This window comes from Fistularia commersonii, chromosome 30 (genome assembly GCF_037954325.1).
Source record: "Fistularia commersonii isolate RoL2024-O1a breed Wild chromosome 30, RoL_Fcom_v1.0, whole genome shotgun sequence".
Lineage (NCBI taxonomy): Eukaryota > Metazoa > Chordata > Actinopteri > Syngnathiformes > Fistulariidae > Fistularia > Fistularia commersonii.
In genome coordinates this window covers 7314578-7595416 of record NC_141313.1, presented here as the reverse complement: position 1 = coordinate 7595416, position 280839 = coordinate 7314578, and the positions used below count along the sequence as shown (strand labels likewise).

At 42.6% G+C, this 280839-nt stretch overlaps 18 protein-coding genes across 26 annotated transcripts; 4 read left to right on the top strand and 14 right to left on the bottom strand.

Annotated features, from left to right (window-relative positions):
• The first annotated feature begins 306 nt into the window (after positions 1-306).
• gpr3 (G protein-coupled receptor 3) lies at positions 307-2925 on the top strand. Its single transcript, XM_086177835.1, has 2 exons — positions 307-440; positions 1251-2925. The coding sequence occupies exon 2, from the start codon at positions 1268-1270 to the stop codon at positions 2258-2260; it is 993 nt and encodes a 330-aa protein (XP_086033961.1). The 5' UTR covers positions 307-440; positions 1251-1267; the 3' UTR covers positions 2261-2925.
• Positions 2926-3328: 403 nt separating this feature from the next.
• Positions 3329-11235, bottom strand: wasf2 (WASP family member 2). Its single transcript, XM_086177834.1, has 9 exons — positions 11109-11235; positions 9399-9562; positions 8860-8994; positions 8478-8631; positions 7807-7924; positions 7525-7646; positions 5944-6102; positions 5250-5746; positions 3329-4586 (listed from the first exon to the last, which is right to left on the bottom strand). Exons 2-9 carry the CDS (start codon positions 9529-9531, stop codon positions 4429-4431), a joined length of 1476 nt encoding a protein of 491 aa, XP_086033960.1. The 5' UTR covers positions 9532-9562; positions 11109-11235; the 3' UTR covers positions 3329-4428.
• A 3023-nt stretch (positions 11236-14258) lies between these two features.
• On the bottom strand, positions 14259-29023 carry LOC147216304 (putative methyltransferase-like protein 24). The gene is made up of 5 exons (XM_086178188.1): positions 27804-29023; positions 25105-25203; positions 20324-20460; positions 19875-20142; positions 14259-19237 (listed from the first exon to the last, which is right to left on the bottom strand). The coding sequence occupies exons 1-5, from the start codon at positions 28143-28145 to the stop codon at positions 18932-18934; spliced, it is 1152 nt and encodes a 383-aa protein (XP_086034314.1). The 5' UTR covers positions 28146-29023; the 3' UTR covers positions 14259-18931.
• Positions 29024-30921: 1898 nt separating this feature from the next.
• On the bottom strand, positions 30922-50693 carry ahdc1 (AT hook, DNA binding motif, containing 1). The gene is made up of 6 exons (XM_086177946.1): positions 50136-50693; positions 38973-39132; positions 37431-38737; positions 35581-37316; positions 33445-35200; positions 30922-32359 (listed from the first exon to the last, which is right to left on the bottom strand). Exons 3-5 carry the CDS (start codon positions 38625-38627, stop codon positions 33451-33453), a joined length of 4683 nt encoding a protein of 1560 aa, XP_086034072.1. The 5' UTR covers positions 38628-38737; positions 38973-39132; positions 50136-50693; the 3' UTR covers positions 30922-32359; positions 33445-33450.
• A 2781-nt stretch (positions 50694-53474) lies between these two features.
• On the bottom strand, positions 53475-77231 carry yrk (Yes-related kinase). 4 transcript variants are annotated; one of them, XM_086178127.1, is made up of 14 exons: positions 77081-77231; positions 69736-69779; positions 68220-68480; positions 67061-67163; positions 65072-65170; positions 64800-64903; positions 60901-61050; positions 60148-60312; positions 59124-59279; positions 58243-58422; positions 56888-56964; positions 56649-56802; positions 56304-56435; positions 53475-54830 (listed from the first exon to the last, which is right to left on the bottom strand). In XM_086178127.1, exons 3-14 carry the CDS (start codon positions 68455-68457, stop codon positions 54622-54624), a joined length of 1767 nt encoding a protein of 588 aa, XP_086034253.1. In that variant the 5' UTR covers positions 68458-68480; positions 69736-69779; positions 77081-77231; the 3' UTR covers positions 53475-54621. The 4 variants fall into 4 exon arrangements, with proteins under 4 accessions (XP_086034253.1, XP_086034252.1, XP_086034250.1 ...); XM_086178126.1 differs by lacking the exon at positions 60148-60312 and having other exon boundaries at positions 77081-77228; XM_086178124.1 differs by lacking the exon at positions 59124-59279 and having other exon boundaries at positions 77081-77216.
• A 1282-nt stretch (positions 77232-78513) lies between these two features.
• On the bottom strand, positions 78514-88003 carry sesn2 (sestrin 2). Of its 3 annotated transcripts, none has more exons than XM_086178172.1 (11): positions 87510-88003; positions 86253-86318; positions 85457-85645; positions 83493-83675; positions 82027-82257; positions 81806-81944; positions 81619-81734; positions 81398-81481; positions 79807-79913; positions 79576-79720; positions 78514-79316 (listed from the first exon to the last, which is right to left on the bottom strand). In XM_086178172.1, the coding sequence occupies exons 1-11, from the start codon at positions 87849-87851 to the stop codon at positions 79230-79232; spliced, it is 1689 nt and encodes a 562-aa protein (XP_086034298.1). In that variant the 5' UTR covers positions 87852-88003; the 3' UTR covers positions 78514-79229. The 3 variants fall into 3 exon arrangements, with proteins under 3 accessions (XP_086034298.1, XP_086034299.1, XP_086034300.1); XM_086178173.1 differs by having other exon boundaries at positions 81812-81944; XM_086178174.1 differs by lacking the exon at positions 87510-88003 and adding an exon at positions 87008-87111.
• A 1085-nt stretch (positions 88004-89088) lies between these two features.
• On the bottom strand, positions 89089-93890 carry matn1 (matrilin 1). 2 transcript variants are annotated; one of them, XM_086177814.1, is made up of 10 exons: positions 93680-93890; positions 92329-92513; positions 92068-92232; positions 91568-91790; positions 90642-90764; positions 90304-90476; positions 89943-90174; positions 89708-89860; positions 89547-89627; positions 89089-89438 (listed from the first exon to the last, which is right to left on the bottom strand). In XM_086177814.1, the coding sequence occupies exons 1-10, from the start codon at positions 93765-93767 to the stop codon at positions 89389-89391; spliced, it is 1473 nt and encodes a 490-aa protein (XP_086033940.1). In that variant the 5' UTR covers positions 93768-93890; the 3' UTR covers positions 89089-89388. The 2 variants fall into 2 exon arrangements, with proteins under 2 accessions (XP_086033940.1, XP_086033941.1); XM_086177815.1 differs by lacking the exon at positions 90642-90764 and having other exon boundaries at positions 93680-93889.
• Positions 93891-99168: 5278 nt separating this feature from the next.
• On the bottom strand, positions 99169-101728 carry LOC147216299 (uncharacterized). Its single transcript, XM_086178220.1, has 4 exons — positions 101562-101728; positions 100952-101180; positions 100260-100570; positions 99169-99614 (listed from the first exon to the last, which is right to left on the bottom strand). The coding sequence occupies exons 1-4, from the start codon at positions 101659-101661 to the stop codon at positions 99169-99171; spliced, it is 1086 nt and encodes a 361-aa protein (XP_086034346.1). The 5' UTR covers positions 101662-101728.
• Positions 101729-101768: 40 nt separating this feature from the next.
• On the bottom strand, positions 101769-107374 carry nobox (NOBOX oogenesis homeobox; the record flags this gene model as incomplete). Its single annotated transcript, XM_086177591.1, has 6 exons — positions 107344-107374; positions 104532-104728; positions 104055-104447; positions 102407-102569; positions 102210-102316; positions 101769-101996 (listed from the first exon to the last, which is right to left on the bottom strand). Coding segments are annotated over exons 1-6 (1119 nt in total), but the record flags the coding sequence as incomplete, so codon positions are not given.
• A 7299-nt stretch (positions 107375-114673) lies between these two features.
• Positions 114674-152901, bottom strand: sdc3 (syndecan 3). Its single transcript, XM_086178123.1, has 5 exons — positions 152294-152901; positions 124791-124884; positions 120863-121683; positions 118049-118250; positions 114674-115217 (listed from the first exon to the last, which is right to left on the bottom strand). Exons 1-5 carry the CDS (start codon positions 152345-152347, stop codon positions 115051-115053), a joined length of 1338 nt encoding a protein of 445 aa, XP_086034249.1. The 5' UTR covers positions 152348-152901; the 3' UTR covers positions 114674-115050.
• A 3160-nt stretch (positions 152902-156061) lies between these two features.
• On the bottom strand, positions 156062-197265 carry pum1 (pumilio RNA-binding family member 1). The gene is given in 24 exon segments (XM_086178122.1): positions 156062-158535; positions 159217-159409; positions 159541-159662; positions 159920-160045; positions 162745-162882; positions 163600-163734; positions 164247-164376; positions 167748-168018; positions 168897-169139; positions 170152-170451; positions 170670-170804; positions 171051-171189; positions 171441-171583; positions 171685-171783; positions 173292-173385; positions 173499-173763; positions 173851-174023; positions 174123-174316; positions 176187-176292; positions 177759-177827; positions 178149-178271; positions 185964-186116; positions 186118-186136; positions 197120-197265. Coding segments are annotated over 24 exon segments (3648 nt in total). The 3' UTR covers positions 156062-158403.
• A 2430-nt stretch (positions 197266-199695) lies between these two features.
• nkain1 (sodium/potassium transporting ATPase interacting 1) lies at positions 199696-208582 on the bottom strand. The gene is made up of 8 exons (XM_086177972.1): positions 208191-208582; positions 207591-207996; positions 206039-206176; positions 205864-205944; positions 204099-204296; positions 203551-203611; positions 201599-201680; positions 199696-200561 (listed from the first exon to the last, which is right to left on the bottom strand). The coding sequence occupies exons 2-8, from the start codon at positions 207642-207644 to the stop codon at positions 200552-200554; spliced, it is 624 nt and encodes a 207-aa protein (XP_086034098.1). The 5' UTR covers positions 207645-207996; positions 208191-208582; the 3' UTR covers positions 199696-200551.
• A 3601-nt stretch (positions 208583-212183) lies between these two features.
• snrnp40 (small nuclear ribonucleoprotein 40 (U5)) lies at positions 212184-218450 on the bottom strand. The gene is made up of 10 exons (XM_086177949.1): positions 218234-218450; positions 217562-217691; positions 217033-217126; positions 215856-216021; positions 215539-215661; positions 215028-215148; positions 214858-214940; positions 213753-213814; positions 213174-213277; positions 212184-212979 (listed from the first exon to the last, which is right to left on the bottom strand). Exons 1-10 carry the CDS (start codon positions 218342-218344, stop codon positions 212930-212932), a joined length of 1044 nt encoding a protein of 347 aa, XP_086034075.1. The 5' UTR covers positions 218345-218450; the 3' UTR covers positions 212184-212929.
• Positions 218451-218549: 99 nt separating this feature from the next.
• Positions 218550-222410, top strand: zcchc17 (zinc finger, CCHC domain containing 17). Its single transcript, XM_086177726.1, has 7 exons — positions 218550-218599; positions 219250-219391; positions 220265-220365; positions 220459-220550; positions 220629-220729; positions 220860-221011; positions 221262-222410. The coding sequence occupies exons 2-7, from the start codon at positions 219253-219255 to the stop codon at positions 221427-221429; spliced, it is 753 nt and encodes a 250-aa protein (XP_086033852.1). The 5' UTR covers positions 218550-218599; positions 219250-219252; the 3' UTR covers positions 221430-222410.
• A 2344-nt stretch (positions 222411-224754) lies between these two features.
• fabp3 (fatty acid binding protein 3, muscle and heart) lies at positions 224755-228940 on the bottom strand. The gene is made up of 4 exons (XM_086177727.1): positions 228717-228940; positions 226929-227101; positions 225900-226001; positions 224755-225223 (listed from the first exon to the last, which is right to left on the bottom strand). Exons 1-4 carry the CDS (start codon positions 228787-228789, stop codon positions 225170-225172), a joined length of 402 nt encoding a protein of 133 aa, XP_086033853.1. The 5' UTR covers positions 228790-228940; the 3' UTR covers positions 224755-225169.
• Positions 228941-235921: 6981 nt separating this feature from the next.
• On the top strand, positions 235922-244357 carry dclk3 (doublecortin-like kinase 3). Its single transcript, XM_086177589.1, has 7 exons — positions 235922-235925; positions 237277-237479; positions 239550-239681; positions 239765-240943; positions 241723-241855; positions 242440-242607; positions 243663-244357. Exons 1-7 carry the CDS (start codon positions 235922-235924, stop codon positions 244355-244357), a joined length of 2514 nt encoding a protein of 837 aa, XP_086033715.1.
• A 1689-nt stretch (positions 244358-246046) lies between these two features.
• zftraf1 (zinc finger TRAF-type and ring finger containing 1) lies at positions 246047-255490 on the top strand. Its single transcript, XM_086177725.1, has 7 exons — positions 246047-246508; positions 246772-247102; positions 248336-248430; positions 249406-249549; positions 251712-251923; positions 252113-252291; positions 253093-255490. Exons 2-7 carry the CDS (start codon positions 246815-246817, stop codon positions 253303-253305), a joined length of 1131 nt encoding a protein of 376 aa, XP_086033851.1. The 5' UTR covers positions 246047-246508; positions 246772-246814; the 3' UTR covers positions 253306-255490.
• A 1034-nt stretch (positions 255491-256524) lies between these two features.
• Positions 256525-268077, bottom strand: arpp21 (cAMP-regulated phosphoprotein, 21). 3 transcript variants are annotated; one of them, XM_086177722.1, is made up of 20 exons: positions 267939-268077; positions 263460-263621; positions 263187-263334; positions 262981-263019; positions 262825-262890; positions 262623-262728; positions 262307-262445; positions 261407-261544; positions 261232-261331; positions 261036-261131; positions 260929-260966; positions 260720-260776; positions 259571-259761; positions 259019-259159; positions 258846-258940; positions 258665-258736; positions 258434-258583; positions 258177-258270; positions 257067-257192; positions 256525-256972 (listed from the first exon to the last, which is right to left on the bottom strand). In XM_086177722.1, exons 2-20 carry the CDS (start codon positions 263507-263509, stop codon positions 256947-256949), a joined length of 1872 nt encoding a protein of 623 aa, XP_086033848.1. In that variant the 5' UTR covers positions 263510-263621; positions 267939-268077; the 3' UTR covers positions 256525-256946. The 3 variants fall into 3 exon arrangements, with proteins under 3 accessions (XP_086033848.1, XP_086033849.1, XP_086033850.1); XM_086177723.1 differs by having other exon boundaries at positions 257088-257192; XM_086177724.1 differs by having other exon boundaries at positions 263431-263621; positions 267939-268044.
• Between the last annotated feature and the right edge of the window lie 12762 nt (positions 268078-280839).

Below are 280839 nucleotides of genomic sequence, written 5' to 3'. Positions count from 1 at the left end.
GGGCGCGAGAGATGCCGCATTTTTCTGAATGAAATTACTCCATATACATCCACTCCCCATCACGAGCCGCATCCGCGGAGAGCCGGCGCCTGATTGGTCGAGCCTCCCGGCCGATGACGTCAGACGAGCGCTCTTGTGTCTGAGTCCGCGCGCCACAGCATCCATTCTGCCTCCGGTACGCGTGCACGAGAGAGGACGAGGAGAGAGAAGAGCTGCTGCTGCTGTTAGAAGAGGAGGAGGCAATGCCGAGTTGGTGTTTAAAAGAGCGTCGGTAAACGCGAGGAAGCGGTGTCACACCGGGACTATCTCCTTTGCTCCTCTGCAGCGTCACGGCGGACCGACACCGGGAACCCCCCGACCCCCCACTTGGAGCTTAAAAAGAGAAGGCAGGAGCTGATCAATACAAGCCTCTGCAAAGGAATCAGAGAAGCCCAAATAAGGTAAGATGCCAAATCCGACCTCCGCGTTTAAATGGAGCGTTTGCGTTTACGAGTGCATGTGTGCACGCTTCGGCGCGTCCGGGACATCCTCTGTGGTGCAATGAACCTTAAATTGTATTATACAACCCCCCCCTCCCCCTCCCCTCCGCCGCCACCAAAGATGAGAAAGGGAGGCAAAAAGAAATAATTTAAAAAAAAACAACAAACATGACATCGAAGTCATGGAATGCAATCCCGTGCAATCTGACATGCACGAAAAATCCCAAGCAGCAGGTATCGCAGCAGCTCCCCAATGCACACAATGAACTCGCACAACACGTGAGGAATCTGTTCGTGCTGTTTCTCCTGCTGGACAATTTAGGGAGGGAAACCCGGAGCACTGGAGACTGGCGGTGACTAATTCCTGCTCTCTAAAGAATTAAAACAAACACAAACGAATGGCCATTGAGATCCAAGTTCAGAGTGACACGAATGTGCTTTCTAATTTTAACAGCTTCATAAATAATCCTGACTAATCTGGTACTTTTAACCACCTCCTGCAAAAGCTTCATTGCACTTGCTTAAGGATAAGTCACACAAATAAAATGTAGACTGTGCGCTAAGTCACACAAATAAAATGTACACTGTGCGTAAATTTCCAAACACGACATTTTGCATGTTTCTGAAGAGGAGACATTTTCTTACTGCATGTTCTGTTCACACTGTTTATTTGAAATGGATGAAAAGAAGAGCCCGAGCTGCAAGTTAGAAATTAGATGCAAAGCTGAAAAGACACTGAAATCTGAACTTTTTCTTCTCCTTCTCCCTCAGATCGCATCTGATCCGTCATGATCCTGAATGCCTCTGACGCGGGCTGGGACGAGGCCTCGGGTGCGGACCCCATCTTCCCCCAGGACCAGTTGGGTAGCTCGGCCCCGTATGGCATCCCACCCCTCACGGCCTGGGGCGTGGCGCTGTGTGTTTCAGGAACACTCATCGCCACAGAGAACGCGATTGTCGTCACTACCATTTTGGCCACCCCGTCTCTGCGTGCCCCTGTATTCCTGTTACTCGCCAGCCTCGGCCTGGCAGACCTCCTGGCCGGTGTGGCTCTGATTCTACACTTCCTCTTCCTGTTCTGCATGGAGCCCAGAGATTGGTCTGAATTAGTGACCTCAGGACTGCTCGTAACATCCCTGACTGCCTCGCTATGTAGCCTAATGGGCGTTGCCTTAGACCGATACCTGTCTTTAAGCCACGCCCTCACCTATGGTTCGGGCCAATCCCGTCGCCGTGCCGCCCTCCTCCTGCTGCTGGTCTGGGTCGGCGCCTGCGCCATCGGGGCGGGCCCGGCCTTGGGATGGCACTGTCTGGATGACCCCGACTCCTGCTCTGTAGCACGACCTCTGACGAGGACATACCTGTCGCTGCTGTGCGGCGGCTTCTTGGTGATTGTCTTAGTAACCTTGCAATTGTACACGGGGATCTGTCGCGTGGCGAGGCGGCACGCACACGCCATTGCTACCCAGAGGCACTTTCTCCCCGCCAATCAATCTTATGCAAGCAAGAACAGCAGTGGGAGGGGCTTCTCCCGGTTGATCCTGGTCCTCAGTGTATTTGTGGGTTGCTGGATGCCGTTCTCCCTCTGGGGGCTGCTGGGAGATGCATCCAGCCCCCCCCTCTACACCTACGCCACCCTGGTGCCAGCAGCTGGAAGCTCCCTGCTCAACCCCATCCTCTACAGTCTGAGAAACAAAGATATCCGCAAGGTTCTGCTCCACGCCTGCTGCCCTCATAGATACACACAAAACACCCACATACACTACCCCGTTGATGTGTAGACTGCCAAAACCAGACCGACACACAATCTATGCCAGGCAGATCGTTGTCCGTATTCCAAAATGTACACATCATTAGGGCCGACCGAAATCAAGACCCAGAGCATGAAGTGTTGACACACAAACTCCTCCACACATACACACAACACACACACACACACACACACACACACACACACAAGTGGCACGCCTCCAAGAGTAAAATTCCTTTTGCAAATCACAATGTACTGAACTGTCCTGGCTGTCGGTTATCTTGGAAGAGCCCCGCTGTCACCATCAGGACTGAACGTACTATCTTGTGTGTACTTTGTGCCTCATTGCTCAATGTAGCTCCACTGGAATCCCAGACTGAAACAATCACAGGGATGCTAATATTAACTATCTATCCACTCATAAAATGTGGATTTAAACCATCGTCACTTTAGGACAAAAGAAAGAGCTGAGTTTTTAGATGAGCCTTTCCCAATGTAATGATTTATTTGATCCAAAGTCCAATTTTATGTACTTGAATATCTATAAAACACAATGTACTAGATCTCTGAGATTCTATTTTGCACATGCTGTTAAGGCACTTTGAAAGGTACTGACCATATGTTCGTGTTGCACAACCTTTTTGAAATGACTAAATATTTTATACTGATAAATAATAAATATTCTTTTTCTACTGAGTGATGTCAGCACTCTTGTCTTCACTGCCACTGAGGCTTTCAGTGTTTCTACCTTTCACTCCTTATTACTGTTATGCAGAGACCTGGTGCTCCCATTCCCATCATTCTCATATGTTTAGCGGCTTAAGAAAGCTTCCATGTGTCCTTTTAAAATCAGCTAAGTGTCCTTGATATGACAGTGATTACGCAAGAGCTTTTTTTCCTCTTCAAACACATTTATCTGAACCAGTCCAGCGAATTTCACACTCCCTACTTACCCGGTCAGCAAGTGAGCACTGTGAAAAGTTGGCCACTGCTGACATCGAGGATGAGTCATAGCTATAGAATTTACATGTCGTTTAACACGCTGCAGAAAAATCAAAATCCAAACGCCATGCACAAACAAAAAAATTGGTCCAAATAGTTTCTCTCATTCACTCGTTTTTTATTGAAATAATCACTTGGAAAATTTAATGCTCCAAAAGCAGAACTTTGGCTGAACGTGCTGTATCTTAAAAACAGGCAGACCTAAAATAAAAGGAACTTGAGAATTATATTTATGGTCCACAATAAACAGCAGTCATTTTAATGGTAACTGGCAGTTATTAAGTTTTTGAAGAAGCTAATCGGTGTAGATAAGCAGTAAAAAAAAAGGCACTTAAGAGGCAGCAGGCAAAGGCAAAAGGCTGCTGTCTCTGAAACAAGCACAGAGTCGGTTTGGCGACAGGAGGGTGAAGTTTGCAGGAAGCACAAAAACACATGGGTTTAAAAGCTGTACAAAATGAATCATATTTGTGTTACATATGTGCATATGTTCACTATGATGCTCTTATCAAACACCCAACACGTCTCATTATCAATATACCCCTTTCACACCGAATAATGCATGCTGACTGTGTTTAGGAGCTTTTTCATCCCTATTGCTTACAAGTCAATCGTTTCCATGAAAGCACAGGCAAAAAAAAATTTCCCCATTCATTATCTTAATGACGTGATTCGATACATAATACAAAACATACATTTTAAATCACTCTCACCTATATAATTTATGAATAAAGATGTTTCAATGTTTTACTTTATACCTACAAATACTGTGTATTTGTGTGTGTGCATGTGTAGGTACTCCTTCTGAAGTATCCTTTGCAGTTAAATGAGAAAGCAGATTAAACCTGGCACTTGGCCAGCAGGAGAGGCCACCTGGTTCTGATAGAGACGCCGACTTAAGACAGCAATGTGGTCACACAAGGCGCAGACGCGTTCATCAAAACTCACAACGCTCACATCAAGTTGTGCATTTTCTGGTGAAAACCAAAAAACAGGCATACACTCACAATCATCTTTGCACCTACTGTTGGAATCAACATGAATATATCGACGGAATGACACTGGTCAATTGTACATAGACACAGACACGTGGACCCATTCGTTACTGCTAATGCAATGTAAGTGGAAATACTCTTAGAATGTTTAGCACTAGAAAAGGAGAGACGTCAATGTGGTTGTGAAGTTGAAAAGGGAGGATTATCACTCAGACCATTCATCGTCGTCAAACTCAGAAGAGTCATCCTCGCTGTCACTGCATTCGACAGCTATGCGGCGCGACAGGATGGCAGCCACGTCATTACCGAAATGATCCCTCTTCTCTTGCTCCCGCTGTGCCTCCACTTTCCGGAGGTTGAAGCCTAGGAGGGAGAAAAGGAGGGTGGTAATTCATGTGTGTGCCTGACAGCACCTGGATAACACTTTGCAAATCATCTGCTCCTGTGGTCAGAGATGAGTCTTAAAATTGGTCAACAGCGATTTCATTGTTCCCATTAAACCTGATCAGTAAAAGATGTGCCAAATTATGTTACTCCCAGGTGGAAGAATATTTTTCCTGTTTTTTTTTTTTTCTCTTTAGATCAGCGGCACCTGCTTTTGAATACCAATATGCTGTATCTTATTTACAAATGTGTGGAAGTGAAAAACATTCAGATATACCAGCAGACACCTCTGCAGGATTAAAATGTTGATTTCAACAAATTACTGCTGAATGCTCTGCAACAACTACACAACTCTCACATCAGACAGAGACCGGTTTTGGATCAGGCGGACGTCTATTTCACTTCAGAGGAAACCGGCAAGGGCTGCAGCAAACAAATATTTCCTTGATTAATTCAAAAGCTGATTGGTTAATAAAAAGTCATCGATCACAGTGAAAACTTAATCAGTGCTCATGATTACATCCTGTTAGCCCAAAGTTATACAACACACTGTCACACAAAGGTAGAGGAAGCATTAAATATTCCTATTTGCTTCACTTTAGTCCTCAAGAAACCATTGGGCTGTGGTCTGTGTGGTCTCACCTTGCCGAATTGCCTGCAAGAGGTCACTACGGGCGTCGCTGGCCGGCGCTGGCTGTGGTTTGGGAGCAGAGCTGGGTGCTGCTCCACTGCTGGAGGGAGCAGGTGGTGCAGGGGCAGAGGAATCAAAGGATGGAGGAGGAGGACCGGGGGGAGGTGGTGGAGGCGGAGGAGGGGGTGGACCACCACTTGCGGGCATGGGCGGTGGAGGAGGAGGAGGAGAGGTGGCAGCCATAGCAGGAGGAGGAGGGGGAGCCGGAGGGGAAGGATAAGCGGTAGGAGAGGAGGACAGGGGAGGTGGAGGAGGTGGGGCGTCAAAGCCAGAGGGAGGCGGAGGTGCCCCAAAGCCAGATGGTGGAGGAGGTGGAGGTGCAGGGGGAGGAGAGAGGTTAGGGCGATTGTTGCCCATCGAAGTGTTGATAGGGGGAGCTGGGGGAGGATGATTTGGACTCAAGACGCTGACACGTTTCTGGGTTGGTGCTCCATGACTATCGTTGTATCTGGAAGTAAGAGAGGTCAGAAAACAAAGTTTAAGCGTCACTTCCTCTGCTGGCACGCAACGCTTTCAATGTGTCATCAGTCACAATACTCAGTGGTGTCAGTCAAAGTGGAAGGAGGCAGCAGGAGTTGAGGTTTTGCTCTAATTGCCGAGCTGCAGACTCCCAGCTTGTGGGCTTGTGCGTGAGATGCCACTTACGCCATGTCTGGAGGCGGTGGAGGCAGGAAGTCATCAGGGCCAGGCGGAGGGAGAGGAGAGCCTGGATCATAAATGTATGAGTTTGTGCTCAGCTCAAGACCTTCGGAGGTGAAGCCGTCTCCAGATCCAATACTGCCATTGAGACCCTCACAGGAATTCCTGAAAACAAATTCAAGGAATAAGACAGAGGCTAGAATTAACTGTGTGAAATGAAAACATACCCCTTCAAGTGACACTGATAAGGATTATTTAACATTTTAAAAAAGGTCATGAGATATGCATTTGTAATAAAAAAAAATGTATAAAAAAAAAAAAAAAACATCAGAGAAGGATGTAGGTAGAAAAACAAACAGTAACAGATAGTATGTTATGTATGTGATGGTAGCAGTTCAAGAAACTACTGAATATAGCTAACCACTTGGTGCTGTAGCACTTAAACATTTTTACGTCGTCAAAGAGGAAGCCCCTCTGTGTGGATCAATCATATCACGCAAAAAACACAAGTGAATTATGTGATCGCTACCCCTGAACTGTAACCAATTTCACTTGGGGTTTGTTTCTTGCTAATTCAAATGTAATTTTTTTACTGATTTTATAAGTTGAACTTTGACTGATTTTCAGGTTATTTTTTGTTGACGATGTTGACACTTTGCTTATTTTAATGCAGATTATGCTTAATATCCTGATTACAAAAACAGGGATTTATTTGCCAGGCTAATTGTTTAACTGGATGTGCTTCATTAACTGTGCTGATTTTGCAAACAGACAGTGGAAAAATGATGGTACGTCTAGTCTGTAGTTCAAAAATCAAAGTCACACACAATACGTAATTAGACAATTCTATGCTCTTTCAAATGCTGCATTCAATTTAGTGCATTTACCTTTTTGGTATATTTCATTTACAATTATTAGCTATTTATATGATTGCAGGCATCCCTCTATGATACAGGTGAAGGTAAACACAAGGATTGTTGCGGTTGCTGTTGTTCAAAGAACAACAACGATCGATTCACCGCACCCTGCTTAGACCAGTCAGCATACACCCAATGTCTATCGCAAAACAGGACATACCAAGGACTGGCATTCCCCTCGCCAAAAGATTGGCTGATAGCATTTGAGGAAGTGGGTGTTAGTTCTGTAAACACATACTTTACGACGTTACATTCTCACAAGAATGCACACAAATGCTACTTGAGAGTACTTACTAGGCTGAATTGTCCATTTATGGCTTTGGGTGAGAAACAAGTACATAGAAAAGGTTTATACCTTCAAATTATTTAACATATTTTCAAATAATAATAATAAAAATATTTACCACAGATTGATAAGACTCTAAAATTGTACTAAGAAATTTATGAAGAAATTAAAATTAATTACTGGGAAAAAAAATGGAACAAATCATTATGTGATGAGAAAACCAAAACTACATTACGAAGAAATACAGAGCTTGGTTCAAATCTTTGTGCTGTGTCTCAACTCTGTTGTTGTACAAGCATTTGAGATGGAAAGTGAGGGGAGCAGGAACTTGTGGTGGGGTCAACTCAGTGACCTCAACTGGCTGCAATTAATCTCTTTACTTACATCATTTCATTCTTTGGAACCACAAACTCCTCTCCCATCTTGCGGCGTTCCCATTCCTCCTTTCTGGTTTTGATCTTACGAGGATTGAGCGTCCGCTGATTCAAAAGGTCTTTCTTCTCTTTCTGCTCAGAGAGGAGACATTGAGAAAATTTCAGATGTGTCTCTTGATTTAAATACTTTCGGAATATAAAAATGTCAGCAATGGTCATAGTTTTTCACGTCTGTGACAGCTACGTTCAAGCCGCTCTGCATGTGCAGTATACTCATATATGAGAGTCTCACTCTGTGCTTTCGCTTCTCCTTCATGATGTCCTTGGTATCCTGCAACATCTTCTCCTTCCACAGGTCGAAGAAGTAGGAGGGATCAGTGTAGAACTTCAGGGCCTCCCTTCCATCCTCCCTAAAAACAGACAACAGAACATCATTCATGTGCCTACTTCGCTTTTTGAGAAAACACGTTTATCTGTGTCAGAGTCAAAGTGGAGATTTACCTTTCAGATTTACCATACTTAAGGTTGACTTCAGTCACGGTCAAAGAGAGACTACAACATCATTTGACAGCCTTACAGAGGAGTGTAGTTACGGATTAAACACACATGTGTGACAACCTCCTGCTGTTCTAACTATCAAATTAATTGGTCAGATGACACATCTGGCTTCATGCAAATATACATTTGGAGTTTCACTGATATATGGCAGCTGTCTCCGATATGAATTTGTGGACTGATTTTTTTAGTCCACCAATTACTCACACAATTTATTGTCTTCAATTAACATACTGATCAGTTTTGGTGGTGGGACAAAACACAGAGCTAAGAGAAAACCCTTGCAGGCACCAAGAGAAAATGCACACTCCACAGAGAAAGAACCCAGTCGGCGCTAGAGCCTCCTATTATACACTGGTGAGGGCACAGAGCAGCATGAGTCATGAGTGTTTGTTTGTTGGCACCTACCGGTACTGGCTGAGGTAGTTGAGCGGTGGGGGCGGGTCACATGTCGTGTAGGTGTCCTGTACAGGCATCGGCAAGGACGGCCTTGTGAACAGCTGCTGGTCCTGAGTCAGGCTGCTGCGGAAGGCTTTGCGAGTAGTGATGGCCTGCAGAGAGACTGTGAACAGAGAGAATGATGAAGAAAATCTAATTCAGCTTTGACTGATCTGAAAGGAAAGATCTGATCTGCTTGGATAATCTATTTGACTTTTTAACAGACGGAATTGATAAATCCACCAATCTTGGGTAACTGCCCGTGTCTGTGATTTTTTAACAGTTTGGACACCTGATTTGTGATATCGCATGTATTTAAACTGATGACTATTAGTGGAGTGAAGGTCCGTACCCTCTTCTTCTTTGGGATCCAGTTGGGTTACTTTCACCTGTAGACGATCCACTCTTTCGCCCAGTGTATTCACCCGGAGAGCAAATGCTCCTGCTTGCACAAACAGTTCTCCAAACACATCTTCTGCATACTTACCTAAAAATCAGAGTTAATATTCATGAAGTACAATCACATGATATTATACAATAAATATAAACAAATTAAGTGTGGTTAAAATAAAAACCAAAATAGTATGACTACAGAGAAATGTCCTTGACTCATTTATCTCCCAATGTCCATTTAGATATGTAAAAATTACATCACTGATACATAAGATGAATAAATAACCCCTGTGTATCCCAAGTCTAATGCAGAACATATTAAATTCATTTTGGATGTGTTTACATATCATACTGTACTTGTTATTTATGTTACCCAACATATTTAAACTCAATTGAAGTACAAACACTCATGTGCAATGCAAACACACACACACACACAGAAACACACGCACGCACACGCACACGCACACGCACACACACACACGCACACGCACTCACTGAGGCTTCCAAGCTGGCGGATGATATTGGCCAGGCTGATGTTGGTAACACATTCCAGCTCACTGCGGATATTGGTGGGGATGGTCTGGCGACACACGTGTCGCGGTTCTATATTCCGTGTAATCAAAGGCATGGTGGGGTCTGGTTGTTGGGGTGGACCAACCCTGTCGTTGAAGAAGAAAATTACGTGACGCAGAGGTAAGCAGAATATGTCAGGCTTTTGTCATCAGTAGTATTACATTTACCAGGTAAAATTCTTCACGTTTATTGGGAAAAATGTTTAAATTTGTGGATCTGCTGTTCTTTTTAGAGTGACACAGACACTGAAATATAATCGAAGTAATAGACAGACATGCTCATGTGACAGACACATACATATAAATAAACGCCAAGTCAGACAGGGCTAAAGCAGAAGCAAAACCCCAGCCTTGCACTGCTCAGCACATAACCAAATTCTCATGTCTACCCACTTTGTGAGCAAACAAATCTATGTGATAGACTCAGACTGTTTAACTTTAATTTGAGTAAATCTGCACAGCAGGAGTAGTTAATGGACTGTGAAAGCTCATTTCTGCCATGATCCTTTAGGGAATGGGGGTGAACTGTGCAATCATGAAATTACAGCAAAAAATAATAACACATTTGCAATCCTGTCACTCAGCAACAGTGACAGGATTGCCATAATATTGCAAAATGAGGCTGTAATATACATGATATGATAAAAAAGTTGATATAGAAGCAGGTTTATAAAAAAATCTGCCTTTGTCAAAGGTGATGTGAGGGTCTCTCCCATCTCCAGTGAATCATCCAGTGCTATGGAGGGTCCAAACTCTACTATGTCATTGGGGGGATCCGGACCCCCATTTGGACCAACCACACCGTAAAAAGATACGCGGCCGTAGCGATGGCGTCACATCCCTGAGAGAATCAGTGCGCCTTTCGCACGCAAAAACATGGGGAAAAATGTCTCACGCAAAAACACACTGACGCGCACGGGCGCGGTCACGCACAGACGAAAAAAAATAAAGAGGCACAGCTCAGCTCCTCCGAAACTACTGCCAGTGGAGGCGGCGGGGTTTAGCCCGTCTCTAAGTATAGCACGCAGCTCCTGCTCTTTCGGTTGCCTAATTACAAGTGTTTCATGTCATTGGCGGGGCCTCGGAGGCCGGCAGAGTAGTCTCCTAAATACTTTCTACTTTTTTCCCCTTTCCACCCGTCCCTTGGGGGTGACAGGCATTTCAGATTGCGCATTCCCACCACGAAATATTAAGATCGGCTGTCAAGATCACTCCTTCATTCATGAACAGATGAACCTGTTGCAACTTTGATGGGTTGAGGGGGGGGGGGGGGGGAGAGCTGCGCCCTGTGTGTTTGAATGTGCGTGTGCGTGTGCGCATTTACAGTGAATGTGTCGCGGTGAGGCAACAGTAAACCGCCCGGGACAGTCGAAGTGACACACTTAGATGTCTAACGTCTTGAACAATCTCGAAACCGTGTCCCCAGTTATTCCATACAGTAAAAACTATCGAAATCTAACTTCCCACGACATAAAGCTAGCTAAAATTGGCTAAAATTAAACTTAGGATCACGGCCTTGTCAGAGCAGGAAGTAACTTGTAAGTGCCTCGTATCTCGAAGGAATAACAAAACTAAAGCGATTTTAAACCTTTCGACAAATGAAAACGACGTCGACCAACTGCAAGTTACCTACCGTCAAAACGGCGAACGGTCGACCCTCTCTTGGAGTTTTTTTCTTTGGTTTTCCACCAAAAGTTTTCCACAGAAATGTTGAGCGGTACAGGAGTATGCGAACGGGTAGAGCAGACCGCGAAGGTCCCGAGTTTGCGAGCTCCTGATTGGACGACCAGCAGACTTGCTCAAAGTCAATTGGACACCGTAACTGTCCATCTCGCTGCTGTGGCGGAGAACAGAATGTTGAATTGTCAACGTAAATAGCGCAACTCCACCCCGTTCAGAAGCGAACATCTGTCCGTAATTTGCGTAGCGGAGGACGGAGGGCGGAGGCATGCGTGCATTCCAACGTGCGCTTCAGCGAGTTGGAACGCGTCCGCGGAATGAGCCGCGTTGGGTTGTTTGGAGACGCGCTCACAATGCAGAAACACACTTGATCTATCTCCTTGTCGAGAAAGTTACCAAAGTCTAACTAGTTAAGATTTTTTTTTCAGAATATATCTGAATTTTCTCACTGAGTCTCCTGCAGCGGCCAAATCTTGCCCAGAATTTCCTAATCATTTTATCCGATCATGAATGTGCAATTTTCTTGTTAATCTTTATTTTTAACCAACTTCTTGCTGATTTACTAGGTAATTTATAGCTCGCATATTTCCTCTTCCTCTTCCTAAAAATATATACAATGTCTTTGTGACTTGCCTGTGCAGTTCTTACTTCCATGTCAGTGCAAAAGAAGTGAGAAGTATTTAACAAATAAATTTATTATGTGTAACCTGTTACCTTAGCTTAAAAACTACTGTTAACAAATGTATAACAATAAATTCAGTAAGCCCACATGCAGTCATATGTGGAGGAATATATTTGTTTGTGTGCAAACGTGTGTGTGTTTAACCAACTGTCAACAAGGTAAACAAAACTTGAAACAATTATATTCATGTTTTATACTACTTGTATAAAAACATTCAAAGTATGAAGTTTAAAAATCACTTGATCTTACTGACATTTATATCAAGTCACAATGAGAATAAAATCTGTGATTTTTCCTATTAAACACTCAATGTTACTAAACTACCAAATAATATGCATAAAGCCTTTTAACAGTGGTTTGCGAATGTTATTCTTTCCTTCTGTTAACAAATGATGTGAGATGAGTTTTCTAGATGTTTTCACCTCAATAAACTAATTAATATTAAAGTTTATCATGAGGATTGTGATTGAAATACAGGAAATCATAATTTACTCACATATACTTCTTTCTGAGGCACATTTGAGCTTGAGAAACAGTGGTGAGGGGAAAATTTGGTAAATTGTGTTTCCAAGGAAAAAATTAAGTCAGCTGTAATAATCGACCAAAAGCAATAATATATAAGTGACACAAGCTTATCAAGCCTCGTTATTGCATGATTCAGTGTTATTGGATTTATGACGGTAAACGCAACCATGAGTCCTCGTCATCTTCCTTGGTAGCAAATTTTGTAAGAAACAGCCCTATGAAAAACATTGTTGAAAAAGCTGACCCACCAAGATATGTATGTATGTATGTATCTATAAATAAATAAACAAAAAATAGTTAATATAATTCCATCATGTAATTTTGTAAAGCAAGTTTAAATTTTGCTGATGTTACTCACAGGCTAGTGCCAAACTGTTTAGCCAGTTGCTAGTGTAGTTTAAGGAGAGGCAGATGCACAACAACGCATAGTGTGGTTCACACACCACTCACAATGAAGTATCACTCACAATGAAGTTTCAGAATTATTGCAATCACTAATTGTGATGAATGTTTTTCAATGTGATTGGTTTTGTTAAAAGGCTTGAGGGCCCCAAAGAGGTAATAGGGATCATGCACAGGATGTCGGTCTGCTGCTGAATAAATGATGCCTTAATATAATCAGGAAAGGCATGTTATATTTCTAAAATGAGTTTAAAAATGTAAGTAAATTATATATTTTTGATACCACACGTTGACATTGAGCATAAGTATATAGGGGTTTGCTACCTGCGTTTAGGACATTGCACCAAAGCGCTGCATGTGCCGAGCCAGGAAGCAACTCCTTGCATCCCCACCATGGACTGTTCTCCCAGCTGGCCTCTGGTAGGAGGTCCTGCAGCAGAATCTGCTTTTTTTTTTTGATACACTGAATATTTAATTATGAAAAACCAACTGTGGCAAAGCCTGATTGTGTAGACATGTTGTATACTGTGTACTATACTATTATATAAAGCCTGGCTAAGTTGAGGCTTTTTGATGCAGCACTAAAACATATACATGTAATGCACTTTTGTGCAGTATTTTTTTTTTTTTATAGCCAAGGTATGGGATGAAATGGAATAAGTGTGTTGCGCACACACTCAAACACATTCACACAATTTAACAGTGAGTCTTTGAGAGACCATGTAAAAAGGATTTTTATATAATCACTGTCAATTTCTGGGGTTCACACGAGATGCATCACCTTGATGTCAGATTCTCTCAGATGTCATTTGATGGAGCATTACTTGTATTTTTCTGCTGTCTACATAGGACATGTTTGTTCACAATTTCTCTGTAAAGATATAGTTCCAGTCAAAATCTTAAGTCTCGTGGCAGCTGAAGAAGCCTGTCGGAGGCTGCTACAGTTCGAAGTTAAAAACCCGCTTTGTGAAAGATCTTCAAGGGAAGAAAATGAAGCCTAGTTAACACAAGATTTTGACAAGAATTAACTATGAACTGAATGACTGAGAACCTCCAAAGACAAACAGATAAAGAAACACAGATGTTCAGAGAGAGCAGAGTCATATTAGTCTGAAACATCTCCAGTTGTCTCAGAAAGGTTTACTCACCAAGAATGATGCAATTTCAACCTCGCACAGCATTTGTTGAAAAAAATCCAAGGAAATGACGAGAGCTAGTTTTAGGAATCAATACATTCGACTTCTACCCAGTGTTGAGGTAAGGGCCTCCACACTACAGCAAAATTCCATTTTTTCAGCTTTTGAAGAGGCAAAACAGTTTACATTAACTCGGCGCTGAGCTGTCCATTGTGCTGAAAGTGCACTGAAGTTGAACCATGTATGCAAACTGAATTAAGTGCATAAAACATATACAATAGGTATACCTGTATACACACACACACACATATATATATATATATATTATAAACTACAAAACTAAAGAAATAAGAAGCTGTTATGGGTTTCTGTGCAGTTTTATTAGAATGTTGAAAACAACTGCTGGTTGGAGCTCCACGTCGGACCCCAAACGGATCGCGGTAATCAAAATACTCGACTGTTTTCTCCGTGGTGAGTTGAAGCCCCGCGATTGGCACGGAATTTATCCTGAGAAGAACTTCTTGCATCTTCTCCACCCAGATGAGAAGCTCTTCCGGATTCTCTTCCAGCGCTTCTCGCGTTTGCTTTTCAAAGTGTGTCTTTCGTCGTCGGAGTCCCGGCCGGAGACACCGTTGGCTTCATGCTCTTCGCACTGCTCCGCTAGGAACTCCCGCGCCGCGGAGAACACACCCGGTGGGGCGCTATCTCTCACCGGGCTCAGGTCGACCTCGCTGCGGCTCTCCACCTCGGACACCGTGGCGACCAGTCCGTCCTTCACCGGAGCGGAAGAGCTCCGCAGCGGGGCCTCGCCGGCGACGGCGTCCATCCCCGGCTCGAATCCGTCATAGGCTCGTCTGATGTTCTTTATCAGCAGCAGGTTTTTCTTCCGGAGCGTCTCAGCTTCGCCTTGCTGACTTCGAGTGGCGGCGCCGGGACACGCACACGCCTCCGGGGGCACGGCCTCCTCCGTGGAAAACATTTCTCCTCGGTTTTAATTTGAAATAGTTTAAATATCGTCGTCGGAGTACGGAGGCTGCAAACCCGGGGAACTTCAAAAGAGCTCATGTATAAAGGTAGAATGTCCGGTTAGCTTCCGTTTGATGGAACCTTTGTTGCATCAAAACGTTCCAGAACATCAAAAGAAACCCGTGTCACTTTTGTCGCCTCAAACGTCGAAAGATGAGCGTACTCTATTACCTCAGGTGGAAGGTAATGCGTTACATTACTTTTGCGTTACTCCTCAGCCTCACTTGATGCTTATACTCTCATGCGGTGGACACTTTACATAATGGCAGGACTCGGACGAGGACCGGCCGCGTACATAACGAACCCAATGAGCATATAGAATATATCACTTATGCTTAAAAAAAAACAACTTTTTTTCCCATTGATAAATAACGGTAAGCAGAATGCAAAGGTCATGAACTGGCACTGAGAAACTTGATAAAAACGCTAACACTAAACCCATAGGAAGTGGAATATAACTCTTAAAATCTAGCATATGTAAATGTATGTTTTATGTGTATTGCACATACACTTAAAATCTAAAAATGTGCCTACTGTCTGGAGGAGATTGTTATATACATCAGTATACTTGACTCATGAGTTACAGCACATTGTAAAGGGTATAAAAAGCCACATTTTATGCATACATCCACACATCATGAAGATATTGACACAAGTAACTGTATCATTATTTGATTAGTGATCACAATGAGATACTGAATGTATGGGACTAATGTGTAACAGTACCATTTAACAGGTATTTGTGATGGCGTGGCACGGCTTGTTACACCAAGCAATCCATCAATATATATACTGTAAAGATGATGTATACTGCTATACCCATTTGTTTGTTTTATTTAATCTTGATGTTTTGGCTGAGTGTTTTTGTTTATCATCTATTCATATCCTCTTTGAGTGTGCAATTAGGATGTAATTTATTTTGGATTGGAGGAGAATAAGTATCTATAAATGTCAAATATGTAGTCTTAGTGGGATATTTCTCTATGAACATGTTAGAAACGGTATTTAGACCTACAGCAATAATCCACTTTTCCAATGCACATTGCCTATTTTCGGCTACTGGGTTCAACAAAATGTTTGTCATATGACAAAGCAAACATAATAAACCTGTAGGCATAATTTTGTGTAAATGAACACACACATCCTTGTATAGCTGGAGAAAAAATACCTATGACTTCCATCACATGTAATATTTTCCATTTTTGGCCTTTGCTGGCAGCTTTTCATGAGGCAGAGTACACAGCTCTAGGAGGATGTTCATTCTAAACTGTACATGCAAATCTGTTTTTTATGGAAGTAGTTGGTATACTGAAGAGAGGAAAGCACACTGATAACAGGTATGCTTCATTGCCAGCAGCACATTAAGCTTATATTTTGGATGTAATGTTGATATTACACATCATTTGCTGGACATCACTATACCTGATGCTGTAGTGTGGATCTGTGATAAAGAAACACTGAGAAAGCTTGGATTAAAAGCTGAGTGACCATAGTTTAAAGGTTAAACTATGTCAGCATATAGCCCTTATGTATTTCAGTGGTATTCTTGTGTTATTAAATGCACTTTTCACTAGACAGATTTACCGGGGTGTAAAAAATGCATCAGTACGGTAAAAAAACTTTTCAATTAGCACCGGAAGCAGCATGGTTCTATCTGAGAATGTTTTGTTTTGTTTTTTTTATCTGTAAGAACTGATTTTATTTTTAGCCTAATCAAATTCTCAAAACTGCAGAAAACACTAATTTTATGGCCACATTCAAACATTTGTATCTTTATATCCCGTTCTCATTTAAATGGAATATTGTTTTTATTCTGGTCTCTGCTATATCTGCATAATTCAAAGTTTCATGAGGCGTTTTTATCGTATGTTGATCATTAATGAAGAATCTACTGACTTATTGGGTCTTTCCTCCAAGAAAATTATATTATGCAATATTGGCAAACCCTGGACAGCTGGCAGTGTCTGTGGATTTTTTTCATTGTTTTTTTTTCTTCTTTTGAGCATATCAGGGATGTCATAAAAGGCTGAGGCTGATCAAAAGGTGACATTAATGAGCACAACATTTACAAAGTGGACATTTTGAATCTTGGCAACCAGAAAAAAAACATCAGCCCTCATCCTTCAAAGTAACAAAATAGCCACTCAGCACCTCATCTCGCTGCTCTTATAGTGAAAATTACAGGGCTTTCCAACAACAAACATTAACAATTTCTGACAGCAAGAAAATTAACAGAATATTTGATGCATACAACCCCAAAACATCTCTACAACACCTTATCCATACATTGGCAACCTCTCACACCACCTGGTTGTATCTGATAAAAAAAAGAGGAAAGATTGCAACTTTTGGACATATTGCAACACATGGAGCTCATTTGTAGCAGATGTGACCTCTGCCATGTGCAGAGACAAACCAGCTATACTGCAGAAATGATAGCCTTAACCACCTCAGCAATTAAAAAAGAAGATAAGGTCACTGTTACAGGGTAAGTTCCACATAAATAGAGAAACATGTTTGGCCTCTGCACCCTTCTTTATCCATTTAGATAATAGCTGGGTAAGCTGCTGTATTTTTGAGATAACCATTTCAAAGAAAATGCGAGGAATAAATTGAATTTGAAAATTTTCACAGCATCACCTTTCTCTATAAATCAAGGCCCAGTTATTCTAAATAATTCTCAGACTATATAGTTGACAGTGTCCTGAAGAGCTATTTCCTGTCTAAATGAATGTCTCACATGGAACTCTTCATTCCATGGTTTTTGGACTACCTTGAGAAACCAGACTATCATTTCTGCAGATATTTTTCTTTTGAGTTTTTTTAAAAGACTTTTTTTTTCCATTTTACAGCTCCACAAAAGACACTCCATCCAGTCCAATTGTATTCACTAGAGAAAAAACACCTCTCTGGCTAATATTTGTTAAAATTTTCCAACTCATTGTGAAATCATTTTGATTTAATGAGGAAGCTTTTTTTATTTAGGGGGAACTGCCACTTAAGTCTTAAAATCTGTGAGGATTTATATCAATATATCTTGGTGAGGTTAAAATAGCTATGTAATCAGGCTTCCCAGATTACGTTGCTATTTTACATAGCTATGTGATGTACTCACACTTATGTACTTTACACTTATTAGATCAAGTTCTGCATGTTTGAATGGGACAACTGCAATGTCAGTGTCGAAAATACCTCTGAGCAGATGTCTGGGGAAGATGACTGCATGAAGACATAAATCATGAGCTGACATCAGCTTGACATGGAACAATAAAATTAAATGAAATAATTGCACCAATATATCAGTCTGTGGAAAAATATAGCAAAAATTTATAAAAAAAAAAAGGAATGCTTCACAAATTTGGATGCAACGCAAATTCGCGAAACGTTCCTTATGTTTTTCTTTTTGAGGGGTGGCGTGGCACAGGAGGTAGAATAATTGTGTTTGGAATTGAACATTCCTGGTTCAATTCCTGGCTTCTCCTAGTGTGGTGTTGAGCAAGACACTGAACCTCTAACTGCTCCCCTGGCGCTGATGGATGGCAGCCTATTGTTCATCCATGATGGGTTATTTGCAGAGAACGAATTTCCCCATGAGGGATTAATAAAGGATAAATTGTTATTGATTATGTCCTCCTTCATCCAGAAGAATTTCACTTTCTGATACATTGATAATATTCTCTGAGGAAATTTAAATGAAAAAAAAACCAAAATAAACTAAAAAAAAAGTTTCTTAGGCTGGCTTATGTTATCAATGAGAAAATCTACCGGTAAGTCTTAAACGTTGATATTTCCAGACAGTGAAAGGTATTCCCTGATTTGTAGATTGTAAAGTTATGTTTGAGCAGTTCAGTAGTCTTTTTACATTAAATTAAAAAAAAAAGCTGTATCAATTAGTAGTCCTTTTATGCAACCTATAAAAGTAAAATGGCCTTCATCAAGGCAAAAGTCCCCAGATTTAGTTTGAGGTCTTGGGTTCTTACACTGAAATTACCCCATATTGGAACATTAGTGTCTCGTGTTGACCCAGGTGAGTGTGTAGGAGCTGTAAGCACGTCTCACAGTTTGTTTTAAGATGCTGTGTCCTTTTCCAGCAGAGCAGTGGACCAGCTTCAGTCCAGAGTCTCCGAGACCATGAAGGACACTGTACCAATAGCGGAGCACTTCCTCATTGGTTCCACCCACCTCAAATCCCGCCCACTGCAGGTGCACTGTCGTGACCATGTGATGGACCCTCTGCAAAGTTCCCAGTTCAATCCAGCTCTGGAAAACTCGCCACTCTGCACTGAGCAGGTCAGCATACAAGAAGTGAACCTTGGGAAGACAGGAGACAGAGGAACAAGACTGGAGCAAAAGTGGTCATTAAATAGTTTTTATAGTTTAAAAGTACAATAATCCTAAGCAACAAAATGAACTTTGCAAAGTAAAAAAAAAAAAATATATATATATATATATATATATATATATATATATATATATATATATATATATATATATATATAAAATACATAAATATATAATGTGTAAATGTCTTCGGGAAAATATAGAGCGCACCAAAGGGAGTACAGCACACATTAATTCTTGCCGGAGAAAGATCATGAAGGCAGCCTGTATAATACATGTACTAAAGCATCACCTCAGTTTAGCTCACATAGCATACTATGTCAAACTGTGGGAATGTGGGTCCCTCTTGTGGCTGCAAGATGCAACCAAAGCACCATGTTATTCACTCATTTAAATAGTTGCCATGGCAGCCAGGGATGGCGCAGAGCCCTGTTGCTATGGGAACATACAAGTAAGAGAGCTTTCTGGGTATGCTGGGGTGAAAAGACTCTGAGGTATGTTTGTTTGGCACTGTTTCCCAACATTTGTGTGTGTCTGCGTGCATATGGGTGTATGTGTTCGCACACGCTTGTGTGTGTGTGTGTGTGTGTGTGTGTGTGAGTCTTACTATGTGATGTCCCAAAGCTGCCATGATGTCTGCCAGTGTTTGAGAAACACTACCCAGGTTGTCTCTTGTCTTGTGTTTGCGCTTTCTTGGAGCTCGCCACTCCAGCCACATCTTATGCTGGCTCGCCATGCCTCCGTTACCATGGTTACTGGCCAAACTGTTGCCAGGGTGACCACCAGATGCATTGGAGTTGCTGGGATCAAAACTGTGGACTTCACATCCCAGCCCAGACATGGTCTTGAGAAAATCTGCATCTCCCCCATCCATACTAGGGAGACAAAGAAGAAAAACACAGACTGGAAGTTAGGCAAGGGTGATACAAGGGTGATTTGAGAAATTTGGCATACCTGATTAAACGAACATCTAATTGTTGATTCCAGTTCAGTCTGTCATATGAAAATACTCAAACAACACAGCATGCAACAGATATATAGACAGCCCAGACACACCTGAAGGAGTAAGCAATGCATGTTGCATCTGCAGCTGGAAGGAGCCACTCCTCTGCACACAGAAACCAAGGGAGTGCATCTGCAGGGGGCTGCGATACTTGAGTCTGACCCGGAGATAAGACCCTGGTGCAGTTAAGCTTGGTATGGACAGCAGAAGCAACAGAAATAACTCAAAATAAAGAAGTATGACAAGGTAAATTTGCATTGAACTAAGAGGGAATACAGAAGTTATGTGAAAGCTAGATTCATGAAACGTGTCAGAATTGTCTCCAGTAACTTTGAATAAAGCAAATCATTATCCGGTAGAATCGACTCTTAAATGTGCCATTCAGGGGATGATTATCATTTACAAGAGTAACTTTTAGAGTCACTGAAAATTATAGCTAATATAACAAATCTAATATGAGAGGATTTTCTGCATGTGCGTTCTTCAGTCACATCTGATGAAACAATCCACAGATGGGATAACTATCATGGATACTAATATCCGTTCTATTTCCAGCAGGCTATGTCGCGGGTAGCACCAAGGACGGTATTTTTGAGACAAAATTTCAGTTACCAAAAAGACAGGGGCAGACTAGGCCTTTATATATATATATATATATATATATATATGGGGTTGATCAACTGTGATATTCTAGCATGGATTTACTTTTTCTGTGTCTGTCTGTACTTTTATTTTATTTTTTACAAGTCCTGATCTAGTCCTGATCGAGCTGGGAAAATTTTGAAAACTCTTAGTGCCTTTATAATGAAAGCACAAGTAAAATATATTGTGTTTACAGATATGCTATATCTTCTATATAAGTGTGTGTGTTTCATTTTAAATCAGGTAATTGGATTACACACACTCTGCTGATACTGGAGACTTTGTAAATGTAACTCCAATGACTTGACTACCGATGTTGATGTGAATCATAGTACAAACTGGAAGCCCGGTTATAATTTCATTAGCGTTTGATTGCTTGTTTTTTTTTAAAAGCTGCCAAGCCCTGTTTACACCAAAGCGCTGGTCAAGGCTCCAGGATTCCTACATGTCTTTTCTGTTTCTGTCTGCTGTCACTTTCAAAATATTGTGCAAATAATCTATTTCGAATAGAATCAAATTTTTCCAGTATATTTTTAGTCGTCAAATTAATAGGGCAATATGTAGAAATATAAAATGGTGGATATGAGTCTCCTTGGCATTACCAAAGACTTTTTTGTTCAATGAGTCTTAACTATCCTGTGGTATTTTGCAGTCTCATGCTGCGTTAGAATAGAGAGGAGTCTGTATCTAACCCCCCCTTTCCAGAATTTGTAACTGGAAATTTTCTCAGCTCCATTTGAGTTCTATTTGAATGCAGCATCATGTCCTTCTACTGGCTCTACGTTTGGCAGAATTCAGCAAACCGGGATATTGATGGCATCTCATTCATCATATTAACGTTGATTAACCCCCACAAGTCGGCTGTATGAAGAAGTAGGATAAAGTATTCATTGATTATTCTCAAGGTTTGGCAACATCCATCTCCTGGTTGCAGAATCTGGATACTCCCCACAAGACTCTTTGTAGCCTCAGTCCCTCAGGTGGGGTTTGACTGGTAAATCTGGCCATGCGTTCTATACAATGTTTGTCTTGTCTGCTCTGTTTTGAAGGGCTCACCTGTTTATGATCTAAAAAGTATCCTTCAAATAGTCAACGCAAATTTTGGTTCACCTGAGATCCATTAACCCCATGACCTTTAATGGAATATAGAACAGCAGATGAGGGTTAGTCTAATTCCAGTCTGAAAATGTTCACTCAGGCTTTAGCTCCTGCACTTTGAATGATAAAAGCCATCATCAATGGAGCTCTGGTACTACAATTCACCATGGCAACAGGTAAATAAAAGGAAAAGCCACCATTTTATCATGCAACTGTAGAGATATTTTTGTGAGTGTGCGTTGATGACGAATATTTATAAACAAGTCTGATTGGTGAGAGAATGCGCCAATAATTTCAATAAAAAATACAAATCAATAAATTTAAGGAATAAAAATAAGGGGAGAATATAAATGGGGCTGGCAAATAGAGATGAAAAATTACATTCTTGAATTATTTACAAATACAGAGATCAGATGACATAGATATCCAAATGTAAGCCCAGATTTGATCCTGTAATTATGTGTCAGATGATTTTTGTTAAAATTCAGTAGGTTCTAATGTTCGATACTCTATTCTGACTTGGCTTTAGTGACTTTCTTTTAGTTACTTCTATTGAAATTATACAGAAATGCTGTTCACACACAGTAAGATCCTTTTTAATGACCTAAAACATTATTCTGCAGCTACAACGGCATCCTGCTCCTGCAGAACTATGAAGGCAACCAGTCACATCAGGACTGATATTTTTCATCTAAAGTTCAATAACCAACTTTTTATTTTTTACATATGCAGACATTATAGAGTATGAAAATGTAGTATGAACCTAATAGTTATTCTAAGTACACATTATGACAGATTTCGTTTATTTATTTGTTCATTACACTCAAGTTTTCCTCCTGGTGGTAGAGAAGGCCTAAAGGACACTATGGAGGCTTGGATAATAGCAGCCAAATGAAGGGCCCTGACTATTAGATTCATAGGAGCAGGTACCAAATCAGAAAATACTCAGGATGCAGGCTATGTAAAAAGGCCCAAGAGACCTTGCAGCACATAGCAGCAGGTCATAAAAGGCAATCTTAGAGAGTGCCGATGGACAGAAAAAGCCAAGTGGCTGAATTTGCATTTAGCAAGATCTCTGACAATCGGCTACAAGTCTCAAAGTCTAAAAGGGAAACAGTGCAGTGGAGAACAGCAGTTGGAAGATCCTTCTGGACACCAAGTGTCAGGACATATAGTGGTGGGCAAGGAGCAGAAGATTTAAACGTTATATGCACGTCAAGTCTTTTTTTTTTGTTTTTTTAATGGAGGAATATTGTGATCAGAAGGATTTGAATCAGAGTAAAATATGAATGTGAGGTCCAAAACAGCTGCTTAAAGAGGTTAGTACATAAAACTGGCAGTTTCAACTTCTAATATATACTGCTCAAAAAAATAAAGGGAACACTTGGGAGTTACATTGTAATGTTTAAGTGTTCCTTTTTTTTGCACATTGTACAATGGGGTTTTTGATTCTGATAGTACAACTCTGTTAATTAATGCTGTGACTCTGTGAGAGGAAGGAGAAGCTGAATGAGACCCTGTTTTATAGAAGAAATCCCGCTAATGAGCAGGTTATGTTCACAGAATCAGTTGGCTGTGTCAGTTGCCATGGTAATTGACACAGAGTTTAAGTTATCTTTCAGAGACCCAAAAACCCAGTGTTTACCCAATTCATCTCAGAATAAACACACTCTAGACATTTCATTATTTATTTTTAAATTCTGGAACAAAATTCTGTCTGAATTACTAGGCTCAAGAGATCCATCCTTAGAAAATCTCTTGGACATTGTCTCAAACTCCAGTCTTCTGGATTTTTTTTCCTGTTTGCAGAAATGTGTTCGAAATGTCCTTGTTCTATATGCCTTTGTATTGAGATTTAGGCCTGATACAGAGAAAAATTAAAGCTTGTTGACTTTAAAAACTTCAAAAGTGTATTTAATTACCGGTGCTTTGATTTTCATGTTTATCCTTCACTTGCTCCAAGGACCAATGAACATCAACAACAACAGGATTGTAGCTGAAAGGATGACACTGATATTGATTTGAACACCACCACTCTATGTCCATGCACTTGCAACTAGATTAAGAAAACTTGGTTTCACTGGATAAGTTTGGAGCCGTTCTTACAACTGATCAATGATTTGGGTGGTTCAATTTTGGTCAAGTAAGTTCACTGAAAGATATCAGAGCCTGTTAGTGATATTTTTGATCCAGACATCAGAACTCTTCAAATGTCTTTTCCTCCGGTTTTTTTTTGTCCTATCGTCAGACTGGTTACAAGGATGTGATGTTGGTCAACCCAAGAGTCAACAAGTCAGGATTAGGTGCCAGTCATTCTTGAAGAGTTCATTAATTCTGTCATTAATGGATGTGATTATGCATATATTTTAAGAGTGATGGGATACGGTGATGGTTAAGAGTGACAGAAGCAGGGTGTATGTTGTTTCAACAGTGTGACTGCAGTAAAATCCTGCAAGCAGTGATGAGAGATTAGAAAGAGTTTTTGAGCAATCCTTTTCAAGAAGTGTTGTCATAATTGCTCACACCAGACAGATAAATGAATTGTTTGCTGATTCAGAGGAAATTTAAGGTTAGCATCAACTAAATGTTGATTTGAGTCAATTTCTTGGTATTTGCACTGGTTTGCAAAAAGGAAAATTGTTGTGGAGATTTGGTGCATCTAAACCTGCAAGTGTTTGATTTTTTTTTTGTTTTATCCATCAGACTCGACGTCACTAAAAGAACCTGCTGAACTGTTTGGAACTTTGCCCATTTACCATCATTAGGATTGCAGAGATGCATGTCCACTCCCTGTGCTGCAGTAGGGAAATGGACATCAAACTGGCAAAGGTAAATTAGTGATACAATAGTCTACTACTCATTGTGCAATGGTAATTAGAAGGAGGTGGATGTAGCTCACCACTGACAGACGGAGAAGCCAGACCAATGTATCGTCTTGCTTTATGGCTGTTTGGGGCAAGTTTTTTCAACAAGTTGGTAATTTCCTTTCAACCCAGACCGGTTTTGAATAAGTACAGGTTTTCTGGCGTGTTCCTAATGACTTTCTGGAAGGGGAAGATGTTTTCTTTTGATATCAATGGTCTCTAGAACCTACCTGTGGGCTAGTGATATACTTGATGATGCGATTGAGTTCTGCTGAGAAGGACGGCTTGTCTGCAGCCCAAGGCTGCACCTTCAAAGGTCTGGGTCTATCCTGGGAACACATACAAAACACACATCAATATATTTATACAACTGCACAAGAAATAGAGGCAAATCCCCTGATTCGCGAGAATTTGTTTTGGGGCTGAATAATGCATAGGAATGCGGCACCCCTTGACCTCGGCATAAGCTCTGAGAAGGAAGGTCACAAGCTCTGACCTCACTCCTACTGGTAACCCATTTGCCTCAGGCACTGTAATGCTCAAACACACACGTATACATTGCCCCCCACCCTAGCCAAGCCAGACTGAGCCCTGTGCTCACCATGGCAACCTGGATAGGGTGGGGGGTGATGATTCACTAGAATGAGTCAGAGTATAGCCTTGAGCAGGAAAAGAGATGGTGAAAGAAACAGAATGAAAGAGAGAGTGGTGGAGAGGGAGGGGACAGTCAGCACAGACATGAAGGTTCAACCTTTTGGTAACTGAAGGCCAAAGAGAGAAGAAGAGAACAGCTGTAACTTGTGTCTGATCTACGCCGCGTTCAGGACTTGCCCTCTGCTCTCACCTGTTCCATCATGTCTGAAATAATTTAAAGAGCACTACACAAACTGACCTGCATAATGAATGGACTGCGTGAAGATGCCACAGCAGCGAGTGGCACATCTACCCTAAACCTGTCTCCCTCACCCTCTCTGCTCAGATTGCCTGGCGTTTAAATGAGACTGAACCAACAGGGTGTGAAGTTAAATGGGGTATGATGACAGGTCATATGACCAAAGTCTTGTCATTTGTCAAAGGTATGTAATTGTTTAGGCCCCCCTCTGCTTAAAGGCTTTTCCGAATATTGCATCAACAGAATATTTAGAGCTTTCCTGTTCCAATCAATAAAACTGAATGAGGAACTATGATGGATTAAAAAATGTCTACACAAAGGGTAACTGGGCACATATGTCGTAGCTTTATTTTTTGTACTGGGTCCTTCGGCTTGTTACACAACAAACAAGCACAGGCTTGTTCTAATGACTACACGTTTGGGCCCTTTGTACATGCAGTACTTAATTCAAACGGAGTTTCTCTGCAGGAAACTTTCACACAGGGACAGATGTTGTTTGATCTGCCCATGCCCCCAGGACAAAGTGATGCAAACTGGCCCATAAACACATTTCCCATCGTCTTACTTTGTGAGAGAGGTGGGTATAAAGTTGAGATTTAATATTTGTTTAATTAAGACTTTTCGCTCATATCGGGGTCTGGAAGAGATGCAAGCACGAATTATCTGCTCCCCATTTAAATTGACCTAACAGCTAAACAAGAAATTAACAGGCTTAACTGCTGGCTTCTGGCTTTATGGACCACCGAGCAGCCTTTATAGAAAATACTTGCACGAACACCTAACATGCATCTGCAAACAATGAAAATGGACAAAGACAGGCAGACGTGGTAAAATAAATACAGTATATGCCTGCCCATCATTGTAACCTGTCATACAGATTTACTATAAACTATCACACATTATATTATCATAACCAAAATGCAAATTTTAATTACTGGTGTGTGGGAAGCCTGAATTGTTGCGCCAGTAGTTTAGTTAATGTCCCAGTGACAATTCATAATATGTATAGCAATAAGAAAGATCTGTGTGTTAACACTGTCATTAAGAACATAGTTCTTAAAACTCGCCAAGTCAGGGAGCCCTCTCATTTGAGCCAGTAATTAATATCGGTCCTTTAACATCATGTTATGTTAATCTTTAACTGATGCAAATATTCTATTTTATTACCTTTAATTAGACATGAGGTATTTTATGTATGCCGCTTACTTGGTCAGCTTGGATACGGTATCTTATTAGGTAAATTGCAGCAGTACGACAAAACAGAAGTTTTTCTGTTTTGTTTCTTTTGTTATTGAACCTAAACAGTCAATGCTGGAGTGTCTATAATAGATGCAGTAGAATCTCAACGCTCATATGGTATTTATGTTGGGTTTTACACTAGAATCTCTCGTCTTCCTCTTTAGAGAATGTGGTTTCTTGGAGGACGACATCACACTGTGGAAAATGGCTGAGACGGGCGCACCATTTTGGCAGAATGTTCATTAGCTGGAGTCAGGGTGATTTTGTGTGTGTTTTTTTTTTAGATCTGATGTCCTTCCAGGAAGAATGACCAATGTAACTTGGTGAACCATAGAGATTTGCCATCCCAGACTAAGCTATGGTTCAGCGGGAGAACCAAACTGAATGGATTTATATGTTTTTTAACCAAAATGAGGCTCAGCTCAAAGCTGAATAACCTCTCTGCATGGCATCTTAATCCGACATATGTGGTGTAACTTCAAATTCTCTACTCTCCGTTGATATTAATGACCAAGATATTCTGTGGGTGTTTGAAATACCAATCCATCTGTCAGCGGCCCAAACAAACAGCCAAGGGGGGGACACAAGCAGCTGTCAATCCAACAGGTGTATTATTAGTCAAGAAAATAAGCTGGTTTACTTCACAAGAAAGAAACCTCCTGCCTAGAAAAGTTTTTGTCAGTAGAATGGAGGTCTTCTCTGAGGGCTTCATCCCAAAGTGTCCTGTATGTTTCCTGCCACAACACATCAAGTAACACTTTAGTCAATCGCAGTCGCACTGAATCTCGCGTTACTTACCTGGCGTGAGTGCATTTCGTTCTCATCCTCGTAGACTCGCCCCCCCTCCTTCCCCGCGTCCGCCAGCGGAACCCCCTCCTCCTCCTCCTCCTCCGCCTCTGGAACCTGCGGACGGGCAGGACTGAGCCTCTGCCGTGGGCTCTCCTCCGGTTCGATGCTCATGACGGAGAAGGCAACCGGGCTCTCCTGCGGCGCGTCGGCCGCCCCAACGGCCTGGGGTAGCCGCGGCCCCACGACCAGGAGCTGGAGCGCCAGGAGGAGCGGCGGTATGAGCAGGAGTAAAGCCGAGCGGGGGGAGAGAGCACCCCACCAGCTCCGCAGCCGCCGCACACAGGTCCGCATGCCGCCTCCTCCTCCTCCCCCACGGCGGTACTGGGGAGCATCTCCGGCGCCTGACCCGTTGCTGCAACTTTTTCCTCTCCGGAGGCCACCGAGGAAAGTCCCAGCCTAAATCTCCCCTCCTCCGCCTCCTCCTCCCCCGGTCTGCTCCCCAGACTTCCTCCGTCTTCCAACTTACCCCCAGGGGAAACGCGTGATGACGAGGCGCATTCCTCGGTCTGCGGTGGCCTTCATTAGGACCGACTCCTTATTTCATGCTAACTTTCATCAAGCTAATCCGCTCCACCGTCGTCACACGCTGGTTTACACCATTTAGAAATTTAATATCAACTAATATGACATAAAAAATGTAAAATTCAAATGCATTTATCGGTTTAGTGGGACTGATGTTACCGAAGGAGGCCAACGAGAAGCATTTTAAAGTTAAAGTCCTGTGAAAGTCATGTTAGCTTGGAACGGTCATTAACTTCTTTCGTCCGGTAACACACGTCTACTTTCCTTAAGTGATCCGCAAAAAAATCATGATGTAAATCTATTTTGACGGTCATCCTAGCTCCCTTACAACCATTATTTTTATTACAAACTTTTCCTGTGTAATAATGAAAAGAATAGTACCTGAGTAAATTCCTACCCTGCACTGCCTCCCTCCACCGAACAAATCAGCAGCTTTCGTTGTTGCTATGAGACGGGCCACTTAAACTGAGCGTCGATAAAGTTACAGCAAGTGGTTGACCATGGGAGGCTTCCTGTGGTCAACAGGAGTGTATAGAAAGCAGGGAGGTTGGGAAACACATACACACACACACACACACACACACACACAGATAGACTTAATGAAAGCAAATATGTTATTTATGCTGTTGTCTGCTTTGTCTCCTGTGTATCTTGTGTGCACTGCACTCATTTTCAGTGCAGTGTTTTTAATAAAATACTTTCATAAAAAAAAAAAAAAAACTTCTTTTCTCCATAGTCTCTGTTGTTGCTCTGACATAAGGTGGTCTTGACAATTTCGCTGCAAAGGTTAGGATTTGTTTTCCAGAAAAGTGAAATTAATTTTCTTAACATGATTGCAAATTGTTTAATTAAAACGTCTCTCGACTCAATTCACTTAAATTCTCGCAACATGTAGGTAATAATAATTACGGTGATGGTGAAAGTTGACTCTTTGCATCGCTTTCATTTTTTTCATAACAACAATGTGCTCAGTTTTGTTTTGGCGTTTTGCCTCTGCACCTCTCCTGGAAATACTTGAGAAAAAAAACTAACAGAAACAGTCATAATATCAGGATATTTTTCTTTTTTTTTTCATATGTAGAAAAAACATGGAAAAAAAAAATGATAAAATTACCCCGAAAATGACACAGACATCGGTATTGTCTCTATTATGAAGTTTATCTATGTCAACAAAAATTAAAGCAAAATCTAGAAGTCCAATTACTAAAAGTATACAATCAATACCTAATAAAGCTTGCTTCCTTTTGCTATGAACCAGACAAGCCATTATCGTATTCGAAATACTGCAATCATATAAAAAATGGTTGGCAAAAATTTGAGTTACTTGTAATTTGACATCATCATATCTGTATTTTGACTCAATTTTTCAGGATCTAGTGAACCACCCTGAGGTTTTTTGGCCTGTAAATGGCAAACACTAAGCAAGTACTTTAAATTCAACCGGTGCACTCCTTGTTTTATTAAGGTCACGGATGGTGGCACGAGTTCAGTGCATGACCTAAAATTCTTAAATCATGCTCTTAATTAATGGGTATTGTATGAATCTACCAAATTTTGGACACCTATTGGATGAAACATACAGTAAATATTGCAGGGGGCGCCATTGCAGTATTTTACGTCCCCAGCGTGTATGAACCATGAAATTTTTTTTCAAAAAGCCCAAATGTGCGAAAATTTGAAAGGTTCTTAGACTCTCAAAAATTGTGAATGATTTGAGAGAAAAAGAATAACTCCTTCAGTTACAATAGAGCCTTTACATCTCTCGCTGCTCGAGCCCTAATTGTTGCCATTAAAGTTCATGAAACTGCGGTTCAGCTGGCTGTAATTTTGCACAGAGAGCGTATAAATTGGGGGCACTTATTTTGAAAAAGGAAATGTACAAAAAGAAAAAGTCTAAAAGAGCTGCACTCCCCCTCCCTTTTCTGCTGCGTAGTGCCAGTGGTGGTGTGTGTCCCCTTCCAACATACACTGGAATGTCAGGGCAAACACACGTCCTCCAGCCATGTCTTGAGTCTATTTAATCAGCCTGTTGACAAACTGTACACAATATGCAGCCGGTAAACTCCCCCATCTGCTTTCTTCTTCACTCTGTCTGTCTGTCTGGCACACATCGATATACACACAAGCTGCCGGTGCATAATATTAAAGCAAAGTTCCCTTGTACGAAACATGAAATCAAGGTTTTTGTTTTTTTTTATCAGTGCAGTGATGACACCGGTCTTTGCTTTAATACGTTTTCTAGTTTAGGTGCAGATTTTGTGCATTTTGTCTCAGTGGCTTTAATACCTCTCAGACTCTCCTCTGATTTCCTCAGTCTGGTTTCTCTTTTCCCTTCCAACACATCCCCCGTCCTCTCCCAACCCTCCGTTCCACTCCTCTCCCTCCCTGTCGAATTGTGTCCTTGACTGAACTCTGCTGTTCACAGTCCCAGACAGCCTGGGTAAAGCCCAATACTCACAGAGGCTCTAAAACACACACACGCACGCACACAATCGTGCTCACACCTCCCCTAATCTGTAAAAGAAGCAATATACTACAGACGAGATTACCAATGGCAAGAACAGAATGTATATTTAAATATTTTGCACCTTGGATACATACATGATATGTAACAGACAGATATACAATTTTTTCATCACAAAAACCACCAAACAACACAAGACCACAGAAAAAAGAAGGGAGAGAGTGAAAGAGAAAGTGAAACCCCGCCAAGACTTCCGTCTGGGGAGCCTCACTCCTTTGACCCCACATGTATCTGCACACGCACACACACACACACACACACACGCACAGGCACGCATAGGCATGCACATGCACGCACGCACACACACACACACACACACACACACACACACACACACTCACACACACACACACGCAAACACAGACTCACTCCCATATGCACACATACATACGTACAAATACATGCATTACTGCAGTCGAACAAGCATGTCCTCTTTCCCACAATTGCAAACAGGAAACAACAGTCTCTTTTTGGGGTCCTTGTGTGATTTCACTGTCTCTTGCCTCTTTCCCTTGAAGTTAAAACAGCAAAACACAGGATGTCGAGTCTCCATGCTGCAGTCCTCCACCCCCCCTCTGAGCAGAGAAACCATGGCTGAGGAGAGCGTGGTTGATGACGGACCTTCAGAGCGAAAGGGGGGCCCTTGGTTTTGGAGCTGAAGTCATATGTACAGATGCTGGTATTTTGAGAGCAGAAATTGGTTTCATCCACTTTTTCTTTCATGGGACACAACACAGGGAGGGAGCGCACAGAGAAGGACAGCTGCTGGGCTCGTGGTATTTCGAAGGTTGATTTGTGTTTAGTTGCGGTTCAGGTGAGGGCATAAGACAGAAATGCAGGGTTAATGAGTTGAGTGCAGTTGCTGGTTTAGCAGAGGAGGGGGGATAGCTGAGAAAGGACAGACGGAAGATAGATAGAGAGCGGGGAGAGAGAGAGAGAGGGAGAGAGAGAGAGGGAGAGAAGGGAGCAGTTTAGTCCATACTGCAGATGCACAGCACAGGACCAGTAAGGTTTGGTGAGTTGCAGACGTCTAGAAAAACAAAGTCCTCTATGTGTTACAACGGGGAGAAGGGGGATTGAGGCAATAGGTTGTTCTCTGTCTGTCTGTCTGGTCTGGTGTTCATCCATCAGCTCCTCATGGCCATCCCCTTGTCCCGGCTTAAGAGTTGAGATCAAGAATACACTTGTATGATTTCACATGTTCATGGTCAGGTCGTGGATGAATCTGCACATGCGTGTGTGTTTTGCGTGTGCGCGCGCATGTGCATGTGTGCGCATGCTTGAGTGTTATAAGTTGCAGTTGATCTTGATTGTCAATGCTGGAGAATTAAAGCTTTAGTGTCCAAAGCTGGCAGCTAAATTCTCACCCTTCATTTCGCAGTCTCTCACAAAGAAGTTTCCTTTACAAAAAAAAGAAAAAAAATGTTTGCAAATCTTTAAAAGCTTGGATTTAATGCACCTGGAAAAGAAAAGTAGGGGGAGAGGGTGAGGGAGGGAGAGAGAGAGAGAGAGAAAGTGAGAAATGAAGAGAGATGGAGAAATGAATTTTTGACAAAATGAAGACATGGAGGCTGTTATTTCTGTTAGGTATCTACAAACATGGACCGGGTGAATCTAACAAGAGCAGTTAATCAAATGTTTTTTATGTGGAATTTCATTATATCAGTGCGATAAGGATTTATCAGTGTGAAGCAATTTTCATCATCAATTTCCATGTTTTTAATTGAAATGTTTTTCTATTTGATTTTTATCTGATTCGGTCACTATTGAAATAGACGTCCCCTGATAAACAGCCCGCCACTTTGTTTCCTTATTTGTTTGTTTGTTTTTCTCGATTAATTACCCAATTAAATAATAAACCATTGTCTCCATAGGTCGGATAATGCTCTCTGTCCTGTGGTCCATTAAGTGCACTAATCCTCAGCAATCAAACCCTCCCCTGGATTGTTTGCTTTGGGCTGGGCAATTTGTCAATTACAGGGACAACAATTAAATCACTGCTTCTCTACTTTTAAATTAATGGCAAAGTATTTTGATAATTGATTCATCGGTTAGTTGTTTTTTGTGTTTTTTTTTATGGAAACAAAAGTCAAACTTCCCTTATGGTGCGTTTTGATTATTTTCTGGTGTCCTAGCCTGACGAGATCGCAAAGTTTAATATGTTTTGTTTTTTGTCATTTGAATAAATAAATGATTCCGAGTTCTCTGACATTCGACGGAACACTTGATAAATCGAGAAAATAATGATTGGATTAATCAGTAATGCGCAGACTACTTAGTTGCAGCGTCTGTATATTGTCAAATTTTGATATTGCATCATCAATATCTTTGTCACAAAGTGATTTCTGAAATTTCCAATTACGCAGGACCGATGTTAAAAACGTCAACTGGAAATCTTGCATTCGACACATTAGAAAATATTGTGATATAATTCAGCGAGGACTTATCATGACAGTAATCCGGCCTTGCCGCTTCAGAATTTGTCACGGAGATCTCTGATTTCAAGATGCGCTTATAGTTCGTGCAAAAGTTCAACTGACTCACCTGCTGTTACAGGCTGGTTACGCTGAAGCTGTCATCATTGGCTGGGTCCAGGAGCTGGCACAGCACCCCACCTCCCTGAGCCGCCTGGGAGGGATAGCGTGGACCCATTCCTTGGCAGGAAACGTGGGACATGGAGTAGCTGCTAGAGTCCTCCTGGTGCGGTGAGGAGTCCAGGGGAGGTTTGGGGTACGGGGAATGAGGCAGAGGGCCCTGGAGCTGGCCTGTGCTTACGTTGTGGGGAGTCAGATCTTGTTTGTGGGCGGTTACAGCGGCTGGAGGGCTACTTTCCTCGTAAAGCAAAGGTGTCGAGTGGGTGCGGAGGCTGGGACTCGGGGTGGAGTGCGTATGGGAGGGGAGGTGAGTATTGGGGTTGGTGTGTGCACCGTGATGTGGCTGATTGTTAGTGTGAGGGTTTGAGTGGGAGAGTGCGTTGCCCTGGAGGTGTGTGCTAGGATAGGATTTGGTATGTGAGCTCAGGTTTGCGTGCTGTTGCGTGTTGTGATGGTGTGTGTCGTGCGCAGTCGGGTTCATATGTGTGTTTGCGCTTGGACTCGTCAACGGATTTCCGTGTGTATTTGCATGAGGACTAGTGTGTGGGTTGCCATGTGTGTGCACGGTCGTGTTGGAGTGTGCGCTGTGTGAGTGCGGGCTAGGGCTGCCGCTGTGTGATGTTTGTCCATACCAGTAGGGGGAGCTGCAGTAGCTGGGGGAATCATACTGCGAGAACTGGGGGTCTTTAGGAGGGGGGCGATGAGAGGGACTCAAAGCGGAGCCACAGTGGGGTGTTACCCGTGGTAAGGGTGAGCAGGAGGGGGAGAAGGTCCTGGACGGAGCAAGGTGGTATGACTGGGGTGGAGGAGGGGTGGGCTTGGGAGGGTAAGGGGGGGATGAGACACTGGGTGAGAGAGAGGAGGAGGACTCCCCGGGGTATAGCGCTGGATATCGCTCCTCAGAGGAAGGTGTGGAGGGGTGCGCGGAGTAAGGGGAGGGGTACTCGCAGGGGTCCTGGAGGTAGGTGGAAGGCGCCGCAGGATTGGGAGTGGCCAGCGGAGAGAGGCTACTACTGTCTCCGCTGAAATAGTCCAGTCCCTCCTGGAACAGCCCAGACCCCTCCAGGCATCCGGCCGGCCCTCCGGCTCCCAATCCCGGTGTGGGGGCTGCCTTGCCCCTGCCTTTGACCCCTGATAGGCGCTCTCGCTGACAGGATGACAAACCCCCTCTGCCTCCTCTGGATCCTCTACCTCGTCCTCCACCCCCTCCCCGCTTAGGTCCAAGTGTGGGTGTTGGCGAGGGACTGGATGGGGAATCCGAGTGTAAACCGGAGCCCAATTCTTTCTCTGATTGTTGCTCTGTCCGTTTCCTGCGACCTCGGCCGGGCTTGTTGGTCCCTCCGCCTTGGAAGAGAACATTCTGACTCCAGTTATAGGACGGTGCTGAGGCACTCTCATGCCAGTCTATCATCAGCTTCTCCAAGCTGGACAGGCTCGACTGAGCCGCTTCTCCGCCAACAGGGGCCGCCTCGCTCTGTTTGTATATGGCACCCATGGAGGCAGGTCCGCTGCCAGCGGTTGCAGATCCTACATGTGAAGAGTCAGACGATGATTCAGATAGGCTTTCTGGGAAGGGCTGTCGCTTGGCCTTCTGGGGGGTGTAGTTCGAGATATCTAGGATGTCTTTCGACTCGTTCGAGCCGTATTCGCTGTAGCCGTGATACTGAGTCCCGAAGATGTCTGTTGACCAAGCGCCATAACCTTGTCTGGAAAATACAGAGACACAAATTATAAGACCAAAGGAATAAGGATTGGTTAATTTTTCAGTTTACCTTTCTGACAAATAAAAATGTAAGACCAGACTATTTTACCTCCATATGTTCTTTAAGCCAAAATCAAATATATCAGAGTAAGGTATCACTATGGCTCGTTGACTTTTACAACGATGCTTCGACCGATCTCTTTATTCATCACAATGAATACACGAAAAACGATCAATCGGCTAACAATTCTTCCATAGAATTAGATTTTGTGCAAAAATGCAGCTGAGAAATTAAAAAATATATGAATTAAGTAAGTGGGGTTTTTTTTTTTGTATTTTTCAACTATTTTTTGACATTTTTCCTTATTTTCAACAAATATTTACCTGTAGCTCCACTGATTGGCGTTATAGTGTTTGAAACCATCCGGGGAGGACGAAGAGCTGAAGGGGCTTCCTTTTGCCACGGACATGAACCCTCCCCCGGGTGACGTGGGTCCCGTTGACTCCCCGCGCCCCATCGATGACAGACCGGCTGCAGGATACCCACCATAGCCCCTCTTGCCCGCTACCTGGTAGCTAGAATAAGCCATCTGACCGACAGGCCCGGCCTTGCCGCTGCTGTGCCCGGCCCCGTATGAAAAGCTGCAGTCTGAAGATCTCTGCGGAGCCGTGCCAACTCCAGCGGGAGAAGAGGATGAGTAAGGAGAGGAGTAGGGGCCATAAGAGCCAGGATGTGGGGAGCTGGGAGAATGTGACAGAGATGGTGGGGTGGATTTGGGATATGTAGAAGTGGTGGGGGATGTTTGCGCCAGGCTACTATAGCTGTACGGGCGCCTGGCCGAGGAGCAGTGCGACTGACCCGAGCCGTCCCCTGTAGAACTGGCCCCATTGGTGCCCCACTTGGGGAAAGCAGGGGACCAGCTGTGACCGGCAGCTGGGCTGGATGGCTCATAACCAGGGTTGGACGAAGGCTTGCGAGGGTTCGATTGCGAGGAGATGTCCAGCAGGTCCGACGAGTCGTCAGAGTCCAGCAGTGATCGGAAATATCCGGCAAATAAGCCTTGTGAGTCCTCCCCAGCTGGGCCTCTGGCTCCCCCCGAGCTGCCGTAGGCGCCTCCGCAGGGGGAAAAGCCCCCCCTCGGAGATCCACAAAGCTGATACCCACCCAAACCTTTCTCCTTGTCCGTGCCCACTTCCTGCCCCCAGCCACCTGCCCCGTTCGGCCACTCCTGCCCCATGTATACCCCCTCCCCTTTGAACACGCCGTTTTTTCTTGTGCGTCTCTTTCTGATTATTTTTTCTCCCCCGGGCTCAGTTCCTACGACACCGCCGCCTCTACCGACACCACCTTTTCCCCTCTTTCTAGGTAATCCATGCTCAGACAGGGGGCTCAATTTCCTCTTCTTCCCAATGGATTCAAAGAAGTCACTGAACGTGCTTTTATTGCGCTCAATTCCCCCGATTCCTCCCGCTGCTCCTCCACCTCGTCCAAGGCCTCCCCCTCTCCCGCCTCTCGGGCGTCTAAACCCCGTGAGTCGATGGAGCAAGGTGGATATCCCGGGGTTTTCCAAGGGGGTGTGAAAGCTTTCGGGCTCACTGGGTGTCCAGCAGCGAGGGGGAGAGCTGCGTCCGGTGGCGGGCGGCTGCCGGTTTAAAAAAGCCAGTTTGGACAAAACATCCCCGTATTCTGTTTTTACGTCATTAGTATCATTAACATAGGACGGATATGGGGAGGGGAGTTTAGTCCGACGCCGCCTGCGGGGCTTCTTGAGCTGATCAACATTAGCGCCGGCATTCCCAACATTCCCAGCATTCCCAGCGTTCACCGTATTCGGGGGCTCTCCTGGTATGACCGGTAAAGCCTGTTTAGGGGGACGTCCGCGTCTGCGTTTGAGAATAACGGGCAATTCTCCGGGGGGGAACATCACCATAACGCTCTTTCCGTTGTTCTTCATCCGGAGAAGTGCCGTCGGCTCTCGAACCGCCTCCGAGCCTTCCACGCTTCCGTCGTTGCTTTTTTCTGTGCCGGTGATCGTCTCCAGGTTGGAAATCTTGTAGCTCTTCTGTCGGCGGCTGAGGCTGACGGGAATTCGGGCCACCTTCACAACAATCTTTCTCACCTGCACAGCAGAGGCCAACATAAGTGGAAAAAAAAAAAAGAAATGGCCTGAACATGTGAAGGGTATGTTGTGTCACTTTATCTGTCCGGTTATACAAAACTTAAATGAACTCACCCCGACGTAGCGTCCACGCCTCCGGCCGTTCGGAGGCAACACCTCCACCTCCGCCATGGGTTCCTCCTTCTTCACACTCAACCGCGGTACGGTGATGGTGGATGTGTGTGCAAAGGGGAGATGAGGAGCACCGCACGGGGGGGCACTCTGGAGCGCCTGACGTTGCCTCATGACACTTTTAGGACCTGCTCTCTGTACGGACTTTGGCGCGGGCCTTGATCTAGATTTGGGTCCGGGTCTGTGTCCGAGTCTAGGGCCGGGTTTAGGCATAGTTTTAGGCACCAGCTTGGGTACAGTTAGAGCAAGACCGATGTCTGAAGGGCAGGGAGCTGCAGGGACAACAGCTTCCACAGACAAAGGCTCCTCTTTCACAACCACCGGCACCTCCTCCTCCTTAACCCTCCAGATCTTGTCCTCGACTGCCCCATCCTCCTCCTCCCCTCGCTCCCTCCCCGCTCTCTTGTCTCCATCATCTGTGCTCCGACGGAGGCGGGAGGATTTGCGCAAGTGACAGGGGAAGCGAGGTCGTCCGGAGCTGCGGAGGGCATACTTTTTCTCCGCCTCGATGGGAAGAGGAGAGGAGCTTGCGTTCGGGTTTTGATTGATGGGATCCGGGTAAAAGTTTGATGGTAGGTCGAGTCCCGCAGTCAGGACCGGTACGGCCAGCTGCTTGGTGGTAGCCGGATGATTGCCGAGAGCTAAGGAGAGCGGCTGAGGTGACGATGCGGATATGGCCTCTGACATGAGAGTTCTGGGCAGTTCAGTTCCTACAGAACCCGTATGTGCGTTGACATCCTCGTGTCCACTACTGTCCATATTTGTGTGCGATACGCCTTGCCCGTGCACGTCCGGCTCTATGTGCGTCTGCATGCTTCGGAGCGTCTCTGCGAATGTCTCAGCGGCGGCGTGCGTCTCCGTCTGCCTCGGTTGGTAGGTGCCGTGCCCCAGCCTCCTCTGCAGATGGAGACCGTTGGCCAGTGCGGAGACAGAGTGGGGGGAGAAGTGATTGGAGATCACCGCTGTCCGTTCATCGCTAGAGTGAGCCTGGGACCCATCCTGGAGCCCAAGCTCCCTGGTCCAGAGCTCGGCCCCTTCCAGCCCCTCCAGCTCACCAGCGCACCCTTCTTCCTCTATCCCGCTGCAGCCCACTGGAGTCCCAGTTTGGCCTGAATGTATGTGATCTGATAAGCCACTCATTCAGTGGTCTGGCTCATGCTGGGAAGGCAGAAAGGGCTAATATTTGCTGTATGTAAAAACACTGCTTCTTCTTCTTTGTTCTCCACTGCAGCTTTCGAAGATTCGAGCACCTAAGGATGCAAAGAACAAGTAATCATAATAGCGCGTCTCGTTCGCGGGGAAGATAGCCCGTCTTCATTTACCCCTCCCGAATATGTTTGTAGGGTGTTAAATATACTGTATACGGGAAAATTGACAGCATCTGTATCGCACTCCATTCTATTGACTGCGCCGCCCACACAGCAGCATTACAATTAGGTTTCATTTACCATTCATACCCTGCTCAGCTCAACTGGTTGCTCTTACCAAATAGTTGCGCTGATTCTGATTTTGATTCTGAGTTGAGCCTCACTCTGTCTGCCTGACTGGCTCTGTTCTGCAGGGGATCATTGGGTCATCAATACTGCAGTGGGGAGCTCACAGACTTCTCTTCCCCCTCTCTGCTTCTGTCTTTCGCCCATGGTCGCTACAGTGAGAGAAAGAGAAGGAGTGAACGACAGATAGGTAGAGAAGGGGACAGAGACGCGAAGAAGAGGGGAACGGGTGGGAAAAAAAGAGAGAGGTGGAGGAGGGTGGAGCAGAAACAAAGAGAATAAAAGATGAGTACACAGTGTCACAGCGTGCTAGACTAGACTAGACTGGACTAGAATTAGTATTTTGGCGAGGGCTGCACCACCTCAACTGTTTGGTAAGATTTTTAACAATGTTTTTTCCTTCACAATTCACATCTTGTCCCAACGTTGCACGTACACGGGTAAGTACCACTATAGGACGACCAGGCTCACGACATGGCTACGTATGGGATGATGACATCCGTGCCTTTCACTCCATGCGAGTTACCGTCTCGTGAAATTTAACGAAAGGTTGAAAAAAACAACCGCCGAGGTTTAATGTTGAACATGCGCACGCACGCACGCGAGCACGCGCTACATTTTGCTCAAACCATTCAAATGCATTACAAAGCACTAGACCTGGAGGTTGCATGTGAATGAGTATGTGTGAATAATTACAGCCACCAGGGGGAAGCAGAGAGGTGATGAGTAGTGAGGTGTTAAGAGGATGGAGACATGAAGGTGACAGAAACACAGGAGCAGTGGGGGGATTATAGACATAAGAGAGGAGAAATAAGAGTAGAGTCACGCAAAACAGATACATGTCTGGTGAATCTAGCTCTCGTGCGCCTCGGACTTACACGTGACTGCGAGCTCGCGCACACTCAAATAAAAACACAAGCACAACTGGCTCTGAAATACCACACTCTCCGCATACAACACAACCCTGTCTATCGTCTGCCTCCCTCGCCAACATATGGCTCTGATTAGGAGTTAGGCAGAAGGAGAGAGTGAGAGAGTGAGAAAGGGAGAGAGAGAAGGAGGGAGAGACGGAGAGGGAAGGTGGCGAAAGGCTTGTGCAAGTAAGGCAGGAGTTGAGAAAGTTAGACAGAAAGGGCAAAGGACAGGAAGTACAGGGAGGTGAGAGATGTGATTGAGACAGTGAATGGATGCTAAGTGGAAAGAGAGGGAAAGAGCTGGAGATGGATTTGAAACAGTCACGGGGAGGGAGAAAAAGTTGAAGGAGGGAGAAAGAGAGGAGGAGTAGGAGAGTTTACTGTTGCAGATTTGCACAGTTTCAATGTTGTGTTTCTCTGAGGAATGACACAACTGGGACAGACAAACACGGAGACGAACACACACCCACTACACTTAGTTTTTTACCTCTTTGCCCAATGTTGTCTCTCTCTCTCTCTCTCCCACTCCCAATCTCACTTTTTCTCACGTCTAATTAACTGCATTCATTAATTAAGCATCCGGCTGACCAGTGTGTGTGTGTGTGCGCGTGTGTGTGTGTGTCCGTGTGTGTGTGTGTGTGTGTGTGTGCAAGGAAGACAAACACATGCTTTAATTAAACATTGCCACATGTGTGCTTATACATTCATGCACGCACACTGTCCCTCGCAGACACACACATACGCACAGGCACAACAGAGTGACACATACCAACACACATGCAAATATGCCCCTACAGCTTCATCCTCCCACACACTCACACATTGATTTGCACATAAAGACAAACATATTACACGTATACACACAGACACGTACGGTCCTGCACAATCGCATACAAAAAAACAAAGACACACATGCAAATATCCCTCTACTGTGCTCTGTGGGGGGCATTCTGACAGCGCTTAGATGCCAGCCAATCAAATGCTCCCACTATGATTCATTGTTTAAGCAAACACTCTTGGCATCCATCAGCCACTGTTCCAATATATTCATCATCATATGTAGCAAATGCGTTTTGGTGCATTTTCCTGTGAATGGCTGCGTTGCGTTGAAGCGGTCTGGTGTTATTGTCTCAGTGAAAACAACTGATGGTTTGCGCTTCTCTCGCGTCGGGATCTGTTGAATCTGTGGTTTTAGAAATTCTAATCATGCACATAAAGGTTTCCAGCGCCACTGTTTGCTTACAGGAAAGGCAACAACAACACACAGTGCCACACAGTGTTTGAGTGCGAATGCCAGTGTGAAATCAGGGACAAGAACCTGTCATTTTCCAGTTTGGGCAGTTGCCCTGTTGTGCATAGTCTGATAGAAACCCTCATTCTGTGCATGGTAGCTGCACAGCATATCTGCTCTCTTCTCATCTATCTCACTGCCACAAAGGCTTGCAGACTCACAGGCCTGCCAGCAGCAAACCTCAATGAGGAACTAGACCCTGCACGCGTGTGTGTGTGTGTGTGTGTGTGTGTGTGTGTGTGTGTGTGTGTGTGTGTGTGTGTGTGTGTGTGAGTGAGTGAGTGTAAATGTGTTTGTGCGCGCACACGTGTGTGTCTGTGTGTGTGTGTGTCTGTGTGTGTGTCTATGGGCGTGCGCGTGTAACAGTGTGTCTTCCTGGGCGTGTTTGTAAAAGCACTCACTGAGCTCTAACGGGTGTGCAGTTGTTGCTAAGAGACAGGCAGCAGCACTGAAACAGCATGGGGAGGTGTAGAGGTGGGGGGGCACGGAGGGGAGAGGGAGAGAGTGGTAGTGAGGGGGGAGCTCCACAGAGAGGTTTAGACAGATAAGAAGAAGGGGGAATAAAACAGAGACGGGGTGAGAGAGCGAGATGGGGAAAGTGTATGTGAGGCCAGGAGTGAAAGAGAGGTGGGGAGGGGGAAGTGGGTCAGGGGGTCCGCAGAGACCGAGTGACACCGTGCACAAACTCAGCTCCCATCACCCTCTCACTTCTCCAACCCTCCTCAACCCCACTAGAACCTCAACCTGCGACTCCGGCCTCCTCCACGGGAAAAAGGTGGACTGCAAATAATGACAACCGACAACTTGCATGACTTGATGATCAACTTGTCCTCATTGAGATGCCTGTGTGTGTGTGTGTGTGTGAGCGTGGAATGACAGCTCAGTTCAAACAAAACATTTACCATGAATCTGCAGCCTGTGTGGCAAGTAAAGTTACTGTGAATATTTAAAAATGAATCTTGTCATTATTTTTACGCCTTTATTTCAGATTTGATCACGGAGATGACAGAAAACCCAGGGGACAAATAGGCCAACGACGGTAAAGGTCTCTGGCCGGATGCCCGTTATTACTTAAAATGAATTCCTAATAGATGCTTATAAACTCTTTGGCAAATCATTTATTACACACACCCTGCAAGAAACTCTCCCTTGGAGAAAAATATATTGCTAACTTTATATTGACTCTCTCGAGTGCGGCCTTGGAAGGTAGTCCTAACTTTCACTTCATTTCATTATCACTAAATTATTTGTTTTTGCACTGATGCCGTCACCGCGACGGGGATAAAGGCTGGTTAAATAATTTATCCATTGATTTTTTTTCAGCCGTATTGATCGTCGGCTGACGCGTCAACTTTCTGCTTTACATCGGCTCTCATCTGTAGCCGTAGACTCCATTTGCAACGGGACAGCACACCCATGGCGAGGTTACGGCCTGTTTACTTGTTTATTTTATTACGGGAAAAAAAAAAAAGAAAACCTCTGCACCGGCTGTATCAATTATTTAAATTAAATAGGAAGCATTAGGGGACAACTTAAAGAACCAGAACCCAATGACTCAGCACAGATCAGGGGAAAAAAAAAAATATCAGGACATCCCTAGTTATCAAGATTATTGATGTTGTCTTAACATTTAAATATTAATTCCATGCACTCCATGTAGGGGAGCTGAGTTCGGGCATCCACTTCTCAAACTTCTGCACACACACACGCGCTCACACACACGCTTCTTTCATCGCTGAGAAACATCCAACATCAATTGAAACGTCTGCACTTTTACCGAAAACCTTTTCACTGTCCAGACAGACCTGAAACAAATGAATCAAAATCCAGCTTGGAGTACGTGAATGTTTTGTCCTCTGTGCACAAGTCCTTTTTTGATGCACAAAAACCCACACAGATGAAACAACATTATTTTTTTTTCCGACTTTTATGCCAACAGAGCTTATTGAATTCGGGTTGGAACACCTCTCAGTTCTACGACACCACAAATTACAACCTCCCAAAAAAACACCATTTAAATAAATCAACACCTCTTTCAAACAGACGCAATAAAATCAAAATTATAATCCACTTGAAATTTACTGCAAGACTTACTGAGCCCACCAACACGCTGACAAGCGAGAGCGTCATTTTGCACTTTCCTCATGCTGAGCGTCTCATGGCAACGTGGAAGAGCCTTCAGGTGATGTGAGCAGAACCTCAAGGAAACTCAGTCGGCGTCTTGAACTCTCTCTTCCCGCAGTGTTTACTTTATACTCAACTGAATTTTGATTAAAATAAACGAAATTGTTTGGCGATGGGTCAATAGATCAATCAAACTTTATTCATCCGGCGCCTTTTAGATGAGTAAAATGGCAATTCAAGGTTCATTTATGAGGGGAACGCCAGATGGTGAAAACACAGAGATAAATCCTGAAAGGTTGTTTAAAAAAATATAAATATAAGATATGAATCCTGAAACCAGAAATAATTAATAGAAAACAATGGAAAAGAAAATGTGATGAAATTAAGTTATACTTCAAAATCATAACTATCAACAGTGAGAAGCTGTTAAATCAAACAATAAGAATAAATATACATTTGAAAAAGAAAGCAAAATAATAGAATATAAAACACATGTCAACGTCGCCATAAATTATGTTCTGTCGATATCGGGCTTTTCAAATGACGTCTGACTTTTGATACGGCCGAGTCGGAGTGTTAGGTGTTACAGGAGCACTGTCTTTACCTCACTGAGGAAGAATCATGAATTTGCATCTCTACGTCAGTCCAACAAACGCTCCCACCGTTCCTCCACCCATCCTCCCTCGTGCTGACCTCTCCTCTCCTCACCCACTCACATCCCACCCATCCTGTTACCTCCCCCGGCTCCCCCACCCCCAAAACCCACCACCACCACCACCACCACCTCCCCAGCTGCAGGAAATTCCTAATGATCTTCATCATGAGTGTGCACGCCGCATCTCCTGCCAAGACAGCGCATGTGTATGCACGTACACAACAGACACAAAGCCCCGACTCACAAACCATATGTGCGGGGAAACAAAAAGGCAGACACACACACACACACACACACACACCACGACAGAAAGACAGTCAGACAAGAGGATAACGTAAACACACTTCACACAGAGCAGATACAGTCGTGGCTCGGCCAAGGATGCTCACAGGGGACGGGAGAAGTAGCTAGAAACAGCAGACAACACAAACCAGGAGCCCCCGCCCCCATCTGACTGTCTCACTATCCAACTGTTTCCCTGTCCCACTGCCTTAATGTCTTACTGTCTCACTACCGGCGCCGACTGTCTCGCTGCTCTACTATACGACCGTCTCCCCGCCTCACTATCCGACCGCTTCAACGTTTACTGACTCACCGGTCGATCTGCCTGTCCATGTCACTGTGTGACCATCTCACAGCTTTACTACTCTGTATCTGGCTGTGACTGTCCATCCCTGGGACATGATATCCGACTGTCCCAGTGCCCGACTGTCTCTCTGTCTGATCTGACTGACTGACTGACCGTCTCCCTAACCAACTGTCGCTCAATGCAGCCGCCTGACTGCCTGACCGTCTCCCTGACAAACTGTCTGAGTCTGTGGTCCGCTCTAAATATCCCACTGTGTCACTGGTTCACTGTCTCACTGTCCGTCTGGCTGTTTCTGCAGGAACCTATGGAACATGCTGGTGTTATTTTAGGATGAGGGTGCCTGTATTACCCCCTTCCTCTTCCTCCTCCGCCCTCCTCACTTCACTTTCTCACTGCTCCCTCTCTCATCTCTCTTGTGCCCCCCCACCACCCTACCCCCACCCCCACCCCCACCTCCACCTCCCCCACTCCCTACTCCCTCTCCCCAACCCCCCTCCCTCCTCTTCAACTCAGCCTGACACTGTTTTCTCTCCCTCTACCTCCCTCTCTCTCTCTCTCTCTCTCTCTCTCTCTCCTGCAGGCAGTTTCCTGGCGCTGCTGATGGCCGCCCCTCAGTTGGGTCATGTGACTAGCCGCGCCAGCTGGGAACAGCTACGAGTGTGCACATGTGCGCACACGCAAAAACACAAACAAGAACACGCAGGGAGATGTCTGGAAATGCAGGCTGCTGCAGGAGCACGAAGCTGAAGGTGCAAAGACAGAGGCTTACAGTTCAGGCACGTGCACGCACACATGCACGCATGCACTCAGTGTGATCACACTGGCAGGAACACAAACCACACATACCGACACACATGCACACAGTCACGCGTATCTACCTCACACACAGAGAACACACAAACCAGATGCTTGGACACACACTCGGTCCTTGAGGCCAGTGTTTTGGAGAGGGGCCTCTGTGCTGCGGCCCTGACTTCCTGACTCCTCTTCCTCCCTCCACACTCCTTCTCCACAGTTGCCGTGGGAGACGCTGCTGCAGCGCCCGTTGCCAAGGAGAAGGCTGCTGGCTGTTTGAACAACAATGGCCGCCTTGTGAACATTCCAACTGTAGGTACTGACACCTCATCAGCCACAGCCACAGCCTCACACACACACACACGCACGGACGCACACACACGCATACACACACACACACACACACTAACACACACAGCACTCAAAGAGTCACACACGCTGCTAACAATGCCACACACACACTGTATGTCTCCGGTTCTTGGCCTCAAGCCTGAGCCAAGGTAACACACTGGGGAGGCACACAAACACACACATCTGAGCACGCTCTAAGAAATTATGACTTCTGCTGAGAGGATAAGAAACCCTTCCATCCCTCTCCATCTACCTGCATCACTCCATCTCTCTCTCTCTCTCTTTCTCCCTTTCTCTCTCACGCACTCACACACACACACACACACACTAAGTGCGCAGTGCATTCATCCATCTTCCCCCTTCTCCCCGACAACTCTCTGTCTTTCCCTCTTATCTCTTCCTCTCTCCTCCCCCTCCACAGCCTCCTGCTCTCCTCACTGGCTCATCCCTGCCTCTCTCCCTCTGTCTCAGGATGTGTGTGTTCCCACTCTCACACACACAACACACTATCATCCTGGCGTGCACTGTTGGAGGACACACACACACACACACACACAGAGTCTCTCTTCCTCTCCTGGAAGGTAGCGAATCTTTTCCGTCCCTGGGGGGAGTGCACTTCCTCAGAGAAGGAGGGAAAATGGGGAAAGTAGAAAGGGAACTAGGAAGTAGGAGGGGGAGGAAGGGGAGACCTTTTAGTGCTCTGATTATGTGTTCATACTGATGGGACGACCGGTGGAACGTTGAGACGGTTGAAGCCAAATTAGGCAGAATGTGTGTGTGTGTGTGCTGTTGGTGAGGAGGAGAATCACTAACAAGTCTGTGCTTATCCTCTGACTCACTGTTTTTAACACACATACATGTAAAGCCACATTCACACACCTCTTGTGCAGAAATAACAAAAAAAAAAATTACATGGAAGTATGCTGATGTGGGATGCAGACGGAGGTGTGTGTGTGTGTGTGTTTGTGTATACGTCTGAATTTTGTGTGCGTGAGTGAGTGTGAGATGGCAAGTTGTGTGCCAGACACCCAGAGATGCCTTTGTGTGTGTGTGTGTGTGTGTGTGTGTGTGTGTGCGTCTGCATGTTTTCCCCATCTCTCGCTCGTCTTTAATAATTGAGCCGATTCTGTCCAGCTTGTTAGGGAGGTACACAGCAGCTTCACACTCCATCTCTCTCTCTCCTCCTCTCACACACTCCCTCTCGCCCTCCTCATGCCTCCATCCTACCGCTCTCCCTTTCATTTATCACTTGTGTTCCTCCCTGACCCCTCCGTCCTCTTTCTCTCATTCTCTCTTTCTCTCTCTCTGTCCCTTCCCCCAGCTCTCCTCTCCCCTCTTTCTTCTCAAATCCCCTCCTGTATGTTGACCTCTCATCATCCCCTCCCTCCTTCCCCTTCTCCTCCTCCTCCTCCTCCTCTTCTTCCTCTGTGTCCTCCATCATCCCTCTCCTCCCTCCCTCCCTCCCTCCATCCACCGGAGGTGAGAGGTCGAAGCTTCCTCTCCACTGTCAGACTCAAACCGGCTGCAACCAGCCCTGTGGGGGGGCGGGGGCGGGGTGAGAGGGAGACACGCAGGAAGTTAGCAAGGGTGGGTGTGAAGGGAAGGAGAAACGAAAAAAGGGAAGGAGTCGGGAAAAAAGCGACCGGGAGATGTCTTCTATTGAGTCAGACTCTTTGGCGTGAAGGAGCCGTTTTATGAATGTATCATGTGGGAGGTGACAGAATGGAGCATACAAACACTGCTTACACTAATGCTAAACGCTTGCTGTATGCGTGGGTGCATGCGTGTGTGTGTGTGTGTGTGTGTGTGTGTGTGTTTGGCTGCTTGCATGCGTGGGAGTTGAACCACATTACCTGCCTGTTGGTGAAATCTATTTCACCTCAGGTGAAAATTAGATTAATAGAAGTGTTTCACTCCAAGGACAAAGTAAAGTGGATGCTGATATTAAAATAGCGTTTGTATTGAAAGTTGTAAGATTCCTAAAATACAGTCTTTGTGAATATTAAAAACAAGAGAGGAGATGCGGTGGCCCGTAACATTGACGATTGCTGAGACAGAAGAACCGTCATTCGCGTTTCCGTGTTATAAGGTTGAGGTTTTCGACTCCAGATTCTCTTTTCCTGCGGCTCCAAATCAGAATCTCATGTATTGGGGGATTGACTTCCAAGTCCTGAATCCTTCACAATGCTGGCGTGAATCCCCCCTCTTTCCTGAATGGCTGTAATATATCTGTTGTGAAGCGCCGCTTTGCCAGAACCATCTTCATACGACTCCTACGAAACATCTGTAACCGAAAAAGAAAAGCTCTTTCTCTTATTTGACAAATCTCGCGAAACAGTTAGAGGCCAGAAACGTAGTTGGACGAAGACTCCCTGGACGACTGCGCGAAGCTAATCTCCGGATTGATATGCGTGTGTGATTACCGAGGCTTAGCGCAAACTTCACGTCACGATAAGATTGAAAAGTCTCACTGTCTTGCAATCGCGCCGGCGTTGAAGCGTCATTCGTCTCCTCTGTTCAACAGGTTGCCCCGTCATGAGTGGTAACTTCCACAGACAGAAGGTGGGTGATTTATACCTATATTTGTGTGTGTGTGTGTGTGTGTGTGTGTGCTCGCATACATTAAAATTTTAGTCCATTCTCCATCTCCATGACGACCTCCATATCAAGAGGACGTCTGACTACAGCAACCTCAGAGCCTGATAGGCAGAGAGAGAAAACAGGTGATTGGTGGAGCTGACGGCTGTCATATCAGCAGGGTATATCTTCGTGACACTGCAACACACACACACACACACACACACACACACACACACACCCACACACACACATGCACGCACGCACACTCGGTGGCGTCAACCCACACACCTGCAAACTGCAGCAAGGCTCAAACAAAAGGTACTTCCACTGTGCGCGCGCACAGCTGGAAACACACACTGTGCACACAGTGGCGTTGCGCACGAACACACACACCCACGTGCACGCACGCACACACACACACAAACGGAGCTTTGAGACGAGATGTGGTGTGTTAGGTGCGCTGACCCTGCCAATGAGGACAGGAGGAACATCAACGGAGCTACAAGGCCGTTGCTATGACAACTAGCCCCGTTCACACAGGTAGGAAGCACAATAGGCCTAAGCTGTTATATGTTCACACTCTCTCTGTGACACAGACACACACACACAAACACACAAGGACACACACTCAAGACAAGTCTGACAGACAGCGGCTGCGTGCCAAAGTGAGGCCATTCCCTTTTCATTCCAGCATTCAGAGGCTTGAAATTATTCACAATGTCCAAGTGGAGCCGCCAATAAGAGAACTCACTCCTCGAGCGTAGACTGAGAGACAGACTGTAGGAGTGTGAGACAGACACACACACACACACACACACACACACACACAGACAGACAGACAGAGCATCACTCTGCATACTAACTGCACCTGCACTAAAGCCTGTGCACGTCTCGGAGGGGCCCCTAAATAACAAACTGTCACTGGCCAGACACTGACATTGACATCTCTCTCCCCCTCTCATCTTCCCTCTCCATCTCTCTCTCCTTTCAGTTTCCTGTGCACTTTATCTTCCATTGTCGACCCTCCACCCCGACACCATCATCACCTCCTCCCTCCATCACCACCACCTCCCCACTGAACCACAGACAAGAGCTGATAATCACCACCCGTGAGTGTGGCGCGTCTCCAACCCCCTCCACCACCACCACCACCCCCACCCCGGCTGAACACTCGCACCGGCCACTGCGGGATGTGTCGCCTCCCCCGCCGCCGCTGCCGCCGCCGCCGCCGCCGCCGCTGCTGCCGCCGCTGCGTCCTGCAAACTAACCGGACAACTCGGAGGGGCGCCGCTCGACCGGAGACCCCACGCAGGACGACGCACGGCGGGACCCTCAACGCATCTGTCAGTCATCAGCTGCTGGCGCGCGGTCAAAACGCACTGAGACGAGACCCTGGCGTGAAAAAGTCCCACGGAGGGGTTGCGTGTGCGTGAGCGTGCGTGTGTACTCTTACGCCGCGTTCACTGTGATAATGAGGATGAGAGGAGAACATTGCCCAGAAACAAACGCTAGGGTTCACAGGGTTCAGAGCACGCACATTTCGTAGACTGTGTGTGCGCGCGCGTGTGTTTGTGTGTGTGTGTGTGTGTGTGCGTGGGGGGTGGCGCGCACGCGCGTGCACATCATCCTCACTGCACGCTGCATGCCCACAGAAAAGCCCAGATGATCCAGCGGCACGAGCGGTGCGCACGCAAAGCGCCCTCCGCTCACGGCGGCGAGCGGGGGGTTCACGGGAGGAAAGGGTGGGAGAAAAAGTGATGGCATCGAAAAAAAATAAAATCAAATAAAAGAGAGATGTTCGAGCGAGCGGGCGGTGAACATATTATGGGGTGTCGGGACGAGAGACGCGCACTTACCGAGGAAGAGAGCGTGTGTTGCGGGGCTGTCAGCGGCGGCGCGTCGCTCCTCTCCTCGCCCGGGTTGCCTTCACCGCTGCGGCCGTGGACGCGCGGCTTCCCCCGGTCATCTGGGCTCCGCGCGTCGGAGGGAGAAAGTCCTCCCGCATCAACGCGAACGCGGTCTCCTCCCGCAGCTTCCCGCGCCGCGGTGACTGCGAACCGTTCCTCCGGTTCGCATCAATATCTGCACCCGCAAAGATGAGAGAGCGAGAAGAGGAAGAAGAAGAAGAAGACGAAGAAGAAGAAGAAGAAAAAGAAGGAGAAGAAAAAGGGAGAGGGGAAAAAAAAAAAGCAGGAAAGGCGGAGAAATTTTGAAAACGTCGAGGACGCGGGTTTTTACGGTCTCCCGCTCGGCGGTGGTGCTGACATCACCGGTGTTCCGTGTCAGGCACGGGACTCCCCCGGAATGTGCGGGGCGATGAACAACCGTGCGCCCGCGCGTCTCTGCGATCCCAGCTCTGTGGCTCCGGTGCGCCCCGGTCTCCGCTGCCGCTTCTCAACGTGCCTCCGCGTACGGACGCATCCGGGCACCCGTCGCTGGCCCCGCGCTGCACCCGGGGAACTCTGGGAGTTGTAGTTTTTCTGAGAGCAGACTTGGAGGCGCTTGTGAACGACGAGGAAAGGGGTGATGATTTATGCCAACTTGGAGAACGTGATGAAAACGTGTGAGATTCCATGAAAACAATATTTTTTTAACGAATTAAGGAACAAAGTTGTTGACATGACGATAAGCGCAACCAGACATTTTAAAGTAATAGATTTTTTAAGAAAAAATAATTATTATATATGATATATATAAAAAAAAACATATCAGTTGTAGTAGTAGTAGAAGTAGTAGTATCATTATTATCAAAATCAATAACCGTCCATAATATCTCATGAAAAAGTACACATTCTTTCTTTTCTTGATCACTGACTTCCAAATATATTTTGTCGATTTGCCTTTTGGGTCGAGTCGGAAGAAAAAGTGCAGGAGTTACATAGCGAAATACATTTTTGGAAATAGGCGGAGGGGAAAAATACAGTGTTCAAACCAAAGGTATTCAGTCCTCGGTGGTGGAGTTTTGTCAGTGCAAAATGAAGCATACATATATTTAACTTATGGAAAAGTTTCTAGAGAGAGAGATTTTTAAACTCCGGAAACTTCTTGTTTCATTTGAGCGTTATACACGGATTTGGAACATGTCGTTAGAAGATGGACAAAAGAAATCTTCGAAAAAACAGTAATAATTAATGTTAATATCCGTAACAAGATTAAAAAAAAAATCAAACTATGCTAGTCATTGATCAAAGCGTGGCAAGAAAAGAATCACCAATTATGCACAAGCAGAAAATCCAGAACAAGACAGTTGAAAAAGAGAACATAGCAACATTTGTCATCGTTGAAATTACATTTTCTCAATTCAAATGAAGAGGAGAGCCACTTTCAAAAGCCCTCGGAAAGTTAAAGTTCAAGTTGTCATCATTTAGCTGAGGAAAAAACTGGATTATTAGCATCAGCATGATACCATGGCCGGGGGGAAGTTTTGGAGGCCCCCCCCAAGAGGTCAGAGGCTTCTGGGGACAGACCCGATCGACCTGCTGGTTGAGCTGCGTTTGCTGCATTCTTGAAAATCAGATCTTTTTTCCCTTTATCACTAATGATTTTCGCAAATCTGCAGATTTGTAACTGCAAAGTCCTAATGATGTCGAATACAACCGCATTATACTTGTGCTTCAGGCAAACAACACATGGAGCAGCAGCACCTCTGTGAAATATCATGCAGGCCATTTGTCATGATAGATTAGACTTAATTGTCAGTGAGATGAAAAATTATTCAGTGTTGGTATAAATTAGTGTTTTGTGTTTGTAAGTCGTCACAAATTTCATCCACCAAGGGCTCGTGTTAAGTAAAAATGAGTTAGGATATATAAAGCCTTATCTCTACATTGGTAATAGATTGACAATCAGTAACGGCTGAATAAATGTTCAGGAATTACATATTACCTGTGCCAAGGAGGATTATCGGACTACCACCATCATCATCATCATCATCATCATCATTATCATTTTTTTTCAATTTTTCAGGTTTTGTTGGGCAAAGTTTTTTTTTTTTCATTTTTATTTATTTATGTTTTACCACAATAAATTAAAAGCTGCTCGGTGTTATTTGGAGATTAAGGTCATAAAGAGAAATCGATGTGACTGTTACTTGTTGAAAAGTTCTCAAGAGATTCTTCATTAGTTTGTTCACGTCGCATTGACCCACTTCATATTAAACCAAAATATAAATAACACATGGATTTATTTAACCTCAGATTCAAAAGCATCATCACAATATCTGTGATAAATATGTAAATATAGGGGCATTTTTTGGCACTGCTTTCTCCACATTGTATTTACTCATGTATGTATTCAATCTTCATTAATTCGCTCATTCATTATCAACGCCACTGAATCTGCACTCAGGGCCGCAAGACCATTTCAGCCTATTCCTGCTGTCATTGGGCGAAAGGCGTGGTTCACCCTGGATCGGTCGCCAGTCGATCACAGGGCCACATACGGGGAGACACAACCATTCACTCTCTCATTCAAATGTCTGCATAGTTTAGGGTGTCCAACGAACCCCCCACATATTTTTGGACTGTGGGAGGAAACCAGAGAACCCGGAGGAAACCCATGCGGACAAAGGGAAAACATGGAGACCCAATAAAGCGAGACGACTTATCGGAATCCAACCACGGACCTCGTGCTGTGACGTGGAAGTGCTAACCGCTGCACCGCCGTAAATTATCAAAATGATTTCATGAAACAGATCCGAGACAGCTGACCTCAGTAAGGGATTCGGTAAAAATGAATTATGACTTTGCTATTAAAAATGTACATCACATTAGTAATATACATTTTCGCTATAACTGAGATGAAAGATATACATTTGAATCCTCATCAGGAATTTTTTTTCTGATATGGAGGTATTTTATTCATTTCAGGTCTTTTTTTTTTTTTTGAAATGTTGACGGTGCGTTGCTGATTCATAGGTCTTTTTCACTTAATTGTAGGTATTTGGCACACAGTGTCACCAATTGTATTTATATACGGGCAGTTGTATAGTTCAGTCTATTTGCATATCTTCTACCAAATTTCTATAGACAATGTGGGAAATATTTCTAAGCTCAGCCCCTGTCATTTTCACTGGGCGCCTTCCTTGGCTGCTGCTCCTGGATGCTCAACCAGAGCCATAAATGGAGAATCCAATAGACGCCCTTGACCAGGATAGTCACTCGTCGTGACAGAATACTTTGTCAGTAATCATGATATCTTACCCAAATATATTTGATCTTTATTAAAATAACATGACAAGGGAATCTCAGCATAAAGGGTACATTATTGTCACAATGAAAACACTATCCTTTCAAAGCCCACTGGCACTGACATGTTCCTTTTCTGAGCAACATTTCGCCGGCCCTCCCAATGGATGAAACATGCATACATGCGAACTAGATATATAAGTCTTTGTGATGCACAGATATGTTAAATTAAAACATAAGAGACAGTTCATTCAACAAACAAAGAGCGGTCTCCCTATCTCTATGACACACTAATGCACTTGGATCTAAAAAAAATTTTTTTTAAAAAAGCCTGCATTTTACACCACATTAAGGAATGTTTGACACTGTTGAATTAGTTCCCCCTGACAGGTGGTGGATATAGAGTCAGGATGAGTTTAAACACCCTCTGGAAAAATCTAAGTACTGTGAAAAAATAGAAAAATAGACCTCAGGTAAGAGCAAGCAGTCCTCCTCTTAATTCTAACAAAGAACCACGTCTGTCCGCAAACACACGCGTCTGCAAGGTTCATTGTGATGTTTTATTTAGCCTTTCCACCTGACAACCTGTTGCATTGCGCTCTGTCTCTGCATCCGTGCATCGATCCCAGGTAAACTCACTAAAAGCTCCTCTTAGAAGGACAAATCGAAGGACCGGAACATATATGGCAGCTGAACACATCATGTACCAACTCAACTCCCCCACCCCAACACAACCATCTACATCTTCTTCCAGTTCCTTGTTGTCATGGTTACAGAGTAAAGCAACATCACTGCAAGGCCTGCAGAGGTCCAAGTCTGCTCTTCTACATGGTTGACTGATCTGTCCCGAAAGGGCTGCAGCGATCTGGAGGAAACTGTCATTAAACAATTAAGGCAGCGATACGTTTCTGCATATTTGTTATCTGTCTGTCAGAGTACATTATCAATGGAACACATGTGTGTATGCGTGTGTGTGTGTGTTTGCGTGTGTGTGTGTGTGAGCGCGCGCATGCACACACGCGCTTTCGCATGTATGCCCGCTTGCATGCAAGTCCATCTGTCAATCAATGTGTGTCTGATGGGTGCTTCATTTCCCTCCGGTGAATGTGTGTGTGCGCGCGTGCGTTCGTGTGTGCGTGTACGTGTGTGTATTCGGTCACAGGTTTTCTCCGGGCTGATATTGCGGCTCTGTGGCAGTGAAGTAATCCTCCAGAAAGGACTGCAGGTATTCGAAAGTGTGTCTCTCGTCGGCCTCCCGCCTCCAACACTGCAGCATCAGTTCATGGAGTGAGGCGGGGCAGCCCGGGGCACAGGGCATCCGGTAGCCCCTCTCCACCTGCTCCAGCACCTCACGGTTGTTCATGCCTAAAGGGATGGAGGAGGGAGGGAGGAGGATGTGGGGGAAGGGAAAGGGTGAAGGGGTTCAGACAAAGAGTTGTTGAATATGGAGAAAAGCAAACAAAGTAGAAAAGTGTAGGAATGACACTGCTGACACATTACAACTTTATGTTCACCAAGAAAATAATTGAAAACTATGTTGCAAGCTGGTTTAAACCTAAGATGAACATAATTCCAAACAGACAAAATGAAGGACTCATCCATAAAAAACGTATTTCTCACTGCTTTTATTAACAGCTTTGAGCTTTCTCTAATAAAATGTGTAACAAAGCATAGAGAGTCGAGTCAAAGCACACTCGCTAAGGCTTCCCTGGAATATAAAACAGCACCCAGCCTTTTACCGAGTGTTTTCAGATTTCATTTATCCATTTTGTGTTTAATCATTGCCTTATAGCTCTTATTAGGGTGACTATTATTCTATCAATGTTTATAAAGCTGATCGAATGTATTTTGTCGACGTCATATGTGGAACTAGCTGATACGTCAGACGATTTTGACGTGTCTTTTAGCTGTTTACTGTATGGAGGTGGAAGCGGTCCGAAATGAAAATTTATAAGGACCGTATTATATGTATAAACAATAAACAATACGATGTATCTACACACCCAGGAGTGCGCATGTATGATTTGGACCACTGCGACAATAGACAATGACGTGTTGTTTTTAAGTTAAACGTCCAGAGGAATGGGCAGCTGTCAACGTGCGTGCCATCTGACTATTAGTGTATTTTTTATCTTTACATCTTTTGGTTGTCGGTCTAGCTTGAACACGCCCTCTTTCTGACCTTAGGCTGAAAGAGGTGACGGTTAAACTATATCATGTGTTGAAGTGATCTCCTTCAAATGTTGTTGAAATATCAGTTTATTTATCAGTATCAGTATCGCTGCAGTGTTTTGTTTTCATCCCAAATATCAGCATCTGCTCTTAGAAAATCTGCTACGGTTCAGGCTGGACGTCTCTTTACCGCTTTTATCAATTCTACATTCGTTGGCCGCCCATGACCTACCAAGTCCAAACTGGTTTCATCACAATTTGCAATATTATCGCATAACAACAGGCGAGACCTCCTTGAAAGCAACGTATCGATATTGTACTCCAGATGAAAGCAGGGGTTTATTTCAGCTCCAATCACTACTTTAAATTAATCAGGGTAAACAGTAAAACCAGAAATGTTTTGGCACAGAGCCGAACATGATCTATTTGCTAATTTGCCGTTGAAGTCAGAGAAGAAAATGTTCTCCCCTCTGTTCACTTTGAAAGCGCTATCGAGCAAACACTTAGGACCAGTCTCCAGTTGAGCTGCTGTTGGTGTAATTCATTTGGATCTGACTGAAATTGTGAATAAACAATCGGACTGTGGGGTCATGAGGAAACGCTTTACCTGTAATACTGGGATTTAAACAAAGTTTTGCTGTGGAGTAGATTTGAATCATCTAATACCTGGATAAGGGACCCGTCCCTTAGTAATCAGTTCAGTTAGTAGGATACCGAAGCTCCAGACATCGGACTTGATGGTAAAGCGTCCATACAGTGCAGCCTCAGGAGCCGTCCACTTGATAGGGAACTTCGCCCCTGAAACCATAGCAACAGAGTGAAGATGCATAATCATATAATTAGAGTAGGTTATGGATAAAAATATAGGCGTGGAGGCAGAGGCAGACACTCTTAATCATCCCGGTGTTTAAGGATGGCTTTTTCATACACACACACACACACACACACACACACACACACACACACACACACACACGCATTCTCTCTCAGCTTAATCTCACATCCTGTTACCTTGTCTGGCTGTGTACTCGTTGTCCTCGATGAGCCGAGCCAGTCCAAAGTCTGCAATCTTGCACACCAGATTGTCTCCAACGAGGATATTTGCCGCTCGCAGGTCGCGATGGATATAGTTCATCCTCTCGATATACGCCATTCCAGCCGCGATCTGGAAACCCAAAGCAGCAAAAGGAGAGTGGGTTTTTCTATACCATCGCCACGCATCTCTTTTCTTCTGTGTTCGCTCGATGGACCTGTGCAGCCATATCCACAAGCTGAGGCAGCTTCAGGCTCTGCCCCTCCCCGTCTTTCAAAAAGTCCAGCAAACTCCCTGGAAAACAGAAAAGAGGGGACATCATTTGGACCCGTCATACTCTCCACTGCAGGGCCACACTGCACTATGTGTCATCGCATACGTTAAACACAAGCATGTTCGATTCCATTTAGTTTCACATGGGATTTTCTGATTGTCAAAAGGGACAGTTTCGGTAGCCGCTTTAAATTTTGATTTCAATGGAGCTTTTACGCAATATTTTGATGCTCCTAGCTATGGAATCAACATTGCACATTTCTTATGTAATCCAAAGTTAAGTTCAGAGCAAAAGTTTTCACCGTGCACTGACAAAAAACATTCAATCACATTTTTATTGCAAACGAAATAAGCATGTGGGTGAAAATCCATTTGTTAAAACCTAAAGATTTGGTTGCAAATCCCCAGGCCGACGATGATCAGGCTGAAAAACACATGGAGTGGAGACCTCATCTAAACTGGCCTTTATATTTCACCGATGGCTGCCTTACACGACTAAAAACCCTGAATAAAGTGAATGAGAACAATATGTGCTGAGCACAAACAGGGTGCTCAGTCTGACATGACTGATAGGATTACTGCGGTAGAAATGTGTTATACATTTTGGTTCCTGGTGAACCAAGTCTTGTGGGCGAGACTTAAGCTGACAAGTCTTTATTTGCCGGAATGACAGCCTGGCTGAAGTCTGGCCAATCGAGATGTATGCGAAAAGATAAGCCCCGCCCACAGGAAGTGCAAAACATTCAAATACACCTTAAAACATTTTCTGAACACATCTTTGTTTTACTCGAAAAGAAGACCTTTTTGATAGAGTTTATTTTGATTCAAAACCTATAATGTTTAATTGTATGTAATGACACCAATGTAATTTCACAAATCTACAGACCCCCAGCTGAGAGGAAGAAAGAAAGGTCCTGAGGTTCTCTATCTTACCCTACAGCAATGCAAAAGGCTTGAGCAATCACTCATGCTGTCAAACTGTCTTCTTCTTCCGGTCCTGTTTGTCTAGATCTTCATTTTGATTCGTATATGTTTGTCTATGAAGGATTTTCACATGAACTTGGTGAGGAATCGTGTGACAATGTCAGACACCGGGTTTACCCCAAACTTGGACACTAGCAAGCGTTCAGATTTAAATGATTGTATTTTATTTTTGCTATAGGGTAAAAGTGCAGTTGTGAGCATTATTTGCATTTTTTTTGTAGTCTACAAGAAGGTCTCTTTTCAAGGTCTCCGTCTAAAGGCGGTGATTCCGGCTGTTGGTATTTACAACATGTGACAGGTCTCGAAGCCTGGTACCTTGGCTCATGAACTCGGTGATGATGTAGATGGGCTCCTCAGAAACGACAGCATAGAGCTGCACCAGCTTGTCATGGCGGAGTCTCTTCATGATCTGAGCCTCCTCAAGGAAGGCCTCGGGGGACATTGTTCCTGGCTTCAGAGTCTTCACTGCTACCTTGGTGGTGCCGTTCCACATGCCTGGCATACAGACAAGGGACGTTAATGCATACACAGACTCACACCCAGACTCACACACAAACACACTCCACACATCCATACTGTAATGGCATACACACCTATTTTTCTGGCATATAAATAAGGGAAAGGATGTACATAGATATGGTACAGCAGGGACAAAAAAAAAAAAAGCATACACATCTAAAACATCCAGTAGACGGAAACAACAGGGGACACAGGTGGAGAGCTATAATGAGCACACAACAAACACACACACACACACACATGCACACACACACACGATCAAACTCATGATGCATACATATGACAGTTATGTAGGGGAGCATGCGTGACATTAGACAGGGTTGTGTAAGAAGGCGGGGAGGTTCACTGGTCTTCCATGAACACCAGCAGCACCCGAGTTACACGGACAGCAGCGCTCAACTGCCAGAGGAAGAGACTCAACACACTGGCATTTAATCAAGGGGACTGTGCAACAAATTTGGCAGCGAAGCGGCATCACTTTTTGCCAGCTGATATGCGATTTACTGGGAAGCATATTTATGTGTAAAAACTGATATATAAGCAGAGTGAGCCACAGCCAGGGATTTAGCATCACTAATGGTATTTGCAGGACAGACACTGCGGATCACACCGCTGGACGAGACAATTCCGCCTCTGCGCCTGTAGATGGCGACAGAGGTCATTGGTGTCCGGCTCACCCATCCACACTTCCCCAAAGCAGCCCTGCCCCAACTTCTGTTGCAGGGACAACATTGCCCTGGATACTTCCCAGGCGTCCCGCCCCAGGCCCAAGGTTTGGGGGGTGCTGGTGGGACAGGCCTCAGTCAGATAATGACACAGCCCGTCGTTAGTGCCTGTTGGTGGGGAAGTTTGGGAGAAGGAAAGAAAGCGTGGGGGCGAAGAAGGTGATGATGAGTGGGAGAGAAGGGTGATATGAGGGGAGGAAAGGTGATAGAAAGGTGGGCAGGAGGTGACAAAGAGATGGAGTGAGATGATACATGCGCATGCAACAATAGGGAAGAGGGGGTATAAGTCTGGACTCCTGGATATAGACCTATGTATTGCTCTTTAATGAAATGGCGCCTCTTTTATCACAACTTCTTCTTTGGTAACCGTGTGAATTTCCTGTGTGGGTTCTTGTTGCAGCTATAATAACGCAGACAGGCAAGGTGCAGGACATGTAATATCAAGTATATCTTAACTCTCATATCTTAAGTACCATTAAGTTGCCATGTAAATCTGTTAAAGATCACTGTCTGACTGCTCATTGGTGCATCAGATAACAATAATCAGCTGAAATGAAAGAGAAATGATGATTGTCAAGAAACAACACAAACAATTGTCAAGAACAATACATTTTTCCAAATCAGCAAAAGTACATGTACATTAGCAGAGCCAAAAATGACCAAGAGCTTCCCTTGAAACAGCAAAAATTGAATAAAATGTAAAACATTTAGGTGCTCTTTTGCCTGCCTCGCCCTTTCTGCCCACAAACAGGTGTCACGTTGTCAATCTATTCACTCAAAAAAAGTTGGTTCACAACACAGTAGCCAGTTTGCTACATCATTCTGCCATGCTTATGGGTGGGGTTATTGTTATTGTGTTCACTGACACAAACATGACAGAGTTTGTACCTGCTGCTTCTACTGAAGTACTTGTTTTTTATCCAGGTTTAGCCCAGCTGTCCCCCTTTCCCCCTGAAACACATCCCATCAGTCCTACCCATCCAGACTTCTCCAAACTGGCCGTTGCCCAGTTTCTTAATCAGCTGGAGGGATTCACGGGGAATCTCCCACATATCCTTGGTCTTCACCGATAAGTCGGCCAGCTTAGGCATTCCCCGCTTACAGCTACCAATCAAACGGCAGCACAGACCTGCTGCTCTCTCTGATAGAGAGAGAAAGAAGGAGAGAGGAGACGCAGGCGGGCACAAAAGGGAAAAATACAGAGACAAAGGCAGCAAATACAGATAAAGAAAGAGCCAGACGGGTTTTCCGTGTACTTTTGAAACTGTCTCGAGAACCAGAAAGTAAAGCATGAGTCAAATAACTATAAGAAATCTTACTATAAGAAAAATCCAATTTTTAATGCAATACTTTGACTCAAACCCAATTTTTCATATGATTTACTTCTGTGTAACGAAATCTTTTAAGGTTTGTTTTCCTGGTGAAACAACCACATCCTAAAGTGATTCCTGTATCAGCAGAAGCTGAAGGGGCATATTTACAACAACAGAAATCATAGATAGCAGGGTGTGTGTGTCTGTGTGTGTGTGTGTCTATGGGTTATTGAACCAACTTGGTTCAATGTGTCGTAAGTCATTAAAAGTTTAAAGAAATGAGTGGAAAGCTAAGATTGTTTTTTTTTTCTTTTTGAATGAGCTGGAAACAAATAGGCAAACAGGAGGCCCAAAGTATGAAACACATCACAGAAGGAGAAGAAGCAGCATAGCAACAGCTCAACCATGTGCCTTACCTGTGTAGTGCTCCACCAGCTGCTGCACCGTTTCAAACTGAGACCTGGCAGTGATGTAGTAGCCACCGTTGTCCAGTTTGCGGATCTTATAGTGCTTGACGTGGTCCCCCTTGTTGTCATCCCAGTCCCGAATTGACAGGGAGTACGCACCTGTGGGGAGATGAGGGGTTTGTGAGCTTGGGTTTTTTGTGTGTGTTTTAACAACAGAAATAGTTCCAGTACATAGTCAAATGTATATGTAACAATTGGTTGAATTTTCTACGTTTCCTAGCCCCTGTTCATTGTAATATATCAACAATTATGCAGTTAATGCCAGTGTTATAGGTTACTTTCCACCCAGTAATCTTTGTGTAATTTACGTAATTTAATACGTAGTATTTGCTGTCAATTCCCAAGTTATTCTGGATAACTGTACATCTATCTATCGGTCTGACTCATGGTTGAGTGTACTCTCTGATAAACATGTCATATGTGCCTGAATGTACACTGCCCTCCCGGGTTTCTAGCCTTTTGTGTGTCCCCCAAGGTCTGGAAAAAAAAAATGTTGTCCAGAGAGCCTTTTCTTTTTGTACACCAGCATCCTGCCTCTGAACACCAGGCAAACATGCTCTGTTGATTCTTAAAAGCAAAGCTGAGAGACACTTGTTTGCCACTGCATATGAGCCCTGAGTGATGTTTGTTGTTTTTTATTTTACCCATTTATCTTTATTTTATCATTCATTCATTCACTATGTAGACCGCTTATTCTGCACTCAGGGTCACGGGTTGTGCTGGAGCCCATCCCAGATGTTATTGGGTGAGAGGCAAGGTTCACCCTGGACCAGTTGATCACAAGGCCGCATATAGAGACAATAATTCTCCCTCACAATTACATATTATAAGAAGACATACAAATATCACTTTCATTTGCAAGTCATTTCAGGACATACACCCATTCACACATCTGGATAAATTAGTGTCTACACTCAACCTCCTGCATGCTTTTGGACTGTGGGAGGAAACAGTCAAACATAGAGAGGACAATGCGGAATCGAACCAGGGACCTTCTTGCTGTGCGGCAGAAGCTGGAATCACTACTTGGTGCATTGGTCCCATTCCAAAAGCATGCGCGTTATTTGGAAGCCTCTAGCCCCATCGTGTTCCTCATTGACGGTTAGGCAGAATAAATTATCAAAAGTGGGGTATTTTTTAATTAAATTTGCGTCATACTAATGTCTCCATGGAAAGTCCTCCCGAATTATACTATTACTATTGGTACAATAATCCATCCCCTATGACAAAATCTACAGCAGTTTTGCTATTCAGGAAGTTTTTCATTGTCATCTTTCCATATCTCTGTTGAAACTCACTTTCAAAACATGCACATCCATCACTGTAATACAATCGATTACAGATCCAGACAAATACATTGCATTCATCACAGAACGCCTATCGAGATGGCTCTATCCCATCCTCGCTCTGTAGCGAATAAATCATTTTTTCCAAAATTATCAAAGCATTTAGCCTTTTTTTCTCTTGACAGAAACCTGGCAGAGGAGTATGGATTTTATTTCAATCATTGCCTGGACCTTCTGGCCTTTGCATCAGTTTCCACCAGTTGTTTCTTGTTTGGCTTTTTGAACATGGGGTTTTTATTTTTATTGAAAATACAGATGATCAGAGATGGATATACTTTTTTTTTGTAATTTGTATTGCATTCTACTCCCTGGCCCTTAAATATCATTTTTAAAAGAATTTATGTTCAGCGACCCAATGGTGTTGTTGAGGAGTGTGATATTTACAACATAAAATTGTGTGTTGGTTTTTTTTTCTCTTTCAATCTAGCTCTATGTATCAAGCTGGCACATACCTTTCTTCCTTTTATCTCAAGCATTTAGTCATATTTTCAAATGAAGTTTTGATAACAGGAATAATTTGTCATTTAATCCTTTTCCTTCCCTTACACTCACACCTTGCAGGTCCTGCTCCCTTAAATGACTCTTTCCTCTTAAGTTTTCTGTCTCCTTTCATTTTAAGCACCAAAATGTGCAATGAGATTGACAGCGTTTGAATAAATGCCACCTCTCTGTATTTATCAGTACAAGTACCATTACACTGAGATGAGACTTATTGTCAATGTTGTCTCCTCGGAAAAATGGCCATGTTCACTCTCTAAAGAGACACTGTCAGAAAGTGTGATATTTGTGGAAACAATTATATACATATCCACTGCTCATATTTAAATGAACTTTTATGGTTCTTTGATAAAGCACTGACGGATGCCAGAGTCGCCTTCTTCTCAACTGTAAGTGCAAAAATCTGTTGGAATCCGAAATTGTATTTTGTAATTCGGGATATTGTTAGTTGTGCATCACAATTTTCTCATGACACTCTTTTTATCTTTTCTCCCACCGGACTTAAAATACTGTAACTCTACAGGACATGAACAATTCATTTCACCACATAAGAACTTCTATCTGATCTTGGCCCTTCTCAGTTTAAATCGAGCTGTTTTTTTCAAATACTACTAAATATCAAAGCGGGATCATTCCCAACCCAATAATTATCGACTTTTTAAATTTCAAAACTGTGTTTGCTGATCAAAAACTTTCTGATTAAAATCCACTGGCACAGCATTTATGCGTGCCTTATATGACCTTGTGTTTCACAGAGAAGGGGGATGATGTTTGGTCGGGGTGCTGCTGGGCCTCAGCGCAGCCTTTGACAGCATATCTGGGTTCTTAGGCACAGGAAGTGGGTGGGTTTCATTGTGTCGGTCCTTTTGTCGTTGTCATCACAATGCGGTTCCATCTCTTCATCCGAAATATTGTGCTGTGCACTGCCCTGAAGTTATGTCCTTGCCCTGTTGTGTTCAGCTTGTTTATGCTTCCCCAAGGAAAACAAAATAACACAACTTAAAGACATTTCTTATCACAGCTGAGCTGAAAGTATTCAACGATACATTTTATTTAAAACGGTGATTTAGCATAAAAGCTACAAATCAATGAATACCAAATACTTAGAGAAAACACAACAACAAATTAAATAAAGGTCCTTCTTTCCCCAAAAAAGTCCACAGTGTTGGGGACCTTTCCTGACTGTAATTCAAGATCTGACTCACCATGGATCACCATGGTAACAGCTTAGTCTCTTTCGCTTTTTCCCCAGGTAAGACACATGGCAAACTGGGGCCGCATTATGGGTCAAGTCAAGATAGAAATATCAATGATGTCTTTCAGCTGCTTAACTCTTTCCCAAGTCCTCTAAAAAGTCACACTGTAATTCATTAAAATTGCAATGCATTTAAAGTATGGCTTATCCTTTCAAGAGCTGCGCATCACCAAGTACCTGCCTCTATCAGAGATCTATTTAGATTTCTTCCCCTCTACCCATCTACACATGACCCATCTACCAAATGGGTCAAAAACAGGTCCTGCTAGATGCTCCTTAATACAGACTTAATATGAAAAAAAAACATACATAATTATCCTTTTTTTTAGATAAAATAATTATTGCCTTATTTTGTTTCTTGTGCTTCCTTTGATTAGTCAATTTTTGTCCTAATATTCTCCATGAAGGCCTTGGTTATGCTTGGTTCATGATCGATGTTTCTGACTTGCTTGCTGTGCATTAGAATGCATTTTTGGAATCTTGCCACAACACCCATGCAAACTAAACCAATTTTACACAAAACTTACATATTCACCTTTAAACCATGGCAGTGTGTGCATTTTGCCCACCTAATTTTTCTAAGATAGTTTCAAAAGTTGATTTGAGTATTTGATTCAGTTGTTGTGATTCAACTCATAGAAACATGAAGACATTAGAAAGCATTATTGTAGAAGATACCTCAATGAACTGAGCAAGTACAATTAACAGGAGTGTGTGTGTATGTGTGTGTGTGTGTGTGTTTTCTTAACCTTTGGTGGTCTCACTCTCACGAATGAGAAAAGTTCCCCTTTGGTTGCCATGGCCGAGCAGCTGCCTCTCTGCATCCTTCCTTCCCATCTTACCAAAATACCACCTGTCACCATGAGAACAAACCAATAGTCACCACATCACCACACCGTAGATGTGCACTGACCCCTTAACATGTGTCACTGAGAAATTCTGCCACCTTGTGTGTGTCTCTGTGTGTGTGTGTGTGTGTGTGTGTGTGTGTGTGTGCGCATGTGTGTAGGTTTGCACTTACTCCTCAGCCTGTATGGAGTCAACAGGCGCGACATAGTTAGAAGGGATGTAACCTGTGTTTCCAGTGTCTAAAGAGCGAGCCTCCCACCAGTCACCCTCTCTGCAAACCATAAAAAACACTCATGATGAAGTTCACCTGCAGATATTCTCTTATTACTTAAGGTCTTTTGAGCTTTCAGAAAGGAATACCGCACAACTGATGTGCTGGACACTATTAAGTATGTTGATGAGTCTGTATCGTGTACACAATTCATCAAACTTGCATTTTAAAATATGAGTTTTAAAAACTACATGAATTGGTACTGGAATTAATTAGTGGCTGAAGGCAAAAGTCCCATGGCATAAATTGAAAATAGGCTTGAACAATATATCACTTTAAAGAAAGACGGAAATGTCATTTAACAGTGACAGGAATGTACTTATATAAACATAACAAAACATAACAAAACATAAACATAAACATAATAATACTAATGCTACTACTAATAATAATAAGAATAATTCTGTTGTTCAGGCAAGGTTTCTTTTTTCCTCTTCAGTCAATGCAAGGAATCATTTTAGATATTTTTAAATAATTGCTGGAGTAAACGGGAATTTATTAACCTGAAAAATCGGTACATCATTTCCTCAAAGGCATCAGAGAAAAATACAGAGGAATGTACCCTGGAATGTCTGGAAAAGGGACCAGAATATGTATTGGAAAAAAAAAATGCTAATTGATACTATCTATTTTTATGCCAGGTAAGATTGTATCAAACTCAACTCCATTTAAAAAGCTTTATCAAGCATTTTAAATGAAAAAGGAATTAAAACACGGAGCATGGAGACACTGTGATATACATTCTCACCCATGTAAGCCAGCATTATTCAAAAAAATTGTGCAGTCATTAATATATGTTAATATACTGTACATGAAATATGAAAATGCATAATATAAATGTTGAGAAAATGTTTACATAGGCTGTCACTTGGGCTAAAATTGTCAGTAGATAGGCGCAAACCCAAACTGAACTCAGCTAAAACTGACTATTTTGAATTCTTTTTGGAAGGTTTTAAACTCAATGAGCTTAAAAGGACCAGGGCTCAAACTCTCAACATTGTCCTTTAAATTAATGCAAAAAGAAATCAGTTCTCCTCGGGGTCAATAGCGATCTCTTTGAATAAATCAAACACCGATTATCCTTCGTGGTTTCAAGACCCAGGTATTATTTTATAGAAACATCCTATTTCTATTTTTAACACAGAATTGTAACATTTTAGCGTGTGCTGAATTTTCCCTCACAAGTCCAAACTCACTTCAGGACTCCAATATTCGATTCAACATCAGTTACCAGGCAACTGGAACCATTTTTCTTATCTCATTGAGCTAGTTGGATTTCCTTACTGAAACATACACAATCCAGTGATTTAAAGACCAATGTGTTTAAAATGTTTTAAAGATCTGTGGAGGAATCCTGAGATGTTACCATCATGTGAGCTAGAGCACAAAGTCAAGGAGGAAACAAGTGGGTTAATAGTTTTCAAAGAAAAGCACATTTGGCATCTGAGAAAGAGCCACTTGCTGCAGCATGATTGTGGTCTGCAGGACCTGGCATCTACAAAATAAGCATTTATTCATCAAACCAAAACATTTCATAAGGGTCTGCCAGCCTCCTCTAGAAGAATTAGTCTCACTGGTTGACATTTTATTTGTTCTGTAAAAAAACATAATGAGTAACCATGACGATCCCAGGAAATAAGTTTGGTGTCGAAGGTGACAGAGTTTTATTTAGACGATTGGGAGAGCGGGTGCTAGTAGCAGAGTGACACACTTTCACTGTGTGAAGTTAGAACAAGAGAACATGTACTCTAGTCCTCAACACACATCTTACAGCCCCTTTTTGGAGTTTGGAGTGTTTTACTCAAGAAGGAATGGCGCAGTTTTGATCGGCAGTGCTCCGAATCTATAAAAATGTAAAACTGATTGAGTTGTGTTTGTGTTTATCCTCACGTGTTGTTGATGATCTGGAATTTCTCTCCTTTCAGGAAGCTGAGATCGTCCTCTGTTCGAGCGTCATATTCATACAGAGCGATGAAAAGAGTGACTCCCCCACCTCCACACACACACACACCGACACACACACACACACACACACACACACACACACACAGATATATAATTTAATAATGATAATTAATAATTTTAACATTCTTTGTTTTCATAACTGAACATCACCCGTCAGCCTGGATTTTTTTTTAGGCAGATCTAAATGTTTTATGCGTTGAGAAATTCAAGTAGGCCAAATGAAGTGAGGACTGCTTCCTGCAGAAATGAAAAGATAAACATATAAAATCAAATCAATTCGCTTTACTTGCTCTGGCCGAATTTCAAAAATAAATAAGAGAAATCTTGCTACAGACTAAGGATTTCAATATATTATAATTTCAATCGTTGAACATTTTTGGTCTTTTTAAGATATTCTCCTCCTCCTCCTAATTGCTGACTGATTGACAGTTGGGTTCATATCTCTGATTTGAAGTTAATTTTTTGCTAATTTTTCCAAAAAGTCAATTGGTCAACAATTGATTTCTTTGCTGTTTCAAACCATTTGATTAATTTATTGGCAACTATTTTTGAATTAACTGATGACATTTAACATGACTTTGAAAAACAAACTTTAGGGACATAAATGTAAATTCGCAACACAATTATGCAATTGGAAAAAAACTGTCAAAAACTAAAAGCAGTGTTATCAAACATGGATCAGGTGTGGACAGAAGAGGTGTAAAACACAATTTTAAATATTTAAAAAAAAAAATCCTTAGTTCCGCCTCAATGACAAACAAAATCTTTTATATTAAAGTTGTAACAGAAAACCTGAAGCAAATTTGTTTTGTCCTTCTTGCTTTTATTTATTCATTTTGCTTCTCTGTCCGATGACCATGAGGCTAGCAGTATGTGCTTGACTGACATCTGTCCGTTTGCCCAATTACCTCAGCAGGATTTGTTCCAGTGACCATCTTTAATATGGTCATACTTCAGTGGAAGTAACTCCATCCATGTAATGACTTTGTACAAGAACAATTAATTTGTTGTCTCTCTGTCTCACACTCACTCACGCACACGCACAGAGAGAGAAGGAGAAAGCGAGAGAGAGAGAGTGTCATACTTGTAATGCCTGCAGACCGCTGGTGTGTGCTGGTGTTGAGGTAGATGGTGCTGGATGAGAAGCCCTTGTTGAAGTCTGGGATGGCCTGGGTCGGGTCAGGACAATAACGGCCCTGACTCAAGGCTGCAGACAAGTCTCCGTCTCCGTTGCTAGGAGACAGATCTGTAACATTTATGGCTGCTACTGACGCGGCTGCTGCTTTGTCGGACTTCTTCTGCTTGCAACAAGAACACCCCATAATAACCAGCACAAAGATAGTGTCTGCAAGGGAAGCAGAGAAAAAGAATCACACGATAACTATTTCCGTATGAAATTTTCCATCTAAATATTGTAGGTTCCACAAAGTACACCACCTGTACACATTTAACACTTTCCCTGCAATTGTTGGGGGGGGTTATGCTGCTTATCATCTGCTTATCATCACCTCCCCCCATAACAAAGAGAGTTGGGGGTTTATTTGATGCCAATAATGTAATCTGAGTACATAGGTTTAATTAAAAATGCAAATAAATATGACAGAATCAAATAAAAATTGTGAAGTCAATCTTGTTGAACTTTGTAAAATTGCATTTCTGACAGTCTAAAAATTCACAAAAGTGTTGTTAAAACAAGAACAAGGCAATGCACAAAAATGGTCTGTTTGTTGGAAACTTGAGGCTTTCAATTGACATTTTCTGTGTCCAGGAAATTTTGGAACTGAATATTCTGCGGGTGTTGAAAGATCAGTTGGCAGGCAAGTAACGTTTTTTGAAAAAGGCTCACAGGGAAAGAGTCGCTGAACGTGTTTCCTTGGAGAAAATTCGGGTGCTTTTGGATAAAAACAAGACAGAACAACACATTCAAAGGTCTGCCGCGGCGATTCCAAACCCAGAAAGGCAGGTAGGCAGGTACAAGCAGGCAGATTTTAAAAACAATGTTAAATTCATGACATTCTGACTTCAAAGAATCCGGATTTTGGACCCAATCAGATTCTACATTTCCTTTCATGGTAAATAAAAACAATCAATGATCGACTGTTTTCAACTTGAAGGTTTTCACATTTCTTTACTGTGAAAAAACCCTGTGAAGGTAACCCTGACGTCATCAATATGACAGTGTCGGTGTTCGTTTCAGGAATCTCCCCCGTCTAAATCAAATGACCAGAATCAGTGAACTGTTACGTCTGACACAGATTATAAAACAGTTAAAATCAATAATTGCACAACTCCTTATTGCCAAAGGTGGGTTGTCACAGCACTCAATGTTTAGGAGAGCTAAAAGCGATAAATCTCCAATAATTTTTGACTGCAAGAGGGCTGAAATTTGAAAGACAATCTGATTGAAAGTGAAAGGAAGCATCAAAACAATGCCGGGAGGTCATCACAAACTAGAGAACTCTGAAGAGAGAACTTGCAAACCATAACTTCACTTCCCTCCAGCGGGAGTAGGAGGAGGAGGAAGGAGAGTAAAAACGGGAGGTGGAAGTAGAGACAAGGGGGGTGGAGAGCGCGAGAAGGAAAAGTTAACTTTTTCTCACCTGAAGTCTTCCTCTGTCAGATCATCTGTCAATCACCATCGCCACTGGCAATGAGAGGGGAGAGAGAGGAAGAAGGTGAGTGACAAGGAATGGATTGAGAGAGCAGGGCGAGGGAGGATGAGTGGCAGAGAGCCAGAGACAGAAAACACATTTGGGAACGTGAGAGAGGAGCAGCAAAGCATGAATAAAGAGAGAGAGAGAGAGAGAGAAGTTAGAAAAAGACAGAGAAAGCTGAGGTATGGACTGACAGAGATGTGAGGTTAGCCACTTCCCTTTTTGCTTTTGCTGTTTCAAAAAGGGCCATCCTATCGGTCAACAACTGTGTATGTGCGTGTGTGTGTGTGTGTGTGTGTGTGTGTGTGTGTGTGTGTGTGTGTGTGTGTGTGTGTGTGTGTGTGTGCGCACGCGCACATATGCATGGTTAGGCGTTTTTTTTACAAGCGTTTACAGGGTTTTTTTTTTAAACAAAACCCTGTAAATGTCTTCACACAAAGATGTCATTAACAACATGAAAAGAGGAGTTTCACAAAGATCGTTGTGCAAACATGTGTAATCAAGAGTTTCAGTTGTAAGTCAGACGCTATTTCATTAGAAGTCACCAACACCACAGGCAATTACATCAAGAGGAAACACAACCCTGAGCATTACTCTGCAGCAATGTCGAAATGTATTTTTTATGGAAATAACAATCAAGATGGGGGGGTTGATTACATATGCATGCATTGGAGTGCTAGCTTAAGAAAGTTTAGGTAAGTGAGCATTGAAAGCAAACATTGGTTTACAACTTTGACAGTCAGCTCATGGTTAGAGTTCTCTTTTTTTCTTACAATCAATAGCAATATTCTGACTTTTAATCTGGCAGAACCTACAGTCAATTTCAAGTTCTGTCACATCATTTAGACAGTTTGAGAGTTCCTCAAACGGTGATGTTGAGACACGAGGGGGCAGAATCCCACGTCAGAAGAACCTCGTTGTGACTTCTCTTTTTTGTTTGGTGACTACCCCAGCTTCAGAGCACGGTTTGTGCTCTGAAGTGGTCCATGAATTCATCCGTAAAACTAAACTTTCATTCATTCTACGGTTTATACTTGAAATGATTCACATCAAAAAAATGTGAGAAAAAAAACAGAAATAAAAATAAAAATAATGAATTCTTAAAAAGTCATTAAATAAATCAGCAAGCTTAAAAAGAAAATATTTGACATCTGCTCTCGGCTCCAACAGACAATGCAGCGTTTGCTTTGCTTTCGGTACATGCTTTCGGCGGTACATGGAATGGCCACTCATGCCGCTCATGGAGGCACAGCCTCAGACTTCTGGTTTAAGCCCTCAACAAACATGAATGGAGATAAAATACTTTAATGATATTATAGAGCTTGACAAAATGGATGGAATTCACAAAAAGCATCGCAGTTAAAAGCATCATTTCCTTTTTTTTAAAACTCTAAATATACTTTATCCACCACTTTGCAAACAAAGTTTGTGAAGGGAGACACATTTATGGATAACTTTGCCATACTTGTGTTTTCACATTCGAGATAATACATCCACGATCTCTGACTGAGTCATGGATGACTGCCAATCTGGACGCTTTAGGGTATGTTTTCAGCACAAACAGTGTGGGGATTCATCACAAGAAAAAAAGCTTGTTAGAATGCTTGTTCAGTTTGAATTATCGCGGGCATCTTCATCTCTATTTATGTGGATTCATAGTATTTTGCTTTTGTAGGTTCAAGCCGTCGATTAAACTGGAAACAGCTGTCAGTGCAGGACAATGCAAAACCGTCAGTGAATGACATGTCCCCTGCAACAGCTAAGGTGAAGCTGAAGATTGTAACATAAAATCTTTGTGTTCAGAATTGTGCTGATCTATTTGTTTTCCACTTTTATTTATCCTTGTTTTAAGAATGACAATCACATTTTTTGATCAGGATTTTCAGTGTTCTTGAAATTCATGGGAAAATGCCAGGAGCAAGCAAACGTCCTCAAAAAAGATGCATAAAAATCAGCCAGAAAATGAATGAAATTCTAAAAAGCATCCCTTGGACGTTTGCAGAAAATTACAATTTAAGTGCAGTGAAAATGCTGCAGAGTTACGTCATTAATTTGTTTTGGGATTCCGACACGATTCTCCACAGCTGAACAGATATAATTCACACAATGACAGATAATAGGGGCTTTTCAATATTGTGATATCCCCGTTTTTTATTTTTCATATGGCCTATGTACCGAACAAACTGGTCACAGTGGAAGCAGCAACCCTTCAAGCGGAATGAACTCCAAACTCCACTCACCCCACCTACTGAGGAATGTGGAGGAAGTCACACACAGAAGAACAATACAGGTTATGGCAGTGAGCAACAAGAAAAGAAAAATCACTTTCAAAATGAAAAATAGGGGGGTTGGTCCAGTTGAGACAAAAATTCTCAGATTCTTCTCAAACGTCACAAAAACATTTGCTATTATCTCACCCCGAGCAGAGCATGTAAAACACACACACACAAACACACACACACACTGTTGTTCAGTAATCAGACTGAACATCAGGAGAGCTACAGGAAGTTAGCACTGTTAGAGTTTCCTGTCTACCCCTCTGATGGCTCCCCCTTTTCCTGGAAACCTTGGACAGCACACACACACACACACACACACACACACACACACACACACACACACACACACACACACACACACACACACACACACACACACACACACACACACACACACACACACACACACACACACACACACACACACACACACACACACACACACACACCAAATGCATACACGGAGCAGCTGTAGTGGCACAAACACCCAATGCTATTTGTCTGCTACAGTGGTTAACTTCCCGCGCCTCGACCAACACTTCCTCCAACTTTAATAACCTTTAAACCCTTCACCCACATCTGACACCTTTTAATTTGCACAACCCCTCTGTGCTGCTTGCTCTGGACATGGAGGATGTCAGAGAGGCAGATGACCACTGCATTAAAATGCATGCATGCACACAAACACACAAGAATATATGTTATGTGTGCATACACACGCATGTCTACACACAACACCCGTACACTTTCGATGCAAATGCAAGATCTGATAACATACACACTAGACCCTGCTGGGCTGCATGATCACACACATGACACCTAAACTTCATTGTAAAGCAGGTGGATATTCTCAAAGTAAGTAAGTAACAAATGGCACCGTGCAGTGGAGGGCTCTGCATTGCTCTTGGGAAAAACTGAAACGCACACTCTCAGTTTCGTGGAAACAAGTCCCTGTAGTTAATACTGAAATTACTGATATCTTTTGGCCCTAAGTAGCCTTGAGTATTACAGGGAATATTCTTAATCTTCTTATTATATAATACTTGAGACTGATCATCTTTGGTTTGTGGAGCTAATACTGTGGTTCAGGCCTTACGAAATCAGATAAGGATATGTCAACTAAAATTATTTTTTATGAAGTAATAGTAAATAAATACAGGAAAATAGAACAGTAATTACTCAGCAAAATTAATAATTTTACAAAATCCCCAATCTGTCTTATCTCAGTATCAGCAAAGGCACTTATAAATGGCCACGGCGGATTCAACACCATGACACTGATGAAACCCTGAGAAAGATGTATTCAACACCAGAGAGACCTTAAATGTCAGCTGAAACTAAAATAAGGAAATATTCATCTTAAACATAATGAATGCTGATTTCGAAACACTCGCCAATTTCATAGGAAACAAAAATAATACATTATCTCTATGTGTGTTGACATGTTCTTTTGGTCTTACTGCAACAACCTTTATTTTACGTGATATAGTATACATGTTATAATAATACGGCTGCCTTAACATACGTATATGGCAACTTGATCATGAATAATATTTATGAAGATTTATCATGCCAGTGTCCTACAGCCACATTATAGAGAAAAGATAATTGCTAGCTATGAAATGCTAACAATAAAAACTTCACCTGATTCTCTCTAAAGCTATCTCAGTACCAAAAAGTAAGAAAATAAAATTTATTCAGCTCCAACTCTACTTCCCTTCGCTATGACGGACTCCTGGCTGTCACAGCAGCCTGGCAAACCTACCAGGAGAAATCATTTGTCTGTGTGAAGCTGCAACCACTTTCACTGCAGCAACACTTACCATGGATGGATGTTCATGTACCTGCCAGGTTTGTTAATGAGGACTTTGTTTTACATTTTGGGGTGGTGCAAATAATAATAATAAAAAGAAACAATAACAAGATGTTTCCTGGTCATATCTTAGTTGTGGGTAGCTGTGGAGATAGTTCTAGGTTTATTTGGAGCCTTATTTTGAAAAACATCTACCTCTATATTTAAATGATGGTGGTGAAGCGCATTTTATAATCAGCCGACTTTGCCGTTTTCATTCAATATATCTGCTCCTGAATAAAGAATACTGCTAATATATATATATATATATATATATATATATATATATATATATGTGTGTGTGTGTGTGTGTGTATATACACACACACACACACACATATATTTTGGGTTCGTATCTCCAGAGTAATGAAGATACACTGTCTGGAGACCAACCGGGCTGTTATGCATATTATTTTTGTGGTGGAGCCTCTAGATACATAGATGGGAAATCTGTTAAATTCTGTACAAATTAGACTCAAACATCCTTCATGGTTGGATATAAAGAGAATTATTCCATCCAAAGCTCCCTCCCGGTCAGATGTGTTTCCTTCCTTGTGCTCAATTTGAGTATTTGAGCCTCAGTTGCAATGAAATTGACACTTATAGGCCCTTTTACATTAATTCATCAAATGCGACCTCATTAAATATACGATTTTCAGATGCAGGTCTGTGAGGGTAATTTGTGACATCACAAATATTCTGTAGCCAACAATCAGCAGACAGAGTTAAAGGATGTCCACTCCATGTAATTGCCAAAACATTTGTGGATAAAAAACAGAGACTTTCTTTTAAAAAGAAATGAAATAAAAGATCACTGCGTAAGTTTCTGACACGTAATGGGTCATGGTCTTGTCTGTGGCAGTTTTATGATTTCCTTTTTAGTCTTTTTTTTCTTTCTTGTTTCAGAAGTTCACAAATCATTTGTTGCTAATTTTCAATAACTGACCTCTTAAATTGACAAATTACCAGTTTATACCGGGCAAATGTCCAATGATTTTGTAAATCAATAAATTATGAAGGGATTTTTTCCAAAAACTTTCAAAAAGTAGAAGTACATTTGACAGTGTTTTGATTTGCAAAGTACCTCATTAGCATTAGCAGAGAATAACTGCAACACGAACAGATGACATCGCAAGATAGTTACCAGACAAGGATTTAGGATAGTTTGAATTTGATTGTAAATATTTGAAACAGTTAGAATTAGAAACAGTTGAAATGATTCAAATCTCAATGGGATACCACAGAGGGATGTGCAGTGTATATACATTGCTCAGCCCTTTGTTTCTTGAAGAGGAATTTGGGGGAATGTTGTAGTACATCTGTATTCTCTGAAAAAAAATGAAAAAGCAAGTAAAATGCAACATACAGAGCATTAGCTTGTATTCTGTGAGCGTTTATAAAAATCACAATAACATCACCCTCCATCATCACCGTCACAAACACCCGAATCTAAGCGACACACCCTTTCCTGCACAGTGGACTGCAGATAAGCTGCTCCCAGAGAGGAATTCACTTACAAACACACACACACACACACACACACACACACACACACAACTAATTGTTCATAACTGGACTTTCACGCCATATCGTGTCTTCTTTTTCCCCACCCCGCTTTCCTCAAGCTTCTGTCTTACCTTTTTCTCTTGCCTTGACCACCTCTCTCCCTCCCTCTCTCTCTCACTGTTTCTCCCTCTCTCTCACCCACATTTGCAGGAAGCCCCACAGGATGTAGAGTGTGTGTGGAGCAGGGATGATAGGACAATGGGAAGCAGGGTGTCACTGAACCCACACACACACACACACACACACACACACACACACACACACACTAAAGCAGAGGTGGAGACGTGGGGGGAGGCAGGGGATTGGAAAAGTAAGGTGCCTCGTCCACCAGGATGTCCTGTTTCCACATGATGTAGTCATTTCCTCCAGATACAGTGAACCAAACCAAGGGGGTATTCAGAAAAGCACATACTGTGGCACTGATGTTACACACCTTCTGGGTTGATGACGGGCCTGTTTCTATGGGAACGAAAAGGAGATACATGCCTGAACAGGTGCGCAGCTGTGGACATTCAACTGGCCAGCCTTATCAGTGTCCAAGAGACCAAGCCCTTTTTAGGACCAGTGTTAAACCCTCCCGCTGTTGGTGGGAAAACTGTGTGATGGTAGCATTAACTACCTCGCCTCCTTCCTTCCTGCCTGCCTGCCTGCCTGCCTAACCCCCACCCCCGTGCTAAAGACAGGAACTGACCTCGTAAAGCAACAGGGAGTGATGAAGTCCGGCCTTGGATAGCTTAATTTTTCCTGTAAATTCCACGACAACTCCTTGATGTAGACTCTTGAGCCGTTTGGCACTGAAATCAGTGGCAAAACAAAGATTTATTCTGATTCCTTACAGGCTCGCGGGGCTCTGATGCACCCCGAGTGGGGCTGAGCTGTCCCGGCTCCTCGGAGAGACGGATGTGAGGAGGATACATGCAGTCGGGCCTTTCCTCAAGGTGGCTTCCTGCGGGCCCACTGCCAGATAAATCACAATCGCCCAAACTCTTGGCTCCGGAGCTGATTTCGCATTTGTCTAACCGATCCCAGTGAACATCTTGAGAATTCACCAAGTAAGCCTTTGCCACCAATTCAAGTGCATGAGAATGAAAGCTTTGACCTTTATTAAACTAAACCACCGGGTCTCTAAGAGGAAACCAGTTGCGACAGATCTAGCTGGGCTTTTCAACTCCACTAATGTTGCAATAAAGGCACTTTCAGATCTAAATATGGTTGTGTATCAAAGACTGAAAACACAGCGTACTTTTGACAATGATTCAACTCTAAAAGTGATCATTTGAGTCGCTTAATCACATGAAAACTGACCTCAACAGGCTTGACTGGAAATAGTGAGCTGCTAACCCTGGGACTTTTACTGATCACCAAAGTCTACTTTTGATCCTCCTGGTGAGCAGAAAACTAAAAAAACCAACATCCACCTCGCGACGCGAAGACGCTCGAGGTCCCAGCGGCACTCGCAAGTTTTACAGGTAAAAGCAGGTGTTGGGAGTTCGGACACGGCAACGGGCGCATGTGTGTGTTTCCTAGTTAGTTTATATCACAGAAAACGGGACGGACGAAGGAAAAAAAAAAAAGGGGAAGAGAGCCGACGTACCGGATAGGAGTCGTCGTGACAGCCGACGGTGCCGTGGAAGAGGAGCGCGTTGTCCGGTGTCTCGCGGGGCGCGCGGGGAAAGCCGCTGCTCAGCTGCGCGAGTTGTGTGCGCGCGCGCGCGTGCCCCTCTCTTCCGGAAGCCTTGGCACGGTCCGGCCCACCCGGAGCCGCGCGCGCACGACAGAAAGCAAAAGAGAGAGAGAGGTGGGGAACACTTCCGATATGTGGGACACTTCAGAGGACCCCCCCCCCCACCCCCACTACTAATTACCATTGTTTTCAAGAAAATATCATAAACACCGCAAACTCTTCAGTCTCTACCGATAAATCATCAAGAAGTGAGGGCCGGATAATGTCAACCGCAGAACCGCCTCGCTGTCAGAACTGACAAGTGACAGGTTCGAATTGTGTGACTTTCGCTCCAGGTGTTAAGACTGGCTGATGTGTGATATCCGTGTACACGTAGCAAACAGGGGGTTCCACTTAACCGGGCTTAACTGTCAAAATGCCGGGTAGAAGTGCGGCCGATTCGGCCAGGACCACACATTTACATGCACATCTTCAGTTCGCTTGGCTGGCGGTCAGTGAACGTTCAAGCCGTTGTCTTAGTCGCCACCTCGTGGCCTGTCTGGGCAGTGCTGCTCTTCCACAAATCCATAGATGTGTGTGTAATATATATTTATATTAAAATCTGTCTGGGGTTGATTCAGGCCATTTGTCAAAAATTCATCACATGGGATGGGTTCTTTGGCAAATATTAAATGTCTATACATTTAACTGACTCACGTCCACGACAGGATTAATCTTTTGTGGTTCCTTCACGGATGTGCCCTAGTTTTTACGTTTTTGGGGGTTTTGCTGTATTCGGATGAAACGGTGTTGGGATAACAATGTGTAAATAACGAGCAAACAGCATAACTGTACATGTTCCAGTTATAGATGTACACAATTCTTCAATTTCAACACGTTTTGTTTCCTTATATGCAGCCCTCCAAGACTGTTGCTGTGGTTACTGAACAAATGCCCAAAACTAGTTGAAATAACATTCCTACACTGAATTAGTTAAACTAGTGAACACAAGACTCTTGTGAAAAAACTGAAACACTCAATAGGTTTAAAAAGCGCAAACTTATTCTAATTGATTTAGTTGCATTTATGTCTTAGTCCTGTCCTATTTTCTATGTAAAAAATGCCAAGACATAAAAAGCATTTGTGTGCAAACATATGAGGATTTGTGACACTATAATGTTCTACTTTGAGCATCAACCGGAAGCAAGTGTTTCTTATTCCCTTTAGGGTCGCAAGTTTTACTAGTCGTAGGAAGAGTTCTATTAAACACAATTTGAAAATATAATCACTAGTTCCTTTTCCCGCAACACTGTCTTTGCCTTAGATCCTAATATAAGGAAAACACCAAAAATACAACTGCAGAATTTTTATTTTGATAACCTTTTATTGTATATAAAAATACAAGCTATGATGTCTGTAATCTCATCCTTGGTTCTGCAAACACTGGGGACTGAGGTGTGAGGAGTCATGTTAATTAATAAACGACATAAATTCAGCAAAAAAAAAACCAATGTCATAATCTGGCTATGCAGCCCTTTTGTCATGTCACATCAGCATCAACAAATGTATAAATGGATAAAATGAAATGTGGCCTCGTTCTATGTTGCAACAAAGCGGTTCGATCTGCTGACTGCCAGGTGATATGGAACACCATAGAGATGAAGTCATGAATTACATGTGTTCATTCTGCAACAAAACACGGGTTCTTTGTAATGAAGAAAGCCCGCTCAACTATCGACACGGAGATTTGCCAGAGTGACAGAGAGAAGTGCACATTATTTAAAGCACCATTTGTGTCTCTAATGGTGTTTAAAACGAAACCTGATCAACTTCAGTGCAAAATAAGTAATGTTTTCAGGACCCGAATCCCCAGTTTGCCAAGTAGCATCACAACCTTAACAGATCAGAAGATATGCATATACATAACATTCATCATAGTGCAGGGGCCTGTATGTGTGCGCGCGTATGTGTGTGTGTGTATACGTATGTTTTGTTAGGTTAGGCTGCGGTAGAACACAGCTGGCTCAGCATCTGCAAAAACATGTGCATCGTTTCTCACACACCCACACACACACGTGTGTCATCTCATGTAGTGTGTGATGGCTCTTAAGGTGTACAGAAGTGCAGCTTGCAGCCGTGCCTCCATCACTATCAGGTTTGCATGAACCTGCAAATATAAAAATAACCAAAAAAAAACACACAATCAGAAAACCATGTCATCATTACTTCAGGTTACAGGGTGACACACTTTAGTCTCTGACAGATTCCTTCTGCACCGCCATTTAAAGACAAAAAAAAAGTGTTGAAATGTCAGCTAATTTATTCTTTGCTGTGGATTTAGTCGAGAGAGACGGTGTGCTAAAATGTCAAATGATTCATTCACTGTGATGCAGAGGTTGGGTCAGGTAAGTCTGTAGGGTTCGTACCTTTTCAGAATGTCTGAAGTGTCTCCAGAAGGCACGGTAAATGTAGGCTGTGGTCTGTTCCGGGTGACAGGCCATGGTCTTCACAAAAACCTTCAGAGAGCGCTCCAACAAGACATTCACACTACCATAGTCATAATCATCATACCTGGATGGGTACAAAGGTTACAGGTAAATTTCACATCAGAGACTTAAATCCAAAACAAATGTTGCAGCGAGTTACATGACACAGACCGGATCCCGTAGAGGCAGTGGATGTAGTTCCACAAGGCTTTCCTCAGTGTGTGAGTGTCAACATCTTCATGCATGGCCATCCTATGATAGGTCAGGTTACTCACAACCTACAATAGATGACATCCCCACACTGATTTCTGCAAGTAGATGCATTAATCCTGTGGAACCACCTCAGAGCTACACGCTAACAAGAAGCTAATCCTGGGGATGCCACATTGCCCACTCAGCAGGCAGTTTCCCCATATAATAATTAATGATTGACATTTCTCACACTAATAAATGCACCAGGCATGTAAATGAACAAATAGGTTGGAGTGAAGCTGGTATTTTTCCCTAGTGCACCAACTGCAGCCAACTAGTGTATATTATTCAACATGGACATTTTACTGCTTTTCATAATTTGTACGTTTCATTTACATTATCAGCTTCAGTGTGTGTGTAAACAGGTCATTTGTGCATCAGGGTTACAAATATATTTGGATTTATCTTTATGTCGAGTGGAACAAACAATAAGGACCTGGTGGTAATTGCCATTTTCAAGCACACTCTGCCTGTTTTAATAGTCATGTCGTGTCAGTCATATTATATTCCTAGAGGCTCATGTCGCCATGCATTAGCCCAGATAAACAAGATTGGAGGTCTGTTATGATGGTGTCTAGGGCTCCTGAGGTCATTAGTTATATGAACTGATTGTAAGTGGCATTCTCTGTTATAGCTATTACATCATAGTCACATGTTTGGTATATTACAATAGATTTAATAGCAAGGCCTCATTTCCAATGAACACATTAGTGATGCATACAGTCTCTGGCTTGGCCAGTCTATCCATCGCTCATCTTTCCACCAGAAGCACCATGATGTATTTGAGCAGTATCCCAGGAGCATGTGGCTGCATGCATTGTGTAAAAAATACACAAAGTCTATTTTTAAAGGAAGTCACATCAACATGCAAAGAGTAGGGTGTGGAATAGCTGTGACATAGGGAGCCATATCAGTGGAAACAACGCCTTAAGCCACAGAGTTTGGACAACAAGTCGCCTGCATGTTCACGGTTTGTGATCTTTCAACATGAATATAGAAGATTGGAAATGTTTATAAGATAGCTATTTAGGTCAATTAGGGTTTTTCATTTGCTTTGTATGAATTATGTTTATGGCCGAGGAAAGAATACGCTATCAAGTCCTTTACACAGAATACATAAAAAAGTAAATCTCACTATTTAAGAGAAATGTTCATCTACATAAATTATGTGACATGCAGCATACTGTTGACAGGGTGAGGCCAATTTCCACACACTGATGCAACAATTTAGATCTTGAGCATGTATAATAGAATTCTCAAATTCTAATGATAGAGTCCTGGACTGTTTTTTTTGTTGTTTTTTTTTTTTTTTCATAAAAGCTGACCGCTAGAAAAAAATATACTCAGATTCCAAAATATATATGGCCAAATAGTCATTTTCTTTGTGGGGTTCTAATCATCACTAACAGATTTTGTCCTGACAGTAATTCCATCTGACACTCAAATTTGTCATAAATCAGTATTAGATACTGTACATTGTATAATATCTGTGGGGGAAGGTGAGCTGTACCTGGAACTGCTCATCTAGGAGTTGGCCCATGTCTGGCAGCAGTCTGTTGACAAGGGAGAACCCATGGTCCTCCCATGAATAGTCCTGTACACACATTTCACCCAACAACATTAGCACAAACATGATTTATGAAACTAATCAATACACATTGTACTAAAAACTATTTGGAACAAATAAGAGGCCAGAGGAGCAGATAACAAAAAGGATAGGGTCTAAACAACCTGGGCTCTCATAGTGGGTGGTGACTGTTCCCCTTTTGGGGCAAAGTCTTCATATCTGAACTCCGGCTCCTCCACCAGATGCAGCAAGAGGTCAGGTGGAGCTCCTCGCACAACCGCTGAACAAACAATGAGGAAGCGGTGAGTAAACAAATATGTAAAAATTACAGCAAAGGACAAGCAAGCGTACTTGTACCCGTTGGTATGCTTTCACTCCTCTCCCTCTCAAAGCGAGTGACCATCTCTTCCTGTGTGTATTCCTCTTCCTGCTGTTGCAGCTCCACCATCCTCTTCATCAGCACCTCCACCTCCATTGCACCATCGCCCAACTGAGGAGAGACAGAGAGACTTAGAGGCAGTTTACTACAAAAGTCCATCAGCTAAGTGAAAAGAGCATTGTCTTAGTCGCACCTCCTGTCGGCCATCCTCATGGGCAGGGCTTTGGGGGCTATGGGGGCTGCGAGGAAGGTGACTGGGGGGTGATGGAGGCTGGAAGGTGTGACCACCAATGTGATCAGGTTCTGGGTTTAAACCACAGCCCCAAACAAACGAGGAGAGAGAGTGAGCATGAGCCATGAGGATCACAGCATGAATCAATTCAGCCAGTGACCAGCGAGGCTCCGCTCCAGGAAACACCAGCTCCTGAAGCACAAATGAGGGGAAAGAATTATGAGACTCAGACAAAATATGGCAGTGGATCACAAAGTGCATCAGAACTGATAATTGGGGTTTATAAAAATCAATTCAAATGTGATCAAGTAGACCTCAAGGAGCTACAGCTAAAACAAAGAATAAAAAAAGCAAAGTAAGATGACCTTATAAGAATTATTTCAAACTGTTCTTTCAGATGTTAAAAATTAGTCAACACTTAAAGCTCAAGGGGAGGGACAAAATATTGATTATAGATATTTCTTGTGGTACTCCCCCTTGCAGTACCATATAAATAAACTAGTGCCAAATATATAGATTTTTTTAAACAGCTGCTGTAAGTAAGTTATCTAGCTCTATTGACAAGTGATCTGCGTGTGGGTGTTTTTTCTTTTTAGGATGCAGAATGTTTGGAGAGAAAACAATGGAAAGAATACATAATTCATTTTGGCTTTGGGGTCTATTTTCTTCCTCTCCAGCCACTTGATATCCTGATGGTTTCATACATGATCTGCCTTGAATTTATTGATTATCAAATAACTATTTTATTTACTTTTATTTCAGTTCAATATAAGTCTGCTTATCACCATTTAAGATAAATTCTCTTGATTATATAATGTGAAAAGTGTAACCTTAATTAAAAATAAGTTGCTGTTATTTTCCATTTAAATGTTCTTGTTACTTCTCACTAACTGTATAGCTTACTGCAGATTTTCAGCTAACTTTTCCTTGCAATTTATTCAATATCCCAGAAAATATGGGAGTAATTCTACCCTTTTAGTGTGTTTCATATGACTCAAAGTAAAATGATATTATTTTGAGCTGAGGCAATGACTAAGCAATTCTGTTAGTGTGTAAACTGTAATACTCGTGTAAGTAGAAGATACTACAAAGGCATTTAAAACCTCATTTATCACTATTTACAGCTGAAGTGTCATTTTTTTTCCATTTCAAATCAATGTCCATAAGTAAGTCTGCTACAGCTATGTCACCTATGTAACCTATGTATGCTATGTAACCAGTTAGGTTAGTATTGCTATTGTCACATTGTAAAAGATTGCAAGCTCCTTAAAGTTTTGTGTTAAAGCAAGACATAGTGACTAAGTTGCATTATTGTGTAGTCAGTTGAATCTTTACTGAGAATTTTCAATATAAAATCACAGAACAGCATTCTAGATTTAATGCAGGTATTCTGGGCTGTTAGGATGCTGTAAGGTGTGATGCCTAACCTGGATGTGCTGCTGCGTGATGAGCCAAGGTCTATGTGCCAAAAGCTTGTTTAGTGTTTGCAGACTCCGCAGTTTGCTGGGTGCGTTCTGCAGGCCACTCAGCCAGCTCTCCTCCCCTCCAGCATTCAAGAAGCCAATGCTGTGCTGCTGCACCAGGTAGGAGCAGTGGTGTCGTGCTGCAGCCTGTGAAATATGAGGCAGAGTCACAGCTGTCAAGTCTGAACAGAGAGAGACAAAAACTGTCACTCTGCCACCAAAACAGAGGGTGAGTTTTATATAAATGTTTTTATTGGCACTGCATATGGAACAACAGTGGCTTCATTAAGAATATTTTGGACTGGGGGCTGTTTTTCTGCAGCAGAAAGAGGTTTGATTTGAAATTAAATGAAAATTTTGGTGCTTACATTGCCCGCAGTTCAAACTAACTATATTAATAGACTGTTCCGATATAAGTTTCTCCAGATCACTTCCTCACCAGACTGCTCAGATGCCACACCAGGTTTCATATAGCTATTATTAAAGGCAGTGTATCATTCCTACCCAAAATTAAACACATCAAAAAGTTGCCGTTGCAAGACACAACTTAACTGTTATAAGGTCATTTAGAGTATCGGGAATGGATTTCTGAGAAGTGCAGCTAAGGAAGTTTGCAGAGATGAGCAACACAAGACTTTAAAAAGCTGCAGTTGGGTAAGAATTGGTCATCACTCAAATTCATTCACATTCAATATTTTTCACAAAGGGGGCAGCATATTGGTATTTCTATGCATCACATATTGGGTTATTATAATTGGATTCTGTAATGAAATTTCATAATAGTCAATAATAGAAAAGTCAACTAACTGGACCAATGAAATACACAATATTTCACCAAATTGTGCAGGTCAAGAAAAGGTCAAATTTCATTTTAAATATGTATTAAAATATTTGTCAGATATGAACTGAAAAATTCCTGGACCTTGAAAGACTTAAATAATGTAACATCTTTGTTTGGTGCATTATAATTGTGCATACAGACATGGATTTGAGACTTATCCAATGGACAACCGCAATGCCTGTTACATTTCCAGGATGGTCCTTAAAAATACTATTGAGTTAGAAACCTTAACTTATTTGTCTCTAGCATGGGGGTAGTGCTCAAAAAACTATCATACTATAGATGTGACAGTTCAGTTGGTTATAGTTGTTTAAGTCAACTCAGAAACTGTCAAGCATCACAATTGTGGTCAGTTACTAAAGATGACTTGATAATTTGCCACTATTGCTAGTGTGCCAGTGAATTTAGGTGTAATGTGTTTACCTGCCATTTCATTATTATTAGACAGCCCTTCATAGTTTTGCTGTCATTTTTAGTTTGTACAGCCGTTTCTTTAACATTCCAGTGTGTGAATATGAATACAAATTTGAAATTCATTGGTCTATAAAAGGGCACATATTATGCTACTGTATTATTGCATTAGTGGCATAGAATTGCCTTAAAATGATTGATAATCACTCACAATCACTTCTGGGGTGATTTACCACCCTTTGAAGAGTGTTACTGTGGCAAAATTAAGTGGGTCATTGCGTTTACTTCACCCATAAGCATGAGGACATTTTTCCTAGTAATGTTTTTTTCTTTTGCAATGTGAATAAGGGAAGAGTGTTTGTGTGTGTGTGTGCCTTTGAGAGAAAGGGTATTAAGGGTAATAATGGGAGTTAGAGACTGATGAAAATATGCATAATACAACATTCAGCATGAGGCTCCAACTGGTATAGCAGGTAGATTTGTGAGACATTTTCAGCAAACATGTGGATACAAAGACAATAAGAGAATGCAAAAACATCAGGCAGAAATTGTCAAGTCAAGGCATCTGATCTCCATATTGACCATGGCCATTTATAAAAGTAGAAGAAAATTAGCTTTAATCGTAAGTTCTGCCCCTTTATTTTTTGCAACTACAACATATATTGTTTTTTTTTACCATGACAGCAATGTAATGTCTCCACTGGCGGGGCAGGGGGCCATCCAACTCCAGCAGAGCATGCTGTGTCCTCAGGAAGCAGCTTAGGTAGGCAGGGTGCAGTGCCATTACCATAGTGATATGGTCCACACGACCCAATGAAAGAAATGATTCGATTAGAATATCCTGGTCGGGTCCTTCTTTCATTATCTTTAGACAAAAAAAAAAAAGACAATCCATGTAAAAATCAGTTAGCAGAATGTATCCTTAGCTTTAACAGAGACATACAAAAACCTTTACAAACATACTTTCAGAGTTCTTTTCAAGATATACTAATAAGAGTCTCAGGAGCCTCTTCATTGTGTTAAAGAGAATGAAAGTAGTAAACAGATGTTGGAAAAAAAATGGAATCGCATTCGTTTTATCCTGTTGACAGACAGCCATGAAATTAGGACAGTTCAGTTCACACGTATTTTTGTTGAAACCTGAAATGAGCAACTCTGACACAAGTGCATAATAAAGTGCATCCTGAAGTCATGAAAACATGATTGCTTATTTCAAGTAATTAGACAGAAGAAATCAATGTGTTGTGCCATCACCATTGGCAACAAAACTTTAATGTTGCTTCTTTTTATGGCAAAGCAAGAAACTCAAGTATTGCAGCAGCAGACATGCTCATACAGTTTCACAACTATATACATATGTTCAACCAATCCTAAAAAAAAAACAAACATTTACATGTTGAACTATTAGCGTTGACTTTTAATGCCAGAATTATATAAAAACATATGACCAAGTATGTAAAACATAAACAAACCTGTTTAGCAGGAATAAAGGCACTGGGACCTGTAGCCAGAGACCGAGGGATTTCAACTCCTTGCTCCTAACGGGAGGAAAGATGGTGGAACATGAAAAAAAACAAATATAATCAATCAAGCGTGAGCCACTTGTTTGTGTTTTTCCTGAAAATTTCAAAGATAAAAAGCTGTGTGGTTGATGAAGGTTTGATTTTAGGCCTTGTGAAAGAAAAAATTGATCCATGTTGGACTTAGTATTCATACCATATACTTGATATGAAGTACAAGTAAGTAACAAACAGTTCTATGAATCAAGTTGAGCATGATAAATTACCCCAAAACAATGGAATGAAAACTGGCATGTGGCATGATGACATAAATGACACAGACGCAGGAAGACGCTAGAACTTCAGGGTGAGTCATGATTCTGAAGAGGCCAATGTAAGAGCGAGGTAGAACTGCTTCACACCATTATGTAAACGAGAACATCAGGTGAGTCCGGAGGTCTAAGTTGATGTATCCCAGAAGGAAGACGAAATCGAGGAAGAGGAAATGTTAGTCCATACTTGTTCTTTATTCTAGTTTTACGATTGATTTTTTAATGCAATGCAACATCAATCGTAAAATCGTAGTAATTTAAAGAAGTAAAAACAACAGGCTGATTTCCAGTGAGTTCAAACCACTTCGCACTTCACAAGAACTACCCGTGAGCAAAAAAAGCCGTAACTACGGTCAGTAAACTGTGAATGTAAAAGCAGGTCTGCGATGAACTCACCACCATCCTCGGCGAACCGCGGGCAAACTAACACAAGTCACCGCTTGATCTTTTCAACACAGAAGGCTGGATAGTATACCGACTGTGCTCACTCGCAGCTACAGAGAGGCCAGTGCGGAGCCGCGGGTGGTAGCCGGTGTCTTTCAGGGAGGGGGGGCGTGTCCAGCAGCCCTGTTTGCGCACACGGCTGAGGAGTCTTGCATCACCTCAGGAGATTCGACGACTGATGTAATAACCAGCAATTGGTCTAAAGATAAAGATCAGCTGATATCTCAGACTAATCAGCTGTCAGGGCATTATGGATTAGATCGTTTACCTTTTATTCGCTATACCGAACCAAACAAAATCGGTTAGGGAAAGGTTCGTGTGACTTCTGATAAACCGACCTATTTCTTGAAACGTTCCCGTTTAGAAAGCAAATGGTTCCCTTCTAACAAAAAACAAAGCAAAACAAAACAATCAAAATAAATGTTCACGTATTTGAACAATATCTTAAGTTTACCTGTGCGGTCCGTAACAGCTCCGTAGTTGTCAACCGCACCTCCTCCAGTGGGCACGACCGGGAGAGCCTTAGCAAGTGAAGAAGGGTCTGTCTGGTGAGCCGCGTTGATCCAGGCCGGTCCAAATCCAACGACAACAGAACCCCTTGGCTTAGCTCCTTCAGGGCAGCTGCCCGCTCCTCTTCGTCCCTACTGCACAGCCGGGCTAAACCCTTCATACTCGGCCCACCATCCGTATCCGACTCGGACTGGCGGCGACTGGCGCGTCCAGATTCGGACACTGGGCCGACGGTGCCTCCTCCATTAGCCCGGCAGGGGAAGGCTGCCCTGTGGCTGCTGGCCATCACTTATCCTGGAATCTCCGGTTCTTCCAAAGAACGTCTATATGAGTTTATCGCTGCTAATAGTCGCCGCTATTTGGAAGTATGAAGACGCTGAAGAATTCGTTACGTGTTCCAGTCTGTCCGCACGAAATGTGTCCGTTGCGTTTCTTAGTTTACTGCACATTAACCTCTCCTGGAAATCATTAACTCCGACGGGCAACGTTCACAGTGGACGGACATTCCCCAGGCAGAGAACCGGTTAGCATGCTAAACTAGCAAGGGTACTGTTAGCTGATGCTTCGCAAGGTTCTAACGGCGCATTTTCCGGTGGCTCGATTTCTTGAAGACACCACTAACCAGTGATTGTTGTCCAGACTGAACTCGAACGCCTAAATATAAATGTTCCCAGTTTAAAAGTGACTCGAAAGGGCAACGAACACGGTTTTTTCAAGTTTTCCATTCGCCGGTTTCTTTCGTTCAGCTGTTCTGGAGTTGGGAGATTTTTTTCCCTTCCTGCGTGTTACGTCACAGTGACGTCACGTGACGCCCACTTATGAAACTGCAAGTGAATTCGTTGTACGTCCACTAAAATACGTCTCTGCTGAGTCGTGAACACCGAGATCCAGCGCGTGTATTTGTCGGATCTTGTAAATTATCAGCGGGTTTCATGTTTTGACAGGCAAATGCCGAAATCGTCAAGGCTCACAAGCCTTTCCACTGTCATAACTTAGTGCATTCATTCAATAAAGAGGGGAAAATAACCATATCGATTAAACCGGATGTTGCATGGAGCAGTTTTGTACAGCTTATATTTCTGATTATAGACAAACAAAGTTATTGTGTCGGTACTTCATTATACTACTACAAACGGGCATAAGCTACAAATGGCATACAAGGCCTTAATTTAAGATCTTTGACCTTGTGGTCCTCAAAGGCCATAACTTTCAGAAGGAAATTTCACAACATTACAGGTACTTCCTGAATTACCTTTATTTAGGAAAAAAAAAAATCTTATTTTCGTACATATATCTGATATAAGTCTCATGGACCTGTCTGTGTTTGTCTGAGAGAAAGAAAATATAAATGAGAAAGCCTAGAGGAAAGTTAGTGCATTCCAGTCGGAGGAGAAAGAGAAAGCTTCAACAACGACCTATGTAAAGCGACAAACCTGTGAAGGTGATGTGATGCTCTGATGGATATGACAAGACACAGAATGTCATGAGTGCACAGGCAGCAATAAAGAAAACCCTTCAGTATACCATCACCGTTTCCCTATGAGGGAAGACTTTTATTAACAAACACACAGGCTGGCTATGGATGATGACCATCGGAGTGGCCCCGTACAAACACACATGGCAAATGGAGTTTTGTGTCCCAGGAGATCAGGGTGGACGAGGCACAGCCAAGACAGGAGGCAGTGGAGATGGTTTGGGAGTGCTCAGGCTACAAGCAGAGGTCAGGGTACATACACACACACACGGGTTCCTGTTCTTCATTTTACAGGAAGTAAAAATTGTATGTGTACAGGTGGGTGTAGGGAAGGATGGTATTTGAGTCCTCAGACAATTTTATTCTCCAGCAAAGCAATCCTCTTCGACATACTCTCTAGTGAGATATTCATTAAGGAAAACAACTTGATGACAGAAAACAAAACATGAAAACCTGCCATCCCACCGATATATTATTCTCAACGACTTCATCTCTCGCAAAGGATATTCTTTTTTGTTAGTGCCTGTAGGGCTTCTTCTACTTTCTGTTGGAACTTTACAAGGGAGTCGCATTCACAGGGATCCTCCTCTGTGGAAAAAGAAAAGATTAGTAAAGGTTCTGAACTGAAATTACTTTGACGAAAAGGGAGCAACAATACTGGTGGTCACCTTGACAGATGTTGATTTGTAGCTTTTTGGCGATCTGGGTCATTGCCTTGAAGTCGGCAGTGTAGAAGTAGTGCTCTCCAGTGGGCTCAGAGGCGATCTCTTTCAGCTCATCCTCCACTGCATTGCCCACTCCCACTGCATACATCTTGAACCCTGAAATATTCACAGAGTCAACTTCAGTCTGACTTAAGAGATTATCACATCAGTCTGCTACTTGAACTCATGTGCCTCTTACCCATCTCCTTGGCCTTCTTGGCAGCATCTCCAATAAAGTCCTGGCTGCGCCCATCTGTGAACACAATTCCAACCTTGGTGACTCCAGGCCGGGCACCCTGACCAACACTGAAGCTTTTGTCGGTCAAATAACGAAGGGCTTGGCCTGTCATTGTTCCCCTCTCCATGTAAGCCATTTTTTTCACAGCATCTTTCAAGTCCTTTTTGTTGTTGTGTCGACCCAAGGGAAACTCCTGCAGGAAGGACATGTGTTGGATGGCATTATTGTTTTTCACATGTCATTCTCAGCATTATTGTTTTTCACATGTCATTCTCAGCATTATTGTTTTTCACATGTCATTCGCGGCTAAGCTCTCACATACCTGTCTGACTGAGCTGGAGTACTGCACCAGTCCAACATGAGCTTTAGTGTCAGATACATCCAATTTGTCAATGATCTGGTTGATCCATTTCTTGACCAGCTCGAAATTCTCAGGACGCACACTCTTTGAGCCGTCGATCAGAAAAACTACATCTGTTGCTGAATTGCTGCAAGCTGGTGATGCCACACACACAGGCACACACACACACACACACACACACACACACACACACACACACACACACACACATCCATAGCAGAGCACGTTATTCCAGTAGCTCAGTGACTATGCTAGGACTAATACTTTCATATCATACAGACATGCACAGACACACTCACCACTGCAGCTGCGACCATCATCCATGAGGGTAAAGCCATCTTTGCAGGCACACTTGTATGATCCAGGGGAGCTGATGCATACCTGCTCGCAGTCATGATCCCCAGTGGCACACAGGTCAGACACTGTGTGTGTGTGCATGCACAACACACACACACACAGTGGAATAGGTAGAAAGGTGCACATATGCACACAAAGGGGGTGGGTGGTTGGAGTTAGGAGACAATGACACTATGTCAGTTTGAAAATGGGAAAATCTAGCATTGATTTTTAATGATCCACTGTAACCGGCTGCCTGGTGGCGTGGAGGGTGCATGTATCCAGTGGATCCTTAAAACAAACAGGCGGAAAAGATTGGAGTAGCCTCAAATAAACAAGATTTCTTTTTTGTGTTCTACATGGGCTTGTCCAATAACAATCCATCACATGCGGACATGCGGCTCTGCCCTTGGCTGAAATGTCTGCAATGAGATTGCTGCTGCTAAGAGAGTGTCAAAACTGCTGCAGACTTGGAGTGCCGAAGGGCATTGCTAATTAGAGGTTTAATGATTGCCTCTAATGGATCAGTAATTACAGATAGATCAGTCTCGCCTCTCAGTTTTGTGAGAGTGACTGTGGAAGGAGTGAATTTCATTCCAAAAGGTTGTTCCTACCCTGATGCCCTCATGCAGTGATTTTGTCAGGAGTTTGAATTGCAGAGGACAATAGGGAAGAGCAATACATTGCAATGAAAACTAAAAGCCCTGACACCTTACCCTCAGTATAGGGGAAGCACAGACAGCTCTCTCTCCATGGGAATATAGGCATGACTAAAATAATGACTCACCCTGAAAATATCTGTTTTACCATCTACTACTGTCCCTAAACATGGATTTGTGAAACTCTCCTCCACTGTTCCCTCTTCTGTTTCCTCTACCTCCCATCTTACCGCAGAAAGCCTCCTGGAACTTTTTGGTCAGCTTCTCGATGACACTGTAGCTCTCCACATAGTCCACGTGATCATCCAAGGGGTCACTCGCCATCTGCTTCAGGGTGCTCATGTCTACGCGTCCCACACCAATGGCAAAAATCTCAATGCCAGCTTCTCGTGCACGCTGAGCAACATCTTTCACATTGTCCTGAGGGCGCCCGTCTGTCACAATAATTGCTACCTGTGTAGGAAGAGATTCAAGACTTGATGTTTGTAATGAGTAACTGAAAAAAAAGATTGCCTTTTCGTATGTTATTCATTTTTTTAAATAGATGTGTGCATGATATAAAAGTATATATTTAATCCCTCTCACAATATTCGAAAACAAATGTACATCATTATTTTTAGTCTCTCACTTTCATTTTAGGCAGATATAATCAGTGCAGCATCTGTTAAAGTCTTTTTCTTTTTGAATTGCTTTTTGACCAACTATGACACATGACAAATGTATGCCTGACCTTGCTGATATCAGGAGATTTGACCCGAGCGCCTTCGCCCTCACTGAAGGCCACATTTAGAGCAAACTGAATGGCCAGACCTGTCATTGTCCCAGTAGACAGGGGCTCAATCTTGGTCACAGCCTTAATCAGCCCAGCTTTGGTGCGGTGTGTTTTCAGAGACACCTGAAGTTGACAAATAGGGAGGTCAAGGAAATGAAAGACAGGGAAATGACAAAAGACCTTTACTAAGTCATAGTGAGCGTGAGAAGAGCCACATGCCTCATTTTTGACACGGCTGGCATAGTTGACGACTCCTACGCGAGTAGCATTGGGTCCAACATCCAGACCCTCAATGACTTTGGCCAGAAAGACCTTGACTTGTTCAAACTCAGAGGGGCGAACACTGCGACTGCTGTCAATAATGAACACCAGGTCTGTTGGACGGGTTTTGCACAAACCTGCCGCTGTATGGGGAAGGTGAGAAATGACATTTAATGTAACCATACACCAAAGGTTTGCATGACTAATATGTAGTCAAACATGTTGATGGAGGTGAAGAACGAGGGGGAGGGAAAGAAGGAGGGTGGGGGTTACACTGAGAAGGAGGTGGTCAGAGGAGAAGGGAAGGGTGAATGAAAGAAGGCTGGTGAGACCTGTATTAAAGAATGTGGGAGGAAACATAAAAATGGGAGGCAACGAGGCACCAGGCGCAGACGGAGGTGGTCATGAAGAGAGATGGAGAAAAGCCTGGCTAGGGAAAGGGATGAAAGATTCATTTAGAGGTCAAGTACATTATCTATCAAAATCATAAAAGAAATGGTAACACTTGAATTGTGATTGTAGCAAATGATCACAAATGAAAACAAAATAAAAGTCGAATTTTGACAAGATATTTTAGTATTTGTTAATCAAATACCAAAACCATAAGTATATATCGAAGACGGAGTCACTTGATTCTGCTCGTATCTGATGATTTAAATTACCTGACAATTTGGATCATTACAGCTGCAAAGGAAGAGAACAATTTTCTATACTGAGTCCAGGCTTTAATGACCAGTGCCAACTCCCAAAAAGCTCCAGTGATGGTGGAACATTACTGATCTCCCTTCTCACCCTTCACCTCTCTTCCTCCCTCCCATTTTTCCTCTTGCAAATTTTGCAGTCCAACACACACACACACACATTCTGTAACAGTCAGTACTGCATACATTCAATCACAAGGAACAAGACAGCTACAAAATTGAATAATCAATCCAAATTCAATTCTAAATCTTAGTTGATGGCACTATGATTTGTGAAAGTTTGAAACTAGCACCATGCTGTCATTGGATCCTCACCATAAGTATTGAAACAATTTTTAAATCGCTTGCCTATGACAAAGTTTTAAATATTTCTTTTGACAGTATATTGATACCACTATTACAGATATTTGTGCAAGATTGAGCTTTCAGGGGGCTAAATTTGCAATGATTACGGACAGCAATAAATTAATTAATTTATGTTCTTACTGTGCCTCTAGTGTAGTCATCTGTTGAAAATATTTTTTATCAACATTTGGGATATATGTTCAACACCATAACTTCAGCAGCCTCTGAAGCTGTGATGGGAAGTTAAAGGTCTGTCCTCTTACCCATGGCAGCAGCTGTGCGGACGTCAACTGTGGCTTGAGCACCGAAGAGGCCAAGCAACAGCAGGAACAACGGCAGGGTAGGCATCATGTTGAAAGAGAGGCAACAACTAAACGCAGGGGTTGGAGCGTCAGCAGGTCCAAGAGTGGGAGCTGGAGCAGGATGCAGCGAGTTCCAGGTGAGGGGGACGGCCACAAAGTGAGACTGAGTGACTGTGAGCTGAAGGTTATCAATGCAAGTGCTTCACACACTCTGCCCACAGACTACCCCCCCTTTCTTAGTTCCAGTGTGTGTGTGTGTGTGTGTCTGTGGGTAAGAGAGGGAAATACCTGCCCTGGGAGGACCTAAAACGGTGGGCAGGGAAAGATAAACACACCTTGGATGCAGGCGAGATGGACAGGTATGTGTGTGTACGTAGTAAAACCCGTGTTATGCATAGTCTCCGAGTGTGTACAGTATGTGTGTGTCTGGCTGGGGATACAGGAGCGGCTGGGGTTTGGTGCAATGTGTGCACCAGCCCAAACGCCCCAGGTTGGATTTGGCCAAAGCTCAAATAAACACCAACATGAATTCCTCTTTTCTCTCCATGTTCCCTCATATAGCAAACACACATTTACGGTGCGGAAGTGAAGGAGAGCCTCCATACACAGCCGACAGTGTTCCTGCTAGTCTGCACGTAAGGATGTGTGTGTATGTCTTTATAAGCATTTCACTATAAACTGAAGAACACATGCCAATGCAGGGTTTCTGAAGTTCAATTCAGTTCAATGAATTTCACACTATGTGTTCTCATTGGTCTTGTCATCCCTCCTTTCTTAAATCTTTGAAGAATTTTTGCATAGGATTCAGTTTGAAAATACTGTTTTTTTCTTTCCTTCAGAAAAAACACATTAATATAAACATACTAATAAATCTAGTCATTAAAAATTCAAACAATTCAATTCAGGGAAAATGACACAACTTCCTCGGTGTGACTCCTCTTCCTGTCCATTTTTATGTCTCTGTGGTGCCCTGTCAGGTAGGCAATGGGCCCTGTGAAGTAAACGCAGTAGGAAAACACACGTTCATCAATAAGCTCATATACACATTTTAAATGTCTTAATAGGGGCCACATACACACAAAACAGAGACCCCTCTTTTTCCCTCCAACATCCAACTCCACCCCAGCCCAGCCCAACATTCCACTAAACCCCCCCCACACACACACACACACACACACTACCTCAACAAGCTGTAATTGAGGGGGTCAGTCTAGGAGGGAAAGAGGGGTTGGGCCTTGGATTGTACAGTAACTAGCCAGACAGACTGAACTGAACATGCGGCAAAATCAACAAAATGAATGTGTGTGTGTGTGTGTCTGATACTACAGATTGGATGAAGATGAAAGGGCTAAAATGTTATTTCTGGACAACATTTGATCTCTGGGACAGGGTTATTTGACTTTTGAGAAAGACACAACACACACACATAATCGCACAAATAAGTACAGTACACACAAACGCACGCGCACGCATGCGCAGACACGTTATGTAACCAAGGCTACCTGGCAAGCAGGGGAAACACAAACACAAGCAGGTAGATGGATTAGATATAGCATTTCCTTAAGAAAATATAAGATATTTTATAATAATATGATTAAAAAAAAATTAAGCTTAAAAAACATAATGCATCTAGGAATTGCTGCAAGCACAAGTATTTGTATTTAATAAACCTCCGACACAATACAGTATACTACATTTGCAGGGCTAATACAAAAATGACTAATATTGTTTATCAATAGTTCGACTGAGAGCAGGGTAACTTTTAAGTACCTCTAATATGAACTTCAAGATATTCAATGTAGCTTCCAATTACGAAATCAGTTTTTAATAGAAAAAAAACAAACTAATTATACCTTTACTTGCACCACCCAAAAAGTCAGGCTGCAAAATGCCAAGAGAGGTAGACAAAAGTTTGACCAGATGTGGGTGAAGATATGGTGGCAATGCTCAGGCAACCCATGGACAGCCAGAGTAAAGGATTACTGCTCAGCATAACGCTTTCTAATAGAGAACTGCACGGCACACAGGAAAACCTTGGGTGTAATTCACATTGCAAACAGTTGGGTTTATGATGCCTCCACATTCTGCCCTCCATAATGCCAAAATACCAAACATGTAAGTGCATTACAAAAGTGCTAACATGGAACACCTACACAAACAATTGGGCTTATTAGCATTAGGCTATAGGAGGCTCCCAAAGTTGTAACTGTGACGGCAGCAGAAGGATGTTGGGAAAGTTCCTTGGGCCAGTTTCCTCACAAGAGATTATGACATAACCTCAGTGATCAACACCAAATCTAACAAAACATAAAATCTTAAGTTCAACTAATTTATTTTCCAGTTTCAATTGCCCTTATTTCATTCTAATTCCAATGCCAAAATAGAATGTTAAATAAAGGTAAAGAATGTGTTTTTTCGCTATTACCGAAAAAAAGAAAATGTTCTGGTAAATCCTTTTTCACAGCCAACAGTCCAACCACACTGGGGAATTCTATCTGGAGCTTATAAAACACAATGGTAGTGCCAGACCCAAAGAGTAAATGAACCCAAAATACACAGTCTTCCTTCTCAGCCACACTGCATCCCATTAGGCATTTATACTGGACTACATTCAAATAGCACGACAGTGAATGTACTGACTGTAAACACCGCTAGATGTTTAACTAAAAATTGGGAGCATCTGCTGTTCATTACACAATATTTGAATTTATAAATGTATTTGGCATTGTTTTCCCTCATGTTCGCTCCCCTTTCAATCACAATACAGATGTGTATGTTGTATCTCCTAAATCAGATATAAACACCCTGTAATAATTAAAGAGTCAGGATCCTGGAGGAACTCTACACTATGTCTCAGCTTTGTCTCACAACTAACATTATTACTTTCAATCAGTTATATCAATAAACACTATCCAGTAATATCAACAGACTCTGTGTCCAGGGTTTTCTGTGTGTGTGTGTGCGTGCGTGTGTGTATGCATACTGACAGTACATTTGGAAAGACTGTGAGGATCTCGTGTTTAACCACATCCATAAATATTAAAACAAGTTCTCTTTCTTCAAATCTCAGAATACTGAGTAAATATTGACTCAGTGGGATCCGGTGGACTGAAGCATCCCATACCTGTGCTCACTCACATGCACACACTCTCAGATATACATAAACCAGTGTACACACACACACACACACACACACACACACACACACACACACACACACACACACACACACACACACACACACGCACACACACATGCATACATACATGCATGCATGCATGCATTCAGGCCCTCCTTCAGAGCAGTCTCTGTTCACACCAGGGAAGTCCTGGAAAAATTAATTACAAACCTGAACCAACATGAAACCCTCCACACACACACACACACACAAACAAGCTCTCTGACACATGAATATGAACAAATGTTAAACCACTCATTCTGACACATGAACTGTAACAAGAGGCAGACACAGTATAACTTTGTAAACCAAACTTGAGACTGTTAAAAGTGGGATTGAATGGCACTCTCACACATAGGGTTTCATTCCCGAAATGAAAGTCCAGTGTGTGTCTCAGTCTGCAAGAGACAGTTTGAGAAATTTCCTAGCTGCAAATGAAGTTTGTATGTTTATGTTGCGCTCCTCCTGCCAACAGTAACAGCTCAGAAGCCAGTTAGCAGGAAGAGAGAGGTTCATTAAAAATCCAAATGCAATGGTTACATAACCAACAGTTCTGTTCATCTCACAGCCCCCCGTGCTACAAACACACTCCTCGTTCATCCCCATCTTCTCTGGCCTCCCACGCCTCCTGGCTGAGCCCACCCATCATCCTCTTTTCCTCCCATAGCAACAGCTCATCTCAGCTCACCTCCCTTGTTTCCAGACCAACACACGAGCTTCTTCCTCCTTTATCTGCTCCCCTGGTCCCTGCCACCTCCCCCTCACTATCATCAAACAGCTCTTCTCTTACTCCCACATCATCCAGGCTTCAAGAATATTAACTAGAGTTAAAACAAAAACTTTTTGATTCCACTTTCATCACTGAGACTTAAAAGACATGTCTGGCCTGTTCTGCAGGTCAAATGAGTCTGAGCTTCATCAAAGATTTTGATTCCTCAAGCCCTTTCAACTGATATGCATACTAAGACCAAGTAGCAGAAAACGCAGTGTGTGAACCCAGCAGATGGCAAAACAGATAAGGAATTCAGGATGAATCAGTGATTGTCTGGGATACCTCTTTCCTTGGCTCATGCCTGCCCTTAGCCCCAACCACTTGATCACAATTCGCCACATGTCCTCTTCATGGACGGATGCTCCTGTAAAGTACTGTAGATCGCTACTTGCAACAAAACACCACCCTCTAGTGGCCAGCTGGCAGACCTGGGGGGTAGTATACAATATTTGAATTTAATAAGTACAGACGACCTCTGTGAGCATACTAAACACTATTTTTTACACAAGTTGAAAGGACAAAAAGTACCTTATCCACAATAACTTTATCCTAAGTAGTTCAACAAACTAAGTAAATCTACAGTGTGTTCTTTTTTGGTACTCCACTTACTCTGAGTAATTTGGCATTTAAGAAAAATTAAAATTAAAAGTTTTATTTTAATTTTACTTCTGCCATTTATCTCTTATGCTTCCTCTCTTATACATGATTTGTGAATGTGCATATATGCCCTGATGCCAAAGTGGAGCACAACTATTATTGCAATACATCTAGAACAGTACACGGTCTAATTGACTAATGATCAAATCAGCAAATATCACAGGCAAATATTCAAGACACAAGCTTATCTGTGACCATAATGATATATCCCATAAAATGCGGAGGTGTCTTAGGTGTATTCTGATGTCATTTGAGAGTGTGTAAGTGTGTATACACATCCACATTCATCAGGACAACCTTGATATTCAATAGTCCTTGAAAGAGCAGGCAAATTTTACAAGACTTACTTCCTGCTCTGTTTTAAAGGAAATAACTTTAAATTAAGGTAGATTACTTCAGTTGAATAAAAAAACAAAAGAAATCAAGACTGAGGCTGACGACTAACGAATAAAATGCACAGTCCTATGATCTTGGAGACAGCACTTTCTGAGATGTAACTGTTCAAGAGGAGGTGTTTTTCTGTGAGTTCTTCTCCAGTCTCCAGTCCAGACAAGTTCCAGAAGTTACACCACTAACTCTACAAACCCGATGGTATGGAGACCCTTTTGACTGGATAAAAACACTCCACAGAAGAACGAAAAAAATCTATAAACTCTCGGTTTATATATACACATATATATATATATAACATGACAGCAATTGTCAATCATTACAGCTACGTTAAATGCCAAACAAAGAATGTTGACTTCACTATCTCCTAGAGCTGACAACCACTGTAATAGTAGAAAATATTGATTATTACAAAGAAACAACAAGTGCACACAATAGCACACACAAACAATGTCAAAAAAATATTGGAGAGAAATCACAGTGGAAGTGGCTGTGAATCTCTCGAGGGCTGTCATGCTCCATCTTGACACAAGAGGGGGCTGATGGGCTTTGAAGAGAAGCAGGGCTGACTTGCGAGGGCAGCAGTGAAGCAATCTTGGTTGGAGTGTTCTCCACTCTGAGGCGAGATGGCCGCAGAGTGGATACAGGTGGGAGGACTGTTGTGATGGAGTGTGTCGGGGTGTGTGATGATGAATACTGTATATTTGGATGCGCTGCTAAGTGGTCCCCTCCCTGGAAGAATGTAGGTGGGGGCTGCAAGTTGGTGGAGGAGGATGGTTGAAGGTCTTGAGCTGTCCCAAAGTTGGTAGTATAATTTGGTGGACACACACTACGCTGGTGCATGTTTGGCTGACTGTACATGTTCCCCCATGGATATGACTGGAATCCTGTGTTGACACCTGGATAGAAATGCACACAATATCAAACAACTGTGTGAATACAGAAAACCCGGGTGGCAGTGGTGTCTGACCATTTCATCAATTTCAATGAATGCACTTCAAGCATAGTGCTGTAGGTAAGGCACCCAGAGGAAACCTGGATCGTCTCACTGCTCTCTGCACATGCACTGCAAGGACTTCCTCTTTGTTGCTGCGATTAAATCAGCTGTAAGAGTAAGTTTGCATCCCCAATATTTTGATTTTAAGGTATAATAGACCAGAAAGCTGGCAGGGACAGAGTGCAATTGGAAAGCATGACAGGGGAAAACTAAGTCAAACTGAGGAGTTACTCTTTCAAACAACAACAACAAACTTCTCACTGTTTTACCTTAGAACCTTAGCAACTGCTAGAATATTGGATGGTTATCAAGTAAACACATATAATCCTTTGGAGACACCAATATTGGCAGAAGGGACATATGACAAAAAACTAATCTCAGACAATTTGAGCGAAAAAGGTACATTTTTATAAACTATGAAACAGATTTTTATTTGTTCCAGGGCATTGAAGATATCCTTAAAAGGAAAAATCTAAATGGACATCTGCTGCAATATAAAAAAATACACCTCACTACCATCTGCCTCTGTCCCCTCTCAGTGACTCACCATGGTGGCCTGTGGAGTGCAGTACAATTTGTCCTGCGCCTTGAGACTGGACATAGGCATGCCCTCCAGTGGAGTAGGTGACCATACCAGAGGAGTTTCCTCCAGGGCCAAAAGTCATGTAGGACATAGGGTTTGAATCTGGAGGGTTGGGAGTGAGATAGGGGGAGGGAGTAAGGTAGGACATGCGGGCTAGTGGTGCCTGCGGTTGTTGCTGGCTGACTGGATAGGAGGTCTGGAGCTGGTAAGAAAGGGTGTTGTTCTGCTGGCTAAACATCATGTAGTCCAGCTTCTCCCCAAATTCAAACAAAGAACTGAGGACAAAACAATGAAGAATTTGTCTGAAGGACATACATAAAACTGCATATAATTTTTGTATGATCAAATTTACCACTGCTGTACCTGCCCGGTAAACATCTAAAGATTCAAAGATGGCAGTGTTCATTGTCATAAGTCTGTACGATTTCCTTGTACAATAAATCTACACAGGTATCTTTAAAAGAATGAATTTGTATTCATGTACTTCCAACTAACTACCTACGTATAGTTGTAACAGTTGAATCTAACAGATAACAGTAATATTTTAGAGTATCTTCCACCAAACTACTTTCTCAAAAACAATATATAACTTGTTGTTTTTATTCCTATTTTATCTTCATGCACTCGTTTCACAATCTGCTGTGTGCTGAACTGACCTGGTGTCAGTCTGAAGAGGATGACTCTCACGGTGGGCCAAGGAGGAATTGCCCTCCAGAATATCCAGTAAAAGGGGTGGGGTATGGGCAGCAGTATTGAGAAGCGGCACATTAGAATTATAGGTTGTCATGAGGGGGAGACTAGCTCGCCTCAGTGGGGGAGGGCTGTGCAGGGGACGGGGGTGTATCTCGGGCTGGTGATGACCCCCCTCTCTCACTCTGTTCTGACCTTATAGTTAAAGGGCAAAAATTAGTGATTCAGTGCGGTGGCTTATTAATAATAAACAAGGCCCTTCGCCCTGGCAATACAACCACTGTATAGTTTTATCCTTTAAAGTATTTCAAAGAGGAAATGCTGGGCACAATTTCATGATTATTGGTAAAATTGTATGATGATAAAGTTTTCTCTGATTCCCACAATAAGCACTACAACCTCAAAAATGTTTAACTTTTTTTTACATGAACACAGCTTTAAAAGGTGTAAGTGTAAATTAACTCAAAAAAATGAATTACTTCCAAATAATTAGCTAAAACATTGATGTTAATCATGCCATCCAACAGCTCATCATACATTGTGAGCAGTACACTGATTGTGACTTGATTGAAGCACCTGGACTGTTAAGGGTGGCCAGCAGGTTGCTGTAGGAGGGTGGGGTTAGAGCAGACAGGGAAGAAAAAGAAGGGGCTGCAGGCTCAAGGTGGGGCACCATGTTGGGAATGTGGCCCGAAAAAGGTGGAGCTACCTTACTGGAATTCAAGATGAAGCAAACAACAACTTGAAAGAGTTACTGTGATTCATCAAATGCAATTTATATGTCACTCGTTTTTTTTTGTTTTTTTTTTTACAATATTCAAGAGAAAAGCTACAACAAATTGTGATAGAAGGGGCAACTGACCTTTGGGCTGTAACATTGGACATTGCAGGATTGATATGATGGCGTGGGGGACTGTTACTCCATCCAGTCTTATTCTGCCAGTGTTCAACTTTACCTGTGACCAAACGCTCCACTTTCCTCCACTTAGCTCGGCGGTTTTGAAACCACACCTGGCACATAAAATATAAGAAAGGAAGCAGGCAAAAGCTGATCAAGAGAGGTTGGTAAAATTAAAGGACACAGAAATAAGACAAGAGATATTAAAATCAATTAGGAAGAGTTTGTCAAGTTTTTTTGCACTAAGTTAAGTTTTACTTCCAGACAGGGCATTGTAATAATATGACATTGTTCCAAGAGTTAAATGGGGATGGTGGCTGTCTCACCATGATCCTTTGAGGTGTAACACCAACTGATGCAGCAATAACCTTCCTCTTATCTGCATCTGGATAATGGTCCTCCTGAAACAAGGCCTCTAAGTGTTCCAATTGATCTGCACACATATACAACAACACAAACCAAGTTGATTGTGAGCATATTGGTCAATCATGAAAACACCTAGACAAAAAGCCATTTCTCAAACCAGTGCTGTATAGTGTTCGTGTTTTCTTCTTAGGAGCTGATGGCAGCAGGCAGCTGTCCACCGTCTCTAATCCTGGAAGCAGAGGAAAGCTGAGGGCACGACCCCGTCCTCGAGTGCTGTAGCGGATGGAGCGTCTTGTCGAGTAGACCTGGGTTATTTCCATCTACCAACAACAAGAGTCAATTCAATATATAACTATGCAAATGTGAACATATTTAATCTTGTTTCAAAATGTTCAAAAGTTGTATCAGAAAAGTTAGTCTTGCCTTGTTGCCACATTGTAGTGTATTGTTGCACTGATTTTATGTTTCACGAACCTGAAAATGCTACAGTGGGATTAGGCTATCATAATGTTTAAAATCAAGATATATAAATATAATCATATTTTACATCCAAACAAAATTATGGAATTATTTGGAATGAAACAAGTAAAACAAGAGCCCCTAGTTTAAGCAGTTACTCCAATTTGGCCTTCCATCAGCGCAGTACTCCCATACTCCACTGGGAGTGTCAGAGAAGTGGCACATGTCTCACACTGGCCTGCCAGGCAGCTAAAACAGCACAAGAGCAACGCGACCAGGTGATAAATCTGTGTGTGAACGCATCAACAAGCAATCAATGTACTTACAATTTGTTCTATACAAGCATTCTACAAAGCATAGATTTGAAGGGTTTCTATTTTTCAGATTAAATTGTAATTGTTGTATTGAAAAAAAGACCTGTTACTTCATTCATAATTGTACGCTTAAAGGTATGATATAGCACTAATCTAATTATAAGAATCATATTATGAGATTGCACATAGTGCTTTACTAATCTATCAGATACATCATGATCCAACTTCCTGTCCTTCATGATCTGTTCAATTAAAATCTATTTTCATGCATTACAAGAGGGGGGGTTGTGCTATATTTATAGTGAAGTGGTGGGTCAATTCACTTCTGCGGCACTAAAGAGAAATGCCATGGCGGTTCTGGTTTGAAACAAGAACATTGATGATAATGCTGCTGTCAGCCCCAAACTGCACACTACAGAGAGACTGGACTGTCTGAAATTAGGGATAAACCTTTTTGACAATACAGCTGTTGGAACTTGTTTGATCAAATAGTCACTAAGTTAAGCGATAAACTTGTTTTGTTTCACAGCTGTATCTCTTCTAACAATTTTCTTGACATTAATAATTATTTTCCACCTTGCATACAAAAGGTACTCTATTTGTAACAAAAAACAAGACCATTTTTTGTAGATATGGTAAGGCTTCACTTTCACTCACTGAAGGTATTTCCAGTGCAAGAAAACACATCTTACTACAACCAATGTAGCAATATTTCCATATCTTTCAAAAATTAGAACTGCTGCCATACTGTATGCATCTTTTAACCTTTGCCTTTCGTATATATTTTTCTTCTTCACAAATTAAAAATGTAGGTACGAAGAAGGACGAGGAAACCCCCTTTACAGTGTGTGTGAGAGTGTATGTGTCTGTTCTTGGGCAGCAGGTATTTTTTAAGAGCCTGCAGAAATAAAATTAGATAAACATGCAAGGTATCAGTATGCAATGTCAAGGACAGAAACACAACAACATGTAGCATACTGTCACCTCATCATGAAAATTAGCAAAGTTGTTGAGAATGGTGTGTAATCTTACCTCAAGTGGCTGTGAGCCCTGCAGAGACAGATTGTGAGGTAAAAGTGGGCTAGGAGGCCTTTTTGTCCCCCGTGGTTGAGGAGGTGCAGGCTGGATGAGGACCGGGGGCTGTGAAGGGTAAATTAGGGGGACAGGGGCTGGGGGGCCGAACAGGTCCGTTACTCCACTGCCTATGTAGACCGGGTCAGACAGCTCACTGCTGTTCATCAGTCCAACAGGCTCTGACAGAGCCAAGCTCTCCTCTGGGTTCATGGTATCGGGAACCTGACTCCTCATCTCCTCCTCACATTTGTCTTTGGCTACTCTTTGAGCTCGCCTTTTTCTTACATGATCGTTTAGTTTCTTGCCTCGCCGTTTTTTACTTTTCTTACACTCGTCATATTGTTCTTCCTCCTCTAGGTTATTCACAATGATTTCTATGGTGTTTTTCTTTTTTGTGTTACCCATCTGCACCTCCTGCATGTTCTTTGCCTGCACCTGCTCCTCCTCTTTTCCTCTTGTAGCATAACAGTCCTTTTCTGGCTCAACTTTCTCTTCCTCCTTCTTCTCTTCTGGGTCCATTCCAGCATATTCATCTTCCCCCTGACTGGACTCTTCCTCCTCCTCTCCTTTCCTCCCTTGTTTTCGTTTGGTCTCCAAATCCTGCAGCTCTTCACACAGGAGGCTTGGACAGTCTAAAACAATGTGAAGTGAGAGGGTTTAATTTTCACAAAGATTTTTGATGATAGGTGAGGTTTGATATGTGTATTTTATATTTCAAACCCCCCAACAACATAAAAATGGGATCTGGCTCCTGGAACATGCATCAAGACAAAATAATTACTGTGCATCTTTAAGGGTAGCAGTAAACATTTGCATTGTACACTCATGTAATTGCAAGTCACACAAATTTAAAGGCCTGAAAATACTGTGTCACTGTGTAGAGGACCCTTGAGCTTTTCAATATCAAATGTCCAGATTTTATCCTTTTAGAACAATTTCTTGAAGAGTTGTCATCAACAATATATACATTTTTAAGTAATGATGAAAATTGCGTTTCTGCTTTTTGCTGGATGTCATGAAATTCTCTCTTGAGCACTCTAAAAACACAAAGTCATACTTTCGACATTTCTATTCACAAGCTAAACAAACAGTTTTGAGATGTGCTCTTTGAGAGAATGTTGTGATTTTATCTATTGCAGCAAGATGAGGCCATGTTGGTCAGAAGACCTTGCCTCGATTTGAATCATTTTATCAAATCCTACCTCTTGAATGCCTGTTTTCTAACATCACGAGCACTTTGGAATCAAGAGTGTGAACATTACATTTGATCTTAATGTGACTAATACAGGATCAGAAATTGGAGTCACATGATGTAAATGGAGGGGATCCATGTGGATCCATGGAAAATCTTCCACATATTTGTTATTGGTCCTGGTGAAGAATACACCGACACAATTCAACACTGCCATCTAATTCCATTAGATGGAATTAGATCAGTTGAGTACTGATTATTTAACCATCACGCTCCTCATTTCTGGCGTCAAAAGTATGTTGATAAATGATTGCCGAGTGTATCACAAGTCGTAGTTTGATCGTCAGGTGAGCAGAACCGAATACTAGTGGTGGGTGGATCAACCCAAGCATCAATAGTGTCAATACCAAGTCAGTATTGGTATCAAATTGGCACCAGCATGATGAGATCGATACTTTCACAGTTTCGCTCTTGTATGCATTGCTGTAGTTTGGTCAAAGATGTGATAACCAGGTTGCTGCTTCAGCGTGGAGCAGGCACACTTTGCTCCTCCTCCACCTCTTGTGTTCTGATGTTGTGCCGTCATGTGACTCAAGTCCAACCGCCAGCATACACAAAAGGACCATACAGGCACCGATATACAGAGCAAACCTGCCGAATAATACCTGGAAGTGGTTGCAACATCAGTGCCAGTCGGGAGGATTTTATCAAAAGCAGGGAAGTTAGTAAGTCAAAGGCGAAGTGCATTAAATGGAGAAAAAGTTAACGTTGTTATTGAACAAAAATCTGTAGCCAAAACCTTAATTCTGGCCAGGGGGGGCTTCCTTTTTTAACTAAAGGTTTTGGGGGTTGTTTAATTGTTTACACTTAATTTATTATATTTTCACCAGTTGTTTGTTCATGTTTTTGGTTTGTTTGTTTTTTTAATCAGAGAAGTAGTGCACAGATTCCCTGAACACACACTGTACTTGAAAAACTAAATATTTATTATTGAGATATAATTTGGAGCAACTTGATTTCTAAGGAAAAAATATCCAGGAAAGAAGAATTTATATTTCTATCATTTTTTTTTGTATTATAGTTTCTGAACTTCATTTTCCTTTCAGCTACTCAGGGGTCACCACATCGAATCAATCTCCTAAGTCTAGCCCTATTCTCTGTATCCTCTTCTCTCACACCAACTAATTTCATGTCCTTGGTCACTACATCCATAAATCTTCCCTTTGGTCTTCCTCTGGGCCTCCTGCCTCCAACTTGAGCATCCATCTACCAATAAATTCACCATCCCTCCTCTCAACGTGACCAAACTATCTCAGTCTGGCTTCTCTGACCTTATCTCCAAGACATCTAACATGTTCTGTCCCTGTGATGGACCCATTCCTCATCCTGTGTTGTCCCTCTCCAGGACACTACTTAAAAAATCATTTTCTGTTGTATTGTCTGTGAAAAAAAAACAACTTGTTTTGATGATAAAGTATTTTCTGCGTGCACTTTGTCCTATTTCATAAAAAAAAAGGATACATCACTAAAAAACTTAAAGATCATGAAAATGAATTGAGATTTAGCAATAGGCCAGTGCAACCACCTACATTATTGAAAATGATCAGCATCAGGGATACTAAGCCTGTATTTACTTGCTATCGGATCGATACCAAAACATGAAGTATTGCATATTTTGGTAACCCACTCGTGGGGGGGGGGCGTGTGCGTGGGTGTGGGCGCGCACGTTTCGGCGCATGCACACTCTTAATCACGTCCCAGCTGTGCGGCCCCTCGCGCACCTGACTGTTAATTAACTCGGCCGGCTAGCCGCGGCTAAGCACGCCAACATGTCCCCGTCTCCAAACACCGGGTCGACGGTGTTAATAACCAAGTTTCAGATACTTAAAAAGGCCTCCCTGGGGGGGGCGGTCACCGGAGGTTAACAGACTCGAGATTAAAACAAAAAACTTTTGTCTTAAAATGGCTTCTCAAAGTTTGTGGCAGTCACACACCAGCCGGCTTCGACCGCCCCGGCAAATTACTAGAGCAATTGTGTAAGTGGCACATCCTTACCGAAATAGGCCAAATCGCAGTCTTCCTCCATGTCATCTGAAATTATTAGATTTGTGCTATTAATCAATTAAGTGACGAGGCGAACGGCGCCCGGCCTGACAACTAATACGCTTGATTGATTGATTACCTCCCTCGCAGGGACGGACTGGACATCCGCCGTATCCGCTCTGAAGCAGCCAATCAGAGGGCCGGACACGTCCAATCACAGGCCTCGACCTAACGGTTGCTCTGCTGACATGTTGACATTAAAATGTCTCATACAAGTCCAACTTACTTGTGTGATGCAGTTTTATGAGGTGATGCTACATGCAGGCCTGAAATGCACATCCCTCTCATGATGGTCAGACTATATCTAACAGGTGGCATCTTTCACGGCGTTTTTGATGTGATGATTTTTAACACATACTTCTGACACCAAAATGACTATTACCGCATCACTGTATGAAACTGAACCCAGTGGGATGATTATTGATTTTACAGCGCGTTGCTTTTATCGACGTGAAACCACGCTTGTCAAAATCGTTGTCTGAAACGGTGACTGGATTTCACAAAAAGGCGTCGACGTGACTTTATTTTCAATAATGTCATCCAGCGCCAAGTTACCAGGCCCTCCAAAGTGTCTCTTTCAGCTTATGGCTACAATTGATGTTTAGAATGATGCCTGTGAAGGTTGACACCACAAATTCCTTTACATATTCAGCAGATACAAAGCCTCCGGGCCACAAGCACAAACAGACGAGTAACAGACATCTTTTATCAGGCAGTTCAATCTGTTAATACCCAGGATTTTGCATATTTTTCATGTGAAATAAAAACATGGAGCAGGTGGGATTTAAATTCTTTCAAAATAAAATATCTCTTGCAAACCTCTGCACAATAGCATTCACGCTTGTTTTTGTTTGACCTGGATTGAGTGTGAACGAGACAGGTAAGAACAATATGGTTTGATTGATCGATTGATGGCGTGATGATTTTATGGATTGCATCTTTGTTATATTTACATATGAAGCCACCATCTTTTTCAAAAATATTATCAAGTCAATTGTCTATACAGTCTAAATGCAACTTAAAGAAGTGCTGGAAAGTCACAGTCACTTAATTCATATTCGTATTAGCATGTTTCAGTATACTCCTTTGCTTCATTATTCCCATATCTGGACAGATAAGCTTGAATATCCTCACTATTTCAATAAAACTGTCAAAGCTAAGTCTCATGATAGGCCAATTTGACATTTTGAATCTAAAGTGGATTGGAATCACCCGGTAATTCAAATTGACTTTTTAATTAAAAAAAAAAAAAAAAAAAAAAAATGAAAACACACACAAAAGGTATTGAAAAAATACATTATAATTCAGAAAACATTACTTTTACTTTGTTTGTGTTACCCATGTCGTCATAAAAGTAAAGTCTAATCTATTCTTCATACTTCTCATGGGAAAAAAAAAGTTGTCTTTAAATAGTCTTTATATCTTGTCCAGACTTTCTTCTGAACCTTTGACCTTCTTTTCCGAGCTGCAGAGGCCGCTGAGTTTATTCCACTATCGCTATGTTGGTCTCAAACAGGCTAAAAGTCTCCAATGAAATCATAGTCTAACCATCAGCTGAGGCTCCGGTGCGGTGGGTTCATGCACAGTTGTTCCTCTGACACCCACCAGATGGGGCACTGAAGAGACCCAGGGCACTATAAGTTGCTGCCGCTCATGCTTCTGTAAAAGCCCAGAAGGCTAACTGCGGTTCCCCTCGTAGCCCCGACATGGTGCATTTTATCCATATCAGCCGCCCCGGTGCGCAAGGCCGGGGACACCTCGTCCTGTCTGGTTGTCGGATGTCTCTGGACTCCCACATCAACAGACCTTGGGCTCTACCAGTTAAATGTAAACGCAACTCTTGTTTAACATAATTTCCTGCGCCTGGCGCTGAAGGAAACCCCCTGTGGACAGTTTATCCGATAATTTCATAAATACATCTGCGCGGGATGACTCAGGAACAGAAACATTTTCTCTCCCCGGAGCATCGGCTGAGTTCAGCGAGTGTAAATGGGCTGTTAAAAGGCTGTGATCGTTTCCACACACATGTAGCAGCTCTGTCAGACACGGTGCTGGGGCTGACATGTCATGTCACTGGGTTAGAAATGGTATGTAGGCCAGGCTAATGCCAGTGTGTGATAACACCGGAGTGAGACTTTGTGTCTGCCTGCGAGTTCTTTTTCGATGCATCTTACCGGAATAGACTCGGAACAGGCTGTTTAAAGAAAGCCGCTGTGGAACTCAGTGAACAAAGCCTGCCCGTCGAGGCTTTTTAAAAGGGTCACTTCACCAAGAAAGATACTCTCCGGCTGTCTTATTCTCCCTTCATTCAGACTCTAAATACTCAGCTCTATAGTTGTTCATTACTGAGGTTTAAGTTTGTGTTTCCAAGACAATAAAACTTTTCATTAAAGTGTACTCCGATACAGCGCGATCCACTACCACCGCAATAACAAAAAGAAAAGTCAACAGAAATTGAAATGCGAGGATTTCTAAAGCAATTCATGGCAGATATGTTTTATTGGATTGCACTGAAATTTGACACAATAATCTAGCAGTGATTTCCTCCTCTGCTGGGGAAGTTTCAGCTTCAGGCTCATGAGTTAAGGAAGGAAAAAAAAAAATCGAGGAAAAGTTGATAAGTTTATGAGCTTAAATGGTTTGCTTGTGGGTGCAGGAAAATAGTCCTCAATCCAAGTCAGTAATGTGCAGTACATAATTGTCATAATTTGTCCTTTGTTTGACTTGTAGATTCACATATGATGTTACGGTTGATTTTATCTCCTGTCGTTCGAAACTGTGCACTATTAAATAAATACCACACGACGCATGTGTGTTGTTAATTTGGCTGCAGTAAATCCAGGCTTCAGTGATGCACCCGCACAGACTTCTACTGCGACCTGACCATACCATTACATAACAGCGATGTACACCTGCATTTTCTTAACTGTATTACAAGTTTTGAAGCTCAAAATCTGCAGGAACAGCTGCTTTACTGCGACTGTTACTGGCTGAACAGAAAAGAAAAAAAAAAAAAAGATACCATCAGAAGAAGAAAAACTAAATATTGACCTGGGCTTTTCATGCAGTCTTGGTCTGTGACCGATCAGAATTTCACGACACGTCTTGTGACCTCCTAGAGGCGAGCAATGACTGAATCATTTTCAGTTGGGGACTTGATGTTACAGAGTTTGAACAGTTAGTACTTGAGACTTACTCGCAAGTATGTAATTTACTCTTCAATTGTGTCACTTTCTTTAAAAATCTCCGCTGTGAAAATGGACAGAAAATTTCTGAGTATCCTTTGTGTAGAGTTCAAAGCATTTAAATCACTTCTATATACTAAGCTGCTTGGAATTAGCCTGAAGTTTTCTGAACAGTCCTGTATTTATAATATAAATATAATGTATTGCTTTGACATACAACCACAGGCACTGTTTGCATTGATTTGAGATGCTGAATGGATCTTGTGCCAGTAGGTGCCAAAAATGGATTTATTATAGATGAGGGTACAAAACAAAAGGGAGTAAAATAATCTTTAAAAAATTAGGAAGAAAATACTTTAAGGCAGGAGAGCAGTGCGGCAGCTGGCACTGCAGCATCACTGTGAGGTTCCCACTTAAATCTGGTGGCTGACTGGGTCATTCCATGTGGAGTTCTGATGTTCTCTGCAGTTTATCTTTTGGTTCTTGTTCCCACAGGCCGAAATTGGGCAGCGGGTTAAAGAGTCCAAATTGTCTCGGTGTGGATGAGAGAGTGAGTAGTGGTATGTCTCTGAATGAAGCCCATGGATTGATTGGCAACCTGTCCCGGATGAGCCACCCCTCCCGCTAAATGCCAGCTGAAATTAGGGACTGAATAACAGCTTAGGAAATACACCTATTAGCCATAACATTATGACATTATGACCATCCACCTGACATGCTGGGGTCCCCCTTTTGTCATCAAACGGTTATGGACCATCGAGGCACGGACTCCTTCGGAAAGCGGACCTGTAATATCTGGCGCTGCGATTAGAAACGGATCTCTTCTGTCCTGGAAGGAGCGAGACGAGATCGGACTTGTTTATCCAGCGCATTCCTAAAACCTCAATTGGACTGAGAGCTAGGGAATTTAAAAGGCAAAGACAATTTCAACTTGCCATTGTGTCCCTGTAATCATTTCAGATCCATTTCTCTGTAACTTTGGGAGGTAACGAGTGCCAAAGACCAGACTGGGAGCAGCAGTTTCTGTGATGCTCCCATCCAGTAATCAATCCCTGTACATTTTGGCCGTGGAAAGTCAGAGATACCCTTATATTTGACCATTGTCAAAGTCATCACAGCACATCAAATTGAGGAACTGGGCTGCCGGTGGTCATAATGTGATGGCTTGTCCGTGCATGTACATGTTTACGCTGAATTTAACTTCCTAAAATAGTTCACGTGCCTTTAACCCCAACATTACACTACAACTACAACTTTGACCTAAGATGAGTTCAGATTACAACCACAGGTTTCAAATGTGTCATATTGAAATTTCAGATGAGAAAGTGGAACTAGACAAAAGCCCGACTGGGACTTTCTGAGGGACGATAACCACCGCAGTTTAACCAACAATTTCAGTTGAAATTGAACCAAAATCTCAAGAAACTGTTGGCCTTAAAGCCAATATATTTTCAACATCAACTGTTCTGAAAATGACCGATACTCAGAATCGCTGACTGAATTTTGGTTATTTCAGAAGGCAGGGTATTGTTGACAAAAAATATCAATGACTGAACGCGGCAGCTGTCCCACTGGTAAGCATATTGCACAAGTGAACTTTTTTGATTACAAACAAGACATTAGAGGAAAGATTTACCCAATTAGGCTTTTTTTTATTTGGAACAGAGAGGCAGATTAGTGACAGGGCAGTGGCGTGGAGGATCCGCCTCCTCTCGCTCACTCAGCCAATGACAGAAACTCAGCCTTAAAAAAATGCAAATGTATAAAAACAGGAATGGGAACAGCAAACATAGAGTAGTGCAGCCTCCATTGGGCTTCACGCACGCTCCCAATCAGGCGCGCACACACACACACACACACATACACACACATACACACACTAAAGTACCTACACACTCATACCTGTACAAATTCACCCTTTCTTGCTTATACACACACATACACACACACCCAGAAATGTCTTATTTGGCTACGCAGGCTTGGATGGGTACAAACACATGTTTTCACTTAGACAGTCACTTTAGAAAAGACAGGACGTGTACAGATCATTCCTGCCTGTGAGAAAGTGGCATATTGTCCGTCCGTCCGTCTTGAAGCGGTGAGACGGACATGCAGACAGTGAAGACACAGTCAGTGTGTGTGAGAGCCACTGAGGGGGGACAGCTGCCCCACATTCAGCAGTGAAACAGACTAAACACGCACAGACACACACACGCGCACACACACACACACATACACACACACACACACGGCGACAGTCAGTGCACACAAGAGTCTGCTGTGAAATACCAAGGTGAAGCTCTTACACAGACACAAGCGTGCACGCATACACACCAGTGGCTTTAGATGAGGCATTGAAACACTCTCACGCTGTCAAAGGGGGGGGGGAGTGATAGACACACACATACACACACACCCACACACACACACACAGGCGTGGAAGAGGTGTGTTACCTGTCTGTGGAAGAGAGTGAGAACTGCTGGAGGAGGTAAACACACACTCGACCACAGTACATTCCAACTTGAAATCACCCCTCTTTTTTGATTAAAAACAGCCACACACACAAACACACACACACTCACACACAGGTACCCACATGTCAACACACACCCAGACTAGTATAGATTTGACTCCCATGCATTTTAGTTCTACAGTACTGAGTATAATAGAAGCTACTAGCCCAGTCGCACTGGTGTGGTTATTGTCACAATCTCTTAGATAGAAGCACAGCTATTTCATGTCCTCACAATCCCCTCCCCCAATCCCGACCCCCGTCACCACAAATCCTGACCCCGTCCCCCTCATTCCTTCCCCAGGAGCGCCTAACAGCAGGTTGAAGTTGACCCCACAAGCCCCAATTGAAGCTCTATTTTCATAACAAAAGCATTGATGACTAATGTTATGGCATTGTCCGAATTAGTGCAAATGGGATCATCGTCAAACATGGAGGACGCTTTTTTTTTTCCCAAAGCTCCTTCCTATCCCAAACAAAGAGCCAATGGTGGGAGGAAGACAAAGTGAAGCATGCAAAAAGTGGGCGGGGATATCGGATGGTGTGATGACTGGACACGTAGTTGTGCTTTTACACAAACAGACCAAACCTTAAACCAACCGGCAACCAATCTATAACTAATCAATAACATACCGACACCACCTGATCTCGTTTGTATCACAAGTGATGGCTTTCACGATGATGATGGTGACGATGATGACGGTTACGACAGGTTTGATATGTTTACTGAAAGGTGTGTTTTCAGTCTGTGTTGTGTTTCATTGCACAGAAACAAATGTCTGTACTTGCACAAGAGTGTGTGTGTGTGTGTGTGTGTGTGTGTGTGTGTGTGTCGTTGACAAGAGAGAGCACAGCTCATCTAAAGTGATGGCAGATGTGATGAATAAAATGCCTTCATGGTCATGCAGATGGTTAGTGACGCAAGAAAGGATACGCTGATATTTACATATAAACTTTTTTAACTGCTAAATACACATCCTCCTGTTTTATTATTATAACGGTATTATCATTATTATTGTTATAATTCACCATCCAGCCCAAAACATTGATATATTATTGATTATTATTACTATCCGTAACTAGTCTTTGTACAACTTAGAGGCCAAATATTGATGCAACCAACCGGTGTTTCCACAGCAGCTTTTCAAGGTTTGAACATCTTTTTTCTGGTTGGCCGAGCACAGAGACCGAGGACAGAGCCAAAGTCAAACCCAGACATGTGTGTGTGTGTGTGTGTGTGTGTGTGTGTGTGTGTGTGTGTGTGTGTGTGTGTGTGTGTGTGTGTGTATAAGCGTATATGTGTGAGTTTGGCTGTATGCATGTGTGTGTCTTTGAGGATGGAAGGCACTAAAGAGACCTTTCCTCTCACCTCTCACCTTTGACCTTGGACTCTGTGCGACCAACCAGATTCTTTGTGTTGGGATATTTTATGGTCGTGGTGACGGGGGGGAAGGGGGGAGGGAAGCAGACGACTCTTCAGCTGGGCTTGCACCACCCCGCCCCCCCCCCCCCTCTTACTTTTTAGCCTTTTATTGGCTCTGTAAAAACAGAAAAGGAACATTTTGTGCTGGAAAACACAGGTTAAGAGCTTGTGTTTTGTTTCGTTTTGATTTGTTTTTGTTTCATTTTTTTTTTTACAAAATAATCATATCACATACAGAACAAGAGAATCTGTAGAATATTAATAACAACATTTACTTTAAAAACATCTTGTGTGTATGTTTTTTTTTCCCAGTATATATGTTTTTTTCTTTTTTTTGTCCTCTTTTTTTGTTTTCATTGAAAAGAAAGTTCAGAGTCCGCAGAGAGGAAGGCGCTCTCAAGTGTTTGAGACAAGAGGAGAGAGGGACGAGGAGCTGTGAGCAGATAAGGGGGGGATAGAATTGGGCCTCGAGTATCGCTCTCACTCTCTCTCTCTCTCTCTCTCTCTACACGTGTGGTGTCTCTCTGGCGTACGAGCGTTATGCGTAAAATTCCTCTTGCTTGTCTGGTTTCTGGTAGGTGACAGTGGCCTGTTTGGGTTCCTCCAGCGTGTAGCTGCCCTCATCCTTTTTCTTCATCCTGTAGACCAGCAGCATCACCAGGAAGGCAGCAAACATGGCACCCACCACGCCACCCACGATCACCGCTGCAAGAGAAACAAAGGAAAAAGGAATTACTTTACAAATTTGTCTTTCATAAGATCTGCATGGATGACTAGCAGGGCTGGACAGTATATGGATATAAAACGGTCAAACTGTGATTATTACACTGCGGTTTTTATTCTAGTCATGGACAATTAAAGCACATAACTTCATTTTCTGTATCCAGAACCAGATAATTGAGCGGTAGACAAAACATCTTTGGTAATGTGCAATTTTAATTTGTACCTCTCTTCCTTGTTATATTTATTCAAACCCTAGGGGAAAATGGGATAAGGTAAACTGGCAATTAGTTACTTCTAATGGCCTGCAAATTCATTGAAACATAGCAAAGGCTTGTCAAAAATCAGCAAGAAATAACAAAATATAAACTCTCATAAGAGCAAGACATTTAGAAATTAAAATAAGAAGGAATTTAGTGAGCAGCTACAAAATAATAACCAGGAATTTTTTTAATCTATTAGATTAAGAACATTGAAGCTCTTTTTTAGGATTTAAATCTTGCTAGGGACATACATTTCACTTGTGTTGTGTGATCTTCTACACCGCTATATTTCTATATTCTGTTAAATAGCTGTATTGAAAAAAGTGGCTTCTGAACATTGCGGAGTGAATATTTTCCATATAGCCCAGCCCTAATTGCTACAAATCCACATTAACAAATACTACAATGCCATCACAGCGACACAGGTACATCCTGAAGCAGACTACGGCACCACAGCCTCGAATACTAGTCTGAAAGCTCAGCGTGAATGTCAAGCTGTAGCTGCTAACTGTCGGACCTAAATGTGCCAGCGTACGTTCCTAGGTTGCCGGCAGCTCTGTGCTAAACCGCAGCCCAGCAGTGCTCCATTATAGTGGCAGGGCCTGGTGGGGCTGATGAAACCCACCACAGCAGTTTCCTCTGCACATGCTCCTAATTAACTCTTGCTGCATGTGATAGATTAATGTGTGGTTATCAAGGGGGGATGAGAGGGGGGGCTACAGTCCCTCGTTAATCTAATTGCTATCGATGCCAAAGCAGAGAATAGACTCTTTGTTTTTTCCAAAATATTTGAGAAACACTTTGTTTCCATTCGCTGCGTAGGAGGTGTTTACTTTGTTTATTTCATCGCTGCGGATATCGGCGTATAAGAGCTCGGGGGGGCTATGATCACATTGCATCCCCTTCTGAAGAGTCCCTGAAAATGCATTTAACTGTTTCCACTTTTAATGCAATTTCATCCACTGAAAATAGAAAAAGTAAAATATTACTGTTCAATTTATTCAGCATTGAGATAGTAGTAGCACATACATTTTGCTTCGAGTCGCTTGTTGTTCGTCGTAAAGTGGAAATAAACGCGGCTACTGGACACACTATCTCATCACAATGTAACCTCAGGAGCTCCTAATTAAATTGGATGGGATAAACTACTTGCCCTGGAATCATAAAATTTTCATCCCTGACTAAAACAGAGTGGTTGAGCCCAGCCTGTCAATGGAGAGTACAGGTTCCCTTAAGGAGAAACTTTGTGGATTTAATGCCTTTTCCCTTAACTGCCTCAACAACCCACCAGTTGTCCAAATGTTTCATCTATAAAAGAGTATCTGCAAAACCGAAGCAACTCTTAGTGGAGTCCTGCACACTGAATTAGTAGTAAATGATGGGATGCTTAACTAAAACAGCAGTGAGCATCACAGCTGCCGAACATCAGCGCGTTTTGCTCTCAGCTTAAGCATGTGACTGCTAAAACAGCTCTGTCGGACTCCATGAAGCACATCTTTAACGCTGACGATTGGGATTGATGTGTAAAAATTCATCGGTCTGGCACGTTCTGAAACTTCCCATATTAGTGTGTTGAACAAATATCTGTGTTTAATTCTATAACTGAGAAGCCTTCAGAATTTGTTTTGGAGGTGACAGCCTTGAGAAGATGAATCGCAGCAAAGCCTTTCCAGCAGCGTGAGTCAAGCCGAGGTTCTCACCGACGCAACACACAATGGTTTTAGTTTCATTTTGTTTTTTGTTGCGAAACTTTGGGGTAATGTATGAAGATCTGAACAAGCTGGTGCACGCCTGTCCTGTTTTGCATAAATAATCTCTGACTCTATCAAAGGACTGTACCTACACACATGTAACCTGGAATTATGATACATAAACTCCAGAACAGAATTCTTCACCTGCCCAGGCTGAGATGCTGTAGTAATAAGTACAGCTAATACTAAGATAAGCGTTTCCCCTTTTTCAGCTGTGGATTTTCATGTGATACACAGCCCAGACTTTGTTTGCGATAAGAAGGCGAATATGCGTCTAATATCATGTGTAAATATGTGACCCTTAAGTGCTTTTACGAACTGATTCTATCTAGACTAGTCTAGCATCCATAGCCTCCTGCTCTTTACCAATGACCAGGAAATCAGCGAAAACGACGGCCAGCAGTCCACCGATCAGAACAGCTGAAGGAGAGATAGAAAGCTGGTCAGGTCAGGCAAGTTGGCCACTCCTTCACTTTCTACATCATCAGGGAAGAAGCGAGGTGTGTTGGGGGGCACTACTGAGGAAATTGGTTTTCCCCACGGGAAAGATGGAGAAAAAACGGACAGAGCCAGAGGAGCAGGATTGCTTGTTCTCAACAGGTCAAATGAGGCTAAGTAACAGCGTCACTTATCTGAACTGGTGAGTCTACGAGAATGCAGGGTAGTGCCAGTTTATCTTAGCAGCTCCCAACAAGCCGGGGGAGGATACAGGAGTTGACTGGGAAATGTAATCTGTTGCTCTGCACATGACTACTGAGAGGTTTTTGTTTGGTTTAGTTGTCGGAAAGGCGAGGAGCCCTACCTATCAAGACTTCTTTTCTCTCCAAGATGTTTTTCTGTGGCAGCTGGGCAGCAGAGCTTCCTCCATCCAACGTGTTTCCGACCAGGTCGGGGTCCATTGGCGCTAAACCTTGACCGAGGTCATTGCGTTGATCCTCCCGGATCTCAAAATCTCCACTTGGTCCTGCAGCACCCAGCTCGTTGTTGCCCTCCTCAGTACGAACCTGAGACACAGAAAGAAAAGTCGGACTAATGACAGGAAATTTACATTTGATGTAATCACGTTTGTTCCAGAGTTCCTGCGCCGAAACGTCTCCAAACCACCACAAACACAGAACTTTCCAGGGCCCGAGCTCAGCCCTGAAACAATGACCCTCTGTATGTTCTGATTGGTGGAAAATTGAATATTGTCCAACACATATACAACTTTCATAGAATCTGACCACCTAATTACAATGTGGAAAACCACACAAATCTAAGTGCACCAATTTTTTTAATGCGGAGCTGTGGCAAATAAACAGAAGCTGACTCTTGTCTGTAAATGTTTTAGCTGGTAATCAGGCGGTTAGAAAAAGAAATCAAACCTCTATTCTTTATTGGGACTGATCATTGACTGTATATCAGACTCGCGCAAATGACGTAAGCCACTGGTTTGTGGATTCCCATTTTAAAGAGTTGAGCTCATCATCTTGGCTCTGGCCATCTGTGTTATTTTGCAAACCAAGACACCCATATTTGGGTATGAGGGAGCTACGGAGAAACAAGGGGCGGCGTAGTAACAAACCTGTCAGCCGTAGGAAAGTCCCACCCTGATGCATACCCTGTTTCATTGACTGTCATACTCCAATGGAAGCAAATTAAAAAGTAAAAAAAAAAAAAAAACATCTAGCAAAATTGAAGCAGCTCCAGGCACTGAAACAGACTTTCAGACCTGCTAGTAATACTTGATGTAGCTTAGCTGCTACATTGGTTTTAGATACTTGGGTATTGGTTTTCCTCTTCAGGAATATAATCTGTGTCCATTCATTTTAAAAATGTCACTGTTCCCATGTGAAATATGTCCATCAGTAAAAAGCCATGAAAAAGCTCGCTGGCAAATCTTTGGCCATTTTTTTGGTTTTCACATTTTCCAAATCCAAAAAAGAGCTTACCCGCAAAAAAAAAAAAAAAAAAAAAAAAAAACTATATGAAAGGGCTCTTGTGTTTTGAGAGAATTTGAAGGACACATCTGGTCATATTCAATGTTTGTCTTTCAGTCAGATATCGGTTCTGTGCCAGCACTGTCTTTAAACGTCACATAATCATTCTAGTTAGGGCTAAATCCTGTCGACAATTGGGCTCCATTTTCCAAAAACTATTAAAACCCCATCAATGAGCCACATTGTAACATGGGCTTATATTTTATCATTATGCTGAATGTGGGCAATGCCCTGGCATTTATTTTAAGTCAATCCCACATACACGATCCTGCTGCTCTAAAACCTCCCGAGTACCCCAAATGTGTATTAATTTGTGGATGAAATTCACCACCAGAAATGCACTGCTGAGAAGCTTTTGGCCGAAGCTACCGTGCGCAGCTGTTTTAGGTAATTATAGAGCCTTTTAAAAAAATGAAACTATAAATTTGAGGGTTTTTTTAAGAGGAGAAACGCCAGACAGACACGGAGGTCAAATGTATGATAATGGCAGTCTTGATCTGCACAAAGTGAAGCTTCAAGCAAATTCAAGGGTGAGTCAAAAGGGTCCAGTCCCTCAAACTGAGTCCTCTTCAGGGTGAAGGCCGTGTCACGGATGGCATACCTTGAAGTTTTCTACTTGTACAAAATAAGACAGGCAGAAAATAATCTGATGAGTAAAAGGTGTAATGAGTCATGATGAGAAAGATCAGACAGGACTAAACATGGACGTGACTCAGATATTTTGTTTGCACGGCCTTGGAGTCATTTTCCAATGAAAGCCTGGTTAACTCACAACATCATTTTGCTATATTAACACTCATCTTATCGTATTTTGCACTTTCCCAAATGGAGGAAACTGTAACTATATTGTAGTAAGAGTGAATGTGCTGTGCGGCTATGTAGGCTGTGAGCTGTTGGACTCATCTGGTGGGAAGTGAGCTAATGTCACTTGTGCCTGTATCTTTTACATAAAGAGAAATCACATAAAGTAGTCTCTTGTTGAATACATGATTTCGGCCTGAGGGTTCTGCCATTGAGGTCTGAAATATCGGGAAAACTTTTCACCACTTTAAATTTTTTTTTTTCCCAAACAGAATTGTGTGGGCAGGCAGTAAGTGTACTTGGTAAAGTTGAACTTTAAACCACTCTGTATCCCATCAAAACCATAAAATAACAAACATTAAATCTGATGCCAGTCAAGTGTCTCTCATATCAATTCTGAAAATGTTAATTCGTGTCATGTAATAACATTCCTATGAAAAAGCTATTGTTATTGTTAGGGAGGTAAATGGCTTAACATTAGTGATGAGTCATGATTAGCCCAGTTACTACAGTATAGCTAGCATCCATGGCAAACAGCCAAAACAATCAATAATTTAAAAGTCCCAAGTGAACCCTCACACACACACACACACACACACACACACACAACAGTGGGGAAACCACCAGACCATGGGATTGAACCATTAAATAATTAGTTAAAGGCTTCTCTAACCCTTTGGTACCAGCTGCCGCCCAAAAATACACAATATATGCACTGCGTATTGCCTGATTAGCTACTGCACAGTACTGACATTCAAATGGATATCAATCTGAATCATTTGACACATTGTTGAAAATATTTTGGATCGTGTTGTAAAAGAGAAATCCAGTCTCACCAGTGTGGTTGTGGGCTGCTGCGGGCGGGTGGTCCTCTCCGTCGGCACCGCCTGAGTGGTTGTTTTCACGGGAACCCTGGGCCTGATGGGGAACCTGGTCCTGTAGGTGACGGAGACGGTCGTAGGGACGGGCGGAGCGGTCGTGATCTCTGGGGTGGTTGCCGCTGTTGTGGGCGTGTCTTCCTCTGTGGTTGTTTCCATGGCAAAGTCGGGATAAAACCGCGTGGGTTCTGGTGACAGGTTGAAGTCCCCGTCTTCTTCGGTGGTGCTGAGGTCATCTGAGCCAGCAGAGGGCGCTGCGCTCTCGGACGGGCTGGCCGGCGGATTTGTCGTCACCGGACCTGCAGCAGGGGATCTTGGGGCAGCGGTGGTCTGGGCAGCAGCAGCTGCCCTAATTCTCTCCAGTTCTCTCTCTCTTTCTCGCTCTCTCTGCCTCTCTCTCTCTTTCTCTCGCTCTCTCTCGCGCTCTCTCTCTCGCTCACGTTCTTTCTCTCTCTCCATCTCTCGGACCCTCTCCCTCTCTCGTTCCCTCTCCCTCTCCCTCTCCAGTTGCCTTTGTCTCTCCAGCTCTCTCTGCCTCTCTTGCTCTCTCTGCCTCTCTTGCTCTCTCTCCAGCTCTCTCTCTCGCTCCCAGAATGCACCGCTCTCTCCGTCGGCCTCGGTCGTCACGGCAGCGGTGGTGGGGTCTGGGCTGGGGCTCGGCTCGGCTGCAGGTGAGGCGGACGGCGCGGGGCCGGTGGCCTGCGTGGTGGACAGGAGGAGGGGCTCCTCTGTGGTGAGGGACACACCGGCTGATGTCGGCCTCACACTGATCTCAGGGACTGAGGAGAAAGTTAGAAAATATCCTCATTAAATACGACCGATAACTCTAAAAAGCACCAAAAATAGGGTGGAACAACTGTAGACTAGAATTACATTTGATTCTCTCTTTCAACAGGATTCAAATGAAATCATCCAATTCCTTGGCAATTGGTGGTTTTGCCATCACTTTGACAATAATGCTGGGCTTACGCCTTAACATTTTGAAAAAGATTTTGAAAAAAAACTATCATCCCACACAAGCTCACATCCAAAGACTCATTTTTTGAGTTTTAAGTCAGCCTAGTCTCAGCGTAGTCTGACAACAAAGACTGTATCTTATATCTAAAGACTTCGCAAAGATTTTGAAAAGACTAGATTATTTTCCAATCATCCTGGTACCAGGTTTCCTGTTTTCGGTTTTGTCGGAGCATCAGGTACTGGTTGTTGGTTCAGTCTTTACGGTGAGGTAACACAAAGACTTGGGATACCATCAAACACAGTGGATACTGTTGTAAGCCCCAAGACAAGGCAAAGACTATGTGCTAGAACTGCGCTAAGACTACCAGCTTCCACTTAATGGAGAGGGCAGGGGCATGCTGCGACTCCAGGAAGACTCCCCTAGGACTCTTAAGATTTCCTTCCGACTTACAGTTTTAAGCCTGCGACTGGAAAATCATAGGGTGTAAGCCCGGCGTAAGATGACAGGATGGATGACTTGTCCGTTCTTTCAAAAATCATCCAATATCCCACTTGTTTTCATGTTTGGGCTGGTAACTTCACCATACTAAGAAATAATAATGCCAGTATATATGGAAGATTGGGAATTTCCAAAGATAATATTCACTTTTCATGATTGGAACAAAGCACTGGCTGCGGTGATTTCACACAACCTTTGAAAAGCATCAGCTCCATGGTGCATTTGCACATAACAAAATGATCAAATTTATGCTTGAGGGACAACATTAAGATGGCGATTTCCCTAATTATAGGGGAATTAATTAAAGTCTTGCCTTCTTACTGAATACCAGAGGCTGCCATTCATTGTGTCAAGCTAACTAGCAATTGGCAGGTGTCTGCAGACTGCATGCACATTGATGTATTAATAAAAGCTCAACACGGAAACAGAGCTGAGCTTTGAAGCTATTTTGTGGGGAGCCAAAATTCATCACAAAACACAGATGGGCTTAAAAAGATCCAAACCCCTCCCATCCCCCTGCTGGATTATTTCGGGAGAAAGGCAGCTGTTAAACGGGGGTTTACATTTTTTGGGAGTCACAACCCATGAAATGACCTGCCCGGCTAATCACAATTAATTTGTTTGGCCCGATTAACTTTTTGAGAGTTTATAACAGACAAGAAGCAAGATTGATTCATTGTATCGCCGTTTAAATACTGTAACTGAGCGCTGAATGCAAGCGATGGAAGTCTCCAAGTGTGTTTCCTCAATGGGCCCCAGAACCCGGAAGACTAAACACAGAAGTCCACTAATGTTTTGAGCCTTACAGCTCTGAGCAGCTTTTCATGGGACTGAATGGAGGCCCTGCCCCCGACACTGTATGCAGCTCTATTATACAACCATTGGCACACTAACACAAAAGAAGGGCATTTATCTTCATGTGTTTGTAAAGGGACCATGGGTAAATTACCCCAAAAGTTGGCACAAAACTTCCCAACCTTCCCAAATATAAACTTTCATGCCACACGCCTCCAGCTGGATTTATATTTGAGGTGTTGAATCCCAAACCAAGACACCCTGGGGTTATCCACAGAAAGAAAAAAAAAAAAAAAAAATCACTCAAATGGCTGAACACTGTGACCCGAGCAGGTGAACTCTGTCAAATCCATGCCGTGCTCCTCCAAGAACTCTGCCTCTTCTAACCCCTTTCGTGATTACTCATATTTGCTGTCACGGTAGCCGGGTCACGCAGCGGGGATCTGTTCATTTCATCAAGGTGTTGTCAATTGATTGACATCCCAGAATAGTAATCAAAGAAGTTTTTTTCCACTCATTTAGCTGGTTGACAACACAGACATGTGGATGAGGATAACAATAATGTTAAAAAACACGAGGGGAAAGAGGTTTGACCAGCTTGGGCTCAGGAAGATAACCAGGTTTAGTGAGGAGAGAAGAGAAGAGAAGAGAAGAGAAGAGAAGAGAAGAGAAGAGAAGAGAAGAGAAGAGAAGAGAAGAGAAGAGAAGAGAAGAGAAGAGAAGAGAAGAGAAGAGAAGAGAAGAGAAGAGAAGAGAAGAGAAGAGAAGAGAAGGAGATTTTTTTCATTAAGTCTTTAATAGTATTATTCAACCTTTCATTTTGTTACAGCACTGAAGGTCCCAGGGTTGAAAGAGAAACAAATTGAATTTATGGGCACAAAGACTTGAAGGCTGAAAGAGGAGCTAGAGAGGATATTGAAATATGGTCTTCAACAATGCCGCTTCTGTCAAACATTACGGAAGCGGCAGCGAAATGGACTGCTGAAAACCAGCCTTTTCTCTAGAATCAGACGGATTCATATCACGGCTGGAGATAAAGCAATTTGTCCGGTTGCTGTTTCAGCCACAGGGGGGTTTCTCTGCTGCAACAGCGGCTCTGGATTGCAATTTATTTTGCCACTAGCTCCGTGCCTGAACAAAAGGCAGCCCTCAATGAGTCACGATTAGGAAGGAGAGCCTTGATGAGTCTTCCGCAGCCAGATCAGAACATCAGCCTGAATTACACCGATGTGATTTAAGTTAAGTAGGTAATTCCGACACACAGCAGACAGCCACCTCTCTCGCGCGCAGCCACACACTCGCATAGAGGTGCTGCTGGCGTGTGTGTGTGTTCATCTAATCTGTGTTGACTGTAATCACATTATAGTAAATAAGATCTGGGTGAATCGAGCCTGGGTTGCCGCTTGTTTGCGAGGGGTGTGTCGGTGTTTAAAGGTGTTTTCAATAAACCTTGCACGTCATGCCAATTGACATGGATGGTGTGTGTGTGTGCGCGTGTGTGTGTGTGTGTGAGAGAGAGTGAAGCCCAGTTGGGACGGGAGGTGGATGTCAGCGGTGGACAGGGTCAGCGGATTTAAACCAGGATTGAAAACCCCGGCAGCTGTGAGCGGTTTTAAGACTCAGACACACACTTACATCCGGAGCCGGAGCCTGAGTAGAGGTCCTCGTCGTCGTAGAAGTCGTCTCTTGTCGAGCCTTCGTCATCGATAGATGGCGACCAAGTCTGTCCCTGTGAGAGAGGGGGGTGGAGGGGGAAGAGGGAGATGCAGATGACTGAGATTACTGTTACTCCCTCATTTGTTGTTTGATTTGAAAGACAAACCACTTTGGCAGATTACATGTGCACAGGCACGCAGGCTGTCTGAGAGGAGGTGCAGGCAGAGAGGAGGCATTATGGTGGACAGGGGAACATCTGTCTGTCTGAGACTCTATGGAGCAGCATAGTTAATGAGCTGATCTAAAGCTGGGATTTTGGCAGGGGAGCATCAAAGCCTTTCAGGAGAGAGAGGTCTCATTTACTCTCCGCTCACACGTCACTCGTGAGTGAGGCTCCATCTGCGAAGCAGCACAGCAAAGAGAAGCTGTTAACTTTTGAACTCCGGATGAAACCAAGCATTGTTCAAATCACCAAGTCACTTATTGACTCGCCGTGGAGTCTGCGAAATGTATGGGAATACCAGCTACGGACGAATCGCTCACATTCTGTGATTCAGTAAATATAGATGTACTATATTTTAAGAATATAAAATCACAAGGGAAGGAAGAACTCCTAAAAATATCTAATATTAATCAGTATAAGTAAAGATATATCTTTTGCAAGTTTACATTAAATCTCAAGTAAAAAGACTGATTGTGAATATTATGTGTTTGGATGAAAAAAATGGTAATGTATTTGATCAATTTGGAGTCAATTTTAGGTGCTGAGAAAAGTAATAGTAACAGAACTGCATGTTAAATAATATGCATGTGTTTTTAATTGTAAAACAAAACAAATGTTATTTGCAATCTATATCTAAAAACAAAATTAGCGCTGAATAAAGTACATTTGGCTCTGAAATGTAGTGGAATGAAAGTAAACTGTGAAGTAAGTTTTCTACTTATTGTACTAACTCTTCATTATCGATCTTAGTCCAAGAGAGAAATAAACTATACATTTTTTTCATTCATCCTACATGACACAACCAGCTTTTTAGCACTCTAAACTCCGTTGGTCAAATCCGCAGATTCAAAGACATGAATTACTTCTCTCAACTTCTGTCAAAAACGTATCAGGTCCTATCAACATGGTACAAAGATGTTTTGCTTGAAAATGCATAATGAGTTAACAATAAAAAGGAGGTAGCTAGGTTGAAACCAGATTTAGAAAAAAATATATACCCGTGCAAATGAGAGCAAATGGTTGTATATCCCTATAAGTGGCCCTGTTACCGGTCCAGGGTGAACCTCGCCTCTTGGCTCCAGACCCCCCCTCCCTCCGCGACCCAGACTGCAGGATAAGAGATATAGATAATGAATGAATTAATGTATGCTTTGAGCAAGAAATGGGAGGAAACCCAGGGCTGTGCATTTGATTTAACCGCAGCCTGTAATCTGTTAATGTCTGTCATTCATCACCTTACAGCAGACCATCAGTCCACCTTCATCCCGACAGTTTAATGAACTGCATTGGGAAGAGCGTTAGCCTGCCTGGCGACCTTCACCAGGGTCACAGAGAGAGAGATTATTTGGTGACGGGTCATCCTCTCAAGCGAGTGCCCTCAGCTCGCAGTGACTTGGCTGCCAATCGCGCCCGTCTTTATATTCATCTCATTCTCTCTTGACCTCAATCTCACGTCCTTGTGATATTTATACCCACAGACACACACCTATATCTAAACAAGAACTCAAATTCCTCCCGACGCCTGCCTCTGCGAACATGGATGCCGCTTGTCAATCAACATGAGTCTCATAGGCATATCCAGTCGATATATATTCACATTAAGTATTCAATGAATCCTGCCAACGTTCGGGATCACATGCTAAACGCATTTGTCCTCATTTTAATTCCGCTCGGCTTAATTTCTACTCATTCCAGGAAAGAAAACAGCGCAACTCTTAGAGGGAGTTTACACCACTAATTAATTCTATAAACTCTGAAAAGGCACATTGTTGGTAATTAACACTGTTCATTTCCCAATAAGCAACATTTTTTTCTTTTTTTGCCTTAGCTGTGGGCAGGAGGCTACAAAAACATGTTTCATTCAAATAAAGTTTTGTTCATCGACTTGATATTGAACCACCTGGCGATAAGTTTGCTTGCAAGACAATGGAAGCAATAATACATCCAGTGACAACTGATAATGTCTGCCTTCCACAATTTATCTTTGTTTTTCTTTTAAAAGATAAATAAGTCCTTTTTTTGCCAGTGGTGATACTTGGGGCTATGTGATACAAAAAAATAAATAAATAAAATAAGTCACATTATTCAGAGGCCACTACGCAACAAAAATAGTGTGTCTCCAGCACAAGGGCCAGATTAATTTGACTTTTCCTTCCTAAAAATTCATGAGAGGCTTCTGAACAGTGTGTTCGCAAACATTTAAAATCTTGCCTCTTCGATATATAGCTTCGGTAAGAAGTAAAGGGTTTTTAAAGTTATCTAAAATATCATATTCCTTGAAAATTCAGGGATACTTTCTTTTCAAGTGAATTTTTGCTAATCCAAACAAGGATTTATACATATGTAAGTGTGTTTTTTTTAAAGGAGGCCATAAATCCGTTTACTTGCGAAACCTCACTGTTAAGTAAATAACGGCAACGTAAAATTACTGGGCACAATTTTTCCAGCTCTCAATTTTCAGTGTTTATTGTATCACAGTTAATTATGTTTAACATAGATCGAGCAAATGCCCGATCCCTAAAAGGCTTGTCTTACTAAAACCAAATGTCAACGCTGGAATGATACTGTATATAAAAGTGGAGCCTCGATTTCCAAATATACGAACAGTCTGCTCACTTTTAGTTTTTCTTTTACATACTTTCTACCTTGATCCAGCTCAACAGTCACTAAGTAGTACAATGTTTCCTTGCCAAAAAAAAACAACCCCCCAAAATAGATGGCTCAGTTTTGCTGCAGGTGCTTGAAAACAAGTGAAAATGTGACCAAAGCGAACTTATCTCCTCAGCTATCTAAATCCCATCCTGGGGGCTCACAGAACGGCTTCTTTGCTGGGCTGTGTGATGCTAATTGTACACGCATGAAACAAAAGCAGCTCCTCTGCTCCAGACACAGGAAACCTGACGCTTTTAAAAGCCAATAAAAGCATAATGGAATCTAGAAACCTGAGCCCCGCAGTCCATCACATCGCAGCGTGAGCTGGATCTGAAATGCTGCATGTTCCTCCCTGGTGAAATTGACTTGAACTTGTTCAGAGTCTCGACACACCAAAGATGTCAGGTTCCTAAAGTGGAAGGCTGAGAGTGTGTGCTTCACGCTTCAAGTGTAAAATGACTGAGGTGTGTGTGTGTGTGTGTGTGTGTGTATATGAATGTCTGGTGATCTCAAACCCTGAGAGTGCTGAAAAGTACTGAAAAGACATCTTGGTCTGAGTTTGTGTATGTGTGTGTTTGTGTATGAGTGTGTGTGTGTGTGTGTGTGTGTGTGTGTGTGTGTGTGTGTGTGTGTGTGTGTGTGTGTGTGTGTGTGCGCTCTCTATTGCAAAGGTTGTACAATGAAGTCCGTTGCTATGGGAAACCTTTGCCTTTCACAGAAATTCCCATCTCCAAGGGAGAGGCTACCAGACGCAAACACACTCACACACACATTCAGCACAAAAAAAATTCCCAAGCCACATACACACACACACACACATAGACACACACACACAGAGCGGCTGTAATTCCATAAGCAAAGGTATTATGTAACGCTAAAATAAACAACCTCAAAAACAACATCAAAAAAAAACAGTCTGCTGCTCCTACAGTTCCCCCCCTCTATCTGTCTCTGCCTCACTTCGCCTTCCCTCCTGGATCCTCAGACTCTGTGCCAGTGTATCCCCATCCTCGCCCCAATTTCCTTTCATCTTAAACTCCCTTTCTTATCTCAAGGCAAACCCCTTCAACTCAGCGTGACTCCAAGCACACACACACAAATTTAAATAAACAGACCCCCCCCCCACATACAGACACATACCCTAGTGGCTCTGGCATTCACCCTGGGGCCCCTTTTACAACTACCCTGTATACACATTTAACATACATCTAAATCCAGGATGTACTGGGATCTGCAGTGTCTCCTGTTTTTCTATTTTCATTTCTGGAAGTGGTGTGTGCATGTGTGTGTTTAAAGCCATCTATGTATATCCAGACCTTTAGAAGCACTGTGTAATCACCCTTTGTGTCCCAACATGTTAAATTTATGAACTGATATTATATGTATGGCACAGAATGGTGCGTCACTATATTTAATCACAGTGTGTATGTCTCATTGGCTATAATCACAGGTTTTGTCTGTGGTGTGTGAGAGAGCGCGCATCCACCGAAGCCCACAGAGTCCAATCTTTGTGGGTTTGTGTCTATATTTCATGTGATTTGGGGAGATTTGAATAAGACGAGCTCTGCATTTTGCCACTGTCTCGGGAGCTATAAACAGCTATACTTTGCCTGCACCACATAGCTAACTAACCACAACGAGTTCTCCTGCACCGCACGCATAACCGGGGGCCAAAATCATCCGTGTTGCCCTCAATTTCCCTCCACCGCTGCATTTCATTCCCATTCGTTATAAAAGGAAACTGCAAAATGACAGCCACATTCTGCTGGATCTGCTGGGTGAATGCGATCCTGGTTTTTGGCAATGTACTGAGACCTGCCACCCTAAGACATGTGGTGCCAGTTGGAGTCATTTTAAAACAATTTGGGAATGCAGGCTATATAATTATGTCTACTTGTGTAAAAAGAGAAGGGGAAAACATCAGATTTGAATCGAAGGACAAAAAAACCCTAAAGAGGCAGGGAAATAAATTGTTGTTTGGGGTAAGTGTCGTGTTCTGGCAAAGTGGGCACAGGTGCGTCCTCCAAGGGGTGTAACAGCATTTCGAGTGACTCCTGTAGAAACCTGATCTGAAGCTGACATCAGGCGTCTATATTTCAGCACTGACGCCATTGTGTGTGTGTGTGTGTATGTGTGTGTGTGCATGGACGGACCCTGGCTCATTTTACAGATATGAAGCCCAGATTTTGTACATGAGCAGTTATGGATTCACCAATTTGAGCATTCCACTGAATCTAGTTTGTGCCAGATTTTTAATTTATTCAGGATCATAGCAAGAAAAGGCAACGGCATTAAAGTAGCAGCACTGCAGCAATGAAAGTTATGAGGCAACTACCAGCATGTGTGTGAGGATGTGTGCGCTTTATCTGCAGGAACAATGGGTGTGGGCACTTTGTTAACTGGAAGATGCAGGAGGCCGGGAGTGCTTCTATACACACTAATTCATCCATGCACGGCTAAAAGCAGATGTGTGCTTGTGCGTGGGAATATGTATGTGTGTCTGTGTGCGTGTGTGTATTTTCTGACAGGTCCTGCTCAATTCAGAGGACGTCCCCTTCAGGCTGGCCGGCCAGATAGAGAGCATCATTGTGATTGACTTCAAATGCATTCCTCAGTAACCCGAGAGGCTGCGGCTGCTGTTGCTGCACAAAGCCAGGCAATACACACACACACACACACACACACACACACACACACACACACACACACACACACACACAAACACACACACGCGCGCACACACACGCACAGCTCCTGATAGGTCAGTTACACTGCTGCTCTGTTACGGGTAAATTGTGAATTGCACTTTTAATATGTGAGATTTGACGTGAGCGAATGTTCTCCACTGCTGCGGCTCCTCCATGCTCTGACTGCGAGGAACAATCCAAACAGTGGCACCATCTGTGATCCCCTCTCCATTTATTGATGCAGTAAAAAACGGGCAGGGGAGGTTTGAAGGAGAAGCGGAGCCTGAAATACAATTAAGGACACTGAGTTCACGTCGTGATGTTTTTCCCCTTGCCGTTTTTTTTTTTTTTGTATCTTCAATGACACAACCAAGCCAGGCGGCATATTAACAAATTAAATGTCAGCACATCACAATCCTCCAAGAAGAGGCTTAACAGTGATGGTGTCCACATCGCCGAGTAGAACGATGACTTTTTCGTTTAATTTAGCTAGTTATATGAGAGTTTTATTTTCCCACAACAAATAAATCATCTGAGGGTGTTTCATTTAGTTAAGTTTATTTCAATTTAATTACCCTACATTTAGTTTAACTTCATTACCCTACATTTAGCAGTGAAAAGAAAATAGTATGCTGTGGAAGTCATTGCCGTTACAACCACAAAGCAGCAAAAGGACAAGAGGCTGAGTCAGTGTTTTGCTAAAATATAATCTTGAAAGCTCTCAGAGATGATAATAGCTATTACTGTTGCTTAAAAAAAAAACAGACCGATGAGCCCTTTAAGATCAACTAAGGCAACGTTCAGACTGGGCTTTAGGCATTACCGCAACAACATGGATGGGTCTTTAGTTAGTGGTAGGAATCACTGTCAAGTCAAACTGCATTCAATTTAAGCAGATTGTTCATAGTTTCCCCTACTGACAACAGTTTTCAAACCAGTTTAAATGGCAAGGGCGCTGCCGCTCTATAGAGCTCCAGTGATGTTACCGTAATCGAATCTTCCAGTGTTCTTATAGACCCGGGGGGAAAAAAAAAAGAAGAAAAAAATTTGGAGAACCAACCCGACATGCTGTATTGGAGGTTCATTTATGGAAAAAACACACTTTTCTATTTAAATGGTGGACTGATTGTCTCAGATCTCTGCTCAGGCAAGCCTGGTGAGCTTTTTCTTGGGAGGAAACTCAGGTCTTCATACTATTAAATGGTTAATGTGTGTGTTAAGTTCTGTTCTGACTTGCTCCAAAAGCGTTAAACGTGCAGAGACACTGCTGGAACCGGCGTGTGTTATCGCTGCCGTGAAGAAAACCTTGCTATGGCTGTCCTGTCCAATTCTTTGGCCCAGATCTGAGAGCCACATCCAGCCTAATACAAGGTGAAAGGATCGTTATGAGCCACAGTCCTATTATCCCTGCAGTTAAATTCACCACAGGTGAAGTGCCCACTTGTTGTAAAGCTGCCGCTGACTCACAGTCTTCACAGACTCACTGCTGTCTGGTCTCCTTCAGAGTGGTCTGAACCACACTGATAAGACTTGGACAGCTTAAACCAGGCTACTCTCAGACAGTCAGACCTTTGTTAACTCACCTGGAAAGTGCAGGCTGCTTGGCACGTGCTCTAACGCTACATGCACTTAGTGCAGGGGGGGGGGGGGAGTCCTGCGTGTTTACTGTTCATGTTGTCCCACACCCATCTTCCCTTCCGGAGTAGTTCCCCGACCCTGTCAGTGATGACCTCTAATCTCCCTCCGTCTTTTCCCTTTATGCTTCGTGTCACTCTACACCCTACTCTTCCTCTCTTACCAGCTGGACTCCTTGGACGGCAGCCAATCCAACACAGCAAATGTGTGAAGGAAAAAAAAAAAAACGCAGTGTGCGTGTGTGTATGAGTAGGTTAACAGGTGATGGCCTGGTTAAGACACCTGGCGCCCTCAGCAGAGATTAGCACAGAAAGGCCCCATGCAGTCAAACGGCTCTCACCCTCTTTGACGTCTTACAGCGCACTCTGACAACTGAAATGTCAAGAGACTATCTTCTCGTGGTGATGTCAGCTACTCTCCACTGAATCTTAAAAGACCTGACACCTGTGCACCTCTGTTAAGGAGGTCAACGTATTCCTGTCTCGGTCTTGCTAAGTATTATAAAATCCCAAAATATACTCTCTAATGGACAGATTATGAATTAATGAGACAAACAAGGTCTCAGTTCCCACTACAGCATCAACTCACTCTGTCGGTAGGTGTGCTTTTCTGGGCTTTTTTTCCAAGTCAGTTTTAATCCTGAAGATGATGTTTTATTATTAGTTGAATTGTTTTCTTTATTTTCTCAATAAGATGCCAAGTAGATCATCTCCAAATGTTCCTAAAAGACTATAAAGAATTATCGGTCGATGATTCTTTTCCCTTGTACGATATTTAATGTTGTGTTATATTGACGTCTCTTCATGACAGGGTGGATTCTAGGAATATTATGGAGTGCACAATGCAGGGTGTAAAGCAATATAAGACACAAAAATAATGTAATTGCCATCGAAATATTATTATTAACATTATAATTTTTTTTCTTACCATATTTTTGCAAATATGGGCATTATATGGTTTGTTGGTGTCTGTCAAGTATGGCAGCATAGACCCTTAAAAAACAAACCCGATGAAGTTAACGGTGAGCCCAGAGTTCAGGTACAATCATTGAAACCTGGTCAAATAAAAGCACAAGTCCCATTTTTCCACATCTACTTAAGAGAAAAATGTAAACAGTATTCCCAAGGTGGAGGCATGGTTTATATCTGCGGTTTCCATGTTGATATCAAGATCCTGCCTGGGTCTGCTTGGATCTCGGATTCTCGCTTGGAACTCCGTAGATTTTCGTCACTGCCGGTATTAGATGTCAGTGACAAGACATTACTTGAGAACAAGTTGCAAGAGGTTGTAATAGCAGAAGCAGAATAGTGCCCATGGTAGATTCTTGGGGAACACAGCAGGACATTGTCAGCTATATCAACACGGTCTTTAGGAAAATCCATGAGAATATACCAACTGACCTAGGATAATGCAAAATTCATATCAAATTAAAGCAGATATAAACTAATCCCAGAAACAGCCACCAATGGGTTGTTATAAATTCTAAAAGCTTTGCTGAGAGAGAACCTTCGTTCTCTCAATGCTTTTTTGGAACACAATTGTGACATCCATACCATTTAAAGGTTCAAAATGAAGAAGTATAACTCCTGATAGTCATTAAAAAAAGGCCAAGTTTGGGAAATTAGTCATTTGGTAGTGTCCATGCTTTTAACATTATCTATCAATTATGATAGGTAATGCTGAAAATAAATCCAGTTCAACCAATCAAGGGAATTATCTTAATTTAAATATGCACAATTTACACAACAGAACCCTGGTTAGAAGCAGTCATCAGGCATAAAACCGTCCAAGCTTTATGCCCTATATTTATTTATTGTCCCTGGTTTTTAATAACTTGCTGTTGAAAAGATTGGCCATCTCAGCTATTCGGTCTCTTTTTAACACCACGTCAAGAAAAGTAGCCCAGTTTCAGTTCAATTTAAAGCTGAATCATCAGTTTGTGTCAGGAAATACTTTGTTTGACAAATGCAGAAGGGATCTTGGACCATTTGGTTGAGGGAAGAAAAAAACAGTAGACCCAAGAGAACCAGTTAATGATGATCTGTAAAATAGAGGTATTTGATTGCAGATATCTGATAACATTTAAAGTTCATGTAGATGCTTCAGACTATATAATCAGAAAACGATATATTTTTTAGAAAATAGTTTGATATTTGTTCAGTGGTGCATAGAACAAATGTTCAAATCTAAAACAGCTACTCAGCACCGAGAAGGATTCTTGTCAACATTATGCTGCATGTAACTCTGAGTGGGAAGGTAAAAACATCCAGCCAAACACATTCTGATCACTTCTCTGCATATTTGTTTCAGTTGTTTACACGCAAGTGCTATTCCGTGACCAATGAGTGTGAACCACCACAAGTAGGAAATGTAAACATATTCATGCACAACAGCCAAGAAATGGGCGAAACACTTTTTTTTCCCCTGCGCCACTATTTTCCATCTTTGCTGCCGATCAGATTAATGATAGCACTTGCGTGGCTGATCCAAATTCGCCGTACAAAACCTGTGGGAGGATGGCATTACATTACGGCTCTAGTTTGTTATTCCAGCTCACTCCGCTGCTCGGCCTGTCTCAGAGCTGCAGTGAAACCCACAGCTGAAATGCATCCGAGCATTCATATTGTTGGCGTTCCCTGACTTATAAGGATAGGATGACTGGGTTATGGAAAGGCGTATTCTTTTTTTTTGATTCATGGAGTGATAAAAAAAAGGAAAAGTACATAGAAGAGAAAAATTCCTTTTGCATAAGTGAAAGGTAATTTGCATCCCTTATTTACAAGAAAAAATTCTATCACTCCTCTTTGTTTTAACCACCGTTGAACACAAATCCATTTATGGTATTATTCTACCATTTCCATATTTAATGCACTTTTGATTTACCCCTTCAAAAAATTATTCAGGTAAAGTTTACAAATCTTTAACAACACATTTCAACACTGTTTCTGCTCCTGTTTGAAAAGTCACGAGGCAACACTTTCCTATTCTTACTCATTTAACATCACTTTAACTGCTCTCAATTCAACCCCTTTCACACTGGACACACATACAAAAAAAAAACAACAACTCGCTGACATCTGGCTTCTCTCTGCAGTGGGAAAGGATTTAATCAGCATCCATTTCCACCTCAAATGACTGTCGAGGCATGCATTTATCTGCTCCACCTCCTGTCTGATGTGATTTAAATATAACATCCGGGTATGCTGTGATGCTAACACAGCTGCTAAGAGCTGCGGTGGTTAGGCGGTGCAGGTGGGGCAGCAGGATCCAGTGAAGCCTGGGATAACTTTTAAATGAAGCCACCGAGCCGTCTCGCAAAAAGAAAAAAAAAAAGAAAGTCACCACAGGACGTGACAGCACAAACCCCGGATTTGAAAAGAAAAACAACATTCATCTGCTACCAATACAGAAACCTTATTCATCCTCGTCCTGGAATAAAATCCTGCATCACTTCCAGAATCCCCCTTTAAAGGCTTCCGGTTCAAGAGACACTTCATGAGACGCTTCATACCCTTTCTCAGCTTTTTTTTTCCCTTTAAATGCCAAGAAGCTCATCCTTCACTGAACACTTGAACTGCCACTAATTTCTTCTGAGACAATCGGACTGACATTTTAGCTCAGCAAATGAGCTATAGTTAGACTGACATTTCAAATGCTTCATCAGATCTCGGACCTTTGGGGCGTATAAAGTTAATTCTTTACTGAATATCAAAAGCTGATCATATTTCAGCTCTTTCTTTTAAACTGCTGCTTCAACAGATATCAGCATTTTCATTTCTCACACTCTTGCTTTAATTGAGTTTGTGAAATAACACGTGTTTGTCATACAAATGGTCCTCTTGCAAAAACAGCATTATATGTTTGAACAGCTCGGAGCCAAACCAAATACTAAAATCCATACGATGACATCATTATTTTCTCCGTTATCGTTTTTTTAACGCACTGCTTGGTTTTTGTGGAATTACAGAAAATAAAAACATATTCCCAGCATTCAAAAGTAATATCCTGCCTGTGTTTGCAAGGGACATGATCATGTGTTCAGGGTTAACAGTGGCCCTCGGAGGCAAAGTGTGTGTAACCAATGCCTCCATTCTTCCGACAGACGGGCAGCTCCATACCGAAGCCGCAGACTCTGCTGGGGTCACGTGACTGTGTAGTGACACATCAGCCAGCCTGAAACTGTTTAATGGACTGGAGCTGTAAGACCACCCCCTCCATGCACACAACACACACACACACACACACACACACACACACACACACACACACACACACACACACACACACACACACACACACACACACACACACACACACACACACACAATAATGCATAGATCTTTGGCTAAGCATAGATGACTAAAATGATGGGAGGAGGGGTGAAACAGAGGCAGAGATATATATCTGTACGACCCAGCTGTTACACTAATCTGACAATCTACCAGGATTAAAGACTATAATTCAAGGCACATGCACACACACACAGCCATGATTTGATCACTTTACAGGACACTATTTCAACTTGCCCTAATTTCAAGAACCCTACCTTAACATTACCTCAAATTAACCTTGACCTCATCCTACCTCAGCCATAATGAAAGTGTCTACCTTAAAAATTTCTGAATTGAACCATGGTTACTTGCTCTTTTTTGTTACTAAAAGAATACAGGTCCCTGCCATGTGACCAGATTTATGTCCCCACAATGCAAGGAATACCTGGCACATAAGCACACACACAAACACACACACACAAACACACACACATAGACACAGACACGAGGCCTCTCTGCATGGAATTGTCCTCCATTATATATGACCTTATGAAACATGCATCTCCGAGAATAAAAGTGTGTGTGTGTGTGTGTGTGTGTGTGTGTGTGTGTGTCACTGTCCTCCTGCAAGAAATGCCTTGAGATTCTGACACACTCGCTGCTCCCACACTCCAAAATACCACAGTATAGTGGTGCGCTTATGAGTGTGTGTCTGTGTCTGTCAAGTGTTTTTTTTCTGTTGTATGTGTGTGTGTGTGTGTGTTTGTGTGCGTGTGTGTGTGTGTGTGTGTGTGTGTGTGTCTGTGTCTGTTGGAGATACTTTGAGAAACCTTGCAGTGAGCCCGCCTGATTGCATTTTTGTGGCATCTTTTATAAACTTGTCCGAGAGAGGAGAGCAACTCTCTCCAAACGTTCCTTCTTTTTTATATATATGTTTATGTGTGTGTGTGTATATATATATATATTTAAATTTATATCTGTGTGTGTGTGTGTGTGTGTGTGTGTGCGTGCGTGCGTGCGTGCGTGCGTGCATACGTGTGCGCGCACGCACTTCTGGATCTGTGTGATTGTGGCACCCTGGCTCAATAGGCTTATTTCTGCAGGGCCTGTGGGAGGGCGTGGCGCCTGTGGCTGGAACTTTTCTTGTGTTTCTAAGGAACTCTTTAAAAAAGCTCAGAAATGTGGCCTTATGTGAGCCGCGAGTGCCCCGTGAACCATGATGCCTTTGTGTAGCGGGGGAGAGAGAGCGAGACGCTCACAGTACACAAACACACGGCGATCAATGTTCTCTTCTCGGCCCCCAAAAATCAAAAAACCAACGGCGCATACAGAAAAAAATGCATGCACAAATATATGCAGGGACCTGATGAGAATCACATTTCAGGCTTAATACAGTGATGTGAATCACAAGGCAGTATCTTTGTGTGTGCGTGTTCATAATTACGGCTTGTGTAATCAGCCTAATGACAGTCATGCGACTTCAAAGACCCCGAGGAAGGAATGATATGGAGAAGCTGATGTACAAAAGGGAGAGGCTGAGGAGAAAAAAAGGTAAAAATGGAGAAAGGGTGAGTGACGGGGATGAGAGGACGGAGGCAAAGTCATGGAGAGGTGAAGGAGGAGAGAGGAGCGTTTTTGTCTTTGATGTAGGGGGGAAAAAATCCAATCAATCCTGTGAAATTCAATCTGGAATGGAAAGATGCACCTTTGTGAGTGTGCGGCGTGCGCAACGCATGTTATTATCATGCAATACCTCGCTCTCGCTCTCAAATGCACTCACAGACACGCAAGGTAAACAAATCACTGGTTCCGGGGGCATCGGCGGCGGCTGACCTCGCTACACTCCCCCCGGCTTTCTCCTATTGGCTGCCTGACTTCGGCGAACTGGCAGCCAGTCTCGGCCCCTTGGAGCTGTTTTCAGGTCGCACCAGCGGCCAATGACTGCAGGCCAAGAGAGTGTCAGCGCGGCCAGATAACCGACTGATCCTTTATGTATCATAACAGCCCTTGATATCGATTGGCAGCGGGGATTCACTGAAGATAAGGCCAGAGCGGAATACGGTCTCTCTTAATGGCCAACGCCGACGGAGACAGGATGCTTGTGACCTAATCTGAAATCATGAGATGCTGATTAACTGTAATGAATTAATGTCAGAAGATTTTCTGCACATCATGTGATGTGGGAGCAAAAAGCTAGAGAGCAATCTAAAGATTCGATTGATCCCGTTTGTTTAATCCAAGGCTTGTGTCCCACACGCAGATGATGTGTCCCAATTTATTTGAATTAATTGATAAATAGGATGCTAATAACAATGATGTGGGAATCCTCTTCAAAGTCAAAGAGGAGTGTCACATCAAATGGATTATTTCATGTTTTATGACAGTGATTATCCAAAATTTACATCTTATTCAACACAAATTGCAGATGGTCAAATTGGTGCCACTTTACTGGCAACACACCACTAAATTATTTACATGGTGGCGTCAAGCAGACAGAATTATGTGTGTTAAAAGGATAAAAGGACAGCAAGTGCTTTACAAGGTCTTTGATATCATTTACTAATTTATAGTATTTTAAAATGAAAACCAGCTGCTTTAAGCTCAGCTAAATACTCCAGATAATAAACCAGCCACTTTTAAGAAGCGGCATATTTTCAGAATTTGACTAGCCCTTGTGTGTGTGTCTAGGGAGAGTTTCAAAAGCTGTTTTAAAAGGACCTTTTAAGCTGCTTTTGTTTGTCAGAGTTGGTCAATTGAAAAAATAATATCAATAAATATTAAATAAATGCACAAAATTGTGTCCAGTGACTTTTTAACAGCACCAGCTACGACTGGTGAGCAAAACTGTAAAAATTCATTGCAGTCATTATATTGGTATCAGTTGGCTCAGAAGAAAGAAAATGAAAAATTTACGCTCTGAGTCAATGAGCAGAAAATTTGGATTCAAATGTGAGAAAACAGGTCGATATATCGTGTCTACAGATTGGTATATTTTCTACCACAAGATCAGCCAATGGTGCTAATTGGCTACTTTGTGTCCAATCAGGTGGCGGGCCTATGGTAACCTAACTGCTGACACGTGGCTGTGCAACAGAAAACACTGTCTAAATTAGTGTTGCTAATGTGGCCCGCTTCGGCTTTTATTGCATAAGGTACAGCCTGCCGAAAGTTAAATCATCAGAAATTCCCATGATTCCCGTGGTGATTGGAAGCAGCCTGTTTGTTCACAAAGCCAATGAGAACCACTTTCTCCAGGTTAGTATTCCATGGACAATGCGGTGGAGGAGGCGATTTAAAGTAATGAGAGCGAGACAGCATCACAGCCTGTCCGAGAGCATTTTAGTGCCTCTCCACATTCCGAATAACAGAAGAAAATACATAAATATGTAAAATAAAACGTGCCGCTTTTTCCTGCCTATCGTTTGGCTCGCGTCTCGCAGTTACATTGCGGGTGGCGGCTGTTAATATTTAACTGAAAATATAGGTCACAAAATGGGGAGAAGGGGCCTAGCAGTGTTGCAGAAGATGCTATCAAAAGTCCTGACAAGACCAGGACTTCATGCAAGCAATCCATCTAACAGCTCCTCGGGCTGCACACTTGCCCATAATATGCTGTCCCACAGAAGTGGCTGCAATAAGAAAATTACCAAATTTAGTGAGCCGGGTTTATGATCACATCGGTATTTGAAAACATCGGAAGCGTCCCAACCAAACACGGAGGGGTTACCACTTGGTGCGATCATCCTCCAGCCCCGATTGATCACCTCAACTGGAAAACAAACGTGTGTACACGCTGCGGCTTAATCTCTAATTGTTCTCTCACGGTACAGTTAAAGATAGTGTCATCCCTCTGCAGGAAACATTACTCACTGACTATTTAATTAAGGGGTGGGTTTAAGTAACTAATGGCTCGAGAATTATTGTCTAACACGTAGATTAGTTCCTGAGTGTTTGGCATAACAATCTGCGATCATCAATTTGTGGCGAAGAGGGGCTGCATTTAATCAAGGTTCGAATGCGGAGCCTGAAAATGCTCGACAGTGAACGAGTGGATGTGTGTTCTTGGAGGAAGGGCAACTGCACGGGCTGGTGATACCATCTTGCTCCTCTGTTCTCCGTCTGTGTAATCCTGTCCAGGTTGTTCTCTCCATTCAATCCGTCTCAGCTGTCTTAAGCTCTTTACAGGGCCTCCTGTAACCACTTGTCTCCCTCCTTTTTTCCTGCGCTGCCACCCGTTCGTTTCATCCGTCTAATTTTCATTTTTTTTCTCTTTGTTTTTCCCCCCACGTCAGCACCTCTGCTGCGTTATCACTTTGCTCTACCTAAAGCCGGTCCCCCCCCCCCCCTTATTCATCTCTGAATTCTGATGACCTATATCCATTTTTTTCTTGCTTTGCATATTACCATATTCTATTCCTTCTTGACTTGTCTCCACTCCCCTCCATGCCGGCTGCATTTTGTTCTATTCTTCCTTTTTTCAAATGTTACTCCTCCTTTCATAGCACTTCTGTGTGTGATTGCCTCTGACCTCATTCCCCTTCCATTCCCTCCTAATCTCCTCTCCCTCCATCTCCACACAATATCTAATCTGTCCACACCACGCCTTACTGCTTTGTTCAATTTTGGAGGGGAAATCCAACCACCAACATCACAGAAGCTGCTATTATTTGGGATATTTTCAAAAATAACCACATCATTTACTTAGTGTCAAACTATTATACTTGTATAATGAGTTTGGGGGGGGCGGGGGGTGTTTATGTCTTTCGCAGAAAGCAATAAAAAACAAGAAATCGATGGAGACAAACGAACATTTCGGCTTATGGACGTTGCAATCATGGTGGCGAATACGCCCCCCTTCACCTCGGTGCTTTTCCCAACTGATGGAAATGTCTGTACCAATATCCAAAGTATTGAAGGAAAAAACTGCAGGCAAAGCCGCCTGGCTGCTGAAATGCAGCTCAGGAAACTTGAAAAACACTCAGTATTTTAAGTAGGTATCAAATATCTTGTAATCTTATGAAACAATTTTTTCATTAAATATTAACTGATGTAATATTCATCGTCTCTCCCACTTTGTGAGGATTACAGGTTGTGTTCAAGATGAAGTGATGGGCCATGCAGCCAACCATCAATTCCAGTATATAGATTATCAATGTTTTTCTCGCCGGTCTGTATGTAAAACATTCGAGGGATATTTTAAGTGTACAGTATTTAAAGTGTTACAGTTAAAATCTGCCTTGTTTTCTTTTTGCTTTCTATGTATCCAGAATATAAAGAAAACCTTTTTTAGCCATATTTTAAGTTGTATTGTTAGTTTGGGGGGGGGGAATTAAGATTAATATTTAAGCAAGTAATTTTGATCATGAAATCTCAAAAAAAGCTCATTTCATAAAATGACGAGTCATTAAGAAGATTGACAAGAGCTTGGCATTGTGTTAGTTGTTATCTGAGTAGCTTCTCAATTTGCCGCGTGCTTTACAAGGTGTCATTTTGATAAGAGTCAAATTGAGTATTTCCTGACTGGCTGTAACCAGTCATTTTAGCAGTGAGGAAAATTGGTGATCCAGATCTTAGGTTGTGATTTTACCCCCGTAAGAATTTGAAATGATGTTTGGGACAGTTCACTGACCCTTCACTCCGTCCATCGTCCATGGCGACGCGCTACGGGTAGTGACTGAAAGAACGAGGTCGCCGACACAAGTGGATCAGATGAGTTTCCTCTCCAGGGAGGCTGGACTTAGCCTGACAGAGGGGGGATTCAGACATCCGGGGTGAGCTTGTGATACTGCAAGTGCTCATTAACATTGGAGGGTGATGGTGATGTGGCTCGAAAGTTGACTTTGGACGCCTCCAGCAGGTGTCCGGGCCCAGCAGTTGACCCTGAACACAGCTGGGGTTACATTTCTTGTCTGGCCTGGAGAGACCTTGAGGTTCCCAAGGAGCAAAACAAGAGGTTTCACAGGGTAATCTATCAAATAAAAAGTTATGATAAGTCCTGAAAAACATTGACGGGGCTGGCAATACATCAATAACAATCAAAATCAGTCCAATTATTGTTCTACATCTGTACGCCTGTACTTGTAATCAACATTTGTGATATAAGATTTTATTTTCTTCAACCAAGAAAAGATTGTTGTCTGTCATGCATCTTGGTTTTTGTTTTTGAATTATTTTTGCTGATTTAGAAAAAAAAACAATTTTGTACATTCTGGGGGGAAAGGTCATGAGTTATCAGTGACTAAAAATCTAATTAATTGCCTTCTAAAAGTCAGCAAGAAGTACTCCGAAAGAGTATGAACTTGGTGATCAGCTAGCAGAAAGTGCCGATAAAAACATCATCAGGGATAAGATATTTTTAAAAGGTGACATTTCTTCTGTATGAGTGCAATGATAATTATGATAGAACATGTGAGACTCTCCATCGCAAAGTATTGTGACTGCATTGATAAAGGAAAAAGTGCCTCGTATTATAAGCAATGCAAGATGTTTTTGTTCTCTGAGAAATTGCAAGTTTTTAGACAAAACAAATGATGAATTCAGTGAGGAAAAAAATGAACCCATTAATTGATTGTGAAAATAATCATTAGCTGCAGCCCTAAAGCAAATGATTAACCCAGTGCATCTGGATGTCAAAGCAACAAATAGAGTCAACAGAAGCCTATCAGCCCCTCCGCCGCCGCTTCCCGCTGCTGCAGCATATCATGTTTCAGTGCTGAATGACCTGTCAGCCTGTCATGTGCATCTGCCTCAGACGTATCACGTCCTGTCAGACACAAACCCCACACAAACAATTAGCACGTCTCACACACACGCATTAACAATACACTCGAGGACCTGCATTGTGGAAACCTCACGCTGGGTGTCAGTCAGCCTTTCAATCCCAAGTCTGTGCCAGTGAAGATTAGGGCTAATCCAAACTGTAGGAATGAAAGATTAAGAATGAATCACCTGCTACCCCAAGGTGAGCGTGTTTGGTTGCATGTGCCGGCGGGCCCAGCGAAACCAGAACCTGCTACAACCATAGAGACATATTGCAGAATCCCCTTCACTCCTTTGACCACACACATATTCTCTGTTGCGCACACAGACACACAAACACAGCACTCATTACCCTCAGTAGCTTGTTCATACTGCAAATGCCTTTGAAAGAGCCCTTTAAAGCAGTTGGGTTCAAAGGTTTACTTAAGGGGGTCCACACACACACACACACACACACACACACACACGTTTGCAAACACACACGCACACACTGACAAAGCCAGTTTCAGAGTCTATTTAATTGGATCAATGTTCTTCCCTCGTGGCTTGCCAATAATTGAGGGGACGTGAGTAACATGTGGGAAGCCTTTTGTTACTGAGTTCCTGTTTATATGAAGGCCGGCAGAATAAACAAGGTGCTCTCCAGCGCCAATGGGCAAGGGCTGATGGGATGGATGGATTGGTGGAGGTGAAGGAGGGAAGGAGGGAAGGAGGGAAGGAGGCAAAACGTCGCAGCAGTGAGCTCCTGACCTCGTTCACTCCTCTGTTGGCTAAATAATTCAAACACACATTTACACAGTCACATGCCTTTCACACACAGTATTTCTCTCTTACCACAAGCAGCTACCCTGTGCTCCTTGACCACCAGTTTCACATGTAAATTCACACACACACACACACACACGCACGTATAAAATCCCCCTTTAAGCACCACTCAGGAAGCCCTCCTGGTCTGAAGTCTGCAGGCCGATCTATAAATACTTGCATCCTGTGGCCATCCTTTAACCCCATGACCAAATGAACACATTGATGTGCCTCCCTCTATATACATGCACACACACACAAACACACACACACACACTTTCTGCTGTTCATTTTGTTGAAATTAAAATCAAACTGATGGCACAACAACAACAAATACAATTTGCTGGTCATGAAAACAAAAGTAAATAAACGGCAACTGGGAAAACCCTGTAAGTATCCGTTTAATCAACTCTAATATATGAGTGTTTCCATCCTGGTTTTCAAGGCCTGACGTCAGCTAGAGACTTTGCTATAGACTGTAATGCAGTTAGGAGATGTAATTCTTGAGCATTTATGTCTGGCTTAACATATAATTAAGAAAAGCAAGGTGCGCTTGTCTGAAAACGAGCTTGGAGTTTAAAAAGTCACCAGTGGATATAAATTCAATTGTACGGTCTCTGCTGCCAGAGATGTGTTTCTTTGGTCTAGTGCCTGATTAACATTTATGGAGAGCGCGAATCTACAACCCTTTTGGATGTATTCTCTCGTATTATAATATTAAAAAAGCCATGTAAATGTTCGCGCCTGTAAGTAAAAAAACAAACTATTTAGATCCGGACTGACAGTCTCCGTTTACTTTTATCTTTATGTCTTCTAGCGAGGCCTAAAGGTGTTCCCTCGAGACGGAGCACTTTACACAGCATCCGCTGTGTCTTCATTTAAAAAAACGCTTGCTGCCACTGTCAGGTGCATGCAGACTTACTTGCAATGGCGGCTGGCAATTTTCACAGACTCCCGGAGGAAAAGCAATTGCGTTTCCGCTTGGGAAAAAAAAAAAAGAAGACAAAATTGTTTTTCCCGAAGACCGGGGGAGAGTCCTTGTACAGGCATTTGCATGCAGCAGATATCTGATATCATCAGTGGATGACAGGATAAAAATATGCTCCAAAGGCTCAGTCTTTTCCTTTTGGCTATGCTCCGGCTAAACATCAGAGCTATTTAAAGACATTTTGTTTTGATGGTTTAAAATACGAGTAGTAAAATACAAGTGTTTACTGATTGCCACTTGGGGACTGTATTTATTGATTCAATTGATAAAGTGTCAGCTGAGGCTTGGACAACACGGCGCAGGAGTTTCACTTCCCAATTTTACCTGAAATGGTCAACTCTAGAAAACCTTACATTTGCAGTGCTTTGGCACTCTGGACATCCTGCTGATGCCATGTCAGTCATATGACACGAACACCTACAGAGCTTCCTGATACTATCATGACATATCGCTCCCGGATTCAACACATCCATCAGCATCAGCCCTGACTGTCATCGGTCACTATACCTGCCATGGCCATTTCCAGATGTATTCGGCCTATCTTTGTGATGTCAGCTCACGGAGGAAACAACACCTGCTGTAAATTTGAGTGGGTAAAATTATATATAGACCAATTCTTAATTCGTGCTTTCGTGCCAGGTATGAATGGGGTCAAAGGGGCAAATGTCCCAAGTACATATGTGGTTTCTTAGAGTCCAGTGTTTACATAGCTAACCCCTCATCCCCAGCTAAGACTAATGTGTGTTGACAGACTATCTGAGCCGGTGAACATCAGACCCTGGGAACACTGTCATGACCCGATCCAGGAAAAAAAAACAAAAATGTGTCCGCCCACAGCTAAAGTTACAAAGCTAACACGAATGTCGAGCAACTGCGAAAGCATTTGGAGGATCACCGGATGTTGCTCGGCCACTTTGTCAGGCCCCCTCTCTCACTGACCAGGTTCTTGTGCCATCCAAGCAGAACAGCAGACGGAGTGAGGGACGTTGTCTTCAAAGTAAACTGAACCCACAGTCCAATACACAATTGGATGGGATCGACTGCGCGCACACATTAATAAAGTATACTGTTCGTCATCACTGGCACTCCTCTGGATATCCCCTAACAAAGCAAGCAGCCACTGTGACCATTAGTTTCCTGTTTAAAATGTGTGGTGGGTTTAAAATGCAAAAAGGTGTATGATGTTGCCTCAAATGTATTCATTTATTAAGCGAATACATTTATGAAACTCTGGAACGCAATTGAGCAGAAAAAACATATTGGACGCGGGAGGAGAGCCTGCGCCGGCGGACATCCTTTGCATGACAAAGAAAATGAGAAAAAGCAATAAAAGAAGTACATTTTCAAGTTTACAAAGCTGAATGCTGGACTTGTTTGCCACTTAGCAGATAATTTTTCTTCTACACCGAAACTCTGTCATCACAGATGGCAAAAGTGCAGTGGAAATGTATATTGGCAGCTTGGTAGTCATTGGCATTTCTCAACACTTTCTATAACCACAGATGAAACCGTAGCAGGTGCTGAGCTGACGTGTTAACAGATCTGCCTCAATGACAATGTCAGAAATCATCATGTCAAACGACGTACCGACGAGCAAATCTAAATTAGCCGCCATAATTTCAATTAGATAAACAAATGGGACGACAGATGGAGAAGGAGATGGAGTCAAGCGCCGGAGGACAGGTGGAAGCCCGCTTCCAGGCGCAACTCACATGAGGTCCAGTCGGGAGCGTGGAGGCCAACCTCGTCTCAACCTCTGCCTGATCTTACAAGCCGCCTGCCAGGAAACATACACATACCAGCAGTCCCATTGGACTGCGCTGACCCAGCCCATCCGTCCTTCTCCACCTAATTATCCTGTTGTTAGGGATACCCGTGAGGAAGAGGATAGCAGAGAAGATACAGGACTTGAATGAACTTTCTGACGAAGGAACACGCTAATAGCATGGGTTTCAAAAAAAAAAAAGGAAAAAAAAAAAAAAAAAAAAAGAAGAGTTCAATCGCGTCTGTCGTATTAATACTCTCGTTGAAGGCCAAAAGATTTGATAGCCGGATAGAGACGTCTTGTTTCTGGGGGGTTTATTTGTGGAAGAAGCACTAATGCAGAGAGATCAGTACATATGTGTACACACACACACACACACACACACACACATATTTCTGTAGAGGCGGGACTACCTCGATCTGCATCTGTATCTTGCATCTGTATCTTTTAATTTATCATGGAGGAACAGATGGACAAAAGAGGAGCATGAGGAGAGCGGCTAGAGGAAAACCGAGGACTTATAAAAGAGGGAGCGTGACGTGAAAAGCTGTGAATGAGAGAACCAGTGGAGGCGATGGGGAAGCGAGACAAAACAGAATGAAGGAGCGAAAGAGGGAGGGAGGGAGGGAGGGGACGGGGAGGGGAGAGGCGATAAAGCTGTGACAGAGGCAGCCATGCTGGTTGTCATGGCGACGGCCATAGAGAGCAGGTAGAGCATGGTCTCCTGGGAATGAGCAGTGTACGCCTCCCCCACCCCTCTCTCGGTCTCTATCCATCCACAGCTATCTTCTCTCTTCTGTCTCTGTGTCCCAACACCGCAACACCTCTTCTACCTATCTTTCCCTCCTGTCTTCTTTCCACTCTGCAACCCTCTTTTAGCCATTTTGAGGGAATTTCTCCCCATCCTCCCTTTCTTCTTATTCTCAGGCAAGCATTTACCTTGCTATCAAAATATCCCACGATCACCTCTCCCCGTTTTCCCGCTCTCCATTTTATTTCCTCCCCTGTTTCTTCCCTCTCTCCCATTATCTCATGGTCGCCCTTTTTCCATTGCTCTCCACTCCACTCCCTCCCTTCTCTTGTCTCTATATTCATCTAAGCCCCTCTCCGGAGAATAAGAATGTGAGTATGTCTGTGCTGTGCTTCCCAATTACTGCAAGGGAGACTCTGTGTGTGTGTGTGTGTTTGTTTAGCATCTGTAGGAGCGTTGTTTCTGGCCTACTTTGACCTACCTAAAACACCTCCAGCGTTCTCCGTCTCCCTCTGACTCACTGATACTGCAAAACTGCCGCACACCAAAACTATTTGCTATTCCAGCCAGTGTGCGAGTGTGCATGAGTATAAGTCACGATGTTAACACGCATACGTACATACACGTGAGCGAGCGTGTCCAAACTTGTGTTCCTGGTCAGGATGAGAGGAGCCAGCTGGATAGATTGCGGTTAAAGCTGCATTCCTTCTAATATGTAGGATGACTTGAACACATTCCAAAGGGAAAGTTTCACAATATTACAGAGGGAAAAAAACACAATTGAAGAAAAACCACCACATCCCAAAATTACTGGCAGTGTTAACAGAGGTTTTAGAAGAAGGAACTTGGCCTGGGCAAAAGTACAATTTAAATACACGCTGTGTAAAAACAAAAAAATTGCTGCAGAAAATTCCCAAATAGTTAGAAACGCAGTGGATCATAACTACAAAGTTTTAGAAAAACAGCAAAGAAAAAGGAGACAATACAATTTTTTCTCATCAGGCTAATTCCTATGTGGCATTGCAGATGCTATTATATGACCAGGGCGTGCCATGTTGGAAAGTGTGCAAGCAAATACATACAGGTGAATTATTTTCCACCAGTGAGTGAGTCATGTAAGCCCTGATAGTACAACTCTCTTACATGTCTACATGAGATTAGTGCAAAACTATTCAGATTAACCAAGGGAGAAATAATTTTCTATAATGACCGACTTGTGACTGGATAAATGTAAACTTTATCATGTGTTTATATCCCTCAAAACTCCCCAAATGGGGTATTTAACAACAAGATATAACTTAAGCTACGTGCTAGTTAGCATGCTAGCACAGAAACCATATTTGCAGTTGCAACACAATATAGAGGCTTCCGATGATCACTGTTAGTGATTGCACACGCTGAACCACTTTTCATATTTTATTGCTTTTTTTTTTTACAGTTTTATTTGAGCAAATTTTCTTTGCATGATCCTTTTAAATACATCTCATTATCTTTACAGCCTGAAACAGCCAGCAGCCAGTCAGCCAAGGCCTCATTACATTGTGCCTTTGTTACCATTACATATATCATGTGATACAAACCAACAAGACAACATTTTGTGGTGGGGGAAGATAGCTAGTTGGAAAATAAGAGGAGTAGTCATTTGTAACCAGAGGGCCTTTTTTGATTTCTTAGAATAAAAAAAAACATTTTGGGTACAGCTCTCTGTAGCCAATGATTTTTTTATCTTATTGTAGACCAGCATTGTTACCATACGATGGTTAATCCTTTGTCCTCTCTACATCAGACTGTCATAGTGTCCCTTATCTGATCTTTGTTTTAAAACATACTTATGGAATTTTATCAGTAAAAAGGTCCGTTTACATTTTCTTTACAGATTTACCTTTTTAAAAATAATTTCTTCCCTTTTTTCTGATAACATCTTCAGTCATTTTGATAGCCATCAGTTGAACAGATTTGGCAGAGAGAAAAGATGACTCATTAGTCAACAACACCAAAAACAGATCTACTGAACATTCATCAAACAAAATGTCAACAAGTGTTTGTGTATATTTTGTGTCTCATTTGAGGGCAGCTCAGTCAAGCTCCATCATATATTCTGAATCTGTCCCTAGTAGGCAATGAAGACAGGCAACCCTGAAGCAACTTAATGTGTTGTGACCTAAAAAGAGGGGATTCATATCCAAGCAATTGATTGTATTGGTCATCGTTAGAAAAAAAAAACTGAGACATGACTTAAATTCCTTGACTAGTGGCCAGCGATAAAGATTTTTATGTCAACCCAAGAATGTTTTCTATGGAGCTCTTTTAGTTCGCAATAAAACTCCAGAATCTATTGCAAACTCTGAGCATTCACTGACCTTTTGCTTTAGAGAGGACAAGCCAAATAAAAAAAATAAATAAAAAAAAAAGGATTGTGAAAGCAGGTTTCTGTCCCCAGCAACTCTTATCAGTCCGGTGATAAATGTGAAATTCCTTCTGGGTTGAATCAAATGCTAAAAGTTTCTCAGTGGAAATGAAAAACTAATTTAAGTCAAAATGCGGGCACATCTGCTAAGCCAGTCCTTCGCATGTGATAAGGAGTTACTTACAGATATGAGTGAGAGGCATACGCGGATGCGAGCGAGTGTGTGTGTGTGTGTGTGTGTGTGTACACATCCAACGCACGTAAACAACCGAGGGGGAGCCGGGGAGAGGAGACGTGGCGGCGGATGTTTTTTTCGCACTGAAAGCTTTCATTATTCTGTTTCTTCATCCATGCTCACCTCGGGACAGCGCCGGCCCCTCTGAATAGGAGCTCCGGATATGAACTGTGATCTCTTTCATTTCCTCTGCCCAGCGCCCTGCCACGCACACCTGAACCCCCACCACCACCACCACCACCCCCCGGGTGTTTTCTACCTGCCAGCATGAGTATGTGTGAAGGGACTTTGTCCTCCAGGGGAGTGAGAAGGACCCACTTCCTGTGTCAAATTGCTTCTCACATTCCACACTCTCCCTCAATCCGCCTTACTTGGGCTATTTTTCCCCTTTTTCTTGCTCCTTCGTTCTGTCTTGGTCTCTATGGGGGGCTTTGTCTGCCATCGGAGGCACAAAACACCGATTCATTCCGCAACTTTCAGACATGATCCTCCAGAACACAACGCCTTTTCCGCCACACAAACACCGTTCAGGGAGAGAAGGAGTCTTTGGTATTGGAGAGTCACTATTTTTGAGCCCACACACAGACGGATGGACAGTCGGTGCTCTCATGAAAGCACGCACACACACAGACTATTCATGGGACACAACAGATGTCTGTGGGAACTGCACTCTGATGTAAAAAGAAAATAGTCAACCGGATATGATGTCAAATATCTGATAACAGGAAACACCCTGACACACAGCTCACCAGGAGATTCACAAACAGACACACACACACACACTCGGTTGGTTTGCAGCCAGCAGGCTTCTAAAGAAATGGCAGTTTTTCAAGAGTGAATATGGGTTCTAGGGTTTTTATCTTGTATAAGTGTTAACGTCGCTGTAACACTGATGCATCTGTGCACTCCACACACACGCACGTGATTATATTAGAAGGTATTTAGAGGGTGTTTGTGTGTGTGTGAGTGTGTTTCACACCTGTCCCCGTCTGTACACTCAAAGACAGATTAAGTCATCTCCAGGCCAAGGATCTTTGGCAGAGATTGCTACTGACTGACCCAGTAATAATCAAGGAGTATCTGTGTGTGTGTGTGTGTGTGTGTGTGTGTGTGTAGAAGTGCACGCATGTGTTTGGCGTTGAAAGCCGCGGCGGCCAAGCAGTAGCAGCAGAATAGATTAATACTCGGTGAGAGGAAAATCACAGTAGAGGAATGAATGTGGACGCTGAAACTCCCCTGCAGGTGATTGAGACCTAACGGAACCGACTGTCGTGAATGACGTTAAACCGGATGCGCGGATGGAGCTCTCACGCCCTTTGGCCACCGCGATCCAGCGTTTTCTCGGGATTTCGCGCTCGGGATCTCGCTGTGTTAGTTATTTCTGGAGACTCCCCATCACCCCCCCTCCACCTACTCCACCCCGTTCAGTGCCTCCTCTCCGTGGGAGAAGTCTGGAGTCACCGGCGGCGGAAGTGGAGGGCCCTGCCCGCCCGCCTGCCATTGGCGGCGGCGGAGGGCTCGCGCGTGCATTCCTGATCGGCACCCCCTCCCCCTCGCGGTTCCCGATGACATCATTCAACCGGAGCTTCCGCGCGCGCGCCGCGGCAGCCGTTAAATCCTCGGCGTGGCCCATCCGGTATCGCGTTACCCCACCCACTTCTTCTCCGTTACCACAACCCCCGGTGCTCACGGGAGGTGTCCTGGCATCCGGACAATGAGACCGACGGGGAGACGGGAGTAAAACTCCTCACAGGTTGGAGACCGGACAGCCGTGCGGGCAAACACGCGCGCACACACACACCTTGCACCGCGACGCCAATTAAAGTCGTTACGTAGCCGCAACATGTCCGGAGCCCCCCCCCCCCCCCACACACACACACACACACACACACACGCGCACACACACACACCGAATTAACGGCAGGATGTGAGCTAGTGACACAGACCCCACATACCGAGACACCGCGCGCACGCACGCCCACGTCATTAAGCTCAATTAGAGATTACCCACTAATTACAGTCACGCATTCACAGCTCTGTGGGCAACAATGAACCCCGACACCGAGACACAAAGGCCGGTGTGCGTGGGTGCACGCAGTCCACCGGGAGTCACCGGCGGCCGGTAAGGGCCGTCATGTAGGTCGAGTGCCGCTAACGGAACGGACGGACCGTCACTGTGTCGTTAAGCTGATAGCGCAGCACGCTCTCGGGCGCGGGCCCGTGCGCGTGCGAGATCCCGAAGCGCACGAGGAAAGCTTCCCCCCCCCCCGGTTAACAAAGGGATATGAGGCTCACGCGGACTTACCGTGGCGACGTGGGCGAGCAGCGCCGTCAGCGACAGCAGCCAAGGCAGCTTCATGGTGGGGGGTGAAGCGGGCACAGCCTCCCGGTGCCGCCGCTGCCTTCACCGGGTTCGAGGAGGTGTGTGTGAGGAAGAGAGAGTGTGTGTGTGTTGGAGGGGGGGCGGCTAGGTGTCTCGGTAGTCTGTCCAACTTCAGCGCGTGCCGCCGGTCCGCGCGACCATCCGGGGATTTTTTTTTTTTTAAATCCAAAGCTTCACGCCGGTCACCGGTACACCGGAGATCTCCGCGGGTCTGTCTCCTGATAGATTTACTACCGGGAGACGCCAATGAGCCCTTCTCTCTCTCCTCTCCCTCCCTCCCTCTCTCTCCTCCCCCTATCCGCTAAGGGCAGGATGTTCCGTATGGCGACGCTGCTTGGCCTCGGCGTCTGGCAGGAGGCGGAGTGTGTATGTGTGTATATGTGTGTGTGTGTGCGCGGGCGCGTGTATATGTATGTATATGTGTGTGTGTGTGGGTTCTCCACGCGTGTAAAGGAGGAGGATTGCCCCCTGCAGATCGTTCAGGCACCCGCAGCCTGTAAGTAGCCTTCTCCCTCCCTCCACACACACACAAACACACACACACGTTCACGCGCAAACGTCCGGGACACACAAAGTCCGATCGAGCCCTTTGTCTCGTTCCCCGGTGGTTCCGGTTCGGTTCCTCGCTGAGTCACGGCAGCCAGAGAGAAGCTCACACCTGTGTCTTCCGTGAAAGTGGAATTGATCATTTATGCGCCCCTCGCGTTTATCTTGCGTGCGTCGCCTGGCAACCGCACCGTTTAAGCCAATCGCAACTAGCCCCCGCGTTTAGATGCTGTTTAAACAGGGAAACCCCGTCCCGCTATCAGAACCGGAAATTGCTGGCACTTAAATGGGCCTGTTAGCCGTTAGCCGTCAGCTAACACTCCAAGCTGGCATCCCCTCTGTCATATATTCCCTCATTTTTTTATGAATGAAAATCTATTTCTGTATTTATTGAATAAAAAAAAAATAAATTACAAACTCTGTTACCTTAAGTGCTTGTATGCCATCGGATGAGATCAGTATAATCTTGATATAACAGTCTTAAGAGGTTCTCAGTCATCCAGGTCATGGTGAATTCTTGTTGAAATCTTCTTGCCTTGGGAACCTGGACTTGAATTTCAGTTGACAAGACAAGAGGATTTCGACACTATGTTGGTAAAACAGGTGATCCGGTTTTGTTTCTATTAGTGACATAATGAATTTGTGATTTTGAGAAAACGGTGAAAATCTAGCGAAGTCAACGCCTTTGTTATGTGAATAGTGTTGAGAGCATATCGATCCGTGTCTTTTGAAAGGCCGATTAAAATAGCTTTTCTGTGACTGAAAATATACACATTGGCATCGATGTCATCTGGAGGTTCATCAAATCCCTCGTGTGGCTTCTTCACTCAGAGGAAGTGACAAGGTCACGCATTGCATTCATGTAAATATTTATATCCCGAACCCCTTTACACCTATTGTTTCAGTCCTTCCCGTCTTTTTTTCCCAAACAGTTATAGTACCAGATGTTCACATCATATGCGGGGCTTTGTTTCACATTCACTGTCATGGTTCTGTTGAGAGACTGCGCTTTTGGCTCCATTTTTATTTATAACTCTGACTCTGATGTTGCAACAAAATAAGTCAACATATCGAAATAAAATAAGAGCTTTTTTTGCCTTTTCATATTCATTGTTTGTTTTGTTTCAAATCGCCTTGTTTCAATTGTAGTTAAGAGAAACACAGTAAAGAGCTTCATTCGGTTAGAAAAACATCACCGCAGCTCAACTCTTCAGGCCATTCAGTTAATCACCTCAAAAAGGCAACAAACCCACCCATGGGATCGCCAGCGCCAACATCACACTTAATAGGGCCTTTTCAAAAATAACAACCTGTCAGCTTCTGCAGAGGCCAGGTGAGCCTCACACAAAAGCTGGACAGGTGAGGGTAAGTAGTGTTGTCTCCTTGAAACACTGCAGACTATCGGAGCAATGTTTTTCAAGGCTCCTCTTAACTTTTCAGGTCTTGACCCTCACGCTGAAGGCGCTGGAGCCAGACACTGCTGATTTTGTGGGTGAATTGTGGTTTTGGTAACGTCTAGCTGATCCTTTTGCTATACTTCTGATCACCTTTTAGATTTCCACCAAGGTGGGTTTTTCATATTCAAGAGATGTAAAACAATGGTAGGACGCTGGAAAAATGGCATTCATAATTTAATATTTTGGTCTAGCTTTGCCTCATTTTGAAATGTTTGATTTTCAAAAACAATCTCCTGCGCCAGTCTTTGTGCTTTCATGCAAACGGGCTGATGATCCCAGTGAGCTCAGGCAAAAGGCAAACCTTGTGGTGTTTCGCAACAGGGTCCATTTACATTCCTGTGATCAGTGATTCAGCCAATTCACACCTTTTGCATGTCATAACTTACCCAAATGGTTCTTGTTTTTTTGGGACATATAGCATTTCAAAGTATGTTAAGGCACATTCCAGGTTTTCTGGTTTACTGCTTTTTCTCAATGGAACATTTGCAGATTTGAGCTGCGTGGTGTTGAAGCTGAATACAGTCAAACACCAGAACCATCCAACTGGTTTTAAATTTAATGTTAACAATTGTGAAATACAGAAACAATTGTCTTGTTTGGCCAGGAAGTGTGTGTGTGTGTGTGTGTGTGAGTGCTCGCTGGTGCAACTTGCTAATATTTGGAAAAATAGACCAATCAAATTAGGAGCGGGGTGGCCACACACATTCAGAGAAATGTTAAACTTTGTTCTTAAAAATTCATCTTTTTTTGCTGTAAATGCTCCGAAATGATAAAAGTCCTCCATTGACCCTCAGACACTGCGCAAATACTCAATACAGCTACATCGACAAGAGCTTGAGAGAAGCTTCCACTGCCACCAGGAAACGCTTGTTACATGTTTGATCATGTTTCTCTAAAATCTTCAACATTATTTCCCAATGATGGATGAATTCTTTTTGAGTAAATGCACTAAGGACAACTCGAAGTGGTTGTCCTTCAGCAATATTTGACACTACATCTACTACACTGCATTGGCCTTACTATTCAGATAAGTATTTTATAATTTGAATAACTTGACATTCCATTGTATTTCATTTTTCCAAAGAAATGTGGTTAACTGGTATAAAATTGATTCATTTGAATTGTAAATGAGTCAGTTGACAGTTTTAACCCTGTCAAATTGCTTAAATCTACAACAGAATCCATGATGTGACCTTTACATTTACCAAATGAATTGGAAGGAAGAAAAAATACTTTTCTTTGAAATAACTAGATGTTACGTCGTTATTTCTTCATAGCTCCCCAGTCATCGCTGTCAATTGAAGGTTATTTTCTTACTAATTTGAAGACCTTATTCTTGCTGAATTTGTTTATCTTTTCCATACATATTCAGTGACATCAGTCATTTCACTGTTGCCTTTGCTGATAAATTTTGAATCAGTGAAATGATGGCAGACAAAATGATGTGGAAGTAAATGAGTGAAAATGTGGCATTACTTTTGACTTATGCCGATGTGGACTATACAGTGTTACATTGTGCATCTATGCCCCAGATTAAAGCTATACTTCTGCAGCTGTGTATCTGAGGGGTTGATAGAGAAGAAACTGCTATCTTTTTTAATAATCACGCTCCTCTGCCACTTTTCACTGTATCTTGTGTGTGGTTGTGTGAGTGAGTAACCGGCAGGCAAGGACACACTTGACGCAATTAAATTTTCAAAGTTTTTCTTTGTTCAGTTTGGTTTCAAAATAAAGATCACACAATTGTTTAGAGACAATCTACAACAGGAGTTACAAAAAATAGTTGCCCAGGCAATAAGCATACACAGGTTCTGTTAACTATACACATATGATTACAGGTGTGCTCGTAGTAAATATACACAAGGCTGCTCCAAATGTACACCGCTCTGTGGCGGGCTGCCTCTCTCACCCAAAAGGACATGGACAGTATGTACCCGATCAGGTCGGGTGTTAGCATGCGCCCTGAGTGCTCTGGTCACGGGTGACCGCTAAGAATCCGGGCGTGAACACACACGGGACAATGTCGGGACAGCTTCTGTTCGTAAGAGATGTCTGAATGTAAATCAAGCGGAGGTTTTTCGGTCTGTGCAGAAACGTGCCCCTTTGTGCAAAGACGGCAGCATTTGCAAACAATTACAAAATGAAAGTGCCAAACAGCCCATAGAGATTTATTCAGGATGTCAAACATCAACCCACTGACTGAATCAAAATAATTCTTCCTCTTTCCCTGTTAATTTCTGTGAAAAAGATTTGCTGTATCCGGACGAGGTTTAAAACAAATGTATGGATTAACAGCGTGCATCCCTCTTGACAATAAGTTTGTTTGGAAAGAAAAGCACATTGAACCATGCAGAAATTAAAAAAGGATTACAGGAAGAATTAATGTTTAACACAATGTAGCTTTATGGGCTGCTATCCATTTTCAGATGGATACGAACAGTTGAATGCTGGCGTCCGTCCACACACAAGTACAATTTTCTGCTTTAACAGAACAAAATCGGGTGATCCACATGTGTGTTCACACCCGTTTAAAAGGGGGGTGGGAAAGGGGGGCTGTCCTGCCCACTCACTCCTGATCGGATCACACAGGGAACATCTCACACCGGGTCTGAACAGGGACTATGATACAGCACTTACAGCACTAGAGAAATGCCAAAAAACACAAGAATCTCCTCTGTACAATCCATTGTTTTACCCCTGTGAAAATGGTCATGGGTAATTGAGGGGATGGGGGAGGGGGTTGTTGAGGTGGGGGAGAGGGGGATTACATGAGTACATGTCTTGGCCAGCATACCATACTCATGACACAGTTCATGGGGTAAAGCATTCCTATAAAAAGATCTTAAAAAAAGGTAAAAAAAAAAAAAAAAAAAAAAAAAGAAGGGGGGAAATAAAGAAAAAAAAAAAAAACTCAACAGAAATCAGAAGACACCACTAAGTCTAACAGAACATGTCCAATTGGAAGTCAGTGGGAGATGAACTTCTTAAGTTAAGCAGTGACAGGATAAGATAAAACCAAGCGTGGCGAATCTTTGTACAAGTACTACGCTGTATAGAAAGGGCTTTTCAAAACAAAAATTTGATATTACAATTTACAATATACAACAACTCATGTCACAACTAAGGAGGTGAGAATATACACTGAAATGCACAGGGTTTTTTTTCTAATTTTTTTTTTTTTTCGAAGAGTGAACTTTTTCTTTTTTTTATCTCATACCAAAAAGGGTGGTAAAGCACTTTTACATTACAAGGGTTTACAAATGTACAATTATACAGTCAGAAGTATGTGGTGACTACTAGGATACATTTTATAGATACAGATTCAACATCAAAAACCAGAAAAACTACAAAGTTTTATTTTATATATATATTTATATATATAAATATGCAAAGGTCTACACCAAGTATACACTTTTTTTTTTGTTTTTTTTTTATTAGAAGCAAGACCAGAAAACAAATCTCCCATGCTAAATGAACCGTAGGCTGGTTAGCTGATGGCATGTGTGTATTTGTCTAGGATTCTGTGACAAATTAAATTCTCGTTCCATCACATATTGGTAAATAGCTAGGACACTAGGGATTGTGTGCAGCAGTAGCAACAAGTGAACTGGTGTGAATTCATCTGAAATGAAGAAAGAGGAAACCAAAGGAAGAAAAGAAAAAGCAAAAAAAAAAAGAAATAAAATAAAGGGGCGGAAGTGAAATGGGGAGTGGATCGGGTCTCGCTTCACTCCCTGCCCTCCTTCCCTCCCCCCCTCCAGCTCAGCAGGCCTGGGCACAGGTGGGGGGAAGGGGGGAGGGTGACAAAAATTTTGAACTAAGGCTGTCTGTCGCAGCAGGCTCCTGCGGAAGGGTTGCCATGGAAACAGCGATACACGTGGTACTCGAAAGAGTCCTCGGTGAGCGAGATTTGGAAGGGGTCAGCGGGTGTTAAGGGTCGGACGAGGTCGAGAGAATAAGATCGGTATAAGCAGGGTGAGTTGGGGGCTGGGGGAGGGGTGAGTTTCAGGCGGGGGGGAGGGGGCATGTTTACATGATGCCATTAGGGGGTCCACAGAGGGGACCCAGGTCGACGCCATTCTTCATGTAGTACTTCTCCAGCTTGGCCAGGATGTGTTTTCCATACGTGTACTTCCTCAGGGTGGAAATGTGGGGCCGGATCTGAGAGGAAACAAGAGGGTGCTCAGACTGTCAGCCGACAGCATTGACTTCTCTCTCTCACTCTCTCTCACACACACGCACGCACGCACGCACGCACGCACACACACACACACACGTGGGAAACTCAGGTATTTTCCGGGTTAGCGTCCAAGAGCTGTAGAAATCAATTCCAAAATCAATGACCACTTGCACTTAAGTCAGTCTGTGTCATTGCCTGGGAAACCAGTGACACGAGTGACCCGTGGAAGATTCACAGCATCTCGATGTGGAAAGAAATGACAGGTGGCTTGTCTTCCTCTTTCCCAAACGCCCTGCAGCTTTTCCTTTCAATCAGTGCAATGATATTACACACACTCAGTCAATCCAGACAAATCTAATCCACGTGATGATTCTCAATCTGAGCATGTTGCTGATGACATGTTTATTGCTCATGTCATTGTTGCACATTGCTGCAGAGGAAAATATTGATTTATTATCACTGCACACCGATGTTTGGCTTGGACCGGTGCTTCGGTAGGTCTAGAAAGTTCCTTTCATTTCAGAATTTGCTGTCACTGTAGCAGCTCTAATTGAATTTACCTTCCCCTAGAGTGATACTAGACACACAAAAAAGAAGATAAGATTTCCGCCGGAAAATGTTCCACCGGCAGCCGAGAAATGATAAAAGAGACAGGCACCTACCTTGTGCATGACTATTTTGCGCTGGGTGGGCTCGGCCACATCGATCATCTTCTGCACCACATAGTTGGCGTACTGGTCCTTCATCATGGTGTATAAGGCACTATGGGGTCCCTCCGCAAGGCTGCACACCTCATCTATAAGAACTGCCCGCTCCGCCCGCGATGCGTGGGTCACACACTTCTCCACCACATTACTGGGACAAGACAAATGGGGGGTGGGGGGGTTCATTGGTGGGAAAAGTGCAGAATAAATGGGAACCGTGTGTGGGGGGGGACAACGACGACACAAAAATAAAAACACTGTTGTGAGTGTGTTGCATTTTACCTGGCAAACTTGTGCTGGCTGAGCCCCAGCACGTTGCCTCTGATCTCTGCCACTATCTTGCTCTTGTCCTCGGCTCGGCCGTGCTCTAACACGTGCTGGATCACGTAGTTGCCGTACTGGTCCTGCAAGGGACGAGTAGAGACACATTCAGGGAAACGTGTGAGCGCCAGCTGGAGCCTGACGTCAAGCCAAATATACAAAATCCGGATGCTTCTAAGAGGCGCTTTGTTTGGGCAAACTGAAGTTGTTTGATAAAAAAAAAAAAAAAAACAACAACACATAACTGGTGAAAATGGAGAGATGAAATGACATCTATCTATCTGTGTGTGTGTGTGTGTGTGTGTGTGTGTGTGTGTGTGTGTGTGCCTGCGTGTTTCACCTGCACAAGTTGCTCTGTGTGCTGGTGAAGCTCTTCCAGGATGGGCAGCGTCTGTTCAGGAAGGCAGTGTTCGAGAATGCGCTGGATGACTCGACAGCCGTAGGGGTGAGTGGAAAGGGCAAAGACCTGCGAGACATTGACACACACACACACAATTATTATCACTCTTTTCAGGCACTGAAAGCAGAGCTCGACTTGAACTCAGGAACTTAAATATAGTAAGTAGATTTGCTGGTGCTTGATATGTTCACAGCATCTGCTCATAAAAAACATTATTGAGAAACTATACCGAGCGAAAATATAAACCTATTGTAGCCATTTTATCTAACGGGCAACAATTCAATGAGATGTTTTTTATCCCCACTCTGATTATGTACAAAATTTATGACACAGTAACAATCTTTTTTTCTGTGGTCTTAATGAGCACCACAGGTGTTGTTTCTTGGGGGGGGGGGGGGTCAATAAAATATCACCCCAAATCCTCCAGATTTGTCTCATCATGATGCCAGGGGGAGGGGGGGGGGGGGACACCCCATGAGATGCAAGCTGCCATGTCACTTCAGCAAATGGCTGCAGCTGTAAGGGCTGTTTTTTCATACAAGAATCTCCCTGAAACTTCAGGTGTGCTGGTTCAGCTTGGCTTCTCAGCTAATTGGCAACACGCTCTCCAGGGACCAGTCACAGCTCCGGTTTGAAGCATTGCACCGCGTCTGCGCTGTTTACGCATCCGGCGTCTGCGCGGTGTCCCCCCGGACCTGGTGGCCGGTTGTCCGGTGTCAAAAACCGACTCGAACGATCCAGTAGGTCTGGGCGAGTGCTCTTTTCTGATTGGCCAGTGGGTGTGTTGAAATGGTTTAAGGCACACCTAATTTGGCTCAAGTTTAATCACCGTTCAAAATCCATCCGCTATCCAACTTGTAACCATAGCAACATCCTAGAGCACAGCTGTGGAGCTTACTCATGAATTTTAAGACCTTCAGTCCACCGAGGCTGGTGAATGTGAAGCCTTGAAACGCGACAGGAAAAGCCAGGGGCTCGATGTCGTCAGAGGTTGGTGAAGGACCAAGGTGTAAACTCAATTTACAGATTTACGGAGCTTCATAGACGCAAACCATGGTCCTGACCTCTGTCAGGGCTTGTAATGGTGAACTACCACTCCTACTTGTTGATTATGCCGGTCTTAATGTTGGACTCCTGTACGTTGGTGGCGCTCTCTTCACAGATAATCCCATTTGACCCTCAGTAATGCAGATGGCTGGCAGCACGTGCAGCATGATGGCTGCTGGCACTTCAGTGATCCAACATTGTCAGCACATTAGACAGAGCCACAGCTCATCATCCCAGGAGTCAAGAAAGCAGCTGGATAGCAGGTTAAGCTTCTGCATCTTGTATTTGTCATGTGCCCGGGCTCTCGTTGCTAGGGTTGCATGGAATTTCAGGAAGCTGGAAACGTCCCTGTTTTCTAAATGTGACAACTTGTTGAGCATCTGTGGGCCATCATCATGCTCCTGGTCCTGGGAACATCTCAACTCTATGTCTTTTATGAATAGTATTCTAAAATTCTCAATTGACAATGTGACTTTTGCTCAAAGTGGGGATTTTACGATACACCATTTTGCTGTTTATATCATGGTGCAAGATTTAAAAAAAATCAACGGTTAAAACCAAAAAATTTAAGTCTAACGAAAACAGTGAATTAGTACGCATTTTAAACAATTTGACAAAAAAATGCAACAAACAAAGTGCAACCTCCAAAAATGCAACACTTTCAAAAAAATACACTTGAAACGTCCATTCAATGACCTTTTTGTCAGATTTCTGCAATCTGCATCCCCCGTAAGTCTTGGGAATGCAGTATTCGTATTATCGATTTCACGCAAGCTTGAGCCATATCCAGGCAGGTATTGGTGGACATTGAAAAACTCGAGTCTGAAGATCAATTAAGGGAAGGGTTTGTCATTATCGTATTTTCCAGCAGTAACCTCGATCAATAACCTCATGCTTTGCTGAGCAGTTGCCCTGCATATCCAAATGCTACAAAACTGACCTGCTCTGTGTCTCGCTGACTGTTCTTAAGAATCCATCAGATAATTTTTCTATGCATTGTGGTGAAGTGCATCTTCAAGCCATTTATATTTTTTTGTCGACTATATCACAGCGATCACGACCGAGAACGAGGACTGATTTCGCAATGCATGTTCACAACAAAGATATACGGCTATGAAGGTCTGATTATTCCATACACTGACACATCCCGCCCACTCCTGCAGGGAAGGTGAAAGCAAATTCCTGATGTGCTTTCAGCATCACAAACAACCCTGAGCCAAAGAGGGGAAAACATACAGTTGCACAACATGCAAATAGTGGGAGAAAAATATGTATATATTAAAAAAAACAACATACAAATATAAAAACTGCGGTAACAGCGGAAGTGTAATGAATGTAATTGAAGGTGTAAAGATAAACACACCATCTCTCTCTCTCTCTCTCTCTCTCTCTCACACTGTGCTCCAGTAACATTTAGCTAGCTTTAGGAGGGTCACTGATGGCACTGGGCCTCAGCTTCTGTTGCTATGGTGACACACCCTGTCCCTGGAGAGTGCAGAGAATGTGTGTTTAGGTACTTAGTTGGTGACAATATGCTCGCTACCTCAAGGCATGTACGTGCATACACGATTGTATGCGTGTTTGGATGTCAGCCAAACACCGGGAGGCTTCAGTGATTGAACGGGGAAATATTGTGTGTGTGTGTGTGTGTGTGTGTGTGTGTGTGTGTGTGTGTGTGCGTGTGTGTTTGTGTGCGTGTGTACACAGACAGCACCCACCTGTCCCTTGAAGGCGTCTATGATGAAGTGTAGCGCGTGAGGCTGGACACACTCGATACACTTCTGCACCACATGGTTGCCATTCTGGTCCTTTACGCACTTCAACACATGGCCGTCGAGCTCCCGCACCATCTCGCTCTGAGGGGAGGAGGAGGCCAGACGCCGAGCAGGACAGACAGCCAGGCAGGCAGGATGTGGACAGGGACATGTAATTGTTTGTGAGGAATCAAATATTGCCTGTAAGCCTTTTCCAAATTCTCATTTGTCACACTGGCTTACTGTGGTCTACAAATAACGCCGGGGCTCCGACGGCTGCCCTGGAGAAATCTATCGAAGTCCATTAAGGAGACACAGATACATTTCTCTCCCCGCAACATAAAGAATACCTGGTGTGTACTTTTCCCAGACGCTCAACAATTTCCTGCAGATTTTCATCTGATATTCATCTTAGCACCGGCACTTTAGAATTTGCATATAAACCGAGGTTTCATTAGCCGTGTCCGTTGTCGATGATACACTACCTGAGAGGAGCTGCAACGTATACCCATAATGTCTATGAAAAATGCAATTTCAGCATGGGAAGCACACGCAGCCTTCTGGCTTATAAATAGAATGTAGTGGTCCATGAGCGATGAACTCTCATTTACACCTACTTTCAGATCATGTGGACACTCTCCCAAAGTGGGCCACTAAATTCTTCTTACAGTAACAACCCACATAACAGTAGGGGAGTGACAGGATCGGTTTATCTAAAGGCTGTTTCAGATTCCAAGAGTAAAAGACAACAGTTGTAAAGCCCGGTCTCTTCCACTTGTTCGCACTCTCACACGGTCAAGAGGGAAATCCATTACTCACAATGACTTGCTGGTCAGAGGGGATGAACTCCAGCGCTTTCTGAATGACCCTGCAGCCGTACATCTGCAGGGCCAGGGACAACACGTGACCCCGGATCCGCTCAGCCAGAGCCAGCTTCTGGTCCAGGCTGCCAAACTGAGCATCACATTATAGATAAACAAAAGTTTGTAAATCTTATCTTCTGGTTAAAAAGATTACAGTGCACAAAGAAAAACACAAACCGGCGCAAGGTTCTAAAGCACCTTTATTTTGGAGGTTGAGGAAGCAAATACTTAGAAATACCTGGGATACCACTCAGATATCATTACATTTGAATTATAAATTATCAAACTCATCCTACCTTAAATATTTTGGAATTTATATATATTTTATATTTGGAAAACAAACGCCTTGAATAATGTTAAAGTCCCTTTACCAGGGTTGTATACTATCACTTTTGCCCCTGCTATTTATTGTCAAGTTATATTTAACTTATAATATAATAACGCTATCATTGTAATTTTCTTCCACTTAGTGTGAATTAAAATGCTGTCCTGACATACGTGAGTGCAGAGGTTAAGAGATTAACCTATTTTCAGCATCCCACACGAGTGGGGTTCTGGATTGTGGCTTTTCCACGTAATGTCACAGATTAGACCTCAACATACCTCAAAGAACTTCTGGATGACGTAGTTTCCGAAGACGTCCACCATGAGCTGGTAGGCTGCTTGCAGAATCTCACTGAAGACGAGCTGGCGCTCGGCAGGACTGGCTCGCTCCAACTTCAACTGGATAAACCTGGAGGCGGCAGAGACGATATTTACCGATCTACTGTTAAATTATATTACATTTCCAACTTATTTTAACAATAGCTGTATGGGGTTGTAGAGCGCTGCTTCGAAAAATCTATTTCATATACAGGGGAGTACAAGGTGCGAACTTGGGAGGATAAAGACAAATATACAGATCGGAGATTGGAGCGGCAAAGTGAGGCAGAGGTACAAAGGCAGTGACAGAGTCTGACCTGAGGGAACCGGTAAAACGTAGATAAGGCACTGAAGGACAGACAGAGGCGCTGAAAGAAGCCAGCAGCCTGTGAGGTGATGCGATGAACACCAGAGAGAGGTGCAGATAAAACGGACAGGGATATTGAGGGAAGGAGAAAATGTCTGGAATGAGCAGACGGGACGTCACGGTGTATAAATAGATTCAGCTTCAGTCACAAAAAAAAAAAAAAAAAAAAAAAAAAAAACAGCATCCAAGACGTTCAACTCGGCTCAGGGAACCAGGAACCAGGCTGGCCTCGGGGGCCGCTGGCCTCGAATTAGCCCTTCTCTGAAGTGCCTTGCAGAACGAGGCAGAGACTCGTGCAGGCGCATCGGTCACACTGTGTCCCGTTAATGAATGCCACAAAAACAAAAAGTGATAAATATTCAGCGTCCCAATCCCATTTCTTTTCACATCATAGGTGTCTGAGCGCTCGGTCCTCCCCAGGGAAGCAGCGGTTATTCATTCCAAAGAACAAATAAAAACCTATCACCCATTTTACTACAATTTTAGTCAATTACAGTATTTGTTATTACAGGATTTCCACATTAAAGCGAGCATTCGTTGATAGGGTAGGAATGTCCTAATTACAAAAAAATACGGCCGTTTTATGCCACTGGTGAGAATTAACTGCAGGACAATAATCTAAGCTCCGCTTACAAAGGTCAATCACCTGAATACCAAAGGTTATCCGTACGCTTGAATGTGAACAAATATTAGCTTGTTGAAATGAAAGCTTGATTTCAACAAACATCGTTACTCCTTTGGGCTTTTAATTCGTAGGACTATGTCAAAAGGCGGCTTGGGATTAGTCTCGATAGCGACGCTTACGGCCTGCTAAAAGTCGGCTCTAAATTCTACTTTTCTGATGACGCTGGTCTTCTGGGGTGTTCCGGGAGTGTCAGTTGTGTCGGGAAATACACTGAGGTTATCAAACAAAGACCAAGATTTAGCAATGTCGAGTTTTTTTTTTTTTCCCTTCAGGTAATTTTACAGTGAGCATCCAAACTCCTGTCGCCTGATTAAGATCTCTATCTAAAGATAAAAAGCTAAGATCTTGTCAGGCATTTCAGTCTCCTTCAGTTCACCTTTTATCTCTGAAAATGCACTGGACTGTTTTCAAAAAAGGTCAAAAAATGCTGTGAGCAATTTGAAATTAATTACCACTGGCAATCCAAACAGATATGAAAAAAACACATTATAGAATATTAAAAAATAGAGATATCCTAAATAAAAAGATATTTAGCATCAAGAAATATCAGACTGAATGACAATCAGGCAATAAAGATGTAATAAACAAGTAATTCCAAGAAAATGACTGGAAAACTGTTGTTTCAGATTTCAATACAAAATTTAAAAGGCCAGCTTACTAATGTTGTTCTGCAGCCTTTGATTAAAGTGGAAATTGTCCAACACTTGTTTTACACCCAAGTTAATTCTTTTTTTGACTTTGTGATTTTTTTTCCTTTGCTAAGCAGATGTAATGATCATGACGCGATCAAGCACACTGATGGTGCGTCACATCATCTATCCAGGCCTGAATATATTTGTGCCAAAATGAAGCAGAAGAACCCGAGAAGACGGCGAAATGAGGCAGAGACTCGGAGCCGTGTTCCTGTTCGCTCGGCTTCGGTGCGGTGAGGAAACACCACTGTCGGGACCTGGGAAGACCCTGGAGCGTAACGCTGAAATGCAACTATACAAACATTTAGCTGAGTCTTTTCATCACATTCACACACGCTCCACTGTCCGGAGGGTTGTTACACTGAAATATTGGCACATCCTGCCGGCTTTCGTTCGCTGTCAAATATGAAAAGAAGCAGGAGAACTTTGATCCGGAACGCAACTATGAACTTGACCAGGACGTTTTTTCATCCTGAAGGCTTCTTTTTTTGACTATTTCTCAACTGAAAACATTGGTTAAGCCAAAAATCTAGTATTTTGGCCCGCTGTGCTCCAACAGCCTTCAAACTTTCCTTGACAATTATTATGAAAAATAATTAAGACTGTTGCAATTGTTTTTTTTCATCAAGAGCCAACAGGAGAGATGAAAGTGACTGTTGAGAGATGAACAAATGAAGTTTCCAGAGTTTGATAAATAACTGATCTTCCGTTTTCAGAACTTGATTATTTTTAAAATTATTCATACTGTTTTATGACATTTACCAAGACTGGCTCACATTGACCATTTGTAAAGATATGAAAACATGAATCTAAAGAATAAATATTAATTTACCATTCCTGATATATTAAAGATTGGCAGGGTTCACAATTCATTCAAAAGGCAATGGTCTTGAGTTTTACATTTCTATGCAATTACTTCTACAACCTCTGACAAAAAACTTGTAGATGTCTTCGTGGCATTTTTGCTCAACAGGAGAACGGAGGTCTCTCCTTGCAGAAACATTTCATCAATATTTTTCAAAAAATGTGACATGCCAAATGAATCAATATCAAGCAATCTGACAAAGACTGCAGGGAATATTCTATTACTCTTCTCGCACCTTGACAAGCGGTGAACATGTGAAATCGCTATGCTCGAGGGTACAGACACATCAGACCGGTGCCAATGGCAGTCAGCTGCTGTGTTGCCGAAAAATGTGGCACTTGGAACACATCGCCCACCACCATCTAGTATTCGCGTCGTCCACCTACTTGAGAGGAACTAATTTGTCATTCATGAATAAAACTTTAAGAAAAAAACGGGAAGAAATATGAGCAAACGTTGCTGAGCATTTAGAATCCGCTCTTGCTGGGTTTCACAAAACATGGCCTTCTCGTAAAGAATCAATCCGATTCAGATATAAAGGTTGGAGTAGGAAGTGGTCCGATCAGACACAGTTCTAAAAGGAGAACAAGCCCTCTTAACAACTGCTGAACGGTCGGCATTGTGATCTCCGTTGCCGATGGTCTCTGCCATCAAATCACAGTGTACAATTTGCTGGAGCCAACATATAGGACACAAAGGGAGACTAGATCTATCACCCCCGCGGGGTTTGAGGACCTGATGGTCCACAAGCCTGAGTGACAACAAATAAACAACATATTCTGAATCTTTTCCGTAAGTGAAACACTTCATTATCAAGGTCTAAATCAAGGCGGGTGAAGTTTGCTGTATATACCTGCTGCCGTGCTGATCCTGGCTGAACTCCATGATGTGACCAGCAATGTCTCTGAGCTGCAGGTTAGGGTAACGGTTATTCCTGAAGTCTTCGAGGAGGCGGCTTCGGCCCGAGGGCATCACGTCGGACATGCCATAGCGTAGCCGTGATGACGGGAACAGCTGGCTGCTCGGTGAAAAGAGGGAGGAGCCTGAGCTGGCAGCGCTCCGGTACTTGGCCTCTGCTCCTGGAGCTGCAGAGATGAAACGCCCACTACCATTGGTCAGGCCTCCTGTGAGAGAAACAACAGGACAGCCTCTGCACAAATAGTCTAAAAGTAGTATCCTCTGCGGGAAGCGGGTTGGAATTCTGATACATTTCTCTGCAGAATAACTATTAAGCTACGAAGGACATTTCAGAGTAGATCAACTTAAAACTGTGTGAGAAGCTTAGCGCATGGACATCTACAAAAGAGAAACTGGTTCATCTACAACTGAAAGTGGAAGCAAGAAAAGGGGTACAGCTTCATGTTTTACCAAGACGCCTGGAGAAAGTAAAACGGCAGCAAAACCTTAAAAGTACAAAGGAACCAGCAAAGTGGAGGCAGTTGCACGCATGCAAAATTTTGTCGGATTTGTGGATTTGCATTAATAAAAAAGGCTCACGGGCTCAGCAGGAAGCCACCTCTGGTTAAGCCTGAGATGGGTGGTATGTTTCTTTTGCTCGATTTGGTCCCAAGCATTACTAAAAACCTTAAGTAATGTCGTTCTTAATTTCACTAAACATTTTCATGTTTTCATGTATTTTTCTAAAAATCAGGCCACATTTCAAACAAAGGATGGCACTGTGAAACACGCAGTGCAGGCGAACTAACACTAGATGGCGGCACCTGCTGAAACATTAATGCAATACATTTTCCAAATAGTTTTCAGGCTAAGCAATTGACATGAGAGCTGAACTGTATCCTGGTCGTGCCTAAAAACTGTTCTTTAACTGGGAACGGTTCATCTGTCAGGTCTGAACCTAAAACCCCCCGAGCATGCAATGAGCCAAAATCAACAGCTTCATTCCTGAATGTCAAATAAAATTGCTCGCATTGTTACATCAAGCTACAAAACCCCACGGCAGAGGTTAATCGCAATTCACTTTAGCCCAAAGAGAACCACTCACCTAGATTGAGGTTGGAAGAGGAGCTGTGATTGGACAGTGAGGGTGGGGGTGTGAGGGAATGAGAGGGGCCCTGGTTGGGGAGGGGCATCCCCACCGGGCCGGGTGAGGGACTGAACCCCAAGGTGCCATTATAGAAACCTCCGTGGCCGATGGGAGTGAGGCTGGAGGGTGTTCTTTTGTACAGCTCATTGTTGCCGGTCAGGGAGTCCCGCCTGGAGCCGCTGCCACCACTAGAGTTTGCCACTGGGGGGAGACATGGGTACATGTAAATCACTGTTTGTGCCTGATTTTTTTTTTTTTCTCAATTGGGTCTTTTAAATAGAAAAGTCAACATTCAGAATCTCAGCAAAAACCAATCAGATGATTCAACGCATTACTGATCTTGATATCTTGGGCAAACTACAAACAACAGTCTTCTATGAGCATGTTCAGCTCACACAATCTTCAGATGGTCAGGGAAGGACTCCAAACATGCATAACAGTTCTTTGTGTGTGAGAATAACCACTATCTTAATGTCATCCCTCCAATAATAATTTTATATGCATATATCTATCTATATCTATATCTCTATACATACACACATAGAGAGAGGGAGAGACTTGTGGAATGTTTCAAAAGTTTTAGGAATGTAGTAGGAAAATAAACAAACAAACAAATAAATAAATGTTTAAAAAAAAAAATGTACAAAATAACCAACACATTTTTTTTGTTGTTGTGAGGCTTTCTGCACATCTTGTTGACTTTTGACTTTTCCGCAACCTACTGAGTACTGCTGACTGTTTCAGATACCGTATACTTTCAGTAAACTTTAATGAGGCAAAGTCAGGCTTTGTATTCTGACAAGGGGCAGGAAAAATCTAATGTCACAATTCTAAGAAGCCCATTGTTGTCATGACTTGAACCGGACTTAAGGTATGTGTTATCAACTTGACTTCATCAGAAAATTACCAAAGGTTAGTAAGAATTTATAATTGTAACAAATTCATAGGCAATAATAAAGAAAATGACAACGTAACTTACAAAACACGGTTCGAAACTTATGAATAAAAAGAGATGATCACTGATTAAAATCACACATTTCAAGAACGAGACCTTTTGAAATCTAGAAAAAATGTTTAATATGACCACTACTTATAAATTATAGTTCTTATAAAGGGATGTACGTTTCATACGGGTTTCGACCCGACACGCCATACAGTTCAGCGCTATATTTCCAAGTGTCACTGGGCTGATGTTGAAAAGAGACGGTCCTACCTGCAGTGCCAAAGCCTCCCAGTGTGGCCCCGAGTGTAGCACCGAGGGAGGAGGATGCAGGCTGGCTGAAGCCCAAGGAGGCGGAACCTGGGCCGGGCTGGGCGTTGCCCTGTGAGAACAGAGAAGAGCTCTGGGAGGAGGAGCTGAGGGACGATGAGCCGTAGAAGGAGCTCCCGCCCAGAGTGCCGCCGGGGCCGCCCTGCTGCTGAGGCTGCTGGGAAGTCATGGCGCGGAAAGGACCGTTTGCCCCGCCGCCCAGACCCCCGTTGGCACCGCTTGCTGATGCCGCTGCAGCTGCAACTGGCAGAGGGGAAAGAAAAAGAGAGATGGCCCGAAGTCAACATTGATCCCCTCCAGCCCTGCAGCTTTTTATCTGAATGATATTAAGTGTGGAAAAAAATCAACAATGCAAAAAGTTATAATCATCTTGCAAAAATCTACATTTAGAATTTCCATGTGCAGTGCTTTTTAAACCAGCAGAGGTCAGCAAAGTCTGAACGTCTGTGTCCGGGGATTACCTGCTTGCGCTGCCGAGGGAGATATGATGACTGAGGCGGGGGCCATAAGGCGGACAGGGCCACTCCTCGCTCCAGTATTGACCACCAGCGCCCCTGTCTGATCATAATAAGCTGCAGGGGCCAGCACAGGATAACCTGGGAATGGGACAGCAGCAAATTGCTCAGTGTGCCCTAAGTGATGTAAGCATGCAATGCTTTAGTGAAATTTGATTGAGATACAGCAGATTATGGGTCAATCTGGCAATGAAAAAATATGCAGAGAACCACTAATGTTTTATCAATGAAAATGCAATAAGTTTGTTGGGGCGGATTTACAATCAGAAATACTTTATTGATCCCGGAAGAAAATGAGTCAGACACGGTGGAGAATGTTGTACTCACCTGGGACTCCCGCTGCCAGTCCCTGCCCAAAGGCTAGGGCAGAGTTGACCGCTGCTGCTGCGACAAGCTGGTCATTCTGCTGCCCTTGCTGACCTTGGCTGGGGGTCAAAGGTCGCTGGTTTGCCCCAGCACGCATTACCTTTACAAAAGGAAGCAAGTGTTATCATCAGCGCAAAAATGATGCGTGGTTAATGATCATATAATACTTTATATCAATGAACCTTCACACAAGACAGAAGGTGGAAGATGCATAATACAGAAGATAGGAATAGTAAATCTTTTATGATGGCAGAAGGATCAAACACTCAACAAACACATGGCCAAAGCTCTGACAGAACTTTCCGACAGCTATAGCCAGTGGCCAGTGCTTTTGGCAGGAGGAAGTCTGACCTGCTGCTGATTCTGCTGGCTCTGTCCTGCCGCCTGCTGATTGGCTGAGTTGTTGGCTGCTGCAGCTTGCTGCTGAAAAAGGTTGGCAGGGTAGACCCCCCAGGGCGTAACACCATAGTACTGGGGAGGCATCACTGCCGGGCCTGGACAAAAAAAAAAAATGCGAAAAAGAAGTCCATTACTTGCAGAAAATCGAAATTGATCGAAAAGTTCTGTTGACATTTGAGAACACGCGGGAATTTACCGAGGGTGGCTGCTGCTGCTAGACCGGCCGCGTAGGGGTCCGTCCCTGGTGGAGCCGCGCTGATGATGTAGGGGTTGGGCACAAACGCCGGAGCCAGACCTATGAACCCAGAGGGAAAACTTATTGCAAAAACAAAACCAATTCTACATTTAACATGAAATACTCCCCTGCGCTCAAAAAAAACATTCACTGGTAAATGTTACATACACAAGCACGCACGCACGCACACACGCACGCACGCACACGCACACAAACACAAACACAAACACACACACACACACGAGGTCTACAATTCAGACGCTAGTCAGGCCATCGGGAGCAATTGGCAATTTAATGTCTTGTCGTGCACATGCAGACATGAGGAGCCGGGGATAGAAACACCAACCGCCTGATCGGAGGGACACCTGACCCTGTGCTACGGTCACTTATTAAAGAATAAACAGTTGCACAAAACTAAAAATGATCTACTTTGCATAATTCAGAGAAATATCATAAACCTGTCATGCATCAATTGTCTTCCCCGAAAAGTGGCAAATGTTAACCCGACATATATTTGTCGCCAGGCCAATTTCAAAATGAAACCTCAGCTGATTCAGGTTGAAGAAAATGTATATTCTGTATTGATTATCCACCACGTACAAGAAAGGTGGGTTAAAAATGATAGTGTTGGAATTCATTGAAATCTTCATTGCCAAAAAAAAGCCTCATCTCAGCACAGGAGTCTGTCTCATCAGTATGAAGGGGTGGAGGAGCGTGAAGAAGTCGATACTACTCCTGGCAAGATGTTATAATGCGCCCAGTGATTGGCAAACCATAAACATTGTAGACATATGCAGGAAAGAGAAAACCTTCCTCCTGGCAACAACAGGTCCTGAGTATGACTGGGAATATTTCGCTTCATTTTATCACATCAGACAGACATTACCTAGTTCAATGGCAGAGAAAAAAACGTCAAGTTGAGCAACATAACAAACCCATGGGTTTGAAATAAATTCAAACCACACGAGTCATGTGAGACTAAGTTGTAAATTGTGTTTCCTATCCATATATTTGTGACAGGACAGCTATGTCTCTTGAGGGTCTTTCCCAAAGCAAATCAATATTAAAATTTATTTCCAGGAATTTACACACACACGCACGCGCGCGCGCGCGCACGCACGCACGCACGCACGCACGCACGCACACACACACACACACACACACACATTATATTACCAATATTAAGAGCATTTCATGCTGAGGCGAACGTAACTAATCAAAGAGCTGAACTCTAGTATAAAATGTTGTTTCTTTATTCCTTAAATACTAAAATAGAATTGATCAGACTAGGTTCAAAAAGAAAACATCTTCGGTCATAGGTGAAAGTCCAAGTATTAGCACCCAAAAGGATGGAAAACCAATATATTTCTGCCTCTCTTAGACTGCTGTTGAGGTTATCTTTGGATTCTCTCCCAATTTGCTGAACAATAATGATGGCAAAACTATAAAATTAAAGCTCCGGGAGTCAAAGAAAATAAATCTCTACTTTATATGCTAAGAAATGCAAATGATAGAAATGGTGTCAAATTCAAACTGAAGTCAAAGTGAGAGCTGAAGCGCACACGTACCAATGTGGGGCTGCTGTGCTGCTGCCAAGGCATACTGCTGCTGTTGGGCTGCCGTCAGCTGCTGCACGGCCAGAGCATTGTTTCTCTGGAACAGCTGCTCACATAACCAAAAAAAAAAAAAAAAAAGACCACATGTAAATGGTTCATGAGCTGTGGCCCCAGAAGAACTCACAGGAAACAATAGACGTCTGGCTGCTTGTTTCTTACCTGCTGCTGGTTAGCGTAATCAAATAAGCCCACAGTGGGCGCAGAGTCCATGGGCATCTGGGAGTTGTAGTCAAATTGCAGAGGCTCCATCACAGATTCCATTGGATCCATGGTGACTCCACCTTGCTCTACACCAGAGAAGTCCTCAGGGGGTTTGGGGCCTCCACCTCCTCCCAGAGGTGTCAAGCCCTCAGCCCCTACACCCCCGGGACCCCCGAGCAGATCACCCTCGGGGCCAGGGGGCGGCATGTTGCCCGGGGGACGACTAAAGGAAAGAGAAAGAGACATGGGCTCAGCCTACATTGGTTTCAACGTTGAGAAGCATTTTACCCGGATCGTGTCTGTGTCCTACCCAAACTCTTTGACGTCGACGTCGAGGCCATTTTGTACGGGCAACCCGTTTGGGTTGATGACATCGTTGATGACGTCGGCCTCGGCTTCTGTTAACTCTTTCAGTTTCTCCCCCTCAAATGTTGCCTTTGGCTTGTCCCTCTTTTCGTCTTCCACCTCCCCGTCCCGCTGGCCCTTTGGAACAAGAGGGACGAGGAATTCAATTGGTCTCCGTGACACGTGGGCGCCATCGCATGACCGCCGGAGGAGGCGGGAAAGTGAACGGAGACTCACGTAAGGTACTTTTCGGAGGCAGGAGTCCAGTTTGTCCGCCGGCGAAGAGGAGAGGACGTATTCGACCATGCTGACTCCAAGCCCTCCGCTTTCAGAGCGCGGGGACATCACTGAGCCCACCCCGACTTCATTGCCACCGTGAAACCCCTGCCCTGGCCGACGGGACACCATGATGGGCTGAGACACCGAATGATCTGCCGTGGACAAAAAGACAAGACAGTTGAACGAGATGAGCAGAAGGAAAATATAAGCACAAACATAGATTCAGATGAGTTTGTAGGGTTTCCAGTTCTGCTGGTGCACATTTTGCAATGTCATTGTGACAATATAATATTATTTCCTCCAAGGTATGTTTTACAAATCCTTCATTTCCCACATTGGCATTATCATCTCTATTTAAGTAGATTTGGAAAACGGCGCATTAACACTGCATTATAATTTCCTTGATTTTAACATTGTGTCCACAAAAGACTAACAAATCCTGAGAAGCTGTCATTGTGTGAATTTGCACTGGAGTTTCGATTTGTGAATACAAATAATACGTTATGGTTGAGAAAATCTCATTTTGTATTCGGTGATGGTTACAGTAGCTGTTCCTTCTTTGTCTCACTGTGAACAGCTCAAAAATGAACAGCAATTTGTCTTCTTGCTGAAAAAAAGAAAGTTTCACAATAACACTTTTTCCATTTACTCTGCTATACCACACACACTGGAAAGGAAATAGAAATGTAGGTTTGAAAGGAAATGTTTTCTTCAGTAGAAGTACAAAAACCACAAGGTGAAAATACACGCTCTGCCTTCAAATCTACCTTGTGTGTAAATATATATATAATAAAACCGAAGAGCCAAAAACCCATAAAAGTAATACGTGCTTATTGCTTGTAAAATGGTTCCTCTGAGCGTTTCACTGTCATATTGAATGTTTTTCAGATTAATGTTACTCCTGCATTAATGAGTTTGTAGAGCTTAAGGCCATCGAAGTACTTTATATTCTGTTTTTGGTTGTTTAATCTATGAGATCATCGGAGCCTGTTTGTAGCATCACTGGCCTGTGAGAACCATTTACCTCGAAAATATCACTCAGTGTTTGTGACAACGCATTTTTTAAGTGATTCAAGCGGGCGTTTTAAAGGTTGTTATACTTGAGAGGCAGGAGACACAGGAATCTTCGAGTTTGAAAATCAACTGATATGAAGATCTATGATTTTTCGCTGGAGGGGAAAGTCATGAGGGTTATGGGAATAAGTATATTTGTAAGATAAAGTAGTTGAATGTAATGTACAATAAGTTGCTACTTACATGATGTATAATCAAATAGAAGTGACAAAGCAACTTTTTTGGTGAAGCACCTGCACTTAGTAACTCTTCACTGCTGAATAATATACAATATACAATACTAGTACAACAGATGGTGCGGAGGATGCGTGCTCCGAAAGAATAGACCAGGATTAGATACGTCGAATTGACTTTTTCTAGTTCTTGTGTTGTATTGTGTTGCTTGTCATGTTTTACTGAGGGGTGTTGGGGTTTTGTTTGGGCCGCTGTAATTCTCACTGCTGACTTAGGAACTCATTTCTTTGTACTTGTACTGTGGAAATTCCCATTTGCAGCTGCATCGCCCCTACCTACATTCCTTTTCATTACTGCCCAATTATCAATATTTGGTGAAAAACCAATCTGATTATAAAACTGCAAGCGCCTCCAAATTTCTGAAGGGAAAGTCCAACAAACATTGCAAATCTATGTTTTGTGACAGTTTTGGCCTTCGTTTTAATAAGTTTACTAAAATAAACACACCGTGTTGAGTATGACGCCCAAAAGGCTTGAAATATCTAGAAAAACATCAGGGTGATTTCACTTTGACATCAGCGTTTGATTCTGACAGAATCTAAATATAGATTTTCCAATTCCAGACAATGACTGCTGTACTGGTTTCTTGATGTTTATCCTTTTCTCTCACTCTCTCTTTATTTTTCCAAAATGCGGTTGGTTTTCACCAAGTTCATGCATCTCAAAAGGGCAGCGCCGGGTTGTTTAATAAATATAAATCCAAGCGCTACGCACCCGAAGCTCCCCATGCACTGTCCCTCCACTGGTCCAGGAAGATTCCTTTTGGTCCATCCTTCCCGGAGTCATCTGTCTCCCAGAACTTCTTACCAGTTAGCAACTGCTGCAGAGAGACAGGTCAAAAAGAGAGGAAAACGTGAGACACGGGCAGATACAATGATGCTGCAAGGAAAAGACAGAAAAACAGTCATTGAAGCAGAGACATTAAAACTAGTGATGGTAAAAAAAAAAAAACACAAAAACACCCCACTTTCTTACTTTATGTTGTCTGGAGAGAATCAATGGATTACATCACAGTGTTTTAAGGACATTTTTATAGACTCCACGTGTTTACACCAAAACTCCAAACAAAAAAATGTCTTTTCAAATGAGTTAACTATCTTTTAATTTAATTCCATGTGAACTTTGATACCAAAGAGACAACAAACAAAAACGACTACTTTACTCAAGTTTTGACCATTTTACTGTTCAGACAAAGCCACCTTTATATCCCAAAAACCTCTTGTGAGAAGATTTTGATCACAAGCATAAAAATTGAAAATATGGCGTATCTAGATAGTTATTAATATCCAACAGCCTTTTCTAACTTTAAAAATGACATTTTGAAACATTTGACGAATTACTTTAATACAATTTTCTATTCATAACAGAGCATTTTAACATTGAAAAAAAAGACAAAAAAAAATCAAAAATAAGACCTCCGAAGAGGACTAAACTAAAATGCTAAACTAAATTGCCACTTTAAACAAATTTAATGACCATGTCCGGTTGCAAGTATATTTATTTCTGATAATGTCAATCCAATTAACTACATCTGGAATAGATTTTGCACAGTAGCACATATGTATATATGACCTTCTGAGTGACAATGGAACAAAAGAAGCACATGCATTTAACTTTGTGTATGTTTATTAGTATGTGTTTCTTATTTTCTTTCCTTGCTGCAACTCGTAACTTCGTGCACCATCAGAACACCAGCCATAAACAATAGCAAGTTAGTGTTCCGCTTGTCAATCACTACCGATCATCACACAATTGCAATCAAAATTGTTACATGTTTATATAGCCTAATTAAAATAAATTGCGAACAACAATGTGTTTCACCGGTAAGTGTATTAACATTTTAATGCTTCTAGACATTGAACTTGATGCTTTTCAACGCTATTTGTGCTTTAATTTTTGCAAAATCATTGTATGACTGAACCACAGTTGAAAATCAACTGCCCGTCTAACCAGTTCATATAAAAAATGTTCTGCATTCTTTTGGGCATTTAGTTCTGGACAAACAACGCCTGTGTCGATGCCTCTCAGATCACATTTACTTGTCGGTCCTGTTATTCTAGATTGTAGGTGATCAGTCATGGATCTTTTCAGCCAGGTCTTGAAGACCAAGACATGACTTGAAGATAGATCGGCAGCCATTTCACAACTGAATATTGAACGTTTATTGTCATTAATGAAGCGGAGCAGACCTCCACAAAATTATAGATTCTTTTATTGAAATGTCATCCGGCCAAGTGTCTTCTGAGACCCAATCCAAGATCCCGACCGAGAGCCCTGAAGTCTCACCTCTCCCATTGCACGTCCCTCTAGAGCAAGAGCCTGGAAGTCATGGTTCAGCTCGTCCATTGACCGCACCTGAAGACCAGATGGACAGCTATCAAAGTCTGACAACAGTGTATGAACATGACTGCAATGTAGGTGATTTCACAAAAAAATAAAACAACTTCCATAACAGACAATTTTCTAAAACCCTGCCTTTCAAGCAGTTCATTACTGACAATATTGAATCTAAAAATGTCCAAGGTTATTTCATGGCATAGTAAAATGTCAACGAGTCAAAGCAGCTTGAGTGTCACCGGTATTGGAGAACAAAGTCACTGCCTTTCAAATCAAAAACCGTGGTTGAGCAAAGTAACATATTTGGAATTTGTGCATCAATAACACGTGGACACACACCTGGGTGTCATGGATATTGTCGCCAGTGGGCCAGCGATGCTTGCCGGGCTGCTCGCCATGCTGCCGCTGGAAGAAATAATCTACCATGGCATCATCCTGGGAACGTCCAGCGCCCGCCACACCCTGAGACACACACAAACACACACACACACATATACACACTTGTATCATACTGGATATGTGGTCAACAGAAACAAGCTAAAAGTGTATTGCACCAAACACCCAAAATAGCCAAAGTGTTATGGTGCTGGGTTTGATCCTGAGAATAACAAAATACAATCACATTCAAATATATGAAAATATTGCAATTTACAGGTTTTTGTGAATTATCATGATTTATTCAACAGTGCAATCACTTTGACAATGAAAATTGACAATGGGTAACCTTTGATAAGCAGGAAGCATTTATTTAAAAATCAAGAAGAAACTAGCGGAAGGTTTCCATGAGCTATTGAGAAATTACCTTAAAAATAAATTAAAAATAAAATTAAAAATGGTCGTGACATATTGGATGAAAAAAACGTTATACATTATACATACATTATATATTTCTAAGATTGCCGATGTGATATTTAGTGCTGGCATGTGCTGAATTAAAAAGCCAAGGGCAGATAGAGTTGACCTCTAAATTACTAAGTATCAGAAAAAGCATTTGGTTATCCATTCCAAGGTAGACACAATACACATCTGTATTGAGAACCAGGATTATTCAGATATCTCCAATCACATGAACAAGAATAGCAAGAGAATTACTACATCAAAACAGTATTGGAACATAATCCCAATATCTCTCAGGTAATCTCCATCTCCGATCTCACTCAACTTCTTTATCACTTCCATCCTCAAGCCTCAAGTACAATTGTTTGAAACCGACGTGCTGGTCTAGACCATTGTTATTAGATCAATGTTCAGCCCTTTTATTGTCCATTCAATCCCAGTCAGTCAACGCTTGTTACTTACAAGTCTTGGCAATTTGGAAAAGACAAGGGTCACGATCGGGGGAAAGCTGACAAACAATGAAAGCGGGAAACGGCTGAGGGTTTTTACACATCACATTCAACATTATCTACTTCCTGCATATTCCTGCAAGTACTTTCTTTAGCTGATGTATGACATGCAACAATATAAGAATGATCAAACTTTCTTGTGAGATAACAGCAGAATGCATCTTCGCAGACGCACAGCTTTTTGGCCAAATTCTTCCATGGTTTTCTGAAAGGCTCCTTGCCAGTGGAAGGTGTAGTCGTGATTGTGTGTGCTGGTCTTGTGGCAACTTATAAAAAGTGACACCGGTGGGTTATCTTACTGTGTGTGCGTCTGATCAGAACAACAACTTCCCTTTTAAACAGAGTTTGTGCACGCTTGGACAGAATGTCATAGTAAAAGCATCACAGCGGTACCAAGATGAAGTGACAAACCTTGCGAGTGTGCCAGAAATCGAACTTCGATTTGATTTCATTATTGGACTTGGAACCTTCTATTTTTTTTTTTTTGATGCTTTGACATGCAACTGACTTGCACATTCCCAAACGTGTATCTAAATAGGTCAAACCTCAGCATAACAAACAGTTTGCTAAGTAATTAGCCTGCAAGTAGACTCCGGTTATTACAATAATTTAAAAAAAAAGCACAATAACGAATTTGGTGCATTTGAATAATTTAAACAAAGAATTACAACATTAGTGAATACAGGCCTGGTGCTATCAACTTGTTAACTAAGGCCTTGGAGCAGTGAGAATTAGCTAACATGCTGGACCTGCTGTGTTTAGATATTTTAGGACAGTCGACATAATCCGGCCCTGATGTATCATGACTGTGGACGAGTTTCCTAACTGCCCCGGGACGGTTTTGATCAAGTTTTACAACAGGATTAACAACACTCCGGGCACTTGATCCACATTAAGTGAAAAGGTAAAACCCAACCTTTAAAAAAACGTGAGAATTCAGAACATAACTTCAGTAAACTGTGAAAATCGCTTTCCTGTTAAAAATCTGCTTTTGAACTGTCTTCTCCTTTCAGCTTTTCCCTTCAAGGGTCACCATAGCAAATCGACCTTCTCCATCTAACCCTATTCCCTGTATCCTCCTCTCTCACACCAACTACCTTCATATCCTCTCTCACTACATCCATAAATCTTATCTTTTGTCTTTCTCGAGACCTCGAGGCTGGCAGCTCCAATTCCAGAATCCGTCTACCAATATATTCTCTATCCCTCCTCTGTACATGACCCAACCATCTCAGTCTGGCTTCTCTGACCTTTTCTCCAAAACATCGAACATGAGCCGTCCGTCTGATAGACTCATTCCTGATCCTGTCCATCCTGGTCACTCCCGGAGAGAACCTTAGCATCTTCATCTCTGCAACCGCCAGCTCTGCCTCCTGTCTTTTCATCATTGTAACTGTTTCTAGTCCATACAGCATCTCTGGTCTCACCACTGTCTTGTAAACCTTTCCTTTCATTCTGGCTGATAGTCTATCGCAAAGTATCCCTGACACTTCTCTACACCCTTCCCAACCTGCTTGAACCCGTCTCTTCACCTCTTTTCAACACTCTCCGCTGCTTCTGTACATACTATTGGTCTTAAATTGAATCCTACACCTTTCTTGTTCAGACTCCGCTATCTGAATGTAGAGCTTGAGGAAACAAATGTGCCTTATATCTCGTGTGCTCTGTCTCATGGTGATTCTCCAGCACCCATTGATAAACAATGGCCACAGTCTCTGAAAACTGAACAAGAATGTTGTGTTCAATTAATGGTTGGTTTCCAGTCTAAATGCACTTCGACTCACATTCTGCCGGTGGTATAAAACCTCATCAGAGATTAGATTTGATTGAGAAGAGATAATTTATCATTTATATTTATGATGCATGCAATTGGACCCCGAATCTACTGAGCTGCTAAACCAGAGCCACAGAGGTGAGAAAACCTTCACAGGTTAAGCCATAGTCAGTCTTACTAAAGCTTGATAGATACGGTTCCAGACCCCCTCACAAATTAGCGGATAGACACCCGCTTCACCTTGGCTAGACTAATAGGATGGACTCGGTTCATAAAAAGAAAATGGAGGGGAGGATCATCTCGGCGGTGTCCCAGTTTCCTGAAGTATATGAAATCCCTGCGGATTTCATGGACAGACATGTACTCCTCCACTACTGCTTTCTCTTCTCCACCATAAGCAGAGGTAATGCCAGGATTTTCTTCTGAATCAACATCCTGCGTTCCGACGCGCATCGGTCAGAGGGAAATAGCAGCAAAAGCGGGTTTCCTTTCTAGTAATGGACATGGGTCTTGGGTGTTTTTACATCCCGGCCTGTTTGACAGGGGGTAAAGTTCCCAGCCTATTTTATTGTCGTGTGACCAGACAAATTCTGACACAATCTTGAGAAGGGGACAGTTAACTATCCGGAGCGCTTCCTATCGGGAGATCGCACAGGCATCCCATTAGGATCTGATCAACAGTCTCAGCCTTCATTCTGAAAGAGCATCAGTAAATTTATCTCACTGTAGGGAGGATGCCTGAATACGATGGCGATGACCCCAAAAATCTCCTTCCTGTCATTCCTGCTGTGAGGTCAACAACATCAAGAATGCCCCATGCTATGCCCGACCTGGCAAAAGACCAAGGTGCTAGATAAATGTGGCCTACGGAAGGACATGGGAAGAGGTCACAGCTGCTTCCCCATAACACAAACCGCTGAACAAAAAAAAACTAATCCAGACATCATTATGCTAGAAAGGTGACAGCAGATTTTTTTTATTTTTAATTTCTTAGCCACACAATAGTTGAAGCCTCCTTGTGCCAAAGACAGAATTCATCCAAATCATGCAATGGTCCACTGCTGCCTTTCCAAAACTTTAGGATAATTATGAAATGATAACTAAAGCAGCAGCACACATTTTATATTAAAAAAATCCAATCAACAACACATGAATAGTATGTTTTGTGTAAAAAACAAAACAAAAAAAAAATGTATGGCTCATTAAATTCTGTTTCTTTCACAAGTGACAGAGGCAGTAACCCGTTAAAGCCTTCATCGCACTCTTTCAAAAGGAAATGGGAATAAAATTTAAATGAAAATAATTATTTCATACTTATGTATCAATCAGGAGTAGAAGTACCAGAAAATGAGAGGGACATGAATCATTTTGAAGGGAGCATACTGTTTGCTGTTCAGACTTTAGACAAAACATCTACAGTTCATGAAAACGCTCAGCTTGTTATCTCAAAAAAAGTGGTCAAACAATTAAACTGTCATGTAGAGATGGTTATCAAGAATCTTGTTTTAAGAATCTGTCCAAAAACAGACTCGAGGATTTCATCCTTCCTCTGAATTCTTCAAATTCTCTTGAAAAATGCCAGCGTGCCAGTCAGGGGCATGCTGTAAAACCAATGTTAACTTCTTTGTCAATCATCACGCAGTTACGGGAAGATGCAATTTATTAATGAAAACCTGATTGATGGGGAGATCCTCACTAAGATTTATGGAGGACAACGACAAACTACTATCATCAAACTCTATTCTGCCCCACTCATCATAGCTTCCAAATCCCTCGGTTAAAAACTTTGAAATGAATCCCCACCCCTCTCCCCATAAACTATGGCCCCTTGCTTTCTTTGTTTGTTTTTTCAAAACTGCCTTGCTTCACATACAGATCCCAATGCCTTAGAAGAATTAGATCAACTGTTTCAGCGTCAGCAACACCAACGGCAAAGACCCGGAGGACGGTTTCCAATAGTGAACAGCGTATCGAGACCACCGTGTCGAATCTGCAGCCCGCCCCTTATTACTTGTTCATTGTATCTGAGCGCATTCAAAACCTTGAAAATGCAGATCCCATCTGCAGTCCTCCCATCGGTCCCATCGGCGCAGCAACAACGGTGGTCCGACTTAAACGCTTCTAAAACTACGGTTCTTACCATACATGTAGCCTCTCTGCAGGGCCTCCCCTCCTCCAGGTTTCCCCTAACGCCGGCTCGCGAGGCCGCTGGCTCTCTGTTGCGTGTCGCTGACAAGCTCCAGATATCAAACATACTAGATATTTGGAAGGGCTCGGCGATGTGCCGGCAAGCCTCATAGCTCGTGTCGCTGAGCAGTTCACACATAGCGCTCAGGCACAGATTTTTTTGGACCGACGGACACGAACTCAGCAGCCGAAAATGTGATGCATTTGTCGGCGAGGGCTAATATCAAGCGGCGGCAACCAGGCGCAGATGTTTAATTCCATCAGGTGTCGCCGAAGAAAAGGGAAAAAAATATAACAGGCTGCAGGGCGCCGATGGAATAAAAAAGTTCCCGAGTACTGAGGGATTGGAGACGACACACTTGTGATTTCAACGGACCGCCGGCACTGCCTCTTCACAGGTCATCACAGACGCTGAGCGCCACCTTTAATCACCTTTGTGACATCACAGATTCCCTCCTCACAGGCGGCTGCCGCAGCTTCGATCACCTCCCCTATGTGATATCGTGGCTTTTCAACCTTCACACTTTATGACATCGCAGCCACCCCTTCACAGCTGGCCGCCGCGGCACAGGGGGACGCAACTCCGCCGATGTCAACCGCTGGAAAAACAGTGGCGAAGGAGATAAACGGTGGGGGATTCTTGAACCCGCGAGAGGTGGAGGGGGGGTTACGAAAAGCAGCAAGTTTTCAAGCGAAAAGAGATTGCGAAATTAAGACTCAAGAGAATATAAAGTCATATAAGAGGATAAAATTCATGTTGAAACTTAATAAAAACCTGGGCTTTCTTTGTGGACTAAGAAAAGTTATTTTTGGGATTCATTCCTGTATTCTGAATCTCAGGGGTTCTGATAATGTCAATGGAATGAATATTCTTTTTATATAAAAAAAAAAAAAAATCACTGGCGGGTCATAATCATGAGATGACATCATGCTTGCCATTTATTCTGAGTTTGCGCACTCTCTTTGTCAGGAGGAAGTGTGAAACTACTCCGGGATAACGTCCATTTACAGAAAATGTTTCTATTTTCTTTAAAATGGAAAAAAAAAAAAAAGAAAAGGAACAAACAACTGATCTAAGATTACTATTTGAGTTTGAGTTCCTTAAAGGATTGCTGATTCTAGCTATTTGGAGTTCGCTTTTCTACTCCAGGCAGAATGTCACTAAACTTCTGCACAAGGTTCCATGACCATTTCAAACAGCAGTGTTTTCGTCATACAGCCTCCCTTCAGAAAATCACTGATTTGTTGCAGCAGTGTCTGATCCCTGATACACTACCGGACTACAGAGACAGCAGAGCAGATCTGGTGGCCCAATTTGACCTCTTGGGCATTTAAAATCACAAGGCCAACTGTTGCTCGCTTATCCAGGATCAAGATTCAAGATATGCCTTTATATACATATTATTCCATAACATATCAGTCAAATAATCCTGGATTCCAACAGTGACCTACCATTCAACCAAAAAAAGGCAAGGGGAATGAATCTGCTTTAAAAAAATAAATAAATAAAAAAGTTTAATCATCTACTACATATTGGAGTCATTATACTTCCTTGATGACAACCAGTTACAACATAGTAAGTCTCATATCTGTGGTAATAAACACACTTGTGGCAGTGAAAGTGCTGCTTTGTTCCAAGTAGAATCTTCAGTCACATGCTGCTGGGGCAGTGAGGGGAGGAGTAGTTAGAACCAAGTCACTTTTTTTTGCATTACTTAGCTGCTCCCAGGTGATTCCTTTTCAAGGAGCAGTGTATTTTGAGAATATAATCCTAAGAAGGCTATTACCTGCCTTAAGATAAACATTGTTGATCCATTACAATTTGCTCAGCGTCTAAAAGGCACTTGAAAACAATAATACTCATCAGCAGATCCATTTCAGGTATGTCTTATTGATTTGCATCTGCTGTCCGACTGTTCCGGTTGTATTTACTGTATCAATCAATAAATAAAGGAATAAATGCAACTTTTATGCTAAAAACAAATCAAGTACACAAAGTGATCTGCGGCAAATCTTCAACAGAATCAGACAAAATGTGTGGAGAGGATTAAGTTTAGAATTAGTCTAGGTTCACACTTCCTGCATCCATGTCATGCAACTGATTTGGTTCACATGTTCTCGGTTTTTATGTAAAGTGTGTCAACTCTCTTACTGGTCCTGATAGCCCACTATTTCTATGGTTTCACATTGATAATGGCTATCATATCAAGCCTATTTCCTTGATTAACAAGAATTGACAAGGTCCGCAAATACACGGATCCACAAATATTTCACAACACAAAGAGGGGATTCTCTGCACAGAAACAAAGACTTTTCGACCAGAAGTTGGAGCTGGATGTTTTGATGTTCATTTTTCTTTATGTCTGTAATCAGTTCACGAGGTAGTGTGTCAATATAGAAAGACTGAAAGTTCTTTTTGCCATCTATTTGTTCCACAAATCTTGTTAGAACAGGGAAGAAACTCCTACTCCTGTAATGAACTTGCCATTGTAGCTCACAAATTACAAGTACCTGAGCAGATGCACTTCCATGTAGGAACCACAAGAACATTCCTATCTTAAGTGTTTTCAACTGCTGTGAGATGCTGAACATACGACAGCTGGTAGGAATACCATGCTTGATAAGACGCTAGGGTAATTTACAGTTTCACAGAACATGATAGTAAAAATGCAAGAAATAAAGATGGTTTCTCAATGAATTTTACATAAAAACCCTGGCACCAAATTCTCTACCGGGATCAGATTTTAAGGCCATGACATAAACAGTGAGGAACAGACAATTGGCAGGGAAAGACAAATATGTCAGTGCGTGGGAAAAAAAAATGGCATGTGTTTAACATAGTTTTACCTGCTGGCTGGGGGGTGTGGCCTGAGGGGTCTGCCCAGTTGGAGGGGCATGTCCGCCGCTGCTCAGCACCACAGGCATGCTGGGAGATGTAGTTCTATGGTGGGGGCTGAATGAATCCTGCCAGAGCACTGCTTTCCTCTTCAACACACACACACTGCTCATTCCACCACAGCCTGTCAGAAGAAACGGCAGTGTCACATGCAGGCATCGGCTTCCTCCAACGACACCATTTATTTTTACGTTAAAAAGAAACACAATCTCATTAGCGGTTTTAAAGGTGCATCTTCACATGTGTGGGATCATTTTCAACATGATTTACTTTTGGCAGAATTAAATCTATCAAATGATCATTATCTCTGCAAAATGTAAGATAAACAAAGACCAGCAGTTTCTGGGTTAAGATTTGAAAAATACATATAAACATCATGACTTAAAACTTCAATTTGATATTTTAATCACAGGTATCAATATTTCAATAGTCCAATTTCAATAACCATGAAAGTCAAACGATCGCATTAGAAAACAGAGAGAGAGAATGTGATATAGCCAGTTGTGTACAAGGTATAATGTTTCCATTTTTAACTTAATGTTTATAAAATATGTATAACAATCAATTACCACTTGAAACTAGAGAAACAGTGTGTCTATAAGCAAGCTGCTGTACTTGGTCTCAATCTTTGAGTACCCAATGTAAAACTAAAGATTTAATTCCTGATTTAAGAGGTTTAGAGGGAGACTACCATTCTTAAGGCTGAGCTTGGTGCAGCCTGAGAACACGCGAGTGCTCCAACAGACAGACATCTCCTCTGAACACCAGCGTCAGGAAATAACCGTGGCCTGATTATTGCGGTGCGCAGCAATACAAAGGCATCATCATTTGCCACAACTTTGAAACAGGAGGGGAATTTACCAGCAGACTTTATTTCATTTGCAACCCTTTCAGAGAAGAAGGTCTGCAATTAGCAGTCTCTCAGCAGCTTAACTGAGCAACCAGCATGTTATCCTTCTATTTCCACAATAATTAACTGAAAAGTTTTATATAATATAGTTCTGCTGCAATGCTAGAACTCCTTTTGCATCATATTGCTAAACTTATTTTCAAGAGATCATGCAACAGAATGCAAGTAAATCTGTAGGAATACAGTTCACTCCAGATTCAGGTAAAGAGACAATATACCCAATTTAATTAACAAAGAAGTAAAACTGATTCCCTACAGTGTTTCTTTCTGAGCACCTGTGTTGTTTCTTGAATTGATCTCAATGAGGAGCAGGCATATTTGGCCTCTGGCAAAATATCATCCCCTGCAGAGCCTTTTTTGAGCAGTCACTTAGAGCTAAAATTCTTTTCAGAAACTTTTCAGAAAGGCGCAATAACTAACCACGTTTGTCTGAAATAAAAGACTCGTCCCTCTGGTAACAGCATTACAGGAGTGAAGTGAGTTATAGCCCTATCTGTCCCTACATAAATTTTATAATTAGAAAAATAGATAAAAATCATAGAGAAAGACATGGCGGGTGTGTGAGCCATTGGCACAACACTGCATACTGACACTGAGTTGAATGTATCTTACACAAAACACTTGCACACCCCTAGACAGGGGTTTGATTAGTGTGCTTTAGGGGTGTGCTTAGTCATAGTGTTGTAAAATATGTCAATTAAACTGAATCAAAATCCGACATGGCACCATAACACACATGGTCATCATATTATGCTCACCTGTCCCAGGTAACTTGATATGTTAAACATACAAATCCAGATCTCGTCAAGTTTTTTGTTTTGGAAAAAGAGAAAGCACGAGACCATTATCAGATGGTAATACGTGAGTATTTTGGATTCGAGGCAACGGATGTGCAACATGCTAAAGGTGTTGTTGAATCGCCAGTGGTAAAACAATGGCCCCAGTTTTACTTCAGGGCTTGAATAATGTCAGGTCAGCTTTGTTCCATTCTCCCGTGGTGAGTCATTTAAAACAAATATCTATATGAAGGCACTGTGACATAATAAACACTTGCACTACCTTGCAAAAGACTTGACCGTAGCCATGCATCAAGAGCTTTGCCCACCGCTGGATGTGCACAGATTTATGATCCACAGATACTTAAGTTTTCCTTTCAGAAATTTACACCAAAAAAATGGCACACAGCTTAAAAATTTAAACAATGCAGAAACTGTGCTGCAAAGTGCAGAAACTGTGCTGCAAAGGGCTTCGGAGCCATCCTCTGTAATGAAGGGGAACGGTTGTGACAAAGCTCCTTTAAGGGCAGCACTGCTACAGGACGACTCCTTCCAGTGATATGGAGATTGTCCCGCCTAATGGAAGGTACACGGTGTTAACATTCCCAGTGCAGAGCAAATTCCTGTGCCATCAGAGTGAACAGCGCTGGGGTGCAGTGTGGTCATATGTCAACACTCATGCCTAAAGCCAGCAGAAGCTGACAAACTGGTTTCCTTGACAAAAGAAATTCTTGGCCACGGTGAGTGTTTGCAGCATTGCCGGGGAATAATATCATTTCAATTTAGTGGCGGTTTTTAGATGTGAAACATAAACAATTATTGGCTAAAAAAATTTGTTAGGTGAACAATAGTTTCATGTTCTGTGTCATGTATACATTTTTTTTTCCTCACGTACTAGATTCAGAAATTGTTTTTGAGGAAGTAAAATGCTTGAAATTAGCAAGGATACGGTATGTTATAGCAGACTGGTTTATAGAAGAGTCCTATTCCCTAAATTGAAGTTTTTTTTTCTTTTTCACAAATTTGAGAGCCCAGTGAAGCTAAACTTTAGTATTTGTAATGTAGGTAATAGGAAGAGAGAAGAGGGCAGGGCTTCACTCAAGCACAGTGAGAGTCACTTGAAAGCCAGCAGGGAACTGGCTGTGGGGAAATTGTTTTTCTTTCAATAATGATAGCCCCCTTGCAAATAAAATGTCAATCTTTTGAAGATATTATTGTAAACCTATTTGTCAAGAGAACATTTTCAAAAAGAAAGCAAGATGTATTAAGCCCCTCGTAGTCTGAGTTAGTTTCAAGCTTCTTTCAACCAGCAGCAGGCATTAGTGATTTTTTTTTTTTTCCAAGCTTTACTGTTAAAATGAATGGCTACAGTGTTTGCTGAGGAAAAGCCTTGGCTTTTAGATTGCATCAGTACATGAAAATACAAAACCATTTAAGTTGAAATTTTAACATATCAAATGTTTTTGATCATGACTTGATTGCATCAAAGTGAAAATGACAGTGGAACTAATTTCAGTGTGAATGTTTAATAGAAATTAATGTATTTCATTTATTTCTAAGAATTCTGTTTATTGATTTAATCCCCAAAAACTAAAAAAGGGCTGCCAATAGAAAATAGACAATTTTGGTAGACTTTGAGAAATATTTCACAGCATTTACAAAAGCAAGTAAAAACATTTGAGGCTATTAGTAAAATCCTTCTCAAAAATCCTTGTCAGTATATATCACGGTTTTTAATCTTCTCGCCATAGGTACAGTGCATCAGTGAATAATGCACCAGTGAAAGTTATGACATTGTACAGAATATTGCCCATTCTAATAATAAATCATCAAGGTACATACATGCAGCTCAAACTGAAGAACAGACCAGTTATAGTCATCTATTTGTATGACTTCTCTGGGTAAATCCTCTGTGATTTACTTCGCATTCACAAATGGCTCTGTGTCAAACAGATCCTCCTAGCTTGCATGCTGAACCTCCACACTGGAGTCATGTTTGGAATCTTATTTCACATCAGCTGTCACAGCCCCTCTACCTGCAGCACAACAAGACACACTTCATGAGAAACACACATCCATCATAATACAATGGGCCGATCAGCAGAGTTTACAGGAGCTGCAAAGGGAGGCAAAAAACCCTCCAAAAATAGAAATTAAGAGTCTTATTTGAAGAGGAGAGATTCGAATGTAATATTTTGACAGTTCTGAAACCACCAATAAACACTAACCTTCAAAAGTATCTTGCAGGCTGAGCTTTTTTTGTTATTCTCCCTAGAAAAATAACCTCCTGTAGAAATGCCCTCTAACTCTGAGAGATGCAGTCAATCTACTGTCCTGACTACACTGTCACCAGGGAGCAACCATCAGTCCAAGATGACCTTTGTGCCAATCATTTTCAGCTCCTTTACAACAAGCTGCTAACCGACATACTGAAAGACTGAGCCTACACTTTGGAATATCGGTCACATAGACCTTTCTCTATATGATGCTAACCTCACTTTCTGTGCTGAGCCTTAGTGCATCTCTTCAGGATTTTAGTATTTCATGTTAGGGCCAAACTGCTTCGCCTCAGATAATGCAATCCATGTTTTCTCCGCATTGTGTGGATTGAGTTTCTGTTTTTTTCTGCTGAGCCTGAGTTGTTGTCATTGCTTTTGCCATTGTTGACTATTATGAAATAGTTAATAAATCACTCTGGGCCTCGACCAGGCTGTTGCTTCACTGTGCAGCCTGTGGAAAACTCAACAGTGAATAGTTACTCGCAGGAAAAAAAAATGAACGTTCAACTGAAAATACAGTTTACAAAGACTTCACCTTGTTTTTGTCAACGTATTTGGTCAGATTTATTTGGGTAGGTTTTCATTTCTCGTACGGAATTTGCTGACATCTGCATCATCTTATCTCCGCCGGGAATAACAAGACATATTACAACAGCGTTCTAACTGAAATTACATCATGCAATAAGCCACTAAGAAGGTCACATAAGTCTAACTCTGGACCTGATAAATTGATAGATTTAATTCCATACAACATCCAATTACATTTATAAAGAGGGATTTACTATGAATGTGCAAAGGCAAGAGAATGAGACAGCGTCATGTTTACGTGGCCAAAGTAAATAAAGTGCATTATAATTCTCGTGAAATTTGAAAAACTGATCAACAACAACCAACTTCAAGCTTCTTGAATAATGACAAGACTGATAGAAACAGTTTCCTGAGAAAACTAAAGAAGAGCTTGTGCCTCATTGAGAATATGCAAAAAAAAAACAAGAATATTAAAGATCACGTGACTTATCAGTAAAAAGCGCCTGTTGAGCAATGAGACCATAACCAACTTTAAGACCTATCTCAGCATTTTCTTTTCCATCCACCAAAAGAAGTTCCAGGTCTCTAGAATAGCGTAGTGAAGAACTTGTTACCCAGAAAAACAAGTTGTTCAAACTATAGTCCTTGTCAGACAAGCACTGCAAACATGGCTTTACCTCATCGTCAGCCAGCTGGGCTCTCTATCTAAAAGCAAATAGAGCACGCAGGATCAGAAATCCAGGAGCATCTCACCAGCAACCTCTCTGGTCTTGAAACAACGTCATGGTAGACCAACTCACACCAGGGGGACTCCCGGCAAGACTCCATGCTGATGAGTTTACAGTGGTGTGAAACAGAGATTCAAATATGTGGCTAAAGTGATCTCATTTACAGAATACATTCATTGCAAATTGACTAGTGGTTCTGGTTTTCATGGATGCATTGTCAATTTTCAATAGTAATGCAATGACGATAGTTCAGGGAGGGGAAGCCACCAATAGCTGGGCCCATGACGTAATCTGCTGTGAAAGTTGTTAGCTTAGGTGTGCCTCTGATTGAATGCATTCTCAGGCGCAAAATGGCACTTTATCATTGTGTTGGCAAAAATCTTTCACACAAAGACATGGATTAATCATCCTGTCTGATCAGATTTTTTTGCCATTTAAGTACATATTGTAGAATTTCAAACAAAACAGACCTTCTCACAGGGCCAAAACTACCAGACCAACTTGTGGCTGTCCCGCATGGATTTTCTATTTCTGAATGCACACCTGCTCTTACTCTTTCAACTACATGACAACAGACCTGTGAATAGCTTGATGCACTGTACTGCACCAGATCATTCTGCTAGCATGCTAAATCGACAGACAACAAAGAAGAAATACACATGGCAGCTAGCTTTAGAAAAAGTCACAGCAGGGATGAACGGTAAAAAGGAAAAGTGGGATGTTTTTGTCCCTTGCCGATATGTTGTCGGTGTCCACAAATATAAACATCCCACCTATTCAACACTGTGTCGTTCAACAAGAAAACTCTGATCAACACATTTTTGGCAAACAGTTCCTGTGTCACATACTAGGGCTATGGACAGTTTCATTAACCACCTGCTTGCTCACAGGCAAGCACATGAAATAATAGTCAGCTAGGGATAGCTGTCTTTTTGCGGTAAGGAAGAAAACAAGGGGGTTTGCATACTTATCTCATTTAAAGTTCTAGGGAGGGCAAAACATTGTGTTACTAGGCTGAGAGAGATTTAATGGAAAACAAAATAGGGAGGACAAACAATTTTTCAAAAAAAAAAAAAAGACCTATCACCTTTATTTTAGTTGGGTTAGTCTTCCTGGGAAAGGGAACTTGTGAGTGAGATTTAATCTCCCGAAAGAAAACCAACACACGACTGAGGCAATGACGATACAACATTGCCTATAGGTTGTGGAAGCAAACACTAACCACTTCAACTTAACTGGAACATTGATGTAGCCAAAGCACCTGGACATAAAATCGCTGGGGGGGGAACAATTTTAGAAACCATTTTTTTCAAACCCACAGATGTTGTGGTGCCGGCTGACTTGAGTCAGATGGTCACTGCAATGACTATTAAAGGCCCAGCAAGTCAAAACACTGTAATGTACATAAAAACATGGTGCCAGGTCTCAAAATGTCGATAGCATCAGTGGCTTACAAAACATTCATTCATGCATGTGTTTCCGAGGCTGAGTTTTGCATTTTTAAACATGTGTTAAGTAATATAAGAATGTTTGAGATATGTTTTATTTACTACATTTAAGGCAGGATATTTTTGGTCCTGTGAGATTTCATTTTTAACAGTTTCAGTTGTGATTATCCAATTTACCCAACTTTGGCACAAAATACATTTTTCAAAGTTCATCTCCAGTTCCTATCTTAAAGGAGTAATATATTGCTGAAAATAAAAAAAAACCCTCAAGGTCCATAGTAACCTCTACCTTCATTCCCATTTTGGCCTAAGGTTCAGCTCCCATGTTTTCTGCACCAAAAATCACTTCTTTAGAAAGAAAGTTTCTTCAAAATTACATTTTTACAGCAACTAGTGTCCGTCAAGAGAATCTTGCACGTGACTCCAAATTTGCAAGACTGTGCAGCTCCTATGATTTTTCCCTTCTGTATACATAGTATTGATAAGAATACTGATAATTAATATTTTAGGTACATACAAAGTGGTTCATTCCTAGAAAAGGAATAAATGAAGCGGGTGGCGAAGCATCATGCAAAACGTTACTGTCATGTATCCACTATTTCTTTAAAAACAAAAAGAACATTCAAATCTCTTTAGCATGAATCAAATGGCACAGCCACAAAGCACACACCATCATTTCTGTGTATCATAGTGCTCAGATGGTACTTGGAAAAGAAGAAAAAAAAAAGTATACGTATTGAATATGGAATCACTCAACACATGATGTACATGAGTAGACTATCTGCCAACCAAAGTTAGTGAAACATGCTGTCAGGGCATGAGACAGACATTGCCCCTGAGTGTATTCTATTGTTATCATCATTCCAAGGACAAAAAAAATATATGGCGAGGATGGTTGGGAAACTTCACGGAATTAAGTCGCTAGGAAGAGCAATTTCCTTTTCTTCAAACGGAGTCAACTGCAGAATTGAGGTCAAAAAACATTACTATGAGAACATGTGCGTGTGTGTGTGTATAGCAGGGATCCAGATTCAACTATTCACTACTTTGACAAAGCACAAGTTGGCAGTGGGACTTAAACGTTGCTGTGCATCTTCATATACTTCTGAATAATGTTATGCTAACTGAAACGACTGAAATGGTGACCCAGAACTCAGACTAGAGGAGGGGCTTGATGTGGAAATTACAAACATTGAAAAGCATAAAAGGTAATCTTGTATTTCTTGTTGGCGCAGCTATCACTGTTGGGGGCCCATTCCCCTGTGAAAAAAAACAAAAAACACACCAAAGACTCGTCTGAGGACACACTGCAATTGCATTGCTTAGACCACATTCAGAGGTGGTCTAGGCGCCATGAACCACATTCTGTTAACACTGTGAACACAATGCGTCCTGGGCGACATTGAGGGAGCTCCTAATCCCCTGATTACCTCTGTCTGAGTGGTACTCACTTGGACAGCAATGTTGGGCATTTTATCATTTACGCAAACAGCAAACTGCAAGGTGCCAACAGAGAGGTATTGCAAACATGAAAGACCAGACCCAGTCTTGCCAGGCATCCGCCATCAACACAATCCACCACAGAAGACAAAGATTATGAGTGTGTGATTTTAACCTGATACGAGTGGTCTCTCATCAGGTGTTACTGTTAATAAAAAAATGACTTGAACAGGTTTAGAAAGAAAGTATTGCCTAATAGAGATAAAATACTGTTGATTGGGATACTGGGTGGGAGACTGAGATCCAATCACAAGTGACAACTGAGAACAAATGTGAATAGGAATGTTAATACCAGGGGTAAACTTAACCTCAGGTTAGATAGTGTTGACACCTTGAACTGACATGAGCAACAATGAGTCAATGAGGCTCTGCATGTCGGTATTCATACGTTTCGCTTAATTATCAGCCCAAATTATTGTCATCAAATCTTGCTTGTTTTGTTTTACGGTGTGGTGACTAATCAAACCATCCCTAATGGGTTATAGTATCACTGTGGCAGCTTCCTCCTTGAAACATGTGGTGCCAAATAATATGAGGGTTCAATGATGTCATTCTGCATAATGATTAGCCATGTGCTTCTCTTAAGATTATTATTGCTTATTTTTGTTTCGTTTTCTTGTAGATTTGATGTGCCTATTTAGACAAATATCAAAGCATGGGACAGAGTTTCATAATAGATTACATATACAGAAACATGACGGTTTTGCAATATTTTCCATGTTTTTAACATTGTAACATTATTTGAGTGTAATTTTCTAAACGTACCACGCTGTTTGAGTGCAACAATTAGTTGACTTTATTCAATTAGTCAAGATTACTGTGAATGTATCTTTTAAAAAAAAAAGGTTAAAAAAGGTAATTAAATGGACCTTGGTTATGGTGCCTTTGCAAAGTAAATATAACTTACGCACACCAAAATAGTTGTAAGACATTTATTACCCATTCATAAAGGCTCACACCAATAGAGCTGATGTAACACAAGAGTGCATTTTAAGCTGTCAGCGCACTGATTCTCGCATTCTGGAGGAAAATATTCAGTTGCACAGTCAGTCTGTTAAAGATGTGCTTCATCAACTTGGTGTTGATATTGGAGACAATAGTAAGTAATAATGTTTGACTTGCATTGTATCCAACAATACATGCCGATTGGAAATGAGCTCTTCAGTGCTGAAAACATCTTTTAATGGGAGGAATATGTCTTGACAACACTAAAAATTAGTAATAATTTATCCCTTTTATTAATCCCTGTGGGGAAATTTGTTATCTGCAATTACCCCATCATGGATGAACCATGAGCACACTAGGAGGAACCAGGAATCGAACCGGGAACATTTGGTTCCGAAGACGATGGCCCTACGTCCTGCGCCACGCCGCCCCCAAAGCAAGTAAAAATAAAAACAAAAAAAGGCTCCAAAACACTAATATACTGCATTACCTGTTACACACACACAGGCACCTGTGTGTCATGCATCAGGTGGAAAATTTTGAAAGTGTTTTGGAGACTTTCACGACTGGGTATTAAGCGACAAAATAGTGGTTCTCTGTGTCTGCCGGATCGGATTTTTCCCGACATTGAAGTCTGGCATTGGCATTGAGTAGGTTAAGTGTGTGGCGATAAACACCAGGAAATATGCAATAGGACGACCATTCTCTTTAAGGTTACAGTCAACAGTGGGCACGGCAACCTCATGGGCTGTCAGCAGTAAGAGGGATATAATTACTATTTTACAGCCTCTGCTTATTCAACAAGCTTCAATCTGCTAAAATTACCAGTTTGACATTAATGTCTCTGCAGGCCATGAAGAAATCACCGGCAGCACTTTACGCTGAACCACATGCAGTAATTACCTTTCCAAGAGACCGTGTTGCATTACGGATCTCCGGATTGCCTCTTTCCCTCCAGTCTGCCGGGAGCAACACACCCCCTCCGCAAAGACAAAAGACACGAGTTTGCAGGCAAAACCGGGAAAGCACAAAAACTAGGTGCAAACTTTCTCCCTCCACCACCCACCCAACCGACCCCACCACCCCACACACCCCCCCCTTTCCCCGCGCCAGGTCTTCGCCCATCGACCGGGCAACGTTAGCTCATCTATCCCTTCCCCGAAGAGCGGCTAGAAACCCAGGTAATGCCGAAAGAAACACCCGGAAATCCACTCCGCTCTGCTAGTCAACGCGAAGCAGATAGAGACTAAGTTGGAGCAAACACCCGGAAACGAGCGCCGTGTTCCATAATCAAAGTGGGTTAATCATTACACAGTACCGGGGATCGATCCACCGCATACCGGGCACAGACAGGGGTGTGACAATACTAGCAGGCAAACCTGCAGCTAGCGGGAGGTACCGTTGACGTGAGGTGTCCCGGAGACCCCCACAATTTCTCCCACGGCAGACATGACACATCAAAACCACCGGAAAAAAATCACGCCGGCATCGTGAAAAGGTGGTCGCGGCAGCGAGCGGAGGGGAAGGGGGGGCCCGGCGTGCTCTCACGCCAGCCTCGGCTCTGTTGTGGAGGCTCCGCTGCCCGTGTCTTACCAACAATAACACGGCCTCCCGACTCGAGCGCCGAGCCCGGGTGAACCGGCGGCCGAAACACGGGCTCCGCGGTGTTCCGAGTCCCGGCGGCGGCGGCGGTCCTCTGACGCCCTGGCCGTCGCCGTGGATAGAGAACCGGGCCGGGCGACCTGTGGACCGAACCCGCGGCCCCGCGGGTCCCCGTGACGCGGGTGCTAACAAAGGCCCGAGAGCTGTCTGGAGCGGAAGACCGACACAACGGGAGGAAGGAGGCAGTCAGGAGACAGGGAGGCAGTCGCTTCTGCCTCACAAAATACCCCGCTTTATCCGCCGTCAGAGCCGCCATTGCGGCAAATCTCGCACCGGCGGGGGACTATGCAGTCGGGCGGGCTATCGCGACCGCGCGGCGGCCGGTACTCACCGGCGGAGAGGGTGGATGGTCGCGGATTTCGCCCCCAGTTTCTCTCCGACACCCCAGGCTTTCAGTCCGACAACATGGCGGCTCGACGGTGGAGCGGGCGAGAGCGCTGCATGATGGGAAGGGATGAGAGAGAGCGTGCGGTTCATTGCGCCAACCGGGAGGGGAGGGTCGCACCGGCCCGGTCCCTTTGTTAGACTGTGTGGTGCATTTCGACTGGCTTTTTCTTCTGACAAAATTCATTTCAATCGTATAATTTCCCAGTATAAGACGCTTCCTTTTTTTTGGTCACACAATTTTCCCTGCAGATCCGGAACACAGCGTTTTCTTATAAATAAAAAAAAACAAAAAACATCTTTAACAGGGCTTACAGTTATCGAAATAAATGTGCGTTTGAGTTTTCATCGACGAATAAAGGGTTTGCTGTTGTATCGCTTACAAACGCACCGATAAGCATACTGTACACAATGTACGTGTCGCTACGGTAACGGGGGAGACTGGCAGCCATGGCAACGTGCTGCGACACACGGCAACCAGGAGCGTGTGTGTGGACGCTCCGTTTCACCACTGGAATGCGAGCGGACGGTAACCGGTGTGAGAGTGTGTGTGTGAGAGAGAGAGGGAGGGGGGGTGGTGGCGTTGAAGCCCCCCAAAAAATACCGCCGCCAGCTGGAAATGTGGCACCGGTGACCTCAAGGCTCCAGACCGGAGAAGCAGCCGCTCCGGATCGGCGCGTGGATGACGTAATGCTCAAAGATTATGGCTGCCCTTTAAGAAAATCCATAATAGTGTGATCATTGTTACGGCGGGCTACTGAAGACACAGAGGCAGTCACTAAAAATAGAAATGTATAAAGTATTTATACCTCAGCATTACTTACTTAGCGGAGAGCGGTAGATTTTATCATCCATTAATGTTAACATATATACCTTATATGTGTTTAATAGGGATGCTTTAGTTCAGTCTCAGTACATTTCTCATTGCTTCTCTTGTCGACTCTAATTTTGCATGTTAACACAGTAACTGACTATTACAACATTGAATGCACACTGTATCGAACGTGATGAATAGAATCAAAAGAAAACATATCCCTTCATGATCACAGTGCTGTTTTTTTGTAAAAGTGGACAATCTTTTATTGAGCGGCACGCCAATGAAACCCTCCTTGTAGAATGTCAGGTCACCGGTGTGTACGGATGATAATCTCCCAACCTAATCTAGTAGAAATGTGTTCAGTGCCACCTAATCCCAATGTCGATATAATGTAATCAGAGCTACGGCCCAAACCACTTAATTTATTGAGCCTGTAGTCATTCTTTTTGACCGATGAATGTAAACACAGAGCACAGATGTCATGTTTAATGTAGAAAGTGTGTTTTTATTATTCAAACTTGACCTTACATCCAATAAGGCAGTAACCTCATACCTGTTTCCCTCCTTCCTTCTTCCCCATCGTCAGTTTGATCAACAAACACGAATCATGTCACCACACATGTTCATCTCCAGATATCCCGTATCACCTGGTGTAGATCAGCTGATGCGCTGCAGGGTTGCAGGGAGGTAGGAGAATAATGGGTAGAATTATATACAGATGGGCTAAAAGAGCGCAGCCGGGAGAGAAACAGGTATGAAAAGAACCTTACCCCCCACCACCCCCACCCCCACCCCCAACCCATCCCCTAATGCAACCCCATTTTCTAAATGCAACCAACAAAACAATCATTGGCTGATTATTTACATGCACAGTATCATCCCCTGCCCCCTTCCCCATAGACACACGCCTGATGCCAAAGCCATCCGCATACAGAATCAACAGCAAGACAATCAACTGACTTTTAACTCGAATTTTCCTCAGTCGTCCGAAACTTGTTGACTAATTTTCAAAAGATCTTCTAATGAGATCTCATACAGCAATACATTGATCCCAGTAACAAGTATTGCGTATCTAAAGTCACATTAAATAGTCATTAGAGCTAATGCACTCCTGGCACTCAAATCAGTTACTTCAAAATGAAAAATAGCAGGAAATCCAGTTTAAGTTGTTTTGAATTTTACTAAAAGTTTTTGCATTTCGAAATGTGAAGAAAAAGTGAGCAGATTCTTGCGCAGGTGAAAAAATGTTACATTTTACTGTGTGTCCGGCTACATAACTATTCCAATATAGTCACAAGTGTGAGAGGACCAAGTGCATTATCCAAAATCACAGGAAGAGCAATTTTCAATGGTACGTAATGTACCGGCCAACAAAGGAACAATTCTGTTACCCAAGCCCTTCCACACATGAATTTTATGACCTGGTTTCTTGAAAAGACCATCTGAACTATCTTTGGATTGTGCACACAGTGGGGATGTTGTCTAGGGTGTCATCAAGGGCCAATGGACAGTTTTCACCACTTACATATATTTTAAGATCAACCAAATAATCGAATAACGGTGAAAATAACGACCAGATTAATCAGTAATATATGAAATGCTAGTTACAGCAGTCATTGTAATTATAATGCATCTAAACAATTACAGGTTTTTGGGGTATATTGTTCAACCCAGAAAAAAATCTTGGATTTTGGCAAGCTCAATGGATTTTTTTTTTTTTTTTTGAAACTACAACAAAATATATAATGTATTGCCTGTGAGATCCTGTTCTTTCCTCTCTGCTCTACAAACTCTGAATTATTGCCTGAGCAGCCTCTTTGGACCGCAAGTTCAAAAAGCTAGACTGTCAAGACTGGTTTTCACTCTGCAGGAGGAAGGCGAGATGGCTTTAGGAACAGGAATCATAAGACTGCTCTAGTATGACATCACCACGTTCTAAAACAACAACATGTACGAGCCGTGCCTTTATATTATGTGACCCTGCCCACGTGCCCACCCCCACACAGAAGAACCCCCTAAAAATGCACGGGGGCACCAAGTGGTCAGAGTCCAGGGTGCAACCACAAAGCACCAACAAGTCTTACTCTGAAATTACACAGTCACACACACATTTAATACACACACACACACACACACACACACACACACACACACACACACACACACACACACACACACACACACACTTGTGGGAGTTTCGGGCGCTGGCAGTTGAGTAGAATGTGTGTCCTGTGATTTGACAGAGGTGTCCACAGCTTCCAGTCCTTCACTTCCTCTCTCCTCCTTCATTCTATCTCACCACCTGGCTAGCTGGTTCTTCCCTGAGATCCGTACATTCGATTCAGGGCTGTATTTCTCGTTCTCAGACACACACACACACACACACACACACACACACACACACACACACACACACACACACACACACACTCAGACCGGACGGTGTAAGTCCATTCCTCGGCTGAACTATCAAACACAGGAGTGAGTGTTATCAGGCCGACTGCCTTGTTCCATCCACAGTGACACTGTCAGGGATTGGCCTGAGGGGGGCGATGCCATCTGTTAACCGGCCCTAGGAGCAGAGGTGGTAAAGGAGGGATTGATGTCAGACACCAGTGTTGCAGTGAACATTGACATGACTGCATGAAAGCGTCGCTGGAGCAGCTTGCCACATAAGGTTCAGTTCATGCATGAGGAGGCAGCAATGTGTGACAGCAGCAGGGACTGACACCCCAATAATAATAATAATAATAATAATAATAATAATAATAATAATAATAGATAATGAAGTCACTAATAAATTAATTATCAACAGCTTGATTATGAGCCAGAACTTAATATACAAACAAGTTCATTTGCTAGTATTCAAATGCAGTTATAAATTACATTTTTCTATAAGGAAAATATCTTCCACATATGAAAAAGCCATACAATGGTCACATATTAATTAGACGAACATTGAAGGGTCCTTGAGCAAGAGACTGAATAGTCCCCAATAAGGATGGCGCCCACCTTAGTGGCGCCACCTTGCTGGAGGTTGACAGACGCTTTGAAAAAAGGTGTCCAATTACTGTATAATGACAAATTCCAAAATATTTTGGAAATTCCCACACAGACATAGGCCTAAAATATTAACTAGATGGATGGTTTAAATGTTTTTAAGATTGTACAACTTTAGTAAAAAAACAACTGGTAAATACAGACATTAGTATTAATCACATTTTGTGCTCAACACTAATTACGATCTAAAAATTTGATTTATAAGCCTCAACTTCCTTGAATTATTTATTTCATCTCTTACAAGGGGGCTCTGTCTTCAGTGTCATTATTGTGTCAGCAGAATTTTGCAAAAGTAATCTCAGGCAGATTTTCATATTAATTGAACAGAATGTTCAATAAGAACAAAAGACGGATGCACTTAGCTCAGACTACTTTGAACCACCGTGAGAAAAAAAAACATTTTTTGTTAATATTGTCCAGATGAGACACAATATGTCTCCTGTGACTCTCCTCCTTTACAGCACCCCTTGAAAAACATAACTTCAAAGCTAAATTGTAAAAGAAGGCTGAAGAAATACAAAGATATTAGATGTTATTTTTGTAACTCACGTGTAAAGAGGCTGCAGTTGCAGATGAGAGGACTTCTGAGGTGGCTGGTATCCGTACGAGTCAAAACCACCGATGAAATCGACTTCATGAGCAAGATGAAGAGATCAGATAAAATTGTTACATTTCCCATCATACTGTTAACTTTTATTTTCCTTTCAGTGAAGATTTCTGTTTTGACATGAAAACCTATTGAGGCGTCAGACCAAATCACGCTCCTTTTTCTAAACTATAAACCAACTATGACATCAGAGCGGACAGAAATTACCAAAAAAAACTCATCACATTCCCTGCTTGTGTCACCATGGCATTTTTCCAATCTTTTCCCATCACTGTGAACTCATCTGGCAATAGCTGATTAAGAAAATACTCTCACATTTTCAGCTTCAGCAGAGTTCTGTTGATAAATATAACAGATTTTGCCCGAAAGACAAAACTTTTCAACAATATTTATATATGTTTATATTACTGCAAAGGGACTGTCCTAATGGAGGCATGAAGAAGGAAGAAAATCATTATGATTTGCTTAAATTAAAATGTGTTACCATTAAAATCATTATAAACCACAGTTGGTAATAATTTCTGTTTCATTTATTATTGCAAAAACATTGGTCTGTACAGCGGATATGACTGCCGATTAGTTAAAAAAAAAAAGCCTCCAGAATACTGCTTCAGACAGTCACAACAATTTTACTTCACACAATTGAATATACTACAATATTACATGTCAGTCACAACTCTTTAAAAGGAGCAAATTTAAGGGACACTTGCATTTTTGTTCACAAGATGTGATTATTCACCAATACAGTGTTTTTGAATTGGTTCTCTGGCCAATTGTGTTGCAATGTTGAACTCTGCATTATGTCAATGAGAAGATACACTCATTTGCATGTGACTTCACAATGGTTATCTGGCATTGTTTCACTAAGATGAGCACTAGTTCCAGCGTAATGCACATATGCAGATGATGTAATTACAATTAATGGTAACATTCTTTCATTATCTATACTGCTCATCCTGCACTCAGGATTGTGAGGTGCAGCAACTTATCCTGGCTGTCCTTGGGCGAGACGTGGTTCACCCTCAACCAGTTGATCACAGCACCACATACAGAGATACACAAACATTTACCCTCTCATTCACATGTCTGAGGAATTTAGGGTCTCCAACGAGACCTCCTGATCGATGGATATTCCATCTCGTAATTTTTATGCATATCTAATATTTCCATCTGCTGCCTCCTTATCTCCAGTTCAGAAGAATGGGAGCGATATATCATTTTGTCCAACAATACGATTTATTGGCAAATCATAAAAGTGCACAAGAGGTGGATATACAATAAACCCTTCTATAGTTATTCGAGTGTTGGGTAGACTAGATTCATACTGTTTAATTATGGAAGAGCGTAGCGTGACAGAGTACTGCCACTAGGAATGAGTATGCACTCAGGCTGCCATGAAGCCTGGCTCTGCGGTGAACTGGTCAGTGATGTTGATGTAAAATAGACTTTGCCATGACACTGCGTCCACATCGATTTCGTTGACATCAAAATAATGATGTCATATTTCAGCCCCGAGACGCTTTCTTTCCTGTTTGCTTGGAGTTAAACACTCATGTCAAGTACATAAGGAGTAATATTCAGGCAGACAAGGCACACAAAAGCTGACAGACGAGCTTCAGCCAGTGAGCAGACGGACACTTCGACTGTGGGAATATCCTGCTCTAATAAAACACGCACTCACACATGAGCAGCACTCAGCTCACCCAGAGGGAATCCTCTACCGTGATATTGCTCAGCCTGACTCAGACAGGAAACTGATGACCCAGCAGCCCTCATATTTAAAAGCTAACACAAAAAAGCCCTCTTGACAATATGAAACAAGTAAACCTAATTGGCTGAACAAGGTGCCCGGAGAGGAAAAACAAGACAAATTAGGGGAATAAAAAGCACTCACAGCTGTCCTCGTCATCCTGGAAGACTTTGCTCACGTAGCAGGCGTATACAAAACCAAAGAGCTGTTAAGAGACGAGATGGTCAGAGAGAATGTAAATTAATTCTCTGGTACTCTCTGGGATCACACACAACTTCATAATGTTTGGATTTTGCATCTAGAATCGAAAGAAATATATTTGTGTTTGTCAGATTGAGCCGAAATAAATGAAACGGGAAGCAATGTTGAGTGCAGGGGCTGTGAATGGAAGCTCTGTGACCCGGAGAGCCAAGGTGGGCTGTAACGGGCGGATCCAGGACACAAAGACCATGCCTATCATAGAAGCTTCCATGAAGATGTCATATTTTGTAAGGAACAACAAATACGTATAAATATCTAAAATAATGTGGTGTCTACAACTTCACAATATTCTATGTACTGTAATGTTGTGAAATCCAGCTGTCTGTTAAAAATCCGTCCCTAATGCTGCCCCATGTACAGCCTTGCACGCCTGTTCCTGCTTCAGCTTGGTTACTTTCATTGTGTCATAGGAGACACTATTTGATACGTACTGCCAACAGGATCTGAATTGCTGAACTCAACACCTCGATGTACTGGTAGTCAAGAAGACACCCAGAGACGGTGATGACGTGGTGGTCGTCGGGGGCCAGGTGAGAGTCTTGCACCGCCGTCACCAGGCAGCCGGGACCATGCTCCATCCACCATGAACGATGAAGGGACGTATTAAATGTCATGAGGAAGTCCCTGTCCTGAGCACACGAGCACATCCGCACAGTTGAATATTTTTTGAACTTCCTTTATCAGAAATGCGTCAGAAAGCATTTGCAGCGCTGGATGTGACAGTAGAAAAATCCAAACAACAAACCATCCTGGTGTTCAAAAGGTCAGTTATAGAGTAGCTGACAATTGGGTATCCCTGATCACACATAAGTCAAAGGTAACTGGATCAGCTGGCAATTTGAGGACACATCCAACAGTCTTATGAGCAAACACTTTTATAAAATCTATGTGAGTTACCATATTGAATTTTAAACGTCAATTGCAACCATTGACTTTTCACCATCTTCACCATCCACTTTTATCTTAAATTCTTCAAAGTGTAACCATTTTACACACCACTTCATCGCAGATGATAGAGGAGGCGTTTGCGGGATCCGTGTAAAGCGTGATTGGGCGCAGGTCAGTTTATACACTGGACTACTGCGTGTTCCTGTTGTTCTCCACTGCTGACAACCAGTGTTTTTGACAAGATATTATCATCATAATATGATGAATGACTTTGATGAACATTCACTACAAACACTTTTACCTCTTATGGTTCAGCTCAGAGCTTTGCGTATGCCCACATGACTAATTTATGCATATTGTGCTTCTTTGCTTTGTTGTTTGACATCATTGATGCAGTGCTTCTCATGAATATGTATAATGGCCTTGATTCACTAAACTCCATCAGTGGCCACAACCAGAAAATGCATGTTGACCTGTCAACTTTTGTTATGGTAATTGCATAGAATTATAGTGGTAACACCAACTAGCTCTGTGTGTTAACATTCATATAGTTGCTGTTTTGCCACGTCCAAGTTCCTCGACCAATTAATCTGCAACGTATCAAAGTTGTGACTTGTGTTAAATTCACTAAATCCACTTTTCTTCTTAACCCCTCTGGGAATGTGAATTATTTTGGATGTAACAGAGAGACTCGTTCAGGCTGAAGACTGGGTGTTGTGATTTGCAAAAATTGATCCAAACGGACACATGAGCTTTTTTCCTTGTACAAACTAAAATGTGCAACACAATTTGAAAAATGTTTTTGATCCAAATACTTTCGCTTTTTTCTATTAGTCCCCGAGCACATATTTCAGGGTGTAATTGCACACGGTCATTACAAAATTCCGTGCAACCAAATCATCAGACAACAGAGTGTATCTTATTGTATTCTGATGAACAAAGAGGTTATTATACCAATATAAATAAGTGGCACATAGCATCCTCATTTGCTTTTACCATTAGGAAAATATTTTCTCTGATAACTTTATATGTGAGTTCTTGAAAAGTGCATCTGTTAGGCCAAACAAGTCAAATGAACTCCTACTTTTGTAACATGGAATTTGATTGAATGACTGGTTAATAACACTTGGAGCAACAATACCCATTTTATGTCTATTCTGGAAGATATCTGAAGATGTGGTGAGTTGAAAGCTTGGAAGTCAGAAGCAAACATAGATCCAAAAAAATGGGCCCAAAGAAAGGTAATTGTTCTGTTTGGGGGAAATATTGTCATGCTCCCCTGCCTTCTGCTTTAAAAAGAGAACATACCTGAGACAGGTTTCCAACCTCCAGGTAGAAACAGATGATGAAGGAGTTCCAGCCCACCCAGAGGACCAGCCATACTGCATACTGTTAAACAGGCACAGATCATATTCAGTTAAAACAGTCTTGACATGAACAGCTGGGACATCAGCTGTGACATAAGAGTGATGGATTTACTCACAAAGATGAGGTATCTGAAGCGGAACTGCACGGTGCCGAACATACCCAGGATGACAGCCATTATATGCAGGAAGTTGGCCAGTATAGGAGCCCACTGGTATCCCAGAAAATCAAACACCTGCCTCTGAAGGGCAGCCACCTGGTGGTCAAACATCCGTTACAATATGTACGGACACATACACAACACTTACAAATACAAACAATGTACAAGTAATCAAGGTTTCACACACACAGACAGGGACTGGGACACACACGCACATCTGCCGCAGCTGTTTCCATGGTAACTGCCTGGAGTGCCAGCCAGTCCGATGAGTGCAGAAAGAAGCGAAGCCCCCAAAAGCTCCCCCTAAACTAATGAGGATCTATGGGCCGAGTCTCCCTGGCACACAGCAACTCATCAGCTTGACAAACAATAGCTTGGACAACACGCCCTCACATTGCTGCTGGCTCGCTTCAGGAATAGCAGATACTGTCTCATATTACACACTTATTACATTTAGAGTGGTAGACTCGAGTTATTTGTGGACACAAGGAGCGGCTAACTTTAACTTCAGAATTGACACCAGATGGTGACCGGTGCCTCCTTTTTCCTCATGTGCCTGAGGTTCACATGGTTCTGCCAGAGCGGGTCGATCACTCCTCTCACAACACGCCATGTTGACACCAGTGCGCCCCCCTGCCCTGCTCCCTAACGACACACACACACACACACACACACACACACACACACAAATGCTCTGCATGCAACGTGCTACAGCCCTCCAAGCAGCTGCCGCTCCAAGCTTGTAGTGTGACTGAACAGAGAGGGCTAGACAAAAATGTCCGCTTGCACTGTGTGAGTCTGTAACACGCTGCTCTAATTATACTTTGAAGCTCTGTGGGAGACGCCGCCGGGGCCCAGGCATCCTGACACACAAATACACTCACCTGGATGTGACTGTGGCGTCTCTTACGTAGCCTCATGCTTGAAGCTAAGTTTTCAGGCTGACATTTGTTACACAGAGAGCTCCTAACATTCCATCGCTAATTTGTACAAACTGGGATGAACCAACGCCGGGAACATCTTTCACAATCACTCACACTCTCAGTAAGTTCTGCTTTGTGTCTCACTTACCCACATGTGGAAACATGTGGGTAAGTTTAATCTTAAAGTCTGTGTATCCTATTAGTATTAGGGTGAAAAGTGAGTTAGAATTCAATAAATGTGAGTAATTTCCATATATAAATCATTACAACTTTTGCTTTTTTTTTTTAGAAAGCTATCTGTACTTTTCCCCCATGAATTCACAGGTCCAACCCTACGTTCTTGGGGGCACAGCAGTGTAGAAAGGGGTTTGTGGGTGCACCGGCGACAATCACATTACTGTCAGTCGGTAAAGTCTTACGGCACCGTCCACCCCCCAAAAATGACTTGATTCAAGAAAAGGGGGCCAACGAACAAACACATTTAACGAAACAGAACTTTGGTTTGGGGATTTATTTGGAAAACCAGTGGGGTTGACTTATCCGTACCTAATATACTGGCAGGTGACTAAACACACACACACACTCACCAGCTGGAGGGAGCAGATCACCAGAAGTGTGCATCTTCCATCGCACTTCCCCATCTTGGAGGGCTCCGGACGCGGCTTAGAGCCGCGGAGGCTCCGGGGGAAAGACGGGTCCCCGGTCAGATCCAGAATGCCTGGCCGTTTCAGCTCACACCATTCCCGGCTGAGTAGACCTGCCCAAGGCCGCCTCCTCCTCCTGCTCCCGCAAGGCTGGTCCGGCGCTTCCACTCACAGCGGGTGACCCATTGAGGCGGCTAGTTTTGTCGGTAAATACCAATGACGAGGTTTTTTTTTCTTAAAGGTAGGGAAGAGGACCGGAGGGGTAGTGGTAGAGGTGGGGGTGGCATCCACTTCACGCCGGCCTGCTGCGGTCAGACCACCGTCAACAACCGAATCACCTCGGCCACACCTTCCGGAGAGGGGACACACAAAGGCACAAAGAGAGACGCGAAACTGTCATAATCCGCCCCGGGCTACACACAGAAATGGGCATCATATGATACCGGATCACACTGGAGGAGGGGACCGACCCCGCGGAGAGATTCTCCCGACGCCGACTACACGCAGGCGGCTACGGACACAAAGCAGCCCGTTGTGACTCACGGTTTTCTAGGAGCGGAAGAGCGCCGCTACCCTCCCCGCCGCCGCCGCCGCCGCCACCGCTACCGCTACCGCGCCGTCGTCGTCGCCGCCTCACTCCCTCGTCGTCCCCCCCTCCGAGCCCGAACCCCGGGGAAACAACTTAAAGAGCGAAAGGCCGCTTTCTGCCGCCAAACCGTGCTCTGGGGTGCCGGGGCTAAGGAGGGAGGGGGTGTGGGAGGGCCGCTGAGCCCCGTCTGCGCCCCGTCTGCGCCGCGTCTGCGCCGCGTCTTTTGTCGATAGCCGGTGCTGGGGCGTGCGCACGAGGAGCCGGGGTGAGACACACGCGAGGGGGTGGGGGCTCGCGGGCTCCGCGACCCCCGCGAGGAGGAGCTGCGCGGAGCATGCACACCCGCGTGCGCGACCGCGCGTGTATGGAAAGCCGGCGAGTCCAAATTGGAATTCAATGAATTGAACCACAACAAACAATATTTACCTGGTGTGGAAGAAAAACATGTTTTTTTTTGTTTTTGTTTTTTTAAACAAGCTTCCAGATGGGGAGATGGGGGTCGCTTTCAACATCGCGAGAAGCTATAGAACAGCAGTTTGTTTGTTTTCTCATTACACCCTGCAGAAGCACACCCAACCGTAAACCCAGTACAAACCACAGGAAACCCAGTTATAAATCTTGGGTTTTTCTTTTTCTTGCCAGCATTTTACGGAACGATCGTGTCAGGGTGATATGATCAGCACAGTATGTTAGGTGAGGCCTTTCAGACGGGGTGGAGTGTGTTTCTGTGTGTGTATTGAGGGGGTGTTCAACACAAATCACAACACAAGCACAACACAAGTTCTCAACTCGTCTTGCATTAATGGAGATCACATCCCAGCTCTGATAGATAGATAGATAGATAGATAGATAGATAGATAGATAGATAGATAGATAGATAGATAGATAGATAGATAGATAGATAGATAGATAGATAGATAGATAGATAGATAGATAGATAGATAGATAGATAGATAGATAGATAGATAGATAGATGTCACTCTATTTATATTGTTGTTCAGTTCTGGTTGTGTATTTTTCACCCTCACTGTTGCCCATTGTCATCCCTGATGTTTTTGTTGTCCACTTATCTGCTGTCTATTTATTCGTGTATTTTTTTGTCCTGCTAAATCCTTTCTTCTGCAAGTCTATTTATATTTACATTCATTAATATTCATATTTATTTCCTATTTTGACATTATAACTGTTACACTGCTGTGATAAAGGAATTTCCCCAATGGGGATCGATAAAGTTTATCTTATCTTAGATAGATAGATAGATAGATAGATAGATAGATAGATAGATAGATAGATAGATAGATAGATAGATAGATAGATAGATAGATAGATAGATAGATAGATAGATAGATAGATAGATAGATAGACAGATAGATAGATAGATAGATAGATAGATAGATTCAGTCATTCTATGGTTATTCTGAAAGAGCTATAAAGCTTGGTGATGTTGTGATTCCTGGTAGCGCAAGAAGTGACAAATCAGAAATAATTAGTTTGTCAGAGCAAATATCAAATGTAAGAAGTACAAATGATATGACTGTATTACATCAAATTCATATTGCTTTTACTTTTTTGAAAAACTTGTCAAATGTTGTACTTCTCACAGTTGACAATAGATGCTGTGTGTGATACACATACACATTTTGAAAGGAGATACTATGCTTTTAAATTTATTAGCCAGTTATTGCAGTATCAACTTTTAGGACACCATGGAAAGTTATTATAACGGCAGATATTACAATTGTCTGGGGAGGTCTGTGTTTTCCGGGAGTTCGACAGTGCACTTTCCCCCGTCTTCTCTTCATTTAAAAACACAAAGTCGAATTTCCCCAGGTTTAACGCTTATTTAATTTAAAACCCCGGGTGTTTGGGCCTTCCTGTCGGCCGTACCAGAGCCGAGCACAAAAGAAAAAGGGTGGAGGAGGTTCGAGCAGGCGAAAACAATAACAAAGGCCTGTGACCCCCCCCTCCCTCCCAGCAGCCAGCAGCCACCCTCCAGTGCACATCCAAGCCAGGCTCTCCACTATTCTGCCTCCGCGGCCTGCGGTGATGCAGAGCGGAAACAAAGCGCCATTGCTACCGGCAGCACCAAAGTCGAGCTTTCCGATAGATAAGCTACTACAAGAGGCCGATAAGCGACCTTATCGCAAGATCCATGACAGTCAAAGCAAAACAAGCCTCTACTGTGGTAACGACATTAGTGCATTTGGCTGTTTTTCGCTCGCGTTTCTCCCCGAGAAATGTTTTTTAATAGACTTCATAATCAGGCAGAAACTATAGGGCCTTTATATCTCCACTGCTGTGCACAGCGTAGTCAGGACCCGGTGTAGTGGGGGTGGGAGACACAGGGGGGCCCATTGTAAGTCATAAGCCCATCGATGATTTGGCATTAGACTTTCATATGTGTTTAGCCCCTCACTTGTGTTTCATACACTCATTTCGATTTACATTACTTCTTCATCCCAAGTGTATTGGGTTATTGTAAATAATATTGTAGCATTTTAGTCAGGGAAACACCCGGGTGACAGTAAAATGTCCGTTTAATAAGCAATAGCTGTTGTTGGCCACAGCCACACCACACAAGCCTGCAAAACAACTGTTCCCGCTCAATTCCTGGTAAAAAAAAAAAAACAGAATTCCTTGCACCCCAAACCACACCCACAAAATTCCCAGCAACCCCAAAATCACACAGAAAACAAGCATCAACATAAACTCCAACATTCGTGACTCGCTTTAATATTAAAGCTATTAATGGATCATGTCTGCTATCATGTCTGCAAGCCCAGAGGCCTCAACTCTGGGCTTGCATCTGTCCAGGGTTTCCTCGCCACTTTTGCCGAGTGCTTACTCATGGTGGAATATTTGGTTTCTGTAAATCATTTTGAAGAGCAGATTCAAACTTTGGACATGCCATCAACACCTGTCTTGTGATTTGAAGCTACATAAATAATATCTGATTTGACTGCTCGCTGGTAATTTACATTGTCTTGGAGGACTCACTGGTGTGGCCAGGGCCAAAAATATTTTCTAGAGCATTCTTTATAGTTGTTTTTTTAATCTGCAGCAGTGGTTGATACCGAATTGTTATCAAATATAGCAAGGTGTCGAACTCCTCATTAATAAAAGAATTTTTGGCCACATGGACCCTACGCACAATGGTGGACCCTAAACAGTGGCACCTGCTTTGCCCTTCATATCACCTTTCCTTCTATAAATTCTAGCTCTCTCACTTTCACACCGAATCAACATCTAGTCTGGGCTCACACTGACTGCTCCACTGATGTTACTTTGTGTATCTTTGTCTAAAATCACTTGCTTTTGACACTGGACTCACTGTCAGCTGCGAGTGTTCCCAAGAAAAGCCCAACACAGACACCCAAAGCCATCTAGTGTTTTGGCAGGGTAAATGCAGACTTACAAAGCGTTGCAGGTGTACAAACTGTAAAGTTCAGTTCCCTCTTTTGCCCTCATATTTCAAGGCTAGGACTCCCCTGAGTGCACAGCGGTGTCGGACATCAACAACAGACCCTGTAAGTCTTGCGAGTTGTGAGACGGAGCCTCCAGTAATCGCGTCTTGTTATGCCAGCACATCTCATGGATGTTTGACAAAATTAAGACCTGGGAGAATTTAGGGGTCAGGATCAACACCTAGAACTCAGCGCTGTGTTCCTCAAACCTCTGCTTAGTGACTTTAACAGTGCGTGGTACACTCAGGTCTGTATTAGTGTTAAAGTCTGTTATGTGTTTAGGTCTTCACACAGAGAATGGGAGTTGAGTGAGCTCTCATTTGGCCAGGATTGTTATACAGCTCAGTATAATCATTGCTGTTAAACGGAAGCAAAAATGATAATTACAATACAAGAAAAACTGAAGTTGGATATTGGCAAGTCTTCTTTGAGCTAAACAAATTAATTCAAGGTCTTTAGTGAAACAATCTGGACTGAAAAAGAAAACAAAAAGTGAATTGTTGGTAGTACAAATGTGTTGAATAGTAGAAATAATACACCCTTTTTTAATTCAAAATATTTCAACATCCATTAGAGTTCAGCTTAAGTCAATTTCACATTAAAGTCCTTTGTGTTTGCAGTAAGGTAGGTTAAAACATCATTCTCTTAAAATCATGAAGGGTATATTATACTCTGTACAAGAAACAGTGGTAAAGTTTATTTAAGTTCTCATGTACAAGGTCTAAACAGGCAGTAAAAGGGATGTTTGCGTTGCACAAACATGTATCTTTCTATCACAAATCATTTTGGATTGTGATACATAGCCTGAAAATATTACCATTGTGGAATAGTTTAAAATAAATGTCATAATTAATTTAGAAAACTCACTAGAGTGCCTCTGAGATGCTAATGGTGTATATGATTCAACAATAAAATTAAGATAAATTAACAACAGATTAGTTGTAAGCACAGTCATAGAGTAGAGCATAATAATGACAGGAGTATCAGACAATCCCTTCTGACAGGAAAATTATTTTTATTAAAAGAGAAAATTCTGGATAAAAAAAAAAAAATCAATGACATTTGTGTCAAAGTCATGTCCTGAGGTTGCTCTGAGACAAGATGAAGCACATGAATCTACACAAAAGGCTGATTCATTCACACACAACCCACTTCCAAAGGCTTCACGACACACTCCTGCATGCGCATGCGCACGCACACGCACACCCACACGCACACTCACACACACCCTACTGGATTTCTCCCATGTAGAGCCGCTTATCACTTGCACCAGACAGCACTGTTGAGAAAAAAACCCAAACAAAAGGGCGATTAAATTCTGACTGACAAAAAATGTAACAAATGGGCTTCAGTTCACAGAGCCAGCTAAAATATAGCTTCCTTTAAGTTTATTTCCCTTTTCTCAAAAGCTGCGCATTGAGCACTGTATTATATTATTTCGTTATAATCCATATTATTACACATTTCACTTACCTACTGGCTCCTCGGGGTGAAAGACCACTTCGTTAACAGAGCCAGCGTGGCCTGGCAGCTTGTACAGAATTCTACGTGAGGTAGTGTCCCAAATGTACACGAACCTAAAAATACATGCAATGAAAACTTGGTAAATGTAGTCAGAGTGGTTGTGTTGTGTTTTTGTGGGTCTGTAAGTTAGTACTTGAAAATCAGATCTTCCCTCTTCAGCCATAATGCCAATTTTGCAATCATTTTTTGAGGGACAAAGTATCCCTTTAGATGCCAAATACATGTTAAATTAATCCAGAAAGAAAAATGCGCTCTTTGCCTGGAATCTAACTTTGGGTTTGTGTTATAATGGCTGGATATTTTACTTTCTGAGTCAAACGTGTCAAACTTCCAACTTTATCATATTAGTATTTAATACGTATCCCTTTCTTCCATTACAAGACACACCCCTGTACACTGACATTGGACCTTGGAAGAGATCTCTTCAGAAGTTAAAGTTGCACCATGGTTCTGAGAAATAAAATAGACGATGACCTATAGATAATGTGCATGCATCAGGAAGATTCATCTGATCTGTGCTTTTCTCACCTGTCAGCTGAGCCTGCAGCTATCTTACTGCCGTCAGTAGACCAAGAGCACCTCAGCAAATTCTGACAGACAGGAACATATGTTAGACACTGTGCTGCAACATGACAACATTTTCTACGCGTATGTATGTATGTATGTATGTATGCATGCATGTATGTATGTGTGTGTGTGTGTGTATGTATGTGTGTGTGTGTGTATGTATCTATTAAAACCACAGTGAGGCACAGAACCTGTCATGGATGTGAAGTTACAAGCTCTGACAGGAGCAAGTTTACACACCCCATCAAAGATGTTTTTAGCGGAGCACCACGGAGACTGCAGCGTTCAGTTTGTTAAGATAACCTTTCAAAATCTTTTTCAAGTGTTGGGAGGCAAAAAGAATAAACCCCAAATATGACTATAAAACAATGCATTTATCCACCAACACACTTCAGAGACATCTTGTTCACTGCCATGGGCAAACAAACCCTCACAAATATTTGGACAATGTCCAAAATAAGGTCTCCACAGAAAAATGAACGAAAACACTGAACTACTGAAAACTACTGAAATACATCATGTGTCTTTGGAAATGTTCCAAAATATTTGAAAGATGCCTGATTTTGGTTAATTAGTATTAATGAAATGGTTCCTGTAAAATTAATGAAAACTATCTGGAGAGGATGAATACAATGAAAATATGACCTACTTAGTGGGTGTAATTAAACTGCTTCATAGAGAGACTGCTTAAAGAATCTTCATGCATTTACTTAAATATTTGAGTGACCTGAATAGACAGAGTATAAGAAAAAAAGGAATAGTATCAGGACATTTTTGTCCCTAACTGTGGCATGTTTGTGCAAATGCTTCTTTAATCACATTTGGACATTTTGGAGGGAGCATACCACCTCTGTATGAGTGCTGATTTATTGTTGAAAACAAACAAGTCTCTGTATCCAGTGTGAAGTGGAGTTTCAATGTTTAAAATATATCCAATCAATATTTTATTTACTGTGCAACTCCACTAAGAGCTTCTAATGGATATGGATTTAATACTGGATTTGGATGGAATAAACCATGACAACATCTAGTCTGGGGCATAAAAAAACTCTGTTATTATTGTTACCTTTTCGAAGTTGTGTACGTTTCCCTGGAAGATCTTCACACACCTTTCCTTGGGCGCAAATGGTCGAACATCCCAAATACGCACTAAACAGCCACACAGTCACAGGTCAAATAAAGGTCTGAGCCATAAAATACAGTTTTTTTTCTGCAAAACACACAAATGCACACAACCTGTGTTGTCCATAGAGTTGGACAGAAGGTAGGATCCCTCCGAGCTCAGGCTGAGTCCAGTCACCGAGTCACCATGTCCATGCATACTGTAGATCAGCTTGTTCTGCCTCAGGTCCCACACCTGGATGACACACACAAACATAGTCTAATACAGGGACACACACTGATCCACTTGTAGGGTGCACGTGTGTTTTATGGCCAGTATAATTTTTTTCTTTTTAAAAAGGCAGACAAGAGTACTGCACAATTTGACGTATTTTCATAATCTTCACCCCCACTAGGTGACCAAATACAACAATGTCAGGATACACTTCAATAAATATGCACAATGTAGTAGCTCAAAGTAGCACTAATATCCTATATGAAGGACTTTGGAAAAAAAAAAAATCAGAATAGTGGCGACTCAAATGTACAGCCCATTTGACTCATTTGGTACTGAAAGTGAATGGAGCACAACATTTTACAATTATTGAAAATACATAAATAACTAAATAAATAAGAACCCCAGTACCTTAATGTCATTGTCAATGCCGCCTGAGAGAATCTGATCACTTGTGTCATTGAAGGTGACAGCCAGCACCTGGTAGGTATTCTGGAAGGTGTGAATGGCCCCTTTCTTACGGACGTCCCAAAGCTACCGAGAAATGCAAAACTATTACAGCTTACACATACTTTAAGACAACTTAATGACAATATTCATGGCTCATTTTCCCAAAACAAGTCCAAGAAAATGCCCTTCTTATGGGAATGGCAGCTTACTGAAACTGAATGAAATGATCAAGGATTAAACAGGGACAAAAATGCATTTCAAAGCACTGGACCTCTCACCTTTACCGTCCCATCATCACTGCCGGTGCAGACAAGCTGGGGTCCTCTGCGGGCTGGGTAGCAGGTGTTCACGAAGGAGGTGTGGCCCTTGAGACGCTTGATCCGCTCACCTGTTTCGCTGTCCCAAACACCTACAGTCTTATCAGTGCTTGCTGAGAACAGCACACTAGAACACACGGCAAGACATACAGGTAGTTAATATTTCTAAATGTACAATATGTATTTTGTTAGTTGGTTACCAGTCAATGGATTAGCCCAGGGGTTGGGAACCTTTTTGACTGGGAGAGCCATAAAAGCCAAATATTTCTTGGTATGTTTCATTGAGCGACATGTAGTATTTTTAACGCACAAAAAAATGAAATATGTCTTACTTTTAATGAGACATCTGGTGCTGCACGGATTTGCTCAAAGTGCTTCTTTGTATTTGACCGTTTCATCTATGCAATTTTATCATAGCATATGAGACATACCGCAGATCCAGATGCAAATTCCTCTGTCCACGCAGCCTGGAATGCACGCTAATCGTTGTCTTTTTTTTCTTTTTCGCCATCTTTTCCATTAAAAGGGTTGTCGCGGATAAAGTAGTTGGCTATTTGATAAAATTAATTTCTTCACCTTTACAATGAACCCGACGTGCTCGGAACCCAATGGTTCCCAACTCGACCGACGGGTGACCCGTGAAATTTATCTTCAAAACTAATTTCTGTTTACTTTAAAATGACACAGTATTATGAAGAAATCTTCTTCTTCTTCTTCTTCTTCTTCTTTCGGCTTTTCCCTTCAGGGGTCGCCACAGCGAATCAACTTTCTCCATCTAACCCTAAAATTATTATGAAGAAATATTACAAGTATTCTAAAATCCGTTCCAAACTGATTTTTTCTTTTTCAACTAAAAATTGTCTGGGAGCCATATTGCATCACCAGAAGAGCCATTTATGCCTGATGCTGTTTTTACATCAGCAGTCACTATTGCTCTAAGTGTCAGACCACAGTTTGAAGGAGACTATAATTTTCATTTTATCCCCTCTAACATTCCTTTTTACTTTTTCCGCAAACTTGGAAGAATCAGTTACTAAAGTGGTCAGGGGCAAAACCCTTCGTCAGGACATGCCTTGTGAGTACATGCTGATTGACCCATAGGAGTAGGGTCTCTTTCTCCCAAGTGTTGAGTTCTTACCTGCCATCAGTGTTGTAGTGAAGCTCCATCACTGCTCCACTGTGGCCCTTCAGAGTGGCATAATTCTCACAGTCTCCATACACATTCCACATCACTGAAACATGGACACAATGGTGAACAAATTAATCCGTATAAGAAGAAATAGAGATGTTTTCATGTGTTAACTGTGGGCTTGCTTGACTTTTGCGACAATTATTCAGGACAAAATCATTTACAGTAGAGGTTATGGTTTAAATACCATGGGAAGATTCTAACATGAAAAGTGATGTGACAATGTGTGAGAATAACAACGATACTGTATGAATGTGTGTTACAATCACAGAGAGAAAGAGTCAGTAACAAGCATAAAGAAGCAATACCACCACATACTGCATTCGAGTAAATGAGATATTCATCGATTGAATTACAAGACTTGTCTGACTGATCTGTCATTTGTAATCAGCTTTTGAACAGTATAGCGATTTCTCGCGGCCATTGGCATGTGAGCATGATGATTGTGGAGGTTTAATTATGAGGATTAATATATTACATATCAGTCGGTCAAATCCTGAGGATGCTAGAGTGGCTCCATTGGGGTGAAACTTGCAGCAGTAGACCTCGCCCTCGTGGCCAGACATCAGCATGATTGGTGCCTGCAGGCTGGAACTCCGGGGAGGGCCCTGTAAAAATCAAGTCACATCATCAGGGATCAAATGTTGTAAAGTGCAAATAAAGACCATTAGTGCTAGATACTTTTAAACTCTGAAAATGAGCAGCAGACACTGGTCTGCTCATTGTCTTATCATTGTTAATTGCATCCTCACTGGTAATGAGGATTAACAATAATAAATTCCACCTTCACTGTATGTTTGTCCACCAGGTTTATGGCACGACTCGATCAATCGTAATGCAATAATTATAACAGAAAATGCCCCCAAAATAAATTAAATTACGATGTAATACCGTTAGGCCAAAGTCAGCACAAAAAAAGGCTTCAATTAACCAGGTTTTACCTCCAAGTGCATGCAGTGCATTCGCTATGTGGATGTGATGTTATTGACGTTTGATGTTTCTCGGTGCAGTAAACAACCTGGAGCTGTATGCAAACTAAAACATGTTTTCAGGTGTTAAACTAGTCTTAGTAATCGCGTCTATCAGTTACACTGGGCTTTCGCTGCACTTCTGATGTAGATACAACATTGTAACTTTCTCGTTTTCGTACCATGGCCACGAGTTGCTGGGACTGAGCCGCCGCCACTAGCTCCGTCCGAGGTCGCTTCACGGCGGTCGGGACCACCGCCATGTCCGCCACTCGCTTCTTCGGTTCAATCATCTCCAGTTACTTAGATACAAGCGATGGAAGCCGTTCAATTCGACCGCTTTTATTTACGAAAACGAATGCACTCCCTTCACTGATGGAAGTCCGACGCTGCGCTAGCGTCGAAGAAAAGAGAAGAAGTGCTTCCGCTTGCTAAGACGTGTGTGATTGGTCGGTATGTGTAATGGCTTCGGTGATTGGCTAATTTGCTTGTTGGTCGACCAGTTTGTCCCGGATGTGAAACCAGAGTTCGCTGCACAAAATCGGAAGGTTGGAAATTTTTATCTTAAATTATTTAGCTTAATTTTTAAGGGTCTCTTTCCAATGTTCGAATTTTATTGTCACACCCACCAATTATCACATTGATTTGTTTTTGTCGGGCTCAAAAGGGTAGCCATTTGAAGGCCATTCTGAATTCTAGCTACCGCTAGCATTGACGCTATTACTCATGCTATTTGATATAGACGATGAGATTTAACGACGCATAGGCTTTTTAAACACAGCTTCGTTGTCTTCAGAATCATAAACGCTGATTTTCAAATATTTGAAATGCTAAAATGCGATGCACTGATGGATTTAGGACCAAACCAGAATATTTAAAATGCGCTTGAATGTATAGAAAATAAATCTGTTTATAGAACAAATATCATAACAACTTTACGTATGTATTGTCAATAACGGCATCTGTATATATTTATTGTCAGAACCACATTTTTACATACTGCGTCATACATAGTAATGATGAAAAGAAACTTAGTTTTCTTTACACCTTTTAAGAAATTTGTTCAAATATCTTAAACCGTTTTATATATATATATATATATATATATATATATATATATATATATATAAATCGTTTATACATATATATATATAAATGTTCTTATTTGTCTTTATGATACATTTTCATCTATCTGTAGACAATGTCTGACAGTGATGGCCCCCCACCAGAGCCAGCTGGACTGGATGGTCTTCCACCACTCTACAGCATCTCTAAGGGAGAGGTGGTCTCTGTGCAGACTTACGGTGCTTTTGTTCGCCTGCCAGGATACAAGAAGGAGGGTGAGCCGGAGTTGGAAGGTTTCTAAAGAACAAATGAGTCATGGGTATCATCAAAGAAGTATCAAAATATAAAATAAAGAATGCACTTCCAGGAAGATTATGAGTCAGCATCTGCATCCATTATGTGTTGCTGAAGATGCAGAAAACAGTAGGGGGTTGTGATGATGATGATGATGGTGATAATAATGATAAAGATAACAAATTACTCTGCATACTGCCTGCATATTCACTGTTTAAGCAGTTTCAGCAGTTTCAATTTCTTCAAACAATGTGTTTTTTTATGACACTTATGTCTGTTTGGCATTCTTTCTTTTATGATTTACACTAAACAACTTCTTTTTAGAGGTTTCAGAGGAATAAAGTCTTCAAATCATAACACCCAGTGTCGTAGCTTGTCTGAGATGCATATAACAAATATTGTCTCCTCTTTCAAGCATTTTTGATGCTTAAAATTATTTGAAACTGAAGATAGATTCTCCTTTTTTAGACCATTTTCACATTGTTTTGGTATTCTAGATAAATCAATGTATCAGTACTTCTTGCATTGTGTACCTAGCCTGACCCTAATTGACTTCGGCATTTATTTGTGTTGCACATCTACAGGATACATCGGTGGCACTTTCACTTTAGTAATCATTATTACCGTTTGTCTGTGGAGGTTCTCAGTCATCCAGGTCATGGTGAATTCTTCTCGAAATCTTCTTGTCGTGGGAACTGGACTTGAATATCATCACTCAAACATGTATCTCCCCTCATCCTGTACACTTACATTAACACTGTTGTATTACAAGTGTATGTATACAGGAGGCAAAAAGTCCAATTTAAGTTTAACAGTAAAATGATTGTAAAAGGTACTCTTTTTATCTGTTCCAGGCTTGGTACATGTGAGTGAAATGTCAGCAACACGCATTGAGAGTGCGTCCGAGATTGTTGACGTGGGGGAACAAGTGTGGATAAAAGTAATTGGGAGAGAGGTAACTGCAAGCACAAGCATGCACACGCACACATGTTGTAGCAACAGCTTATGTCAAAGATGACTGACTGCAGCGCTGTCGTCTGCCTTTCAGATTCAAGGGGAAAAAGTCAAGCTGTCCTTTTCAATGAAAGCTGTCAATCAGGGAACAGGACGGGACTTAGACCCAAACAACGTGATGGCTGAGTATGTTTCTACATGTATCCATACGTGCACGTTTGTCTCCACCAGTATGTGTTTTTTGTTGACCGTTAATATTTCCAGGCAGGATGCTCGGCGGCGTAGGAATTTCAGAGATCACACGGGTGACAGGATCAAACTGGAAGCTGTTCTTAACACCGTATGCAAAAAATGTGGCTGCAAGGGTAAGAAAACGTCATTAAAACTGAATCTTTCAACTGTCACTGTCAGAACATACACCAGATTACTACTTTCATTTGTCTCTGTCCTGGAAAATTTGATTTCTACAATTACTTAAATCATCACCCTTTTCAGGTCACTTCACAAAGGACTGTTACTCTGCTCCGGGCTTGCAGTACACTCTTTTGCCTGAGGAGGACGACGAAGAGCCACAGCAACGGCAGCAGCAGCAGGCAGCCACAGTTGCACCACAGAAAGACACAGAGAAAAAGAAAAAGAAAAAAAAGGTGAATTTGACACAGTTAAAGTTAATGGCACGCATTTTGTATATAAACACCCAATACATTTCAGGAATCTCAGCAAATTCCCACACTTTGATGCTTAGATATTGAGATCTCATCACCTAATAATTTTTCTTTTTAGGTAATTGTTGACTGTTTTGAATGCATTTATATTGTCTAGTTAGAGGTGTATTTACAACACTAAAAAGATTCCTTTTTTATCAACTAATATTCTGGTCCTATAATAACCCTCAAGGAAAAGAAAATGAAGAAGAAGAGGAAAAGGGAAAGGAAGGAATCTGAGAGTGACAGCAGCAGCAGCAGCGGCGAATGCAAATCCAAGAGGAGGCGCCACAGCCACACTCTCGACAGACAGGAAAAAAAAAAGAAACACAAGAAACATAAATCTCACAAACACAGCTGAGCCGTGCTAAATGTGCAGGAACACACACTGTAGCTGTTAGACAGATGGAAGTGGTGAGCAACACACAGTATGACAGGCTTCCATCCAAGTCTTTCTATGTTCTCCCCGTTAACCTTCTTTTTACAGAGGATAAAAGGCTTCATTTGCAAGAACAGACAAAAGTCAAAACAGCAACATGTGTCAAATTATTAGAATGATTGAAATTATAAAATTATTAGAATTAATAATTTATCAGAATAATTCAGTCTGTTTTCATATCATTTGCCCAGGGACACTTTAAATATCATTGGTTTAATTTTGGCATCTGTATTGACCTTAACCAAATTCGAAGTAATAGTGTTTTTGACAGCTTGAATCAGATCCACCTCACCCCGAATAGGTTTTCCCTTATAAAAACTACACCCCTCCACCCAAGTGTATTGGCCTTATCGCTCTGTGCTGTCATGCTTAAACAAAAAAACTGAAAAACCAAATTTGGCTGATATCCAAACAGCACAGACCCATCAAGGCTCCCTTTCAAAGGGTAGCAAGGAAAAAATGTGCTGTTAAATGAATCAGGAGATACTTACCCTGAGGTAACCTCAGAGGGAGGAGCGTCTCCCCCACATGCAACCAGATACTGTCAGTGGAAGTAACATGGTCTCTTGTGGCTCCAGGTATTTTTATTTTTTTTGTACCGCTTTCCACTTTCATCTGGTCTGTGAAAACAGTTAACACGTTTGAGGGGAGTAGAAGCAACAGTAGGGAGGCTCGGGACGCAAAATTCTTCATAGAAAAACATTGTATAGGAAGTAGTAAAGACACAAACAGGAAGTGTAATGTATCACAAGTTAGTGTGACAGGAACCTCATGCTTGGGTGATATCCTGAGGTTATTCTCTGCTTATTGTATCGTCTGCTATCAGGACACAGAGCTCCCTTCCTGCATGGCAACTGTTAATTCCGTGAAAAAATCCATTAAAAAGAAAACTCCTGATACCCATTCTTTTCTGGACTTGGAAATTTCTATTCACTGACACGCTCACACACTACACGTTTCATTTCCAGGGTCACATTAGGGTCTTCATGTCATGTCTGCTGGCAGGACTGATGTATTGACACAACAGACTGTTTGACATTAGGCCGTGTCCAATGAATATATGGTAGTGATACTGCCCTGCAGTTTATAGAGATTAGGTATTGTTGACCATGATGACATTTTGGTGCTTTTTATTTTCACCTGGTATCGACCCAGTTTGTTCATGTCTACTCCTATACTTTTGGATTTATGGATTATTTCCTGCAGCTGTTGTGTCATCTTCAATGTCTTCTTGCCAAAGATTAATTCAATCAAAATCAACTCAAGATAAATAAACCTTTAACACATGGGATTAAAAAAACTCTTTTAGTTCTCTAGAATGGGAAACCATGACTATGATTGTAAAATTTCCCGTATTCACAACCACAGAGCTTCTGCTCAGGCCAAGCAATAGCTCTTCCTCTTTGTTCTTAGCTGAACTATTCAGCTCTGGTAAAATTATGAATAATGTCATCATTTTCTTTGAAAATACTTCAAAGTGTTTAGCAGATATACCTGGGCATATAATCTGTGTGAATCCCTGCAAGGTTTGATCAAGCACAGGATTCCGTTCTGAGGTGGTGTGTTCAACAAAACTGGTGTGCCTCTAAGGTCTCTGTGGTTCCTTACCTTATAGTTACAGAAGTTAGGGGAGACTATGAGGAACAAGGGGAGACTATGAGGAACAAATGTTGTGCAACATTACAAAAAAATCCTATTATTAGGACAGTCTGCATTAAACCATAAGCCTCAAAATGTACAGCAAACTAGATTGCTTGGAATTCATGTAGAAATCTTTAAGAATTAGCTTTCAAGTGGCTCTTCAAATGTCTCCAAGATTTGCCAGTAAAACATGCTGACTCTTGGGAATTTCACAAGTATTTGTGCATTTTTTACCATGGTGAAAACCTTGAGGCAATTTAATTTGCAGTGAACCACCAATCAAAGGCAAAGTACAAACCTCTGTTGGACGAAAGTCAATATCACTATGTCCACTCATCGTTCCAATTTTCACTAGAGTGATATTTGAGGAGTGCCTGGAGGGAATGAAATTTCAATGAATAGCAAACTCCGGTCCTATGACTGGTCTCGGGGACCACAATTCACCAGTTATCTTAAGACATGTCTCCTCCATGTGTCCACTTTGGAGCAGACATTTCACTCCACTTGGAGTGAAATGGATTCGCTTTTAAGAATTTGGTTAATACCAGCGTGACTTTATATAGTGCTTCTACACTTATAAAATCCAAATTTCACAGAACAGAAAAAAGATATAAAAAGACGTTTAGAATCTCGAGGCAACTTGACCATTACACCATAATTCTCTGCTTATAAAAATTCCTTACTATGGATATTTTCTTCTACATTAGTGGTAAATCAGGAAAAGCATTTTTTCATGTCTCTGTGTATAATGCATCTTCTCTTTGGCTTTCCTGTCTGTGTTCTTCTTGTAGTTTCAGTCAACATTTTTGTTTTTTAAATTACAAAGTTCATGAACCTCTCTTGGGATTATTTCAGGGACAAGAGGCTAATTGACCCTGTCTAAGCCCCCCCCGTACCCGATCTTCATCCTTAACCCTGCATAAAGTTGACACTTCTAAACTTGACACCACTGGACTATTGGAGGAAGTCAGCTGAAATCAAAAAGCCTGTCTCTGACATAGGTGCAGGACATAATAGCACCTGCACCCCTGGCAGGAGATATGACAAAACAAAATTTCCTTTCATCTATCCAGGGCAAAAGCCAAATACATACTTGTATAACACACACACACACTCACACAGGAACTTTGGAAGAGTTATAATTAGCCTTGGAGTGAGTCCTTGTCAAAACCTTCCATGACGGAAACTGTGGTCACACTCTCAGATCACTCCAGGTCCAGCCGTGCCGTATTCATGAACACAAATTTCCTTCTTTTTTTTTTTTCGCTGAATAAACAACATAGCCTGGGTCAATTGAGGCTTTCCACTCATCCATCATGTCAAAGCTCCGTTGTATCCATTTCCACTTCTTCCTTTTTTAAGTTTATGAGACCGGGTTCCTGTCACAGCTCTTTGGGGACAGCAGGCACTGTCTCCAAAGAGGGTTGACTATAAGGATGACATGATTCATGAGAAGCCATTTCAAGTTAGTAAAAGTAGATACATTTTGAATCTAACAACTGAAACTTGCCACAGAGACACTAAACTGGTGTAAATGGCTACATGGCTTTGTCTTTAATTCAGACACTGGAATTCTCAGATTTGATAACCGATGAAATCTGTGACCTCAGAGAACATAACGACAATTTTATTGTAGTTTTTTTTTTTTTTTGCAGCTTTGGACAGTCAAACAATCAAATACCTCTCCAGATTTATCATTGGCATCATGCTTAACATCATGAAAAACAAATACCCGGAAGGTTGGAGAGAATAAACGAATCATTGGAATTTTCCTCTGTTTTGTTTGTTTTTTTTTACAACAGAGGGAAACAAACATATTAAGAACAATAAATGTGGGGTCACATTCAGCAGTTAATGTTAATACTAACCATCCGCTATGAGGGGATAGGAAGAGAATCACCATTACATAAACAAGGTGTTTGTCTTTGAATTTGTCATGAGGTTAAAAAAAGTTTAGGGTCCAGAGCTTCCTTCAGCTGATGCAGGTAGATGTTTTGTAAGGGGCTCAGTCTTGTCTTTTTTTATTCTGCCTTCTCGTAGCGACGTGTGCAGACAACGTCGCCGATTTTCAGTGTCTTAAATTGAGAGAGAGAGAGAAAAAGTTAAATATAGAATTGTAAATAATATAAATCTAAATCAAAAGTGTTATGGCAAGGACCACATAAGATCAGATATCATCCGTGACGTGTCTAATTATAATGCATAATCTTCTGTGATACTGAAGTGGCAATCAGTAACATTTAAAACACATCAAACAGGGTGCACCAAGTTAGGCTATGCACAGCAAGTTAGGCTATGCAGTGTGTGTGTGTGTGTGTGTACGTTTGTGTGTCTGTCAAAAAAACAAACAAACAAAAAAAAAACCCTCACTAACCCAAGCTTACTGTTCTGTATATTTCCTGTGCATCGTGTATTTGCAGGTGTATTTGCAGTCCCTATGTCCTCTATTGTAAGTCGCTTTGGATAAAAGCGTCTGCCAAATGCAATGTAATGTAATGTGCACCTAAAAAGACATGAAATGGAAGTGAATGAAGATTTTAATAATAAACCGGAAACAATCTAAAAATGAAAAAATATTAGAAAAATATCAAATGATACAGGTCCGGTCTGTGACAGTATCTTATCTGCATGTTTGTAAATCTAACCCCCCCCCCCCCCCAATGTCACTCTATCATGGGTCAAGCAACATGTCATGCTTATTTCTGTCGATCCCACACCCCAACTACGGATTACTTTATCGCGCACACTGACCAATGTGAGGTTGTTTCCGTTGACTTCCCTGACCAGACTGGTCTCTTTGCCGTCCCACTTCTGTATGTGCACCATTTTGCCGTCTTCTATCGACACCACGGACTGTGAGGAAAGCAGTGATTGAAAAGGTAATTATGCCAAAGTGCACATACAGCATATCATCCAGGAATAAAATCTTTGGTCCGTTGGTAACTAAGAGCAGAAAAACAGACTGAACAGTTTAAGCATAAATTAAAATTCAGTGATAATAATCCTCCCATTGAATAATAATTGGCTTGTATATGACAAATAAAATAATGTACACAGATAGCTGGCGATACAGACTTTTACTGTGTTATAATGGGTGATTTATACTATTATATTAATACACACCTTTATTGCAGACGGTTATACTTTCTGTTAACGATTCTGTGTAACGTTTAAGTGATAATAGTGGAATTAAAACAAGGACTTTTGGTTTTTGAACAATCCCATGAAAATCACTGACATGATGTTGGGAAAAAAATATTCACAAATGGCTAATTATTTAATACAACTCCATTATATTTTTAGATTTCAAACTTTGCATTTTGACTCAACGTGCCAGTGATCTGAATCATAAGGAGCCAAAACCAAAGCATTTTTAGGAACAAGTAAAGCCTCGTTTGCTTCATTTTCCTTCTGGCCAACATCCAGTTAATGCTGCCAATAATGACACCATTAGTCACAAACTCACAATCTGAATATGTAAACTCCCCTGGGCTCAACATCCGTGTGCGATTCTACATTTTCACTCATCTTCCAACTTGGCCTTTCCCCAGAACCACGCCCAGATGTGACTGCGGTCTCATTCCACGGGTCCATAATATGACTGATTCATTTTTCCTCGCTCAGAGACTCGTTTTCCTTGTGACTGTTATACCCACAGTTACTTATGAATCCTTTGGGATATTTGAATTAGCTGATTTTATTACTTGGGGGACAAAAAAAAAAAATCACATTAACATTAGAGCTAAAGATTCTCCCAACTCTGATCTTGTGACTTCTCACCTTGACCTTCCTGTCATCGGCTGTGGTCTCGTCAAATTCCTCCCCCAGCTTGAAGCTCAGCTCAGTGTTCTTGATGGTACTCTGAGTCTTCACCGTCACCTTGTCGCCATCCACAGAGATGATGGTGGTGGGCTTGGTCAGATTGCCGACCTTGCGTGTGGCAAAGCCCACACCTGATGGAGACACATGGTTTACATGCTGAGGGTATACATGCTGCCTTGACACACACACAAAATCAAAGTTTACAAATCAACACCTGAGAGCAGGATTTGCACAGGTGTCTCTTCTTGACAATTGTCACCAGTGTGAGAAATGCCCGACAGAAGTCGTTCCTTTGTGCTTTAAGCAATCGGAAACTCTCTAATCTGTTTGTCTACCCTCCAAAGCTGCAATATGTTCTTTAAACACTGCATGATCCTGTTGACCCTGTGCCCCGCCTGGCCATGTGTATTTACAAATGAGTTTTTTTTTCTCCCTCTTGAGTAAGAGTGACTCATGCCCTCAATTTAGCAGAGATGTGAGTCTGTTCTTGGTGTGACCGATGACCTGGTTCCTGTCCCTGAGGTAGCAGAGCCTCTGTGTGGCTCCCACTTGTGCTTACTACAACGAACTGTCAATGTGTGTGTGTGTGAAGGCATGCCACTGATCCAAAGAATTGAGGTCAGAGGTCTCGGTTGCTAGGATGCTGGGAACAGTCGGTTCAGTTGTAGTATGGCTCCAAGGTCAATGGTGGGAATCTCAACACACACCTAATGTAGCGTGACTCTTCACCATGCACCTGTTCCCATCTCACAATCGGGGTGTTTGCAGAAGTCACAGATACATTGCTGACATGAGTCAAAAATGCACATTCACTAAAAAATTAGGAATTCTAATTAGTCCACACAACAGTAGGACTCTGGCGTGGACTGACCTCTTCATCTTTACCTCAGTTGTGCCCTATTTACAGGTGTGTATCATGTGTTCTGCCACATTGGCACAGGATTAAACCTCTCAAGCATCTAGATTTGTTTTACATTGGATTTTGGCACATGGAATGATAACATATTGTTCCGTGTATTAATGCATGTTGCTCAGTTAGGTAAATATTGATGCAGGTCCCTTTCATCTATATAGTGTAAAAGATAAATTGAAAAAATATGATTCAACCCGGTCCCTACTTCCTTGACCCATGAGCCCCAGGGAATAGGGAACATCTTAATATTCAACCCCTCCCACGACCTCAAACAATGACCTGCATTCAGATAAGGTCACCCACAATGCTGCTGTGTGTGTGTGGGTGTGTGTGTGTGTGTGAATGCCATTTGCTGACCGATCGGAGTTCCTCACAGTGGGGTGGATTTTCTTTTCTGCTCTCAAGGGGGCCCCTCCCTCTCTTCCACCACTCAGGCCATGCTGCTAACCACTCCCCCACCACCCACACACACACACACACACACGCACACACACTCACGCACGCACGCAAGCACGCGCACACACTCCTGCAGCTTTCTGGCTCTACTGACTCTTACTTTACATTCTCCATCTTGGTTCCACCCTGTTTGACTCATTCATTCTCCCCCTCTGCAAGTTTTTCTATTAAGCACAAACAAACCTTAATGGCTGCCCTAAAACACACACACACACACACACACACACAAAATTACTCAACAGGATTTTCACGTGCTTGAATACCAGCATTACCAGTAGCACATCCTCTGGCCCTACAACACTCACACACATACACACACACACACACACACGCACACACTCACACGTGTCTGCACTGCACATGTGCAAAGCACTCACCCAGTTCCTTCATGTAGTCATCAAATTTATCGCTCTCCTTCAGGTTCCATGTACCAACAAAAGCCTCAGCCATATCTGCAGCAGGATAGTGTTTGAGTGACGAGGTGACCGACTGTGTGAGGGTGTATAAGGCTGTGTGTGTGAGAGAGAGAGACAGGGAAAAGATTGGGCTCAGTTAGGAGGGAAAGAGACAGAGAGAGAGAGAGGGAGAGACAGAGGAGTCAGCGACACCGCAAGCTTTGCTGCATTCTTACTGGCTGGATTTATACCGGCTGTTCATGACATCATCAGGCTGTGCTGAGGCTGAAGGGGAGGGGTGATGGAGAGGGGTTGGGGCAGATTTTTTTTTAAATTTGTAATTGAAATAAGCACCTCAGTACAATTCAAGTTTATTTTAATGTGATTTTTTTTGTGTGCACCGGTTTGTCCTGATAGTTGTTTTTTCTTAGTCGAGTAAGTGTGTTTGTTGATGGACGTACCAGTGGTGCAAAGCTAAATCTGAACATCTGAGCGAGAGCGCGGATGTGAGGGGCCGCAGAGAAGAAAACCCCCAGCGTGAGAGAATAAAAGGCACAGTAAAGGGATGAGGGGGGGCAAGCCATTTCCCTGACAGACAAAAGAGAAGAAAAACAGATTGAGCTTGAGAAAGGACATGGGGTTGATTGATTTCTTTGCAGGGGAGTCGGGGGGAAGGGGAGAGCAACGCTGTGAACCCTACTCAGGCTCTTTCTGTTGCTGGAATCCTAGTTTTGCATTTATTTCACTTATATTGACCTTCAGCTGGCCTGACGGGAATCCATTTACAGAGACTATAAATGTGTATCACAAGCGTGAAGCTGTGTTCACCACAGACACCCACTGAGCTGTTTTGCTGTTCAAGATGTAACATTGACATTTCCTCCTCTGCAGGTTACTGAAGTTGTTGAACCGCACTTATTAAAAACTGATAATGATTACTCATAAAAAAAAATTCCAATAAACAAACCCACACAAAGAAAAGATTTGTCCCCAAATGGGTTCAATCACAATTAATCACAAAAATGAAACCGAGAATTAATCTAAAAATGAACCAAACTTAATGGTTAAAGTCTCTCCACAACTCCCTAAGCTAAAGAATTTGAGATCATTGTTGGAACTTCAAGGCTTGGATCAACCCCCGACTCCGACACCCACCCCCACATTCCCCAATGCCCCTGTTCAAATCGGAAGCCAAACAGACACATCCCATCCTTTGGCTCCAAGACGTCGTACACCTGCACAGAGTCGAGTGCCCGGCAGTGGAAGTGTCTCCGAGGAAGACTATTAGAGCAGCGGGGAAATACAGCAAAGTCCAGACCGGAGCGTAAAGAGGGGGTTCAGGAGACCAGACAAGGAAAAGCAAAGGAATGAATGGGAGCTCTCAGGTGGTCCGCTCAAGAACTTGGGTCAGAGCAGGCTGACTGAAAGCGGGAGGCCTAAATACAGATATGGTCGGGCAACGGTGACGGCTAGGAAGGTCTCGAGTTAATCTTTTTGATAATCAGCAGCAATGATGAACCCTCTCGGTCCATTGTGGTTGGATCCTCCCGTTTGCTCTTTTTCTCAGCCAGATTGTTTTTCTTGAGGTTGTAAGCTCTTTGGGCTGGGTTTCTGAATATCACACCCCGCAGGGTCCTGGCATAAAGGAGAAGAAACACTAATAAACAGCCAGTTAACTTAAGTTTAAAGCTTCAAAACAGAGCAGAATAACTAATATGAGTCCTCCAAAGATAACAGTATCCACATACTACCTGAGCAGTTGGTAGTAATTAAAGGTTTAGTCTCCTCTAGACGGGTCTTGTGATAAAACCTGAAAGATGCATTTAACAGAGTTAGAAAAATGGTAGTACAGATCTTATCTTTAGTCCAGTCCACTATGCTGGGGCTGTGACTCGCCAGACATTGTTTACTTGTAAACAATGTTTTTAGATGCATGCGTAACGGCAAAGCTGAGTGAGTCCGAGTCTTGTTACGGCGTGCAGGTGTTTTTCACCTTTTTGTGGGGAAATATTTATAAGCCGACAGTAAGAGTTACCGGCCACACATTATGAAAACCTCTAAAAGGTTAAAAAGCGTTATCTCTTTTTCTCACCATGGAGGACAAAGGAGGGAGAGTCCAGCTTGCAAAAAGTAACAAAAGTATCTGCAGCTGCAGTCCAAACAGCTGCCTTGAATTTAAATTTCCCGTTGATAGGTGGTTGATTAGATCTACTGAGGTGTAACACAGCAAGATAACACTCAGGTGCTTACACATGGAGAAAGGACAATTGAAATAATAGCGTTGTATTAACTTAAGCCCTCCAAGACTCCCCAATGAGCTAAAGGTATTTTGTGTGTTTCGTCAGCACAAAAACAAACAAAATGTGTAAATAACTTTTAATGGCCTGAAAGAAAGCAAACAAGTAATTCGGGGAAAAATAATGGTTCAAAAATAATTCCTCACAAGTCTTGGCCGCTGTAAAGATTTGTCAGCAAGGAAATGTAGGTTTGAGGGACCTCTGCATTGAGGAAATAGTGCCGGGGAAACAGAGAGATGATGGAAAACAGGTTGGACTGAACACATAGTTGAGGGAATATAAGAATCCAGGAACAGGATGACAAGTCAAAGCGAAGGGGAACATGGACTGGGGGGAACCGAGATACTCACAGATCCCCCTAATGCGGTTGTTCAAGGACTGAAAAAAAAACAGTTTTCATCTGAAGACTTTTGGGTTTGTAGCCTAAAACCTCATCCTCTCTGTCCTTACCAATTCTACCTTCAACAAAAACCAACAAAACCTGTTTGTAGACTTGAAGTCCAACCTTACAAGGGGAAAATGCCACAGAGGGTTCTCACAAAGACGAAGGCACACAGCATTGATTCACAGCAACGAAAGTCAAGTGATTGTCCATCTGTCTGATGAAATCCCTTGATGTCCAGATGTGCAGATTGTGTAACAGCACACACACACACACACACACACACAAACACACACACATTGACACACTGTGTTGCTACACAGCCCTCTACTCTGAGAATTTTTTTTTTTTTTTTTTTTGAGGGGAGAGTCAATAGAGCAGTGTTACATCACATCGCACCACGTTACATCCCTTGTCCCACTGCCCTTGTCCCACAATAGTGCCTCTCTTTTAGAGCCGTGTCTAAACCAACACGTTTATGTGTGACGGAACGAGACAGCGGAAAGCATGTCCGATATTTGACTTAAACAGGTGTTGGAAAGAGGGTGGAGGAGAGGAGGTGAAAGGTGAAAATCATACAAAGCAGTTTGCTTGTACCAGTGTAGCCTGTACATTGGGACACAGGTGTATGTTTGGTCTTTTATTATCTTATAATATGTGGGACTCATGCTGGACATTTCCAGACAGTGAGGGAAAGAAAGAGACCCCCCGCTCATGGTTTCAGTACGTCTACGACACATCACCTTTACTTGCGCTGTTGCTGTCACGCAGAAAAGCATGGCCGCTTCTTCCACGTGGCCGCTAACCTTCAAACTAATGCAGACAAACTGTAACCTTTCTGTTGGTCATCTGGTCTGCGCAGAAATCCATGAATATCGTTTTAGGTTTATTGAGTTGAAATGATCCTTGTGTACGTAACAAAATCAATTCCCCAGGCTAGACTGCTGTTGGGGTTGTTGACCGGATATGTGATTACAGCCCCCATGCTGTCCAGCCAAACCCCAGCATGTGTGTTTGAGCTCAACACACACACACACACATGCACAACTTTGTCCTAGCAGGTGTCTGTGAATGTCTATCCAAAGTATTAGGGAGGCCATAAAGTATGGAATGTTGATTTGTGTTCCAGATCTTCCTCCTTGTGTGTGTGTGTGTGTGTGTGCGTGTGTGTGTGTGTAACATGCAACTGAATCAACAATGTCACCACTCCCTTAAACCCCCCCGCCCCATTAATTGACCCCCTGACATCGAAAAAACACAGCGGGAATCGAGAGGCTTCTTCCCTTTAGAAATTTAAATGTCATCATCAATCACACCGAAGACTCATCCTGCTCATCCACCTAGCAGTGATTTCTGGAACACATTCTGTGCAACATGGGAGAGAAGAGGATACAGAAAATAAGGTTAGATGGAGGAGGTTGATTCACCGTAGCGATCCCCGAAGAGAGCAGCCAAAAGGATAAGAAAAAGTAGATTCTGTGCAACATGGTCTTTTGTGAAGAAAATAATCAGAGGATGGAATTGTGGTCCAATGATGAAATCACCCCATTCTCTATGTATGTAAAATCAGCTCAAAATAACATACTTGCATGTTCCAGATTCTGTAGTTTGAATTTTAGGCTGCACAATCAGAACACCGATCAATAGTTGTTCATGTCAAAGAAAATGTTTATATGTATTTCTTTACAATATTGTAACACTTATAGCCATGTGGGACATACGTGTATGGTTACTTATGTATGTATGAATCTATTTATTTACCTATCAGTCTTTCAAATAGTCAGAAAATTGAAATGGTTTTATTTTTAATTTTTTTGAAATTGTCTGAGTTATCAAGCCTTATTTTCTTATTTACTCTTTGTATGAATTCCTCAACTTCGTGACAACATTGTCATTTTCGTCTCAGACGTTTCATTAGCAGTTTGTCAGCAGTCCTTGAACATGTGACCGGAGAAAAAAAAAAGCAATTCTGTTTCCTCTTTAGCTTGTTGGTCAGTTTAACTGCTCTAAATTATAACATTTTAATCTCTGGTTTTGCCAATTTCCCTCTACAGTCCCACTCCTGAAGACTGGATGGTCTGCTTGTGGGAAGGAGTGAATGAGAGCATGAATCACATCAGTTCATGAAAGCTGCCTTTCACCTGACGTGAGGAGCTCCAGCCCCATCATGACCCTGTGAGTCTGAGCAGAGTAAGCAGTATAGAGAATGAATGAATGAGTGAAATGATTGTCTATTGACACAACAATATAATGAGTGAGAGGAATGTAAGTAAGAAATAGTTTGTGTTGAAGGCAGAAAATCTGACGGTATGTGATGCATTTAATGACTCACACACCCAATGATGAGAAATTCTTTTGTCCAAGAACCCTGAGGCCACTTTGCCCTTAAAAATGTTCTCCATTGTTCAAGTTGTATAATCTTGTCTGAGAATTGGGTCTTGTTTAGTCTCTTGAGGGCATTTAGTATCTCACCCAAGGGGCTTCTTCAGTTCATTCCTATGTCCAGCTATTTCTGAACTAAAAGGATCGCCCTGCATTTGCAAACTTGCTATCATGAATTTTTCCTGTTAAAAACTATCATATGATTCACATAATTTTGAAGTTTTGATGCATAGCCTATGTATAATGTTGCAGCTTTACTGAAGTTGATTCCACAATGAACTGACTTTAAGTTTTATTTTAATCCTAATTGAAAAGATGGAATAGACGAATAAAAAAGCTCCCACCGATTTTGTTGGACCGATTTGGATAAAGTCATACCAGTTTAGAAGGCTTTAAGCGCTGCATTGCATGGGAAAATAAAAGAGCTGGCTTATCGAGCGAGATAGTAGTTCCAGAGCACCATTTGACCCAAGAGAGGTTCAAAAATGCATGAGCGTCTGAATACAAGCCAGTACATACTTTCGCTCGTCTTTATTTTGTGGTTGTAGGCGGCGATTCTTTTCACCTTTGACTTCTTCCAAGTCAATGATAAGTTTCTAAGGATGGGAGGGAGGTGAGTCTGCAAACTAATCACATTGTTTTGGGTTTTTAATGGAGAATGTTGGCATTAAATGAGAAGGGGACCACACAAGATCAGAAAATTTGTACCTTAAAGTGTCAAAATAAGCTTGATGACCGATCTAAAGGTCGGATCAGTGATGTATCAGATTCAGACGTTTATAAAGGGACACTAGGATTCCTAAATAAGGGAAAACCATATAAGCACACTTCACTTGCATCCTCTGCTGGTCAAATGTTATTATTTCACCCTACATGTATTATCTTAACCTCTCTGCTTTATAACAAGAAACATAATGGGTAATACTATTTTTAAACATCTTATTTCGGGTGAGTTATGCTGTTTATGACTTCCAGCTGAAATATTTCAAACAAGCAATTCAAAATGTAGCTTTTCTCAGTTAGTTAAAACAATAAATACATGGTCGTAATCTGTCCCTGAGTAACTGGGGTGCAACATGTCCCAGATATGTACATAAAGAGAAAAGACAAACCTCAACAGGGCAGTTGAGTATGTTTTCAATTCAAGCCTGCAAAAAGGGCAGACAGTCTAACCAGGACATGGAGGCGGATAAGGATTTGTTTCCCCCCCCAGATCCAATATTAACAGTATCCCTGGAGACAGAACTGTGAGGGGCAGCACAACAAAAGATCGACAAGGCACTTTGTATTTTAAAGTGTGACTGTGGAAAATATTAGATTCCATCAATGAAACTAGGGTAACAGCTCCTATCCCTATTTGTAATCAAATACTGCTCATTTTCAATGAGTTTTGTGTTGTTTTCCCTAAATAAGAGAGGTTCACCAAAAGCTAACCATGGGGATCTTTTGAAAATTAGATGCCTACTCTATGGATAAGCTGGAGTTGTGTAAAAATCCTTTTATTTCAGTTTCAGAATAACAGTAAATAAAGCTGAATGAAATCGATGACATGTAGTGACGTATTGTAAAAATCTAATTGGATACAGACTGCGTGGTTTTATAGGCTTTCTAATATCTCTTAATCCATCACTACGTACCAATAACAGACAAACGCATTTTACTCGCGCTGTGTCCAGAGCGGTCTTTCGACCGTAATAGTTTCCGGTCAATTTCAAAATGAAAACGAATTGATGAACTATGCGAAAGCCAAACAGTATCATAGTTAAAATGGTTTGTTTTAAGTAAATGATGATAACCATATGCTTACCGAAAAAAACTATTTTGTAAGCTGAGTGAGCCTCCATCGACAACATTTGTTAGTGTAATCGTTTTATTTTGAAGGAAAAGCCTATTCACTTCCGGTTTTTTGATCTCGCAAATTAGCTTAACGTGTATCCATAGCAACGGGCGTACACTATGCCCTGCGGCTTACTGAGCGGCCTGCAGTAATTTCAGAGAAAACCAACGGCCGGTGGGATGAAAAGAGGCGATCAGAACAGAAAGGAAAGTCAATAAAAAAACGTTTTTTAATCGTTCGTTCTAGTGCCGGCGTCGCTCGGAAATGACGTCTTCACAGAAAAGTCGGCATGGGTGCGAAACGGCGCGCAAATGGAGGCAAACAGGTGAGTGGACGGGCCTGATTGGACGGATTTAATCACTCATTATAACAAAGATCACACATTGATAAATCTGTAAAAAAAATAAAAAAAAACAGCAACCTCGTTTTGTCAAGTTTTCCAGAAAACACACGCAAAAAAAAACTGTGCCAACTGATTTAGGCAAAACAACCAAAAAAAAGTCAAAATAACTTGGGCAATTATTTTAAGAAGGTGATATTACAGAAACATAAGGTATGTTCCAGAAAATATATGTATTAAATTGTCCCCATGATCAGATTTTATCAATATCTAGCATTAGATATGTTTCCTCAAATACTTTTACAAAAGAAAATTATTTTTTACAATATTGATGTGACAACAGTTCCAAAAGCGAGAGAATCATGGTTTGTAATTTCACTGGAATTTGCAGATCAAATTCTAATTTACATTTTTAGTCAGCTGAATTTGTAATATTTGTGTTCTTGAGACTGACTTTTGTTATTTACAGCCAATCAACTGCTTTTATATCCATATTTTCATACCAACATTTACTTAGTTACCTAAAAATGTACCACGTGCCTCCACACAGGCATGCAGAGGGTGAAATTGGTTTAGTCTTGATCAAAGCTGATTCTGTAGGACAACTTGTTTATCTTTTAAAGTTTCTATTCACGTGAAAGGGAGTGTGTTACTCAGTCTAAGGGGGCCGCTTGGTGTCTTTTTAAAAAGGGGGTCACTGCTCATGATCGGGGCAGGGTTTTTGGTTTCTGTCTGTTGCTCCGGATGTGGAAACTGCACACAAAATACAACCCCACCTGACTGGATGGATGACATCTCTGTCTCTCAGTGCCAGAAAGTGAAACAACAAAGATGCACCATCTCCAAAGCATCATTAAACATGCAGTTCAGCTGAGCCCAGAAACCAGGTCAAGAAAGCTTTTGTTGAGGTGTGCGTGTGCTGCGTATTCACATGTGCGTGTGTGTGCGCATGTGCGTGCACACATATCTGTGTTGTTTTGCATATCGTAAGAGAGCCTAAATAATTCATCCTGTCGGGGCATGTTGCTTTAAGAATCTCCAATGGCACTTGGTTTCATTGTGATGGAAACACTCAAATCAGATGAGCCGGATTCCTTTACACACACACGCACACGCACACACACACACACACACACACGCACACACACACACACACGCACACACACACACACACAAACACACACGATGACCAACCAGTGTTGTGTTACTTATGAGGTTGTCGTGGTATATTAAAGCTACTAATGACTCCTTTCTTCCAATTGCTTTCTTCCTTCACGCCTCAATTCTCTCTCATCCTGTCTCAGCGCCATTGGGGCCCCTGTCAAAGCGCGCTGGTGTTGCCCCCCAGCCGTGGCCCCTTCACGCCCAGCCTACAGGACAGACTCACAGGACTCACCGCCCCCCTCCTCATCTACCTTTCTTCCACAGCCGCCATGCAGAGGAGAGCGCAGAGCGGCCGCATCTGGTCACCATCGTCAGGCCCGATGTTCAAAGCCCTCTGCGGAAGGTGAACTCGGCGTTTAATTTCCTCATCCCTGTCAACAGAAAAGCGGTAAAATCAAATCACATTGACATTATATGGGCCAGCAATATAAATCAAAGCTTGCTCTGTGTAGAATCATATCGCTCTTGAATGTGCTACTGTAATATTCAGTACTTGAGGACCAATCATTCTGTTTAACTATTTCATCCTCAGGTAAGAAAGTAATTATTGTTTGATACAGGTAAACAGCAGTGTCACAGAGCTGAGAGTTTGCAACAGGGATCTCAACTCTTGTGCATTTTCATTCCGTTCCATAAGCTTTTTCATTGCAGGTATTAAGCCTTTTATTTTATTCACGTGCTTTTGCAGACGTTCGACTTTATTTGCATAGGCCTTTCCTGAAAGTTTGATATTTCGTTTAGCATCCATTGCTTCAGGCCCCTTGTTTTCCACTCATTCATCCATTTCACTCTGTGTTTTGCACAGTGAAGCATCAATACCTCAGCAGAGTTTTCGTTTTTCCACAGATCTGTGTGTTTTTGTTGACAAAGTTGTAGTGACACCAAACCGCAAAAACCAAGTCACTGAGAGGCTAAGTGAGGGGGTGACTCACTGCCCGACTTGCTGCACAAACGAAAAATTACCTTTTGCCGAACAACCAAGCAAGCAAGGCGCAGTTGGTTGCCTCAAACTTCGTAGTTTGAGTTTGCGATTACATTTGTGGTCAATAAAAATGAGATTTTCCCTACTCAGCTCCTTTCCATGCAGCTGCCGCGGTGAACTGGTGAATTAATGCCCATTCAGTCACCGAGCACACGCACCTTGACATGTGTGAAAGGTGTCAAACCAACAGCTGATGTCCACAAAAAACGTTTATGTTCACATATTGCCCCTGCACTCTGAATCAGTCAATAATTCAACTAAAGTAATGCATCAAGGTAACATGAGACAACCATCAATTTAGTGTCAACGGACAGACATGGGACGAATGTGTCACATCTGGTTGACAATAAAATCAAATTGTCTGGACCTTAACAGCAGAAAACTTGAAAAATGTTCAAGGTTTTGTAACAGTGCAAATTAGAAGCAACTTAATAGCAAAACAATATGGATGTCAGCTGTCGGCTCTTTCTCTATCCAGTGGTTCAACAGATGTCTTGTTGTTGACTCCAGGACATAAATTCAACCAAATATTTATGTGACGCTTTTCAGCAGCGGCTCTGTTGAGTCATTTCCCAAAGGGATGGAAATGGGAAGCAAAACACCTGGAGCCATAACGTGTAAAGTCGAGGGGATCAAATCTAATCCAACGTATATAACGTTAACATACATATTTTGAAGCATGTTTTGACCTCAAGAGATTCAGATTGTCCAAGGTTAATTCCAGGATGATGAAAGGTCACAGTTGTTTGGTGTCCCGAGAGGAAAGAGGCCGAGTTGATACCCTAGAATTCATTTAATTAGAGAGATAAGAAGAGTCAAGCCCATGAAGAGGTTTATGAATCATCGGGAGCCCCTTAAACTCTGATCTGACTTGAACAGGAAATCTTTTATAAATGCACTGCTCGTGTGAATATATGACAAAAACCTTTATCGCAGATCCTAATGAGTTTTTCACGCTCTAATAACCTGTAAAGTCTGGAGTTTTGAGACGTTAATGAGTTCTAGTGCAGAAGCTTGGCAGCCCTCAGTAAAACAGTGCATCAGAGACTTCAGTCAAAAAGAAGAGGACTTTATGATGCAGATAGAAAAAAATACAGCAACCAAACTTTAACCCCAAATTACTATATTATCTTTAATGTTTTTTTTTTTTTTAAGATAAAGATGATTTTTGACATTGAGAAAGCCATTTGTAACAGCAGTAGGAAAAAAGGTTCCATATTTAAAAAAGGTATCTTTAGGGAACAGTGGGAGGGAACAGTGTCTGGCTACCAACGAAACCATGTGGTTTTAGCAAAGGCTGCGTATTAGTTTGCTTTTTTAATATATTATCATACAGTGGGCAATAACTCATTTCTAATTTGCAGTAAATATCCAACTCAATACTTGCATTTCCAGCTCGTGTAACCCCCATTTTATTTGTGTGTGTTCAAGGTATCCGTGCTTTTGAACCGTAGGGGCGTGGTGTCATTTGAGCAGCTGCTCTTGGATATTTCCGAGGCCTTGGGGTTTCCCCGATGGCACAGAGCCAGAGTTACCCGGTTGTTCACCACTTATGCCCGAGAGGTTCGTCCGAAGTAATTAAATCCACCCGACTGGCGTTAATAAAACTGCACTTTACTCAACTTTTGTCACCTCTATTTTCCAAGGTGAAGAGTGTGTGTGACTTCTTCCGTGGCGATGCGGCTTTCCTGGCTCTGGGGAAGGCTCGCCCTGAGCTGAGTAGTGTGCAGGAAGCTCTGGTGGAGCTGTTTCCAGAACATGCAACTTACCAAGCCGATGCACTGCAGGCCTGGGAGAAGAAGCTCCGGTCTGGGCCTGAGAAGGCATCTAAAGCAGACAGCGGATACAGCGAGGGGACAGACAGCAGCGGGCCACAGTGTGACGTGCACCATGACAACAGCCCCAAGAATCACACCAGCACACGTGCAACTAACTTTGCAGACACACACAAGCCGGATAATTGTGATATAAACACTCAGAAGTCGCACAAAAAGAATAAATGCAGAAAACCTGCTCATCTGCCCAACCACCTGCAGAGACTCAGACCGAGGGGTGGGATCAAGGAGCCCCAGGCATCTGTCATTGGTCCATTTAAACACAAGGAAGTTCGAAAAGATGCGATCGTTCCCTCCCCTACCCTGTGTGAAAACTGTTTGGCAAGAAGGGCTAAATATCAGGGTCCAGATCGAATCAGTCTCCTATCAACGAGAGTTCCACTTCCCCCAGTGTCAAGGAAGCAAAAAGACGGTTCCCCCACTTTGCAGGACCTTCATAGTAGTCCTCCACCTCCACAGCCAACGGGCGACGATGAGAACACACCCCAAAAGTTACAGCCTCTTATTCCGCTCCTGGAGATGAGCCACCCCTCACAGAGCAGAACCACCTTCACTCTTCCCTCGGATGATTGTGAAGTCACTCTGTCAGACATAGAGGAGCTTTATGAAATTGGACAAGTGGTCGGAGATGGCAACTTTGCCATTGTGCGAGAATGTTGGCGTCGTGACGACCGACAGCCTCTTGCTGTGAAGGTCGTGGAGCGCGCAAAGCTAATTGGTCGAGAGCACATGATGCAGAATGAGCTGAGTCTTCTCGGAAGTCTCTGTCACCCTCGTATTGTGCGTCTCTTTGCGCACCACCACACACGCTCTCACTCTTACCTAGTAATGGAGTTGCTGACTGGCGGGGATCTGTTCGAGGCCATTAATGAGAGGGGGAAGTTTGACGAGTCGGAGGCAGGTCTCATGGTGTCAGATGTGAGCGAAGCATTGAATTACATCCATTGCAGGAGCATTGTCCACCGCGACATCAAGCCAGAGAACCTGCTGGTGAGGATCAGGATTTGTAGGAAAAAATTGAGTGATCCAAATTTCAACTGTATGTGTGTCACTTTCAGTCTACGCAGTGCAGCTTTTCAGTTTTCAGATTGCCACTAGTATGGTAGCTCTAAAAAGGCACCAAAGACATGAACATATTAGTTCTAATGCATGTTGTTTGGTCCCAAAGTGAATTTGTGTGGGTCTCTCCTGCAGCCAACCAGCCAAAATAATTTGATTAATGTTAATTGGAGACCTTGTGGGAGATTTGGCTGTGAGTGAGCACTTGCCTCTGTGTGTGTCAGCCCTGTGATCGACTGGTGACCTCTCCAGGGTGCAGCTGCGGATAATGTGAATCATTAATTTCTATTTTATATACTTTTACCTCATAATACACACATACAGTATAAGACACAAAAATAGTCCTCGATTTGGGAAAATGTTGGGGAAATTATATGTGTATAAACACACAAACCTATACTATTCACAAACACATACACACACACACAAACAGCCACACACACACACACACACACACACACACACATATATATATATATATATACAGCGTCGTGACGACCGACAGCCGACATATATATCATTATTTATTTTGTCAGATGGATCGCATAATAAGCAATGGTACATCACACATCTGGTGAGGAGTACAGGGAAACATTTTGTAGATATGAGGGTGGATGCTAAATATCTCGGTTTGGAAAGAAATGGAATACACATGCCAGACTCTCACCTCTTTTTTGTCCTTCTCTCTGACCCCTTGTGTTTCCCCTCAGATGGAGCATGTGTCTGGTGGCGTCAGCAGGCTTAAGTTGGGAGACTTCGGTCTGGCCATGGTTGTAACCGAACCGGTCTTCACAATATGTGGCACGCCAACGTACGTTGCTCCAGAGATTCTTGCGGAGACAGGTCAGCACTGCTTGGTTGGACTTCACATGCAATGTTATTTTATTCTGGCTGTACTTTGACTGAAAGTGCTGATCCTGTTATAAATATCTGGTTCAAGCTTTTAACTTATTATATTCTTAATTAAACCTTTTTTGCTTATTATTTATTTCCTTAATTACCTCTACCCCACACCAGCCTATGCAGTCTTTATCTCTCCATTCATATGTATATTTAATTATAACCAGAACTGTATCTGTGTCAAAGTATTGGAATATTTTTGTAATTAGTATTTTTTTCAAATAGTGGTTATTAAAGCCACACTCAGGACTCACTCTACCAGCTACATCTCCCAGCAAATGATACTGGTAACTTGTGACTGTTATGCCTTATTTATTTATCAATTAATTTTACCAATATCATTCATCATTTCTACTGGCCATTGTTGGTATGTGTTATGGATGTTTGTTTTCGGCCGTTTGTTATGATTATTGCTAAATTTTGGTGGGATCTGTTTAAAATGAGTCTTCAACTAATTAGGACTTTAATACCTGATTTTGCACTACTTGTACATAATCAAGGCTTAATTGTGTGACTTGACTTGACAGGTTACGGCGTGGAGGTGGATGTGTGGGCGCTGGGTATTATTCTCTATGTCCTCTTGTGTGGTTTCCCTCCATTTCGAAGTCGAGATCGGGACCAGGAAGAATTGTTCGAGATAATTAAACAAGGCCAACTCACCTTCCTGCCTCCATATTGGGACTCTATCTCAGAAGGTAATTAGAATTCCAGCAATAAATTGATATACTGTATAAGAAATTGTCTTTCATAGTGTTTCATTAGCTCGTTTCTACTATTCTCTCTATATGATATGTGTATCCAGACTATTCATTTTTTGTTTTATTTTTATCAAAAGAAACTGCCAACAGTAGAATTGGTAAGTTTGACATCTTTAAAACCAGAAAAATATTAAGCTATCTTAAAATCTGCCAAAAATTAGAGGAAAGAGGAAAATACCAGACATTAGGAATAAAATATTTGAGAAATTTCTAGTCATTCGGAATATATTTACATAATTTTTTTATTCATGAAAAGACCATTCAAAAGGACTGTCAAAAAGTTAAGTTAAATGCTTTATGTTCAGGATAAACTGTTATTTGATCATCTGACGAATTTATGGAACATGATTTTTCCAAACCTAAACTAATAAACATAAACAAACACATGTAGGTTATATACAAGTATATGTTCGTTCACACACACACACACACATGCACACACACACACACACACACACACACACAAACACACACGCGCGCGCGCAAACACACACACACACACGCGCACACACACACACATACTGTATATGTATATGTATATATAAAAACACACACACACACACATATATATGTATATATATATACACACACACACACACACACACATACCGTATATGTATATGTATATATAAAAACACACTCACACACACACACACACACACACACACACATATATATATATATATATACATATATACATATATAATTTTTTTTTTTTTTTAAATCTTATTGTGGACTTTTGACTTGATTTCTCTCCTAGAAGAACAGAATTGAACTGAAGCAGCCTCTTAGATGAGGTGACATGTCTTTAGGGTGAGAAACCAAGTCCAGTTGATATGCACATTAATTACTTTTGTGTTAATTACTATACCTACCTTGGACAAATACATATGTATCAGAAATGGGGTTTCTAAAGAAATTGCAGTATTCCGCACGATTCTGCACATATACACATAAACTCATTTTTTCCCTTCTGTCGTGTGTGAGTGCAGAAGCCAAAGATCTTATAAGAGCACTGCTTCAGACAGATCCTACAGTCAGGATCACGGCACAGCAGTTGCTGCTGCATCCCTGGGTGAAGACTATGGCTTCAGTCTGCAGGCAGAGGGCAGTCACAGACAAACCTGTGAACTCAGACAAAACTGGAACACCCACAAGGAGGCAGAGGGCAGCAGAAGACAAAAGACCAGGACACGCTGGCAGCAGTGGGGTGCTGACTGAGCTCAGCAGACATGATGAGGGACCCACAGGTAGATGTGATGCAGACAGGGTGGAAACAGTGGACCCTTTACCTGCAGAGGCCATACCGGGCCACCGAAAACCAATGTGTGTCACCAGGCAGCCCAGTGGGCCGGTTATCCAAAATTTAGATACAAATCTGTCCAACCCAGACAGTCCAGCCAGTCAGCTCAGTGCCCCCGTAGCTCAAACAGGCCCCCTGTCCTCAGTTATTACACACCATCGAGAACAAATCACCCCAGAACACTTATCACCTCCGTCAAACTTAAAACCACAGACAACACTGGGTCAACTGTCCTTCGGTGCAGCCGCAGCTTCGACAGACAGCCTCGGAAAGCAGAACATTTCTTCTCCACAAAGCGTTGTGCAAAAAGCAGCAAACCCAGAACAAGATGACACAATGATGAAGCCCCCATCCGCACCCACAAAGACTCAATCTCCTGTCTGACTCTGATTAGATTAGGGCTCATCACTTTCATTGTTCTAGACAATACCACTGATTTCTTGTCAGCTCAGTCTTTGAATGATCTGCATATGATGTGATATAATCTCCAGAGACTGAATAGTATCTGATTGATGAAAAAAAAACCACTAATATGCATGTGATCATTTGTCATTCATTCATAGGTTGATCAAGAGTTATGTATTATGATCAAGATTTATGTACCTTTAGTCCTAGACGATGTGTAAAACCTGAATCTAATAGATTAGAGTTAATCAAGTGGGACCTATTGGATACAAACAGTTGTATGGTTTGGTATTGTTTCTCGCAAAAATATTTCAGTAGTGGAACTCTTGTTACCTTGTTTTTATGGTCCCAACATTTGTTCATGGCCTAAGATCGAGTAATATGATATCATGGTTGCCATTTTCTAGAGGTTTCTATATTTATGTGCTCAGATGATATTAAAGGTTAATGTCTGGAAGTATCCAGAAAATATCAAAACACATGTTCTATTATTACACATTTTATGGTAGAAAATGCTGCCAAAAACTTGCATTTGGACGGCATTTACCTAAATGTGTGTATTCTGTACATTTTGTTCTGCAATTGTGATAGCAGCAACCCCACAAGGTACTACTCTTTTTCAGTATCGGAGGTAACCATGCAAACAAAGGTAAAATCAGCTTGCCAATAATTGAAGCCCCCTGCAATCAGGCCACCGTGGGTGAGGGTAAAGAGTGTGCATAGCTGAGTGTGGTATGTCCTCCTTGCAGTTAAATATAGCCAAAATCAAGCTTGTGTCTGTCCAGTGGGAGTGGTCAGCTGCGGCCCACCCTGCACATTCAGCTGTGCTGCCCTACCCAAACACAGACACATACCCCGCCTCGTACATAGGAGCATCCGTCCGGGGACAAGTGATTAATCGACCTTTGCTGCATATCAAAGTAACTACTGTGTTAGACTCTTGTGTTATAACATCAGACATTGTGTTTTCCCTGTGTGACATCACAGCTCCCTCTTTAACTTTCCCTTCTTAACAAAACATGCACAATATATTATTATGTATCGAAACTAGCGTTGTGCTGCTCATAGTGACATAAGCGTGCTTCTCTTGTGTGTTGAGGCCCCCTATGTGCCATCACGGCTCCAAGTTTCTTTCATGTATGACATCAGTTTCTCCCCCTCCCCCCCCAGATGTGACACCACAACTTTCTACCTCTCCCCTGTGTGACATCACAGACTCTTGGCACCCCCAGCCAAATATGTGACAACTCAGCTTTCAATCTTGAGCTTTACAGTCCGCCTCCTTTCCTCGATATGACATCACAGCTTTCTCCTCAATCTAACTAGGAATTTTCGATTGAGCGCAATCCTAAAATACAGTCCGAACCCTGCCAGGATTGTTGGCATCTGGATCATCTCTGCATGCTAGAGAAGCAGGTATAGGGCGTTGGCTTTTTTCTTTTTAAATTGTATGAATTGATCTATTTTTTTCCTGTTGTAATGTTTATGTTGTGGTGGGGGAGAGGCCTCGATTTGTCGCCTATCAGATGACTGTAGTCACCGCTGGAACCCCGAGTCGCAGGTGCTCACTACGCATGCGCCGTTGAAAACTCTTTAAATACCCCAAGTCAACTGCCACAACAAAACATTCCGCTGTCATCCAAGTCACGGCTAAGCTGAAGTATCCACTGGCACATAGCAGCCGTCACAGATACAGGCAGAAAATTTACTTTTTACAGCGCAACTTCATTTTTTTTGTTAGCGCCGACCGCTGACCTGTCTGAGTAGCAACGAATCTGACCCGGAGTCGTAAAGGCTGAGCAGGGTGAACTCGGGGGAGACGGACATGAAAAAAACAAAGATGGCTGTGTAGCCAAAGAGACGAGTCCCAACAGAACCGTCTCTTGTCGCGGTTTTAACTATCGACAGGTGCCGTGGACGCTCTCTCGGTACCGGAGCAGGGACATTGTAGACGAGCAGACGAGTCGGGCCGCTGATGCACATCGATGTAATTGCTGTCATTGCGACTAACGGCGTCGAGAGTACAACAACAGCTGAGGGACGCTGAGTTGTTTTTGTTCTGCCTGGGCAGAGGGAGAGGACTGCCGTGTTTTGTCAACGTAGCTAGCCGCATAGTCTGCTAGCTTCACTGTAAGTCAACAAAACTAGTGGAATTGAATTTAACATATTGTCATACTTGAATTTTACATTTGACCTCGTTATTACACAATCATTAGTGTGTTAAACGCCTCGTTGGTAAGAGGAAGAAAGCAGCGTTTATAAATTCGCTCCCTTTCTGACAGTCTGCTGCCTTAGCGTTAGCCTGTTAGCTAGCTAGCGGTCAGCTGACCATTAGCCTGACAGCTTGTGGGCTAGCCGTTTGCTAACCCGCTAATATTTTCGGCTCGGCCTAGTCGCCGCAGGTACATCGTAGATATTTTCGGAAAGCCGACAGTTATGTCTGCGCTGGAAGAGAGAGACGTGGGCGTTGCGGCCGCACCTGGCTCCTCCTCGGCGGCCTTGGGGGTCGGAGCCGTGGGGGCAGCGGTGGAGGCTGTCGCCGGGGTCGCAGCCATGCAGGAGGAGGTCGCGATACGGCGAGATGGGCCCGAACCTGATGCAGACGAGCCACCCAAGAAGAGGGCGAAAGTCCCCGAGGGAGAGTCAGGAAAGCTGGAGGAGAGATTGTACTCGGTGCTATGCTGCACCGTGTGCCTAGACTTGCCCAAGGCGTCTGTGTATCAGGTAAACGTGTCAATCACAAATCTTCCCCATATAATCCTAAACCTGTCGTCAAACAACAGTATGCCAAGTTGGGCCTCATAGAAGAAGATCCCTGCCCGTCCCCCAGTGTGCCCTCCCGGCCCCCTGGCCACAGTGCCAACCTGTTGAATGTGTTGGCCACCTCAATTCATTTTTAGTGATACTAGATCCAACACAGGCCCAAGTGTCTTAAGCTGCAAACTGAGACCCGCGGGCGACAAGAGAGACCAGACATACCCAGGCCCACCTGTCAGCTGTGCTGGCTCAACTTTATGACCTTATACTGTCAATAACCCTCAAATAACCTTCCCTGGAACTCACACCAAAGTCTTCATAAGAGATACACATTTAGTCACCTGTTAACTAAAAACTGCCCCTGTCACCTTTCCAATGTCCTCTTAACTGCTTGGTAATGTCAAATGAGTCTATTTTCTATTTGTCATTAGTGAAATTATTTTTAAGTCCTGTTAAGTTTGTTTTTTTAAATGCAATTATAAACAAAAAAACAAACAAACAAACAATGACTGTGCAAACACACTTGCCCTAAACACAGACACATTGACGTTTTCATGTTGACAAGCACAATCAGTAAATTATAGGATTGTTGATACTCATACCACAAAACATGGCCATGACTTAACTCAAAAGTTGGACTTGTGCAAAACAAGCTTTCAGTTACGTTGCCAGTGTTTCAAACAATCTTGCCGGTCGCTATGTTGTTGTCTGGCAGCTTTAGGCCACCCATTGTTATAACTTAACTGGGTATGAAAAAGGCCACAGGCCAGTATGTCCAGGCTTAGCTTGACACGTTTCATGGAATCTGCTGATGAATCTTATCAGGACAACTAGACATGCTTAATTTCTTGAAGGTGTGTCGCCTGTCGTTCAAGACGCTTCTTTATATCTGATCCTCTAGGAATGAAATATTCTTGGAAATAGAGCAGGTGCGGTTACCATGATAGGATTTTTGAACCGATGTCATGATCTAGATGACTTTAGAGTATTGTCAGATATTGTCAATGTAATAGATGAGAAATATATTTTTAGTTGTCCCATATAACAAAAGTCAAAATAATCTTACTAGAGAACGTTATAGTATCGAATTCATAAAGTATTTATAAGTGTAGTCTTCAGCTTTCATGTAGCCATATATAAAAGTCTTTTTTTCTCGATGCACTTTTTGCATTTTTCAACTTCATTTTTTTCATCACCCAGTGTACCAATGGGCACCTGATGTGTGCAGGCTGTTTTATCCATCTCCTGGCTGATGCTCGTCTCAAGGAGGAACAGGCCACGTGCCCCAACTGCAGGTACATCAAGGTCCCTATAGAGACAACAAATGGACCAGTTGCTTTAGTGAAATGGGAGACCAACAATGTTTCTGTCTGATTGTGTTACACTTTACAGATGATCTTTTAGTTAAAAAGTTGTCATGGAGTTTCCTGGCAGCTAAATTCCTCATAAGCACTTTGGACATATTTTCTTAATTAAAATCTCTATTGGGTGATTGTACAGTGTAATAAAGAATTTGTTTTGTTGATTTACACAACAACAAAACAGAAAAGGAGGAAAGTGCTATCAGGAGCCTCGTTTGACAGTAGAGCTAGAAAAGAGTAGATACCCGTAGAATAATCTTGAAAACGAATATAGTATATTTCAGGTTGTGATGATGTGACAATGTAAATAGTTCTTCGACATTGAAAATATCCATCTGAATAGATCATAAGTTGAACAGTGAATATTAACATTATTAAATCCCCCACTCTAAAAATTAAATGATAGTTATCAAATATATTTTCAGAATAGTTGGAGAGCTGGAAAGAATCTCACAGGTTTTTATTTAATTTTTTTATGGCAGAGTCACAAAACTCTGATGACATTGTAAATGAAACATTTTAAATTCAGGCAAATTGTTTAATTGGCTTGATGCTAAACCTCTTCGTAAATTTGGACATAATTGGTCACTGGCAGGAGCAAAAAAATTGTTAGAATCAATCTCTGTATTTTTAAAAGATGGCAAAAGACTGGCTCAAAATCATCATGAAATCATCTTCTTGCAATGCACTTTTGGGGGTTATCTGGTGGGACCATTAGTAATGATGTATAGAATTAGCTCGGGAAACAACTTGAATAATATCTTTTTGAAAGTAGTTCTCGGCACTGGAGAAGAGCCCATTCCTGATCCTGATGGTGCGCTATTGAGAAACCTGTATGCACATAGATAGGACAAATATTATAGAAAGGCCTCGACTCAGATGTGATAAGGTTTTTCTGTATTTGTGTAGGTGTGAGATCAGCAAGAACCTGTGCTGCAGGAACCTGGCAGTGGAGAAGGCTGTCAGTGAACTGCCGACAGAATGCACCTTTTGCCTAAAACAGTTCCCCCGCTCCAGCTTAGAGAGACACCAGAAAGAGGAATGCCAAGACAGGTACACACAGCACACAGACACGTTCAGTAAACCAGGAAGGGACTTGGAAAGTGCAGATCCCTGCTAAGGTTATTGTAGCATTTTCTGAGAAATGAATGGAAATAATGAGATGGGCCTTCGTAATTAATGGGTTCTTCCCCGGTCCATGCTCGGCACTTAAAGCAAATTTCATGGAAACAGTGTCTTAATTTTGTGTACTCCTGCTGACAAAAAAACACAAGGCAATGAAAATGTATCATATTGGTCGAGGTAATAATGAATATACACCGTTATTATCAGACATCTAGTTATTTCATGCCCATTCAGAATGTAATGAAGTGAGTCATTATTCTGGAGTATGACCACCTCCAGCATAACCTGAATTACTTAATAACTATTTTGTTTGTAAGTTTGTGTAGACATTGGTTTATGAAGATAATGACCTGCAACCCCAGAGGAGACTGATTCGGTTACAGACTATGTGTGTGTTACATGTGATGCCCATGTCAGTTAAATTTGCATGCACCGAATCCTGTGGGGCTGTCGGTATAGCAACAGGTGACCCTACTTCAACATTGCCTGTGCAAGTGTTACCATGACAACAGCCACAGCAGCCACAAGGGGCCAGATGCATGCTCTTTTTTTTCTATAGTTATGACAACAGCTATGGTGTTGGTGCTGTTAGCAGACTGCGCTGGAGGCGTTGTCCCTGTTCCCCAACCTGAGGCTCACCAAACCTCAAAATGAACCTACTTATGCACTTCAACTCGCTTTGGAGTCCTGGTTATTTTTTTCTATTGTTGATCCGGAGCTCTGAACTAACGTCACTCAGTTCATTCCCAACTTCACTTAGCTCATATCCATATTTTCCTCTGTTGATGCTGATGCACCAAGATATCTATCTACCTCCCCAACTACTTCAGCAGTTGACGATAATAATAGTCCATAGAAGGTAAATATTTTAGTTATCATCTTTATAGAATGTTATACATTACCTTTATTGTTATATCTATATTTCTTTTCAGAAATAAACCAATGAAATGATCAATACAATATTTGACTGCAAAAATAGCTGCACCCTGCATAGTTACCCAGCTCCACTTGTCCTGACTATATTAGTTTCAGTCATAGTGACTAGATTGTCGCTGCCGATTTCCTGGAATAGTTTCCTGGAAAATGAGCTCTCAAATGGTTTGTCAAAAGGAAGTCAAATTTTGACATGCACTTGGATAATTACCAAAACAGGCTGTAACCTCTCCCTTCGGCAGAGTGGACAGGGTGGTCTTTCAGCTCTTGAGAGATTCTTTTTGACACAAGATGTGCAACAATGAGGAATTTGTTCATTAAAAATGGCCCATCTTTTCAGAATATTTTTGGCACTGGAGTCCACTGTCAGCTAAGCCACATTTTGTCTAGACTCTGTGGCACCTGAGGGCCAGATGAATGAGAGAAGCATTTAGTACAAGGCATCTGTCCCCAGAAAACATCTGTCAAGAAGTGGATGACATTTTTTGAATCATTGTGGTGGGACAGTACAAATATTGAAAAATGTAATCTTAAAAGTACCGAACAACATTATATTTTTGGTTCAAATTACCAAGCCGCTAAAATATAGCCACAAGTCACTGTGTTTGTCACAGTTTGACCAGTGCCTTTCATAAGAACATTGTGTAATTTTTACATTGTGTAGTTTTTACAGGTAATAATAATTCATCAGTTCCTCGAGCGGACATGTTTTTTTCTGCAATTAACCCATCATGGATGAACCATGAACAATAGGCTGCCGTCCACCAGCAACAGGGGAGCAGTTTGGTGTTCAGTGTCTTGCTCAACAACACTTCGCCACACTAGGAAGAGCCGGGAATTGAACCAAGAATGTTCCGTTTCAAAGACAATTGCGCTTCCTCCTGTGCCACGCCGCCCCCCTATCCAGTGAAAAGCTCACTATCTTGTATGGAACCGACGTAAACCTGTGTGTCTGTCTCTGAGTTTGGCTCAGAGCACACACTTATCGTTGGTACGGCGTTAATTAGCCTCGGTTCACTGCCAAGGTTAATTAATACCTTTGATATTGCTCGTACCTTCCAAGCGCTGCGAGAGAGTAAAGACAGCTCTGTCAAGGATTTGTCTTCCAAATGAAGTGAGGAGTTTGTCGCAACTAAAACTCATCATCCTTTTGGCAGGGTGACACAGTGCAAGTACAAGAGGATCGGCTGCCCCTGGCAGGGTCCCTTCCATGAGCTGCCGGCCCATGAGAGCGAGTGCTCCCATCCCACCAAGACTGGTACAGAGCTGATGGGAATACTGGGGGAGATGGACCAGAGCCACCGCAGAGACATGCAGCTCTACAACAGCATCTTTAGCCTCCTCTGCTACGAGAAAATCGGTTTCACAGGTACATACGCTGATAGACCTTGGGCGGGGGAGAGGGATCTCAAAGAGGAGACATAATCTCTAATTTAAAAATCCTCTCTCGTGTTCTTAAAGCGGTCTCTCAACTCATAGCCGCCCAGCAATAGAAGTGTTTAAAGTGGCTCACTCCATGTGGTTTAAATGCTGCTTTACCCTCACTGTGTCCATCCAGAGGTGCAGTTCAGGCCGTATCGTACCGATGACTTCATCACTCGTCTGTATTATGAAACGCCGCGCTTCACCGTTCTAAACCAGACGTGGGTGCTGAAGGCCCGTGTCAATGACTCCGAGCGCAACCCGAACCTGTCCTGCAAGCGCACCCTCTCCTTCCAGCTCATCCTCAAGAGCAAGGTAAGCACACCCTCCTCTGCGTCTAGATGGATGAAGTGTTTTAATGGTTGCTTGTTTTCAGAGCTGCTGATGCATCGCCACATCACTTGCTGCTAAAGCTAGATGACAGACGATGCTGGTTCTGAGTAACAGATGTGAATCATGAGCCCCCTCGGCCTAAAAATAATAGAATAACACCACTTAGACATTAGTTGGACAGGTTTCTTTGTGATGCTGTAAAAGAATGTGCTGTGAAAAACTTACAACCCTAATTTTGGGTACTATTTTATGCCGAAAGAAACAGTCATTCTTTGATGGATCAATCAGGTTATGATTGGCGGAATTAACTGGTCGTGTGATGTTCTTGTGACATTCACAAGGGGAGCAGTGCGGTTGGAAGATTTGCTCTGGCATATTGGGATATATCATGAGATCTGCTCTCTGTGTCATTCTCACTGCAGTTATCAACAGTCGAAGCATCATTTGTCTGTTTTGTGAGAAATTTTACCTTTTAGCGCTGGTTTTGACAATCAGATGTCAAAATTTGGGGGGTTGGGGGCAGGGTCCTCATCAGGATAAAATGCTGGTCTTGGCGAGGCGTGTGTCCTAACAAATAAGATACAATCAGGCTCAAGGTACTTGTTTTGCTGGCATCGTCAGATATTTAATACCAAGGAAACCGATTGACAGGGAGGACATTAGAAGTTATGGTCATAAGACTAAGCCAACATCATCTCTTGAGCCCAAATAGGCACCTGAAAGGAGAAAATAAAGCCAATTGAATATGTCCATCTATTTTACGCTCTCTGACTTGTCGTTCAGGTCAACTCTGCTCTGGAGTGCTCCTTCCTCCTGCTGAAGGGGCCGTATGACGACGTCCGCATCAAGCCGGTCATCCACCATCACTCCTTCAGTAACGACACCAACGAGACGGACTACGTCCCCCTGCCCATCTCCGACTCTGTTGAGTGCAACAAACTGCTGGCAGCCAAAAACATCAACCTGCGCCTGTTCATCTTCCAAGTCCAAAAATAAAGTGTGAGTGCAGGAAGGAGGAAGATGGACGGGACAAAGTAGAAGGAGTGGGGTGATGGAAGCAGGAGGGGCTGACAGAGTGAGGAGTGATGAAGATTAAAGAGAGATACCACTGAACCACTGATACCTCTTAACACCTACACACGTGCACACACTCGTATGTGTGTGTATATATATATGTATATATATATATATATATATACACACACACACACACACACACATATATTTGTGTGTATATATACACATGTGTATATATACACACATATATATATATACACACACTCATGCAGGGTACATTTCACACACACACACACACACACACAACACACACACACCACTGATTACACTTACCTCCTTTTACGAGATAGTAAGAGCCCTCGCTTGGGGAGCTGTGAGTTGCTATGGAGATGGGTGGGCATTGATATGGAATGCAGGGGTGGGGTGAAACCTGTGAAGGCACAGGTGGGAGGTGTCCGGGGATGGCTGACCTCTCACCCCTGACACCCACAGCCAAAGGTAGCACACACCGTAAAGCAGTGATTGCTGGTTGCATCTGTTGTGTGCGTGTGTGGGTGTGCGTCTGCACACGTGTGTGGGCGTAGGCGTGCACGTGTTTTTGTGAGACAAGCAGTAGTAGAGAAGCGACTTACCTCTGCTTGCATGTTCAATTGTCCCAAAGATGTGATAATGTGAAAATAGGGTGTCTAACTCTACTGAGCTGTTCTTTGGACAAATGTGTGTGTGTGTGTGTGTGTGTGTGTGTGTGTGTGTGTGTGTGTGTGAGAGAGTGTGTGTGTGTGTGCTTGTGTGCGTGCATGCGTGTGTCCTCCCTTCCTGTATAGTTTATTTGACAAACCCTCCCAGTTTTGACTCAGACTCCAAAACTCCCATGTGATCCTCCTCCACCCCTTACCAAGAGGAGAGACGGGCCGGCTGCATGCTCCTCTTAGTTCAGCCTCCTTCAGCTGTGGATATTTTATTTAATCTTCAACACTAATACCATTTTTATTTCTCTTAACCCCAAATATTTAAGTACCTGTGAACATTTAGTTGGATTTTAGCATGTTGAATGGCTGCGTGTGGATGTATGTAAGCAAACCCGTGTAAAATCTTTCAAGTACAGAACCAGCAAAGACCCAGACCCCCCCCCCATCAGGGTCACTGTGGTTTGTTTTTGTTTTTCCTTTTCTTTTTTGTGTGTGATTACTTACTTGCCTATTTGTCGTGGATTCGCACTCCGTATGTCTTATTTTACATATAAGCGCCTTGTCCATTCAGGTAACAGGAAGAAAAGCACACAGAAGTGCAGTTGGTTTAAAGCTGTTCACTACAATTTGACTTCACTCAGTGTTTCTCACATAAATGTTTGTTTCATTCAGGTTCAAGGTTGTTAAATCTAACATTTCCCTCCGTTCAGCAGGTGCGTGACATGATCATCTTTTATTCTCTATCAGAAAATAACTGTAGTGCCATAAATTCTGTGCTCACCCCCCCCCCACCCCACACGCACACATTTTGACTTTGTACACTAGGTGTGTATTTCTTGAATGAGACTATTTTTAATGAAAGCACCAGTAAGCTGAAATGCTCCAGCTCGACCACTGGTCTGGGTCTTTCTTGCAAACTGTGCTGTACTTAGCTCGGAACTTGAAGGCACTGTTCTCCACCGCTCCCCTTATGTCTACTGCTCAAAGCTCAGCGGCCCTCTAGTGAAGAGTTTTCTCTTGGAGATCCAAACTCTAAAGAAGCATAGAAAGAAAAAAAAACGAGAATTTTGAAATTGTTGAGACTACGGTCTGTGAATTCTCCTCTCGTTAGTTCAGAAAAACAATATCATCAGTTATTTTTTTAATCTTTTTCGAAGACTTAACAAGGATACGTGAATTTTTTTTTTCCTGTGTGTGAGGGTGTGTGTATGTGAGGGTATGTGTGTGTGCGTGCGTGTGTAGAAGGGGTGGTGATGGGGGGGGGGGTTTACCTTACCACGGTGACATACTAGTGTTAGACTTACTTGAACGAAAAGATGTTACTTAAGTAGATTCTACTGTAAAGCAGATAGATCTCTCTCCTCCTGACCTCTACTGTATTTCTGTGTTTTAATGCTTCGTCTCTATGCCAGTGGACTCACTCATCTCACTATGGCTGTACATGTGCCTTTTATTAAAGATCATGGAACCTGCAAGGCTTGCCTCTGTGTGTGTGGGGGGGGGGGGGCGAAAGGACAAATAGAGTCAGCTTTGTGAAACCGTTCTGCATAAATTATGCATTATGAAATCTAAATTTAATTTTAAACCCTTTGATCAATGGTATGTTTCATTGGATTTGATGGTGAGAATATGAATCAGTTTCTGTACAAAATGAATTATCAGGCATCTGAAACACACTGTCATCACTTATTACACGCATTGAACGATATATTGCAGTAAAACAAAATTGTTTCGTATCAATGTCAAGATTATTATCGGATGTGTACTTTTAGTACACGTTAAAATGTTTTGACGTTACACATTAGGAATATTGCAGGTGCATGTTGAAATTAATGGTATCTGAATTGAATTTACCTGCTTTGGGGGTTCGCTGCCAAGCTCAAGCCATATCAAAGCTGTAAATGTTGTTAGTCACATCTCAAATCAGTATGTGGTGAAAAACAATTCCTCGTGATTTGAAATACAGCTCGGCCCATATTGGAAAAGAGAGCCAAACCTGAGACAATATTATTCATCTTCATATTTATGGTTACTGTATATTAAGGTGCTTTCTGTCAGGCATAATGACGTGAAAATATTCTACATGTTGAAGCCCCCCACAAAGCTGCAGCTGTCGGAGCGGCAAGGTGGACTGAGTGTACTGAGAGCCTTTAAGCAGGAGGGGGAGCTGAAGGCTCATACAGGATGTCCTCCTGTGACTTAAACCCCCCCCCAGATAAAAAATGAAAACCTCCATTTTCATCTCAATGGAGAAACTCTTTGGTTTTCTTGTGAGAGAAGACCAGCTTTGATCACATATCAAAAGGCAAAACTTCTCACGTCATTTTGCTATTAGACAGTAAATACCAAGACAAATAAACAGTTGCTTGTTACTCATTGATGTTATTTCATGTCTGTGGTCTGGAGGAACTGCCTCCTGTGGTGCATCTCACTTCCTGGTGTTTGCATCTCCGCTCATGATCATGTACATAAAAGAACATTAGAGGAAACAAAGACGATACAGATGCGATTTTGTCAACTCGGCTCTTTTATGTCACAGTGCATTTCCTTAAAACATAATATATCATTTAATAACAATATAAAACTCCATTTGTCTATATAAATTATTCACTCAATAGAACAGCTCTGATAAATATTAAACTTTGGTAAAGTGGTGAAAGTTGTGCATATATATATATATATATATGTGTATATATATATATATATATATATATATATATATATATACACACACACACACACATATATATATATATATTCAATATATATGAGTGGGTGTATGAATGTGCGTGCGTGTTTGTGTGTGTGTCAGTCAGTGAGCATGCTTGTAGCTCCTGTGGCATCAGAAGAAAAACATGGGAGTTTCATCACTACATCCAATGTGGCGGTGGTGGGTGCTTTGGGGCGGGGGCTCCGACGTCACCTCCGGCCTTAGTTCGGCGGTACAACACCAAAAGCTGCATAGCCAAAGAATAAGGTAAAGAGAATGAATTTAGATTTAGCTCTTTCAAGCACTTCTGTAAACTTTAAGATGGAGGAGGACAATGAGACCTTTGGGTGCTCGGTGTTTACTTGAAGGCTGCTGGACGGACGTGAGGCCGTAGGTGTAAGGCCCCAGCATGGCACTGGCCTGGGAGTGGGAGGTCTGCTGCACTGCCATCACAGGGGCGTAAACAGCTGCAAGCACACGAGGGTTTGACATCTCATTGTTGCATCTCTTTGGTGAAAGTTGATCAGTTACGAGGACATTTTAGATGCTCCACAGCAGACTAGCGACCAATGTGATGCTTGCATACAGCAGTGCAATTCTTAAAACCCCCCTTTTTATCCAATTTGGAATTTTCATTAATGTCAACAGACATCACGACCAAATACAGTGGGTGACCAAGTCACTTATAAGAAAGACATTACCTACATGAAGGAAGTTGCCTGAAAACAAGCAAAAAAAAGACCCGAAATGATAAGAATTTATTTATTTACTGTCAATTCAACTGATGTATCTAAGAAATCATCCACTAATCTGATGGGGAAAATGTTTTTTTTTGTGTGTCATGTATCTGATCTGTGATTTGCTGCACCCTATGAGATAATCTGATATGTATTATTAGAAAAATGGTTCTAGGTTAATCAGTTTAAGATAGCACTTAGTAATGTGGGCTTTCAAAAGTGCAGTGCAAACAGGAGGGAAGTGGATAGTGGGCCATTTGAGAAGAAGCCTCCAAGTCCTCAGCAGTGGAGTAAACATTAACATTGGCTTCAATCTATTCATTGTATCGTAGTAAATCCAACTAAAGACAAAGAGGCTCCCCCTACACTGAATACGGCCATCATTTCAAAACGCTACATCCACGTGAGCGCCTCCAGCACTCTCATGCATTTTAATTTTCCTTCATTTTAATCATTTTCACAGATAAACCCTCATGGATGGATGGATTAAATTTCATGTTTTGGAACAAAGGACTGAATTCAAACTGCAGCTATCTGTCCTCCAAGAGCATCTGTGATGAATAGAAGCAGCAGGGAAAGAGACCGGTTCACTGTGAGACCCTCAGACTACATCTCTGACAGTGTAACGGCCCCCTCCTCTACCGCCGCAGTCACTGTATGCCTCTAACCCGCACATGCACGCATGCGCACACACACACATGTGCACGCTAGTACCTGTGGGCTGTCCTGCTTGACTGTGGCTGGGTGAGACAGGCTTGCATGGCTGTTGAACTGAGGTAGGGTACTGGCTGTAATAATAGACAGGCACCTGTAAGGAATAAAATTTCTGTGTTTATTCTCCTTGAACCGTTTCTTTAAATTGAACAAAATTTGTATTTAAAATCATTCTGAGCTGAAATGATGTTTCCACATCTAACAAATCATTAACAACTAAAAAAAAAAGAAACCAAACCCCCGAAGTGTGTCATCACCTGAGGTGATGGCTCAGAGTAGCTGTGGGGGTTGGGCGGGGGCGGGGGAGGCGCTGCATAGATGTAACCCTGACTAGGAGGGTAAAGGGGTGGGACCTCGCCCTGTGAGTGACAGCTGACTTGAGCGAACTGCGAGGAGAGATCGTCGATCTGTCGATCAAGAAACAGTGGGTGAGCATGCGCTCGCACGGCGGGATACACATACACACACACATGTCGTATGTTACGTACTGTGTACGGTTGAGACACTGTGACAGGCAACATCTGTGGGGCCGCGTAAGACACAGGGGGGTACTGAACCACCTGAGGGACAGGCACACACAGACAAAGATAAGGATGGCAATGTGGATGCGAACACACCTTGAATGTCAAATGCTGTCACTGCGTGAGAATATGTGTGTGTTTTTGCCACCTGTTGTGGCGGCTGAGTCTGGCTCTTGATTGGCTGCTGACTGTCCGGAGGGTTATACACAATAGGGGTTCCATCGGGGTTCAAGAAAGGTTGTCCTGACAGGTCAAAGGGGACGTGGAGTTAAGATGTAATTACTGCATGATGTCGAAGAGGCGCGTGTGAGAGACATGTACCTGTATGTGGGTTCACGAGTATGCTTCCCGGTGGGATCCCGTTCTCCAAGATGAATGCTGGGGCTGCAGGCGGCTCCTCTGCGATGGGCGGCGAGGGTGGGTGGGGACAAGTGTTTGACACTCTGAAGAGAGCAATGGAGCCTGTGGGTGTAGAGCGGACACAAACAGAAAAGCTGTATTATTAACATTTCGACATTTCAAACATACACTTTCTGCGATGATGTCGTTTGTCCCCCCCCCCCCCCGATATGCAAAGTAGAGTGGAGGTGTTGTGTGAAAATTTACAGCTAAGGTGTGAAGACTTATGGCTCGAGTTAAATTTTCGCACCAGTAGATTTTCTGCTGCTTTGTGTTAATTAGATGCGACCGAATCGAGAGCCGACATCGTTTATTAGCAGGGATGTTCTCAAAAGTGGTTGGCGATAAAGTCTGGAAATAAGTCTGGTCGCACGTCAGGTAGAGAGGAGTGAAGAGTCTCAGCCCGCGGGACCAAGTTCACACCTCCGGTGTGGAACGAATCGAAAAAAAGTGCTACCGAGTGAAAGAACACACCTGCGCCTCGTGCCTCCCAGCTGTGATTGGCAGTTTGTTGAGGTTTGGGGGCGGGATTTGTCCACTGATATGATGAATCAGAATCTGTACTGCTCCAAGGATGAGGGTCATTGCTATAGCGACAGTCTGTCTCTGTGCTGCTCTGCCTGCTGCTGCCTGTCCAACTGGAGCCCGAGCTATCGCGGCTGCGCCTGACAAAGAAGAAAGAAAAAGGAATATCTTTAATTGCTTATTTTCACATTTTAAAGCTGAAAAATTGCATTGTAAGACAGTAGCATACAACAATCAGGAGAGGCAGATGTGTAAAATCTATTCCTGTTAAGGAAACTGCAAAAGACCGGGGCCAAAAAAAATCTTAACCCCAGGTCAGAGACAAAGTGCTGAAAGCAGCCAGCGAAAGTTTTATGCTGTAAAAGGAAAGTGGGAGGTGACGTAAAAAGCGAAAAGTGGAATGATGCGGTCATGTTTCTTGGTTCTGGTTCAGCGGCAGGCAGCTGGAGATGATCAATAGAATTAGCGTTCAAGCAAGGGAAAAGTGAGATGAGACAAAAGGTGAAGATGCATTCCCCTGTCTTTGGCTGTCACAGGGGATATTAAAAAATGTTTTGCAGGTGATTACAATGTCGTAGAATCATCTCACTGAACACAGATTTCTTGGCTGGCGAACGATGGTGGATAGAAACTTCCTCTTGAGCACCCTCAATCAGAACTTGTAAAAATTGCGGTCTGATCCTAAGTAGTGAATAAATATTTGCATACTTCTGGTTTCTCGCAGTTTTGTGTTTTATAGTCACTAATATAGATAAAAAGAATCTGCATGATGTCTATCAGTGCAGAAGGGTGTATATTAAGGAGGTGAATGCGCGTGTGTGTGTGTGTGTGTGTGTGTGTGTGTGTGTGTCTGTGTGCGTCTACATTACGTATACACATTATATGTGCACTTATATCTAATATACCAGCTGAGAATGTAATGGTATTAGTGTGTTTTCTGTCTTTACATGAGTGGTTGCTCGCTTAAGTCAAATTAATAAGAGCCAATAAGTTAAGTTTACAAAAACAAAGGATAAAGAAAAAAAGTGGGTCCTCTTTGTGTCGACCTCAGTCACAGCGGCAGCCAGACTGACCAGATTAAGATGATAAATGGTCTACCTGAAGAGCTGCCTTCTCCTCTGGGTCTCAGCATATGGATTGCACTCCTCCACAGCCCTGTTAACAGTGCACGTGTGCACGCACACACACACACACACACACACAAAAACAAACAAAAACACGCGCACACAGGCCTTTGTTAATTTTTTTAATCAAAAAAGGAATCAGTGAAAAAGCCCATGGACGGAATAGACTGCAGGCAAGGTTACCTGGTTTCTCCACGGACGCTCTCCTGGGTGCAGAGCGGCTGCAACAGAAAATTAGTCAGTCAGCTCAGTGTCCCCGTATCACGTATGCACGTCTGTCTCTGTCGTACCTCCTGGCTGAAAATTCGATCTCGCGCTCTCTGGTATTCCTCCTCTCTCTCCTCCAGCGACTTGCTCTGTTTCTCCCGTGAGGGGAAGAGTCGGGTCTGCGGGAGGGACGTGGAAGAAGGGTCAGAACTCTGATCGATGTCCATTACAGAGGACGTTCCCAGGACACAGGCTGTAGGAGTAGGAGGACGGACGGACCTGGTCTTCTGAGCTGCTGTCTCTCTTCAAAATACTTTTCCACTGGTTCAGCTCCTCGGTCATGTCTGTGCGCACCTCGTCCAGAAAACGCCGCTCCGGTCTGCGTGAATGAACGAAACAATGTTTCAGGTGGAGTGTGAACAAAGACGTGCACACTCAAGACATCAACACTTACATGCGTGTGCCGGCGGTTCTGTTGATGATCACAGCCCTGCCCGTCTGGTCCACATTGTGCTCCATGCCGAAGTAGGCCGACACTCGATGGACCAGCATACGGTGGTAGGAGGACATCTTGGGGAACTGCTTAAAGAGACTGAGAAAGGAAGGGAGGGCGAGGAGAGAGATGAGCAAAACAGTGAGAGAGAGGAAGACAATGATAAACCAAAGTGGGCGGAGCGAGGGAGGGAGAGATGGAGAACGGGGAGCGCAGATAAAGAACAGCGATGTTAAATCGATATCTGGAACCTGTGATGGTTGGTGTCTTTTAAACATCATAAACAAAAGTTTTCTAAAATGTGCTTTATAACCAACAGACATGGACCATAACGTGGGAGGCTTGACATCGCTTTGCTTATTCAGTATAAGTCGAAACCCCGACTGAGAAAGAAGAATCAATTGGAATGTGCCTGAAATGTAGCAAAAGAAAAAAGAAAAGAGAATTGAAGAATTTTCTATAAATTCTAGAACAAAATTCTTCACAATTGGCAAATAAATTGGCTTAAAATATTAAGAGTCAATCATAAAACTTAAAATTGTACAAAGTATTGTGTGAAAATGCCCAAAAAATACTTTCAAATTGACCTGAAGTGACCCTGAAAGCCCTGGGGAGATAATGTTTGGATTTTGTTATCCTTTCCTCTGCAGATATTACCACAAAAGGTTCTCTTAAATGTAGTGATTATTACTTGTTTGTTCACTTTATTTTAATAATGTCGACTTACCCCTGCAATAATTTGGACTGGGTGTGAAACCTTTCATTCAATATTGCATGAATATCAGTTATGTCTCAACATAAAGACATAAGATGGGGAGCAAGTTCAAATTATCTTCTTTGTAAATGAACACGCACACACACCTCTTGCTGTTGATAAAGTCGATCATGTCCTGCTCCAGTCTCAGCAGTGTCAGGCGTTCTCTGGGGCTGCTGTTGAGTGTGTCGACAATAAACCTTTGCAGGTCTATGCCGGAGTAGTCCGTGTACTCCAGGCTGGACTCTGAGTGACACATGTGTTACTTACACAACCATAACAACAACAATACACATTGCAATATTAATCACCCCAGGAGAGCTACATCTAAATACTGCAGCTGAATAACATTTTATTACATTTTATTTGCTTTCTCCCCCTCTCTTTATGAGATGTTTCTCTCACACACACACACACACACACCTTTGGACAGAGAATGTGTCTTTGGATCTGTGTTCTCCTCCTGGTCTCCCTCCTTACAGGAACCTACTGCGTTGTCATGGCAGCTAGACGAGATGTTTGGATTCGTCTGAGAGGGGAGATGAAGTGGAGTCGTTCGAGCACGGCGATGATGAACACGATGAGGACAGTATCGAGCATGCGTGGGTGTCTGTGAGCATTTTACCTGACTGGCCTCTGGTGGGGGGGGCTCCTCGCAGACGGCCATGCTGCGCACCAACTTGCCTTTGGCCTGAAAAACATGCACAAGCAATATAGCAAACTCATAATGCAATCAATATTCCAAAGATAATGAATGTGAGGCAGAATTACTTTTGCTTACTTTTACGGTTTTCTTTGGTTGCATCGGGCTACACTGTTTCTGCAAGTGAGAGCATAATTTATTATAGAAGAGAAAAGGGGCGAAATGTGTGGGTGTGTGTGTGCTTGTGTGTGTTAAGGGCTGCATAACCTTAATGTGGTACTTTATTATTCATGCAGTGCACAGGAATTGTATCAACCCACTGAAGCCGTGTTTGTGCCACTTACCTGCTGCAATGGCTTCTTACTGTCACAGTGACTCTCTTCATCCTCCCGCTGACTGCTGCAAAGGGACACACATGGCGGCGCAGGGGAGCAGCTGATGACATCACACGAAGAGCCATCCACGCTTTCTAAAACTCCCGCCATCATCCGTCTAAGTGACACATGACAGGGGCTCTCATGAGGTGTGCGTCTCTCCAAATTATTTGTGCATTTGCGCGTTTGACTCTTGATATTTCTGTTTGCGTACGAGCCTGCGTGAGTGTGCGTCGCTCCCACCTCTCTGGAGTTGCTTCCTGGAGAGCCTCACAGGTGAATGATTTGATCATATATCCCGCGTTCCCACGGGGCGGGAAGAAACGCAATTATCCTCTCCGCCTGTGCTCGCCTTCTCCACTGTTCCTCTCTCTGACGGCCTTTTACTGTTCAATGGAAAATAGCCTGAAGTGCAAAATACAGAGGAGATAAAACCACATTAGTGGGGATTGTACAGCAAAATGGCACACTTTTACACTGATAAAACAGCTATCTGAGCATAAAAACCATAGCTGCTGGAGAGGAGTGTCTGCGTATGTGTTAACCACCATCGTCCTGGATACCCGCCTGGTTGGACAGGTGACGGCTACTTAAAATGTGTTACTGTAGGTGTGCCAGTGCGTCGATGCCAGTAATAGATAGTCCTTTGCTCTGATGTGGTATTTGCTCGTGTATTTACATGTGTGTCTCATGTTTGTTGTGTGCGTATGTGTGTGTGTATGTGTTTCTGTGTGGCTTGAGCTTTTCTTAGAAACAGCAGCTGCAGAGAAAATCATCCGATCCACCGGCCCTGATATTCCCAGAATGCCACGCTGATCCCGGTGGTGAGAATATTGCCGAGGCTGCGCACTAATACACGCGCCCACGAGGAAATGGCATTCCACCATCTTTTCCAACGGGCCAACTGCACTGAGTGGGGATGCATTCCGCCGTAGCACAGAGCTCAAGGGGACACTTATTCCTGCAACACCTGGGACAAAATAACGAGCTCAGAGGATGCAGAGTCCCATAACATGGTTATTTAACACCCGTTGGGAGATTGCGGCAGTTTAAAATGAATAAACAAAAATAAATAAATAAATAAAATAAGACCCTGACAGGCAAAGGGGCGTGTGCTTGCCTATAGCGACTCTGTGAAACATTACACGAGGGCGGTGGTTTTCATCACAGAAAAATAGCCAGACAGTGACGTGAGTTGGGTTGATGTCGGATTTAATGTTGGGAATATCAGTGATATAGGATCCTTCAACAATGTAGTCAATTGCAGTAATATGATGACAAACTTTTTATTTGGTAGTTGCATTGAGTCCTGCTGCACTGCAGGCAAAACCGATATAGAAATAAGTGAGTAACAATATTTAGAGTTTTGTTTTCTATATCAATTTTTTTTTTTTGGTATGGAGAATCAGGATTTGTTAACTCCACTCGTTATTTTGACATTATGAATGAAAAATGTTTCATTCCACATTTTACGACTATAGGAACATTTCCTTTAAGTAGTTTTTTTTTTTTTTTCTTTTTCATTTTTGGGATACTTCATATTGTTTGGGTAATTCTTAAAGATTGTACCTAATTCCTTCCAGATTCTTAAGGGAATCTATTGCAAAGCACTCGTGGACTTTTCACACGATAAGTAAAAAAACCTATCATTTTTGCAGAGAAAAAACAAAACCCAGTTGTTTCCCACTAGGTGATCAATAGTTGGATGCAAACTAATAAACAAGACCGCTGATAATGTGTTTCAGTATTTACAGTATTATGACATGTTTTCATTGCCTTGTGAATATATATGTCCTAGATCCATGGTCAGAAGTAACTAATATAACATTCGAAATACTTCTGAGGCTTTGACTGTATGAAAACTTCAGGCCAAAATCCCCAAATTTCATAGTTTCCATCATGGAGCTGTAACATCTTTTATTGTAAAAAGTCAGCCAGTTAAAAAACAAACAAACATCAAAAACATGGATGTGATAGAGCAGTTTGTATGCTCAGTAACACAACGTATTGAACATAATAATGCGATTAGAATTATTGCGCAAGTATTTAATCACAGGATTTGGAATCAATAGCAGTACATTTATAAAGGAAATTGAAATAAATGCATTGCTTCATTTTTTTGAAGAGTAATCATTCACACTGGAGCTCAAAGTGTCACTGCAGCATGATGGTAGACGTTAGCGGTTCTAAAATGGCGCTCATTAGCAAGCGATCCAGAACCTTGAATCCACTCTGCTATTGTGCAACGCCTTAAATCAAGGTCTGGAAAATGACGTCGCTCACTAAATACAGATGACATGCGATCTTCTTAATTAGAGAGTTGAAAGGATGGAAGGTAAATCACTATTGTGATGGAGAGAAAATGCATCACAATGACTCAGTTGGCTGATTCACAGTTTACCTTTTTTTTGTTGTGGGTTTGTTTCTGTGGTTTTCGGACTTAGAATGGAAGCTGATTTTTCTTGACTTTATCCAAAAGACAGAGCGATCAAGTCATTTCACGATCTCACCTCTGAAATTTTAATGCCTTGTGCAGGTGCTTTATACAAGACAATAAATCAGTTAGTTTGCACCGTAATGGTCTGATGAATAGATAATGAAAATAGCTGTTGAGGGGTTTTAGAGCACGAGTGTCACACTTTGACCTGTGCTGATGGGACACACATTGACACCCTCCAGGATCCAGTGACCTGGGCGGCGGCTTAATGTGCTGTTGGCACCTTCTCGCTCAGATGTCCTTTGGCCAAATAGAGCTTCTCAACAACTGACCCTGACCTGAGACCTCACCCAGGGAGAGGAGAAACGACCCCCACCCTCCTAGCAAGTGGAGCCACTGGGAGTGAGGTAGTGGTGGTGTTGGGGAAAGTGTGTAAAATAGGAGGATGCCTGCTGGGTGTTACTGCAGCACGTCTGCGAATGTAAAGTAGGGCGAGGGGAGAAGAAGGTGAGAATGTGGAGCAGATGCACCGGAGAGGAGACGGGGAGGTGAGGGAACAGCCTGCGGGCTCCTTGGAGGTGAAAAGGGGTGACGGAGGGAAACGAGGAATTGAGAGCGGCTGACGGCGCAGCCTGGTCTCCGGGCTTTGCAGCCGGCCCGGCAGCCGTGCGGAGGAGGGATTTTGAGCGGCGCTACCGGGTTTTGCGTTGAGCTGAGCGCTGCAGAAGCGGCGGCTGCCCGGGGAGAAGGTGTGACACGACCATTAACGCGTGACGGATGGCGGCGGGAGGCGAGAGCGCGCCGAGACCCGCTACATCATCATCCATCTGCCGCCATCCCTCCAGCCTCCGGCCGCGGAGCCACTTACTCACCGGGAAGCCTTTCTTCTCCAGCCAAAGCTCCGCAGAGACACGCAGGCGGGCCGGTGGGAAAATGTCCAGGAGCCGCTTTAGACGCAAAAGTTGGATTAAGTCCTGAAGCAGACGAGTGTCCTGACCGAGTAGGAAAGAATCTACGGCTTTTATATTATTTCTTTCCTTTAACTACAATCACTTCTCTGAACCGTGCCACATTCTAGTCGGCGAAACCCACAATTGCTGAAAAAACGAAAACACAAAAGCTGCAGCCTCGTCTGTGAGCTTGCAGTTGCATCCGCAAGTGGATTTCAGGTTTCCTGTCCAATCGGGGGGCGCCTGAACGCCTCTTTGTGAAAATTACGGAGAAAAAAATGATACTGACATTTTTTTCCCCTGTTGCTTGCATTGTGTGTATTTCTCGTCCCTGTAGGTAACTTCACCGCGGCTCTCTGTCAAACTTGGAAAAACGAGGACAAGTTACTTAGAAAGAAAAGTAGGTTGCCGGTGACAAATGTAGGTTACTTTGTCCTCCATGGTCGCGACACCTGAACGCCGCAACAGCAGCCCCTGCGGTGCGACAGCTGCGTGTCTCTGCAGCTGAAGTCTAACCTGGGCTGGGGAGGGGAGGCGGGGGGACCCGCAAACATCCAGAAACCACCGGGTAGTTGTTGTTAAGGGATCACGTGGCAACAAAACAAGAAATAAAAAATACCCCCCGTCTCATCGTCTAGACTCCCGACAGCGACACGGGAGTCGGACAAACAGGTGCCGCTTGCGGGCACAACTTGAGTGCGACCCGGATGGAGGTTCGGGAATGTGAGATCTTCTTTCGACACGGGACTGTTGGGTCTTGGACGGACAGCGAGCGCAGAGCCGCCGCTGTGTCGCATTACCGAGAGCCGGGCTACACTTGACACACCGGGCTATTTTTACACCGAGGCGGGGGAGCGGACCTCCTGCTCCGCGACTTCAGCGGGCTGTCAGCGGCGAGCGGCGGCGGAAGGACACAGCCGGCTGACTTCCCACTGACACGCGCGCTTTCAAATTAACGCTTAAGCTAAAATTGAAAAGACGTTTTAGTTGTATGGATACAATCTAAACAAAATCTCTCTCTCAACCATTAAAGGGAAAAAACAATATATATTGTTGTAGCCGAACGTGTAAGACACTTGGTAAATGATAGCGATCACTCCGCGGTGTCGCCGAGGACCAGCGGCGGCTGCGCCCGATCACCGCTCACCCGGGCACGGGGCGAGTTAGACCCCCCCCCCGCTCGAACGCCGTACGCGCGGCGAACTTCAGCACAAATAATCACAATTTTCAAATGACAAACTCCACGGTGGTAGAACTAATCTCACAAAAAAAAAGAGAGAGAACGGAGAAAACCGGGGCGAATATGTGAACGGCGACGGACGGCCGTTATCTTACCGTCGAGGCGCCGCTTTTCTCCCCTCTTGAGCTTCCGCCGGTTTCGCCGCTGCCGACCGACGGGCTGCCGTATCTTCACTGTTGACTGCGAGCGACCGTACGGTCCGTCCGTCGCTCCTCCTCCGCCTCCTACCGGTATCTATCGGAACGGAGAGGGGAGGGGGTGAGAGGGGGAGGCTGGGGCCCGCGCGCCCACACACATGCGCAGGAGCGGCCGCGCGGGCACGGCGACTCGCTCACGCGTGTCTTCCCGTCTGCTCGCGCGACGTTCGCAGCCGCTAACCGGAAGGCACGCGCGTTTACAGCCGAGCGGCTCGAACGCGCCTCTTTCGCAGAAGTTGGACGTATGGGCTGACGGAGGAGGGACGACGTCAAACACAAAACTTGATCGTGAATTCTGTAGTTCCTCATCAGCCTTACACACTATTCACTGTCATTTAGTGTCCCTTTTGTCTTTAAGCTGAATTCTGTTTTATGAAGGGGTAAAAATAGAACTGTGAAAAATCATCCAAAATGGCCTCTGGCTGTTAGCTTAACACAGGAAGCAGATACAAGCTAACGTTCAATTATGGTTTGTCCAATATCTTGTTAGCCAGCTAATTGTTTAATTTGAGATCATGTGCAGTTCAGCTACAAAATTAGTGTTGTCTGTTGTTTTGGGTTTCTTTTTCCTAGCTGAAGGCTATGAAATGGCTTCTACTGTCCAATTTTCAACCTGAATGATAAAGACCTGCCATGGAAGCCCGATCCAGCATTGACCCACACTATGCCAACATCTCCATAGCAGTAAGAGTACTAATCCATTTTATTTAAGAAAAGCTAACCGTTTCAGCTGACGAGATTTCTGATGCCAGCATGAACCATGGTGTGACCTCAATGAGTCTTGGCAAAAAAAACAAACACCTGAATCAACTCCAAGTTTTGGCTCAAAATGTACAGTTATACCATTAAAGTCATTAAAATATAACCATGCATAACGGTCAGATTCAGCTAATGATTGTTGTGTTTGAATCATTTTTGAAAATTTTAATACATTTTCAGTGAGTCTTGACAAAAATCTGTATATCATGTTTTGAATATAGAAATACATACCACAGTCATATACATACTGAATAGTGTGTCTGGTTTTTCCAAGAAAAAAAAAGGCATCTGTCAGTTTTAAGATTTTCAAAGAACAAACAAAACTACTACGTTGTAACAAAACCCCAGTCTGCTGGAAACTGTTTTTTTAATCAGTCTGTTTCTCTTATCCTTATATGTATATAAATTGTTCATTCAGTTGTGACCTGGAGGCTTTCAGTTTCTATATTTCTCATGTCTGCTAAATGAGACCGAAATATTAGTCCATTTGACCAAATTTATGACCTTTTACAATCTAAAAGCGAGCACTGAGAAAATTTACACATCAATGACTGAATGCATAAACAAGTTTCACACAGATCGTTCTACACTGTGAATCTAAAACATTCAACCATACCAAAAGGAAGCCAAATATAATCTGTGCAGGAAGACTTAGTCATGTCGCTACATACCGACGCATTGGAGGAAAAGTCATGTTTCCATGGCAAGCAGTTGTAAAAGGGCAGATTTGGTGAGTTTAGTGGCTCTGCATCTTATCTGGAAGACACAAGGCATTAATCTTTGTATTAATATTTTATGTTATTTGTATTCTATAGAAAAGATGTGAATGACAATCCAGTTCCACTGAATCATTTGGATTGTTAAACTAAATGTTTCATAAAACCCCCTTGAATTGCTATTTATCCTGCAAAGAAGCATCAAGTCACATAAAAGGAGAATTTTTACTGTTAGAGTTGAAACAACAACAAAAACAAACCCCTTACATTAAAATTGAATTTCTTGGCGAAATCTCTGTGATATAATAACCTTTACTGTAAAATGACCACTGAAAAGAGGATTGGATTTCGCCATGCTTTAGATTAGGAAACATGGTATATTACCCCTTTGTGTCAGGGCTGTTTTATTATTTTTATTAAATGGATGTATGAGACAAAATTGCTCCTCTCTTATTCGAACCAATTGGAAAGCAGGTAAAAAAAAACATATCTTCACCTGTGTGTCTATACACACATGTTATATTCAGGTACTGAATTAGGATCAACACTAGTTTCACACATGAGAGTCCTCATTTTGAGGAGAGGTTTTGTTAGTCTATCAAAACATTACTAGTGATGCATTAATATGTGAAATTGAAAGTTTGACGCACAAAGGTGCACGGCTGTGGTGAGAATGAAAGGCCAATAAAGCCCAAGTTGAGATGCACTGTTGCTGACATTATTGTATCTTTATAGTGATCCAGCTCAGTCTTCTCAAACACCCAAACAAATGTGACCAGGTCACCAACACCCAGAGGTAGTTGAAGCATACAAATTTTCTTTCTCATTATGGATATGTAATGATTTTAAAATTGTACGGTGTTGTTGTGGAGCATTTAATCAGCTTCTATAAAGATTGCTTGTTTTTAGCCACCTTTCCATCTTGACGCCACAGTCGATGCACTTAGGGTATTCAAGTTGGCATTGGGCTTCCATTTTCTACTTTATTAGAATAATTAATTCTTGCAGATGGTGTTTCTGCATGTTTCTGTAAAAACAAAGGACACAGACCTCGAATTCAGAACGATATTCTCGCAATTAACACCATTCGGGTTTTTTCTGCTCGGCTAAGGAAACTTAGATTTTGATAAGACTGGTCTATTTAACAAGAAGCAGGGTTTCAGGAGCCACACCCTCTGTGAATGAAAACGTGCAAATGAACTGGAAACACAGATCTATGATGATGAGACTCATTCTTGTTCCATTAATTTAAGTCTCATTCAGTTCAAAGTCATTCAGAGAACCCATTATTCAACAGAAGATGGAGGCCCAGATCCTTCCAGTTTGTGATAAATGTAGCGTGGAGGAGGAAGCAGACCTACTTCACAGCTTCACCCTTGGTCCCAAGATAGAACAAGATGGGTCTCTTGTTCCTGCTTTTTTTTTTTTTTTTAACCATGCTATTTGTGCCCTACAAATACCTAAATGCAGGGTGGTGTTTCTCTGCATTGTCTCTCATTGAATTTGAATTGCAAAAATTCCAAAAGAATTCCATGCATTAGAGGCACTAACGTAAAGAGAAAGAGCAGACAAGAACAGCAACATTTTGTAATGAGCTGATGAAACAAAATTAAACCATAATTTCATGAGTATTTAATTAAAACACCGGCTCATAGAAAGAGGGGAAAATCACAAGAGATGAAGGAGAATGTTTCCCATGAACAACATCCAGGCAAATTTAAGGCAAACACCTTTAAATTTGTCTACTAAAGATCACACATTTAGAAACTTAAAAGCTCAGATGTGTACTTTCAACTGCTGTATGGCTAATGACCTCTGCTTTCTGTGGTAGGAGGGCAGGTATTCTCATGACTAGTACTACTCGTTGTGGTTGGACATAAGCTACCAGGATTCAACTCAAATTCATGTGGGCAACCCAGTTAGTTTAGGTTAAAGTTGGGTTTGTCAAATAGGGGGCAGGTTCCAAGGGTCCTGGAAATGCAAACCTGAAAGTGCCGCAGGGGCTAAAGGACTTTTTAGCTATTTACTGCTTGTATGACTCAAATCAGAATTGCTTGACCTGAACAGAAAGTGGTCTGACATGAGTGGACTCGGACTTGAAGGATTCTAACCACGCAGCCAGGGACTTGCTCTAGACTTGTAGGAATAGATTTTAGATCTGCACAGTCAACCTGCTACCCCCACAGCTTTCACTATCCCCCTGTTGTTTTGCCTTAATAACAACATCTTATTGAAGCAAGACTGTAAACACTGACAGCAAACAATTTGTTTTCTATGACCCTCTCACATTGGTCCCAGCAATCTGTTACTCTATTTAGGCTTGAATTCTATAGGCTTCTGTATGTTTTTTTGTCCTTCTGTTTGAACTTTTAAACAAACTATTTTTAGATTTAACTTTGACAACATTTGAACTTATGTAAGGTTGTATGTAGCATATCATATTTCACCCACAGACTACAGAGATGACTGAGCACAATGCCACAGGATGTGCATCATGTAAAACCCAGCAGTCACTTCTTCACACGAACACACAGCTGCTGTCGGCTGGTACCGGCAGAATGGCAGGCATGTGTGCACGGACCAAAGAGACTTAGGGGCGCTCGATTCCTGGCGCTCGTGCACAGAAAGACTGCCTCTGTTGTGATTTGTTATATAAACATTGCTCATTAGGAAGCACACAGCTGAGATGGGGTGTGTGTGTGTGTGTGCGCGCGCCACACTCTTACATCAGTTCCAGGGTCTGACTGAGGTGCAGGACGTCTGTTTCCTGGCAGTGGGTTCAGAGTGGCCTTGGTCTCAGGGAGGCAGGGGACAAAGAGCCCAAAATGTCTTCTGGCAGAAACAGAGACCCCAAGGATTTTTCACAAAGGCAGAAAAAGTAGCAGACTCTCTTAATAGCAATACTCCTTTTTATACAGTAACGATAAAAAAAGAAAAAAAAAGTATTACATTTTCATCACAAAACACATTTAGTCTAAAACATAATAGTACAGCTTGTTTGTACCATTTAAAACCTATGATCCCATCTGAGCTGATGACTGAGGTAAGAGTTAAACTAGAAATAGTACCTGGCAGTCAGTTGCTTCTACAGGCCAGCTTGAGTTTAAGTCCATGTCTGTTCAGAATGTTCACCAAAGACTTGGGTGACATTTAAACCTTGAAGGAAATGTGTTGTGAGGAATATACTGACATCATATTTGGGTTGGACTTTGAGCTTTGGATATTAATTGTAGGAATTTATCATATTATCCATTTGTTTTGGCCTGGTAAACTGTGAAGCTCAAACACCACTGCACTCCACAGACCCACCTGGTCCTCATTTGTTTGATTACAAACAGCCTCACTGTGAACCAATCACAATCAGGTATCTGATATCGGGCAGGTTTGACACAGGGACTCTCCAATAGCTTATGAAAAATGACAGGTATCTGTGCGATCGCCACATGGCTGCAGTCCCCATGGTGCATTTAAAGATCTGGATGGTTAATCTATTTAAAAAGCTCCATGTTTCATGGACTTCCTACATCATTCAGGAGCAGCATGTTTGCTTTATAGGCACAAAATCAAACCTTCTATCTCCGATTGGTTGTTGCATCATGCTTCCTGTTAGAGTGATTAGTAACACCATTGTCTCCACAGCAGTGTTTAGTTAGAAGCTCAGGTTAACCTACCCACCCAAAAAAAACAAAAAAAAACAAAGAAAACCAAAGAAAACCTTCCCACCCTCAGCCTTCTTCTGAGTGAGACCGTACAAATTCACCCGTTCGATTGGGTCTGGTCGATGCCTGGCTCCCCTTATGTGAAACGTCTTCAGATGTCATGTTAGGAAACTTGGAGATATTGTGAAAAATGTGTTTTTTGAGGTAACAGCACTCTCAACCTCTGACCGCTAAATTATAATCAGTACATCCTAGAGTCCAAGTGGACATTCATGCTGGTTTCTAAGAGATCACATTCATTTGAATATGACCATTGACTTTATGAAAACTTAGAGTTCAAATTTACAAGGTAAAAAGAAGAAAAGACCACACTTGTATGAAGACCCTGATTTGGGATAAAGAATAAATGACCATTTAGTCTCAGAAGTCTGAAGGAGTTGTTTTTTTTCTCATAATAACCCCCACCTCTGAAGATCACCATCATTTGTTTAGTCTGTACATCAAACGCAAGATCAGAAAATAAAATACCATTCTCCTTTTTAAGCAATTACTTGTCATTTTAGAAGTCCTCATTTCTTGAATATCTACTGATGAGTAACCCTAAAAGCTAACAACCCCCCTTTCAGTTTTTTTTTAGGATTTAAACAATCCATATACATGCTAATATGACAATTGCGAAGCTGGATGTGGAGAAGTTGTTTTCACTTCCTCCATTTCTTTATGCTGAAATAATCCCACTGAAAATGTATCAAGCACATACCCCCAAAGGTCAAACATATATTTAAAATCCGCCTATTGTTGTTACCAGAGTAAGTGTTGATGTGAGGCCACTGATTTTATTTAGCATGACATGGGCATAATGCTTGCCACTGCTGATGAATCAGCCACCTTGCTGCCATAGTTGAGTCCTTTGATCATCAGTGTGTAAATGTCTGTGCATGTGTGTACACGAGATCGAATGACACCTCAACAAGTGAAGATCATAAATATTAATAGTGGGCTCATGAATATTCAGAAGGCAGGCTATGAATATTTAAAATATGATCGAGCATGTGGCAGGGTGACTAGACAGCCACAGACAAGAAACAGACAAATAGACGTCCTCTTTTGCTTCTTAACCTCATCAGGACACAGCTACATTCGTTCAAATTAACAAAACATCTCTTCCAAGATTTGTTTTTTTCACATGAATAATATTGCTAAAGATGCCCCGCAACAGACTGCCAGTTCAGATGTTGATAACCCACAGTCCAAGCTTCAAAACACAAATACTGTTAAGAATTATTCATAAAGCAAAGTATACAAAATGAGATTAGTTTGAAAAGTGATTCAAAATGTTAATGCATTTGAACATGTTCACATGTCACTGTCCAGCAGCACCTGTAGATAACTGGCTTTGGTGTTTGCAGTTCCAGAATTCAAAAATAAATAAATAAATAAATAAAGAAATAAAGAAATAAAAATGTATTGTATTTGAAGCCGCCTTTCATGACACTCACATTTATGTTGTACGTTACTGATAATATTGCTCGGATCATTGCTTTCCTCAGCCTTGTGCATCATCTGGCCAGTATAGCCAATGTAGCATGGCTAATGGCCACCAGACATTATATATTAATATATATTAATACACATACACACAGGTATATAATCAGAGAAATGTGTTTACTCATTTTGATTTAAGTACTCTGCAAATACAAATGACAAAAGTTTCAAAACAAAAAAAATCATGTCAATAATATCCAAACATATGACATGATTTTTTTGTCTATAAACTCTACAAAGTACATGTGTATTCAATACACATGTATGTATGTGCTGTATATATATACATGTGTATGTACATATAGGATTTATACTAATGTGTGTGTTTACTGCTGTTTGTTTGAATTATTTTTTTCAATCAATTGGTGTTTCAAAACCAAAAATCAAATTCAAAATTACTTTTATTTGCCCTGTTGCTATTCATTGCTGCATTACTTCCTGCATTACTTCCATTTACATGTCATATACGGTAAGACACCGAACTGTATTCTGTAATGCCTGTAACAGCAATCTCCTCCAACATAAAAAATGTGAGATCATTCAAAAACATTTGCTTGTAATGATATTTATCCACCTGGACTGTTTGCGTGTGAGTTGTCGAAGTCTGGTAACGCCAGACCCAGAGGGGTGTTATATCTAATACAATGGAGTGTCTTCTGTTGCTCAAATCTTCAAAAACCCATGCACAACACAAGCGTCCCTTTCTGGAGATCTCAACCCAGTTCCTTAGTTACTCTAAAGCAAATTTACTCAAGTTTAGTTTTTGCAACACAAATCAAACTCAACTGTACTGTATGGGAATGAAATAGTTGCAAGAAATCAGTACTAATTAGTACCGGTACTTCTTTGCAGTGATAAAAACAAGCAATACATTTCTACAACCCATACAAACAACTTGAGCCCAAACAATAAATAATATTAATGGATGACAATATTGAACACATAGTAGAGGAGCCACTAATAAGGTTTGATCTGAAAATAGAGTCTGATGTGTATGGCTGCAGCGCTCTGCATCAGTTGTTCACTTTATTGGCACAAATAATCCCCTTTTTTATTGGAAGGGTGCGTGACTGCAGCTATGCATCAAAAACAAATGAATATAATATGAAACCCTGAACACATGATGAAGATATTACTGCCAAAAATAAAGGATCCAGGTGGTGGGAGGGGATCTCGGGGGGCTCGGGGAACAAATCATTGATTTCATGAAGATTTGCTTCTCTAATTAGAGACCTCACTCATTGCTATGTGTCTCACCCACAACACAAACAGCTTTATGCAACTCAGCTACCTGTGTTTGGGGGGATAGGGGTGGGGGGGCTGCAATAAAATTGAGTGTTTGGAGGGCCTGAAGCCCCCTCAGGAAAGTGGATGATGAATTTGGATGCGTCAGCAGTCAGAATTACAAAACTATGAGCAAAGCCAGGAATGAAATGGCTTCAGCCGTGGGTTGGGCTGAGTGTGCACTCAGAGGGTGCGGGCGTGGGGCTGAAACAGTTCGGGGTGAGGGAGCAACAGCAAGAATCCACCGGAATGGCTTTATTTTCTGATCAATGAGTGTGAGTCACTGTGGATCACCTTCCGCCGCAGGGAAAACGTCCAAGGTGGGTTTCTGCTGGGAGGATGATGCTTTGGAGCTCATTGTGCGTAAACGTGGCCGCCACACACACACACACACACACACACACACACACACACACACACACACACACACACACACACACACACACACACATGCTTGCGTATACGAACAGTGCACACAGAGCCAGAACGCAAGTGAGAAGGTGAGCAAAGTGCACCTGTTAAGTGATAGACCTCTCCAGCATTTTTGTGGTTTTTAACGGATGTTTGACAGGCTGATGAGCTGTGGCACACAGACATGTGCAAACTCGCACGCACGCACGCACGCACGCACACACATGCACATGCCTCCCCGGCTGTCTTCTCATCTCCAAATGTGGTGGGCGTAAACTCCCTCCTTTTCTTCCTAAACGCCGTCTTCCCAGCTCCACAACCCCCCTCGCTTCCTTCCTCCTGCTTCCCCCTCCAGCCTCCCCCCTCCGCTCCTTCTAAGCATGTTGTTTTCGCTGATTGCGAGTTTGACAGGTCTTCAGAGAGAGAAATGCGGCGGGAGTGGAATCAAACAATCCCCTCAATTAGACGGCCCCCGCAAACGTGCGTCTGAACCCCCTACACCATCTTCATCGGTTGTCGCCGTTTTCATCTTTCCGTCACAGACACCTTTGTTCCCGAGTTGAAAAACAGTGTTCTACAATAAAGGCTGAGAAAAACCATTTAGCTCCCGAGAACAGAAAACCTCGACAAGCTTTTAAAGCTTTATTTGCATGGAGTGGAGGGAGTTCTCTGCCTTTAATTGACCCATCAGTTTGCCTTGGATTTGCAAAGACAACAAGCTGCCTCTCCAATGACCCACTGTGTGTTATGGATTAACACAATCTGTAATTCCGAGCCGAGATTTCAGCACTTTCAAAGTTATTCATAAGGGGAAGAGGGATGAAGAGCATGCTGCGGTGGTCCACTAATATGCATTAGAAACTGAGTCAAAGAAACACCCTTGTGTAAAGGATAGGTTGTGTGTTACAATGAATGCACATTAATTTACATTAGTAAATGTGTAATAAATAAGACAGTGCCTTCACAGCATCATAAACAATGCAAATCAAACCCTGGAGCAGTTTGAAAGGTGACTCTCAATTTGGAATTTGTTATGGAAAAAATGTACAAATTTGATAAAAATGAAATAAACAAAACAATAAGATAATATTAATATAACACAAAATTATTTATAAATACCTGGAAATTATTCGGAAAACCCCTGAAAATTGACGAGAGCACGAACACACACACACACACACACACACACACACACACACACTACGGTCCTAGAATACCAATATGAAACAATCTGTGTATTGGAAAAGCTTAAAGAGTAATGCTAAAAACATAAAAAAACAATAAAATAGGGGGAATGCAAAAATAACATAAATTACTAAAGCTATCATGAGAGGAGTGAATAGCATAAAAGATTAAAATTTGTTCTTTAGTTTGGCCATGAGGCCCAAAGAAACGTGTTTCACACGATCACAAGATGCCATTAGTGAAAACTCCAGTCTTTGTGGATCATACTACTATGTATCATCTATCAAACCCCACCTCTGTGTGTTAGTGTGTTTCTGTTTGTGTGTGTGTGTGTGTGTGTGTGTGTGTGTGTGTGTGTGTGTGTGTGTGTGTGTGTGTGTGTGTGTGTGTGTGTGTGTGTGTGTGTTGACTGTATTGTTTCCATTTTGGCATGAAGCAATTTGTTCATGATGTCGATTTCTAAGAATACTAATAAAGAGATTGAAATTCCCTTTAATATCCACTACATCAAAATATATATAATCATGAACAAAGGTGTTTAATGAACATTATCAAGAGCTGAGATATTATCTATTCACTTAAGTATTTGCATTGTTTTTTAGATGGATCAAGGTAATTAACATGTATGTGACAATGTTAACATCAGAAGAAAACTGGATTTATTAGCCTTTCTTTCTTTCCTCCATCACGGTCAGAAAACTCAATCAATGCTTTTCACAAAGATGTTGTTGATAATTCCTTGATCAGCGCATATAAGCTCCTTAACTTCAAATCTACATGAGACACTAAATAACATTATACAAATGCACTCCAACTATATTTGATTTGTATTACTGCCCTATGTATCTGTTATCGTAAAACTGAAAACAGTTTTTAAAGAGTTAAAAATACATAACTTAACCATCATTTACCATTTATTCATGCTGTTGCTGACCCTAATTAACATGAAGAATTATCATATGTAATTCTGTTTGCATCAATACAGGGCTATCAATTCCTATTATCAGTATAATTCAAACATTCATTAATAACTTTGATAAAAGTTGAGTATAATGAAACCTGAGTATAACGAAAATATAAAAATCAGATGAATCCTTCAAGTTCGTTGGTACAAATTAAACCTTCAGCTGTTACTGAGACTTGATGGGTAATGCCCTCTCTAATATAAACCGCACACACACAGACACACACACACACACACACACAAAACACACATACACACAGAGGAGGCCAGCCAAGGATGAGAGAGTGCAACAGGAAGCAGAGCTAGATAAGCGTCCAGGCAGGACCTGTGGATGGTCAACAATAGGATGAGTCAATAGCAGAGCAGTGCTGCGTACCTGAAGGCCTCAGACCTGTTGATGCAATCAGCGCTGGATGTCTCCAGTTTTTTATTTGCTGTCTCCTCTTCACTTGGCTGTCAAGCTCCTCTGGCAGCCCGCAAATCCCTTCTTTCCTCCTACAACTCCTGCCTGCCTCCCCTCCTTCATTATGTGTGTTCCTGAGACGAGAAAAAACAGCGTGCACATTGTTGCATAATGCGCTCTCGGCCATGGTTTCATTACACATGTTGATTCGACTGAACACATTAAAAAAAAAAAACAACAACACGCCATTTCAGTTTGTATTTGAAGAAAGGCCAACATCATTTAGATCAGACAGCAGCGGCAAACTTTCTTTCTGGCTCCATTTATTCCCTCCCATCCTTAGGGGCTCACATTTTTTTCCCCTCCTGCTTCCTAATTCTCTTGATCATTTCCTCCATTTACGGCCCCCCGCAGTCGCCACATCCTGTATCACTGACCCGGGAGCCTCTGAGCCAGTTCTCCCCGCCATGGGCATCATGACCATAAGCTGAGTCGCAAGGCTATTTATATTTGTTCCTAATGAGGTAAGATTTCTCTCCGCCATAGCAACGGTCTCTATGGATACCCTGCACTTGGATACCAGATCCCATCCTGTTTTAAATGTCTTATTATGGGCTGCGCCTTCCCCTGTGTATCATAGCCTAATTAATTCTGAATTATCGCCCTTTCGTTGTGTGAAAGGAGCAGAATTGCCCTCGAATTCCCACCAAGCTGATGCCATCTGCAGATGTTTGTCAAAAAGTACAAAGAGTTGGCGGTCAATTTGTGGCATCAAGTAGATCAACATGAAAGCACTTTGGTGCACTACCTGACGTGTCTTTAACTGTGACGAGCGGAAAGGAGTCTACAGGTGCTCTCATTATTTGATCTGAAACGCACTGAGGAGGTGGTTGTGGTGTGAGAGGCTGATGGCTGTGCTATTGATCAGGTCTGATCTGAGTGAGGGGTCGGTCACAGCACAAGACCCGGGCAACTGAGCTCAGATCATTAGAGGCGCTTTCTGCGGCTAGGGTCACGCAGGTGTCGAGACCCCGCCGTCTCTTTTCCTGCCACAAATGGAGACAAGCAATCAATAAAGTGGCAGAGAAACTATGTGAGGAAGCCAGTAGCAACGCAAGCACACACACACACACACACACACACACACACACGGTGGCCTGTGGCTTTATATTTACAGTAAGACTTGGAAATGTTCCCTGCTCTCTCCCGATGACAGACGCTTGGAGGCAGCTGTGTGCACATGTCCTCACACAGGTACACACACACTGACAGGTGCTGCATTGTTATGGCATGTCCAACCATGGCAGCTTGTTTTCCTCAGACCTCTCACCCTGTGTGATGAGTCAGACAGTGAAGGGATGAAAGGAGGGGTGGAGAGAGGCGGGGTGACAGAAGAGCCTGAGATAGTTTCAGCGTAAGAAGGTTAAGTAAATCATATCATTAATGCTATGTTAAGAGATTGCTTTGACCCGTGCCTGGCTGCCCGCATATGCGAGTGCTTGCATGCGTCTGGCCTTTGTCGCGCCAAAGCAGGTGGCAGCAATGACGTTCGTCCTCTTCCCGACAGTGGCAGCACATACACACACACTTTCTCCCCGCCGCTCTCCGGTGTCGGTCCCCCTAGATTCTATCATGCCTGAAATTCACTCATCATATCGGGTGGCCTCACAGTGCCGCTTGCTGACACAAGGGTGTGCACGCATGCAAAGACGCCCACGAGTGCAGGAGCGCAGCACGGTGGACTGACTTGATTACACAAGCCAGGGATCTCAACCTGACAGAGGAACACGCACCGAAAAGGAAACACGAAAAGAATATAAAAGGCTTATTTTCCTGTGTTGTATAAGCATGTTTCATCTTCCCACTCCTGCCT

Bases quoted from the DNA above. Each gene is read 5' to 3' on its own strand.
- wasf2 (XM_086177834.1), bottom strand. From the start codon at position 9,531: ATGCCTTTGATTACACGGAATATAGAACCGCGACACGTGTGTCGCCAG. The intron at 8,995-9,398 runs GTGAGTGCGTGT...TCTGATTTTTAG, and splicing joins CCGCCAGCTTGGAAGCCTCA to GTAAGTATGCAGAAGATGTG. The intron at 5,747-5,943 runs GTAAGTGGCATC...TCTTACTTCCAG, and splicing joins CCACCGCCTCCAGACATGGC to ATACAACGATAGTCATGGAG.
- zcchc17 (XM_086177726.1), top strand. From the start codon at position 219,253: ATGTCTGACAGTGATGGCCCCCCACCAGAGCCAGCTGGACTGGATGGT. The intron at 220,366-220,458 runs GTAACTGCAAGC...TCTGCCTTTCAG, and splicing joins TAAAAGTAATTGGGAGAGAG to ATTCAAGGGGAAAAAGTCAA. The intron at 220,551-220,628 runs GTATGTTTCTAC...TAATATTTCCAG, and splicing joins CCAAACAACGTGATGGCTGA to GCAGGATGCTCGGCGGCGTA.
- sesn2 (XM_086178172.1), bottom strand. From the start codon at position 87,851: ATGGCCAGCAGCCACAGGGCAGCCTTCCCCTGCCGGGCTAATGGAGGA. The intron at 81,735-81,805 runs GTACGCTTGCTT...TTGTTTGTTCAG, and splicing joins AAGCATACCAACGGGTACAA to CGGTTGTGCGAGGAGCTCCA. The intron at 81,482-81,618 runs GTTGTTTAGACC...ATGTGTGTACAG, and splicing joins CACCCACTATGAGAGCCCAG to GACTATTCATGGGAGGACCA.
- zftraf1 (XM_086177725.1), top strand. From the start codon at position 246,815: ATGTCTGCGCTGGAAGAGAGAGACGTGGGCGTTGCGGCCGCACCTGGC. The intron at 248,431-249,405 runs GTACATCAAGGT...GTATTTGTGTAG, and splicing joins GCCACGTGCCCCAACTGCAG to GTGTGAGATCAGCAAGAACC. The intron at 252,292-253,092 runs GTAAGCACACCC...CTTGTCGTTCAG, and splicing joins AGCTCATCCTCAAGAGCAAG to GTCAACTCTGCTCTGGAGTG.
- nkain1 (XM_086177972.1), bottom strand. From the start codon at position 207,644: ATGGGGAAGTGCGATGGAAGATGCACACTTCTGGTGATCTGCTCCCTC. The intron at 204,297-205,863 runs GTATGTTCTCTT...TCGTGTGCTCAG, and splicing joins AGGTTGGAAACCTGTCTCAG to GACAGGGACTTCCTCATGAC. The intron at 201,681-203,550 runs GTGAGTGCTTTT...TTGCTCATGAAG, and splicing joins CCAGGATGACGAGGACAGCT to TCGATTTCATCGGTGGTTTT.
- LOC147216299 (XM_086178220.1), bottom strand. From the start codon at position 101,661: ATGGTGCCCCACCTTGAGCCTGCAGCCCCTTCTTTTTCTTCCCTGTCT. The intron at 100,571-100,951 runs GTCAGTTCAGCA...TTTTGTCCTCAG, and splicing joins CCTCTTCAGACTGACACCAG to TTCTTTGTTTGAATTTGGGG. The intron at 99,615-100,259 runs GTGAGTCACTGA...ATTTCTATCCAG, and splicing joins GCACTCCACAGGCCACCATG to GTGTCAACACAGGATTCCAG.
- LOC147216304 (XM_086178188.1), bottom strand. From the start codon at position 28,145: ATGCGGACCTGTGTGCGGCGGCTGCGGAGCTGGTGGGGTGCTCTCTCC. The intron at 20,461-25,104 runs GTAGGTTCTAGA...GTCCATACCAAG, and splicing joins AGTATATCACTAGCCCACAG to CTTAACTGCACCAGGGTCTT. The intron at 20,143-20,323 runs GTGTGTCTGGGC...TTGTCTCCCTAG, and splicing joins TGCATTGCTTACTCCTTCAG to TATGGATGGGGGAGATGCAG.
- arpp21 (XM_086177722.1), bottom strand. From the start codon at position 263,509: ATGATCAAATCATTCACCTGTGAGGCTCTCCAGGAAGCAACTCCAGAG. The intron at 262,729-262,824 runs GTAAAATGCTCA...CTCCCCTCTCAG, and splicing joins CCCCACCAGAGGCCAGTCAG to ACGAATCCAAACATCTCGTC. The intron at 260,967-261,035 runs GTACGACAGAGA...TTTCTGTTGCAG, and splicing joins ATCGAATTTTCAGCCAGGAG to CCGCTCTGCACCCAGGAGAG.
- sdc3 (XM_086178123.1), bottom strand. From the start codon at position 152,347: ATGAAGCTGCCTTGGCTGCTGTCGCTGACGGCGCTGCTCGCCCACGTC. The intron at 121,684-124,790 runs GTAAGTGTGTGT...CTTTCTCCTCAG, and splicing joins CTCAGGCTCCGGCTCCGGAT to TCCCTGAGATCAGTGTGAGG. The intron at 115,218-118,048 runs GTAGGGCTCCTC...TTTCTCTTGCAG, and splicing joins GAGAAAAGAAGTCTTGATAG to CGGTGATCGTGGGTGGCGTG.
- snrnp40 (XM_086177949.1), bottom strand. From the start codon at position 218,344: ATGATTGAACCGAAGAAGCGAGTGGCGGACATGGCGGTGGTCCCGACC. The intron at 215,149-215,538 runs GTACTGGGGTTC...TGTGTCATCCAG, and splicing joins GCATTGACAATGACATTAAG to GTGTGGGACCTGAGGCAGAA. The intron at 213,278-213,752 runs GTGAGAAAAGCA...ATGTATTTTTAG, and splicing joins GCTGCAGGCTCAGCTGACAG to GTTCGTGTACATTTGGGACA.
- dclk3 (XM_086177589.1), top strand. The intron at 237,480-239,549 runs GTGAACTCGGCG...TGTGTGTTCAAG, and splicing joins TTCAAAGCCCTCTGCGGAAG to GTATCCGTGCTTTTGAACCG. The intron at 241,856-242,439 runs GTCAGCACTGCT...TTGACTTGACAG, and splicing joins AGAGATTCTTGCGGAGACAG to GTTACGGCGTGGAGGTGGAT.
- yrk (XM_086178127.1), bottom strand. From the start codon at position 68,457: ATGGGGTGTTCTTGTTGCAAGCAGAAGAAGTCCGACAAAGCAGCAGCC. The intron at 67,164-68,219 runs GTATGACACTCT...GTGTGTGTGGAG, and splicing joins GCGGTCTGCAGGCATTACAA to GTGGGGGAGTCACTCTTTTC. The intron at 59,280-60,147 runs GTAGGACTGATG...CCCCACCAACAG, and splicing joins GTTTGGAGAAGTCTGGATGG to GCACTAACGACGGGCTGTGT.
- matn1 (XM_086177814.1), bottom strand. From the start codon at position 93,767: ATGATGCCTACCCTGCCGTTGTTCCTGCTGTTGCTTGGCCTCTTCGGT. The intron at 90,765-91,567 runs GTAAGATGGGAG...ACACACACACAG, and splicing joins GTTCCAGGAGGCTTTCTGCG to TGTCTGACCTGTGTGCCACT. The intron at 89,628-89,707 runs GTGACCACCAGT...CTTTTTCCACAG, and splicing joins ACAAATCAACATCTGTCAAG to AGGAGGATCCCTGTGAATGC.
- ahdc1 (XM_086177946.1), bottom strand. From the start codon at position 38,627: ATGAGTGGCTTATCAGATCACATACATTCAGGCCAAACTGGGACTCCA. The intron at 37,317-37,430 runs GTGAGTTCATTT...TCTGCTGTGCAG, and splicing joins GGCGTGGACGCTACGTCGGG to GTGAGAAAGATTGTTGTGAA. The intron at 35,201-35,580 runs GTAAATATTTGT...TGTATTTTCCAG, and splicing joins GCCAATCAGTGGAGCTACAG to ACAAGGTTATGGCGCTTGGT.
- gpr3 (XM_086177835.1), top strand. From the start codon at position 1,268: ATGATCCTGAATGCCTCTGACGCGGGCTGGGACGAGGCCTCGGGTGCG.
- fabp3 (XM_086177727.1), bottom strand. From the start codon at position 228,789: ATGGCTGAGGCTTTTGTTGGTACATGGAACCTGAAGGAGAGCGATAAA. The intron at 227,102-228,716 runs GTGAGTGCTTTG...TGTCTCCATCAG, and splicing joins TGACTACATGAAGGAACTGG to GTGTGGGCTTTGCCACACGC. The intron at 225,224-225,899 runs GTCAGTGTGCGC...TCTCAATTTAAG, and splicing joins ACGGAAACAACCTCACATTG to ACACTGAAAATCGGCGACGT.